Raw genomic sequence first — 227708 nt, forward strand, 5'->3', positions numbered from 1 at the left:
AAAATAAGAATACAGTTTTAGGGGTATCTGGGTGGCTTAGTGGGTTAAGCCACTGCCTTTGGCTCAGGTCATGATCTCAGGGTCCTGGGATTGAGCCCAGCCCCACATCGGGCTCTCAGCTCAGCAAGGAGCCTGCTTCCCCCCTCCTCTCTCAGCCTACTTGTAATCTCTCTCTCTGTCAAATAAATAAATAAAATCTTTATTAAAGTAATTTTTAAAAAGAATACAGTTTAAACAGAATGCAGTAAGGGTCACCCAATTTTCGTTTTTTTTTTTTTCTTAGATCTCTTCTCAAGCTATATTCCCCACTTACTTGAGGTTTCTGAGGGGAAAAAAAAAAAAAAAGATATCTAGTAACTTGTCCAAGACCATAGATTTAAAAAGCAGACTAAGGATACAAACCTTGTCCAACTGACCAAAGCCTGTGCCATTCCCTTTATGTTCTTCCATAACCACATTTCTAAATACACAGATGTTTCCTAAATACTTAAACTTCCTTCTTTCCTCACATATAGCAAAAAAGCCCCTATTTCGATAACATAAGAAGTTTCATGGCTTCTCATGTAATCTCTGATTTTAGCTCCCACTGAAAAATTCTTCGAGGTCTGTATATAGTGAGTCATCACAATTCCTATTTAAAAATAAGGCCTCTTTGGAAACCACTTCACAATGTTCCAGTTCTATATTCCAGAAAATGATAGAAGTAAGCCCAATATAGGTATAACAAGAATGACTAAACTATGATATCAAGAGGTAATTGGCAATATCATTTCAACTTATATATTTTGGTAAATAGCTTTGAATGAGAAATCAAAGCCAAAACAACATTTTAAAAACAAATCATTGGGGCACCTGAGTGGCTTAGTCAGTTAAGCCTCCAACTCTTGATTTCAGCTCAAGTCATGATCTCAGCGGTCATGAGATCGAGCCAACAGAAGGCTCTGTGCTGAGGGGGGAATCTGCTTGAGATTCTCTCCATCTCCCTCTGACCCTCCACCCACTCACACATGGCATGTTCTCTCTCTCTCTCAAACAAATAAATAAATCTTTAATTGAGAAACAAAACCAAATAGTCATATTTTAGATCACTTATTTGTGGAGCATAACAAATAACATGGAGGACATAGGGAGATGGAGAGAAGGGAGTTGAGGGAAATTGGAAGGGGAGATGAACCATGAGAGACTATGGACTCTGAAAAACAATCTGAGGGTTTTGAAGGGGCGGGGGTGGGAGATTGGGGGAGCCAGGTGGTGGGTATTATGGAGGGCACATATTGCATGGAGCACTGGGTGTGGTGCATAAACAATAAATTCTGTTACTCTGAAAAGAATTTTTTTTAAAAAAAGAAAGAAATTCACTCTCCTTTTACAAAGAATTTCAAAATCGTAATGAGCCAGTAACTATATTAGCAGAGATAAAATTTAAGAAATCTGCAGATAAATACCTGAAACATAAAGCTGAAGCTAAGAATGATTTGTTGAACAAATACTACATCAGCTTGGATGTGCTACTATTGTTATTAAAATAAACAATATATTATTTCTCAAAACAATTTAAGTCATAATGAAGGAAAACAGATTTTTAACCCTCTTCATTTTAGCCACTAATGCTTCTGACACAGATTTAGCTATAATTTATTCATCTTCATAATATAGAAATTTCTATCAGTTGTGTGCTTCAAAAGAAAATTATTACCAAGAGTGAAAATATTTTCAATTCAGACTATTAACTATATGTAATAGAATTACCTTATGGACATAAATTTTTGTGCAAGAATTTAACTTGTAGACTGATATTAACTCTGACATGATTTTTTTAAAGACTCATTCTAAAATCTAGCAACAAATTGCTGAAATAATCATTAAATCTTTAAGATTTTTGGATGAGTATCTACCAGGCTCCTCCTGTTTAGAATATCCTACTGCATGTGCACCTTAAGTAAAAAGGACAACTGTAGACATCAGTCATGTTCTGACTTAGGCCCATCCTAATCAGTGTCACATCACATTCTTGGCTAAAGTGAATGCTCGACTGAAAAAGAACAGCCAATGCAGAAGAGCTTTTGAAAAAGCATTTATGCATTTGTTTTAGTAACCTTTCGAAGGTTTCTAAAGATACTAGCTTCTGAAGATATGGGCAGTAACCTCTTTGACCTGAGCCACAGCAACTTCTTGCTAGACACATCTCCAAAGGCAAGGGAGACAAAGGCAAAAATGAACTATTAGGACTTCATCAGGATTAAAAGCTTTTGCATAGCAAAGGAAGCAGCTAACAAACCCAAAAGTGTTTGTCCCAGCCTAAAGAATGGGAGAGGCTATTTGAAAATGATTTATCAGATAAAGGATTAGGATCCAAAATCTATAAAGACCTTATTGAACTCAACACCCCCCCCCCAAAAAAAAAAACAGAAAAACACACACAAAAATCCAGTCAGGAAATGGGCAGAAGACATGAACAGACATTTCTCCAAAGAAGACATACAAATGGCTAACAGACATGTGAAAAAATGCACAACATAGCTCCACATCAGGGAAGTACAAATCAAAATCACAAAAAACCACCTCGCATTGGTCAGAATATAAAAATTACTAATAAATAAATTACTAATAAATGACATAGGCTTTCTGATGATTTTTGTATGGATTTTAATAGCTTTTATCTAAAGCAAAGCCTCCACTATTCAGGAGATCTCATACTCTCTCTTCTAGTCAAGAAAATGACTCCAATATTTCCCCTCCCTGCTCCCTTTCCCTCCACCTTTCTCCCTGTCCTTCCCTCCACCTCTCTCCTGGATCAGTCACATCAATATACAACTACACCATTATTTCTTCTATTAACAGTCAGTATCTAGATCTCATGTCCCCTACCTCCTGCTGCTCTTTCTCTCCAATTTACAACAAAACTCCTTGAAAAGGTTCTCACTTTCTCCAATTGCTTTCCAACCCAGTCTCCTGCCCCAACTCAAATCTGACTTTCACAGTGTTCCCTCTAAAAGCTCCTCTTTCTAAAGTCTTTGATGGCTTGTATATTTCTACAAGGTCAAATCTTGGCTCTCATTTCACCTGACATTATCAGTATCATCTGACAGTCAGTCATTCCCTCTTCTTAGAAACAGTTTCCTGACTTAGCCCAGGGCAGCATGATCTTTTTTCTACTGACCTCACCAGCTACTTCTTTTCAGTCTACTTTACTGATTCAACAACATCTCTCCAATCTCCTAACATCAGAGTACCCAAGTTTCAGTCTTAGACTTCTTCCATCTATATACACCTACTTCCTTAGTGATCTATACCAGTCTTGAAATTTTAAATACCACACATGCTCTAAAAACTCCTGAATGTATATCTCAAGTTTGGACATCCCCCTTGACTTCCAATCTCATTACTTCAGCTGTCTACTCAACAGCTACACTTTGATATCTAATCTATATCTCAAACTTAACATATCCAAATTGAACTCCAAGTTTTACCCAAATATCAACCTCCTCTACCCACAGTCTTCCGCATATAATCTGAGGACCCTGTAATTTACTCAAGCCCAAAATTTTGGAATCACTTTTGATTCCTCTCTGCTGCCTCAAATCCAATCTACAGGTAAATTCTACCAGTTCTACTTCAAAACATTTCAGAAATCTTACCACTTCTCCCTGCCTCCGCTATTACCACCCTGGTAGGCCTGGATTATTACAAAATCTTCCTAACTCATCTCCCTTTTTCTACTTTTGCTGTATTAAACTCAACCTATTCTCAATACAACTAACTACCAAAGTGATCTTTTAAAATGTAAGTAAAGTTTTATGACTTGCCTCTGCTAAAAACCCTCCAATGGCTTCCCATCTCACTCAGAATAAAAGACAAAGTCTACACAATGGTCTATATGGGCCCTAAAAATTCTACTGGCCCCTTTGACCTAATCTCCATCACACCCTCTACTCTAGCCACACTGGCCTTCTTGCTCTTCATTGAACACATTAGACACTTTCCTGCCTCTAAATTTTGCACTTTCCTCAGATACATGCATGGCTTACTTCCTAAAAATCTTTGCTTAAATATTAGTTACTCAGTGAAGTCTTATCTGACTACCCTGTTTAAAATTAGGACCCCTACCTCTGATGAAAGTATGTCTTAATTGTCTATGATATTGTGACATGCATATGAGAAACCTTAGAATTATGTTTATTCACCACTTTTAGACTTAAGCTTTTAGGGTTTTTCAAGGATGTTTGCTGTAGCACTGTAAAAAAGCAAAAAACGGGGGCAGATGGTAATAAAAATGTCCAGCCATAAACTGTTGCTTATTTTTTAAGAAAGTAGTACAATCATAAATAATAACATATATGGTCATGTAAAATGGTGTAGAAAAGGCAGAATCAGACCTATAAATACAAAGAGCAAAACGATGGTCACCAGAAAGACAGGGAGTAGGGAGATGGTCAAAATGGGTGTAGGGGAGTGGGAAGTACGGGCTTCCAGTTACATAATAAATACATCATGGGGATAAAAGGCACAACAAAGGGAATAGCAATGACATTGTAATACTGCCCTATGGTGACAGGTGGTCACTATGAGCATAGCATAACATGTAGAGAAGTTGAATTACTATGTCATACATCTGAAAATAATGTAACAATGTGTGTCAACTATACTCAAATACAGAATATTAATAAAAATTAAAAAGTAAAATGATATAGAGAAGAATGTGTAATGGCATCAAAACTGTAAGTATAAAACTCAGTTTATACAATAGTATATGTGTTATAGCTCCATGGTTTTTGTGCCCATGGCTATTCACGCAACAGTACCTAATAATCTAAACAGTGAAGAACAAGAGGAAAACAAACAAAAAGATCCCTGTCCTCGTGGAGTATACATTCTAGCTTAAGGATAAAGGCAGTTAAATAAATTTAAAGATCTATTATACCACATAAGTGCTATGGGGGGAAAAGTGAAATGGAATTGGAGTGCTGGGATAACCTGAGCAGGTTCTAAGAATCCTTGGGAATCCCAGGAAAGCAGTAAATGGAGTTGGAAGGTGGTTGTGGGAGGTGGCATCTGGGTTCCTAGAGATGTTATTATTAACATGACATAGTGAGAATGCCATCATCAGGGTGCGAGTGAGTGTAGGGAATGTTTTTGGTAAGGTATAATAATAACGTGTGACAAAAGGTGGCCTCCATGTCTGAGTTTACCCATGTGATTCTGAGGACAAAAAAACAAAAGAAAGGAAAAGGATATGAGAGCTCTCTAGGGACATCTAGAATACAAATCTCAGAAGCAATGATTTGTAGTGAGTAAACAATGAATTCTGGAACACTGAACAGAAATTTTAAAAAATAAATAAAAATCAAAAAAAAAAAAAAAGGAGAAGAAGCAATGATTCGGCCTGGCAAGTGCTCCTGAGGGAACAATGGGAAAACCCAAAGCCAGCTGCTACACAGCTAAGGGCTTTGGAGTTCATCAACTGCAATATCAGATGTTCCTCCAACCCTTTTTCTAGTTCCTCACAAATAGCCAGAGTGCTGAATTACAAAACCTTATTAAAAGAAAGAAAGCCTGAACTGTTCATACGTGTTTTCTTTTTAAGTTTTTATTTAAATTCCAGTTCGTTAACATACAGTGTAATAATAGTTTCAGGTGAACAATAGAATGACTTGACACTTAACATACATCACCCGGTACTCATCACAACAAAAGCACTCCTTAATCCCCATCACCTATTTAACCCATCCCCCTTGGGGCACCTGGGTGGCGCCTTGGTTAATCCATCCCCCTACCCACCTCTCCTCTGGCATTCATCAGTTTGTTCTCTATAGTTAAGAGTCTTTCTTGTTTCATAGTCATCTTTTACCCTATATTCAATAAGTCCTCCTCAACATGATACTATGTTAATTAGATTGATTATACATTAGGAAAACTTCAGTGATTTTAATGCTCTACTCTTTCTAACCCTTGCTGCACAGTAGAATCAGCCAGGGAAGCTTTATTTTATTATTATCATCATCATTATCATTATTATTATATTATTTTCAGTTAGCAAACATATAGTTTTTGATGTAGTGTTCAACAATTCATTAGTTGCGTATAACACCCAGTGCTCACCACAACACAGGCCCTCCTCAATTCCCATCACCCAGTTACCCCATCCCCCCACCCCCCTCCTTTCTCTAACCCTCAGTTTGTTTCCTGGAATCCAGAGTCTCTCATGGTTTGTCTCCCTCTCTGATTTCTTCCCATTCAGTTTTCCCTCTCTTCCCCTGTGGTCCTCCCCTCCATTCCTTATGTTCTACATATGAGTGAAACCATATGATAATTGTCTTTCTCTGTCTGACTTATTTCACTTAGCGTAATCCCCTCCAGTTCCCTCCATGTTGATGAAAATGGTGAGTATCCATCCTTTCTGATGGCAGAATAATATCCCATTGTATATATAGACCACATCTTCTTTATCCATTCGTCTGTTGAAGGGCGTCTTGGTTCTTTCCACAGTTTGGCAACTGTAGCCATTGCTGCTACAGACTTTGGGATATATATGGCCCTTCCCATCTCCTCTGGGACTCTGCTTACACAATAACTACTCTGTTGCTTCTATGTGCCGTATAGCTGTTCTTTTCTTTTACATTTTCCATCTTTTTACAGATGCCTGTTACCTTCTGAGAGTTCTTTGAGCTGAACTTCCAGTTCGTTAGTTTATTAAGTATTCATTAATTCACCATCAATTCTGCTGTTTAATCTAATTATTGAGTTACTTTATTTCATTTAAAAATACATATTTCAGGGACGCCTGGGTGGCTCAGTTGGTTAAGCAGCTGCCTTCGGCTCAGGTCATGATCCCAGCGTCCTGGGATCGAGTCCCACATTGGGCTCCTTGCTCCGCAGGGAGCCTGCTTCTCCCTCTGACTCTGCCTGCCACTCTGCCTGTGCTTGCTCTTGCTCTCTCTCTCTGACAAATAAATAAATAAAATCTTTAAAAAAAAAAATACATATTTCAGAATGCAAAAAGAAATCAGACAGCAGGTGTGTGACCTAGAATCAGCCAACCAAGAGGCTTGCCAGCAGGACTGTGGACCTTGGAGCTAGCACCCAGGGGCACATTCACAGAGGCAGTGGCCGTGTCACAAAGTTGAGAGGCACAATGTTGACAGTCGAAATGTGTGTGGTGGTTCCAGCATCAGTCCCCAGAAAGAGACCTGGTCGTGTTCTCAGTTGTTTAAACTCTCTTGGTTCCCATTCTGATCTTGACTGTCCAGTCTTCCCTCTGATTCTGTGAGATAGCCAATTTCCTCCCAATAAATGTATTTTCTCCTTAAGTCATTTGAAGCTGAACATGAGATAGGATATGGAGAAAGTACCAGACAGATGAAGCAATAATTTCTTCCTTCTATATAACTCAGATTCCATTGATACTATCACAAGTTATGGTTCAAAATAGTAAAGTTAAAAACATATTACTTAAAGTTATACAATTAAGGACAAATAAAACACATCAAATTTAGGGAAGGAGAAGAGTTTTGGGGTTAAGTGAGATAATCCCCAAACTGTGATGGATAGGATTCGAAAGTTACAGTTCAAAGTTGATAAACCAAGTAAGAGAGGCAAAATCTTAAAGCGTTCTGAAAGCAACTAAGGCAAATGGCAAAATATGACTACATCTGGGCAGTGGGAGGAATAATGGGGAGTGGAATGAAAACATGTTCGTTTGAAACATTTTAGTCCTCTCCTAGGCTGAATCATACTACGTAACAGAAAGAAAGGCCAGCGACACCCACATACACAGAGGCACACACAGGCACATGCGCACGGGCACATGGATCCAGCTGCAGCTCTGGGAATGCAAACTAGAAAAGATTTACATAAAAACCAGTGCAAGAGCACAGATTTGCCTCCAGATTTGTTTTCTGGGATAAAACACAAAGCAGCCTCACACCCATCCTGAGCTAAATCATGTTTAGAAAATGAAGGAAATTTAATCCCCCAAAGTGGGGAAAATGCAAGTAGTTTGTCCCCAAGAAGAACCAGTCATAGATACTTCAGCTGTGACTGGGATCTTGGCTCCCAGGCAACCCACTAATAACCTTTCAAGTTGCAACAAACTTGAAAGACTAATTGTTTATTTCATCTGTTGAAAAATACTCATAAAGTTGGAGTTTATGAGTATGGAGTATTCCATAGGCTCACCCCAGCATAAAGACTTATAAGTATGAACAAGAGAAACTTAAGGTTTACTGGAAAATGTACAAGACCTGCAGTCCAAAGCTCTGAGACTGTTTTACCTGCATCGTTTACCAGCTGATGATCTTGAGCAAATCACTGCTCCAGCCTGAGTTTTGTGATGTATAAAATGAAGATAGAAATATTTACTACAGGAGCGCCTGGGTGGGTTAAGCCACTGCCTTCGGCTCGGGTCGTGATCTCGGGGTCCTGGGATCAAGTCCCACATCGGGCTCTCTGCTCAGCAGGGAGCCTGCTTCCTCCTCTCTCTCTTTCTCTGCCTGCCTCTCTGCCTCCTTGTGATCTCTCTCTGTCAAATAAATAAATAAAATCTTAAAAAAAAAAAAGAAATATTAACTACATAGAGTTGTTATTAAAATCAAATGAGATGATGGGTGATATATACGAATACGTGGTAAAATGTAAAGCTCAACCCAAATGGGAGGTACTATTACTATCATTCTTACAATTGTTCACAAAGGACACCTGTATAAAGATAGGCATGGCATAGTGGAAAATTCATCCTACTACTAAAAATATAACCCAGGAGAAGCATCTCTCTACTTGAAATGGATGGATATTATCATTCCCAGAAGACAAAAGACAGTCCTTGACTTCAAACAATGCACGGTGACATCAGAGGAGCCAGTTCTCTCCTTCGTGATGACTAACGTCTACACGTGCCCAGCACGTACCTCAGTTCACAGCTTTAGATAAGGAAAAGACACACATTGGGGAGAATAGATTCCAGAAAGTAGATGAACATGGTTCCTAAGAAGTGAAAAAAAAAAAAAATGTTAAGTATATCAAGTATTGTCCTTTGAATCCCAGATCCCCTAGAACTGAACCAAAACAAACTGTGCTCAAACAAAGCTAAAAAGATGACTGAGAAAGCACAGATAAAGAGGGATAGAATACAGAGAAGCCAAAGGCAAAGCTATCTGTTTAGGAAGGTAGCATGATGTCCAAGGATAGAGCCTGGACCCCAGAGCCAGGAAACTGAGTTCTAGTCCCAGCATTTCCCTTGGCTCTCTATGAAACCCTGGGCAGGCCATTGTCCTCTCCAGGCCTCTGTTTCTTTATAACATAAAAGAGGAACTGAAAGACTAATTAATGCAGCTAATTGATCATTTAGAAAATATTTATTATTTATTATAAGCTAGGGACTGTTCTGGGCATCAGGAACCTAGGAGAAAACAGAAACAGACACAGTTCTTCCAGCCATGGATTTGACGTAGGTAATATCCATCCAGCTCAAAGGCATGGTATGCTATACTCTGATATACTCTCCATTTTGGAGAAACCAAAATGGACCAAAGAGGAGGAGGCTTCACCTCTTCAGGGAGCAGTGTTCTTTTTGAGAGCAGAAGCAAGTGCCCTTTACTCCCATCTTGTCCCTATCTAGGTCCTGGGCTTTGGAGCTTAATACAGAACACGACAGCCAACTGACTTTTATTGTAAAAAGCAAGTCTAGGGCTCAAAGAAACTTCTAGAAATATAAAGATATGTTGTTTCATTTTTCAGTTAGATAACTAGATCTACTACAGTAGAGAAATGGGAAAATTATTTGATACTTCTTTGCTTAAAAAGTTTATCTAAAATGACAAACGTTAATGGATAGGCGAAATATAATAAAAATCAACAATCTCTATATTAATTGTTCCTAACCTCTGTTCCCTATAATAGGAAAAACACAACTTATATATGTAATATTAAAAGAAATGAATTATTTAGTACATATAAACAGAATATAACACCTACTTTACCAAACATAAAGCCCCAGTCTCGATGTCTATAATACAATAAAACAGTTATACTTTACATTGCCAGAAGAGAAACAGCATTAGTTTTTATTCTGAATTTCCTGTAGCTCATTTGTTGATTTGGTGTCAAAAAAGAAAAATTTTGAAAGATATGAAAGTCAGCTCCTTTATAGAGAGCTATCAAAAAGTGTCTCAAAAGAGTATTCTGAGCATACGTTTCTCTAGGATCTCCAAGCACACACCATCTTCCAGAGAATTCTTTGACAAGTCTGCTTCACCCTGGGATTCCCCATGATCAATATGACAGAATGAAGAGAAGGATAGGCAGCCATGACTGTCTCAGAGATGAAGATAATGAGGAGATTCGCAGAAGACTTGTAGATGATGGAAAAAGGGCTGGCCAGGATGTAAACCACATGAAGGATAAGGAAGCAGCCCAAGGACTTCAGGACAGTGATGTGAGCCTTGGCCCGAGCATCTCTCCTACCAGCTGTATATACCTTCATCTTCTTGTGGTGTCTGTACAAAGAGATAATCAGCATCACGGAAGAAATAAGAAACACCATCAGAGGCAACCCACTTCCTGCATTAAGCTTTAATACATACAGGTAGTGCCAGCTTTCAAAGGGGTACAGAATGCTGCTGTTGCCTTGGGAAGGATCATAGGGCTTTAAGCCAATGAGGGTTACAAGTAACAAACTGATCATGAAGTACCCCAGAAGGCACCAGAGACTCAGGCAATAGGCTCTCTGCTTCAGCCACATGCAGACAGGGTGCTCAAGGGTCATGATCTTCCTGCAATAGAAAACACTGAGGAAAGCAGCAAACCACAGGCTGGCCTGGCTTACCAGGATCCAGAAGACACTGAGATACCGAAGCCAGTGGCTACTGTGGAAAAGTGGAAACAGGCTTAAATCCATCATAATCAGCCACTGCAGGAGAAATCGGCAGACAGCCAGGCCCAGGACAATGAGGTTGTATGAGGACCCATTGAATTTTCGGACCCATTCTCCAAAGCTCCAAACCACAAGGACACCATTTCCAACCAGCCCAATGAGAAATTCGGCCACCGCCACCACCATCAGCAGTGCTAGGGCAGCACTCAGCATGGCTGGGGACAGGAAGGAGTCTGACTTCTGTCACAGAAGGTGTCCTGCTTCAGCAGGAATGTGTGTGCCTGTGGTTGAGTTTCAGCTCCCCAGAGGGTGAGACACCCAAGGTAAGTCTTCACACCACAGAATCTGGATTTGGCCTTGCCCTGCTGTTCAAGACTGAAGAGCTGTGACCAGGCACAGAGAGTTTAGAAATTATGATCCCCTCTGTATTTGCATCCACATGAATGCACTCTGTGCCTACACTCAGAGACTTAAAATAGCACCACAGATACTGGTTCCCCTTCTCAAGGGTCATGAGATAGCATCTAGACACTAGCACATATTAAGACCCTTCAATAAGAAGATCAAATCAAAACATTCTCAGATTTTATACAGTTGCCAAATGTGAGCTCGTTATTATTTAAAAAATCTTATTTTTATAAAAAGTACTCTGAACATAAAAATATGAAAGCTGAATAAACTCAAATATAAAATATATTTCATTATCAAAAAATAATAATAAAGTAAAAATATATTTCACTATCAAAGAGAGAAGTAGGGAAAATTTGGGGGAAGAAAACAATCAGAGAACAAAAATAGCACATTTAAGTGCCAAATAATTAAAAAAAAAAAAAATGGAAGTCAGGGAGAGGAGCCATCACTGCTAATCTGAGTCTTTGAGGTCATCTGTCCTAATTTATGATCAAGTACCCACACACACATGACTCAGCATATATCTCAAACCAAGGTCATAGAGGAAGGAAATGAGCTCAAGTAAGTGAAAAAAGACTAGCACAGTTATCAAGAAATATAGTAAAGTGTTTCATTTATTGTCCAGATTCCAACTTCCCTAGGACCAGTCTAACACAAATGTTTATGGAAGGTTGAATTCTAAGACAGCATCAAAGAGATTTGGAATAATCCTTGAGCAGGATGGGACTGTAAATAAGACAGGTTGTCACTTCTGTAACTAGGTTATGTTTTATGGCAAAGATAAAGGGCTTTTGCAAATGTAATTGAACCAGTTGCATTTGAACTACTCAAAAAATTACCCTGGGTGTGTTTCACTTAGCCAGTAAAAGTCTTGGAAGAGAAACTGGGCCCTCCTACTGACCTTGAAGAATCCAGCTACCAGGCTGTGAGAGAGACACATGACGAGAACTGTGAGGTGTTGAGATTGGCTCGCAGAAGGCAGCAGCAGGAAAATGGGGACCTTTGTCAAACAACTGCAAGGAACTGAATTCTGCAAACAACGAGTGATCTTGGAAAAGAACCTAAGCTCCAAAAACCTACAGCCCAGTCAACATGGGGACTGTAGCTTTTAGGACTCTGTGCAGAGGGACCACGTAGGCTGTGACTGGACTCTTCACCCACAGAAACTGTGCAATAAATGTGTGTGTTGTTTTAAATTGCTAAGTATCTGCTGCTACACCGCAAACAGAAGACCAAAACAATGGTCAAACTAGGCCAGAAACTATGAGGAAACAAGGAGAAAGAGGAACTGAATTGGGAAGAAGGAGGAAGGCGAGGCTAGCTTCGGAGGAAGTCAGCATGGATGCAGAGGAAAGACCAAAGTATCTGGAAAGAAACCAAAAACCCCACCCCAGGCCCTTTGATTTGGCCACAAGCAGAGAGGGTTCAGGGGTCATGATCTTCCTGCAGTAGAAGTCACTGAGGAGCCAGCACATCCAGGACAATGAGTTTGTTTGGGGAGCTCTTTACATTTTCGGATCCATTCTTCAAAACTCTAGACCACAGGATCCTATTTCCAAGCAGGCCAATGAGAAATTAAGCCACAGCCATGACCATCAGCAGCGCCAAGACAATGGTCAGCATGCCTGTTCCAGAAGGTGTCCTGCTTCAGCCGTGTGTGTGTGGGGGGGGGGGTCCTGGCTGAGCTTCAGATCCCGAGAGTGATACAGAATTAAGGTAGAACATTCCACTCCTCAGAGTTCAGATTCTGTCACTGTCCTTTTGAAATCCATTCTCTGACAAAGAAGACACAACTGTGAACACAAGTAATGTTCTCAAAGGTAAGAGCCTCACTTCCATTTGCATCTGCATGAAGCTGGCCTAGCATCTGAGATGAAGAACAAGCCACAGCTACAGACTGTCCTTCTGAAGGAAGCAAGTCAAATCCACCGAGCTCCTGGACCCTGCTCCCACCCACCCTGACTCTGTAGAACCGAAATAAGACATTCTAAGAATCTCAACAGTGGCAAAAGCAAAGCACCTCATATTATAAACAGGTCAAGTACAACATTAATGAATAACTTGGCAAATATTTGTTAAATGTCTATCGTGTGCCAGGCCCCTAATCCAGGCTCTGGGGATACAATCACCACACACACACACACACACACACACACACACACACGAAAAAAAACAAAGTCCCTACTGTCCCAGAGCTGATATTCTGGTGGGAGAAGCAAATAACTAATGCTGTTTTAACATGCTTGTAACTTGAATATATAAATCTAGAGTTGTATTTATATACACACAAAGACTTGTTTCACTACCAGGGAAACAAAGAAAAAAATAGGGTGAGAAAATGAGTAAAAACAACTATGAGACAAGATAAATATTTACTGCTGAATACTATGCGCTAGAGGAGGTCAAGATGGAGAGAAATCTGGGAACGACAGTGCTAGTTCACTAGCACTAATATGGTAGGTCAGTACCGCCTCTTGGTGGGAGGTGTCTGGAAGGAGGAGGAGGGGTGCAGTTGTAACCCATAAGTAACAAGGATCACAATCTTTGAGGAAGATTATGATAAGAATTGTTGTGCCCAAATTTCGAGACCCCCCCCCCCAAAGACGACCACCAGAGTCCAGAGTCAAAGCCAAACAGCAAGGGTCGTTTATTAGGAATTCAAACCCGGACCTCCGCACACTCGTAGCGGGTGACGCTAAGAGGTCCCGAGCTCAGGATCACAACATCTTTTATACACTAATTTTGGGGAGGCAGGGACTTAGCATACATCATAGTATCTTATAACAAATCGCCACATACCGCGGGAAAATCAAAAAGGAACTCTATAATATGACTGGCGCGCTACAGAGCAGGAAAGGGCTGGGAACAGATTATTGGTTAGGTCCAAGGGCTGTCATTCTTCAAACTGCTGAGTTGGCACTGGTAGGGTATGTGTCACCTCAGGATTGACCGGGGTCTTCCTGTCAAGCCGCGGGGCACCAGATGGTTGTTATCTCTCGGCCCAGAGCCGGATGGGGGGTCCAGGAGCAGTCATTCTGTCACGTCTAATTCCAGGTGGGGGTTTCTCTGGCGTCAGATGGCTGTTATCTCTTGGCCCAGAGCCGGGGGAGGGGTCCGGGAGCAGCCATTCTGTCAGGTTCAATTCTGGGCGGGGGATGTGTGGTTACAGAGTGTCCATAGAAAGTCTGCTGGTATTTTTCCATCTCCTCATGGGTTAGCAAGCGAAGATACAGAAGCAGAAATAGTAGTAATGGTTATAATTTAGGCATCTCAGAATCAGTAGCATGGCTGTGGGGAGGACAAGTAAAAACCCCAGGGCAGGGCAGGGAGTGACTTGGAAGATGAGAGGACAGAAGCTATTTTTGTCTGCTTCCATAAACATGAAAACTTGGGGAGAGAGGTTAAGTACACTAGACAAAAGTTGGAAGATGATCTAGAAGGCAAAGCTTAATTTCACTTCTCCTGAGAGTGAGCTGGACTTTGAGACTTCTAAACAAGAGACTCTGGAAAGGGAAACAGAGTAACCAGGCAGTGGAGAAACCCAACAGACACCACCTTAACCAAGCAATCAAGAATAATATGACCAGTGAGAAGTTCATGATGATATCTGGTATCCCCCAGCGTGACATGAGGAGAAGGGCACCTCATCTTTTTTGGACTCCCTCTCTCCACCCAACCTCCATTAACTCCTGTCACTTCCCGGTTGTTAATTTCCTTGCCAGGCAAATTCTCACAGGATTCCCTTTCACACTTTATTCCTAGGGGAATAAAACTGACCATAAGCCAATTACGCAAATCCCTGGGGGGTTCTGTCAAACTACCCTTTCCCCCTCGACTCCTACACCCCAGAGCAATGGGAGGCAGGGCACACAAAATTTGAAAAGAGTTCCCAATAGACCCTGCTTCTCACTCCTCCAACCTTCCTTGAGGAGCAATGGTGAGATCAGAGGCTCCAGCTCCAGCTCTAACTTACAAAAAAGGAAGAAAAAGTTATATTTTAAGTGCTTTCAGTAAGCTTTAGTATAACCTGAAGACTCCACCATTTAAGGCTATTTTAAGAGTTATATTCAATTCATACTTTAAAAGACTAATGTCTTCTTCCTCTAAACCCTTCTTCCCTTTGTTTGTTTTTCAAAACAACTGAAAATGGCTCATCAACAGAATGCTAATAACAGCAGAAGCCCAAAGTCACACCTGTTTAGGTAAAATTTAGGCAATAAAAGAAACCTAAAATCCTTGAAATGACCCATAAATACTGTGAACAAACTGGTGGTTGGGGGATAGGTTCCAGCTTCAGAGTGAATGCATCACAAGAATAAAAGGCACAGCCTGGGAAGACAGTCAGTGATATCATAATAGCTTGTACGGTGACAGTTGGTAGCTATGCTTGGGATGTGCACAGCGTAATATTTAATTTATCAAATCACTATGTTGTACACCTGAAACTAATGTAGCATTGTCTGTCAACTATACTCAAAATTTTTTTAAAGTGGTTTTGAAATGAAAAAGTAAAAATCCTTAGATTGCATAAGAACTTCATTTAGTTCATCCATGAATTGTATATACTTTCTGTTGGGTCCACAGGCTCTGGGAATGCAGGAGGAACAATAGAAATGAGCCCCAGCCCGCCATCTTCCAGCCTCCTCCCCACCCCTTTTCCTTAACCCTTGATTCTCCCGCCAAAAGGATGTATGCCCAGGTCACATCTCCATAGGTAACCCGATACCTATGCAGGAAACAGAAGTATCAGGACCCCCCACCCCATACCCTCCAATCACCAAATACCCTACCATATATGGATGTGAGCCCATGCCCTTCCTTGGCCCGATAAAAGACCCCTGCAGTGGCAGATATCAAAGAGGTTACTGCCTATGTTCTCCTCTAAGATTCTGATGGATTCCTGTCCCACATTGAGATCTTTTATCCATTTTGAGTTTATCTTTGTGTACGGTGTAAGAGAATGGTCAAGTTTCATTCTTCTGCATATAGCTGTCCAGTTTTCCCAGCACCATTTATTGAAGAGACTGTCTTTTTTCCACTGTATATTTTTTTTCCTGTTTTGTCAAAGATTAATTGACCATAGAGTTGAGGGTCCATATCTGGGCTCTCTACTCTGTTCCACTGATCTATGTGTCTGTTTTTATGCCAGTACCATGCTGTCTTGGTGATCAAGCTTTGTAGTAAAGCTTGAAATCAGGTAACATGATGCCCCCAGTTTTATTTTTGTTTTTCAACATTTCCTTAGTGATTCGGGGTCTCTTTTGATTCCATACAAATTTTAGGATTATTTGCCCCAGCTCTTTGAAAAATACCAGTGGAATTTTGATCGGAATGGCATTAAAACGATAGGTTGCTCTAGGCAGTATGGACATTTTAACAATGTTTATTCTTCTGATCCAAGAGCATGGAATGGTCTTCCATCTTTTTGTGTCTTCTTCAATTTCTTTCATGAGTGTTCTATAGTTCCTTGAGTACAGTTCCTTTACCTCTTTGGTTAGGTTTATTCCCAGGTATCTTATGGTTCTTGGTGCTATAGTAAATGGAATAGATTCTCTAATTTCCCTTTCTGTATTTTCATTGTTAGTGTATAAGAAAGCCACTGATTTCCATACTTCTTTCAAGATATGTCTCCAAAGGCACAGGAAACAAAAGCAAAGATGAACTTTTGGGACTTCATCAAGATCAAAAGCTTCTGCACAGCAAAGGAAACAGTCAAAAAAACAAAGAGGCAACCCATGGAATGGGAGAAGATATTTGAAAATGACACTACAGACAAAAGGTTGATATCCAGGATCTATAAAGAACTCCTGAAACTCAATACACACAAAACAGACAATCATATCAAAAAATGGGCAGAAGATATGAACAGACACTTCTCCAATGAAGACATACAAATGGCTATCAGACACATGAAAAAAATGTTCATCATCACTAGCCATCAGGGAGATTCAAATTAAAACCACATTGAGATACCACCTTACACCAGTTAGAATGGCCAGAATTAGCAAGACAGGAAACAACATGTGTTGGAGAGGATGTGGAGAAAGGGGAACCCTCTTACACTGTTGGTGGGAATGCAAGTTGGTGTAGCTACTTTGGAGAACAGTGTGGAGATTCCTCAAGAAATTAAAAATAGAGCTTCCCTATGACCCTGCAATTGCACTACTGGGTATGTACCCCAAAGATACAGATGTAGTGAAAAGAAGGGCCATCTGCACCCCAATGTTTATAGCAGCAGTGGCCACAGTTGCCAAACTGTGGAAAGAACCAAGATGCCCTTCAACAGACGAATGGATAAGGAAGATGTGGTCCATATACACTATGGAGTATTATGCCTCCATCAGAAAGGACGAATACCCAACTTTTGTAGCAACATGGATGGGACTGGAAGAGATTATGCTGAGTGAAATAAGTCAAGCAGAGAGAGTCAATTATCATATGGTTTCACTTATTTGTGGAGCATAAGAAATAGCATGGAGGACAAAGGGAGAAGGAGAGAAGGGAGTTGAGGGAAATTGGAAGGGGAGGTGAACCATGAGAGACTATGGACTCTGAAAAACAATCTGAGGGTTTTGAAGGGGAGGGGGTGGGAGGTTGGGGGATCCTGGTGGTGGGTATTGGAGAGGGCAGGGATTGCATGGAGCACCGGGTGTGGTGCAAAAATAATGAATACTGTTATGCTGAAAATAAATAAAAAATAAATAAAATAAATACTGTTATGCTGGGAAAAAAAAACTAAAAAAAAAAAAAAAAAGACCCCTGCCGCCTCACTCCCAGCACAACTTCCCCCACTCCCCTTTCTGGCGTCGAGGAACCTTGCCCAAGGGTGCCCACCTCCTCCTGATGTGACTTTCCTGGCTCCCCTTCTCCTGAGCCCTGAAACTTGGCCGGAGAGTGCCTTTAATAAATCTTGCCTTGTGCCTACCTCACCTGGTGTCGTGTTTATCTCGCCTATAAAATCTTACACTTTCCCAGCACCTTTCTATTGGCCTATTCCTTCCCATGTTGCAGCATTCAAAATAAATTTAAAATTTTTTTTCTTTCATATTGCTATACTTTTGGTTTAAAAATATATCTCACCTAAAAGAAAAAGCTTCTGTAAGGAAGGAAACAGTCAACAAAGCTAAAAGGCAACCTACGGAGTGGGAGAATATATTTGCAAATAACATGTCTGATAAAGGGTTAGTATCCAAAATATAAAAAACTGATAAAACTCAACACCACAAAAAGAAATAATCCAATTTAAAAATGGACAGAATATATGACATTTCTCCAAAGACATCCAGACGGCCAAAAGACACATAAAAAGATGCTAGGCATCACTCATCATCAGCATGGAAATGCAAATCAAAATTACCATGAGATACCACCTCACACGTGACAGAATGGCTAAAATCAAAAGCACAAGAAACAACAAGCACTGGTGAGGATGTGGAGAAAAAGGAACCCTCTCACACTGTTGGTGGGAATGCAAACTGGTACAGCCACTGTGAAAAACAGTATGGAGGTCCCTCAAAAAATTAAAGATTGAATCACCATAGGACCCAGTAATTTCACTACGAGGTATTATCCAAAAAAAATACAGAAACACTAATTCGAGGGTACACATGCATCCCCACGTTTATTGTAGCATTGTTTACAACAGCCAAACTATGAAAGCACCTCATGTGTCCATCAATATATGAATGGATAAAGAAGATGTAGTGTGCGCATGCGTGCGCGCACACACACACACACACACACACACACACACATATACAATGAAATATTATTCAGCCATAAAAAATGAACTTTTGCCATTTGCAACAACATGGATGGATCTAGAGCGTATAATGCTAAGTGAAACAAATCAGGAAAAGGCAAATACCATATGTTTTCACTATATGTGGAGTTTAAGAAACAATACAGATGAGCAAAGGGGGAAAAAGAGAGAGAGACAAACCAATAGACTCTTAACTACAGGGAACAAACTAAAGGTTACCAGAGGGGAAGTGGGTAGGGGATGGGTAAAATAGGGGATGGCGATTAAAGAGAACACTTACCATGATGAAAACACAAAATAATAAAAAATTAAAAATTGATAAACACACACACACATCTCACCTAAATTTCAAGCTTAAAAGCCCACTATCTCTCTGCATGATATCATGACATTTATTTCACCTAAGGAACTAAGCACCTATAAAATTTTTATACCTCCCCCTACATGGTATTATTATATTATACAACATTAATCTTATATTATGAAATATTAATTATATATACATGTACATATGTGCATGTGTGTGTGCGTCTATATATGCATATATTAGGAGCCCTGGGTGCGTTTTTCAGGCTGGACATACCATACTTCTGACACCCTTTTGAATATTATCTTCTTTTTTTTTTTAAGATTTTATCTATTTTATGAGAGAGAAAAAGCACAAGCAGAGGAAAGTGTGAGGGAGAAGGAGAGGCAGGCTTCCTGCTCAGCAGGGAGCACGATATAGGGTTTGGTCCTAGTCCCTGAGATCATGACCCGAGCCAAAGGCAGAAGCTTAACTGACTGAGCTACTCAGGTGCCCCTTGAATATTTTCTTCGTGTCCTAGGAGATAAAGCTTTATAACTGGGCATGATTCTCCACTGTCCCAGTCTTTCCATCCACCTGGTGATATTGTTAAAAAAGAACTGGCTTTTAGAATCCGAAAACAAATTGGAGCCTTAGGTCTGCCCCTTCTTAATTAATGAGCCATTTATAATTCCTGTTTGTGCCTCAATTTTTTCATCGGTATGACGGGCAATACTAACATTCTCTACGAAGTTGTGAGGAACCAACAAAATCACATGTGAAAATGTAGCTCAGACAATACTGGGCTTTAGCCGTCCAAAGTTAAATGGCAACATGCCCGATCTACAGCTCCACAGTGTTTCATGACGTCATACAGACGCTGCCCCGGCACCCGCCCTTCATTTCCACCAGTGCCTCTTCATAACAGGGAGTTTTAAACATCCCTCCCTTCCCTGGTTAGGCAGAGCATATACGGAGGAGGAGGAGGAGATTGCTTATTAGAGAGCCTGTAAGGTATCATATCTTAAATAAACTCTAAAATTTTTAAAGTCCTGGTTAATAAGTATTTAGTGGCAGAGCATACTGGAAGCAGCAAAACTCCCAACCTACGACATCGTTAAAAACTCTACCCAAAGAGGACTACAGGCAAGTGTCCCAACAAAAGAATACGGCAAAGTAAGGTTTGTCGAGTAAGGCAACAGAGACCCAAAACTACAGTGTCTGAAAGAATGGAGATGTTTATTTCCCATGAACAGTCGCTGAGTTAAGGTGTGAATAGTCCAGAGCTGGGGTGATGTCGGGTGCCCCACGGTGTCGGGAAATGTGAAGCCAACTAGGATGGATGAATTCTCCACTATCCCCAGGCAGTCCCTTCAACTGCTGGCCCAAGATGGGCCATTCCAGAGCACAGGAAGAAGAGGGAAAAGGGGAAGGGAGGGCCCACCTGTTCTAGAAACACCACCTAGAAATTAAACACATCACTTTCTCCTCACACTCCGCTGGCAGAATGTGATCACGTGTGATGCCTACTTGTAAGAGAAAGCTGTAAAATGTAATTGGCTGCCAAAGCTCTAGGTAGCTAAAAATTCTGTTATTATAGAAGAGTAAGTCAAGAGAATGGGTCTGGGGGGACCATGAGGCTTTCTGCTTCTGACTTAGAGTTCTTATGTCATTGTGTATATTTAATCCTTTTATCTCCTAATCTTAAGATCCTAACATGATGAAAACCTTCTTTTTTTTAGCATAAAATATTGGTTTGGGTAATCCTTACTAAATAATGCCGTCAAGATTCTGGTGTCCAGAATGGGAAACATCAGGTAATTTGTAAAAATTTGGAGATTTCTCATTTTTTTCTATTTTAATAAAGAGACTGTTATTTTAATAAGATCATTTACTCTGAGATGTATAAACATCACATAAGTACTTTGTAAATACAAAAAACTATACAAATATAAATTATTACCCCCCAATTCCCACTCCAAAGCTGATCAATATTCCATCTTCAGATTTCTGTTTCTCCAGAGCCAGTCCTGCTGTCTCAACTACCCTCCTATACAAAAAAAAAAAAAAAACAAAAAAAACAAAACAGTGTTCCCCTGAAGAACCGTGCAGTGCTCATACAATTTAGTAGATAAATTCATAAGCAGATGACACATATTCACCAAAAGTCTGATGCTCCCACTACTAAGCTATTTAATAAACTCTTGGCTTTCCCCTGAATTCCATATTACATGACAGGGTATAATCTTTTGTAAAGTTGTACTCAGATTGTGTTAATTTCACTATTTGGCACTCACCTTTTTTTAAAAGATTTTATTTATTTATTTGAGAGAGAGAGAGAAAGAACACAGAGGGAAAGGAAGAGGGAGAAGCAGACTCTCTGCTGAATAATAAGCCCAATGCGGGGCTTGATCACCGGACCCTAAGATCATGCTCTGAGCTGAAGGCAGACACTTAACCCACTGAGCCACCCAGGTGCCTCCTAGCACACACTTTTGAACTCAGGCTGACTCCCTGGATTTTGAGATCCTTGGAACTCTCCTAGATCGGGCTCCTGTCACTCTAATCCCTGCCTTCTAGCATTCCATTACCTTTCCGTTACCATTAAGGAAGGAGCCCTTCCCTTCTTTCCAGAACAAACCTAGAAATTCAGTCCTAGAGTTTCTTGATAATAATAGCTCAATGACTGTGACCCAGCATGGTGAGGGTTCTTTTCGTGTACATCTGCCACAATATACACCTGTTTTCTCTCTTCCTTCTCTTTCTTCCCTTTTCTCTCTACAACTTTCTTTTCTCCTATTGCTCTTTGCATCCTCTTGCTATGCTTTAAGCCAGTCTAGTGCCTGCTGATGACTCGTCCACTGCTAAGCCCTTACCCAGGGCTTCTCAGCTAAACCTCAAAAATTTAACTAATGGTGTGAACCATAATGTATTGCTTAATTTGGGGGAACTCCCCCTTATACTCAGTAGCTCATGGAACAATGTGGTGACTTCCACCAGCCAGGGATGCAAACTACATGATAAATAATGTCTTAAACTTAGAAAAAAAAATGCCTAATATTTTAAATGTTTTAAGTTGCAGAATAAACTGAAGTACAGACAGGCACTCAAAGGCCAAGGAGGTCAGCTTAGCAATTACGGAAATGGAGTCCACAGTCCATAGTCCGCTAACAGAGAAAGTCTTGCTCCCAAACCATGAGGTGACTCCAGCCACCATTCACTACTGAAATTCTACTCCTTGTTGAAACAAAGAATCGCCTTTGCTTTTGTTCTCAGCGTAGGGTGTGTGAGAATAATGAGAACAGAATGTCCTGGGGGGTAAATGGTGGAAATAACCATGCAGATGGATCTGGCTCCCAAATCCATCCCGACAAAGGGGAAATAATGCAGCAGAGAAGCGAGCGAGTAGGGAATGTACAAGATGAGGAAACAGATCATGAGCTTCATAGCGCCCAGGTGAGCTTCGGTCTGGGGAGTCCAAAAAAGAGTGGTGTTTTTCTGCATCTTCTGTATATGTCTCCTCAAGGAATGAATTAACAAGGAAGCAGAAGTCACATTAATGATGAACTGGAGAAACGAGCGCAAGACCAAAGAGATCACCAACGACAAGACGCCCTCGTTGATGTCACATCCTGTCCCATTCCTCCCAGGCACAAATTCGGGAAAGCACGACGTCTGTCTGAGTGCCACATACAGGAGAGTGGTGAAGGCAGAAATCAGCGCACAGGCTAGCACGAGCCTGGGGATCTTTGGGGAGAGATTTCGTTTCAGCAGGAGAAATACCGCGTGTTGCATGTCCGTAATCTTCACACAGTACAAGGCATTGAGCAAGGTGACAAGCCAGAGACTATTCGAGTCCAAAAACATCCAACACAACAGGAAAAAAGTAGATAAGTGCACTGACCTTGCCACATTTGGAGAGATGAAGAAGCAACTGATGTTGAGTAAAAACAGTCCCAGCGTAAGAAATCTGGTGACGCCCAAGCTGAAGAGGATCCTATTTGAAGAGGAGATTCTGGGGCTTTTGAGCCACGTCCGAAAACTGACCACTGCAATAAAGAGATTTACAATGAGTCCCGCAAAATTCAAAATTACTGAGACAACAATGGCAAGAAAAAAGAATATCTGAAGCATATTTCCTCATCGAGAACTTAGCAGTGTGGTCTGGACGCTGGGAACAGGAGAAATAACTGAGATGCGTAAGTAGGCACCAGGACCCAGCCAGGAAGGACATTGCTTCTCTAATTGTCTCCAGTGTGACAAATGAACCATTAATGGTCTAAAAGCCAGCTGCTTTTCCTGAGATGCAAATCTTCCCAGGATTGCATTACTATTTCTTCATTCATATCCTGTTTTCCTTAGAAATGCCTAATTAAAACAGCCCTAGTGAACTCTGAAAGCAGAGTCCACTCTGCCAAGAGGATAGATAGAGGGAGAAGCTATGGAAGCTCCAAGACTTCAAATCCAAGGGACAAAACTCCAGTCCACCAATGTCTCTGCCGCTCTTTCACAGGGAATAAAGCTCTTCTTCATAGCAACCCCAGAAGATAGTGGGAAATCCCAGGCTTCACTCCACTGACCCACTCTCTTCCATATATGGATGGATGACTGAAATCCAGCTTCTCTCCTCCCTATAATCTACTAATCTGCTGCAGCCCTATTTTCTCCATCTCTCATTCTGGTCAACATTACATTTTCACCCCTGAGCACATACAGTGATTCACAGTCACACACAGACCAAGTGCAAGGACTTCACACTTTCTCAAGAGAGCCTTTTTGCAATTAATTCCATCTATCAGGATGATTCCTTTACTTTGCATTCCCTCACCAGTCACACATATGTGTGCCATAATCATTTGCTGTGATATGCTTTGCTTGGGGAAAAAAAAAAAAAAATCAGCCATTTCATGTGTTTCTTTTACAGACATGGGTTTATGCTTAGATCACATAGGACTATTTCTTCTTGGGCATTTAGCTGCAAATCAAAGTACTCTGATCCCAAATACACAGTAATGCTTTAGCTATAGTTTTGCATCTCAATGCCTGATTCCTCTGTAATTTCTCAGACAGGAAAGGGCACAGTAAAAGGAAAATTATAGTATCGAAGACTATGAGTGAACGTGAGAGTATGACATATATTATCTACTCTAGCAGTTAGGGTAAACTTCGATGCAGTCACATGTAGGTTACCAAACTAGCATCAAAATAAAGCATACAAAGTCCTGTTCCTTTGTATGGGAACAGAAATACAAACAGATGGATAGAACAGAGGAACGGAAGAAGCTAAGATGTGCAGACCAGGTCCAGAAGAGGGAGCACATTCATGGGGCCCTTTAAGACAGGAAAGCAGCCTGGAGGGATTCCCCAAGCAGGAACCCGGTGGCTTACAGAAGCATTTGTATAAAACTAAGAGGCACATGACAAAAGCGTGCCCAGATCAGTTAACCAGGTAAACACAGGGTGAACAAGCAAGGCAAGGAAAGGGAAGTTTATATCATAGCACATATTTCCACTGAATTATTTATAAAATAGATCACTGTGTTAAAGTAATTAAGTTAAAATATTTAAAATATCACATTTAAATAGAATAAATAATATGGAGAAAGATATAAGAAGTAAGTGTTCCAAAAGGGGTGGGGGAACCGCACACTGGCAGCAAGAGACCCTATCCAAAATGCGACATAAATGTTGTTGGGCTCTCAGTAGCAGCAGGCGCTGTAATTAAGATGTGATCATGTCGCCTAGGGTCATCAGTGAACACACTGGTTCTGGCAGATGTTATTTATGAAAAGGTCAGTATGGAGAAAGCATTAACAAAACCCATTCCCCTTCTGCATGAGAATTTACCTTCAGTTAAATATAAAAGTCTTATGGATATTCCCTGCTTTGGGCCTCCTTGAGTGTGGTGACTCTTTTGATGTGTGTGCCTTTTTTTTTTTTTTTAAGATTTTTATTTATTTATTTGTGAGACACAGAGCATGAGCAGGGGAGGGGGGAAGGGCAGAGAAAGAGGGAGAAGCAGGCTCCCTACTGAGCAGAGTCTGATGCAGGCCTCAATCCCAGGATCCTGAGATCATGACCTGAGCTGAAGGCACACGCTTAACTGACCAAGCCACCCAGACATCCCTGATGTGTGTTTCCTTTGACTCAACCTTGGCAGCCATGTCTATGAAATTATTACAAGAGAAACTGGCACCTTTGGGACATGAATCTTTTTAGGCCAGCCCCACCCCTGCACAGCTGTGGATCTCCACTCCTAGCACCTTGGCTCTATGGCCGCAGCAAGGACTCTGCAAAACAGAAAGGCCTGACACTCCCCTGCCCATAAGCTAGGTCGCTGAACCATATCTACCTGAGTAGACCGGTGCCAGAGGCCTAAGACATTGTGTAAGTCTTACTACTTCCTGGAGCCCCAAAAGACCCAGTGGCGGCAAGTATACTGCAGTCAGGTGTCCAAGCTCTAGACTCATCTAGCAGATCTGCTGGGAAAACTTTAGGGCCAATAGTTCAAGCAAAAGGACGACTTAGCTCATTTGATGAAGGCTTTGAATAAATGGGAATTACAAACTGTGAGCTGTTTTCGACAGAGTACTAATGTTGCTCGGGAGGAAGAGAGAAGGAAACTTCCACTTCTTGGGCTGTTTTTAGTGTTTCCTCTGTTCCCGGCAGGGCAGCAGGTATCTTGAAACTCAGGTAATCCTTAAAACAGTTCTGTAAGGAAGATGTGGTTATCCCTAGTTACAGATGAGGGGGATGAAGATGAGAGAGAGTAAGCGGCTGTGGGCCAGCACAGGAAATCGGTGGCTAAGCTGTAAGGCGTCTCTGAGACTGAGCTCTTTCCACTGCTGCCCTCATCGGGTCATTCATTCAATAAACTGTTACCATAAGCCAGGCACTGTGGTAGGTGCTGGGAAAACAGAAGAAACACCCACAGCCCAACCTGCCTTCAAAAGACACACAGAAACGGGGCATCTGGGTGGCACAATCGGTTAAGGACCCAACTCTGGCTTTGGCCTCCGATGGTGATCTCAGGATTGTGAGATCAAGCCCCGCCTCTGGCTCTGAGCTCATCATGGAGTCTGCCTGGGATTCTCTCTCCCTTTCCTTCTGCCCCTCTCGCTCATGCTCACTCTCTCTAATAAATTTTAAACATACACAGAACATGAAGAGAGAGACCAAAAAAAAAAAAACCAGAGCTCAGTGTTTCCAGTGCTATGTGAGGGGAAAACAAAGGGTGTAGGGGGTGTTCAGGAGGGGCCCTCGAGACTCCTGTCTCAGAGGACTGGAGCTGTCTTGGCACTCCACAGGGCTCCAGTCCTGCTGAAAGCAGCCTGCACGAACTATGGCCACACAGTGGTGGAGCCCAGCAGCAGAGCAGAGCAGTGCATGTGGCTGTCACAAAAGGAGTCTAGAGACAAAGATCATGGGGGCCAGAACCCTTCATCATATCTGAAGCATTTGTTTCAGCGACGCAGAGATGAAATACTTGTTGGTATGTCTTTATTGCCCGCTTGGTGTGATCTTTTTGAGAAGAGCCATTGCTATCTAAAATAGTGCTTGGTACAAAGCGACGGTCAGATAAATGCCTGCGGTATAAATGAATGAACTGGAATCAAGATGAGCCAGAATCAAAATGGTGTGAGAGGGATGCCTGGGTGGCTCAGTCGGTTAAGCCTCTGCCTTCGGCTCAGGTCATGATTCCGGGGTCCTGGGATCAAGTCCTGCATCGGGCTCCTTGCTCGGCAGGGTGCCTGCTTCTCTCACTGCCTCTGCCTGCTTGTGTGTACACACACACACTCTCTCTCTCTCTCTCTCTGTCTCTCTGGCAAATAAATAAGATCTTTTGAAAAAAAAATGGTGTGAGAATTTATGTATGCCTAGAACACACAGCAATATCCAGCCGCTAGCTAAAACCCATCCGTCTCTCAAAGAGATCTGCTAGATGGGCTGTAAGGGTACAAACCTGAGCAACCACAAAACGTTCAGAATTCTCCCTCCCCAGCCGTGAGTCCCCTACTTAGCAACAGACGGGTACTGAGGCCAGACAGACCACACAGAGAAACTCCACTCATGGGTTTCTGAAAAAATAGTTTTCAGAGTTAACCCAGAAATACCGCTCTGGTCATCTGGCCAGCTCTACCAAGTCACACTGACAATTTCATCACAGGGAAATCAACACAATGTGTTCATTGCCAAACTCGTTAAGAGCAGGGAAAAAAAGTCCTTCATTTTGTCTAAAGGTAAGACAGTTCTTCTCCTGAGCCCCTGTCTGCTGGTTGGGGGTAAGTGTTTATTTAATCCAATGAGATAATGAATGTCTTCAGAAAAAATTTGAGTCTCTTTAGATTTAAAAATTAAAATCTGAGACATTATCCCCTTGAAATGTTTCTCCTCTTAGAGTCCGTGTGTACGGGGAGAGGGGCGGAGATTAATGCCACCTCGTGATGCCATGTCCTCCCTCCCCTCAGCATCCTAGTCTCCTCAGGCTTCCAGAGAGACGTCCTTGTTCCTTGGTTTCTGCTTGCTCCGTCCGTATTCAGGGCTGAGTCGGTGCCTGTGTTTTGCTCCCACTGATCACAGCCTGGGAGCTCTGAGCCAGTCCCCAGAGAGGGGAGCTCTGGGCTCTCCCCTGCCGTCCTTGCAATCCCCCTTCTGTTCCCCTCTGCTTCCTCCCACCATCCCGAGGGCACCAGAAGGAGCAGGCTTTCACTCAGGCCATGTCCTCTTATACAGCAGCAACAGCAAACTCCATGGATACACTGTCATAGGACTAGAACTCCATGAGGCACAGTCTCTGGGCTCAACCCCTGATAAGCTAAAATGCTAGCAGCGGATACCTGTTGTATAGTTATTATGCTTTAGTTGCTAAAATAATTTACATACATTGTCTTGCTTAATCTGCAGACCAATCCTGTGAGGTATTTTATAAAATTACCTCTTTATAGTGAAGGGAACTAAGTCTGAGGAGGTTTAGTAACTTGCCGAAGATCATGCATCTGAGAAGTGATGAGGTCAGGATTCAAATCCAGTGTGTTAGGTTCCAGAAAATAAAACCCTTAGCCCCTACGCTATACATTCTTCTAGTCCTGCAAAATGAAGAAACACCAAAAAATAACATGTGATTGTCATTAGCAGTTGTCAGAGTTTTTGAGGTCACTTTTGCTTTCTTTTCTTTTTCTTTTTTTAAATATTTTATTTATTTATTTGACAGAGAGAGATCATAAGCAGGCAGAGAGGCGGCAGAGAGAGAGGAGGAAGCAGGCTCCCCACTGAGCAGAGAGCCCGATGCGGGGCTCAATCCCAGGACTCTGAGATCATGACCCGAGCTGAAGGCAGCAGCTTAATCCACTGAGCCACCCAGGTGCCCCCACTTTTGCTTTCTTAAAACACAATTTCTTGCAGAATATCAACAGAATATCAGACTCTGTCTTCCACATATCCCAAGATCTAGACAGCTCTCTGTTCATCAACTGTTGGGAAATAACATGGATGTTATTTAAGGCAAAGGGCATTGGTGAACATGGAAACTGAGAAAAGTTGGAATGCATTTTGGGTTTTTGTTTTGGTTTTTGGGGTTTTGTTTTTTTTTTTTTTTTTTTTAGTTTTGTTGTTTACTTATTTTTATTTATGATCCTTGTATACCCAAAGTACAGCTCAATCTCATTAAGGATCAGGATCTGTGAACTCAGCTCGAGTTCAGAGAACACTAAAAATGAGAAGTTAGCCTAAGGCACCAAGAACCAAAAAACAGCTAAGCCATAATCTCCAGTAAAATGTTACATTCAGTTAAAAAAGGGGGGAAAAAAACCATACCTAAACTAGAAAGCAGAATCAGGAATTCAGATTAAGGACGAAAGAACCAGAAGGTCAGAGCTCAGCAGACAAGTCCTCAATGTAATGAAAGTATGAGCAAGTCTTCGAGAGTGGGTGACAATAAATTCAATGGTGAGGATCAGGGTTAATGAAACAGAAACCAATCAAGACAGCATGGATTTCCATAGCTAAACTTCCCTGTGCTGGAAAGCAGTGCAGATTTTTATTAAGTACAAAAGTACCCATTTCAGAATCCCTATATTTTAGTGAAGTATGAATGAATATTAAACAATTATTTTAAGTTTCAATAGACACCTTTCTGAAAGACAATTTTATGTCAAAACTAAGAATTTTCCTTTTTTTATTATGCTCAATTAGCCAACATATAGTAGTATGTCATTGGTTTTTGACACAGCAGCTTCAAGAAGCAAGTACCAATCTGAAAACAAACAGTGCAAACCAAAAGACATTTATTTCTGTAACTTTAAAAATGAATACAGAAATCCCAGAACAAGCCCCAAATTAATTTCTGGTTACATAGGACCAAATGCCAAGTAGCATGGTGATCCTTAATGCTATGTCAAAGTATCACTCATTCCTCAAAATAATAAAAATAATAATAGTTATGGATTACTCTCCCTGGGACTCTAAGCACTTTTCATCTGGTAACTCACTCACTCCTTCCAGCAACCCCATCAACGACATACTAATCCCATTTTACAAATGAAGACGGTGAAACAGAAGTGAAGAAACTTCCCACAAGTCACCCAGTTCACGGGGGCCGGGGCCAGGGCTAGAACCCAGGCCATCTGCCTTCAGGGCCCAGATTCGTAGCCACAATGCTCTACACCTGACAGCCCCATTAGTGACAGAAAGCTAGATTCAGATTTTCCATGGGACCTAACTATATATACCCATGAGTCTAAGAATTCTTCATGATCATAATAATAATCTTCTCATTGACTTCTTAATGCTGTTTAGTGATAGGAAATTAATCAATGCCTGTGTAACTGTATTAAAAGATGATGTACTGAATTTATAAAAACTGCTTATATATATATATATTTTTTAAACTCTCAAGTTTTCAAAGCTCACATGCATCATGGTTAGTTTAAAGAGGAGAAACTGCTTGGACTTTTTTCCTATCTAAAAAATAAAAAAAAATTACTTGGCAATTTACTTCAGCCCAACAATAAAGGAACGCCCGGAGTCCTGAAGGGAAATCACCACCACCGGACTGGACTGGAGCCTACTGGCCAAGGGTCTTGATTCTCATTCCGCTGCTTTTGTCCTCGCACAGAGGACGTGTGGAAACTCATCTCCTGTGGGAACTGCGCCTGCTGTACCATTCACTGTCAGATGCCCGCTTCACCGAGCGAAGGCTCTACACAGCACACTGGCCACGCTGCCTCTTGAATTGTGAAGTCCGTGTCACCGTCTGCATTTTAAAATGACGGAAAAGAGGATCAGAAAGTAAATGAAAGTAACTCACCAATGGCCAAAAGTCTTGGAAATAGAACCTGAATTCAAACCCAAGTCTGGGGAACTGCAAAGCCTCCTCTCTTCCCCGCAGATCCATTACACTGTCCTAGTTACATTAGCTCATGACTGTCCATATCAACTTGAAGTTAAAGCTAGGAATCAGCTCATTAGGTTGATAGCTATTAAAGTACAACTCTACATCTATATAGTGAGTGTTCCTACTATACTGACATTTTCCAGAGACTGTTTCACCCTCTCCAAAACACCACACAAAGAAAAGCCAAGAGACATGTCCCCAGTGGGCTAGCACAATGGAGTCACGTCTCTCTCCTCCTGTGTCACAGAATTGGTGCCACGAAAGGATCAGGAGGAGCCCTTAGCCTTGAACCAGACTAAAGGACTCCCAGGCTCTCGTCTGTGCCCTCGGTCACTCTAGGGGGCAAAAGGTCCCTTGAATCCAGGCTTCCGAAGGCCAGGCTCACACCACAGCATCTCCACGAACGTCTGCTTCAGCTTGTTGTTTCCCAGAATGAGAATGAATGAGTGGCCAGCAGGATAAAACATTGTAACTGCTTCTCCGATCATAATGACCATCTCAGTTCCTGGTATGAAATAACTGCAGGATGTAATCAGAAAGGCCAAAAAGTAAAGCAGGAAGAGAAAGAGGAAGGAGACAATGATTTTGATGGCTCTCTGGTGGGCCTCGGTGCTTGGATCTCTGGAGCTGATGCCGCTTTGCTGCAGCTGCTGCGTGTGTCTCCCCAGGGAGAGGATGAGCAGAAAGTACGAGGCCACAGACACAATTAGGGGAGGCAGGTTCCACAGAGTCCCAAGAACATGGAACACTTTGTATTCATTTCTTTTCTTTCTAAAGTGCTCGGTCACATTCCCTGTGCCATCGACCCCCCTGAGAACAGAATAGATCTTAAATTCCTGGATCAGAGATAGGGCACTGACACACGATAAGAACAGGGCACCCCAAATCATGCATACGACCATCCTAGAAACTCTCCACTTGAGCCAGAGGAATGCAGGATGGGAGAAAGTGGCAATTTTCAGGCAGTAGAGGACACTGAGACAGGTGGCGAGCCAAATGCTCAGGTGGTTTGTAAATGTCCAGAAAATATCAATAATTTGCATCACTATCCCTTCATCATGTACTTTGAAAGAGAACACCATTAAAACACCGTCAACCAAGAGAATCCACAGGAGAACGATCCTAGAGAGAGCAAGGTTAGTGATGATGAAGTCAGACAGAGAGACTGTCTTGTTTTTGCACCAGCTGCTGCCATTGGCCAACACTATGAACCCATTCCCCAGCATCCCCAGAATGAACTCGGTGGCAGACAGAACCAGGAACATCCATTTCTCCAGCCCTGACATGTCAGCTAGACCTGACCTTGTTCTTTCTCTTGATGTACAATCTCCTTGCTGACTTGAAACTCTGCTCTGTGAACCTGTCACTTCTACCTGTTGCTTCACTGTACCTGTCTCTTGTCTGTGCCCAATTTAGTCTGTTGTAGAGCACAATTTAGTGAACCCTCTCTGGATCTTTCCGATTAGTCTGTCCTCTTCACAGATGACAGCGACTGTCACATTTCATCTATGATCTGAACTCAGCAGCTCTTTGCCAAAATGCAAATGGAGTAGTATTCAATGTCACAAGAAGAAGGAAGAGATCTCACTCACAAAGGCGAGGATTTGCACACACAGGGAGGGAGGTTCCAAGCCAGCCAGGACAGAAAGGTGCATGACCAGAAGTCAGACAGAATCGCTCTGAAGAGTGAGAAGTCTTCTGCCTGGAAGGAGGACTCCGGGACACACAGGAGGAGGGAGATCAGAATTCCACCAGAAGGCACTATCAAAGTCACCTGGAGGGAGGTTTAAGTGCATGAAACAAAGAAAGTTCAATGCCAGAGGTCCTGGGTTAGAATTAAAAGGTGTGCCTCTTAGTGTATACCTTACATGAGGGGGCTCCAAGTTCTTCCCTAGAGAGCCATATCACCAGAAGTCTTAACTATCTGACTACTTAAATAACAATAATGAATTATAGCATATAAGCTACTTAAAATATAGATTTTCAGAGTCACCTGGGTGGGCTCAGTGGGTTAAGCCTCTGCCTTCGGCTCAGGTCATGATCCCAGGGTCCTGGGATTGAGCCCCACATTGGGCTCTCTGCTCAGCAGGGAGCCTACTTTCCCCCAACCCCCGCCTGCCTCTCTGCCTACTTGTGATCTCTCTCTCTCTCTGTGTTAAATAAATATAATATTTTAAAATAAATAAATAAATAAAATGTAGATTTTCAGAGTGCAGGACCACTGTATCAATATGTCAACAGTAGTTCAAGCTGACAGAAATCACACGCAGTCTTTTCAACCAAAGAAGCCTGACTGATGTAAAACAGTGCCTTACAAATTGGACCATGGCCAACAGTAATCATCTTTATAGGGCTTTATATATATCTCACCATACATACATATTACACTGGGAACACAAAGGAGGTCACAAAACAATTATTTCCCCTTTCTAGATGTGTGGCAGTCTGATATTTTCTATTCTTTCTATTTCTTTCATTGCTGCTTGCCTACCACAAACTTGATTTTATAATCTACACATGAGTTGTAATAAATATGGTTTGAAAACACGGATCTGAAGGATGGAGAGGAAAATCAAGGCCACCAAGAGACAAAGCAGAGAGTTTAGCAACACCATCCAAATAACAGAAGGATAGACTTTCGGATCCCCTCAAAAGGACGTCCCACGGTAGCAGATGACAAATCTGCACAAACAACACAGAGTCTCTTCTGGATACCCACCACGCAGCCAGGTGAACCTCATCAGGCTTGGCATTCTGCAGCGTACGATACGGTTACAAAGCATTTCCGAGAATCCTCGGCCATGAGCACAGCCCTCCCTCATCACCCTCAGCCTTCTGGGGCTAACTCTGCAACCTGACCACATGCTCCTGAGCTCTGGGCTCCAGAATTACAGTAAGGCAGTTCCCAGCTGTCTCTGGCAGTCCTTTAACAGGACCTTCGCCCAGTTGTAGCGCTGGTCCCGTCACCACTGACGCTGTTCAGTTTTTTCTCATGGCCTCAGTTCTATAGATGCACATTTCTGTTCTCACAACACCTTCTACATCCTCTCCTAAGAAGCAATAAGCTAATAAGATTCCTCTGCGCAGGGATTAGAATTATCCAGTGAGGGGACGCCTGGGTGTCTCAGTTGGTTAAGCGGCTGCCTTTGGCTCAGGTCATGATTCCAGCGTCCTGGGATCAAGTCCCACATTGGGCTCCTTGCTCGGCAGGGAGCCTGCTTCTCCCTCTGCCTCTGCCTGCCATTCTGTCTGCCTGTGCTCGCTCTCTCTCCCTCTCTCTGACAAATAAATAAAATCTTAAAAAAAAAAAAAAAAGAATTATCCAGTGAGAAGAAACATTAGAATATGTAACATATCAGAATTCATTTCATGTACCACGTATGGCTGATCATCCTGCTTTACAAGTCTTATTATTTTTACCCCTTCCAAAATTATAACGTTTACCTTTTTAGAAGTCATTACTGAGAAATCTAGGGTTAACTATAATTTTTCTCTCTCAGTTTTGATTCTTTCCCAGGACAGTGTTTCCATGCACAATGGACTAGCGGGTGGCCAGAGTTCCATTTCAGAGTTTAAAAGACATCGTTGGAATCACGGAACACTACACCAAAAACTAATGATGTACTGTATGGTGACTAACATAACATCATTCTTAAAATTGTAACAAACAAACAAATAAATATTTGTTAAATGAGAAAAAATAAGAAATAAAAGATCATTGGGGTAGAAAAGACATTGCTGCATTATCATTGCTCCTTCTCCATCAGGTACCACTGATAAGAATTATGAGCCCATAATTATACCATCCCCACTTTTTTTTTTAGACTTTAGTTATTTATTTGACAGACAGAGATCACAAGAAGGCAGCGAGGCAGGCAGAGAGAGGGGGGGAAGCAGGCTCCCTGCTGAGCAGAGAGCCCGATGCAGTGCTCAGTCCCAGGACCCTGAGATCATGACCTGAGCAGAAGGCAGAGGCTTAACCCACTGAGCCACCCAGGAGCCCCCATTCCCACTTTTTAACATAAACCCAACAACTATCATACAATAACTAATATCATAGCATTAGTAATGTCTGTACATTCACCATCCTCCACTGAAACAGCCACAGATACTCAAGTCCAACACAAAATGTGCATCTTTAACCACGGTTTGTTAGGGATCCATGCCAGAGCCAAGGTGCTGGATGCTTGCACCTTTCATCCCAGGCTGCAGACATCTAGGACGACGACTGGGAGATCACGCTCTTGTTCTCAACCATCCTTCTGAGTAAAAGACCAAAGGAAGCATATCAGTCAGGACGTCCACAGGAAGCAACTGGCACAAACCGGGTAATTCCAGAAAGGTGCTAAAGTGGAATTATTTACAAAAGTGTGAGCAGAGGATGGGGAAACCATAAACAGCTAGTGCAGTGCCCCAGGGCTCAGACCAGTGGGACACCACATCGCCACACCACCCAGAAACAGAGGGCTATGTAGAGGGGACCTTCTGACTGTCGCTGAGATTTCTCAGTTGGGAGACCCCAAAGAGAGTGCACTGAGAGAATAAGCCTCAAAACACGGGCCAGCAGACTAACAAGACAGTGCACTATCGTCTTCCTGCCCTTCATTATTCTGGCACTTTCTCTGCAGGGACTGAGGTATCACGGTCCAGGTCTTCGCCTCATTCCTGCTCTGACACTAGCATGACAACTGAGTTGATAAGCACCAGCGGGGCACTCAGACTGACAGCAAGACAAGTCACAAATAATAGCCCTTTCCATCAACTGAGGCTCACTAATTTGCAGAATACAGAAGGAAACCAGCACAGCTGGCTGTATATAGCAGAGAGACCAGCTACAACGGTAAGTGGAGTGCAGGCTTCTGGGTCCCTTAAAATCCTCACCTGGTAGTGAGGCGACGGCAAACTCTCAGTCTGAGTAAACAGGACTGGTCTGAAGGCCCTCGCTCCCACCAGGTATGCACGTGTACATTCTCTCTGTGCCTCATCTGGGAGAGCGCACCTTACCAACCTTGGCCTTACACTGCATACAGCCCCGCTACGGAACACTGCAGCGTACGGCCCACTCCAAATGAACATAGGCCTCATTTACACCTTCAGTTCCATCCCCCAAACTGATAAAACTTCGTTTTACAGAAACAGAACAAGAGTCTATTATCCAGATGCTTTCAATAGCAAGCTACCATGCTAACACACCAGCTTGATGCCCCATCCTGCCATAATGTTACCCCAAAAATGTTCATCCAGTCTTTCCCTTCAGACCCTGGGGACAGGGACATTCCTCCAGGATTTCTGAGCTCCTACACACACCTTGCTGGATGTGCTAAGTATACGAGGCCCTGGCCACCTTGACCGGGGCCATTTTGAGCAGTGAGCAACCAGAAAGGAGGAGGTAATGTGCCCCTCCGGGACAAGGAGCAGGCTTGTTTCCTGCTTGCTATAAAAGCTGCATGTTCTCCAGGCTCAGTGTCTCTCTCCATAATGAACTCCACCTGGGCCCTGTGCCTTGCCCTTGGGGACTCTCGGGACAAAGGGAACTGAGAGAAACACGCTGGTGTTCATGCTGCTTCCTGCACTGCCGATAATACGACACTTTTCTCCAATCCAGAGATTTCATATCTTTTGCCAGCTTCCACGAAACAGTGACGGCTAAGTTACTGGCCTGTCAATAGGTTAAAATCAAATCCCCAATCCACAGCCAACCTCAATTTGACCACCACTGCTTTCCATAGCGTATTCTAGTTATTATTTTCCCCCTTAAACCCACAAACCCCACCTGTACTCTGCTCCATACAGTGGGGTCAGGGATTCTACAAATCATTTCCCAGACGCCCTTTCCAGAGGCTTTGCTGTTGGTTATCTGTCAGGATGAAAACTGGCAGATGAGCAGGAAAGAAAAAGAAAAATCCTGCCTCTCACTCCAACAGGGTATCCCTTGGTGGCAGTTCCTTTGACTAGGTTAAGAGTGATGACTGCAGACCCCATGAACCAGGATAAAATCATCTATACAGTGTAAGCCAGCCTGGCCAAGACAAAGCCCCTTCAGCACACCAGAAACAACTGTAACCACACCCCCAGCAATGCAGCAACAGGTGCATGCTCAACGGTGCCAGCCCAGCGATGGTATCAGTTTCTGGCTCTGACACTACCCTTCCTCTCTCTTTCCCTCTTCCCACATTTTTGTAAATAATCCCCTCCATTAAATCCCCTCTGTCTGAGATACCTGTACTGGCTTCCTCTTTCCTGACTGGACTCTGAACAATGCACGGTCCTTCCACGTATTTTTGAAGTTTTAGTTGTTACATTTCAAAAAAGATACAACACACATCTCTGTTTTGCATTCTCCTTGGGGTTCTGGGGTTATTTCCAAAAGGAATAAGAAACTTTAACCTATAATACCATTTTCATACTGCAACTCCTGCTGGTAAGTTTTTAATACATATTATTTTCATTATTTTAAATCATCCTATGTTAGTAAGCCCAAATTGCACTCCTTCATGTCATACCATTCTTCAGAGCTCTACACTCCCATATCCACTTACCTATCTAACTTCTTTACTTGGCTCTATCATGGACATTTCAAATTTAACATGTCCAAAACAAAACTCTCAAGTTATTCTCATATTATTTTTTAAAGATCTTATTTATTTATTTGACAGAGAAAGATATAGTGAGAGAGGGGACACAAGCAGGGGGAGTGGGAGAGGGAGTAGCAGACTCCCTGCCAAGCAGAGAGCCCGATGCGGGGCTTGATCCCAGCACCCTGGGATCATGGCCTGAGCCAAAGGCAGACGCTTAATGACTAAACCACACAGGCACCCCTACTCTCACTTAAAAAGACCTATCTCTTTCCCCCAATCTTCCCTATTTCAGCAAATGGCAACATCATCTGTGCAGGTGCTCAAATCACACACCACCTAAGAATTAAGTTGTTTCTGTCTTTCCTATAACCCCACATCAACTTATCAATTACTTCTCCATTTTTGTCACAAAACATATCCTGAACTTTTCATTTTCATTACCTTCATACTGGTCCAAGTTACCATGGTCTCTCATCTGAACTACTCAACAGCCCCCAAACTCATTCTCTACTTCTAATCTTCTTTTCTGTAATACATTTGCCATACAATCACAAGAATGATCTTAAAATGTATTTTAGATCACTTAACCCCACTACTTAAAACACTTCGACAGCATTGTAGTGCAGCTACAAAATGTAAACTCCTTATACTATATACTAAGAATCTCTTCTGCATGTCCTCTTGCATGTACCAGGATTCAAGATAAATTTTACCATATCATATAGTCTGAGTTAAGAACAGGCTTTATTGGAGTAAGAGAAAACTCATGTCAGCAACAGGAATGAAAGCATGACTCTCCTTCATCCTCCTATGATTACACACAGAGGGGGACCAGAGCACTGCTCGGCGAGCAGGGCAGTTCTGTATGCCAATGGAAGTGCCTCACCCTCTTGTTTCTATTGTTCTCACTTTTTGTCATAAAAGCATGAAAACAACTTCGTCAGTAGTAGAACAGTCCTAGTGCCAGAAAACACGAATTTGGGAAGCCAGCTACTATAGGAGTTGTCTGAGAAGACCAGATGACCAAGACGTGGGGACCTTGGAACCCATAGGATGTTATAGTTCCCACTGATATTGAGAGTCAACAGTTCTGGGGTAACTGAGCTTATGTAAGCACTTACTGGTGGGGCAAGTGACAGAAACCCTCTTTTCCCAGCTAGTGTTTTCTCCAGACAACTGAGTTTGAAGGAGGGTTATTTTCAGACAACTTTTCTCATTGCAATACAAATTTCCTACAAAAAGAAGGATCGGGGCGCCTGAGTGGCTTAGTCAGTTAAGCGTCTGTCTTCGGCTCAGGTCACGATCCCAGGGTCCTGGGATCAAGCCCCACATCAGGCTCCCTGCTCAGCCTGTCATGTCAACTAATTAATAATGCCCCTTTTGGATGTTTTACTCATTAAACACTAAGGTCCTAGGTTCAGACCTTAGCACACAGTAGAACCGCAATAAATATATACTGAACAAATAAGTTGTCTTTAAAAAAAAAAAAAAAGATTTATTTGAGAGAGTACACACATGGAGATGGGGGGAAGGCAGGGGGGCAGGGAGAGAATCTCAAGCAGACTTCCTGCTGAGTGTGAAGCCCAAGGTCTGGTGGGGCTCCATCTCACAACCTGGGGATCAAGACCTGAGCCAAAACCAAGAGTCAGACATTTAGTGAACTGAGCTACCCAGATACCCTGAATAAAAAATTTTCTAAAGGAACCTTGATTTTTGTTTTTGTTTTTAAATTTATTTTTTATTTATTTTCAGCATAACAGTATTCATTATTTTTGCACCACACCCAGTGCTCCATGCAATCCCTGCCCTCTATAATACCCACCACGTGGTACCCTGACCTCCCACCCCCCCCTTCAAAACCCTCAGATTGTTTTTCAGAGTCCATAGTCTCTCATGGTTCACCTCCCCTTCCAATTTCCCCCAACTCCCTTCTCCTATCTCCCCATGTCCTCCATGCTATTTGTTTTGCTCCACAAATAAGTGAAACCATATGATAATTGACTCCCTCTGCTTGACTTATTTCACTCAGCATAATCTCTTCCAGTCCCGTCCATGTTGCTACAAAAGTTGGGTATTCATCCTTTCTGATGGAGGCATAATACTCCATAGTGTATATGGACCACATCTTCCTTATCCCTTCGTCTGTTGAAGGGCATCTTGGTTCTTTCCAGTTTGGCGACCGTGGCCATTGCTGCTATAAACATTAAGATACAGATGGCCCTTCTTTTCACTACATCTGTATCTTTGGCGTAAACACCCAGTAGTGCAATGGAAGTTCTATTTTTAATTTCTTGAGGAATCTCCACACTGGACTCCAAAGAGGCTGCACCAACTTGGCATTCTTTTGTTTTTAACCCAAGTTTCAGATTCATTTTTTAACTGATATTGACTCAGTATTATGTTTCTAAAAATTACTGTTTCTGTAATGGTTGTAATACATTTACACAGCTGTATGCCACGGTGTGAACATTTATTTACCCATTGTCTGCTGATGAACCTTTAGGTAGTTTCCCTGGATTGTTGGCTGTGCTATTATGTACATTATTGCTAAGAACACTCTTGTACATGTTTTTTGGGCCACATGGGCAAAACTTCCTATAAGGGTGTACCTTCAAGATGGAATAACTACATGAAATTTCAAAACCAGTTCATGTTGACATGTTTCTCAAAAGGAGGTGCCCGTTTACACCCTCCTACCAGTGCGTAATTTCTACTGGTGTAAAGAATCCCCCTTCACACTTCCTTCTATCAAATGTGTCAGAATCTGCTAGTGTGGAGGCCTTAAAATGAAATCTCATTGCAGTTTTTGGTTTGCATTTCCTTGATTATTAATGAAGTCAACTACTTTCCCATAGATCATTTATATTTCAGTCTCTATGTCTTTCCCCATTTTTCTACTAAGCTGTTATCTCCTCTTTGCTCTGTAGGCCTTCATATAGTCTAGATTGTATTTTTATTGCTTTTTAACCCTTTATTTACTCTAGCCTGTATTTCAGTTATACTATTGCAAGTATCTTCTCTCCCAGCTTGTGACTTGTCATTTTGCTTTCTTTATGGTGACTTCTAATTTAAAAAAGGTTACTTTTAATAGTTAAATGTATCCCTCCTTTTTACATTTTATTTGACAGAGATCACAAGTAGGCAGAGAGGCAGGCAGAAAGAGGAGGAAGCAGGCTCCCCGCTGAGCAGACAGCCCAATGCAGGGCTCGATCACAGGACCCTGGGATCATGACCTGAGCTGAAGGCAGAGACTTTAACCCACTGAGCCGCCCAGGCGCCCCTACATTTGTTTTAAAAAGAGACTTCCATGCCACCAGAGCATAAAGACACTGTCTCATATTTTCTTCCAAAATTTTTAATGTTTTGCCTTTCACAAGTCTTTAAATAACCAAGAATTGATCTTTGCGTAAGGTAGAGATGTGATTTCATTTTTTTTTCTGTATGAATAACAAATCTCCCTAGCACACTTTATTGAATAAAAATCTCTATTTTATCCACTGATCTATGCCACTTTTATCATTTATCATGTCCATCTATACATGGTCTGCTTCTGGGTTCTCTATTCTATACCACTGTTCTGTTTATTCCTGCATCCACAGTACAGTTCTTTTATCACCACAGCTTTGATTAAAAGAAAAGTCTTCCAACGAACAAAGCAAGTCCCCTAACTCATTCTTCCTCTTCAGGAGTATGTTGTCTGATCTTGGACCTTTGATTATCAATGCATTTTTAGAATCAACTTGTCCAGTTGCCCAAAACTTCTGGGAATTTTTATTTGATCTGTAACATCCTTTTGGGGACAGTTGGTATCTTTACATTATTGATGCTTACAATAAACATGGTTTACCGATACATTTAGTCTTTGAATGTATTTCAATAAGGTTTTATGTTCTCCATAGAGACCACACACTTGAAAGACTCCTTTCATTTTCTGATGCTCTTGTATAAGGGCATCTTTGCTGTTGTTTGCAATTGACTTTTGTATACTGATCATGTCTCCAGCAACTTCTAATTATTCATCTACAGATTCTTTTCTGGTTTCTATGTAATCCCAGCATGTGTAACTTTCTTCATTTCCATCTTAATACTTTTTTTTCCTTCCCAACTATGCTTGCTAAAGTCTCAGTACAAGTAAGTTGTCAAAGAGGTAGTGATATCACTGCCTGCTCATTTTAAGAGAAATACTCTTCTAATTCCAAGGCCACTTGAGCCACACCTTGGACACATACTCTTTGTTTTTATGTCCAAACCACAATGTCAAGATTAGCATGTCATCAGGGAATGCCCTTTCTTCAGTGTGTTGCCCACTTACTGCTCTAGTTTCAGCTTAGTTTAGAACTTGTCACTTGAGGAATTCCCTTTTGTCTTACAAGGCTGATGCTACAGACGGAACAGTATCCACTCAAAATGCACATATAGAAACCCTAATCCCCAATGTGACCACATTTTGAGATAGGACCTTTAAGACGATAAAGTAAAATGAGGTCATAAGGGTGGGGCCCTGACACAACAGGATTAGTGTCCTTAAGAGAGACACCAGAGAGCTCACTCACTCTCTGCCAGCAAAAATAGGTCATCACGTGAGCACACAGCGAGCTGATGGCCATTTACAATCCAGGAACACAGGCCTCACAAGCCTTACAAGAAACCAACCATGCAAAAAAAAAAAAGAAACCAACCATGCTGGCACCCTGATGATCTTGGAATTGCAGCAAAACATCTGTTTAAATCACCGTCTCTGGTACTTTGTTAAGCCCAAATGAAGATTCCCAAGGATACGACAGAAACTACAGCATACTTAGCCTCTGGTGGGACACCTCCTCACTCCAGATTATGTTGTCTGCTATACTGCCAGGAGAAGCATAAGGGTGGTACTTCTGTTCTTAACTTAAGCGCTACTTTATTTAATAATTTAATAAGGATCCTCATTAGAGGCTTCAAGCCAAATTAGGTAATATTTATCTGCTGAAAAATTATGCTTATATTTACTCTTTTAAAGGCTAATTGCTAAAGTTTTGTGTACATAGTACGTCCCAGTCCCTCTCCAAATTTAGAATGAGACATAGGATAAAGTCTGAAGGACTGTGGCAGTAGGTTTTTACTTCTGCTAGCAGGGGAAGGTCTTAGGAGAGAATTAGATAATGAATTCATTGTGTATATGAAGATAAAGAATGTGTGAATTAGTAAGAATGAGGCTTAACCGCAAAGCACAAAGAAGTGGCTTAAACAAGGCAGAGATTTATTTGTGTCTTCCAAAGAAGCCCAGAGATAGACTGTCCAGGACTGGTATGGTGGTTCCATGGTCATCGCAGATCCCAGCTTCTTCTGTCTTCCATCCTGAAGATCGTCTCATAGTCCAAGATGGCTGCTGGAGATCCAGCCATCATGTCCACATTTCAGACCGGAAAAAGGCAGGTGAGGATCCGGAGAAGCACAAAGGATAAGCCTCCCAACAGAGTTAATCATTTAAGAAGCTTTCCTGGAAGCACCACCAAATGACTTCTGCTTACAGCCCCTTAGCAACTGTTGACTGCAAAGGAGAATAGAATGCAGTATTTCAGCTGTGCACACTGTCACCTCCAATAAAATGTGGGCTCTGTAAATTAATGGGTTCAATAGAAAGGATAATGGCTACTGGGTAGTGAATTAATCGTGTTTCTTATTTTCCGTATTTTGATGTTTGACATCTTGAAGCCTCCCAGACCCTGGGAGTAACTAACCCCTCCCAACATTAGCTAATCCTAGAAATAGTAAACACTTGCCCATGAGCAAGTCTTTAATACACAAACCACCCAATCCTGATTTCATACCCACCATTAGCCTCCTTTTATCCTGCAGTCCAGAACACTATTCCTCTGCCCCAAATCACCAAGTACCTGACAACAAGGGACCACCCCTATTTCCCAAAGCCTGGTGAAAATTATTCTATCCCACAAAAACCACAATAAAAGGTCTGGTACACACTTTCCCCTCATTCTTTCTGCCTTTTGGCCTACACTGGTGCATCCCCGTGTGGTTCAAATGGTGTGGCATGAGACCTCCTCTTGAGAACTGAAACAAAGTCTTCTTTCAAGACAACGGTCTTCATGTCGATCATCCTGCCGCACCAGATCAACACAAGTCCCTAGAACACTGTGAAACTGGTAAGCACCTGGAAATCTTGCCCATAATACGGTTTTCCACAACAGAAAGCTGTAATCCTGGCAACATTTGTTATGTTGTCTCACAAAATGTGCTTCAAAAGTGTTTGGCAGAAGAAAAAAAAAATAGTCATTCTTGTCTTGACTGCTCTTCTGAGCTCCACTCATTGATATCAAATATAAGCTAAGGACTTTATGATTAAACTATGTTCAAAACTACTCCTGATCTTTCCTCTTCTCAAATCGGCTCCCACTTTCACATTCCTTAGTCTCAGAAACAAAATTTCCACACACCTGCCCAAGCAGCTTCAGAATTCTCTCTTCACGGCCTTTTCTCTTACCGCCAGCACCTACTTGGTCCCTGGAACATCCTGGGCAAAGCTACGTGTTCTTCTCCTACTCAGTATTCCTTACCCCGAGTCCATAACGGATTCTAGCATGGAACTGTTGCACAGTGAATGAATCGTGAAGACCACACTCCCCTCATGTCACCTATAGTCCCCACTCTGCTGACCTTTCTAGGCTCCTTCAGTAGCTTCCTAATTGCCGGCAGGCTTTCTCCCTTCTAGCCCTGTTCTATTTACCCCTGTTTCTAGGCCTGTACACACGCATGGTACAAAGTAGGTGCCCAACTGACTTTTGAATTTCAAAACATACCCAGATTATCTGTAAATAGCCATGGAAGATTAAAAGCAAACCAAAAAACACTAACACAAACTATGTTCTTAGTAACCCACAGACATTAACAACAACAACAACAAAGGCCAAGTACAATAACCTAAAGTTAGTAAGTATCCTATGAGACTTGGGGAGATGGGCATGGGGACCAAAAGAGATAACACCTTGTTTAAAATAACTACAGCCAGAATAATAATGGCCAATAGTATCGAGCACTTGATTCGGATAATGTGGCCTATGTAAGTTATATGCATCATTCATTGCTCACAGCAAGCCTGGAACATAGGGCCACTATTTTCCCTGTTTTATTCACAGAAAAACAAAACGACAAAAAATCCAACACAGGCAAAAGTTAAGAAACTGAGCAGAGGCCCCTCAGCTGGTAAGTGCAGCAGATCTAGGCTGTCTGACTACACAGCCTTAACTGAACTACCACGAGAAGCCACCTTTTATCCAAACAGCAAGTGGAGCAGGAAAGCTACAAAACTACAGTGTACGCCTGTACGGACAAACAACACCCCAAGGTCCCAAAGCATGGCAGAGAGCAAATGGATGAAGAATAAAGAGACAAAAGGAAAAATGTCATTATCATAGCTGCATGATTTGGACAGCCTCAACAGCTACATGCCATCCCAGCACTGGCTGTGGGAACAGCACAAAAGCAAATTTAGCCGTGAGAAAGGACTGCGGCGCTGCTGACACCTGCCGAAGGTCTCGTCCTCTAAGACGTGGGCCTGTCAAATTCCTGAGCGATCTTGCTGGCAGTTTCAACCCTCAGCAGGAAGGAAACAACGGGAGGAGCAGACACCGTGAACCTATTTTAACCAGTAAAGAAAACTGCTGGGTAACAGGGAAGCAAGAAGAATATGTGAAGATAACTTGGTAAAGAGATTAACTGCAACCTTCCCGTAGGATCATCAGACTGAAAAATGAGAAAGAATGAAGAGCTGGAGGTATTCCTCCCTCCCATTCCCAATTCTATCCCAACCAAAACCGTTTAGGTACTGCAACTCCTGGTGTGACTTCGATGCACCCCGAATGGTCAAAAGTTATCTGTGGGGGGTTCTGAACAGCAGGGCCAATGGAAGAAGGAGACAATGGGAAGCAGACAGTAGGCAGAAAGCAAAACGCGAGCTTCACATACCTAAACTCCCACTCCCAGTGTGCCTGCTAAGCTGCATGACTCCGACATGTTACTTAACCTCTCAGTTTCACGTTTCCTCACCTGTAAAATCAGGATAATACCACCTTCTTAGGGGTAAGTTAAATGAGTCAACAATAAAAAGCCCTGAGCTCAGGGTCTGGCATCTGTTGAGTACAGAATAAATGTCAGGCATTAATATGGTAATTATTACCTTGTAAGAGATGTCTCTATAACTCATTAACTTTTCTACAATGATTTGCTCGCTGCTGCTCCCACCAAGCTTCACAGCATATAATCCAAACCCTGACAGAAAAATAAGTGAAGTGATTCTGCCCTCAATTTCATGTCAGTGTTTCAGTGCGATCCAACGAACTGACATTTAGAAAGCCCTGCAACGGCACTGTGCTCGGCTGAGCTGGATGGGGATGAACAGGTAGTTTTGAGTAAAAGACAACCCTGCCTTCAAAAACTGGTCTGGTCTCTTTCGGGAATACAGAGAAACCACAAGTAATTTCTCCTGAATTGCAGAGGTTAGGCTGTAACCCAGTTGACAATGACAAGTAATCCCCAAAACAGCCACAAAAACACATCTTTGGTGTTTTGGGATGTCTCTAGATTCATTGTCCAGTAATTTTTAAGAACTGAATGACTCTTGGAGAATTGTGTTGGCAGCAAATGGTGGATATCATATGGGTTGGTCTTTAAAGACCGTTATTCTGGGTTACATATGGGTATTAAGAAATACACAAAAGAAAAAGGAGGGAAAAAGGTGAATGACGTATCTAAGCACATAATACTAAGATGCAGAAGATGGGCATCGACACACGAGAGGCTCTCCTGCTCAACTCCAGGACAAGCAGCAGTATTAGCTGAAGGTCGATCAGAAGTGCAAGCCTGGCCTGGAAATAATGGAAAGATTTTTTCCCCAAGGTGGAAACTTTTGTTTTTCTTAATACAAAAATAATGTATATTCAATGCTTTAAAAGAAATAAAATATATAAAAGTGCAAAAAAAAAGTAAGGTAAACCACACATAATCCGCCCCCCCACCGAGAGACCATCACAACCGTTTGAGGTTTCTCCTCCCAGACATTTCTAAACATACACTTTTATCAACTACTTCTTTTTCAAAAGTAGGGTAACACCACATGCTGTTTGATACTTCTTCTCCCACGCTTCTACATATCATACTCAACTTTCCACCCAACACAGAATCCCAGTATCAAAGTCAAAGGACAGTTTCCCACGGGTATATTCCCTGATACCATAACAACGTGAAAAGGGAATGCAAGGCACAAAACATGGCCTAGGAGACCCCCACCAACTCTTCCCACCACCAACCTCCCACACGTCCTCCAAGACCAGCTTGGGAAGGGTGCAGTTTCCCAGCACAGGGGGCTGCCCAGACGGGAAGGGCACAGCTGTGCTCCTCAGGTCCGCAGCACCACGCGCATGCAGAGGCTCCGCACTGAGTACACGACTCTGAAAGCCCCGCTGCCCAACCTCGGGGCCCGTCAGGTAAGCTCCAGCGGAGTGAGCAGAAGCCTGCGGCTCACGGGGGTCCTACAGGCCGCGCCTTTCTGCCCCTGCACCCTAGATGCAGAGTTGCTTTGGGCTGGTCATTAAACTGTCTTGTTCACCATATTACCTGCCCAAGGCACACTACTAAACAGGAATACTAATCTGCATCACTTCTCACAACCTTTAAGGAGTAGAAAGGTAGCTTTTCCAAGAAAGAGTGGCCCAAAGATCAATCTTATCTACATTACATCTTGCTTGAGGAATGTGGCACAAAAGAGTGAGGACCATGTCACCAGTCTGAACGGAGAACGTCAGGGAGCGGAGTTAACGTACTGATTAAGGGTCCCAGCGGCAGGAGAAAAAGAGAGCTGAGAGGAGGGGACTGAAACCACTGGCCTACTAGTCCTGCGCAGGAACAAGGAAAAGCTAAGGAACTCCACCTTTCCTTGACCAAACTGCACTGCAAGTACAAAACACTGCTCAGTGCGGGTCCGTAGTGCCGTATGTGAACTGGGAAACCACAGACAGTCCAGATCTCAGGCGGAGCGGACAAGACACGCCGTCTGGGGCACACGTACACAGGCTGGACCCGAGGCAAAGCCAGAGGCCAGGTGGCCTAGACAGAGTGAGGGACTTCTGTCATCAGACCCGGACACCAGGCTCCGCGGCAGCCGAGTCTGAACTGCGGGAACCAGCAGGCAGACCCGTGCAGATCTGGTGCAGACCTGAACAGTACAAGACACACTGAAAAACTCAAGTTCATTTTATGTAGTATTTATTAGAAAATCATTCTTACTCTGTAATTTCCAGAATCTCATCATGAAAGTAACTGTGTGTGCACGATGTGCGTGTGCGCCACGGGCCCGGGTGACTGTGTGTGCACGCTGTGCGTGTGCGCCACGGGCCCGGGTGACTGTGTGTGCACGCTGTGCGTGTGCGCCACGGGCCCGGGTGACTGTGTGTGCACGCTGTGCATGTGCGCCACGGGCCCGGGTGACTGTGTGTGCACGATGTGCGTGTGCGCCACGGGCCCGGGTGGGAAAATTGAAGGAAAATGCCCTTCCTGCGGCTCTAACCCAGGGAGGCCGTGTGAAAGGCTGCTTGGGGAGCCCCCAAGTTCTGGATGGGACTAAAGGATGACAGCGGGGCTTAGAAAGATAGAAAATAATGGAACCAGGGCCCTGGAGGCATCACCTGGAGATGAACTATTTCACCCCTCCTTATTATTTTAGGTTTTTACTGCTGATAAAATCTATTTGAATGCTACTAGTGAAATCTGCCCAAAAACAAAAGAGGAGAAGAAGGTAGGTTAGTCTTGAAGCTCTCTAGGTTAGATACCAACCACTGTTCAGCAACCCCTTCCAGTTTGGGCTAAAGCTTAATATCCCATTGGGATCATTCATCTGTCACCATTTATCGAGTATACTGTGCCAAGTCCTGGTTAAGGGGCAGGTAAACAGAGAAGATACAGTCCCTGCTGTCTAGTTTATAGGGCAAACAGTAAGAAAATCGTTCACAACCATGGGATAAATGCCTGCCACACAGTGAAGCTCAACAAATACTCAGTGGCTGAATCAACACTATAAAAGTGTGCACAAAAACAAGGGGGCATCCCAAAGGACACTTAGCCCTTTGCTCTAACACAGATGAACCTGACAGCTCACTGTTTTGTACACTTATACACAGAAACCATCCTTAAAAGAATAAATCATTAGCTACAAAGGCCTATGAGACAAAAAGGGGAGGGGGAGTAAGAGTCATGAGAAGTCTTATCATTCATTTTATATAAAATAATATTTTAATTCTTGTCCTTAGGACCTATAAAGACTATACATAATTTGGAAAGGAGACTGTACCAAACAATGGCCAAAGGAGACTCGTCCACTCTATGCCTTCTCTTTGGTCTGGTCACTCAGAAATATAATGTTATCTGTAAAGAAACCAAATCGTAAGTATTATTTTCAGAACTCTTTCTCATTTAATCGTTCCCCGATGACACATACTTTAGTGCTATTATCTAACAGGATTTTAGAAAAATTCCCAAAATGTGAACCAAGTCCTGCTATGTTCACGAGAGGCATATATTCAAGAGGCACCAACGGAGCTAAAAGTTCAGCTTCAGCGACGTGACAACTGAGACCTTGCAGAAAAAGTGTGGTATTTCTTGTCTTCCCTGAAAACAATTACAACTGCTCAGCAATAACTTCCTGCAAAAGAACTAGTCACAAATTTCAGAGCCTGCAGTGCTCAGATAGAGCCATGAAAGCAGGCAGCACGCCCTCACACAGACGCGGGACCAGGCATAACACTCCCCACACTGGAGGTACAGAGAAAGGATGGGTCCAACATCTGGCCCTGTGGCGAAGACAAACCGACCGATGTCTTTAAGTACGCTGTAACACTCACACAGAAGACACTCTATTTTTAAATTTTAAAATAGATTGACTTTTTATACTCATTCTTGGGAAATTTTTTACTAATCAATATTACAGAGAAAGCATTTTCAAACAAGATCAGACACTGCAGTTAAAACGTTGTCCCAGATGGAGTTAATTTAGGAGAAGCAAAGGAAAAGAAGTATTTTCTGTAGAACTTTAAAAAAATCCAGATTCTTGTAACTTTAGAATTATTTTAAAAAGTGGTTATTACAGTATCTACAAATACAGTTTTCTAAAAACAGAAAGGTTGACACAGAAAGGTTACTGCAGAAGAGATTATTACAACTGACGCCACAGTGTAAAAAAGCAAGAGTGCCATCCACTGGTGGTTACGTTTACATTAAAGACATGGATCCCTGGGAGGAAAAAAATGACCAAGCACCAAATTTAAACTCTATTTCTGAGCACTGGGTGTGAACGTGTAACTAATGAATCACTGAACACTACATCAAAAACTAATGATGGGGCGCCTGGGTGGCTCAGTGGTTAAGCCGCTGCCTTCGGCTCGGGTCATGGTCTCGGGGTCCTGGGATCGAGTCCCGCATCGGGCTCTCTGCTCGGCAGGGAGCCTGCTTCCTCCTCTCTCTCTCTGCCTGCCTCTCTACCTACTTGTGATTTCTCTCTGTCAAATAAATAAATAAAATCTTTAAAAAAAAAAAAAAAAAAAAAAACTAATGATGTACTGTATGTTGGTTGATTGAAGAAAAAAACAATAAAACCTATTTCTTTCAATTCAAATGTCACTAAAGATCTTTTCATTTTTACTACTGACCATAAATCTGTTAATGACTCAATTAACACGCCCATGCTGTGAATACTAGTGACAAGAAGAAAACAAAATGACAGAGAAACTGAACTACTTCAATTTAGTGTTGGCTTGGCTCAGAACAATTCCTACAATCCAAAGTTTGCCCATACTTTTGGTTTATAGTAGAATATGAAAATGTTAAATGCTTCAGAAATACCTAATTGATAGAGATTTAGAAATGCCAATTTTTTAAGATTTTATTTCTGTATTTGACAGACAGAAATCACAAGTAGGCAGAGAGGCAGGCAGAGAGAGAGGAGGAAGCAGGGTCCCCGCTGAGCAGAGAGCCCGATGCAGGGCCCGATCCCAGGACCGATCCCAGGACCAAGACCTGAGCTGAAGGCAGAGGCTTTAACCCACTGAGCCCCCCAGGCACCCCAGAAATGCCAACTTTTTTATTAGAAAGTTTGACTTTCCACTGCTGAACTCATAGGTATAGTCCTACGCCCCACAGAGGTCTACAAAAAAATTTGTGAATAGGCAGAGATCTCTGGAGACATGGCCCAAGGAAGAGCACACAGAAATGAAATACTGTCAAGACGCCCAAGAATTATGAAATCAAAATGGTCAGACAGGACCTCATCTAAGATCTGATAATAATGAGGGTAGAAAGAGAACTATGTTGGTTTTCAAGATCAATATACCTCAGAGAAACCACAAGAAATAAATTTTTTATTATTTATAACAAATTATAGCTTATCAATAGGGTAGCGTGGTTAAGATATGAACTCTGGAGCAAGGTAAAAAAGAAAGCTAATAGGAAAATCTGTCAATTAAGAGACTTAAGTTCTCAGAGGTCTGGCCTCCAGAATTGTGAGGAAATAAATTTTCTCATAAGAATAAGAGACTTGGGAGCGCCTGGGTGGCTCAGTGGGTTAAGCCTCTGTCTTCGGCTCAGGTCATGATCTCAGGGTCCTGGGATTGAGCCCCACATCGGGCTCTCTGCTCAGCAGGGAGCCTGCTTCTCCCTCTCTCTGCCCACCTCTCTGTCTACTTGTGATCTCTCTGTCAAATAAATAAATAAGAACTTAAAAAAAAAAAGTTTAAGACACTTAAGATACATATAAACCATGTAAGATAACCTTATGGACTTATATTTATGAAGCAATCAAAGAAATTTAAACATTGTGATATCTGGTGAAAAAACAATTAATAATCTCCTAATATTAAGTGTGGTAATAGCACTGTAGTTACACTTTAAATAGGAATCCGTATCTTTCAGAAATACCTACTGAAAATATTTATGAATGAAATAATATAATGTCTGAGAATTCACTAGAAAATAATCCAAATGGAGGAAAAGTAGGCTGGGGGAACAGAAGAAATAATATTGGCCATCAGTTGATAATTGTTGAAGCTAAATGACAGAAAATTTTTTTCCACTTTTCTATGTTTATGTGTATTTGACATTTTCAATAATTAAAAAAATTAATTTTTAAAAGATACCCAATTTTGGCATATCTCAGACGTACATAAACACTTGAGACATTACTTTCTTTCATTTCTATGTACTTACTCATACAAAAGGTTTCTTAGTGTTTATATCCATAAAAACTAATAATAGAATCAATGTTTAACCACTATTTTATTTTGGGGCACCTCGGTGGCTCAGTGCGTTAAGCATCTGCCTTCAAGCTCTGGTCCTGATCCTAGGGTTCTGAGATCGAGCCCCACATCAGGCTCCCTGTTCAGCTGGAAGCCTGCTTCTCCCTCTCCCACTTGCCCTGCTTGTGTTCCCTCACATGCTCGCTTGCTCTCTCTCTCTCTCAAATAAATAAAATCTTTAACAGTTGCCTTATGTTTTTTTTTTTTTTTAAGATTTTATTTATTTATTTGTCAGAGAGAGTGAGCACAGGCAGACAGAGTGGCAGGCAGAGGTGGGGGGGGGGGGGAGAAGCAGGCTCCCTGCTGAGCAAGGAGCCTGATGTGGGACTTGATCCCAGGACGCTGGGATCAGTTGTCTTATTTTAACAATTTACTGAAGAGTTAAAAAGGGAGCACTTCTCTCATAAAAGATGCATTCCAATACAATTTCAGTTTTCAAATTTATATATTAAAATTGCTTTGGTATTTTATGTTTTAAAAACAACTGTAATGATAACTCAATCAAAAGAAAATGTAACATTTATAGCCTTAATATCACAGAATTTTTAAGAATATTTTTAAATTTAAAAATAATCTTATTTTTAAATAAAATTTTATTCAAAATAAAATTTCAAATAAAATTTTTAAAAAACTTTGAATTTATGTATGTATTTGTTATAAATATAACAGGATGAATAATAAAATATTCTTATTTATACAATATGTATTAAGTTACATTTCTTAGGAGAAAATGGAAAAACAAGTTCAGAGAAAAAGAAACAACATAAAACTTCCAAATGTTGAAGAGCTTATTCATGTATTTTTTTCAAGGATGATGGGCATCAAACTGCTATGGTATTTACATCCATTAATACATTTCAGAGTAACAATCCCGTATTGAAAAAAATTTTCATGTCAACTTAAATATGTCCAAAGGGATACATTTGTTTCAAAATTCTTGTAGAATTTTCACAGAAGTTTGAAAACTCAGCTCTGGTTGGTATCTCAGGGAGGTATCTTCCTGACCTTCCTTCCTTAAACTTTGTGTGTTTTCTACATTGTTTCACATTTTGTCTAATGAGAACAGGAACTTAAAATCATCCTGTAAGGACCAACTGGTTGGTGACTAAACCTGCACAAATGTCTAATGCCACTCACAGTAGAGTAACTCTATCTTGGCACAGGCTTCTGCCCATTTAGGCTATGTCCTTAAAGACGTTAAAGTTCTTCTCACTTCAAACAGCTAAGTACTGACACAGACAGTGTCAGTTTCAAAAGTCACCTGTGAAATGAAACTGAGCACAGAGACAACGTTCTGCACGACCAGAACTCAGACACTCAGAGCAAACCCACAAACCACACTCCCAGCACTCACGGCAAGCTGCTTGACAATCACAGCATCAGTACTCAAAGCCTCCGTTCAAGTTACTGACAAGCCAAGCTTTTAAAAAAGGGAAGGGGGAGCAGGGAATAGCTATTATCACAAGCTTCTTACCAGCTATGATCGTTGTTGCTTGCCGCCTCACGTTATTTTTATCTGTGTATTCACCATAGTCTACTTTCCCTTCTACATAGATTCGGGACCTGATAAAAATAAAATTTACAGTTTTCAGCCTGGAGATTGTCATCTGTTTTACGAGACAGAGTCCGGTGAGAGGCAGTAACAAGCACACATGAAGGATAAACAGAGAATCAGGCATAATCTCATTTTTGCTACATCTCAAAGTTCAACATTAGGAGTACTAAGGGTACTGAAACAGAATGTCCACACGGACTTGACACATACAGCTCTCAGCCTTGAGCTGCCAGCAGTCCTCATGAAAGTTTAAAAAAAAAAAAAAAAAGTGACTTTAAGACCACGAATTGGAAAAGCAATGTCGTGGGATCCTTTCAATCTCTAGGACTGATTTCCAACATTTCCCCCCACTTTGATTCTGGACTCCCTAAAAGATTTGCTGATTTTCACTTATTGTCCAATTCTTTCCCATAGGTTCATGAACTTATTCTCAAGGGACTTAGATTATTAAAATTCAAAAAAGGTATTCAACTCAGTATTTCACTTAGTGTTAATTACTAAGACTATTTCTGCACTGTTTAGAAGGCTGAACTACAAGGCAACCACAGCTGATTTTAAAGGGTAGAAAATGCACGCTGGCATCATTTTCAGAGTCCACCATCACCAAAAAACAGAAAGTAGACAACGCTAATGAAATGATTGTAGGCCAAAGGGAGTACACACAAATTCATCAATCCATGGGTGAAATTGCATACAGATACTTTTCTTGAAATTTCCTGTATTTATGTGTGCGTAAATGCAAATTCATACAAACATACATACATACTGGACAATGGAAATACATATTAAAAAAAAGGCATGCAATTATTAAAAAGAAACAAATTTTAGTTTTTTCTGAAATTGTTTTTCAGGAAATATACTTCATTTCTATAAAACAAGTACATTTCTAAATATATTAACTATGAATATAATTGTTGTTCAACACACCCTTTCGTCCTTCTGTAGGTTTGGAAAAGACAATTTTTATTTATAATTAATCCAAGCACCCCAAAAGGGAACTATTAAGCCGACATAAAATTATCAAACATAGCAGAAGTGCTGTGAACACTGCCGTACCTCACTGAGTTAGACTTCAGACACTCCAGGTCCTGTGCTAAGGGTCCCATGCAGATGCCAAGAGGCTACATGGGAACTCCTAAAAGCACGTTACACTTGCTCACACGGCACTCAGTACACTCTGCCTTCTCTCTTGCCTCATCTGCTTCTATTTATGTACACTCCTTATCTGTCCCAAACTGTAAATTCTTAGAAAGCTAAACCATGTTTTACAGATCTCTGCATTAGTCATACGTGGCAACACCCCATGCATACAGTACTAAGCTGTGAATAAGTATCTCGAGTTAACGGAGTAATTAGTAGGATAAAGGAGGCAGGCATTCCCCGGAAACACTTCTGACCAGATCTATCAAATCCTTTCTTCCTCAACTTACCCCTTTTTCACATACTGGTAGGCCACATCTCTGAGGCCTGGGCGGAATACGGAGATTCTGTGCCATGTTGTCTTTTGACTGACATCACCTACATCACAGGAATAGGAAACATGGTTATAAATGCCAGCACACAAAGCAAATGCCAAAAGACAACATGCCCAGCAAAACCAACGTCACAATTTCTGAGAGAAAGGAACAGAACTAGAGAAGAAAGATTCTTTCTAAAAGTAGCTCATCTCTAATCAACTAACTGAGAATAAAAATGTCTCTGTACTGCTGATACAACGAACACCCGAGGCTTTCATACTCACCCATCTGGTACGCTTCACTCTCCCCGGACCGCCACATCTCATTTGTCGCTAGGGAAAATATTGTGACTGGATTTTTCCCCTCCACCTGTCTCATGACGGGGTCCTGACCCACTCGCCCCAGCAGCTGCACACGGTTCAGAGCTGAAATGCAGTGTGTAAATAAAATGAGATTTAGAGAAAGGTCCAGAAGGGGAATAGCTATGAATACTACTTCAACCTTGAGCTCCGCCTTAAACAGGTTCTAGAAGATCAGAGCTAAGTTGGGGCAAATGAGGGGAGGCTAGGAGGGAAAAGAAGGGAGAAAATAATCTTTTTTTGGGGGGGGAGAAAATAATCTTAAAGAAAGTACCCCAAGAAATAAACATTAAGCTCTTTATTTTACCTTAAAATCTTTAAAATACCTTTTTTTGAAAAGAAAAAAAAAACACATATGGTTGAAAGGACAAATCTGAGATTTGAAAATCTTTACAAATATGAGTGAATATTTCTGTGAAAGAACAGCTTGCACAGACCTTCACTCTCCCAGCCAAACAGCAGATGACCTTGGAAGACCGAGATAACCAAATCGGACTCCAGGAAATTCTTACAAGGCCCCTCAGCCTGATGGGATGAGGCCAAGAGCAGACAGGCAAACATGGGCCAAGGGCTTGAGGATTAACAGATTACAATCCAACTAGTGCACCTCTTCTACAACACACTTAAGAATACGTGTACGTTGCTATATATAACATACTTTAAACTAGGAAATTAGGAAAAACTAAGAAACTAGGAAATGTACTACTTACATCTTTCAAGAACCAAGCTGGTGGCTACTTCAGACTCACGTCTTACAAACTGATGAAATACCTACAGTAGAACAAATGAGTAAAATGGCTTTAACTTGGGAGGAAAGGTAACCCCAACAGAAGACCTGCTCACACTCCGTCACCATCAATTCAGCGACTCCTACGGCACACACCCCCCGAGGACTAGCAGTGCATGTCACATGTTCCCCCACACAGCACCACGAGGACCACACAAACGCTTGAGAGCCCTGAAGGCCGACTACTCCAGAAGCCCAAGAGTACCATGTCCTAGACGGCACACCTAGGAAGGTTCATTTAGAATCCTTGTTTCTTTCCTGGCAGCCCTCCTGATTGTGGTGCTTCTGTGGCTGCACACAAAGGGTAAAATCAAATGTATTTTGGAAAAATTCATGCTTTAGATAGACCAAAGGAAAAAGACTCAGACAAATCGGGTTCTCTGATAAAGTACAAAAATAGGACCATTCAAGTCCGTCTGTCAGTGGAAAGTAGTAAGTGACACAAAACAGCAGCAATGATACAAAAGCTATCATTACTGAACACTAGCTAAGTGCTTTACCTCTTACAGATTAGTCCTTGGAAGAAACCAATCAACTATGTAAAATTATCCCTACTTTGGAGACCAAAAAAAAAAAAAAAAAAAAGAGTTTAGACAGATTAACCTGCCCAAAATCCTACAAGAAATAACAAGCAAGTTGTGCCTAGAACCCAGGGCCATCTGATACCAAGGCTGCCACTTTTCCCACTGCCCTCTGCTGCCTCCAGTGTTCAGAGAACTACTCAGTACATCAGAGAAGCATGTGCCAAGTAGGTAGCACCATTAACATAAAAAGCAGATGTCCACCAACCAAAGGAAGACCCTTTCCTGGGGCAGTGCAGACTACAGAATCCTATCCCTACGTTTTGGGACACGAGGTGGTTAAGAAGGAAAGATGGAGTTGCCACACGGTAAAAAGACTCAAACTAGTACTGCTATCATGCTTCTCGAAAGGTCCTACTTGAAATACTCAGATGAGCCACAGCTCCCAAGTCGCAGAATAATGGGTCTCATTTGGGAGACACAAGAATTAAGACCCACTAGAAAAGGAGAAATAGGGATTTTTAACTGGGATGATTGTTAAAATTAAACTTTTAACTCTTGTATACATCTTCACGCTGGAGTATTAAGACAGCAGTAATTCTTCTGTGTTCCAAATTCCAACACCCAACACACCGAGAAAGGCTAGAACTATGTAGAGGTTAAAGTGTCCCCACTCCAAGAATACAGGGTCGATTCTACTGCAGACTGCGTGGGAGAGAATAGGTTTCTGAGAGGAACTGATTCTTCATCAGTCTTAACAGGCTGAGGAGTGAGAGAGGTGTTATAAAGAAAAAACTACAAACTTGGTGACCAAATGTAAGTGAGGAAAATGGATGGTCTATTCTGGGTGAAGGTTGGCTAGAGTGTCCGGAGAAATAAGGAGTCAGGCCGGTGGGAGTGAGAAGGAATTCAGGACCTCGTACGTTTGTGGTGACACGATGACTTCAGATGCACTCTTCAGGACAGGGAGAAGCGGGGTGGAAGTCTGACCACAGAGGACAGTCTGACCACATGCCTCATAGAAAAACTACTGGAAACGATTTTTACAGTCTTTAGATCACTAAAGACATTAAATGCTAACTGATCTAAATGCAAGTAGCATGTTTTTTAAAACTAGGACTCCCCATATACATGTCAGCTAGGAAATTATTTTCTGTTTTAGTGAACATCACTTACACACGTAAAATCTGTCCCAAATCCTATCAAATGAGCACACATCAAGGAGGCGGGCCCAAACGCCTTTGGCCTCTGCAGTCAAAAGCCGGAGGAGATCTGATCACTACAGTTGATGGTAAGGCATCTCAACACTAATATGTCCAAGTGGTTACCTGTAATACAGGTCTTCGAAACATGGCTTCTATCTGCTTTTCCTACAATCTAGTCTTTGGTCTTCCCCTGGGGGGAAAAAAGAGAGAGGGAGAAAGCACGATAAATAAGGTTTCTTAGAGCAAAAGCACAAATTCACTGACCCTAAATTCCTAACCCCATTCATAATTTTCACGCAGTCCACCTTACGACCAACATTCCTGTGTATTTTACAAGGACTTCCCCCTCAAAGAAAAAAAAAAAGTTTATCTTTTTTATTCCCCTTGGCTTCCTCTTCCTCTGCCACATGCAAAAAATACTCTGATTTATGCCCATGTGCATTCCCGTCTTCTCAAATTGTATTAAAATGCAAGCCCCCCTAGAGCTGGGGCTTTCGTCTGATTTACTCACAGCCACATTCAATACTTCTAAGTTAGTTCCTAATACATGGTGACGATTTGATGAAGTATTACAGCCGCACCAAGGGACTTAAATCTGAAACTGGCTGCTGCCAAAATTACTGCTTCCAACCCCGTGGAGCAAAGACCATGGAGACCCCGGGGCTCCCCGGCCTCACCGCCGGGATGGGCGGGCGCCCCTTCTCAAAGGCGGCGGTCCTAACCAGCAACGTAAAGGGACTGGGGAAGCGGCAGAAAACCCTGAAGGCCTCCGCACCGGTGAGAAGAGAAGGACCAAGACAAACACAGCCCCGCGCCCCGAGCCACTTGGAGCCGCACGCACACGCAGCGAGGAACTCCCGGCTCACTCCCGCCCTCGCCGAACGCTCGAGCCGGTTCAGGTTCGAGCTAGGCGAGCACTTCCGGATAGAGCGCGGACGCAAGCCTCGCGAGAGGAATAAGAAAACGGAAAGCCCGCAGCGTGCGCCGTAGAAATGCTCCGGCTAGTGCCGGGGGAAAGCAAGCATCCGTGATGGGATCGTTCCGGGAGCTTTTTTTTTCCCCCCCCCACGGAGGGAGCGGAGAAAGCAACGCCGCCGAGTGGTGAGTGCTGCTGGTTTCAAGTTTCTACTGAAATGAAATTATTTGACAAGCTTCCCAGCCTGGACCGGGAGGGGGCGAGGTCGACGGAACGAAGGATAGATAGCGGGGGCCTCTGGGGAAAGACTGGAAAGGTCCAGGCCTGCCTGAGCAATAGGGTTCCCAGAAAAAAGTAGGGCTGAGCGCAAAAAAATTCAGGGGGTGCCAAAACATTTAGCAATCAAAATAATATTTTAGGAGGAATCAGGATAATATTTTAAGAATACATTCATTCAAAAAAATCTGTGAGGAACAAAACAAATTAAAAATGTAACTAAGTGTAAGTTCTGAGCCGTAGTGAATCCTGAGGCACAAGGGAAAAAATGAACTTTTTTACACACAGAAAAAGAAAAAAAAAATCCAGAACAATGAAATACTTGAATATCAAAAATTCGAAGAGAGGGTATATTAAAACTCACCACATTAAGTTTAAATATTTTATTTATACCAAAAACAAGTCACTGTAGTTTTACTTTCCTGGCTTTAATAGAAGTAAATTTGATCAATAATTGCAAAAAATCAACACCTTTGCTTATTTCCAGTTGCAGGAATTGCCATTTCTGACCATTTTTCTTGACCCAGTGGCACTCTTACATAGTTTTAATTAACTTCAGCTTGTTGATCTTATTTAAAATTCTGATATGTTCTTCCTTGTGGATCTTTTCTAATTTAATATTTTTTAAGTATTGCATTAAAGTGGCCTTGATCTTGATTGTTGTGTTTCTGGGCACCCCTTAAATTTTGCCTCATTCACCCTAATCTTGGCCCTGCTTAGCAAGAGAGTATTGGGGTCCCACAGGTTGCAGGATACAGGCCAGAGGTGGCCTCCCCACGCCCCTCCTCTGCCGGTCTTTGTCCTGTCCAACGTCTAGAAAGGGAGGGTACCCTCTAGCACATTCCTTCTCCAAACCCTACTTACAGGGCTTCATTGGCCCATTTTTGCCATTAAAAAAGAAAAATACAAACTACTTAACATGGTCTCCAGTGCACACTTTAACCTGCTCCTAAAAGCCTGGCTTTCTAGTTGGTACATTCTAGACGCTTATCTCCTGTTTTACCCCTGCCTTCACCATGTTTAGCTCCTGAAACAGCGGTGTTATACTGCCTTCTGGCCTTGCACAGGTATCAATCATCCCACACCCCACCAGCTGTTATGACTGTCAGTGCCCTCCGGTGATTTCCTGTTTAAAAATCGCACTTCTAGGGGCTCACTCCGTTAAGCATCTGACTCTTGGTTTAGTTTCAGGTCGGAAGCTCAGTATCCTGAGATCCAGCCCCACCTCAGGCTCAGCCCAGAGTCTGCTGGAGACTCTCTCGGTTTCTCCCTCCCTCCTCCTCGGCTCCCTCCCTCTAAAATAAAATATTTTTTAAAAATTATGTTTAAAATAAATCTTCCTTCTACGAGCAGTTGACTCAAATGAAAAGCAAAATTCATCCTGTCCTCCAAAACCAATCTCCCCCTTTTAAGCTATTTGTTTATTTTAATGGTACCAATATTATCCCAGACTTGAACTTTGGAATCATCTTTAAAACTTCTCCCTGATCACCTGCATCCATTTGTCCACATGCAGTCGGCCCTCAAAGTTATTTCATGACGCCACTGACCTCTCCCTCTTTCTCTTTGCACATACTTCTGAGTAAGGAGTGTGGAAAGGATTGTTTAAAATAAAAAAAGCAGGGGTGCTAGGGTGGCTCAGTCAATGAGTGTCTGCCTTCAGCTCAGGTCATGATCCCAGGGTCCTGGGATCAAGCCCCGCATCTGGCTCCCTGGTTGGCAGAAACCTCCTTCTCCCTCTCCCTCTACTTGTGTTCCCTCTCTTACTGTGTTTCTGTCAAATAAATAAAATCTTTAAAAATACATAAATAAATAAGCAGAAAGTACGCCAATTGAAAACATCCTTGGACAAACTCATAACTTAATAACACCTTAATCTAAATAAATAGCATCTTAAACTAATCTCAATTCTCAGACAAGAATTATTAATACACATGCTCCTTAGACTATTGAAACAAATCACAAGTGCTACCTTACTTTTTCTTGACCAAAAAAAAAAAAAAATTAAAATATACAAAATACGTAAATGTATAATGTCGTGGAAGAGCGGAGCTGAAGCATTTTCTTATCACCTAGATCCTCCTTCCCCACAACAAATGCTCCAACATCGCCTTGCTCACTGTTCTCAGCATCTGAAATGCCCTTTTCCATACTTTCAGAATTTTCTACTCAAAAGTCCTTACTTTTTTCTCCAAGTTCACTTTCTTTACACACTCAGTTTATCGTGTATTATAACGTAGGTGACCATGAAGGTGCCTTATCTTCCCCATTGTCTGTGAGCTCTAGAGGACAGGGACCTTGTCAATTTGTGAATCAAAAATTATGCGCTAGAGCAAGGAGAGGCTTTAGAAGGGTTCAGGTCATAGGCTAGAACCAAAAAAAAGAAAAAAGAAAAGAAAAGAAAAAAAACAGGAAGAACCCAGAAGGGTACTCAAATAAGCCTGAAATTAGAAGACTAAAAACAACAAAGAATCAGAAACCTGGAAGAGTGGCTGAAGTGTATTTTTGTAATAGAGCTGCCTCTCTCAAGAATCTCCAATGTGTATAACTGTAGACTCTGTAGTTCGTCCATGGACCCAGAAAGGGCCTTCTCAATGCTGAGAAGTAGTGACAGATAACAATGTGACTTTAATCAGCTACCATTTCCCCTGGCAGTGGTGGAATAATTCAGGGCTTTCATCCTTTGCAAAGCTAGCTGAGAAAGCGAAGTGTCTATCATAGACGCCCAGTGCCTATGTTTTGTGCCAGTACCGTGCTGTCTTGGTGATCACAGCTTTGTAGTAAAGCTTGAAATCAGGCAATGTGATGCCCCCAGTTTTGTTTTTTTCTTTTTCAACATTTCCTTAGCAATCCGGGGTCTCTTCTGGTTCCATACAAAATTTAGGATTATTTGTTCCAGCTCTTTGAACAATGCTAGTGGAATTTTGATCGGAATGGCATTGAAAGTATAGATTGCTCCAAGGGGTATAGACATTTTAACAATGTTTATTCTTCCAATCCATGAGCGTGGTCCATATGTATAATGGAATATTACTGAGCCATCAGAAAGGATGAATACCCAACTTTTGCATCAAGGTGGATGGAACTGGAGGAGATTATGCTGAGTGAAATAAGTCAAGCAGAGACAGTCAATCATCATAGGGTTTCACTTACTTGTGGAACATAAGGAAGAGCATGGAGGACATTAGGAGAAGGAAGGGGAAAATGAAGGGAAGGCAATCAGAGGGGGAAATGAACCGTAAGAGACTATGGACTCCAGGAAACATACGGACAGTTGTAGAGGGATGTGTGGTGGGAGGGTGGGTGAACCCTCTGATGGGGATTAAGGAAGACATGTGTTGCATGGAACACTGGCTGTTATATGCAAACAATGAATTATGGAACACTACAGCAAAACCTAATGATGTACTGTATGGTAACTAACATAATGAAAAATAGATGCCCAGAGCCACAAAGTTATCTTTGGCCTTGCCTTTTTTTCCCTTCTAAATTAGAAAAAGTCTCACTAATAGGTATCAAGTGGTAGAGACCAGGGATAGCGGTGCTTTATCACAGATAGGAAGCTTTGGACAATTTTGTTGTGGTAGAAAAACATTTGTTAGAAATTTCAATCAGATTTTCACTTTGGTTCTAAATCAGTTTTTCTCAAGCCTTGTAATAACAGTTGGAGAATTACAGCACTTACTATTTAAATGGATTACAGCATCTATTTTAAAGTGGCTCAAAAGCAATTTTAGCAGCACTTCAGTTATTAGTTATTATGGCTACTTTTTGTTAAGTTTCTTTTTTAAATCAACCTGACAATTTTTATGTAATTCAGGACTAAAATTATGGTTCATACAGAGATTAAGAAAAAAATCTTAACCATTCAGGCTAAAATGGTGACCTTTATCTTTTAATGTTCATCTTTATACTTAGGTAATGTAAGTTAGCTTTAGGTAATGGCATCTATAAACCAATACATATGTTAGTGCTTAGTAAAGCACAATAGCATTCCTTTAAGCCTCAAGATTATCTGTTGGCAACTTAATGTCTGTGTTTAAGATACATCTATAGAAAAAGCAGCATATTTATATCCTAAAATACTTAAGTTCAACTTGTTTAATATTGTCAGTCCAGTGATGTTAATATTTGACAGTTTGACATTGGATAACTAATTCCTGTGTTATCTTGTGATCTCTGTGCAGAAATAGAACTTCAGACTGAGGATGGAGCATCTTACTGAGGCAAGGGGTCAACTTCAACTTCCAACTGAACTGGAAGGAATGAAGTCCCCAGCCCAGCAAAGACCCAGTCCCTCTCAGACTCTATAGTGTTGATGCAGCTACCTGCTGGTTTAGTAACTGTGCTACTGTGGAGTCCCGCCGCCAGAAAGAAAGGGAGAGAAAGCAGTAGTCTGGCACTCAGGTGCCAACATGGGCTCTGAGAAGCAGGATAGAGAAGAGGTCATAGACCTTAATAGTATTAGTTGTCAGTGCCTGAGAAGACAAATATAATCAAAGAATTCTGGTCTCTACATTGCAAATGCTTAATAACATACCTGTTTCTAAATCACAGATTGTGGTTGACCTCATATGCTACTTCAAAAGATATGGCTGGGGTTGGGGGGGCAAGAGATAAATCAACCCATTTTAAAACCTTGAATAAAGACTAGCTCTTTAAAAATGGCGAGGGACAATACAGAGCACTTTACCCCACTTACCTGCATGGGAAGAATTGCTACTCCAAGACAGAACAAAGAATGGTATGATGGTTTATTCAATTTAAAAACACTTCTTAATTTCCTTTTTTAAATGGAGGGTAAAGAAAACTCTAAGGCAGCAAATAAGCCTACAGCATTAACAGGCTACCTTCATTAACATGGCACATCCAAGTTATCAAATGCTGTTATGACCAATATTATTTTCTGTATTAGAGCCTGACCATTATTACCTTTTAGGCCCACAAAGCTGAGCCTTACAGCCAAGACCTGGTACTACCAACCTACTGAATTTTCTCATGTATCTACTCATGAAATGGTTTCTAACAGAAATTTCTCACTCTTTGTTACATATTACAAAGAAGAGTACTTTACCCCTATTTGGCTTTGGACAAGATAAAAACCTTTATTTACAAATGTTCTATTCCCTTAAAATATATACAGAGAAAATAATTTGGATTAAAATATCATAAAACCACAGGAAACAAACCCAAATTCTGATAAAAAAAAAATCAAGGAGAAATTGGTGACACCCACAAAATCAAAACCAGTCATAACAATTACAGGAGGGTCAGGGCACATATTCTGAAAAACAACCATATTAAATTTTCCTTGAACTCCATTACCCAGTGTTTTGTTCCATAAGTTAATAGCCAGTTCAGAAATTATAAGTTATATATAGGCTATTGCTACCCACTTGACATAATGGTGAACTCATTTAATATCTGGTAAAGGGATTGTCTTCACTTAAAGAATATAGTAGGAAAACCACTTGATTAGAGTGGCTGAGAATTCTTTTAGGAATACCATCATTCACCCCGAGAAACATTATTGAAATACATGCACAGTTACTCAACTCAAAACAAAACTATATTCCTCTCTATTTGCAGGGAGAGTCCCTATTCCTTGGTAGGCAATCAGCTACAGCAGCCTCGTAGTCCATAGGCTATGCCTAGGGTGCTGCTTTCTCTTCTTTGAGTTCAGAGATACCTGCTTTCCCATAGTACATCAGTGAGTGTGAGAAGTAAACAAACTGTTGATAGGTAGACTTAAGAATATAACAAGAGAAGAGAAATGGCTGCCAGTAATTGTACCTGGGACCATTGCTAATACGCAGCCTTAATAGCTTGACTATCTTGGTTTTCAATGCTAAATTAGGAGTAGTTTTTGAATTCTTTGGGCACTCCTTGCTTAATCTTCCCCTTTACAAGAGGAAGGCTGACACAGTCAATATCTCTTTCTGGAAGCTATAAGGCAAAAAGGGGGTTGGTGTGAACTGAGTTCTTATGGGGAAGACCTCCCCCAGCCGAAGCATGAAGATTTTGCACTTTTTCCTCCCACCAGGTGTTTGGTGCTTCTTGATCCTGTGGGAGTCCCAGAGACCCCAGCATCACCATGCTCTTCCTGGGAAGACCAGGCCTGCTGAGCTTCTCTCAGTTCCCTGGCAGTTAAGGGGAAGAAATATATTACTTGATCCTAAGTTAAGGATGATATTTTTGATCGAAACTAACATAGATTTTTCTTTTTATTTCAGTATTTATAGAAATAAGCCTGAGCTATATACAGAATAGAAAATTAACTCCATGATTTTTTTAAAAAAATGGCTGGCATACACATGCCATAACACATGGTAGATTAGGTTTCCTAAATCCTACTGATTGGAGCATAAATGATGTATAAAATTTTTAAAAGTTAAAACCTGATAAAGATATCACTAAAAAAGGACTACAGGCCAATACATCGGATGAACATAGATGCAGAAATTCTCAATGCTAGTAAACTGAATTCAACAATACATTTAAAAATCATTCACCACAATCATTCCCACAAGTGGGATTTATTCTTGGGTTTCAAGGGTGGTTCATTGTTCATAAATCAATGTTATATACCACATCAATAAGAGAAAGAATAAAAACCATATAATTATTTCAATAGATGTGGAAAAAGCTTTTGACAAAGTACATTACCTGTTCATGATTTTTTAAAAAAAACATCAACAAAGTAAGTTTAGAGGAAACATACCTCCACATAATAAAGGCCATCTATGAAAACCCACAGCTAACATTATCCTTAATGTGGAAAAATAGAGCTTTTCCCCTAAGATCAGGAACAAAACAAGGATGTCCACTCTCACCACTTTTACTTAACATAGTAGTGGAAGTCCTAGCCCACAGCAAGCAGACAATAAAAAAGAAATAAAAAGAATCCAAATCAGTAAGGAAGAGGTCAAACTTTCACTATTTGCAGGTAACACGATACCGTATATAGAAAACCCTAAACACTCCACAAAAAAAACTGTTAAAATTGATTGACAAATTCAGTAAAGTTGCAGGATACGAAATCAATCTGTAGAAATCTGTTTCACTTCTATGTACCTGTAATGAAGCAGCAGGAAGAGAAATCAAGGAGTTGATCCCATTTACAATTACACCAAAAACCATAAGATACTTGGGAATAAACCTAACCAAAGAGGTGAACGACCTGAACTCTGAAAACTGTAAAACACTGATGAAAGAAATTAAAGACATTACAAAGAAATGGAAAGACATTCCACACTCATGGATTGGAAGAACAAATATTGTTAAAATGTCTGTACTACCCATAGAAATCTACATTTAATGCAATCCCTATCAAAGTACAAATAACATTTAGAAGTAGAACAAAGAATCCTAAGATTTGTAAGGAACCACAAAAGAGCCTGAATAGCCACAGCAATCTTGAAAAAGAAAAGAAAAGCTGGAGGCATCACAATTCCAGACTTCAAGTTATACTACGAAGTTGTAGTAATTAAAACAGTATGGTTCTGACACAGAAATAGACACAGGGATCAGTGGAACAGAATGGAAAATAAACCCACAGTTATACAGTGTATTATTCTTCAACAAAGCAGGAAGAATATCCAATGGGGGAAAAGACAGTCTCTTCAACAAATGGTTCTGGGAAAAGTAGACAGCTACCTGCAAAAGAATGAAACTGGACCACTTTCTTACACCATACACAAAAATAAACTCAAAATGGATTAAAGACTTAAATTTGATACCTGAAACCATAAAAATCCTACAAGAGAACACAGGTAGTAACTTCTTCAACATTGGCCATAGCAACTTCTTACTAAATATGTCTCCTGGGGTAAGGGAAACAAAAGCAAAATGAACTTTTGGGACCTCAGGATGAAAAGCCTCTGCACAGTGAAGGAAATCATCAATGAAACTGAGAGGCAACCTATGGAATGGAGATGATATTGGACAAATATCGTATAAAGGGTTAGTTTTCAAAATATATAAAGAACTAATACAACACAACCCCCTGAAAATAATCCAATTGAAAATTTGCAGAAGACATATACAAACATTTCTCCAAAGATGACATCCAGATGGCAAATAGACGCGTGAAAACTTGGTCATCATCACTTATCAGTGCAATGAAAACTACAATGAGACTCACCTCACACCTGACAGAATGGAAAAATCAACAACACAAGGCACAACAAGCGTTGAAGAGGATGAGGAGAAAAAGGAACCTTCTTGCACTTTTGGTAGGAATGCAAATTAGTACAGCCACTGTGGGAAACAGTTGTGGAGGCTCCTCAAAAAGTTAAAGAGAGGGGCGCCTGGGTGGCTCAGTGGGTTAAAGCCTCTGCCTTCAGCTCAGGTCATGATCCCAGGGTCCTGGGATCGAGCCCCACATCGGGCTCTCTGCTCCGCAGGGAGCCTGCTTCCTCCTCTCTCTCTGCCTGCCTCTCTGCCTACCTGTGATCTCTGTCTGTCAAATAAATAAATAAAATCTTAAAAAAAAAAAAAAAGTTAAAGAGAGAACTACTTTATAATCCAGCAATTGAGTATTTACCCAAATAATACAAGAACACTAATTCAAAGGGATACATGGACCCCAATGTTTATAGCAGCATTATCTGCAATGACTAAATAATGGAAGCAGCCCAAGTATTCATCAATATGTGAATCAGTAAAGAAGATGTGGTATACTAAAGATACAAATGAAGTGATCTGAAGAGGTACATGCACCCCAATGTTTATAGCAGCAATGTCTACAACAGCCAAACTATGGAAAGAGCATAGATATCCATCAACAGATGAATGGATAAAGAAAATGTGATATATATATATATATATATATATATATATATATATATATCCAATTATATATAATACAATATACATTATTATATTATTTTATATATTTAATATAATTATATGTTATATTATATTTAATTATGTATAATTAATATATAATGCAATATTCCATTATATATATAATTCCATATATTTATATAATTCCATTATGTATATAATAGAATATTGTGCAGCTATCAAGAAAACAAACTCTTGGTATTTGCAACAACATGGTTGGAATTAGAGGATATTATGCTAAGCGAAATAAGTCAATCAGAGAAAGACAATTATCATACAATCTCATGGATATGAAGAATTTAAGAAACAAGACAGAATCATAGGGGAAGGGAAAGAAAATGAAACAAGATTAAACCAGAGAGGGAGACAAACCACAGGAGACTCTTAATCTCAGGAAACAAACTGAGGTTGCTGGAGGGGAGGGAGGGGGGAGGGATGGGGTAGCCCGGTGATGGACACTGAAGAGGGTATGTGCTTTGGTGAGTGCTGTGAACTGTGTAAGACTGATGAATCACAGTCCTGTACCCCTGAAACAAATAATATGTTATTTGTTAATTTAGGGGCATCTGGGTGGCTCAGTCGGTTAAGCCTCTGCCTTCTGCTCAGGTCATGATCCCAGGGTCCTGGGATCGAGCCCCACATTGGGCTCTCTGCTCAGCAGGGAGTGTGCGTCCCCCTCTCTCCCTGCCTGCCTCTCTACCTACTTGTGATTTCTGTCAAATAAATAAATCTTTTAAAAAATAAAACAAAAATAAAAATAAATAAAGATGTGGTATATATATTTAATGGAATATTATTCGGCCATAAAAAAGAATGAAATCTTGCCATTTGCAAGGATATTGATCAAACTAGAGGGTCAGAGAAAGACAAATACCATATGATTTCACTCGTAATGTGGAATTTAAGAAACAAAAAAAGCAAAGGGGAAAAATAAGAAGACAAATCAAGAAACAGACTCTTAACTCTAAAGAACAACCTGATGGTTTACCAGAAGGGAGGTGGAAGGGATGTGTTAAATAAGTGATTTGATCTTGGGGTTGTGAGTTCAAGCCCCACACTGGGCCTAGGATTTACTTTAAAAAAAGAAAAGAAAAGAAAAAAACTACCTTTCCAGTGTGGCTGTCTTGAACTTTTCCAAGTTAAGCTGCTGCTGGAGCTCTTCTGCTTTTCCAAGGGAGGGCCGGAGAACTCGACTTCTGGCCAGAGCTGCTGCAGAAGGTCTCTCCCTTGGGTCAGGGTGGATCATGCTCTGTTGATGTTTGACCAAAGCAAAAGATACAGAAATTTCACTGCTGGGAAAATCTCCCCACCTAAGCCAACTCCAACTCAGCTACTGCTGATGAGTTTTTTCAAACTCTGCTTTTAACTTTGCAGGGGAAGAAATAAATGAAAACTTAGCTCCACCAGGGACGGGATTGTTATCTCTATACAGTGACATCTGTCATCTATAACTTTGACTTGTCTTTATCATATTTTAGAGCTATCTGTGTGATTAGCTAGCCTAATGCCTTAATTTTAAATGGGGAGAAACTGAGGTCCTGAAATCAAAACTGACTTGCCCATCTTAATAACAGGACCAAGACTAAAACCCAAGTCAACCAACTCCTAGTTCCATTTGCCTTCTACTCCAACATGCTCCTTTCCACTTAAAACTAAGGGTACACCCCCCCATGACAGCCTTCCTACAGCACTCATCTTCAGGTAGAAAGTGCCTTAATTTAACAACTTAAATACAGTAAAAAGTAGCTAATTACTTACAGCAATTAGCAATGTCATAAAACGGAGATAACACCGGACCTTCCATTTGAAGACCAATGTTCAGAACTGGCTCCACCATTCACTAAGTAGCTTGAGGAAGTGACTTAACTATGCTGAAACTCGCTTTCCCTTTCCTGATACTTGGAATAACAATATTCACCTTCTGGAGCATCGCAGGATTTAAATGAACTGACATATATGTGTAACTAGTGCACCGGACCAGGACCAAAGTACTCAGTATGTATTAATTAAATCTAACAGTAATTTACACATAGAAAGTGATTAGGCCATGCATGGAGCAAGGGTTTACTTTATTCTTTCAGAAAAGCAGAAGCACAGAAAGACAAGTTTGCAACTAAATTTGAAGTTTTCAGGTGAACTATGAAACTCAAATTTAATCCCTAAGAGTAGATGTTTCTAAGACTATTGTAGGTGTCCTAACCAGTCTTGTTCCTTAAACCATGAAGTCTTACGTAGATATTTTGAATTCTTAATATAATTCTAAGCTTCTCAACAGTGTCATTTTCTTGCACCTCTGTTTCAACAGAATCGCCTCCTTTCCTTGTCCCTACACATACTCAGATATCACAGAATACAAGTAACACACAAATTTCTAAACTAACATTATGCCTTTTTCCAATAGTACAGCTGATTGGTGGTATTGCCAGTTACCCATCTGTAAAATAGCTTATACTTTCTTCTATACACTCAGAATTCAAATTTCTTTCATAATATCACCATTACCAATGACAATAGTTAAAACCCTGAAACATGAACAAAAAACCAGGTTTGATTTTAGAGTTAATCAGGTGTCAAAGGTGAGAATACAATCCAGGAACTGCTCTGAGCCTTGGTTCCCTGAACTGCCCACCTGTTGGGAAGGGAAAAGGAAAAAATGTAATAGGATTTTAAACTGGAACATAAAAGGTTCTATAATGTCCTCTAAGTTTCCTTGAAGCTTTCAGTCTGTCCTGTGACTTTTCTGGGCTTCAGGGTCATGATTCCTTTTTCTTCTGTCATTGGCACCACCAGCATCTCCTTTTCCCCTTCCCCACCTCCTTGCCATTGTATTTCTTTAAAAAAAAAAAAAGACATTTCTATCTTCTCTTCATCTCATAAGAGATACCACCTTGAGTAGATTGTAAAATTCTTCCGAGAGCTTCTGAGGAATGTCGGGAAGGTTCCCGTCACGAATATGATGCCATGCGGCGCCATTGGTGGGTAAGGACGCTGCTCCCGCAGCCACTGTGATTGTTAATCCCAAGGCAAAGATGTCTGCTTTGGGAAGATGCTGATAATCCTTCAAGACAGAAGAGAGGAAGGCCAGTTAGTTTGCCGAGTGAGAGGACAGTAAAGACCAACTGGTAAGAGAGGTTGTTTTGAGTCCGTATGAGCTTGGACAGTGGGCAAGGCCGCACCTGCCATGGCTGGTAGTTTACTTCTAGAGAAGATGGAGGATACAGCACAAATGCACCTGATTCACATCACTGTGCCCTGAAGCTTTTAAGGCAGAGTCTAAGTACTGTTTTATTCTATCAGGCTCAAAGAGGCTTCAAGCACAGACCGGCTGGGCACAAATACCATCATCCTAGAGGGAGTTAAATCCTTCCTACCCTGACTCCACAGACATCCTAAAAGGTAAGCAATAAATGAAGGTCATTTCATAAGAGCTGATGTACTACCAGAAGGACGATAAAGATGGGCTGAACCAATAAAGGATTCCTTCCTGCTAGGGAATCCATGAGTTTAGGAATTCTAAGAAATACTAGAAACAGTAAAGGACCTTTATAAAAAACAGCAAAAACATTGATTTAATCCATGACAGAGCCAGCTTTCCTCATGCTGTTTTGTTCTGTTTTGTTTTAAGTTCCTTATCTTTGGTCTCAATTCTGAATAGGAAAGTGGATAATATCAATTTAAATTATAAATATGAACTATGGGGCACATGGGTGGCTAGTTAACCATCTGACTCTTGATTTCAGCTCAGGTCATGAGATCGAGCCCTGCACTGGGCTCTGCACACAGCACAGTGTCTGCTTGAGATTCTCCCTCCCCACCCTCTGCCCTCCCCACTACTCATGCACTAGGGCTCTCTCTCTAAAATAAATACCATATGAAGAAAAAAAAAAAAAAAAGAAGTGGTAGAGCACTAAAATAAATAAATAAATAAAATAAATACAGTCTTTTTTAAAAACTATAAACATCTCTTGCACTGTGAACCTTCATTCGAGAGTCAAAAAGTTCAATGGGTTATAAAATACCCTCTGTTTCCCTAATCTTTACCTCTTGTAAAATCTCATTAGCCAGGAAGCGACTATCTCCCTCCTCTACTTTTGGTTTGCTTATCGATGTCACATGACCCAAGTCACCTGAAAAAAGAAAGAAAAAAAATAGAGCCCTTTAAAAGCATGTCTTTAAAACTAGAATAAATGGGGTCATCACTATAAATTTTATAAGATAATATACAGATCGGAGCTTAAGGCACACTCACCAATTTTATTTTTTTTGTTTAATTTTATTTATTTGAGAGGCAAGAATGAGAGAGAGTGAGCATAAGAGGGGGAGGGTCAAAGGGAGAAGTAGACCCACTGCTGAGCAGGGAACCCAATTTGGGACTCCATCCCGAGACTCCAGGATCATGACCGGAGTTGAAGGCTGTCATTCAACCAACTGAGCCACCCAGGTGCCCCAAACTCACCAATTTTATACATCACATTGGCAGAGAGAAACCAATCAGCTTCATTTTCAATCTCTTCTGGGACTACAGGAGAGTCACTTTGCATCTTATGACAAATGAAGATGTTACCTGGAACAAAAACAAACCAACAATCAAAAAATACTGAATTGACAAAGTCACGATTCCTTAGCTTTTTCACGCCCAAGATTCTTTTCTGTGTCTGTCATTTCAGCCACCCTCCTCTCCTCCTCTTCTGTGTACATATAACAACACTATCAATGTTTCTTTTCTTCCATGGAGTCTCTCTACTACTACTGAACAGCTCAGTGATTGAGAATACCTATTTTAAGGGAAACTGATCTCAGACACCCCTCCTCCTCTGAAGAGGCTAGTAGCTTCAAAACAAAGAAATAAGCCGAAAAACATGGTGATGATGTTTCCTTGAGTTTCACATTATTGAGTGCCAGAACCATTTCTGTTCACTTTAGTCAGTGCTGAATTAGAAAGAGTGTACACAGCACTAGTTGTCAATACTTTCGGGAAGTAGCCAAAACGTGATCACTTAACTATGCAGTAAGTTAGAGACCCATTTTCATACTTTGGCTTCGTTATCCGTGAAAGAGTCTTTTCTCTCTGTCCCCTAGTCCCAGAGGGGATAATGGACAAAGCTGTTTAAATTTTTTAGGGAAACAAATGAAAGAGATTTTGCCAGCTAACAGCATCTTCAACACTTGGTAGACACACGGGCACCAATTCTGACATGGGGGAGTCTGGCCAAAGGAGCAGAGCGGAGCCGTACTGACTGGGTTTGATGTCCAGGTGCACCACGCCAGAGTTGTGGATGTACTTAAGCCCAAGGGAAATCTGCAGAAGGATGTCCTTGAGTTTCGGCTCCTGGAAAGGATTGCCAGACTTTGTGTTTTCAGATATAGCAGTCTGCAAGCTCCCACCTAGGAAGGAACAACAAATAGCAGCCCCACAGAATGGAGAAAAACTATGAATCTCAATAGGGAAAAGTGTAGTAAACAGTCAAGAAATTTCTTGTGAATGAGTTCAGTCCCACAAGTCTCGATCATTCACTTTCAGTGTAAAACATAATATCTGCCACTGTCTATACCACAGACACATTGGAGAAGAGTTACGGGACTTTTAAAGAAGAAAATAAAATGTCATACCTCAGGTATCCCATATGTGGTTCTATTGCCTTGAGTATGCCCCGACTAGCATTTTAGAAGTGTCATCTAATCATTAACCAGAAGCCAGTCGGGCCTGGACAAAGAGCTACTATGGACATTGATGATTGATTCAGTGTCAAGCTAGTAATCACAGGCTACTAGTAACTTTAATGTGATTGGTTCTAAACTGAATTCCATTAAAATATATCACAAAATAAGAATATTTAATGACTGCTAACCCAAGGAAAATATAAACCTTCAATATACATCGAAGTCCTATCTGAGCCATAGTATTTGCACATCAGCTATGGATAGACTCTTGGTTTATCTTTATCAGTGAAAACTAAGGCCTGGATTCATCTGACCACCTGATCTTCTGTGCCCTGTCCTAAGGAATTAGAATGCTTCTGAACTCTTTATTTCATCAATTTGCATTCATTGGCAGCTCTTCAAATTAGAGAGTCCTGGGTCTCCCTGGCAGTTAGGAATCCAGCCTTCAAGTATGTGTCCAGAACAATAGGGTCGGAGATGGTAATGGTATTTTTTAGGAAATCCATTCTTTCAAGTATCCTCTGTAAAATTCAATATACAGATTGACCAGTCATGTTAAAAATAATTAAATTCAGAAAGGAGAAGAGTTTTAGCCATTTTCAGAAACACAAAGAGGCCTAAAGTGAAGGGTGTGCCTTTTTTTCTGGGAATCTTCTTGCAAGATATGTGTGGAAGAAGTTATTAGATAGAAAGGAAGAGTGAATTGAAACAAAGTCACCTAGAATCTAAGTTTGCAGATGAAGCTGTGAGGTGTGGTGGGGAGAAGGAAGCCTGCATCTAAGGCCCCCATGTCTCCTGGAACGCCTCTCCCTACTAGGCTACGTGCTCCCTCAAGACAGGGCCCCGTCCTATTCCTTTTCACTTTCTCAAGGTCTTGCACATAATCTATGTATTCTGAACTGAACATCTAGTCTCACAACAGAGGGAAAGGAAAGACTGGGACAGGGACCCCATAAAAGGTATGAAAAGAGAGAAACATCCTGAGGGTATGTAGGATCCTTTAAGATGGGCTTTTAGATAATAAGCAAAGATATATCGCCAACTCCCTGAAGAGCTACAGGTATTAAGGTAACTAGACCAGTGCTAGCAGCACTTTTAATTACTTAGAGGCTCTGTAGGTAATATTAAAGGTAGCCAAGTAATAATTAACAGTAAAAGTTACTGAAAAGCATTTATGCAAAAGTGTTAGAAGGTCTTTATTTTGCCACAACTAAAGCTGATTGTCTTCCTCTTTATTGGAGGGCATTCTTAACTGTTCTTTGCTAAAGAGTATTAAGGAAGTAGGTGTTCATAGAGCAATGCTGAATGAACTATAAACTTCATCCCTACTAATCTCAGCTACACTGGAGCCTTAACTCCATACCGCAGCGCACCACCTGGAGATGGTACCGGAATTGTCATCATTGTGTCCTCGGAGGAAACAACCAGCTCCTAGACAGCTCTTCTCAAACCATCTTTATGAGATTGCTGGCTGAATTCTTTCCTTTAGATAAAATAAAAGTGCTTTCCCTACTTGGCAGGGAAGGACAAAAAAAGAAACTTGAAGACAAATCTATGTTTTTCCATCTGTTTATGAGGACTGACAGATACTGAAATAGCAAATGCCTTCCAACAATGAAATGTAAACAGCAGAACAATAATTCAGCAGGATATTTGTTGTTTTGTTGTTGATATGTTGTTGATATTTTGTTGTATTCTCAAAATCTTGATTTTATGTTGCTATCTACAACACAAGCATCTTTTTCTGCAAGTAAAGTAATTCCTTGTTTGGTAGGGGGAAAAAAAACCATAACCACTATTCATGGTTTTCCACAGAAAATGCAGGCTTCTGGATGTCACATCACTAGAACAAATCCAAGAACCACCATCCTAGGTGGTTCTCTAGGTTCTCCCATCTCTAGGGGAGCAAGCTCTATAAAACCTCAGTGACAGAAGTCATCACAAGAAAATACCGCTGTTAGGGAGAGGTTAACCGTCCCATCTCCTGAGTCGGTCGGAATCCTGGCGGCTGCATAATTGATCTGCTTGCTGGAAGACATTCAGGTTTCAGAGGCTGACCCCAAGGTGACACATAGGAGATCTTGGCAAGGTTGACAGTGGAAGAAGGAACATTTGATCGGTTCAGGGCTCACGAGGCACAGTTGGGAAAATCAGGTAACTGCTGGTCTCTACTAATTATGATGTACGTTATCTAAGTCATGTCATTTATAATCTGAATAGAGCCGTACCTATAAATGTGCTAGCCGGACTGCTAGAACAGGCTGGGGGCACAAGGGTAAAGGTGGCAAGCAGGAGGAGGAAGAGAGGAGAAAGAGAGAGAGGATGGAGGCGGAAGCATTAGAAGGAATCGGGCACTGGCTACTCTGCCACCTTACAAATATTTGGACTTAACTCTCCTTGATTTAGAGCCGAAGGGCAAAGTCTCAAAGTTATGGATAATCCATAACTATAAATAAGACAAATATAAGGGCACACTTTATTTTCAATGATCAGTTCACATTTGAAAGCAATGTATGTGAATTACATTTTGATAAATCAGAGTTACATTTTAATGGGCAAGTATGCAGTGAGGTTAGCAGACCACCATGGCAAACAGACAATGATTCCTCATAAATCTGCTCCAAAATCAACTGCCCAGAAACATCCAAAAGCCCTATGTAGTCTTCCCACACTTTACTGTGCTGATCTTATTTCCTGTTATAGGGATCACCTCGGTCCTGTCAGTCTCCTATTTGTGGAGTCAGACCCATTCCCAAAACCATGCCCTTGGTCTGCATGCTGTTCCTCTACTTCCTTAAAGTCTTCCCCCTACTTCCTTAAACTCTGGTAATCTTTTGGCAAACCCTCTTTCAAGTCTTACCTCCTTTTTGAGATTTTCTTGGGCTGCTCTAATAACAAGTTTTGAGTTCTTATGATGTATCAGGTACTGGCCCTGTACTGGCCTTTGACATACATTGCTGCTATTTCTTAAACTACTCCCTTAAGTAAATATTACAATCTCTTTACTCAGTGGGACTGACATCCCAGATATCATACAACTAGTGTGCCACACCCAGGTCTGCCTAGGTGTTGCTAAGCCCAGGCCCATTCTGCCACACTGTGCTGCCCCTTGCTCGTATGCATCTTCTCTGAATGCTTTTTATCCATAGTTGTACTACCTGGCTCTAAAGCAAATCGTCTCTTGTGTATTCATTGTTAACAGAGCAAGTGGAGGGAAGTTCCTGGAAGGACTTCTTGGCTCAATCTATGGTGTCTCTCACCCTAGAACTTAATACAATGTCACACCTGTAGAAGGGATTCAGATGTTGAAAAGAATTAGAAGAGGATTTGTAATAGGAATAATCACTCCTTCTTATTCTTTTTAAAATTTGAAATCTTTACAATGCCCCAAATCAGATTAAATTAATTATGTTTTGTTTGACTTTCTTGGCTAAGTTTGTTCTCCGATACTATCTTTGATAGTAGTAAACGTCATGAAAATAGAACCAATGTTGGGGCGGGGAGGGAAAAGAATAGGGAATCTCAGGCTATGATAAGGAATTAGGAAGAGAAGATTAAGAAAAGTATCAACTTCTCTATCACAAGGAAAGGGTCCATTTTTTATCCTAAAGTGACTATTAGAAAAAGGGATGTAGGTGAACTTGCTATTAGGAAAAAAATCCAACAAAGTTCACAGTTAATACTGCAAGGAAATCAGACCCTAAGAAAACACCAAGTCATTATTTTGCAGTATATGTTTGATATTTTCTAGCATTTCATAATATTATCTACTTTACTTGTATATATAATAATGAAGCTTTATCACTGACCGCTTTCCTCAAAAGTCAAGCCGCACATACATGCTCAGTGCTACCTGATGGTAACTAAAATTACTCCAAAACTGTACTATCAGAGAAACCGGAGGGTGGGTGTGCATGTTGTTTCTTAGGGGGAGGAAGTTTGGGAGGGATGCTATTATCTGATCTTAATCATGACCAGAATATGGGTAGCTACTCCTAAAATGCCAGCAAGCTTCTATTTAATTTGGTAGCGCTTTCCTATTTTCCCAGGGAACATTTTGATGAGAAATATCTCTGCGAATAATCACGTGTAACTGTAGTGTGATGTCAACACCTTAATCACAAATTAAAATAGATTAAAACCAAAAGACTATTTTTTTTTAATTTAAGTAGCCCAGAAAAAGTTCTATCAGTTTCTTGTGTATGTATAGTCCTGAAGGAATATGCCTGAAGTCCTTGCATTTCATTCCCAGCACCCACTCCACACTCACACTATGGTGAGAACACTGAAGCTTGGGGCGCCTGGGTGGCTCGGTCATTAAGCGTCTGCCTTTGGCTCAGGCCATGATCCCAGGGTCCCAGGATCGAGCCCCACATCAGGCTCCCAGCTCAGCAGAGAGCCTGCTTCTCACTCTCACACTCCCTGTGTTTGTGTTCCCTCTCTCACAGTCTCTCAGATCAATAAATAAAAATCTTAAAAAAAAAAAAAAAAACTAAACTAAACCAAAGCTCAAAGGTAAGAAGCATCAAGATACATGAACTATGCCCCAATTCAGGAATCCACTTGAAAATTAATCAAAAGTTGGCTGTGTGAGTTTACCACTCCCTCCTTGAAAATGATAGGGACTGTGGTTTTAGAATCTTTTAGAATACCTAGCAAACATAAGAGGAGGATTTACCATTCAAACCCCTAGGGCAAAATTTTTCTATATATGGAGTAAAATATGAAGGGGTTTATAGCTTCTATGTGTCAGCCACACATCAGCTCTGAGAGATATACAACATAGCATAAAATGGAAATTCCTTTTCAACACAACTTGTGTCCCCAGCACTCTGCTTCCAAACAAAATTATAGTACAAACTTTCTCAGTATGACTCAGCTATGCCTAGCATAAACTACAAGGAGGAGGCAAAGATTTTTTTCCTGGATGCAGATGTTCATCCCCTTCTCCATAGATACTAGTCTGCACACTTACCATTGCAGTATTCATTCTGAATAATCATGTGGTCATCTTCTGCCCATGCAGAGTAGTAACGTACCACATGCGGGTGATGCCCAAGGACTGCATGAGCATAAACTTCATGCAAAGCCAAATTCCTAGAAGACAGACAAGCATCAAGAAAAATGAGTCAAGGGGCGCCTGGGTGGCTCAGTGGGTTAAAGCCTCTGCCTTCGGCTCAGGTCATGGTCTCAGGGTCCTGGGATCGAGTCCCGCATCGGGCTCTCTGCTCAGCAGGGAGCCTGGTTCCTCCTCTCTCTCTCTCTGCCTGCATCTCTGCCTACTTGTGATCTCTGTCTGTCAAATAAATAAATGAAATCTTTAAAAAAAAAGAAAAATGAGCCAAGATAATATACATACAAATGTTTTTTTAAAAGACAAGATTCTGGACTCTGGGGAACAAACTGGGAGTTACAGAAGCTTGCGGGAGGGGATGGGGTAACCAGGTGATGGGTATTAAGGAGGACATAGTTGTGATGGGTGTTATAAGCAACTAATGAATTGTTGAACACTCATCAAAAACTAATGATGTGGGCGCCTGGGTGGCTCAGTGGGTTAAGCCTCTGCCTTCGGTTCAGGTCATGATCTCAGGGTCCTGGAATCGAGGCCCGCATCGGGCTCTCTGCTCAGCGGGGAGCCTGCTTTCTTCTCTCTTTCTCTATGCCTGCCTCTCTGCATACTTGTGATCTCTCTCTATATATATTTCAAACAAATAAAAATAAAATCTTTAAAGAAAAACTAATGATGTGCTATATGTTGGCTAATTGAACATAATAAAAATACTGATAAAAAATAAAAGACAATGTATGAGGCATTATTAACAGTGGCAGAACATTTACCGAGTACTCACTGCTTACTTAGTATTTTAGTTCATTTAATTTTCGTAACTACTCAGTAAGATATAGTGGTAAGGATGAAGGCTTTAGAAAAGCTGTGACTGGACCAATGTCAAGCCAGTGATAGTAGACCTAAGACAAGAACACTGATCATCCTGGTACCAAAATCCATGTTATTTTTTACTGAATGTAGCATATGTAAAGAGGAGTATTAGGTTGTAACTATCTCAGTGGCAGACATGCTTTGAGTTTTAATTTCACTGTATCACAATTAAAAAAAAAACTTTGATGGGCTTAATAAGGCCACTATGGACTTGATAGAGGATCCATTACAATATCCAGCTATCTTCTCTGTGAAGGCTGGACCGTCATTAGAGTCAATATTTCACTTAGCCAATATGACATGGTCATAGGGGCAGTCTTGGGGAGAGATATTAATTATGGAACAGGAAATCCAACACACAAACAAAGTGAAATATAATACTCAGTGAATTTTGGTATAAAAATGAAGAATTCTGAGGTCCATAACTTCAGATTCAGCAAACTATTACATTCCTACAGTTAACTAAAGCATTGGCTGAATCTAAAAATAATTGTTTTCTTTGTAAAAGGAAAACTTCTGAACAATTAGCTCTGGGAATGAAAGTTAAATTTTGTTGCTTTTCCTCACTTGTAGTCTTTGAAACATTGAACTCACTATTGAATTCATTATTAATACAAAGTGGAAATACCAGTGAGTTAACAGTAACTTCCTACTTGGCAATATTTTTAATGAACTAACAAGCAGATGGTTCCATATACCTATTCATTAAAGCAAAAGCAGGAACACTAGTAGAAATAGCCTCAAGAACCATGCAAGAAAACAAACAAAAACACTGTAACAGAATTGTATCCAAATAATTATGGTTTAGTTTAAGGAAATAACTTATCTTTGGTTTGGAAAACGCAGAAAGATTATGAATGTAAGACTACATACAATGAAAGAGCTAGAAATGGGATGTTTTTAATGACATCAGTACTATTATTTAAAATGTTTTGACGAGAAACAACTTTCCAAATCCAAGTTTGTACTTCTAGGACATTTCAGAGTAACTTACTCATTTGATAATCCTGCAAAAGGTTTTGTGGAACGTTTTATTGCATAAACGCATCCATCCAGCCTCTTAATACACTTGTAGACTGTACCAAATTCCCCAACTCCAATTTTTTCTACCTCCAAGAATTCTTTTTCATAGCGGGAAGCCATGTTGGTTTCTCGTAGAACACACCTCTGAAATATTTTATTAAAATGTTAAAATAATTCTAACCTATTGTGAGCAATAAATTTAAGGCATATTCCAAAATTTCTCAAAGTTTTCAAAAAGACTTTTGAAGCAAATCTATTGGATTCTGTGTCAGTAATTCATGGTAGCAAGAACCTCCCTGGTTGCTGACCACCTTTCGTACTCTTCATAACCATCTATTCAACTCTGTACTGGCATTTTTACATATATTAAGTCTTTTTCTAGGTTATTTCTTCTTTCTGGGATATGCTTATTCTCAATATGTTTTTAGGGAGAAAACACCTGCTCACAGCAACAGCTACTGTCCTCAGTTAAAGGAATGGCCAGGATCCAAGTAGAACATGTTAAGGAGAAAGAAAAGACACCTCCCTTTGACTCTTGTCTACCTACCTCACACTCTGGCTGCTGGTGTTTCCATCTCAAATTGAATGAACTTATTGTTCAATTTGCTTCCTCAAAAATTTTAGTACAGAGAACAAAATTGTCAAATTGATTATTTCACCTTATGTGTTCAGGTACAGCGATTTTTCCACCTACTGGCTAACTAGTAATATCTCTCTTTTTCCAGCTAGTACGTAGCCCTAGGCAAAAAAATAAAATAATGTTAAAAAAAAAAAACCACTGAACTCCTTTATTAGTTTTCTCTTCTAAAGTAAAGTGAGCGTCCTAGCAACTACTCCTTGTGGTTCTTTTAAATATTACATGAGAAAAGGTGTTTGTGTGTGTTTGTGTGTGTGTAACTTAGCTCAATGCCAAGCACACAGTAAATTCTCAGAAAAATCATAGCTAAGACGATAAAAATCTCCATGAATTTATATGAATCTCAGTCCAAACCACTTTATCTCCATGAAGTCATTCTTTCCCAATGTCCCTGTTAGCAAGAATTTTTTCATCTAACTGGATTTTAAAGAATCCTGACTCTTACTAGCTCCTCATTTCAACAACTAATACCAACCAGTCTTCATTAGCAAGATCTAGAATTTTCTTTGCCATTAGACAATCTCAAGTTCTCTTTCTCCCATGTCTGGGGCTACCATAGCTATAAGCCCTCTCTCCATCTTTTCTAATAATGAAAATTATTTTTGCAAAATGTTACCATAGAATAAGACATACCTAATTGTCTTCCCCAAACTTCTGTTTGGATTCAGAAACCTAAAGGTCTTTCACCAATTGCTCAGCCACTACCTTCCCAACCTCAGCTCAGACAGCAAATAAGCCAGCTTACCATCTACATTATTCCCCAACCATAAGCCCTTCCCCTCCACTTTCGTAAATGGAATATTGAGCATAAACATGTTTTCATGGGATTATAAGCTTCTTAATGGCAATTTAATATTCTACTGTAAATTCCAATTTATTTGGCCATTCTTTTGTTATTGGACATTTAGTATTCCTTTTTTCTTCTTCTTCTTAGCCATTACAGCTAAGGCTGCAATAAACATTTCTGGTGATAATATTTACAGCATTATTTTCTTAGGCTAGGTTATCAAATGAGGGATGCTACAAAGACTGTGAGCATTATATAAAAATCAATAGATAACTGATATATTTAAGAGCAAAAATTTTACATTTACACTTATGGCTTTATGCCATTTTTCTCTCTTCTGCTCTTCCATTTTTGGACCTTTCATATCTTGAGTTTTCCCTTCACTTCTCTAACCCGATGAGTAGAGAATTTTCCCTTAAATCCAAGATAGAAGCAGTAGCCATTAATTTAAAAACACTGCAAGGTAATGATTCGGTGACATATTGATCAGGCTCTGTCGGGTAAAGTAATAACTAGCTAAGAATACAGACTCTGCCGAGAGTCCAGATCAATTTAGCTGCAAAGCACATTTGCAAATCTACAAAGTGAGGCGGGGGTGGTAAGGAGAGAGAGAAGGAGAAGAGGAGAGAGAGAGACTGGCGACAGGATGGGGTGACGAAGTTATGGCAGCTGGAACAAAGAACTGTGCTCACCTTGGCAGGTAGCCCTTGTTCTACATTGCCTTCCCCTGGACCAGCTTCCTCACTTAGGGAAAAAAAAAAAAAAAAAAGGTGATATCAATGTGTGACTGACACTATTGAGCTTCATACTCTACTAGGTTCTGAGGTTGTAAGAGTAATTAAGACAATTCCTTCCCCACGTCAGCCTGTATTTGGGAACAAGGATAAATAGAAAGTTTCAATGTAAGAAGCAAGAATAGGGGGGCTCCTGGGTGGCTCAGTGGGTTAAAGCCTCTGCCTTCGGCTTGTGTCATGATCCCGGGGTTCTGGGATCGAGCCCTGCATCAGGGTCTCTGCTCAGCGGGGACCCTGCTTCCCTCTCTCTCTCTCTGCCTGCCTCTCTGCCTGCTTGTGCTCTGTCAGATAAATAAATAAAACCTTAAAAAAATCTTTATAAAAAAGAATAAGAACAAGATATCAAGGGACACCATAGGCAGCACCCAAATCATGATTTCAAGAGTAAAAGTCTTTCGGGAAAGAGGACAGGCAAGTTAAGTTTCCAGAATGAGTAGGAATTAGCTAAGGGGCCGGAATGGGGTTCTTGGCAAGCAGAGCAATGCTGAACCATGAAGGGGAGATCACACAGGACACAAGAAACTGAGTGCTGTCCCATCGCCACCTTCCCCTTCAAAACTCATCTCCCCACTTTGCCCTAGGTTCAGAGGAAGACCATCAGTACAGCAGAATACGCTCTAACAACTGGCTAAGATATTTTTAGTTACTTTCCAAAAAGCTCCGACAAACATCCTCTTTGGCATGAGTAGTAGCATTCTGGATGTGTAAGCCAGATTTCAGGCTCTAGAACAGCCAGCTATAGATTCTTCTTCTGGAGAAGCACAAGATAGAAAGTGCAAATAGAGGAGGACGTTACACTAGGGAGACAAACTGATGCTGGACACTTGTGACTTAAGTTTAACATGACATTCCAATACTGTCTAAAAGAACAACCCCACAAAAAAACAACAGCACAATAAGTAGGGGGGGGGGGTTGCCCACTCAGAAGCACCAAGAGCTGTTACTGAAGTGTCATCACTTTCATTGCGGGAAATGCAAATTAATGGTCTCTTCTGGCTACTTTCCATGAGAGGCGAATCAATTAATTCTGATAGTTTACAAAGATTCGTGAAGAGCTAAACCCAACAGAATTCTTGGTTTAAAAAAAAGTGGACCTGTATACTTGGACTGAAGTTCTGTTGACTTAAGATCCAGGAGATAGCATTGAGAAAACCTATTCTGGCCACAAAGCTGCTTACTACAGAGTCATTGGTTCCAAATGAAACAACTCAAACTAAAACATTAAATGTTCTGCATACCTCAGATTGTTAGCTGTGCATTTATTTTGCTTTTTATTTTCCTTTATGGAAAAAAAAATTGAAGAGACATAGTAAAGAAATGTCCCTAAGTAATATGTACAGCCCTCATTTGGACAATTTCTACCATTGAGACCTGGTGGAGTTTTACAGTTTGGTTTTCTATTCTTAGTACCTCCAAAAGCAACACTATCTTTTTCTCTTCAGCCAATTTCCTGTTGAATACTTGCATTATAGCTCTCAGTCACACGCAGTTATACTGGAAACAGCAGTATACTCCCTGAAGTGTGAGCTACACCTGCCCCAATGACTAGCCTTGTGTTACCTAGGGGAGACTACTTGAATGCAATTCCATAGCTCGTTCAACTTGCTAATGGAAGTCAGATGTCTATTGCTTACTCTGCCCTACTCTTTTAGAGAGAAGACACCATACAGTGCACTTCAGGATGGAGACACGCTAGAATCTCCATGACAAAGCAGACCAACATTAACATGTAGGGAGGAGCGATGTGAGAACAGGGTATCAGTTGCATTCAAATAGAGTTCTTTTTCCTAATCTTACTTTCCAGTCTCCCTTCTACTTGAGCATACTAAGATCAGTTCTCAAAAGTTAGACGCAACAGTACACTTACAGATCTCCTCGGCTTTTCCTCTTGCCATTGGATTGAAGGAATTGTTTTCTATAGGATTCTGGGGTAAAGGGATTTATATTGACCAGAGCCGATGAGGTCATCTCATCCACTAAGGGAACAGGTGTGAGCCTCAAATATTTAGAGCCTCTGGAGGGGAGCTTCTCTGTTGAAGAAATCACCGACTGGCTTAGGAGACCCTGAATGAAGATGACGAAAAGGGAAAACAGAATGGGGTTAGTACACAAAAAAGTTCCATATCAGCTAGTTAATATTTGAACCAAGGAATGTTACTGCTACGAAGGAATTAGAGGTTGCCTGGTTCAATGCAAGCTAGTTGCATTCTAACTGGTCCTCTTATGGAAAATACAGATTCCTAGTCTTCCTCTGGATGTCCTGATGAGAGAATCAACACAGGAATCTATACTTTTGTTAAGCTCCACTGCCTCCCCCTGGGCAATTGTGATGGGCAGCTATGAAAAACACCAACTCTACTACTACCTTTAGCTTTTTTTTTTTTTTTTTTTTTAAGGATTTTTGTTTACTTATTTGACAGACAGAGATCACAAGCCGGCAGAGAGGCAGGGGAGCAGGCACCCTGCTGAGCAGAAAGCCTGCCGCAGGGCTCAATCCCAGGACCCTGGGATCATGACCTGAGCTGAAGCCAGAGGCTTTAACCACTGAGCCACCCAGGCACCCCTACCTTTAGATTTTTAAAGACTATACTTCAGCTTAGACAAATGAAAACAACTCTAGAAGACCTGGTCCTTATGTTCTCAGTGTATACTTTAACTCCCCCTCAATTTTCATCCAGATATTTGTTTGGTGCCTAGTAAGTAGCAGATGCTGGGTTAGATGCTAAGGCGTACAGAGGTGAATTCCAACTCTTAAGGGATGCACAGTCCATTAGTCAACAGCTCATCAATGTTTCAGAAATAATCACATTGTACAGGAAAAACTATCTCAACATTAAAAGAAGTTTCCAGTTCCACTTAAAATATAGCACCAAATGAGAAGAGTTCCATAAAGTAGGGTAAAGAATTTGAAAAATAATCCTCTGGGCCCTTAAGATTCAGGGCCTTGTAGTGGCTATAACCAGTATATCAATAAGGAGGAAAGTGTAGAGGACTTACCACTCCAAGCAGGTACAATAGAAGAGCATACACCTGTGACCTAACCGGAACTAAACCAAAGGACAGAGGGGACAGGTAGAAGACAAGGAATTCTGTTGAGACATCAGAATACTTTTATGACCGAAGTTGAGGGCCAGAGAGCTGTGTTATGGGTCTCCAAGAGTCCAGCAGTAGACACAGGGGCCATGATATAACCTCATAGTATAATCATTGTACTGTGAGGCTCTTCTAAAAGAATGCCCCTATTTGATAGTGTCTGCCATGGCTTTTCAGTGTAGAAGCAGAAGCTAGACTATAACATGAGTCACTATATAAAAATGTAATTTAAGAATGTGAAGATAAAAAGAATGAATATTGAAATTATACATCCTAAATGATGAAAGCAGAAATGAAAGAAACTATAGAGTACACCCAGCAACCTAACCTTTTTTTTTTTTTTAAGATTTTATTTATTTATTTGACAGAGATCACAGGTAAGCAGAGAAGCAAGTGGAAGAGGAGCAAACCAGGCTCCCCACTGAGCAGAGAACCCAATGTGGGGCTCAATCCCAGGACCCTGAGATCATGACCTGAGCTGAAGGCAGAGGCTTAACCCACTGAGCCACCCAGGCGCCCCAACCTAACGTTTTTTTTAAGTGAAGAAAAAGGTCATTGCTGGAGCCAAGTTTTTACAAAGGTTTTACATGTCTTAGAGTTGACAGGATGAACAATCCTGGGGCTATTGTCAGACAAAGCCATCAATGATAAACTCACAATTTTCCTGTAAGTGTATTATAGGACTGAATATTTGTTCAAAGTACAACTATATAATATTTCTCAGTTGTGTATGTGACTCAAAGTGAACTTAGAATTACAATAAATCATTCCCTGAGAAATAGTTTTTTGTGCTGATTATATGGAAAATAAAATGTGTCTATCACATCTGAAACAGTGGGGCATCCACACGTGGAATGATATACACACCGGTTGCCACCCTTCAAGGACAACAAAAAAGGCCTGGAAATTTTTCAGATAGAAGGTAGGAAAAGTATTCACATCAGGGCAAAAAGATTGGAATTCCTAGTCTGGAAATATGAAGGCCGATAGCTTTTGTGAGCTCCACTTTCGATACAGGGAAAGATATTAATTATATTTAATATGGGTTGTATTGCCAGAATGCTGGAACTGTGAGTGAGCCTTTTGGAAATCCAAAAGAACTCAGTTTGGAACACGACTTATGACAAGGAAGTTCTGCCTAAAAGTAAAGCAGATTAAAAAGTTCTGGAAAGGGGCACCTGGGTGGCTCAGTGTGTTAAGCACTGCCTTCGGCTCGGGTCAGGATCTCAGGGTCCTGGGATCGAGTCCCACATCGGGCTCTCTGCTCAGCAGAGAGCATGCTTCCCTTCCTCTCTCTCTGCCTGCCTCTCTGCCTACTTGTGATCTCTCTCTGTCAAATAAATAAATAAAATCTTTAAAAAAAAAAGTTCTGGAAAGATGTCCAGGTTGAGAGTATAAATATGTCCCAGGGAGTGTAGCTAACTCCGTAAGAAACAGCTCTCTTACAGATGATCAAGGGAAAGGAAAATTCAGGAATAGCTCCTTTTTTTAAAAATTAATTTATTTATTTTTTATTTATTTTCAGCATAACAGGTATTCATTATTTTTGCACCACACCCAGTGCTCCATGTAATCCGTGCCCTCTATAATACCCACCACCTGGTTCCCCCAACCTCCCAACCCCCCAACACTTCAAACCCCTCAGATTGTTTTTCAGACACTCCTTTGTTGTGAAGATGGCGAGAGGAGAAGGCAACCTCCCACCTTCAAGACACAACGTCATAGTGTCTCAGGATGTGCAAAGACTTTAAAGACCCAGCTGGTACAGTTAGTCCCCTGATGCTTGAATCCTTTTACAACATTCCTACCAAGTGGTCATCAACTAGTGCTCAATGCATTTAGCATGGGGACCAGCTACCTCCTTGGGAAACTCTTCTAATCTAGCTCGTTGTGCTAGGAAGTCTTTATGGTGACCTGAAGTGACTTCACAGGATTTCTTGTCCTCTCCCATGGGTAAGGCTGAACTAAGTCAGTCAGTCCTCCATTCCTCTGCATCCTTGTGTTTAGCATAACGTCACCACTGATCATTGCCCACTCTCTCTCTTCTAATCCAAACTGTATTCCTCATAAAGCATGCACTTTTTCAGTTGCCTTTCCAGTTTCCCTCCCAAGCTCTGTTCTTTTCCTGCCCCTCCAATCTTGGCACTTCCAGGATTCCTAATTTGGACCACTTCTCTTCTTACTCTGGCACTCAGGCTACTTGAGCTCATCCGCAACCAAGACTTAAGCAATTTCCAAAATGCTAATGATATCCAGATATAGATCTCTAATTCAGTTTGTTTTCCTGCACTCCAGACCCATTTATCTGGTGATTTATAGGACATCTCTGATCTCTCCAAACCTGTAAATGTCTTTAGCATCATCTTTCTTCATCCAAGTTACCATCTACTCAGTCAAGACAGAAGCCTCACAGGACCCTAGATCCCTCCTTTTCCCTCAACCCCTCCACCAAGTTGATGAGAGAACAAAAAGCAAGCTGAGCACAAAACATGAGCTGACACCCTACCAACGCCCCCTCCCCTTAAGATGGGATAAACATTCCTCAGGTACTAGTAACTGCCTAAGGACAAAGGCAGGGGAAAAACAAATGATCAATTGATAAAGATCACAGTCATGTAAGACATGAAACTCCACTAGACTTTGTAACTGTCTTAATGATATACAAAAAACAACATGATCTTAATAATAGACATCCAGGAACCTATAGACTCTATTTCCTGGAGCCCTAACATCACCTTTACTACCATATGCTTAAAAACCCTATATAATCAGTCACTCCTCACAATCACAATGTAGCTCTTTCTGCCCTCAGGTCCTGTCCCCATGCTAAAATTAAAACACCTTTTTGCACTGCAAAAAATCTCAAGAATTCCAGAATTCTTTCTTGACCATTGGGCTCAACGATCCTGCATCATATTTTCGTGGCCCATACAGGAATTCTGCATCTTCCTTCATCTGGACTTTGAATGTCAGAGCAAACTTGGTGAGTTACTCTTTGTTCTGTTTTTACTTTCATTTTAGAGGCTCATCAAGGAGTATGGGCTTATTGGAATAATTTCATGTCAACAGCTCAGGCTGCAGTCCTCTAGCCCATGGCTACTCTATGGGGATGAGAGAGCCTGCCTTTTGACTGGAAGCTAGTACATTGGCTAGCTTATGGTTATAAGGCCCAGAAACACAATGCCCTCTCATCATTCCTATTCTTATAACACAATTGTCTTTTTTGGGGTGCAGGACCACCACCTAAATCACTAGGATGGCTGCTGATCTTGAAAAATCTCATGTAAGGTTTCTTCCTCATTCATCTAATGCAATCCCCTCCAAATCCCTGGCCCAGCCACTTCTGACCATGAGACATCCACTCAGAGAGGCTGAAACCAGTACCAAACTGAATTAAAACCCAACCAGGGACTATCTAGTGAAGTAAGCTATAGAAGACTTACATGTGTTAGAATGTCACTTAGACTAGGATGGATTTCTATCTTTACTATTCTTCATCAATGTCCCCTACTGACTACTTAAGTTACAATAGTATATAATTTCCCCTTGTAAAACTTTTCTGGTTTTTTCCATGGGTTAAGAATGACAGGTTCTCCATGGCATTTTGGTCCACTCACTGGCTCCCATCAGTCATCAAGAATGCAATGGGGAGGGGCGCCTGGGTGGCTCAGTGGGTTAAGCCGCTGCCTTCGGCTCAGGTCATGATCTCGGGGTCCTGGGATCGAGTCCCGCATCGTGCTCTCTGCTCAGCAGGGAGCCTGCTTCCTACCCTCTCTCTCTCTGCCTGCCTCTCTGCCTACTTGTGATGTCTCTCTGTCAAATAAATAAATAAAATCTTTAAAAAAAAAAAAAAGAATGCAATGGGGAAGCTGAGGGACATTAACATCCCTCCAAGGTAAGACAGCATTCATTGCAACTTCTTAGAAGGCTGCCTCTGGTCACTTTGACACTAGGAACCTCTGACATATCCTGCAGAGATGCCACCTAGGAGGCACGGGGGATTTTTGGTAATAAACATTCTCTACTTTTCTAAGAGCATGGGATATCTTCAGTTCCCAAGGATTCTTCCTTGGGATGTCTTTTAACCCACTGGAATCAATTCAGATTGCAAGATCTAAGAAAGAAAAAAAAATGATCTTCTGTAGCATTGCATGGCCTCAGCACTCCTCAGGAATTGAGTGGAAAATGGCCCATTAATGGACATTAAACTTGAATACGATCTATCCAAACTCTTTTGCAGGAAACAGGGCAAATGGACTGAGGTACCCTATGTCAAGGCCTTGATGGCACTAAATCAGGATCCTGATCCCAGGGCCTCTTGGAAAATGTGTCTAACCATCAATAAACCCACGCTGGACATACTTGATGATGATTGCGTAAATAGGCCCCTTTCTCCTAATAAACCTTGGCTACTGTAGAGATCACTGACTAATCCAAACAAGGATGACCCTGGCTCTGTTAGTATCTCTCCTGCTTGTAAACCTCAAGACCCCTCTGCTCCCAGCCCACATGGACACACCAGGAGCGGGACTCCCTATCTTCTAGGATTTCTGCCTCAATCCGGATTGCATCCTCTTAGGGAGGTTGCTACTAGAGAAAGGAGCACAGTTAAAGTCATGTCCCAGTCTCCATGGCATACCAGGTTCTGATAAATAAGTAGGACAATGTTCCAAAACCCTATTCCCAATTTATTGAGGAATTTCAACAATAACCTATTATATTTAATTTGACCTGCCAAGATATATACATCATATTGTTGCACCCCTGAAGAAAAGAATCATCTTTGGGCAAGTGCTCAAGAATTTGCTGATGAAGTAACAGTCAGAGATAGACATCATTAACCAGTGGAGGGAACCACTCTTCCCAATACTGAACCTTACTAGAATTACCAAGATGATATGGAAGGGAAAGGCAAAACCATATGATCACTTGTTTAATAGAAGAAATGAAAAAAGGATTCTCTAAAGGATTGATAAAATTCAGGAAGTTATGCAAAGAGCTGATGAAATCCAGCTTTACTTTAGGGCTGTCTGATAGACACCATCCTTAAATATACAAATCTGGACCCAACCTCCCCTGAAGGAACAACTGTACTAAAAATGCATTTTTTTTTTTTTTAGGTCAGTCAGTACCTGACATTCATTATAAATTGACTAAAATGGTTTTTGGCCCTCAAACCCCCACCCAGTACCCACTAGAGGTAGCTACTAGGGTCTTTAATAATAGAAATATAACCTTAAGGCAAGAAAAGGACTGAAGAGCTAAAATGCGGGGTAAAATACTGACTGAGGCTATTGCAGATTCCCTATAACACCTGACTAACCAGGGGCCAAATATAAAGCCAGTAGCAGACAAAAGAGCAGGCAAGACCCCATGCTATAGGTATGGCCAAATCGGACAGTGGAGCAAAAAATTTCTACACACAGTCTCTCCACCAGAGTTATGTCCTGTTTATAAGAAAGGAGGACACTGGAAGAGAGACTGTCCTCATCTCCAAAGAGGGGAAGACAGGGAAGCACTTCCCCACTGGAGAGCAAGAACCGGAGGCTCCAGCATGGCAGGCCCTGAGGTGTTCTGGCTCCCTCTGAAGTTGGGATAACTGAGCCCCAGGTTACCCCTGGATGTTGGAAGGTAAGTGTATCAATATCCTTATTGATACAGGAGCCACTTACTCTTCTTCCTCAGCACTCCGGCCCTACTTGTCTTTCTAACCATAGAATTGTTGGCACAGAAGAGGAAACTTTAGCCTGTCCGTACAAAAATCAGTTGGTTACTCGTGTTTTCCTAGTCCTTCCTTCTTGTCCCACTCCATGAGCGGGAGCAGATTGAACGTGTAAACTAGGAAGCCGGTTTGCTCTTACTGAAGAGGACAGCTTGTTCTCTTCAACACCCGAAGAATTTAAACCTTGCTCTGATCTCCCTTCTAGTATCTGGATGGAAGTAAACCCACAGGTCTGCAGTTGGTATGAGACTTAAAATTTTTAATGGATATTGCTTATTAAAGTGACCTTAAAGGACCCAACCACTCACAATACCTCATAAAAAAAACAGTATCCCTTAAAACCTGAGGCAAAGGCTGGTTTTCAACCACGTATTGATACATCTCTCAAACATGGTATTTTTCTTTTTTCAAAACATGGTATTTTAAAACCTCATCAATCTCCTTATAACACTCCAGTTTTACCAGCAAAGAAACTGAATGGAGAATATCAGGCAGTACAAGACACAGGAGCTATCAATGATGCGGTGATGCCTATTTAGCCCATAGTGACAAGTCCAAATACTTGTCCCTGGTGATGCCCACTGGTTTACAGTATTTGACTTAAAGGACACCTTCTGCATCCCTCTAAGTGAAGAAACACAGCCACTAATTTGCTTTTGAATGGGCGTCACCCTTAAGCCCACAGTCTGTTCAATGAACTTGGATTGTCTTGCCACAGGGATTTAGAGACCATCCTCACTCTTTGGGGCTGCACTCAGCAAAGACCTCCCTGATATCTCCCTGCTTCAAGGAACTATAGTTCCATACGTGGATAATATTTTAATCTGTAGTCCCACAAAAGAAACATCGGATAGTAATTCCATAACTTTGCTTAATTTCTTGGCAAATAGAAGGTATTATGTCTTCCCTAAAAAAGGCACAAATATCAAAACAGAAAGTACAATATTTGGGGTATGAGCTAATACCAAGTCACTGAACCCCATCTACTGACAGAAATTTTAAAAAAAAAAAAAAAAAAAAAAAGCAGCATTGGGTCCTGGACCGCCAGCTACAAAAAAAACAACTCTATACTTTCCTAGGCATGGCAGGATTTTGCCCGCTGTCGATTCCTGGATTTAGGTTCTTAGCCAAACAATCGTGTAATTCAGTCAAACAGATAAAGAACCTGTACCCTGGGTGGAAGGCCCAACAGAAAGCGTTTCAAACATTTAAAGCTAAGCTTTCATCAACCCCAGCTTTGGCTTTACCAAATTTAGAAAAACCTTTCACTTTATGTGTAACAGAAAAACAGGGACAAGTCTGGGAGTTCTTATCCAGAAACTAGGAAATGAAACAAAGTGGGTGGGCTATTTTTCCAAAGTCACTTGATAATGTGGGTGGCTGGCTTCTCTTCAAGCAGAGGCTGCAACAGCCCTCCAGGTAGAAGCAGCTTCCGAACTTACTCTGGGACAATTCTTGACAGTGAGGACTCCACATCAGGTCCAAAGGGTCCTAGGGACCAAAGGCCACCAATGGATGACGGGATGCCGACTTACTAAATACCAGGCTATGCTTTCAGATGAACCTAAAATAACACTGCAAGCCTGTTATACTTTATGCCTGGACCTGACCATCATACGTCTATGCTAGAACATGACTGCTCAGAGATTACTGATCGTGGTTATTCTAGCAGATCTAGATTTAAAAGATTCCCCTATTGAAAATGCAGATGACAATTGCTTTACTGATGGTAGGTAAGGAAAAAAAGAAAAGCCAGATATGCCATAGTTAGATAAGACCATGGAGGCAAAAGCCCTGCCAATTCCAATAAATTCTTCCACTCAAAAGACTGAACGAATAGCATTTACCCATGCTCTTCAATGGCAAAAGGCCTAAAAATGAATACTGACTCCAAATATGCTATCCTGGTGCTACATGACCATGGGGAAATTTAGAAGGAAAGAGGATTGTGATTATTATCAAGCCATAACTCCCCAGTCAAATGTGAGCCTGAATAATTACTCTTCTTGAGGTTGGACATCTACCTAAGAAGGTAGCTATAATTCATCTCAGAGGGCATCAACATTTAAATTTAGAATTAGAATTTAAAGGAGGGGCGCCTGGGTGGCTCAGTGGGTTAAGCCTCTGCTTTCAGCTCAGGTCATGATCTCAGGGTCCTGGGATCGATCCCCAAGTCAGGCTCTTGGCTCAGCAGGGAGACTGCTTCCCCCTTTCTCTCTGCCTGCCTCTCTGCCTATTTGTGATCTCTCTGTCAAATAAATAAGTAAAATCTTAAAAAGAAAAGAAAAGAATTTAGGGGTACCTGGGTGGCTCAGTTAAGCCTCTGCCTTCGGCACAGGGTCCCACAGGGTCCCACAGGGTCCTGGGATCAAGCCCTGCATCAGGCTCTCTGCTCAGCAGGGAGCCTGTTTCCTCCTCTCTCTCTGCCTGCCTCTCTGCCTACTTGTGATCTCTGTCTGTCAAATAAATAAAATCTTAAAAAAAATTTTAAAGGAAACAATTTGGTGTACCATGCAGCTGAGCAGGCAGCACAAAATAAACAAATATTAAGTCTCATACCAGTCTTAATTCCAATCAAGTCCATAACTTCAGTCTATTCAGATGCAGAAATTCACATGGCCCAGGAACAAGGAAATTCAAAAAAATGCACAGAGCTGGCTTATTAACAATGAGGGAAAAATCTTTATACCCAAAAATAACTCATGGAAGGCAATAAAAGGTTTACACCAGGCTACTCATTTGGGCAAAAATGCTTTGAAACACTTAAAGATATACTTGATGAAGTAAATTTAATAGCTATAATAAAACAGATTTGCCAATTGTGTATTGTTTGGGCACAAGTAAATCCAGAAGGCGCAGGCCATACCCACCACCGTACCACTTTTGAAACCAGTCCCAAGCCATGGAACATAGCCAGGAGGAGACTGGCAGCTTGATTTCACAGACGTGCTTCCTTACAAAGACTGCAGGCTCCTACTAGTGTCTGTTGATACTTTCACTGGATAGATCGAGGCCTTTCCATGTAAAACTGAAAGAACCACCAAAGTAACCAAAGGTTTGTTGAAGACATTCCTAGATTGTGCCTCCGTGATCCCTTCTCTTAACCATACTTTAAAATGACACCTTACTTAGTCTAGAGACCCAGGAAAACTGGGTTACTCTCTTACCAGGAGGACTTCTTAGAATGACAACTTTTCCAAAACAACCTCTAGGACAAAGCCCGTTTGAGTTACTATATGGAAAACTATTTCTTACCATAGACCTGTTATTAGATGAAGATTATAATACCTAATTAAATTATTCACTCAAGGCTGGTTCAGTTCATGTTGCTTAATAGGTATACTGATCACATGCTCCCAAAACCTGACTTAACTATGACTGAAAGTCAATCCCATGTAAGCCCCAGAAACATGGTTTGTTTAAAAGACTGGAAGCCAAGTACAGCAGGGGACCTCAGTCTGAAACAGAAAGGTCCATATTGGGTTGTATTATGTACTCCCACTGCGGTAATATTAGAGGGACACTCTTCCTGGACTCATGCACCTCCTTCACAGGAAACCCATGAACAAACTAATGAGCTTTCTTACTCCTGTGAACCTGTAGATCTCAAACTCTTCTTCAAAAGGGTCTTACCACCCACAGAGTTACTTCTTTCTTTTTTTTTTTTTTTGAGATTTTATTTATTTATTTATTCAACAGAGAGAGCGAGCGAGGACACAAGTAGAAAGTAGAGGGAGCAGGAGGCAGAGGGTGAGAGAGAAGCAGGCTCCCTGCTGAGCAGGGAGCCAGACCCGGGGCTCAGTCCCAGGACCTGGAACAGAGACCAGAGCCTAAGGCAGATGCTTAACCGACTGAGCCACCTGGGGGCCCACCTACAGAGTTATTATTTTGTCCACATTGGACTCAGCTGCTTCCACCTTTTGTAACTCCCCTATAGGTTCCCTACCTGGACAATGTTGACCCAGAGGCAGGGACATCTCTATGCTCTTATTTGGCAGGAAGAAACTACAGAAGAAATCTTCTGCCTTCAACAATCTTAAAGATTTAAGGATTAGGATTGTTCAGGGTCGGAAATGATGAGAGAAAAAAAAGACAAGTTGAGGGCAAAACATGACCTGACACCCCACTTAGGCCCCCTCCCCTTAAGGTAGGATATGTATACACAACATTCCTTGGGCACTAGTAACTGCCTAGGAACAAAGGCAAAGGAAGAACAAATGGTCAGTTGATAAAGATCACAGTCATGTAGGACATGAAATCCACTAGACTTTTTAACTGTCTTAATGATTTACAGGAAAAACACAATCTTAATAATAGACCTCCAGGAACCTATAGACCCTATTTCCCGGAGCCCTAAAGTCAATATTGGCTACATAAGCTAGAAAACCCTGTATACACAGTCACTCCTCACAATCACAACGCAGCTCTTTCTGCCCGCAGGCCTGTCCCCATATTAGAATAAAAATACCTTTTTGCCCTGTAAAACAGCTCTAGAATTCTTTCTGGACCATTGGGCTTGAGGATCCTACATCAAAGTCACTTAGCAAATCCCAAACAACTCTCAGTTTATCACTGTGCACCACTGACATAGTTCAGACCTTTCTCCTTTGTCAACAGATCTTTGTCTCTGGATCTCTCCCACTCCATGCAGCCCTCACATAAAGGCCAATTTTTCCAAAAGCCCTCTGATCAAAATCATTTAATGAAGGTCTCAAAGCTTTCAGAAGAAAATCTTGATCTAGCTCCTGCCCACCTACTCGGACCTCGTGCCTGCATCCTCTTGCTTACAGGTCCCCATCACTAGCAATGTGCCATTTCTAGGTATGACATGATCTTCCTCCTCCTAGCCTGGTAGCTGCTTTTCCCTTGGCCTCGAGTTCTCATTCTCTTCTTCACCTGGCTCACTCTAGATCTTTCTTGAAGACCGCTCTCAGACGTGACTTTCTTAGAAACGGCATCCCTGATCTTGAGACATAACTCCCAATTCTTTATTGGGAATTAAGTGCTGCAACACTCCCCTGGCACAGCTGATCTGAACTTTATTGTCTCAGTTGTTTATCTTCATTCATTTCATGGGCACTTTTGGACACAGTGAAGGATTTGCCAGAAGGTCTGATATCAAGGTGCTCAGTTTTAAATGAAAGTCTGAAACAGACCTACCGCGTCATACTTCCTTGCCTGCCTACTCTGGCTCAGAGCCTCATTCCTTCAGCCCACTCTTCCTCAGAATCACTCTCAAAGCACCCATCATAGGGTCTAGAGACGCATCTCCTCTCTTCGCTCTGCTGATGGTAAGCGCTTTGAGGGCAAAGACCATGTCTTCTGCTCCTTTTCATACTGGGTTCTCAAAAAATAAATGGTTCTCAAAAAAATAAATGGATGATTGACTGGTTGGCGTTGGGACCATTGGAAAACCCACAGGTGGACACATAAGCGTAGTAAAGTAGTTTGTCTACAATACAGACAAGAAGCTTCGTTCTTCCTGGGGGGCGTGGTGTGCATACACAGCAGGAACCAAAGAGGCCTGCTGACAGTGACTATGTCTCCTCAAATGCTGTTATGACAGCCTTAAGCACCAAGCTGAGCCAGCAGAAAGCAAAGCTCATACCAATCCTGAGGCTCACATACCATGGCACCAGGCTGACAGAAGTAACTCTGCCCTTCCCTGGCTTTCGTAATGTGTAGCTATAGTAGGAGAATAACCGCAGCAAGAATAAAGGACTAAGAAAACTACGTGGTACCTTTGCCTACTTGTCATCCTCAGCTTATAAAGAAGCCTCGACAAGTCAGCTCTTCACCCACGTAGAGCAGAAGAGCCTGCCTCTCACTAGACTGGGGAGGACTTTCTTTGGGGAGCAATAGCGACAGATATGGGAATATGTTCCAACAGTGAATGTGAACATTCTTAGGAGGAAATACTAGTAAATCATCACATACACGTAGAGCCAGTTGGAGTAATGGAAAGAACCGCAGTAGACGAAGACCAAAAAGATCAGGTTTCTAGTCCTGCCTGTGCCATCAGCAAAAGCCCATTTATCCGTGAAACTGGGTTTTCTCGCAGGCAGAATGCATAATAAGGATCTAGATCTCAGAATTCCTTCCAATTCCAATATTCTTTAACTAGGAATATTTTTTCCCCACCAAGATTGATTTGTGGTCTACACCAAATAGAGGCTGACATCCGTGATTTGGAGAAGATAGCAAGGGGTTTAGTTCTGTTTTCTGGCAACTTGAAACTCTTCTTCATTTTCACGGATAAATACGTAATTGAGGAGATGCATAGCCCGTGCGGCAAATCGGTCAGATACACACACGCAGCCATGTCCTGCTTCTCCGTCCCCTGAGCTGAAGCGACGCAGATCGTGGCGACCCGGGTCCCCTTGCCCGGCAACTTACTTACTTTGGGAGTGAAGGGGCTCTGGCCATGCAGCAGCTTGCTCCCGCGGTCCAGCTGGGCGGGTGTCTCTGGACGTTGGCTAAAGCCTGACACCGGAGTCCTCAAAACCTGTCCTGGACTCATCTTGTCCTTTTCTTGAAACGTGCCAACTTCGCAGACGCCACTAAGTGGAGGCTCAGGAGGGGCGAACTTCGCCTCTGAGCGCCGCCCCTCAGCCCTGTCTGGGGCGTGGCCCTGGGCCATCCCGCTCTCCTGTGCCTCCTCCTGTCCTACACTCTCACGTTCTTCTTCGCAGTAGGAAAAGTTCAGCCTCTGCTTTAGCTCTTTGTTAACACTGCTGACATCCATGTGGGCCGGAGAGCTTCACGGCGCGGTCAGGGCCTGTCAAGAAGGGAGCCCTCCGGAGCCGCGGGAGTGGAGGGGACCACAGACCGTGAATCGGCGGAGCCCCCGTTCCCTCTGCCCACTCACAGCTACCTGGAGGCGAGGCATTCGTTTGCCCACTTAAGTACCACATGTCTGTGAAGCCTCAGCTTATCCTTATTTCCAGTCTGATTAAAGAAAGCTCTAGCGACTCTCAGAGCAATTAAGTCCAATTGACATGTAGAACTCTTCTGGATATCTCACACGGTCTCCTGAACCCGTGCGCTACGAGACACTGGCGAGAGAGATGGAGCCCTTTAATTTAGCACAGCTTTAAAAATACCCATTAGCCAATTCGGGGACAAGCTCATTATTGGAAAGAAATCATTTTCACCCTTTCTACCTACCGTTCAGAAATACCACACTCACCTGTCTCTGCCACCCACCTGGCGGCTCACAGCAGTTAATTAGAACTCAGCATCCCCGGGACATCATGATCATCCTTAAACGGCCCCTGACTTATCTTGGCTGGAATTCATCTCCCTCGCAGAGAGATACCTTAGATTCCCGCCAGGCACACCTGCCCGAGTTCAGGCATCTCACGCCCTCCACCCACCCCCAGATATCAGCAGTTAAAACTTTGGGGGAACGGGACAAATTTCTAAACTGAAGAACTAAAGCCTAGGAAGTTCAGCAACACAGAAACAGGTTAGCATCACTTGAAAACATCAATTACTTTGCCCTGAAATGCCTTATGTTGTAAAATAATAATAATAATACATTTAAAAATTACTGTTTAAAATACAGTATTTAGTACTTACAGTATTTAAATGATTTAATTTCTTTCTTGGAGGGGCCTCTTGAGAAGAATAAAAAAAAAAAAAACTCTGTGAATTAAAAAAAAAAAAAAAGCCACCAATATCACTTTATGGGAGAAACCAGGTGAAAGTTCATCCATGGAAAAGGAAAATGATACACGTGACCCCTCCTGTACCTTCAGAGGAGACCCTAGAGGTACTGGACCCATGGAATCATTTCCATGGGCCGATGAGAGAGGTACAGAGGATAGTTCGATCCTGGCTGAAACGAAGTTAATGTCTCTTACAGTCTTCGGTTGCTTGTTGGCCATCACCCGTCTTGCATCTCCTCTCTCTTCATTCATCCCTTCGTGCCTTTCTCCTCTCAGCCTTTCCCATCTCTGACCAGTACTCCTGAGGACATTAAACCAAATGAAAAGTAACTGGGAGAATGTGAAAGTATTTTTTCAGTTAAAGGCCTTCGCCCACCTCAGCTTTGTACCGGCGTGCACGCCGCGCACCCCAGCTTTGTACCGGCGCGCACGCCACCAGATCCTTCCCTCGCCCTTCCCTGCCCGTCCCGCGCACGCTGACCTTCCCAGATCATTCCACGGGGACATCCTGTTGCCCACAGCAGGCGGCAGCTCACTGCCCACCTCTGTCAGGGTCTCCCCATCCCACGGGGGCCAGAGACAAGAATGTCATCACCAGGGAAAGGAGGACTCAGGTGACAAGTAAAGAAATCGGTGTGAACTAAGATTCTGGAGTTGGGAGGGAGTTCTTTGTCCACAACGATCACGGCAGGCCAGGTGATATTATTCCTTCGCTACAGCCTGGGTGTTGACCAGTGTCCCCATCTCAGGCCATGGCTAGGTTGACTCTGTTCTCAAGCAGGGTGGGACTCACCTGAAACACTCTGAGCGTATCACTGGCCTGCGGGCAGAGCACAGGGGCTGGTTCATGGACGGTACCTAGATGGACCAAGTGGTTCTTTACCATCACCCCTCCCCCCACCGACTTCCCCTTTCCTCTCGGCCTTGCTAGAATTCTCAATCACCCTCATTTATGACTACACTGTTTACCTAGGGAGGCAGCTGTTCCGGGGTCCCTTGTCACCAGCATTGATTCTGTTAGAAACTGGCACCATTTACCTGTCACATATTGTCACTCAAAGGACAATAGTGCTAAGGCTTCAGAATAAGAAAGGCAGAATGACAAGTACAAAGAAGATACTCCCAATTTGGAAAGTGGAATGATGGGAATGGGCCAGTTCCTGATTTTGATGGCCCAGGGGGATCTTTGGAAGCATGCATGTTGCCTCTGGCCCACAGCCTCACTATTTGGGGTGTCAGGCCTCACTCTTGTTCTTTGTTCTCAGTTTTCTGCACAGCATGAAGAATTCCCTGTTTGCTTCAGGGTGAGTTAATACTGTAGGCAGCCATCCCAGGCCAACAGCTTCACATCATGAGACCAGAGGTCAGAGAGGAATGCAGATACTCTGTGGCAAGAAGAGAGAAAAAGGGATTTTTTCCCTTAATATCTGACCCGTAGTGGGTGTTCCCTAGGGCCTTTTTTTTAATGGGCTTGGGAAAGTAAAATTAATATATCTCAGTTTTGTTTTAAATACTCAGTGTTTGGCATTTTAGAAATTTGAGTATTTTTCTTATTGTTGCAGGGGGTTGCTGCAGTGGAGAAAAGCGATGTTCCCAAGGAGTAAGATGGAGAAGGAGGAAGCCTGCTTCGCATCTCAGGGTTGAGATCCCTAAGCCCTGTGCTCCGGAGAAGCTGAGTGAAGAGCAAGCTAGACTCAGAGCCCAACTCTGAACCAACCTTGGTGTTGAGGCCTTTAAAACACCAGTGGGAAGAACGGAAGCAAGAGAGTCTATCGATTCAAATCGATTTAGGAGAGGTAGAAACTCATATTCAACTTTGGGAGGGACCGTTCCTTTGTAAAAATAAAGCTAACGCCACGGAAAATGAGCTCTTTGTTTGAGAGTCTGAGCTCCATGGAAGGACATGCTGGCCTCAATGTTCCCTCAGGAGGGAGAATGGTTAAAAAAAAAAAAAAAAAAAAAGGCACGCACAAGCCAAAGCAAAGCTCTAACACATTATTTATTGAAGACTGAATTAGGACTGACTCATTGCAAACTCTGAAAGATACTGGTGTTGGATTATGGTACATTTGATGGGACTGCCCACTGGGACACATTGGGAGGTCTGGTTTCCCAAGCAAGAAAGGGACATTTTTCCTCTGGGGCTTTCTGGGAGGCTGGCAGGCTCCAAGACAGGAAGCAAAGACTCGAAGAGGACTAGGGCTGCAAGCAATGTTCTGGGCCTCAGACTGCTGGGCCTGGACTCTGAAGACCAGGGACAAACCTGAGGGAACTCTAGGGTGGTGGAGAGGAACGCTGGCCTTCGTCACCAGAACGTGTCCCTGGGGAGTGCGGCCCTCAGCATTCTCAAACTGGGGCCTGTGGGCCTTGGGGACTCAGGGGGGAGTTCTCTCCAGCTCACTGAGGAAAGTAGAGGACTAGACAGTATCTCTGAGGTCCCTGCCCACCCCCGTCCCATATTCTTCCTTGTCCTTATCTCGTTCAGTGTCTCATCGTAACTGGAAGTGTTGCTTCATCCCCACAGAGGGAAGTTTGCAGTCACTTCAAGAAAAGCAGACTATGTTCATCAGTAACAGACATTCACCAGCTCCCTGGAAAAATCCACCAGGAGCTGTGACAGCAGGTGTAGACTGGCGTGGCTGCCCTGGGCTTAGGTCTACAGCAGCACGGCGTCTCAGGTGCTCCTGACTCCCCAGGGTGCTCAGCGAGGCCAGGAGCCTTGAAGGGGATCTACACTTGACCCCCTTCCTCCACCCCCCAAGAGAGAGCACACAGAAGCAGACACCTGTCACTCGCAGTGAATCTAGTGATAATTATATAAATCATTAACAATACTTTGTATCTGGCCACCACGTTTCTCATTTCCAAGTGCTTACACAGCTGTATGTACTAAGTAGCATTGACAGCAGAACAGAATTCCAAGGAAAGATTATGGGCTAAGTAAGATAAAGCCTGGGGGTCATTTTAAAGCCTCATTAATTCTTTTCTTCTTGTTTTGCTTTTTCTTGTGGAAATGTTCAATCATAGCAAACGTAGAGAAAATACAGTATAATGAGTCTCCATGTACCAGTAACGTAGCTTCAAAAATTATGGGCAGCTGTAAAATCTTGTTTCATTTTATCTGCAATTTTGTTGGAGGGGGTGGGTACTGGAGGGTTTTTTTTTTTTTTAAAGCAAATCACTGATAACATGTCTTTTCACTCACTAAGGCTTTAGCGCCTTTAGTAAAAATCCATCCTACTTGATGAAGAAATCAGATTCTAACAAACTGCTTCTCTTGCCAAGATATCCCATTTGCTAAGACTAGAGGGTGTCTGTCAAAATAGTTCTTAGAGACACACTGCTTGTTCACTCACAAAGACGTGGTATTCTTCTTATAACAAGAACAGATTGCTAACGTGACATCCCAATAATTTAGAGACCATTGATGTACTGTCCTTATTTTAAGGAGCAGATAGTTTGAAACTATGGTCTAGACTCATTAATCTGCTGATATGATCTCTATTATCCACGGTCAGGAAAATTTATGTGGCACTTGGCCATTCCCAGATTCTCCAACATTAGAGCGGATTGGGTTGCCTACGTGACCTGGTCCAAGGCCGTCCCCAGCCACAGAGATGAGATCTCTGCTGTGAGGGCTGGGGCTCAAGAAGTCACTAGTAACTTGGTTGAACATCACCAGCCATTTCTTCATGCTTCAGATCCAGTTAAAAGATCCCCACACTGAAGCTTTACCTTCCTAAAATAAAGCAAAGCAAATGCTCAATGACTGGGGGGGAAGTGTGATAAGGAAGAGTTACAGCTCTTCCACAGAGGGTAACCACCAGAAACTCTAAAGATAGAAACTGTCAAAAGTGGGTGTCCTTGAGGTGGGAGAGGGGTCTTGGGCCAGGGGTGGAGGAGAACGAAATTGCTGCTCCCTGTATGTCCTAAGTGTCATTTGATTATTTTGCCACAAGACTTGTAAGAATAGACACATCCATGGGGAAGTGTACACATATTAGTAAATACCAGGAATTCAATATTGTAATTTAAAGGGGAATTATAAATCATAGGAATTGAAAGAATTATTCAATTGTAGTATAGCAATTATTGGTTACCAAATTCAATAAAAATTTGAGTCTCACTTCATTATCACTTTTGCAATATGAACATTGATTAGATTAGGAGGTCATATGTGGAAAACCAATATATAAATCACTAAAAGAATAAAAGTGAATATCGATCCAGTTTCTGGGTGGGGACCAAATCTCTAAATGTCAAATCAACATAAGAAATCACAAAAAGAATGGATAAGTTTGGCAAAAGAAGATTTAGAACTACTAAATTTCATAAAACAATTAAGCAGCATTGAAACCATATAATAAATCGGAAATGAGATTAACAAAAATTATGCCAGACAAATGTATAATATTCTTACTGTATAAAGAATTCATGTAAATTGATAGCAAGAGTGCGAAGTGCAGATAAACAAACAGGAGGCATCACAAGCAGAAAGAGCGACCACAAATCACCAACACAGATTTTGAAACCATGATTAGATTCAGTCATAAAACATTAATCTAAAAACAAAACGCCATGTTCATCCAATAAATTGGCAAGAAAAAACTTTAAATGGCAATATCTAACTGGGACAAGAATGAAAAGAAATTGATGATGACCTACAGTGAATCAACAATTTGGCAAGATGATCGAAAACCTTAAAAATAAGAATATATTTCAACCCAGCATTGCCCCATCTGGCACTCTGTCATAAACCAACATCCCGAATAACTGATTACAGCTGCCCTGTCTGACACCCCTCCTTCTAGATTTCATTCCTTGCCTGATCGCTGCCTTCCCTGCTAGGCTCTAAGCCTGATGAGGAGAGATGTCGGCTTTCTTCATAGCTGCCCCAGTACTACGTGCAGGGCCTGGCATATAACAGGCAATGTTAGTTCAGAGTGAAATTTGGCCAACACTTTAAACATAACAAAAAGAGGAAGGGCTTGATCATTGAACAAGGAGAGAATGGTTAAGTAAATTTTCAAACACACAATGGGAACCATTAAAATGAGGCACATAAGAAGTTCCTAATAGGATGGGGAAATGTTCATAGTCTGATGTTACGGAAAAAAAAAGAACACAAAACTGATACACAGTATGATTTCAACATAAACGGAGAATACTTTTAATCGCATCTTTTATTTTAAGAGATCTCCTTATTTTTTACATGCCACTAAGAATTTTAGAATGTCCCAGCTGCCGGGTCTAGCAAGGTAGCCCCGATGCGACTGTGGCAAAAAAACCTCCCACGCGGAGAGGGCAGGACAGAAACGTGCTCATCTCCACTTTGTCGTTGGCTGGAGGGAAGGAAAACATCTCGCCCAAGAATGTGAACTGCACACCAGTGTTTGTGCTAGCTTGCATTTTGAATTCCCGCTACCAGCGTGGTCCAAAGAACCTCAAGCAGAGAATTTTTTTTTAAAGATTTTATTTATTTATTTGTCTCAGAGAGAGAGAGAGAGAGAGAGAGAGCGAGCGCACAGGCAGACAGAGTGGCAGAGGGAGAAACAGGCTCCCTACGGAACAAGGAGACCGATGTGGGACTCAATCCCAGGATGCCGGGATCATGACCTGAGTCGAAGGCAGCCACTTAACGAAGTGAGCCACCCAGGCGTCTCTCAAGCAGAGAATTTAACTCAAAGTCGTCTTGGGTTGGTGGTGCCTTCTGATGGCTGATAAGAGCAAACCCAGATCTCCTCCGTGAGAACTCGACCTCCTCCGTGGGGCTGGCAGCACTTCTGCGTCACCATAGCGATGTTAGCAAGTGAAAAGCTTCACCCTAGAATTGGTGAAATAGAATAAGCCAAATCCTAACAATGGCCAACTCAGCGGTGAGCTTATAGATCAAAATTACTTGTAAATAATGTATTTTATACACATTTTTATGTATTATATATTTACATCATGTAGATATGTTTTTTAAAGATTTCATTTATTTGAGAGAGGGAGTGGCTGCGGGGGAGGGAGTGGGGGGAGGGCAGAGGCAGAGGGAGAAGCAGACTTCCCACTGAGCAGGGAGCATAATGCAGGGCTCAATCCCAGGACCCTGGGATCCTGACCTAAGCCAAAGGCAGGTCTTTAACTGAGCCACCCAGGGGCCCCTAGGTATGTTTTATATAATGTATTTTGTAGAATGCAGATATATTCACTATTTGGGAACATAGAATTATTTTATTTCAAACTTTAAATATATGGGGTTCTAGGGGAACTCGTTCTAAAATAGAACACCATCCTAGGGTCTCTGTGACTGCCCTGCACTTCCTCTCGCCTTCCACACTCTTTGTCCACCAAAGAGTGGACAAATTTTAATTAGTTTCTAATTTTAATTAGTTTCTTTCCTATCATTTTTGAAATTCAGCATATCCCAAGAAGATAAATCTGGTGGTCCTGTATAGAGCCTCTTTCAGACTGTGAATGTGTGTGGAAAGGCCTGTCTTCAGCCTCATTAACATTTTCGAGCACCTGTTAAGTGCAAGATACTGGGTTAGGCCTGGCAGGAGGAGCCAGTGGCACAGAGCGGTGAGTCTCTACTTCTCTTCACCTGCTTAGTTGACAAATGTCTGTTGTGCACCTGTTATGCAAGGCCTTAGGAATCTTGATGGTAGACACAGTGGGCAGTTGAGCTATATTATACACACATATAAATGAAGACTGGGAAAGGCTCTAGGTTTAAGGCTGGGATGTCTGAGGCTTCTGTTTACATAGCAAATTATATATAGGACATATATATATATAGGATGAATATAGTATAGAGACTATGAGTTTATTTCTTGGTACATACACAGCTTGAAGGCATGAAACAAGGGGGTTCAGGATGGAGTTCATACAAAAGATCAGGAAAAAGAAGTTCCTTCGGGGAGAAAGACAAGTCAGAACCGAAAGTGATGGTTTTGGAAATTGACTATGGATTTTCTAGGAAACCCCACTTTTATATTGAGAAATACTATTTCGAATGCCTCACCCTTTGAATGTATCAGCACTAAGTAATCAGAGGAGGTGGGAATAATAGGAATAGGTATTAGAATAAGAAAGCATGAAGCGAGGAGGGAGACTTGTTTGGACACCAGATTCATCCAAGGTTCAGGAAGGCCCAGCAGTTGGCTTGCTCTCAGAAGGGCCCAGGGGATTTATGCAGGGGCTGTCCCCTGGGGGGTGTTGATGAAGACTCCCCATCCTATGTGCCAGAGATACAATGATGATACAATTGCACCCCTCTGCCCAAGGAGATGGTCAGTGACTGCCCAGGGCTGCCGCTTCCAGGTCAAAATCTATGACATAACAATAATCTATTTATGCAACATTTAGCTTTAAGAAAGGGGACTGCTTTCATCGTTTATCTTTTTACCTCCACCTCCCGCTCCCAACCCCAAGGCCAGGTAAGTGACCATCCACCACTCTCTCTGGAGACCTGGTCACCCAAACGGATGAGCCCGGGGCAGGGTCCGGTGAAGGCCAGGGCTGGGCACTATCCAGCTCGGTCAAGGGCACAGCAGAGTGGGTTAGAGACACAACTACTTCCGGCCAAATACCAAAGCCCACAGCTCCGGGAAGCCAGGCCCAAGTCCAAATACCATCAGAACGGCCGGGGCTGCCTCTTCTGCTTCACTTCCCAGCCCAGCGCTAGCTTTAGCCGCACTTCCAGGATTATGTAACACATTTTTGTCACGGTCCATATGACCAGGGTAATGACAAAAATAATGATGGCGTGTAGACACGCACGGTGGTACAGTTATCCGACGGGATCCTAGGTGAGAAGGCACGTCAGCCCAGCGCAGGTGGACGGAGCCAGGTGGACGCGCGTCCGTGCCACGGGACATTTCCTGTACGCGGGCACACACATGCAGCCGTGAAGCCAAACTCCGCACGCAGTTCGGCGAAGCGGGTGGGGCGGACGCGGGACTCGCGCGGGCGGGGCGGGGCGGCGCGGGGCGGCGCGGGGCAGGTGCGGCCTCGGGCGGTGCGGCGGCCCGGCCCGGCCCGGCGAGGGGAGTTCCCGCAGCCCGCCCCTGCGCCCGCCCCTCGCCGCCCGCGGCTCCTCCTCGCTTCGCCATGGTGGAGCGGGGAGACGCGGCGCCGCTGCTGCGCTGGGCCGAGGGCCCCGCCGTGTCCCCGCCGCAGGCCCCGGAGCTGCAGGCTGGAGGCCGGAGATGGGGCAGCGGCGGGGGCGGCCGGCCCGCCGCGGAGCCGCCCAGGAGGCGGGAGCCCGAGGAGCTGGGCGCCTCCGAGGTGCTGCTGCAGCCCGGGCGCCTGGAGCTCGGCGACGTGGAGGAGGACCAGGTGGTGGCCGTGTTCGTGGTCACCTTCGATCCCCGCTCGGGTGAGAGCCGCTCCGGAGGGGGGCGGGGGGCGGGGGGCGGGAGACGGTCGTCCACCCCCGGGGCTTTGGGGGCGGCGGGGGGAGGGGCTCGCTGCGCGCGCACCCGCACCCACACACCTGCACCCCCCCACACACACCCCGCCGGCGGGCTCGGTCCGAGCGAGCAGAGTGCCCCCGCGAGGTCTGGGCGCGGGACGCGGGGCTTTGTTCCCTGCGCCCTCCGGACCCCTCTGCTCCCGTCCCGCGGCCTCCCGGCAGAGCCGCGGTCCGCGCCCCCTCCCCGCAGCCTTGTTTGCACTTCTCCAATGCTGGCCGATCCTGTGTGCGGCCACGGGCGCGCTGGCTTTTGTTTTGTTGCTTTGCGGAAAGGTTTTTTTTTCTCCCATCAAGAGCAGAAACGCCCCCCAGGTGAACTCCTGTAACGGGTTGTACCGAGCTCCCAGGTTCTCTGCTGCCCCGCCCTCGCTCCCCATCGCTCCCCGCATGGTAACTTTCCAGGCAGCCAAGTTCACTCGCTCTGACAACACATTTTGAGGAATCCGTGCGGGGAGCATTAAGGGTTGGGACTGAGGGATTAAGCTGGAGACGGATTAAAGGAGAAGCCTCCTCAAGTAGACTCTTCCTGGTTGATTTGGAGAATTAAAGGGTTATCTAAAATAATCTTGGACTTAGCCACCCACAGAGTGTCCAAGTGGACGGTAAGAGACTTCATGGGGGGTCAAAAGTGAGTGAATACGCTTCCTCGGAAATTCTCAGGCGGCGGTGAGCGGCGTGAAGCCCCAGCGCACCTGCTCTCAGCACTGAAGGAAGCAGGGCTGGTAGTCCTTGTTATGGGGTTTTAGGAAACCCAGGCATTTTTCTGACCCTAACTCCCCATCGGAGTCCTGGAATGCAGAGTGCCTGTTAGTGAGAAGACAAGGTCTGCTTCCTCCTGGTGCTCGAGGGATGGCCTCTGAAGCCCCGTGTGGGCCGCCGTGGGGAAAGAAAGTGTTGGGATCTTCAGGTGCCGGAAGACACAGTTACCTGGCTGCGTCACCTAACTAGGGCCAGGGATTCTAAACCAGCAAGACTCAGAAAGAAAGAGGGCCAGCAGGTGCCGGGAGTAGGCCTTTCTGACTGGTTTTTGTTCCTTAGCCCTGGGGCTTTGACACTTCTTTGACGGTGACTCACTGTTGGAAGTTAATTTCACATCACAGTGCACTCATACACGCTTGACGGACTGAAGTTCCATGAGATAGTACTGACCTCTTCTACCTGTAGTACATACTGGTATTTTCTTCCTTTTTTTTTTCTTAAACACCTCCTGGTCGACTGGTATGATTAGGACTCCCAGATACCATTAATTTGAAAAGGTACTCTTTTGACCAAACTGATCCTTCTTGCTAGACAAAAACAGATACTTTGTATTAACTAATAATATTCCCCAAGCCCTACCCCATCACCTACAGGTGAATAGATGCAGGCGTGAGACTCATTCTGGGAAACGAGGAAGGATCACTAGAAGAAACTGCAAGGGAACACCGAAGGGTCTGATTCAGCAGTGGTAGCTCCGGCAGCAGAGTGTAGGGAGGGGGAAGGAGAACAAAAATCCTACACTAACCACAGATGGAGTTGATGACATCGAGGAGCACAGCAGAGCTGGGACCCTTCCGCTGCTTTGTCGGTCCCAGCTGTGACCGTGGTTTGGCCAGGTTTGGGTATATGGAATATTTGTAAGTGTGATGGTGTGATGTAGGTACATACAAGGGTGAGTCTATGGCATGGTTTTCAGATTAAGGTTAGTGTGGAAAGAGATTGTAACTGATACTTGGACACAGCGCAGGCCTTTACTCTCAGTGGCGTTTCATGTAACTGTGAGCATCGTTGATGCCCAGGGCATCCAGGAGCAAGCAGACCAAGGATGCGGAAGTCATTTGGAGCTATTAACTAGCCAGTCCACCCTCGACTCTAAGTCCAGTGTTCTTTCTGGTGTACTGCATTGCCTGACCCTCTGTCCCCCAACTTTTTATCATTACCGTGTCCGGGGAGTGGAGAGGAAGGGAAGGAGCCGTGGGAGAGGTCAGGGAAGAGAATGAGTGTTTCCCTTTGGTTGGTGGTTTTTTGGTTTTTTCGGAAAGCATTGTTATTCCCTGCCATTTAACGTACCTCTCTTTTGTCATCTTTCGCAGTCCAGGATGGCACTTGACGTCCGGTAAGAGTACTCTGATAGTCCTCTGTAAAGTGAAAATGACAGGGTACATCTCCCACAGTGGAAGTTTCTGGATCCCCCGGGGGTCCACCAGGACTCAGAGCTGCACTGTCCCTTGTGTGGTGGGTGAGGAAGTCATGGTCTAGAGAGCTGAGATGCCCGTCCTCTGTTGCCCCGTGAGCTGGGGACGGTCACAGGACCAGGCTATGTCTCCTGGTTTTAGTTCGGTGTTCTTTGTCCGGTGGCTCAGTGGGTTAGGGCATAGTGCTAGTAACCTGGGCCCACTGAGACTTTTGTCCTTCCTTAGCCTGTTATACCAAAAATAATAAAGTGAATACTGGCTTCTTTACAAAAATCCAGAACACATCACAGATGTGTCCAGAACACATCACAATTTCTCATGTGGGAGAAATTGTCTAGACTTTCTCTTTCCTGCGTACCTCTCCACTCCCCCCACCCCATGTTTCTTCCACCTGTGTCCTGTTCCCTTCCCTAGAAGCTCCTCCCTTCTCCCCAGACCTACCCAGTCATTTACTGCCCGGCCCGTGGCGATTTCATTCAGCTTCCCACCTGGCGTATGTCCCTGTTGGCACCTGTGCACGCAAGAGGGCGAGAGAGAAGGTACAGGAGGAGAGAATGCACAGCTGTGGTGCACCTGTGGGGTGGGCGTGGCCTGTGCTGCGGGAGTGGTTGGAAGAGGGTGTGAGGGAGGAGTGCGGCCTTGTTAGGGTGTGGGTGGGTGTGCACACGGGCGCGCACACTTCTGGCAGGAATACACCGAGTGATTTGCAGACTATGGCAGTGAGACAGTAGTTCTTTTGTACTTCTGAATACAGATTTTCGGCTGGGCATCTGTAAGGAAGAATCAGAGAATAAGATAGAGGCATAAAGAATGTGATTTTCTGTGGATTCATGGCTTGACAATTATGCTGGTCAATCTATAAATGACATAAGGACTAAGGACTTTGGGTTCGAGTGGAGTAGAGGTGCACACATCGCTCTCTCCCCCTCTCCCTCCCTCCCTCATTCAGCCTCTCCTTGGAGCTGGGAGCCCTTAGGATGGCGGTGCTGGCCATCTGGGCTACAAAGATGCTATTGACACCAGGCCCAGATGCTAACTATGCAAGCCAGGTGGGAGAGGTTTGGAAGCCAGAATCTTGTTTTTTCATTGTGTTCAACCCATGATTCAAGCCCAGATTTTTGATTTGTATTTCGTTCTTTGAGTTTCTAGTAAAATTTTCGTACTTCTGCCCACTTGTGTGTGGGCCTGTGGCAGATAAGTCTTTGGACACAGAGTCTGACACCAGTGACTCATTGGAGTGTTTCTTGATAAGAGGTCGGCTTTAAAAGGCTACATCACACCCCCAACACTGTTATTTCATGGGGAGGCTGGGGGGAATTCCTGTGCATTCTGTGTTTGCCTTAGGCTGCTGGGGAGGGCTCCCAGGAGGACTCTGGGGAAGTCTTGAGCGGGAGCTGAGGTTAAGATCCTTCTTTTCCCTTTGTTCTTCCTGATGAAGGATGAATTTACTACCTGTTCTTCCCTCACCTGCTAGCCACTGCCTAAATTACACCTCAACACCTGTTTAATTTCATCTCAATATTCCTGTTTATGTCAAGTGAGTGTGTTTAAGATACTCCCACTAATTTTAACCTCCATACATTCTCCATGAAGTCCACACAATGCAAGCATTTTCTTTTACAACAGCGGAGACGAGGGGACACAGCAGATTCGAGCCAGGTAGGTGTCCTAGACACAAGGTTGGAGCACTGCCCAGGTCACCTGACTTGTGCAGACAGTAAATGGCTCCAGCCGTGGCTGGGGAGGTGACCAAGTAGAAGGAGAAAGGAAGATTTGGAACATAATTTTGAGATGCAAAGAGCAGTCCTGAGAATAGCCAGCTCAAAGGGCAAAGAGAAGGCCTGTTCTGCCAACCAACCAGGTCCTTGGAACAAGTAACCACGCCACATCATTTCTCAGTAGTTCCCTCAGATGTCCGTGGAATACAGTTGTGGTTCATTTCATTAATCCCACATTGGCAGAATCTTCTTGGCTAATGGTGATTCACCTGCTTGTGGTTTTCAGGGAGAAGTCCGTTTGTGGCCATCTGCTGTGAATTCTGTTTCTTTGCTTAAACGATAAGAGAGTAAAGCAGGAGTGGGAGCCATCGTGCCCACCAGTTATGGGGTGCCCGCTGTGGCCGGGAGCTGGGCTGGAGGCTTCAGCGACCTGACCTCTGATCCTTCCAACACTGCTCGTCACTGGCATGGTGAGAAAAGCAGATGCACTGAGCCGTTCAGTCATCTCAGGTCATGGAGCAGAGAGGGCAGAGCCCAGCGGTGAGCCGGGTCTCCGGGACCTTGCCCGCCCTCCACACACCGCTGTCAGGGTAACATGGTACAGGGCCCATGAAATGGCATGGTTTTCCCACCTGAAATTAATGCATTGGAATTTAGCCATGAACTGGCCTAGGGCTGACTTGAAATCACCAGGATTGATTTCTTCCTGCCTTAGGTTTCTTTATACTGACTCTTCTTTGCTTGGCGCTTACTCTCATCCCAGGTGGTTTTAAAACTATTTAAAAGCATTTAAGACCGAAAGTCGATAGAGGCTGTTTCCTTTTCTGGTGTTTGGAGTCTTTTGAGGTTTCTTCCTTCTCTGGCATTTGGCGGCCCCCTAGGAAAGGAAGGGAATGTGGTGTAGGGACTACAAGTATCCCTGGATTCCTGCTTTTCTTCTGGAGACAAGATTCCTTTTTACTTCCTGACCAGAATTAGCGAATGTCTGTACGCTGATGAGCAGGAGCTGGTGGACCAGGTTAAAAAAAAACAAAAACAAAACCAAAAAAACCCAAAGTATATGTTGAGGAGGAAAGAGGGCTGCAAAGCTGAGCTCCTGAGGTCAGAAGGAGCCGTGACAGGAGTGTGAGCTGACACAGCCACTGCTTCCAATGTGAGGACTTCACGAGGAAATCCTTTTTTTTTTTTTCCATTTAAATTCAATTTAATTGACATGTAGTGTATTATTCGTTTCGGAGGTAGAGTTCAGTGATTGATTCATCAGATGCATATAACACCCAGTGCTCATCACATCGTGTGCCACCCTTACTGCCCGTCACCCAGTGACCCCAGCCCCCTACCCCCCGCCCCGCCTGGGACCTCAGTTTATTCTGAGTTAAGAGTCTCTTAGGGTTTGTCTCCCTCTCTGTTTTTGTCTTTCTTTTCCCTTCCCTTCCCCTGTGTTCAAGAGGAAATGCTTGATTGGGAACCACCCAACAGGAGGGAGGAGGAGGAAGGAAAGTCGCGTGAGATCATTTTGGCTAAGATCTTGTTCTACTTGAAATATTTTGAGCTGAACTTTCTAGCAGGCAGCAGCAGCAGCAGAGGTCTGCTCTCCCCGAGGAGCACCGGTTGCCAAAGGCCCCTTGCATGGAAGCGGAAAGAAGACAGAGGCGGTCCTCCTTGTCGGGGACAGGAGCGAGTATGTCTTAGCGAGGCCAGGAGCTCCTCGAGCATGCGCCCTGGGAGGCCTGGTGTGCACACAGCTGCGGGCTGACCTTCCTCACTCGGGACTGGCAGGTTCCAACCATCTGTCCATCCACAGCCAGCCTCAGCCTTGCCCTCTAGCTTCCTTGCCCCGGGGTGACTGAGCTGCCTGCCCAATAAGCTGGGCAGTCCTGGTGCCTTTCAACAGGGACATATTTGCCTTTGTATGAGCCCAGCCCCTGGCACTTGCTGCCAAGCTCTCCTCTGCCAATATTTATTGAGTGGCTGGCTGGATGTACATAATGCACTTGGCCCCACGTGGCCCTTCCCTATGAGCTGTCTCTGCGGCTGGAGGTGAGGCAGGGCCTCGAGGTGGGTCCGCGGGTGGCCAAGAGGAGGGAGGAAGGAGAGAGAAGTAAGGGGGGAAGGCACTTGGCATTGTTGACTCCTCTCTTTTCGATGGCTGGCCCCTCAGATGAGCCCTTTCTGTCAACTCCTTCCCGTCCCCCGCTTCCTGGCAGGGTCCCTAAAGTACATTGAGAGTGCTTGCAGTAGGAAGACTGAGTCTGGGGTGGCTAGGATTTGGGGAGGTTGGGGGGTGGGTTCTGGCATTAAATACAACGATTTTAGTTTTGCAGAATCACCTTTAAGCCTCTGTAAGTTGTATGCGTAAACTGGTTTCCAGCTTTTGCAAATAGTGTAACATTTCTGTTAAGCATGACCTTTAGCCAAGGTGCCTCTTTATTGCCCTATTATGACACGTTGCCTCCATTAAATTTTGCTTTTGCAAAGTCCTTTCTGCTTACCTTCTGTTTCTTCCCATCCCTAGTATTTACATTATGTTCCCCAATTTGTATGTTCAAATTTTTTAAACCTTAGAAAAGTTGGAGGAGCAGTGCAGTGCAAACCTAGGGTCTGCCCCCATTTGTGGACGCTTTGCTACATTTGCTTTATCCTTACGCTGCTCAGCTCTGATGTGAAACGTGCATTCCTAAAAATCACTGTGTAGGAAAGACATGCTGCAAAAGTCACAGGGTCTCTGGAGAAGATGGGGTCAGGGCATAACACTCAAAAGCTGTCAGTGACAAGTTTAAAAGAAAATGGGAACCGAATACAAATGGTAGGACAGTTTTATATTTGGTAACTAGTTAAGAAATACATAGATACTCCAAGTATGGCACTTGACCTTAAGACCTGTCTTTGCTGATGAAGGTAGATGTCTGAAGGGTCGAGCTTGTGATTTATGGTGCGGTGGAAGCAGGGCTGTGTGCCGTTTGATGGACAGCCGTGACCCTAGAAATGACAGGTGCATATCCTAACATGGTGGGCTCTGATAAGGCCTGAGGGCTTGAGGTGTGGAGGGGGCTGAGTTCTGTGTATTTCCGTGTGGCTTATTTCAGCTGGGTGCATTCACATTGTGACCCTTGTGATCAAAATCATGGATCAGCAAACAGGAAATCCTCTGTGATGAGATTGTCCCCTAATGTATCAAATGCTTTGAAACAAATTCAGCTAGCATTTTAGCAGAACTAACTCTGTGTAGATAGGGGTGCTTCTTTTTCTGCTGATCTATTTGACAGTACGTTCCAGGCATTGTAACATGTCATTTCTGAATACTTTAGGATAAATCTCCTGAGAATAAGGCCATATCCCTATATAACCACAATATCATTACCAACCCTAGGGTCATTAGTCTAGGTTAATTCATCCCTTAGTTTATTTTTTTAGTTAATGAATTTAATGTTTTTTTTTTTGTTTTTTGTTGTTTTTTTTTAGACCAGTTTCAGGTTTACAGGAAAACTGAGAAGAAGGTAGGGAGAGCTCCTATGCTACCTTCCCATCTAGTTTCCCTATGTCACTAACATCTAGCATTCATGTGGGATGTTTGTTACAGTTGCTGAACCAGTATTGATACATTGTTAACTGAAGCCTGTAGTCTACATTAGGATTTATTCTTTGTGTAGTACATTCTATGGGTTTGAAAAAGGCTCAATGTTACGAATCCACTGTAACAGTATCATAGAGAAATAGTTTCACTGCCCTGAAAATCCTTAGAGCCCCACCTGTTCCTCCTTCCTTCTTCCTTGATCTTTTTACTGTCTCCAGAATGTCGCAGAGCTGGCGTTGCATAGTAGTAGCCTTTTCAGACTGACTGCTTTCACTTAGCAATATGCACTTGCGTGGCCTTCATGTCTTTGTGGCTTGATCGCTCATCATTGCTGAATAGTGTTTTATTGTCTGGATGTCCCGCAGTTTGTTTATCCGCTCACCTGTTGAGGGACACCTTGGTTGCTTCCAGTTTGGGGCAGTTATAAATAAAGCTGCGGTAACCATTCACGTGCTGGCTTCCATGTGGATATAAGCTTTCACTCATCTGATAACTGAAGGAATGTGGTTGCTTGCTTGATCAAGAATATGGTAAGAATATGCTTAGATTTGTAAGAAACTGCCACACTGTCCTCCGAAGTGGTTGTATCATTCTGCATTCCCGCCGGCAACAAATGAATTTTCCATTGCTCTATGTCCTTGTTAGCATTTGGTGTTTTCCATGTTTTGGATTTTGACCATTCTAATAGGTGTGTAGTAGAATCTTGTTTTGATTTGGAACTCCCTGATGACCTGTAATTTCGAGCCTGTTTTTCTTATACTCATTTGCCATCTGTATATCTTGTTTGGTGAGATCACTGTTCCAATCTCATGACCCTGAGATCAGAAGGCATATATATGTATATATAGGGGTATGTATATATACATACACACATGTTGTTAAAGATTTTTTTGGTCCATTTTTTAAATTGGGTGTTTATATTGTCTCAGTGTGTTTTAGGAGTTTTTTTTTTTTAAGATTTTATTTATTTGACCGAGATCACAAGTAGTCAAAGAGGCAGGCAGAGAGAGATATGGGGAAGCAGTCTCCCTGCTAGGCAGAGAGTCGGATGTGGGGCTCAATCCTAGGACCCTGGGATCATGACCTGAGCCGAAGGCAGAAACTTTAACCCACTGAGCCACCCAGCTGCCCCATGTTTTAGGAAATCTTTGGCTATTTTGGATTTAAGCCTTTATCAGGCTTTAAATATTTGTAAATATAAAATATTTGTAAAATATTTTACTAATATATTTGTCACAAATATATATTTTACAAATATATTTGTAAAATATTTTATTACAAATATTATATTACAATACAAATATATAAATATATTACAAATATTTTATATTTGTAAAATATTTTAATAAATATTTTATATTTTACAAATATCTTATATTTGTAAAAATTTTTATAATTTTTAAAATTTTGTAAAAATATTTTACAAATATTTCCTCTCAGTATATGGCTTGTTCTTATTCTCTTAATAGTGTCTTCCACAGATCAGAAGTTTTTAATTTTAATGAAGTACAGCTTATCAATTTTTTCTTCATGGATTGTGCTCCTGGTGTTGTATCTAAAAACTCAGAGCACCTGGGTGGCTCTGTGGGTTGAGGCCTCTGCCTTTGGCTCAGGTCATGATCTCAGGTCCTGGGATCGAGCCCCACATCGGGCTCCCTGCTCAGGAGAGAGCCTGCTTCCTCCTCTCTCTCTGCCTGCCTCTCTGCCTCCTTGTGATCTCTGGCTGTCAAATAAATAAATAAAATCTTTAAAACAAAAACAAAAACAGGGTCATTTAGATTATCTCTTGTGTTACGTTCCAGAAGTTTTATAATTTTTTATTTTGCAATTAGGTGTACTATTTGTACTCAATTAATTTTTGTGAAAGTTATAAGGTCTGTGTCTGTCTAGTTTTTTGTTGTTGTTGTTTTTGTTTTTGTTTGCCTGTGAACATCCATTGTTAAAAGAGTATCCTTTCTTCATTGTATTGCCTCTGCTTCTTTGGCAAAGATCAGCTGACTGTATTTGCATGAGTCTATTTCCAGACTCTGTATTCTGTTCCCTTGATCTGTTTATCTTGTCTAATTACCATCTTGATTACTATAGTTTTTTATACTAAGTCTTAGAATTGGGTAGTGTCAGTCCTCTGACTTTTTCTTCAGTATTGTGTTGACTATTTGGGGCCTTTGCCTTTCCATATAAACTTTAGGATTAATTTTTTTTAATATCCACAAATAACTTGTTAGGATTTTGGTTGAAATTGCATTGGATCTTTAGCATAAGGAAATGGGAAGTTTCCTATGGTCAGATTGTTATCCACTTCTAATTCAGCATTGTTCTCCATTTCTTCTTCTTTTTTTTTTTTAATTTTATTTATTTATTTGACAGAGATATCACAAGTAGGCAGAGAGAGAGGAGGAAAGCAGGCTCCCTGCTGAGCGGAGAGCCCAATGTGGGGCTTGATCCCAGGCAGAGGCTTTAACCCACTGAGCCACCCAGGCGCCCATTGTTCTCCATTTCTAATTCGACAAGCATCATATCAGAACAGACTGTATACAGGGATAACTTTTTTTTTTCCTCAGCCATTGGAAGTAAATGCAGACATAATACTTTACTCCTAAACTCTTGAGTATAAACTCTCTAGGAAGAAGAACATTTTCTTATATAACCACAGTATCATTACCCTGAAGGTGATCAACATAAGCTCATCAATGAGCTTTAAAAAAAAAAAAAATATGCTTGTCCACAATAAAGCTGTTTTTCTTTCTTTTATTATTGTTATTAAAACCCATCCTGTCCTGCGCTAAGCAGTATGCTGTGTTAGGATCTGAAGATAAACAAAGTTCCTGTCTTGAAGAAGTCCTGTCTCCCATGGAGAGACATCTTAGACAGTGATTCTGTAGATGAGGGTAAGGACCATAGTAGCTTCATCTACTTTCCTCTCATTCAAGGAGTGTGTCTGCACTCCGGGGACCTGCGAGGCAGAGAGAACTGTGCCCAGAGCCATGTTGCGGAGCTGGTGCCCATTCCATGATCCACTAGCTGCCCCGATGGAACTTTCCCCTGAGGGACTTGTATCCATCTAGAAGTTAAGAATGTCTCTCCCAGGATGTCCTTCCCTCTGTCTGAGTCTCTGAGTTTCTGTGCAGTGAGGATTGGACAGGCACGGTGGAGCAAGGACAGTGGCACTGAGAACCAGGCTGCGGGGTGGGGGCTTTATTCTACAGGTCAGTGGTATTGAGTAACATGTGGAATTGGCCGCGAATCCTGGGGACCCAAATTAACAGCAGCTTCATCAAGACAGGAACTGATTCCTCTGTCATGCGACAGGAGGTAGCTGGCCTGGGGCCGGCACGCTGGCTCTGATCCGTGGGCTCATCCGGGGACCTAGACTCGTGATGGCTTGTCACCACGTTTGCATCCCAGGCGCAGGATGGAGGAAGGGGAGCAGACCGGACGTGCCCTGTGAGGTATCTTGGCTACTAAACCCCTCACTTCTGTCCAGATCCCACTAGCTACAACCGACCTATGTAGCCTTACCTAGATGCAAGAAGGTACTGAGAAACAGTTGTCATTTGCAAGGCCACGTGCCTGGCTAAATAGAGGGTATTCTATTCCCTGTAAGAAAGGAAGAGTAGGTACTGAGGCCAACTTGCACCTCCTTGAATACTAGCATATTTTCTTAAAAAAAAAAAAAAAAAACCCTTCTATAAAATTAGTCCCTTAAGATGCTTCTTAAAAATAGGTTTATTGGGGGGAAAAAATGGAAACATTAAGGTCTCAGAAATTCACAATGCAAAGTAACCTATTAAAGCCTCTGAGAAGTTCTGCAGTAAAGAAATTTGTCTATCCTTGTTTAACCTAAGATAACTTGGCCGAAATCCCTTTTTTAAAAATTTGTTTTATTTTTCACAGAAGCCCTATTAGCATAAGCTTTGGAAAAATGCTGCTTCGGGGATGATTAAAGGTTTCTTAGTCTGCAGTGATATAGACATTTTTGCAGTAGTTCTACTCCTAGGGGTGTTGTCAACAGACATGTGCGCGTATTATGTCAGTCAAAGTCTAATCAAAGAAACAGAACCTCTAGGAGATGTCTGAAGGGATTTATTGCAAGAATTTGATCTTACCTAGTCGTGGGAGCTGGGTGGACAGTCTGTGTGAGGCTGCTGTCTTTCTGCCTAATGACGGAGCTTGAACTCTACTGGGTAGGCAGTTAGGGAAGAGAAGAGTGTGTATGGTTTGGAAGATGGAGAGAAGCTGGAACTCCCGAGGCCCAGGTCAGTCGGCCTCCAACTTTAATGATGTGGGTGTCCCAATGAAGCCGATGACCTTCATTATGGAACCAAACATGCACCTGGCTTAGGAGTCAGAGAAGGTGAGAGAGGACCCAGGGCAGGGTGGGTCCAGCACTCACAGGCTTGGCTGCACCTTGACCCTGCCCTCAATCGAGGTGGCCTGCAGATGAGTAACAGTGCACGTGAGGTGCCCGATGTTTCTGTACCGGCCGTCTGCGTGAATACAAGATGCCTACTGCTCCCCTTCTGCATCCCCTGTGTCCCCGGGAAACATACGAGGAAGGGAATTCTGAGCAACCTGGTTAAGCCCAGGCGGGCTGACGCCTTACAAAGCCACCACCCATGTATTCACCAGGTGACAAGCCTAGGAATTTTTATAGTGGTCTCTTTGTAATGGCTTTGGATTGGAAATAAGCTCAATGTGCACCAGCAGTTAAATAGCTACTGTGTTACATGCCAGAATGGAGGGAGAAATGAACAGACCATTGCTTTGTGTATCAACATGAATGAATCTTGCAAAAAAGTATTGTGCAAAAGAAGACACAAAAGAATACAAACTGTGATTGTATCCATGTACATTTTAAGACAGCCCAGCTAATTTACCATGTTAGAGGGCAAGATAATAGTTCCTGTGGAGAGGGGCTTCTGATGCACAGGTGATGTTCTTCTGCTTGATTGGGTGCTGGTTCCACAGCTCTGTGCCTGTGGGAAAATTCACTGAGCTGGTTTTGATTTGTGTGCGCTCCTGTACTTGCAGTAAAAAAGCTTATAGGTCAAATTAAAGTTTTAACAAGTTGCTGAGCAGTCATGGATCATTTCCTCCTCGAGTTGGAGGAAAGAGATGAAGTTAGTGTAGGGAGAGAAGGCAACAGGTCCGGGAAGAAGCAGGTTCTGTGAGAAACGAAGACAGAGTCTACCTGAGGGGTATCACAGCTCTGTCCCAGGCTGTCCCTTCCTAGGCCAGCCATGTGCTGCCATCGTGAAGGGTTAAGGCCGTGGACACAGAGGCCAAAGCAGGAGCTCACCAGCAGACTCACCTCCACGGCACGAGGGTAGGGACCATGATCTGGTATTTCTGGGGTCAGCCCCAGCCCTTTTTAGGTTCCCTGGGGGGTCCTGACGCACTCCACAGGCAAAGAGCCCCTGAACTCCAGAGACTGGAGACCTGGATGGTAAGGGGAAAGATGGGGATACCTTTATCCCCAAGTTCACCCCTCTTTCAGAGTGCACTGTGCTTTTTCTTGTCTTTAACCTGGACACACACAATATCATTCTAGCCTGTTTTATAAAATACTAATTCCCCTTTCCAGGCTTTTTGTTTTAGCTCACTGTTAGATTCATGATTCCTCTCTTGAAAGTAAACTATTTGAAAGCTCCGAGGCTGTGACTATGGGATTGGGTAACCCTCTGTGATGTCTGCCGTGTTTGGAGACTGGATCATCTGTCGGGAGATGGGACACACAGCGTCTCTGATGCTCCGAGCAGTGATCTGTAAGGCCTGTTGGCTGCATTCCTGATGGCAATTCTAATGCCTACGAAAGTTTGTTCTGAAATAAAAATCCCACGGTCCCCGCCACCCCGTTTACGCTCACAAGCCCACTGCCCACTCCTGGGCAGACAGACCATCCCAAGGCCTGCTGCTTCTGCTGCCCCCGCCCCTGCCCCCCCCACCTCTTCCCACCCTTCTCTGCCTTTGGAGGGCTCGTTTCACACTTTCTCTCGCACCTGGCCAAGGCTGGTCCATGAGGAGCACCAAGACCTGTGCCAGGTGCTCAGAGCAGGAGGGAAGCCTCTGTCTTCAGGGAATTCGTATCCCTCTTGTACTGGATGCTGGGGAATTTATTTTTATTTTTTTCCCTTCATTGAAGTTGGGAATTACGTAGCTGGGAGCGATCTTACAGGTGAGTCAGCCTCCTCGCTTCCTGAATTGCCCTCCTGTTGCAATGAGGAAACCAAGGCTCCAAGAGGTTTTACCAAGGGTCAATAGCTTGGAGCAAAACCAAGCCTGGAAGCCAAGTCTCCCCTGGCCCCTGTGTGTTTACCTGCTACACCACCGTCCGCCACCAGGGGGCTGGTCTAGCCCCGTGCAGGGGGGCCAGGCCAGGCCCCTTAACTCCTGCCAGCCCCTTCAGGGTGCCCGCTCAGCTGGTTAGGGGTGACTAAGCACGTTTCCTTAATGTCTCATTTCCTCATACGTAAATGGGAGAAAGTTGAAATGTGATGATTACACAACTCTCCCTCGAATTGTGGGCTTTGAGTGAGTGTACTGTACCGTATGTGAATTGTAAGGTTATTAGGAGAAAATAAAAGTGAAATCTCACACGTAGCTTAGTATTCTATTTTGAAAATTTATGAATATGCGAGAAAACAATAGTAAATATTCCGTAGTGTTCTGGGTAACAGTGTTAACCGTGCAGGTCTCTGATTGCCTCAGTTGGATGAACGCTCATGACCGCTTCGTTCTAAATCCCATGTTCTCCTCTGTCATGGCATTTATCCCCCGGAAGTGTAATCATCTGGGCTCCTTGTTTATCTCTGGACTCTAATCTCTTTGAGGTCACGGGCTATGTCTTACTTGACTTTGTAGCTCCAACATCTAGCGCAGTAGAAACTCAGTGATTAATGATGAGTGAATGGGCCCCAAGATTCTGGAAGCAAAGAACCAGTGGCTGAATCTACGATGTGGGCCTAACCTGGGGAGAGAGGAGAAAGGGTTCAGGAAGGAAACAGCTACCTGGATCAGAGAGGCAGGGAAAGAACCAAAGTAGTAGTCTATCATGGGAATCAAGGGAAAAGAGGAAGGAAACTTTTTAAAAAGATTTTATTCATTTATTTGACAGACAGAGATCACACGTAGGCAAAGAGGTCCATGCTCCCTGCTGAGCAGAGATCCTGATGCAGGGCTCAATCCCAGGACCCCAAGATCATGACCAAGCCAAAGGCAGAGGCTTAACCCACTGAGCCACTCAGGCGCCTGAGGAAGAAATTTTTGAGGAACTCTCAAATGCTACAAAGAGGTCAATGAAAATGTGACTCAAAATACAGAGTTTTAGGTCTGTCAGTCAGTAGCTGTAGAAGGACAAGATGGAGCAAGATCTCGGGGGGTTAAGGAAAGGAAAGGGGGAGAGGGTAAAAACACGCCCTTGGAGGTGAGGCTTTGAAAGGAAGGAGGTTCGGAAGTGATGAAGCAGAATGACATCACCAAAGACCGTATCCGTGCTAGAAGGGAGTCTGTGCCCATCCCAAGGCGGAGATGGAAGGCTTCTTCAAGGCCGGTCTCCTGGCACTTTGGAGTAACCGGGGGACTCTGCCAGCATGTGGGTGGCAGATGAGATGACCCACTAGAGTGTCTTGGTGGCCGAGTCAGGGGCAGCTGGACAGCCGGACGCCCTCAGCTCCTGCACGAGGCCCTCTTCTTCGAATGACTTTCTTTTAACGTGGATCCTTCCTTCCCCCGCAGGAAACATGGTGGAATGGTGCTTACCCCAAGATATTGACCTTGAAGGTGTTGAGTTCAAGTCTATGGCCAGTGGGTCTCATAAAATTCAGTCTGACTTCATGTAAGTATTTCCGAATGTCAGTCTTCTGTGTGCCGCTTCCTCTCCTCACAGCATGTCCCTTCAGAGTAAGGGCTCTCGTCAGAGAGGCTTCCAAGGGAGTGTGGAAAGGCCCTGCAAGTATAGGTGTAGTTTGTGTTTATATCCGTTGTCTAACAAGAAGGTCCCCAGCTTTCATTAGAGTCTCAGTGGGGTTCATGACCCCCGAACGTTAAGAACTATCAGACGTTCTCTCCCTTGTAGGAAAACACTAGACTTCTCTTGAGGTTTGGCTTTATTGAAAGAGTGGACTTTCAGTTCAGTGTGGGTTACCTCAAGACATTTATGTCCCCAGACTTGAAATTCCAGCTTTAAGTGAGGCCGGGTGGTAATCCTGTGTAATGTAGATCGGTGTGAGGAGGAGCAGACAGCTAGAACATCGGTAATGAAGAGCGAGGTAGCTTGAATCTTCTCATTGGGCTGCAACCCGGCTAGGAGCGTGAGAAAGGGGAAGGAGAAAGGGCTGGCTCTGGTCCTGTGCCCCGTTAAAAGTGTCAGGACTCAGGAAGTGAGAAAAAAAAAAAATCAGTGTGGTTTTTGCTCATAAAACAGTTCCCTTCCAGATGGTCCTGAAGAGGGATCATTGTTTTGGTTCCCTCTCATGGCATGAGCTGTGTTGCGAGAGAGGAGGAGGGATCTGTCCATGGTTGGGGTGTTGAGCAGCAGGCTTGCCAGAGGTCAAGTTCTGGCCCCCGCTGGATGACCGCTGGATGACCGTTGGTGCATCCACAATCTCCTTGCGCCTCAGTTGTCGCATCTCTGGGGTTGAGTGGCTTGGACCAGTGTTCCCCTGTGGTTCTAAAAACCATGTTCAGGCCGAGCTTCGTCAGGTAGAGCCCTGGACACCATTACTTGTCTCCTTCGGGACTGCATCTCAAATTAGAACACGAAGCTGAACAAAATTTCTCTGATGGTGATCGACGCTACACATTGGGTCCGTTCTAGCTATTTCCGGAAGGGGCCCTTCTTCGGCTTGGCCTGCTTCGCCAACATGCCTGTGGAGAGCGAGCTGGAGCGTGGCGCCCGGATGAAGTCCGTGGGCATCCTGTCTCCGTCCTACACCCTGCTTTACCGGTACATGCACTTCCTGGAGAACCAGGTTCGGTACGTGGCTTGCGTGCGTGTGTGGGGAGGCCACAGGGACGTGCCACCTGCTGGGGGTGGGGGGGCGTGTGTGTGAGGAGCTCTTCGAGGGGAAGCCTGTGTGCCCACGCAGCAGATGGCCTTCCATGGACATCCATGGCCACATTTCATGCCTCAGAGGGGGGTCTTTCTGTCCTAAAGATTCTTCACTGTAGGGAAAGCCAGATGGGTTTGCCTTCAGCTTGTGTTTTGTTTAATGACATAATCTGTTGACAGTTACCTGATCTTTGTTTACCCTAAACCACAGGAAATACCTGCTTGCCCCGCATAGGCAGACAGACTCTATAAACTCTTCTTAAGCCTAATCCTTTATTATCTGGGGTTATTATTACCACTGTGGTAAACAAAGAAATTTTTAACAGAAGCAGTGAAACCATTCATGATTTCATACATTTTTTATTACTCTAATTTCATTTCAGATTTTTTTAAAAAATTTTATTTATTTATTTGACAGAGAGAGATCACAAGTAGGCAGAAAGGCAGGCAGAGAGAGTGGAAGGGAAGCAGGCTCCCTGCTGAGCAGAGATCCCGATGCGGGGCTCAATCCCAGGACCCTGGGATCATGACCTGAGTGGAAGGCAGAGGCTTAACCCACTGAGCCACCCAGGCGCCCCTCATTTCAGATTTTAACAGAGAAATCTATTCCTAATCTCTGAAGCATTATTAAAATTTTGGCACATTTGTCTCTTTTCTGGTATATATGTATGTATACTTAAAAAATTATATACTTGGCACCAGACTCTACATATGTTTTTATACCTGTTTGTTAAAATTTATCATCTTAATTTTCTTATATAATAGTCTTTCTTGGTCATCTTTGAAAGAACATGAAATTTGTTGTTTATGGGGAAAAGCCTATTTTTAAAAATATATATAAAAGTACAAATGATTTTTTTAAAAAAAATTCTAAATTTTAACACCAAGTTATCCATTATGAATATTCAGTGAATGCCAGTCTAAAAGAGAAATAGTTTTGCAAAAATAGGATTAATGCTTTACGAGGATTTAATTTCATCACATAGCGGGCTGGTTTGAAGTCCATTGAATTTAATCTTCCTTATAGAGTTCAGAGGAAAAGAATAGTGGAACTGAAGGAATTCTCAAACGTCCAGTGGATGTTTGGTTGTTTTCCTTTTTTGTTTTTTGCAATGATTTACATTATTTCTTGAAAGATTCCTTCAAAGTTAAGGAAAAAGATTATGAAAACCACGAAGATAGTGTGTCATTCCTATTTTTGTTGAGAAATAACATATATATTCTCAGCATAAGCATCACTGGTGGTTTTCAGTGTCTCGACTGTGGACGTCGTCGGCCATCTTGTCTACCGCCTCTCAGCTCCTCTGCCCTAGTTCACATCTCAATTCTTACATATGGTGAGACTTAGTCTATATTTAGTTCATCAGTCCTGCTTCCCACTGTTCTCAGTCTCGGTTTCATGTGTACCACCATGGCCATGGCTTGGCTGTGGCTTGCCCTGTTCCCCAGCTCCTGACTGGATTTGTTCTTGGCTGGTTGGGTTTTATCATCAAGTCCATCAGGTGCTTTATTCTGTCCCCCATGAGAGGATCATGGGTGCTGCCTTCCTTGAGGTCTTGAGCCCTTAATCACATGTGTCTGTCACCTTTCCTCTGGATGGGTAGAAGGTACGGGGATCGTTCCTCCTTCCTCTCAGGATGCTGTAAATATTGCTGTTCTGTCTTCTGATACTCGTTGTCTGGAAGTCTCTGATTTCTAGATCCATATAGATTCTTAACTTGTGAAGTGTCTGAACTTTCTTTCCAGGAATGGTTTGTCCCTTCTGATCTAGAGATATGCCTTTTATTTTTAATTTCAGGAACTTTCCACCTGTAAGAAAATATTCAAGTTTTCCATTGCATTTTTTTTCCTTCTTTTATGCACCGGTTAGGCATATGTTTTCTCTGCCTCAGCCTTTGTATTTATCATTTTGATGATTATTTTAATAACTCTGTAATGCTAGTTGTTCCATAAGTTTTCTTGATTGTTCCCTATGGGTTGAGCACTTAGCATGTTTCTAATTTTTTTTTTTAAATTGCTCCTCTACACTCTGGAGCTGTGGAGAACACCTTCATTTAGATCTCTTTTTCTGTTTTTTTGAAATACTTCCTCAGTTTTGTGTCTCAGAAGTAAGATTATGGAGTTAAAAAAAATTTTATTGGGATCCTGACACTTTTTAAACAACTATTATTCCTTTTGAAAAAACTAATTTCCCCAAGTAGACAATATTTTCTCATGGCTCAACTGTTAAAAATTAGAAAATGACATTATTATCAGTTAGGGTCCTAGCTAAATGGCAGTACCAGGGGCCTCAAAATACAGTGGTTCAAATAAGGTAGAAGACTCTTTCTGATGTGATAGTCTGTGGTAGGCAGGTGCTCAAGGTGGAAGCCTGCTGTTCCCTACAGTTGTTTAGGGACCCACACTTCTTTGCTCAGATTGTTCTATCGTATCCTAAGAGTAGTGTTTGTATTCTAAGACGTTTGTATTCAAAGCTGCTCACCACTACTGTTTGCATCTATCCCGAGGGAGGAGGGACAGCCCCTGGAAATTGCATCATCTTTCTCACTCACCATTGTCAACTTCTCCATCAAAAGACACACCTCACAGGAAAGGAGATTGGAAGAGGTAGTCTCTAGGTTGGTGACCTTGTGACCAGTTAAAAATCTGGTGATACTGTTGCAGACAGGAAAAAGGGACAGATGGACTTTGGGGCAAAATTAGCAGCCCCTGCCTCAGTTTGCCCTTTTTACTAGTCAAGTATCCATGGGCACTTCTTCCCACATGTAGAGGACATTCCCCACACCCCACGTGAGCCCTCACAGAGGCTCCTCCATTTAACACTTCTAGTCTAAAATCCAGGATTTCCATGTGGCATAAGGCCTATCATTAGATCAGCACATGGTTTCTCATACCCTGAAAACCTACGAAAGAGTAGACAAGCCCATTCACTCCCCACCTCCCAAATGTAATATAAAAAGTGGAATGTGGGGGGGTGCCTGGGTGGCACAGTTGGTTAAGCGTCCAACTTGGTTTCCGCTCCAGTCATGATCTCAGGGTCAAGAGATTGAGCCCCACATCTGACTCTCTGCTCAGCCGGAATCTGCTTAAGACTCTCTCTTCCTCGGCTCCTTTCCCCGGCTTGCACATACTCATGCACTCTCTCTCGCTCTCAAATAAAGAAATAAATCTTTGCAGGGGATAAAAAGGTAGACCGTACCGATTCCATTTGGAAAAAGGAAGGATGAGAACTCCAAGCCGCTCTTAGTCCCTAATGATAATGAAATTCTGCTGGGCAGGGCTTGCAAAGCCTTCTTGTCCTGGCAGAGCAGTGTGTTCCTTGCTGATACCCTGGTTCTGTTATTGACAGCCCCCTTGCCCATTTTCCTCCATGGCTCCTGGCTTTGCCTTCTAGGAGGTTCTTTGTCCATTTTCCACTGCAACTACTTCTGAAGCAGGCATGCTCTCCAACGTGATCTTCTTGAGGCTACATAGCTGGAGAACACATTTCCCACTGGTGTACGTCTGTGCGTGTAAGGTTTCTTTAAAGATTGTGAAGTCACGGGCTTTTATAGACCAGGCGTGTGATAATACAGATCCCTCAAAAACTAAATAGGCTTCTGGTCTGTTTGCTTCCAGTCCATTCCAGATAAAATACCCACTGCCAAAGATTTCTTCGGGGTCTTAGTTTTAAATCCCTGGACGACATACTCGTTCCTGGTGTCTGTGTCTGTGCTTGGCGTCTCCATCCTTCCTCATTTTAATGGCAGCTGCCTTGAGGCTGAACCCGGAATCTGATCTTTGCAGATGGACATGACTCCTGTGACTCTACTCCTAACTAGAGACTTTCATAGAAGCTTTGAGAGAAAAAAAAAATTTTTTTTTTAAAGATTCTATTTAGAGGGAGAAGCAGACTTCCTGCTAAGCAGAGAGCCCGTTGTGGGGCTCAGTCCCAGGACCCTGCGATCATGACCTGAGCAGAAGGCAGATGTTTAACTGACGGAGCTACCCAGGTGTCCCTTTGAGAGAAGTTCGTCTGCTTTTGGGGTACAAAAGCAGTTGACTTTTCCAGTCCTATGGGATCCCAAAATAATTGGAGTCCTGAGTTCCTGAGTTCTTCGGGACACACTGCCCTTAGGCGGTGTCTCCTTCCGTTTCCAGCTTGCGAAGCAGCCAGTCCTTACCTGTTGCATCTTCTTCATCAGGAGCAATCGGTGTTTTATTTCTACCACTTCCTCTGAAGTTACACGTTCTGGTGACACAGGGCCTGTCTTGTAAATTAACTGAAGTTCTAGCAAGTTTTTGCGACAGCAGAACAAGGGCTCCCAGCTTTCCGGCCTGCAACACCTCTTCTCACCACCTTCCCTTGCCGGCTGCTGAGCCAGAGCCCACAGTGTCTTTTCTGATACGGGGTGACTCATTTCCAGGTGCCATCTTCTGCTTTTGCTAAAGTACAGGAAAGCTGCTACAACAGAGAGACCCCATGTATGGGGACTCAAAGGAGACTGACGTACGGCGTTTCTAGCACAACAGTCTCGTAGGGGGACAAGCCATCCAGGGAGGTAGGTGGCTCTGTTCTGCTGGGTCATCCTGGGACCCAAGGCGTTCCGTCCTGTCTGCTCCTATCTCCTAGAGCATTGTCCTCGTCCGCGTGGTAGAAGTGGACACACTGTTATCAGGTCATGAACTTCTGGCGTGCAGGAAGAGGAAGAACCACAGGAATGCCCCGAGTTAAACACATCCCTTCTCCTTACACGCCATCGCCCAGTTCTTCATTCCTAGCCATGCTTGGTAGCAAGAAGTCTGGCAGTTGTAGTCCTTAATGAGGTGACTGTGACCTATTACACGGGGAAGAAGAGAGTGGCAGGCTCTACCACTGGCATAAAATGAAAAGTCTAGGGGCACCTGGGTGGCTCAGTCAGTTAAGCCTCCGTCTTCAGCTCAGGTCATGATCCCAGGGTCATGGGGTCGAGCCCCGAGATGGACTCCCTGCTCACTGGTTAGCCTGCTTCTCCTTCTCCCTCTGCCCTTCCCCCTCTCCCTGCTCATGCTGTCTTTTAAAAATAAATAAAATCTTAAAAAAAAAAAAAAGGAAAGCCTTCACCCAGCCTTCACCCAGTTCCCGTATTCATCCAGTAATCCCAGTAGTTAGTGTTAATTTCTCCTCTGTCTTTATAAAATGCAAACACAAATGGATATTCTGTATCCCCCCCCCCCTTTCATGGAAAGAGAATCAAGTTAACCATGTCATTTTATACCTTGCCATTCTCAATGATCATGCTCTCCTATCAGTACAGAGAGTACCATGTCTCACAGTTGTGTACGTGCCCTACAGAGAAGATCCACACTTTCTTTATCAAGTCTTTTTTATTGATGGACGTTTGGTCATTTCCAGTCTTTTGCTATTATGGATAATGAATACCTACGCACAAGTATCGTTTCACATATGAACAGCATATGTGTACCTTAAATTTCCAGAAATGAAATTGGCAGTTCAAAAGGAAGAGGCATATGTGGCCTTTTAGGTTTTGTTTTTTAATTTATTTATTTGACAGATCACAAGTAGGCAGAGAGGCAGGCAGAGAGAGAGAGGAGGAAGCAGGCTCCCCGCTGAGCAGAGAGCCTGATGTGGGGCTCGATCCCAAGATCCTGGGATCATGACCTGAGCTGAAGGCAGAGGCTTAACCCACTGAGCCACCCAGGTGCCCCTGTTTTATTTTTTAAATAAACATATAATGTATTTTTATCCCCAGGGGTACAGGTCTGTGAATTGCCAAGTTTACACATTTCACAGCACTCATCATAGCATATACCCTCCCCAATGTCCATATCCCACCACCCTCTCCCTACCTCCCTCCCCCCAGCAGGAACCCTCAGTCTGTTTTTTGAGATTGACTCTTTTATGGTTTGTCTCCCTCCCAATCCCATCTTCTTTCATTTATTCTTTTCCTACCCCCAACCCCCCCACATTGCATCTCCACTTCCTCATATCAGGGAGATCATATGATAGTTGTCTTTCTCCGGGAGAGGCATTTGAAATTGTAATAGATATTGTCAAATTGCTTTCCATAAAGATGGTGCCATTTTGCATATCCCCAGTAATGCAGGACAATGCTGTTTCCTCCCAACCTTGCCAACACAAAAACAACATATTGAGACTTTTGGCATGCTGATTGGGTAAAACAAGGTACATGAGTATAGTTTTAATCTGCATTTTCCTGTGAGTGAGATTGAGCACCTTTATATTTGTTTGAGTTACTTGTTTTTCCTCTTCTGTGAATCGTGTCTAAACTTTGGTCCAGTTTTCTCTTTTTTTCTTTTTTCTGGTTATTGGCTTTATTAATTTCTAGGAGTTCTTTGTATAGTAGGGAGATTTGTTCTTTGTGGAATAAACTGAAAATATTTTTCCACTTTGTCACTCATCTTTTTTTTTTAATTTTATTTGTTTTATTATTATTATTATTATTTATTTGACAGAGAGAGAGAGAGACAGTGAGAGAGGGAACACAAGCAGGGGGAGTGGGAGAGGGAGAAGTAGGCTTCCCACTGATCAGGGAGCCTAATGTGGGGCTCCATCCCAGGACCCTGGGATCATGACCTGAGTCACCCAGGTGCCCCAGATTTTTTTTTATTTGGGAGAGAGAGAGAGAGAGAGAGAGAGTGTGTGTGTGTGTGTGTGTGTGTGAGCGAGCGGGGGGGGGGGCAAAAGGAGAGGGAGAGAGATAATCCCAAGCAGACTCTGCTGAGCACGGAGCCCGATGTGGGGCTCAATCCCACCACCCAGAGATCATGACGGGAGTTGAAATCAAGAGTCTGATGCTCAACTGACTGAGCCACCCAGGTGCCCCGTCATTCATCTTTCCACATTACCTTTTGTCATGCAGATGTTTTTCTTCATTGCATCATTTATCTTTTCATGGCTCCTAGATTTCCAGTCACAGCTGGGAAGGTTTTCCAGCTTGGTGATTACAGAGGACTTGAGGTGACACGAGAGGAGGGTCTTGCATGAGGGTGTGAGGGGGGAGGGGGGAGTATTTGAGGTAAGCCCAGGCAGGGGCTGTATTGGACTACAGCAGTGACTTGTGTCTAAATTAACTAGACTTGATCTGAAAACACTGAGTCTGTGTTTTCTATCCATTCTTATTTTTCGCACCCCAAATTTATTTACTAGATTTCCTCCACAACTCCTGGCCTCAATATCTCTCTAGTTAGTCCTTCCTGTGACTAGTTCTTATTAATCAGAAGACATTGGAGAAGTCTTATAATTTTTAAAACATAGAAAAAGATGGAGGAATGTTACGGAATAAAAGGGACTTGGAACCCATTACCAGATCTCTGGACTGTGCTTAGATCATGATTCAAACAGCCAAGTGTAAAACCTTTTGGGGACAGTTGGTATCATTCAAATATGGGCTTGGTTTTAATTTATATTCGGGCTTCATCATTATTTTTGATAAGCGAGATATGGCATGGTGTTTATGTTCTTTTTTAAATAGACTTTATCAGTTAGAGATGTATACCAAAGTGTTTCTGGGTAAAATGTTAGGATAAGGGATTTGCTTTTAAAGTATTCTAAGAAGAATGGCAGTAGGGGGATAGGGTGCAGGTATAACCATGTTGATTAAATATTAACACTCTTGAAGCTAAGTGATGGGTAATGGGGCTTCAGATTCTTTTTTCTACTCTTTGTATAAGTTTAAAATTTTCTGTAATGAGAAGTGTAAAACACCAAAAATAAAATTACCATGTAATTATTGTAGAAGACTGAAAAAAAGAGAAAAGCTCAAGAAAATAAAAAGAACATGTTCCCACCAGCAAGTCATATCTGCCATTAACATTTATATCCTTCTAGTCTTTTTTCCCATATGTAAATATATACATATACAATACAAAAAATACAAGGTCATTCAACATCTATAATGCCTGAGCTGATATGGTAATCTTCCCATGAATATCATGCATCATAGTTCTCAGCATCATGGTGGTTCCAAGCATTTCGGTATATACATATAGCATAATTTATTTAACTATATCACTGCCATTGGGCTTTTAGGTTGTTTCTTTAAAAAAAAAAAAAAAGATTTTATTTATTTATTTATATATTTATTTTTTATTTTATTTATTTGAGAGGGAGAGAGAAGTAGCAGCAGAGATAGCGAGACAAAGCATGAGCAGAGAGGAGAGGGAGCAGCCTCCCCACGGAGCAGGGAGCCCAACATGGGGCTCAGTCCCGGAACCCTGGGATCATGATCTGAGCTGAAGGCAGCTGCTTCACCGACTGAGCCACCCAGGCGCCCCTTTTCAGTTATTTCTTATATTTTGCCCCTGGAAACATGAGCACCGCTGTAGGTAAATGATCGTTCATATCCAGACACAGTCGTTTGAGCCACACTCCTAGAGATGGAGTCACGGGGTCAGACAGTACACGCAGCGTACAATGTGATCCAAATTGCAAGCGCCCCTCCAGGAAGGTGGTACCCTTTTGTACCTATCCCAGCAGTCAAAGGGATGCCTGTCTTTCTGTACTTGTGAATCCAGAAGACAGACGGGCTCAGACCGGGAGCGAGTGCACGGAGCAACGCAGGGTAGCCGTCCCACAGAGGCATTTCTGGCTCTGACATTGGATGCATCATCGCTGGGGCGTGTAGGGGAAGGCAGGGTTAGCTGCAGTGGGCGTCCGCGTGGTCACAGGAGCTCATGTTCTGTCCGCGAAGGGGCTTGGGCTTAAGGAGAGCCCCGTGTCCCTGGCCCTGCAGGGAGCTCTCCATCTGGCCTGGACACTGGCCTGAGGCTTCAGATCAGTTAGCATATACCATGTGCCTCGTTCTCTAGTGTTTACGAGGTCCCATCTCTTGGACTGTCTGCATAGATGGCTTAGCCTATGTTTTGGTGTGGTACTTCCTTGTCTAAGCACCCATAGAGACAAGATCGCCCAGAAGGTCTCCTTTTGCACATCCCTGAAGCTCAACACACCTCCCAGCTCTCAACCTTGCTTCAGTACCTTTCGGGTTATCTTGGTGTGGCAGCTCGCTCATCAGTGTTGTCTGTTGCAAAATCTCCAGTGGGTTTATATTTCACGGCCTTGGTAGAACAGTTGTAACATTGACCTGGAACTGCCAGTTCTGTTTATGCCCATGCTCATATGCGGTCATCCATACCAGTGCCTTGTTCTGCTCCGCCCGTCAGAGATCTCTGAGACTGTCCCAGGACAGGCTCCGGAAACTAGCTTTCTGTCTAAGGTTCTCTAACGTAGTGAGCTTTTCTTTAGAAAGCCGGTTCAAGTATAGCATTGTTTTTATTTTTAAAGATTTTATTTATTTTTTTGACAGAGATCACGAGTAAGCAAAGAGGCAGGCAGAGAGAGAGGAGGGAAGCAGGCTCCCCGCTGAGCAGTAGAGCCCGATGCGGGACTCCATCCCAGGACCTGGGATCATGACCTGAGCTGAAGGCAGAGGCTTAACCCACTGAGCCACCCAGGCATCCCTAAGTATAGCATCTTAAGGTAATCAAACAGAAAAGACCATCAATCGGGCATCCAATCCACAACCTAGGAAATAAAGAGTGTCACTGAAATTCCCCTGGATACAGGTAAAGCCCCCCTTTAGTGCAGAAAACAGTGTATTGAAAATACAGTGAACTGATTCTCCCTGTTCCTTTAGGGAAATTACATCCTAGTGAAAACACCTTTGAACTTCATCATCTTTGCATTCTTTTGTGTTAAGCAAATTTTTGTCAGTTGCACACACATCCTTAAAGGGTATCTGGAATCTGCCATTGTCTCAGAATTACACAGAGCTGAGGCACCGTGGGTTTCCCAGGGAGCACACGAGTAAGAGTGAAAGAAAGGGTTATAAGCCCCCACCTCCCATCGGCAGGCATTGTTAGGTCACGGGATTGCCTTCTTGTGCAAAGCTTAGAACGGAATGTATAGGAACCCCCAAATTAGAGAGCCTCCCCCTCAACACACCCCAGAGGAACTTACCTGAGCGGTAAGTTTCTAAAATGTAGTTGATGTTGATTTTTTTTTTTTCTTTTTTAAACATGAATTTGTCCCAAGGCCTCCTGCAGGGGCTTGGCCTGCCTCTTCCCCCTTTACCCTCTTCCCTGTGTGTCGGGCCCTCACCGTGCGCCCGGCTACATGTTGTGGGATGGCTGGGGAGGAAGGAGCCGCGTGTTGTGAGCGACCAAAGTGGGGCATGAACTGTGTGAACTGTGGTGTGAGGTGTTCTTTCTGCTTCATTTTCCTCTTAAAGACTCTTGAGGTGATACTGGTATCTCTGTCCGAAGGTGAGTGGGGAAACAGCGGGTTTTGAACAGTGTGGTAACTTGCCTGAGATCTCACCGTATGGGGTGGTGGCATTGCCTTGGCGTCGGGAGCCGGGGGTTCCTCTGGAGAGGAGGCAGTTCCAGGGCAGCTGGCTCCCGGCTGGACTGTGAGAATCTTGACCCTGAGCAGTTTATGCCCAAGTTTGGGGTCGGCCGACAGCGATGGATTGAGGCACTTGCCTACTGTGGTCATGGTTGTTCCACAGCTAACCGTGATTGGCTATATTTTGACTCTTGATTGTTGCAATATGATGGAAGTTGTAGGGCACCAGGAAAAAAAGACTGAAAGGGTTGTAATGCCTTGTATTCCTCCCTGTGTTTGTTTCCTAAGGCTGTGCTAACCAAGTACCCCAAAGTGGGGGGTTTAAAGGAATCCTCTTGTGTTCTGGAGGCAGGAAGTCTGAAATCAGGACGTCGGTAGGGTTGGCTCCTTCTGTGGCCGTGAGGGAGAATCTGCTCCTTGTCTCTCTCCTGGCTTCTGATGGTCTGCTGGTGATCTCTGGTGGTCCTCACTCCTGACCTCTGCCTCTGTCTTCACGTGGTGGTCTCGTGTGTATCTCAGTGTGTCCAGATTGCCCCCTTTTGATAAGGTCATTGATCCTTTGGACTAGGATCCACTCCGGTGACTTCTCTTTAACTTGATTATCTCTGTAAAGACTCTGTCTCCAAAGACGGTGCTCTTTGGTACTGAGAGTTAGGGATCCAGCAGAACTTTTTTCTGGAGGAGAGTGGAGAGGGACAAATCACCCCTGAGCACCCCCATTCAACATGGTGCCACAGAATGCCCACAATGCTCCTCTGCTTGACCCTGAACACCCCCATTCAACATGGCACCACAGAACACCCACAATGCTCCTGTGCTTCCCTTGAAGGCAGGATTCTCCATGTCCAGGTGCCCCAGGGATTCAATGTGGCTTTCTTGGCTTGGGGGACAGTTGACAGGGCTCCCCACAGCCCAGTCTCTGCAGGCCCAAGCAGTTAGGGTGGGAAAATAAGAGATTTTGAGGTTTTTATTATTTAATTACTTGATGCTGAAAGTATGAGGCCTGGTGACATCCAGTAATGATTGTTTTCCCTTGAGACACTGAGGGGTCAGCTTCCTCTGAGTCTTCTATAACAAAGCAAACAAGCATGGTTTCTCGACAGCGAGCGACTTTAAGCTGGGGATTTAGGATCTTGCCAGCTGTCCCTGTCTCTGTGTTCTCCGGGAAGAGCCACACGGTCCGTGAGCACACCTTGCCCTAGAGGCGTGGACAGTAGTCACAGTGTGTTCCTTCTGTGACTTTCCCTCAAGGAGGAGAATGTGATCGAAGGCGTCAGGGAGAATCAGACCCCACATTCGAGCTTTCTGTAAGGATCTTCTGTAGCCAAAGTAGGCATCCGAGGCAACTTCAGAATGGGGGTCTTTTTGGTTTATCCCTTTGTCCTTAAGCGTTCTAGCCCATGGGACGAGGGGCGTGAGTGGCAAGCACCGGGGCCAGAGCTGTTCTCACTGTGCATGTGTTTGCAGACACCAGCTGGAGACGCCGGGCCATTACTCCCACCTGGCTGCGTTCTACGAGGACAAGAAAGGGGTGCTCCACGCCGGGCCGGGGAGAGGCGGCAGCCTGCCCCCTGTCTACTGGCTGCCTTCCATCCACCGATACATGTACCCCGAGATGAAGGTAGGGCTAGCCGTGCGCTCACACGGTCCTGGACTTGTGTCTGCTACCGTGGTTGTTGTTGTTGTTTAAATTCCTAAGGAATTTATGTCTGGGACCTATGCCCAAAGTTTGGTTTTGATGGGTTTCTGACCTAAGCATTTGGGTTCTTTTAAAACACAAGGCAACAGTATGCTTTCTAGACGTGGCTGTCACCACGTGGGAAAAGCCACGTGGGAGGCTAGGCCAGTCGTGGCAGAGTCATAGCGGGGGGAAGGGGGCTTTGATCCTGGTATTGGCTGAGATCATTTAAAACCAGACCCTTGAACTAAAAAGATGAAAGAAGAAGAACATGGTGAACAGATGTCCTGTTCTGTGGTTACCGTCTTCCTGATGCTGCCTTATCACATTTTGTTCCAAAGTCCTTTGCCGGGGTGCCGGAATGTGTTCCTTCACAGTTCACAGCCTGAGGTGTTGGGAGGCTGCAGAGATGAGTAGGAACGTGAAGCTCCTTCTCCCTCCCCTGCAGGTGGTCACAAGCTAAGTCAGGGGGAACAGAGCTCCCTGGTGGGGATTCTGTGCCGGGGTTTGAGGGGAAACTCTGGCATCTTCAAAGAGGAGTTGGTCCCTGAAGTACTTGGCTGGGTGAGAAGGAAGGAATGCTGATTCCAGACTGAGGGGGGGGCTCTTGGGAGTCGTGGTCTGTGGCTCTCTCAGAACGTGGGTGTTCTGCCAGTATTTGTCTATACCTGATGTGCCATCTTTTTAAAAAATATTTATTTATTTTTAAAGATTTTATTTATTTATTTGACAGAGATCACTAGTAGGCAGAGAGGCAGGCAGAGAGAGAGGGGGAAGCAGGCTCCCCACTGAGAGAACCCAATGCGGGGCTCGATCCCAGGACCCTGAGATCATGACCCAAGCCAAAGGCAGAGGCTTAACCCACTGAGCCATCCAGGCACCCCCCCCCTTTTTTTTTTAAGTAAAGGATTGTTTCATAAACCAAGTGAGGTCTGTGAAGGTTCAGTGACTTACAGCCTTACAGCTAGGAGATAGAGCCAGGATTTAAACATGGGGCTGGAGCCACAGCTAGTACACGCTCCCCACCAGCCCTGTGGAGAGGTGGGTGGAAGAAATCACAAGGCAGGTTTACAGGACAGAGATGCCACAGGTTCAGCTCCAGACTGCCACGGTAAAGTGCAGTAAAGTGAGTTCAATGCAGTGTTTGGTGACAGACTGCAGTGAAGTGCAGACAAAAGTTATGTTTATACCATGCTGTAGTTTCTTAAATGTGCAATAATGTGCACATTTATATTGCACAAAATGTGCAATAATGCTGTGTCTAAAAAGCAAAAGGACATACCTTAATGAAATAATAATTTAGTGCTAAAATGCTAATCATTATCTGTGCTCTCAGTGTATCATAATCACTGATCATAGATGACCATCATAAATAAATAATAATGAAAAAAATTTTTTTAAGATTTATTTCTTGGGGCGCCTGAGTGGCTCAGTGGATTGGGCCTTTGCTTTCGGCTCAGGTCATGGTCTTGGGTTCCTGGAGTTGAGTCCAGTGTCGAGCTCTTTGCTCAGCGGGGAGCCTGCTTCCCTCTCACTCTCTCTGACTGCTTGTGATCTCTGTCAAATAAATAAATAAAATCTTAAAAAAAACAAAGATTTATTTCTTTATTTCATTTAGAGAGCATGAGTAGGAGGGGGGAAGAGAGGGAATCTCAAGCAGACTCTGCTGAGCACGGAGCCTGACACGGGGCTTGATATCATGACCTGAGCTGAAGCCGTGAGTTGGTGCTTAACCGACTGAGCCGCCCAGGCGCCCCAATAATAATGAAAATTTTGAAAAATTGTAAGAGTTACTAAAATGTGACACAGAGATGCGATGTGGGCAGCGGCCATTGGGAAAATGATATCCAACAGACTTGCTCGGTGCAAGGTTGCCACAGACTTTCAATTTATAAAAAATGCAGCAACTGCGAAGCCCAATAAAGTGAAGGGCGGTAAAATGAGGTCTGCCTGGAGTTTGACTGGGATTGAATTTCCGTGTCAACTGACCAGGAGAGAAACGATTGGAAAAGTAGGTTGGAATCGAATTGTAGAGAACCTTAAATACTTGAGCAATGAATATGAACCCAGTAGGTACCAGTTAGGGTCTTGCCAGGAAAACATAAACTATGTTAGATATAGTCAAGAAACTTCATTTTTTAAAATATTTTGTTTATTTATTTGACAGAGCACAAGCAAGGAGAGTGGCAGGGAGAGGGAGAGGAAGAAGCAGGCTCCCCACAGAGCATGGAGCCTGATGTGGGACTCCATCCCAGGACCCTGGGATCAGGACCTGAGCCAAAGTCAGACACTTAACCCACTGAGCCACCCAGGTCCCCTCCAAGATACTTTAATACGGAGAATCCATAACCTAGGCACTGGAAGGCTGAAAGAACAAAAAGGGGACAAGGGAATCTAGATGTTTGTATTTATAGATAGCTCCTACCTTCTGTTAGCTACCCCGATGTTAATGGTTTGAATTAATACATATTTACTAGCTCACAGTTTCTGTGAGCCAGGAATTCAGGCATGTGTTGGCTGGGTCCTCTGCTTCGTGGTCTCCCATGAGACCGTAGTCAAGGTTTCAGCCAGGGGTAGGGTCTTGTCTGAAGGCTTGACTGGGGAAGTATCCACTTCCAAGCTTACGTGGTTGTTGGAGAATTGGTTTCCTTGAGGTCCAGTGGACTGCGGCCTTCGGTACGGCTGCCTCTGTGTGGTCCTTAGTCCATAGCAGGTGGGTCTCTCCAACACGGTAGCTTGGTTCATCAAAGTCAACGAGCGCAAAAGTCTCCTAGCAAGGGGGAAATCAAAATCCTTTGTAACCTAACTGGAAGTGACAGTCCTGCAAAGTCGCCGTCTTCTGTTGGTTAAAGCAAGTTGCTCAGGAGAGAGGCTTACATAAGGCTGTAAATAACAAGAGGTGGGGATCACCGAGGGCCCTCTTAGAGGCTGCCTGCTGTGTGCCCCCTCCCAAGGCTGGGATAGCAGAGGCCAGGATGACATTATCAAAACGACAGGGGCTTGAGGAAGGGCTCTACACAGCCTGTGCTCAGGTATCTTAGGCTGTCTGCACCTGCTGATGCTGGACCCTCGGGGGTGGGGGGAGCTGGGGGGGATGTGGCCCGGCTGCAGCTGCTGGGAGAAGCTGAAGGCCAGAATCAGAGATGTCCTCTGCTGCTGGCAGAATACTAGCAGGAGTGAGACACTGAAGAGAGCTCCTTCTCCCTTCCAGCCAGTCATTTCATCCCAGGGGAGGAATATAACAGGAAGACGGCTGCCACGGGAGTCCAAGGAATGTCGCTTAAAGAGTTCCCCGTACCACAGTGTTCCCTGAGAGGCAGTAATTAAGAAATGTTCCTTAAGGGTCATTAGGTGATTCTGGGTCTGTATTGACTGAACCCTGACCTTGTCCTCGCCACTTCTAACTCTGACCCACTTTTTCCTTCTCACATTGCTGCTGGGCTATCTCAAACCCACAGGGAGGTGACCAGCATCTGACCTGCGTGTCCCAGGATTCCTCCTCCCCATAGGCCATGAAGGAGGGACAGCAGGGAGAGAAAGAAAAATCACCTTCTGCTTCTGCTCCATTGAGGGCAGCTCACGAGCACACATGTCAAACGCTACTTCCTGCAGGGGCAAGGGTCCTGGGGTAGGTCGCAGATGGAAATGTGAGTGACCTTTTTACAAAAAAAATTTGTAAGTACTTATTAAAAATACCTGTACCCTTCGCTTTGGCAGTCCGGCTCCTTAGGATTTTTCCTGTATTTATAAACCACCAGAATACAGTGATGTCCCTCTAAGCATGTTGAAGTCAGCAGTGGAGAGAGTGGTGGAAAGTGAGAATGCCCCATATGTGAGACAGCCTGCATAAATAATGAATTAGGGCATACATCGTTGATGTGGAGGGTCTACCAGGAAGTGTTTTTGGGTGAGAACAGCAAAGTGCAGAAAGCTGTGTGTGATACAATCACGTGCTTTTGTACAGTAATCACAGCTTCAGGTGTGGGCACATACTACACACATGCATCGGCGTGGGACAGGGCTTCGGTATGCACTAGGTTACTAATACATATATTACCCGGGGGTGAGATAAGATATGGCAGGACGGTGTGGATAAGTATAAAAAAGGAAAGGACCAGGAGAAAAATGACAGCACTTGAAACAGTGCCATATATATGACCCGTGGTCCTTCATGAAATACCGCATGTATGTACATATAAAGAAATGTCTCTAGAAGCTTTCTCTTGAAACATGATATTTTGTAGTCACAAGTTAAAAAACATAAATATGTAGTTCAGTGAATTTCTACAGTGTGAACACCCCTAGGAAGAAAGGTTTACAGTAAGCGTTTAAAGGTGGGGTCAGATCTGGGACGAAGGCAGAGACAAAAATCCCTGGCGAGGGAGGAAGGGAGGCTCGCGGCCTCTCTGATGGGTCCGGCAGTGCCTGGTAGACGTCCGCCGCGGGAGGTGGGGAAGTGGGAGAGAGCGTAGGGACTGCGCCCGAGGACCCGATGGAGTCCCTGGGCCGTGGGTACAGGGTGGAGCGGAGGCGAGGGACGGAGACAGAGCCCACAGGGTCACCGGCCGCAGCCAGGGCGCGAAGAGAGCCTGGAGTACAGGCCTTGGGAGGCCGGAGGGAAAAGGTGAAGGCGGGAGCTGCATGAGGCAGGAGACGAGTTTCCTATAAAAGCAACAGCAAAATGAGGCCCAGACCAGGGAAACAGATTTAGGTGAAAGCAGGAGAAACGTCCCTTGACGTAACCCCTTCCCTCATTGCCCGGGCCCGGCCCTGCACCTCAGCTATTAGAAGTTCCCAGGAAATACCATGTTGTCTCTTGTCTCCGGGCCTTTGCCCACACTAGCTCCTCTACCAAGAACACTGTTGGTCCAGCTCCTCCTCCATGTTCAAGCCGAGACCCGCCTGTCTCTCCGAGAATCGGGTCGGCGCCTCCTGGGAGCTCCTGCAGCCCCTGCCCCCTTCCATCGGCTCTCAGGCTCGGATCGGAGCGCGGGTGCTCCTGCTTCTGCCTGTAGTTCCTACACTACACGGAGGGCCAGGGCTGGGCCTTTCCAAGGTTCATTATCCGACTGAGCTTACTTCGCACAGTTAGTGCAAAGTTAGCGTGTGAGAAATATCTCTTGTCCGAGTGCATCTGTGTGTGCATCCGTGAATGGATGAGTGAGTGAGACCAGAATTAAGGACTGATCATTTATTCTGGGATCCTAGGGCCCAGGACATGTTCAGGCAAAACCCTGCTGGGCCTTCATGCAGAGGAGGAGCATGCTTGGGCTTGAGGATCACCAGAGGGGAGGCTGGGAGGGGCCTGGAGGGGCCTGGAGGGGCGTGCGCTCCTGTTCCTGTCCAGTTGCCTGCGTAGTTTTGTGAAAGATTGGGGTTGGAGCAGTCTGACCAGACCTGGTGGTTCGGGGCCTCTCCTGCTGGAGATCTGGGACAGGCGTAGCACAGGGGTGGGACAGGGACCCTCAGCAGAGGGCAGCCTTTCTGCCAGTGGGGGGCAAGTGAAAGGCGCAAGTGTGGGGATGATGCTGCCCCAGGAGAGGGTGGCTCCTGCGGTGGGTCCCCAGGGCTCCCAGCCAGCAAGCCTGGCTCCCGTCTCTGTGTGGGCGCAGCTCCTCAGACGTCCTCCCGCCAGCGCCCCCAGTGGGTGGTGGGCGCTATTGCTTCTGACACCAGCGTGGAGGTGACCTTCCAAAAGCCCTGCAGAGGGACAGAGCCCGAGGATTTCCTGTTTCATCAGCACCTCCGTGCTGAGCATTTCATGTGGTTTTTTTTCTCAGACGGTCCTGACAGCCATGGGAGGGACTGGATTCCACAGATCGGGAGAGGGAACAGGAAATGTTGGCTAACTTCCCCCGGGCCTCCCATCAGTAAATGGCAGAGCTGGGATTGGAATTCAGCTTTTCTGGGGTCAGAGCTCCTGGGGACTTCCTGGCCCAGGGCTCCTAGAAGCAGCCCTCAGCGGCGACAGGCTCCTTGCACTTGGCAGGAAGGAAGAGGCTGGACCCCATGTGCAGCGTTATTGAGCACGGAGGCCCTTGAGGTCCTCTACCTGTAACCTGCACACTCATTCCCTTCCCACAGTAGCACGCCTGTGCACACGGGGAGCTCATTACCTCACCCCTTCCAGGGCTCAGTAATGGTTTTAAGTTGAATGTTCTCTTTGAGACTGTACTGTCGATTCAGAAACTTTTCTTCCTGACTTTTCAAAAATCACGTTCATCTTTTTTCTTGTGCGCCCCCTCTCCTGAGGAAAGCACTTCATGATCCCGAAACTCAGACCTCATTTTATTGTATCAGGGGAGCCGTTGGAGGATCGAAATCTTGTCTGAAAGTGAGACTCTAAAGTGAATAATACCATTTTGTGTGGAAGTAGCCATCCCTCGGTGCCTCTGTTGGTTGGTCTCTGGTTTGTGGGGGGCGGGAGGTAGGTGTTTAGTGCACAGCTGTACTGAGTCATTTTTCTCATCTTGAATGGGCTTGCCTCTTCCTCTTTTTTTTTTTTTTTTTTTTCAGATCACGCACCCAGCTGGCTGCATGTCTCAGTTTATCAAGTTCTTTGGAGAACAGATCCTCATCCTTTGGAAATTCGCCTTACTTCGAAAACGCATTTTGATATTTTCTCCCCCTCCTGTGGGTGTCGTGTGCTACAGAGGTAACTAGAAGCCAGCGTTCGGTTTTCTAGAGCAGAAACCGCCTGAGTCTTCCCATTGTTGACCAAGTTCGGAAGAGTTTGGGGTGTCCCAGGGGGTCCCAGGTTTCCAGCGTGGGAATATCAGGGTTGGCCTTGTGTTCTAGAATGGGCTCTGGTGGCAGAGCAGAAGTTGGGTTGGGGGACTCATCCATAGTCCAGTGGCAGAGAATAGATGTGAGAGAAGGTGGACTCTGACACGTCGAGGAGGTAAACCTGGCAGACATTGGTGTGCGATATGGGTCGTACGGTTCTGATGTGTGTGAGGTAATGGAGGAAGTGGTCAGGATGACAAGGATGGTGGGGCCACCAGATGGGGGCCCAGGAGGAGGAGAGGGGGTGGGGTGGTAGTCTTTGCCTTGTACACGAGGAGGACACCAGGCACCGGTGTGGTCGGGTCAGGACCTCAGGGGAAAGTCAGGCTGGAGAAAGAGATTTGACAGTGGCACGCAGAGTGCCGGTGACCACAGGATGGATGGTGTCTCTCCGGGAGAGCCAGAGTGAAGGGAGGTGATGTAGGAACAGGAGGTGAAGCCACACACGGGGATGACAAAGGTGACTGAGCTGGGGCAGTCAGAAAAAGGGAGGGGACCAGGAGATGTGGGGGTTACCACAGCCAGGAGTTACCAGGAGGGGGAGGGTCAACAGGGCCAGATCCTAAGCAAGACCTCGTGAGGGAAGACTGGAAACCATCTGTTGGCTGTGTAAGGCCTCCTTGGTGTCCCTTGAGATCGCGTTCCCCTGTGGGACCGGAAAGGCTGGCACCCCTGCCCAAACCCCTCAGAATGCCAGTGCTCCACGGTGACCAGGGTTCTAGGACAGGCTGACTGCTCGGAGGGGGCGGCCGGCAGGCTGCGAGGGAGGAGGGACACACTCTCCCCTCTCCCCGTCCCCGTCCCACAGTGTACTGCTGCTGCTGTCTGGCCAACGTCTCCCTGCCTGGCATCGGGGGCACCATTCCCGAGTCCAAGCCTTTCTTCTATGTGAACGTAGCTGACATCGAGAGCCTGGAGGTAGAGGTGTCCTATGTGGCCTGTGAGTACGGGGCCCTCCCCGCGTCCTGCCCTCACGTCCTCGGTCCGAACCCCTCCGGCCCCCCGGGTCGGCCTCCTCCTCGCAGACGCGGGGCTCCCGGACCCCTGGTTTCCTCAGTGGGGCTGGGCGGGTGTGTTTCGGGGATGGCCTCCAGGTTCCCAGACCCCGAACTCGGATGTCGCAGGCACCACGGAGAAGATTTTCGAGGAGAAGCGGGAGCTGTACGACGTCTACGTGGACAACCAGAACGTGAAGACGCACCACGACCACCTGCAGCCCTTGCTGAAGATCAACAGCGCCGACCGCGAGAAGTACCGGCGGCTCAACGAGCAGAGGTGGGGGGCGGGGGGGGCAAAGGGAAGGGGGGGCGGGGGGGCAGAGGGGGGGCAGGGGTGGGGGGTGAGGGGCGGGGCCGGCCCGCGCCCTGCCAGAGGGGCCCCTGGGGTCTGTCCATGAAGCCGTGCTGCGTCGGGGTGGCATGTACCCGTGGGGTGACTTCTTTCCGGTGGGCCTCGGAACCCGGGGGACCCAGACAGCACCAGCCTGGAGTGAGCACCCAGGGAGCCTGGTGTTGCCAAGTGCTTATGCGTCCTCTCGCCTAATTCTCAGACTTTGGTTCTGCGACATGAGTGGCCTCTGCGGTATCAGTGGCGAGATCAGTAATATCGTCCCCATCATCCCTGTTCGGGGGGCGTTTAAGAAAGATGGTCGCTTGCCTGAGATCACACCGGGCTGCAACTGGCCCTGCACCCCAGGGGCTGGACTCCAAGCCCAGTCTCTTCCTTTCCCATCCATCTTCCACAGCTTTGGGGCTGGGGGCTGGGGCTGCCCTTCCTGGGGCGGGCGGCGGGGGGTGGCCCATGCAGGGGCCTGACCGAGGACCTGCCTGGTGTCGTGGGTCCTGCAGCAGCATCGGAGTGTGATGGTGGCCTCCCTCCCTCCCCTCAGGCAGATGCTGCTGTACTCCCAGGAGGTGGAGGAAGACTACAACCCTTGTGAGGAGGACCTCTTTGTGCTGTAAGTCAGCCCGGCGCGTGTGGGGTATCCACCACCGCTTTGGGCCTCGACCCTTTCGCTGTCACCCTCCGCAGCCCAGGCACGTCCTTTGTTGCTGCCCGGTGCGCTGGGAGCTGGGCTCCGTATGGAGTCCGCCGTGAGCCCTGAGATGCCATCGAGGGGACCCCCCCCCCCAGAGAAGTTAAGGAGAGAAGCAGGGAGGTTCAGAGAAAATGGGAGTCCCAGTGTGTCTTTCCCATGAGCATTCCCTGCGGATGTCCACTGCATAGACGCGTCTGTCCTTCAGGACGCAGGGCTCCTCCATCGCCTTGTTTGAATAAAGCCGTTCCTCGCATTAAGTATTATGGCAGAATCAGAAATTGTGCCTTTTGAACCCAATGAAAGCTCTTTCCCCTGAATGTGATGGTGGTCGGGACAGGACCCGTGTTCCGTACACCTCACGGCGTTCGTCTCCTGTCTGAGCAGCTGTGGGAAGCAGCGATCAGGGTGGAGGACAGAACAGCGCTTGCGACAGAAGCCATTCTCCCCGGTCCCTGTCGGTCTTCCTTCCCTGTGCGCTGGGGTGGGGGCAAGAAGGGGCCCTTGCAGCTAGAACGGTACCTGGCTTGGAGACCTTTTTTTTCTTTTAATTTTACTTACTTATATGAGAAAAAGAGCGCACAAGCAGGGGGAGCAGCAGGCAGAGGGAGAAGCAGGCTCCCCACCGAGCAGGGAGCGTACTATGGGGCTCCATCCCAGGACCCTGAGATCATGATCTGAGCCGAAGGCAGACATTCAACTGACTGAGCCACCCAGGAGCCCCATGGCTTGAAAACTTCTGATAAAGTGTCCTTCCCAGTCCTCCTGTGATGTTGACATGTCATAGTGTATGGAATTGAGCCAAGAGCCCACAGTGTTGTCAAGGTGTGACACGTTCTGCTACATCTGAAATTCCTGAGAGCTGAGAGTCACTTTGGGCCTGAGGAGCCTTTGCCGAGCCTGAGACCCCTGTGGAACAGAGCTAGAAAGTCAGGACAGTGAATGCCTTTTCTGCATATGACTTGTGCATTTATGTAGTACCACAAACCCATGACATTCAAATCGCGTTCTGTGTATAATCCCACCACCACCGGCAGCAGCAGGGAAAAAAAAAAAAAAAAGCGAATCAAAGGAAAACAAATACCGGGAGCCATGGCGGTATTGGCTTATCAATGTCCCCGTCAGTGTCCCTGGTGCCTTCTGTGTCCCCGTCACCCCTGTCTCCCAGCTTTGCTGGCTGTGAGACCTCCCTGGGCCTGCCCCGGCTCCTGAGTCCCGGCTCTGCCTGGCATGCTCTGTGGGATCTCAGGCCCCCAGTGGCTCAGGCTGGGGGCTGGACCGGTTCGGAGCCCTGCTCTGTTCCCACCACGGCTCACCCCTGCTGCTGGCTCCAGTGGCCTGTCCCCGAGGCTTTGAAGGTGAATTTTAGTTTCTCACGTTCTCTCTAGACCTCAGAGCTGCATCATCAGTGGGTTTGGGGTTTTGTTTTTTCTTTCTCCTCCCCTTATGACTAGGAGGCAGAGGAACACAGAGTATGGGAGCGCAGTACAGCATCTGTAGGAACCCTCCATAGGAAAGTTGGGTTTTGGCAGTCAGGCCATCACTGGTTCAAAGACTTTGCCAATCATACTGAGATTAGTGTCCGTGGTTTCTTTGCTAAACCTAGTGTCAACCCTGGAACTTTGATCCTATTTCCTTATTTTGAGGACTGTTTCTGAGTTTGAAACCATTTAAAAGCATCTTAAAGCCATGTAGTCCCAGTTCCTCAGGAGGGGATTATTGGGTGACTTGTTTTGTTTTGGCTTTTCTGCCCTTCCTTCCCTGTGTCTTCTCTGGCGAATGCAGGTTTTTCTTAGAGCAAAACAACCGGATATTTCAGACTTTGCTGGAGGTGTCTGCCAGTCAAGATAAAACTCTGACCGCTGAGCATGCCCGCGGCATGGGTCTAGACCCCCAGGGAGACCGGAGCTTTCTGATGGACCTGCTGGAGGCCTACGGCATCGACGTCATGTTGGTCATCGACAACCCCTGTTGCCCATAGGAAGAGTGAGCCAAGGCTGGTGAGCCTCCCTCCCGTGGGGATATCACAACGGGCCCCAGAAGACCTCATTTTTTATTAACTTGACACAAAGGATTATGGTTTCTACTTTCCAACAAATGTGATTTTTGCAGTCTCCTTTCTTCGCTTCCTCCCTAGTGGTAAGACGAGATCATCTCGGTTTTATGTCCTGCTTAGGTACGATGCCGGGATCCACCACCTTCTCCCAGAGCAGTCTCTCATCTCCTTGTTGAGTGACTTTGAGGGGATGTGCTGCAGGCCGTCTGTCACCAGCAGTGGGCCGAGCTCTGGAAACACTGGGGAGGACTATTCACAAAGTCTCTGTGGTTTTCATCCCTTGAGGTACTGGAGAATGAGAGCGCTGTCCCCGGACAGCTGTGGACGTGTATCTCCTGGAGGTGGAAGCTAGACCTCATGACCCTTCGCGGTTTTTCTCCATTCCGGGGGTCCAGTGTTAGGATCAAATCCCTTTCCCTGTTCACTGGGGCAAATCTGAATGTTGTCTGGTCATGTGAGTAGAGATCTCAAAGAGGAACAAAAGGATGTTTCTGTCACTAAGGAGAGCTTCTCTAAGGACAGAATGACAGGAAGAGGTTTCTTACCAGCCAGCTGGAGAGTAAAATTGTAGATGAAGCCTGAAGCTCTCCGCAGAGGAAATTGGCGGTGGTGGCGCTCCTCCTTTCCCCGAGTCCCCCTCTAGGGACATCCCTAGACTCCCCTCTAGGGATGGCCCTGGACCTTGCAAGCAAATTCATTATACAATGTAGTTTCTTTGAAGGGCTAAGCATCCTTTCGGGGTAATTAAGGTATTTTTAAAGGGTACTGTTTGTTACCAGGAAAGGCAGAGCAGTTGGGGTTCAAACAGGATAGAGAAGACGTTTCTCCATCTGAGAGTTCTCTGGACACATCATAGCAGAGCCTTTAGATCAAGACAGAGATTGACTGGATTCTGTAATCAAACAAGGATCTGAGCGGGTCACTCCGACGTTGGAGCAAGACTTTGTACCCGTTTGGAGCCCCTCCCAAATTTCTCTTCCACAGAGATGCCATTCCTTGAGCTAAGTAGTTGGGGCCAGAGACTACACATGTGTCAAGAGTGAATTTGATAGTGCCTTCACCTGGGGAAGTGGTTGGAGCCCCTGAGTGTCCGTGATGAGTTCACTGCATCCCCCTGACACGTTCTGGTCTGAAGTGACTCCCGTCAGTCCCTGCCTCTTCTCCCCAGCCGGGCATCCCAGGGATGCCAGCTTCAAGGAGACAGTGGTTGTTTGAAGCCAGCTCTCATGGGTAGAGTTTAGGTCTTTTTGGCTATAGGATTTTGACTTGGGCTTGTGGGTTGCTGGTGACAGTTTCTTCCCTTTCGCCCTTCTTGCCTGGCTGTGTCGTTGGCCTAGCCGTCCACGTGTCCACGTCCGTGACCAGCAACCACCCAGGCTAATACACATGGCAGAGAAAGAACTTTCGAATGGATGGATCACACGTCTCAAGACTAGCTTTTTAGGGCTCATTGCTTTATTCAGAGACATTTTCACTGTAGCTCCTTGATACGGGACTCAAGACTAAAGAAATTCACATGTACAAATGCAAATACGTACTGGGTAATCAAAGTAGCATCTTTTATGTAAATATATCAATAAGTTTGGGCGTTGAAGTGTGAACTGTGCCGCTAACACTCTTCTCTCCTCTGCAGTGTGGGTTTAGCCATCATTTCAGTAACGTCCATGTTTACAAAAGCAGCTTCGCCGCCTCTCTCCTTTAAGAGCAGCCTTCTCTTGTCTCTGGAAGGAGCGGACTTTCCGACCTGCGTCGAATAACAGTTACTTTTTGTGGTGTCTGAATGCTCAAGGTTTTCAAAGTTAGGGGGTGGTGTGTCAGAAGCAGGGCTAGGGGTGACAGGAAAGGTCGGGTTCTCTCAGTGGACGTGGGTCCTCTTTCTCGGGACCTGAGGGCTTTGTTGGAAGCCGTCTTTGAGCACGTCGGCGCCCATGCCCTCCTGCAGGCAGACACCTGTGTTTCTGTGGCTTTGTGACTTGATGCTCACGGGTGTTCATGTAAAGGTCATAAGGTGAAAATGAGGATCTGGTATTTTCCTTTGAATGCTGGGTGGGGCTCTGGGCTCCGTGCAGCTCCATACCCTTCCAGGTGGCCGTGGGGCCTCTGTGCGGTCCCCTCACACCCAGGCAGGGGGCAGGATGGATGGCGAGGGGAGTGCACGAGCAAGCCCGGGCCCAGCTGACCCCGAAACAGAACTCCCCCCCGCCCCCCGTATCCCTTCTGAGAGAGAACCCAAGGACTCGGTCCTTCCCTTGCAGCTTGCTTCCGGGCCGAAGTCCGGCGCCGCACCCCCGCCGGCTGGCAGAGCAGCATGCCCGGTGGTCACTGTTCCCATCCCCCGAGTGTCTCTTGCCTGGACTGTGGTAGGAGGTCACCCTTGGGCATTGTTCCTGACTCTGCTTCCTTCCCCCCCACCGCCTTCTCCCCACTTGTGCAGTTAGCAGCCCCACCCAGCGTCCTTTGCCACCCCTCTGCTAAGGGGGGAGCTGGGGGGTGAGGTGCCTGGCAGGACACCCCGTGGTGAAAGCAGGAGCTAGAAGCCACACGGACTTGCTTTTCTGCCGTTGTTGAACAGTTTCCTTAAAACCTTTCTGCTTTTGTTCGGAAGACATGGTCAGCAGTCTTCTTTCCTGCCTCGTAGGTCCGTAAACTCTGGAGGGGCAGGGATTCCTGAAACAGGGCTGGAAGCCGAGGGAGGAGGAGCTTGACTCATGGTCGCCTTCTACTCTGTCAGCTGTTGAACCCCATCCCCCCCCCAACCCTTACCCGCTTTGGCTTGGTCCTTCCGAGACCTTGAAGCCTGATCCGATGCCGTGCTGTGAGCCACGTGCTCACCTGGAAACACGGCAGACCTGGGACATCTGGGCTGCTGTCATTCCTGAGTCGAGTCTGACCAAAGCCAGGTGGCAAGATGCCTTATGGGGCCAGGAATCTGGGTTTAGGGTTTACTGATGTCTAGCAAAATGTGACAGAGGCCTATTAAAGTGGGTTTTTTTCCCCCAATTCTGCAGGCTTGGCAGATGGTAATATTCAGCCTTGGAGAACATGTCCAGTTGTGCTCTGGCTTAGGAGTCTCCTCAGGAGTCAGAAACGGCAGGATTTCTCTCTTACGAGAAACTAAAATGTGTGCCAATTAGTTTAGCATCAGCGATGGCTTTCATCGGCGGGAAGCACTGCTTGGGCCTGGTGTAGATCTGTCCAGGGCGCCACCTGGGGCCTCGTCCAGCCCTCGGTCAGGACAGCCGTGAACTAGAAGGCACCCGCCCCCCACAGCTGCCGCCCAGCATGGCAGCTCTTCCATTTGGCTCCTGGTGCTGAATTCATGGGTCGTGATCGAAACCACTGAGCCCAGAATTTGCATCTCAGACTTACCTTGTTTTGTTCCCCATGAACATCAAGATGGGAATTTTCAGAGTAGCACAGGGCACAGACCTGTGCAGACTCACTTGTCAGTGTAACTACCTGGAACTTTAGTGAGAAGATAAAGAGAAGCCCTAGCTGGGTTGGTTTTCATTCTGGTGGCTAGGAGGATGAACTTGCTCTTTGTCTTGATACCCTTCCGATACAATAAAAAGATGACATTATTCGGGGCCCTTAGGAACCTTCTGTAAAGGGCAGTGATGAATTAAATTCTTAGTGGTAGGACAGCAGCCCTCTGGGAAGAGGCAGGGACCTCAGGGACCTTTTTTTTTTTTCTCTTTTTCTTTTTTCTAAAACTGTATAGCCCAAGGAATGGATTAAGATACTTTCTCCAAGTCCCTGGACAGACCAGACTTGCAGAAGTAAGGGCGCAGTAAGGCACTGAGTGAATGATAAGGCAATGGTCAGCCAGACTGTGAACTTGGCTTCGCTAGGATATCCACTCTGAAACAGGCAAGAAAGTGAACATGGGGACCAACGTATCACGCAGGGGCTTTCACCTCCTTGTCTGGTTCCTTGCTAGCAGGCTCGGAATCCGTGAGGGCCAGCCCAAGGGTCTTCCTGCCGCACCTCTCGGCCCTACTTCCTGCCCTGCAGCAAGGCTCCCCGACCTGTCCCTTCTCATTTCAGGAAAACCGTTTTCTGATTCAGGTAGGGGAAGTGGAGGAGTCAAGGGCTCCTTACTCCTGAGTCGGGGATTTTGGGGATTCCATTGTAAGACTCATATACCTCTCTGTTCCCAGGAGCTGCTAGGGCCCCGTCTGTTGGGAGAAAGGCTAACTGTGAATTTAGTTCATGTTTTTCTTATAAGAAATGGGAGTTTATTTTTCTATCGATATTACTGTGTGATGAATGGAGCGTGCAGATGTTGAAATGGAAGATTTCCAAACTAGAAGCCTTGAAAAAATGCGAAGTTTTGTAATCTGGAAGCAACTGAGACCCCATAAACGTTTTAGTATTTGTTTTCGAGAGTAAGGAGACGGTGCTGTGAAGTCTGAACCGCACTCTCTAGGAGATGAATGTGACGGTCTGGGGGAGCAGGACACGGTCCCCGACCTTAGGGAAAATTCCTGTACAGTGTGTAAACGTGGTAATGCTGATTAGGGAGCCTCTTCCTAGAGTGGTGTGGTTTTATAACCTGGCACTTTAATTCTTTTCTGGAGCCGGAATACAGGGGCAGTTGGATGAAACTGCACATTTAGAAAGGAAGTGAAAATTTCCTAGTGCTTATAAATGAAGATGGGGAAATAAAGTCTTTTAGAGTTATTCTAGAAGCCCAGCATAACATGGGCTTTTAGCGGTAACATAACCTCAGTTCAGAAAATTTATTTACTTACCACGGGAGAAGGATAGGTGTGAATTACTTATGTTGGTTTTAGAATGCGGGTTTAGACTAATGATACATTTACTCTGCTTTTTTGAGGACAGGTAGGGAACACAGGGGTAGGTTAGGGTCTTAGAAATTAGCCAGGGATTATCCACAAAATGAAGAAACCACACAGTGGTCACTGAGTGAGCTGGTTGCAAATATACTTTGTTGCTGTTGGAGTAAAAACTTCCTTAGGCCAAATTGAGCGAAGATAAAAGTAGACAAAAATTCTGAAGGTGGCATCAGGAAGTTTGTCGAGGGTGCCCACAAAGACCGTCATTAGGAAGAGTATAGAGTCTGTGCTTTCGAACAGACTGGGCAGGAGACTTTAGAGGTATAGAGTAGAGGAAAGCAAAATTAACCTCCTATCTACCCGAGCTTATTGGCTAAAATTTTTTATTTGTTGTAGGTCTGGGATATAAACCTTTTCTGAACTTGTAGCCTTGGAAAAATGGTTTTCCTCTTTCTCCCCAGTTAGGATCAGCATAGCCTCCCTGTCGCCTTAAGTGTCAAACCCCTACTTGGATTAATACCCCAGCGTAAGACTTAGAGCAATAGGAGACACTGAATCTATTTTTCTTTAAATTCTTTACCTCATAGTATGAAATTAGAAAGACAGTTGATCATTTTACCCTGAATAGTAGTGCATAGAAGTATGTTGTTCTGTTTTGAATGGTAAGAATTTTAAGGGCCTGAAGCTAGGAGTAAATGTTTAACTGATTTTGTTCCGTGGTACCAGTGACATCTGCGTGTACCCTAGCTGTTGATATCTGAACCAGGCTGCGTGCAGAGAGGCTGATATAACTATATTTACAGAATACAGTTTTTACAATTAAAATTCAGATTTTAACATGAACGTGTCTGCTGCAGTCCTTCTCCGGCCTGAGAGAGGGGTTTGTGGTAGGCAGGAGGGGTGGCCCGCTGGAGGAGCAGGACCCGAACGCGGACGGCCCGGTGACGACAGTGCCCGCCGGAGAGTCTGGGGCCCTTTCCCCAAGAGGCCACGGTCCGCGTGAACCACCTCCAGGTAATGGGAACCAGAGCTGGGCCTGACCGCACATCCAGGAGGGAGCCCTGCACACACATAGTCACACGCTCAAGGTTTATTTCATTTGTAACCTTTTGGGGAGTTCTTTTAAGGCAATACAGGGTGAATTCCTAATGTCATTGGTGTTTGTGTTCAAAGCCGGGTTCCTCCTTTCCAAGGTCTGTGACCCCCCGATCTGACATCCCTACTTGCTATGGCTGGGGTGAGAACTGAGGGAAGCCCTAGCCTGTGTAAAGAAGGCACCGGCACATTCACTACGGCTGTGTGTACGGACCAGCCATGGGGCTCAGCCAGCGGCTTGTGTCCTCGAAGACATCTGCTGGGGTTTTAGTGGAAATCATCCTAGCTTCTGAGTTAAGCCTTAGCCAACGGTTTCTGCATACAGGAGGTGGTCAGGGCTCTCCTCCACGCCTGCCTTCAGGGCCGGGCTGCCAAGGCTTTCTCTGAGCTGTACTGCGCGTGTCCTTCCTGTGGACGCCATGGCCAGGACCAGGGCAAGAACAAGGCCGTAAACGAGAAGGAAGAATGTTCTCGCAAGAAATAGCCTGAAGCAAGAAAGCAAAATTCCCACCAGGGATCACGGATTTCAAAAGGAATAAGAATATTAATCTCTTAAATATCTTTCCCTGATCTTATGTCCCGTGGTTTCACTGGACGGATCGGAACCGCTAAATACACACACGTGCTGGCCGCCCGCTGATCAAGGAAGAAGCCAGCCAGCTTGGGCGCCGGTCCTTTACAATCTGTCGGAAAACCGAGATGGTTCGGGACTCACCTGGCTCCCGGAGAAAGTGTCCCCGCGCCCCTCTGTGGGCACCAGGGAGTGGGGGCTCCTTTTGCAGGTTGGGACCCACCTGTTTTGGGGGCGGCAAAGCACAGCTTTTAACACCTCTGAAGAACAGAGCTGAACAGGTGAGCCTTGTTTTTAGTGATCTTTCTTCATCTGCTCTTTGTAGCTGCTTTATAATCCTTTTAAGCATTGGTCTTCGTTCTTCAGGGGATTCCTGTGGTCCGAAAACTGATCTGTCTGGGGAATGAGCTTGTGGCCAAGGCCTGTGAGTTCTATTTCCCCTTCCCCCATTCAATCCATGCTCCCTTTTTAGAAAAAGAAAGGCTCATAGCTCATTCGTTCCGGGCACTGCCCTCTGGAGTATGGAAACCTCAGGGGCAACCAAATACAGGAAAATTCCTGATGGTGGTATTAAAAATGAATGATAAAGGGACTTACAAATCCTTAACAAATCAGGTACTTTCTAGTTCTCTTTCAACAAACCAAAGGAAGATATATCAAGCTATTAAGTTAAAAGGGCTGTACGGCATGAGAATTCTTTCTCTCGTCTAACTTAGGTGCTTCGATCTATAAAAAAATGAAACAAGGAATATAAATGATGTTGAGTCCTGTTTTAATCTTAGCTGTAAATAATGTTCTTGGCCTCATTAAGGTAAAGAGCATTCTAAAAGTGTTAGTTTTTAATTATCAAAAGTCTGCAGTATGGTTTTCATCAGTACAGTTAATCCTGTACCAAGTTAACGCTAAAAAATAATTTCCACTTATATTTTTGTTGGCAAGAAAATAGGATAAGTGATAAAATTTCAGGCCTGAAAATACATTACATTATGATAGCATTCTTTGCTAAACACAGAATGGAAATACCAAAGAACCTATTGGTTTATTTTTGTTAATGGAGAGTAAGTATCAAATTGCTCTACATTTAAATTGCACCAAATATGTTTAAAAGAGTGATATAACAGTTTTATTTTAAAATAATCAATATTTACATGACACCAGGAAACACATACTTTGGCAACTCTTAAGTTGATATCTAGAAGGGGGATACATGATCTTTCAAAATACTCTTGGGGGTGCGTAAGCATAATGGGGGGTATGCTTTACAACGGTGAACAGGTGAGGTTGGGGGACCTCTTGGAGTAGAAGCACCTGGGGAGGGTGCCTGCTTTTTACAAATGCAGATTCCTGGGCTCCACTCCCAGACTGAGTGACCAGGTTTGAAGTGAGCCCCAAGCCTGTCAGTTTTTAACCCACTGAGCCACCCAGGCGCCCCAAGCCTGTCAGTTTTTAACATGCATCCTAGGTGGTTCTCATGCAAACCCATAGTTAAGCACTACTTTAAAAAATAATACAAACTAAGTTTCTTAGTGAGGGCTGAAGACAAAAACTCCTCCCAGGTCATTGGATTGAAACAAGCTTAATTCGAATCTGAGCTCAGAAAGTAGCAGCACCCGTGGAGAAGCCTAGAAAAAGGACGGCAGTGGAGAGGGCAGGCACCCGCACCCCCTCAAGTCCCGGGCGAGACCAGGGAGGCCTGGACTGTGGCTGCACGCATGGGGACCAAGGAGGTCTAGCCCTTTCCCAGCCTGCGCAGGTGGGCCTCTCCGGACCCCCCTGGGGCAAACCACTGGAGGAGGGAGCAGGGGGGCGCAGCGAAGGCTGAGCATGCGCTAGCGGGAAGCTCGGAGTAGGGGGAAGCGCTGCGAGGGCAGGGTGCTTGCCATGGAGGTGCCCTGGGGTCCTGGGACAACACTGCGGGGACAGGGGAGGCTTCTGGTCCCATCGGAGGCCTAAAGTGCAGCGTGGGGGCGGCCGGCTCCCCACCTTGATAGCTCACGGGGCCGCACTGGGCAGCAACTGTTCCCTCTTCCTGGGATCGCAGAAGAACTGCAGCTTCCTGGGGAGCAGCTTCACCTCCACAGGCATCGCCTCGTACTCCTCACTGTCGATGCTGAAAGAGCCCCCTGTTCCCTGTGGAGAGGAGGAGACAGGGGTCGGCTTCTATCACCTCCCAGAGTATTTGGGAATTTGAGAAATAAGGCCATGAGTTAAAAATATTTACTAAAATACAGGGGTCCTGCCGTACCTTCAGGAATTCCTAAAATACAATGTTCTAGGACCTTCTCAGCCCTCAGCTTAGGAAAGCCGTGATGTCCGCTTGTTATTTTCATGGTTCTTCTTTAGAACTTACTAGGCTTTATCCCTCAAGTACAGCAACATTAATGTTACAGAGTCTGTAAAACCTTCCCTAATTCATGCATTTAGTTCCACAGTGGCGCTGTTGAAACGACAGTGCCGCCCACTGTGGGGAACAGCGTCTGTTTTACCTACAATCCTTTCTGAATACCGTGGGATGACGGGCCCCGAGTGTGCAGACGCCATCTGCGGGAACTTCCTCCTGAGCTAGGACTTCTAGGATGACTACACAATTTAGACTACATTCCTAACATTTTCCCCACTTATATAAGGTATTCCAAGCTCGGAATTTTCTAATACAGGAGACCTCAGTGCCATCCCAAAAACTGTTTCTAGGTCCTTTATTTAAAAAAAAAAGTGAAGGTAGGCTCTGCTGTGAGTATCTGCCAACTAGAGAACTGTGTGTGTCTTAAAGCACAGTAATCCCTGCATAATGGACGTGCAGGAAAATAAAGGCCAGGAGGCGTACAGATCTGCTTACAGAACCGTGCTGACCCATGCTGGAAGCCTTCAGGCGTCCCCAGCTCAGCCCCGGGCGTCCGGGGCTCCTCAAGGGCGTCCTCTCCTCTCGAGTATCCCCTAACGTCACCCCGAGCCTGGCCATGTGCTCAGCCCACACTAGGCAACCAGACAGGAGGGTCTGTTTCTCAAAAGGAAGACGGGCGGCCCTGCTCACCTCGGGAAGCAGCAGAGTGCACTGGCTGGCCTGGAGACACTCGGTGCCGGCCGCACGCAGCCCGGGGTCCCGCACCTTTCTGCTTCTGTCGGTACAGGAGAAAGCATGTTCAGACACCAGGCCGGCGACTGCACGCGACCCCAAGAGCGTAGCGAGCTCCTTTGCTGAGCTTAAACAGATGGACTCATGCCATGCTGAACCATGGGATTTTGTGAATAACTTTCCCACGATGCTTCTTGCTTAGCAGGGTGATAGGTATTCCCGAGTAAGGAGGTTAACCTGCTGTAGAGAACTGCGTGTGAAGTTAAGACTGAGTGATTCTGTACCTAATTCTTGGGTCATTAAAAATCCTGAATTTAGAAATTAGACTGAAATATTTTTTAGGGAAAGTACTAAACTTGTGAGTCTCTCATTACTTGAAGAGAAAACATTTTTTAAAGTAGACATTTCATATATATGATTCTCTATATTCATATTAACAGTCTGCTTAGCATACTACTATCTCTGCCTTATAGTAAACCTATCAGACCACACACACACACACACACACACACACACTCCCTCTCTCTCCTCATGCACACATATCCTTGGGAGCCAGTCGTGGTCAACGGGAAGAGGAAAAGCTAATCCAAGTAAATCAGTCCATTCTTTATCATTAAATGATAACATTAATTCTTTAGTATATGAAGCTTCAGAGTTTTCTAGAGTAACCTCATAATGTTCTAGTCCCATACCCAGAGGAAACAGTACTCAGTCTCACTTCCTGTAGAGACCAAAGGAAGCCGTGTTCCTGCTGCCGAAGACGAGGACAGCGGTGGTGCAGAACATCTGACTTCACCTGCATTGAGCAATAGAATCGGTTTTCTATTTTGGGATGCCGGTTTTATGGAGGAGATTTGAGTACAGCAGGCCCTGTGGGCCAGACTCTCAATTAAGACAGTGTGTGGCTTCTAGACACTCTCCGGGAGAAGGGAAAGGTTTCTCTCTCTTCCTTCTACTACACATACAGCGAGGAAATCAAAGGCTGCAGAATCAGCTCTTCAGCATCTGAAGAATTTGTACCAAAGGCAAGAACACGACAAAGCAAAGACATTCTGCCGCGAGTGCTGGTGCGGATAATGGAGTAGCCATGGAGACCGGGCTAGGGCGGCAGCAATGTCTGCTCCTTCGTGGGCACAAGAGGGAGCTCGGAGACAAAGCAGGACGCCGCCATCGCCCAGCAGATTCCCAAGGTGCCATGGCAACCTGCGGGCTCAGAGGCTGTGCTGAAGCAGCCGGGTGGGGGGTTAGAGCGCTCGCTCGTAACCAATAGGCCTCCGGCAGAGGTCGGGCTTCACAAAGCAGACAGGACTGGGGATATTTTTTTCAGTGGAAAAGGGGAAAAGCCGGGAGATTGTGCAAAGTGCTCCGTAGCTCTGCGGGCTTTCCATTACTGCCCTGGAAGGAGGACAAGGTTAGGTGAGGTGCTTCCCTGGGAGAAAGACTTTCCCACACGTCCTCTCATTTGAGACTCCGAAACAAGCCTGAGGTAGTTAGAGGTGATCACAGTATTCCGTTCCACAGAGGAAAGGAGCCAGAGAATTTACGGATCTTTCCCAGTCGTGAGGCCAGGATGTGGCGGGATCGAGGTTTGTAGCCAGCAACCCTGACCCTGAGCCAAGGTTTTGGACACTGGGCCGTGCTCCCAGGAGTCCTTCATCTCCATGGAAAGGCAGCTGCCCCCACACTCGGATTTTCCCAAAACTAACAGGGAAGGCCGAAGTTGGAGAGGTACGTCCTACATGTCGACCCAAACACTTGAAGGAAAGAGGCTACACAGTCCCCAAACCACAAGTCCTCCACGGGGTCTGTCTGCGACTTCATGGGGATCTGCATAGTAGGTGCTAGAATACGAACTACTCAGCGCACGTTTCCTACAAACCGCAGCCCACTTACCCTATGGTTATGAAGTCTCCTTTGCTGACCGTGTCAGGCTCAATGCAGATGTTCATGAAGTCTTCTTGGCTCTGCAAGGTCAAGGACACTGACATTAATACTCCCCATTTTGGCTAAGGCAGCCTGTTGTCCTCCTTCAGCCTCAGAGGTCAAAGCTATTTATTATATAGAGACCTTCACTTTTAGTAACTTAATCCTGAAAATGTATGTATGTATGTATGTATGTTTATATATATTATATATATATATATATTTTTTTTTTAACATTAAGACCCTTACTGAAGTACAATTTATATACCATAAAACTCATCACTACCCAGATAAGCTAAACAAAAACTTGGGTTTGTCAGAACTCAGAGTAGGAGGTTTGGGAAGTTCTGACACTAACCCTCACAGCTGCTGTGGTCTCTGGGGTCCCCTCCCCGTGGGTCACGTTCCAGCCCATCTACCCTAGCCGGCCTCCCTCTTCACTGTGCATCAGCCTCACACCACACCCGCGGGATCAGCTTCTTGCTATGCAGAGCCCAAGTAGATGTGGGTTTTTTGTTTTTTTAAAGATTTATTTATTTGAAAAAAGAGAGTGTGTGCAAGTGGGGGGAGGGGCAGAGGGAGAGAATCTTCAAGCCGACTCCCCACTGAGTGCAGAGCCGGACATAAGGCTAGATCGCGTGACCCAAGAGATCAAGACCTGAGCTGAAACCAAGAGTCGGCTGCTTCAAGGATTCACCCAGGTGCCCCCCAAGTGTGTGTTTTCAAACGTGCTATGTGCAGTTTTGATATGCAACCAGAGGCAAAGAGCAGCAGTCCCTTCCTGCCATGGTGATAGTTCAAAGACTTCTCATTACCACCCAGCAAAATGTCTGGAAGAACTGAGCTCCAAGGCAGTGGCTATAAAACCAGACCTGGTTCTTGGGCCACTCCCCCAGTTCTCTCCCAGCCAGTGGCTAGCAGTTCGAACTGGGCTCTCTCTAAATCAGAACCAATGCTTCTGTGCCTACTTCCAACACAGGTATTGTTTCTTTTTGGACAGGTTCAAAATCCGTTGCCCCAGGATAATCCATGAGCTGCTGGGAGCAGACAGCCTCTGCCTAAGATTAAAGAGCACCACCGAAGCACAGCTTTCTCTCTCGCCCGGGAATTACAGAACACCGAGGCGATGACTCGGCTCTCAGCTCACTTTTTATGCAACAATTTAGTGTTGACTACCATAAATTCTTCTAGGTGCTTGGGTTACTCCAATGAACTGAAAAACCAAGTATTTCTGCTTACCAAGAATTTGTCTTCTACTGGGGAGAGTGGAGGGAATAAACCAAAAAATAAAATCTAACCATAATAAAATAACGAGTTACAGGATATATTAGAAGCATGTTAGAAGCATAGAAACAGTAAATTATAGAGAGAAACAATTGGTAAATTATAAAGTATATTAGAACATGAGTATATTAGAAGTATATGAGCATTTATCAGAAAAATGACAGGAAAAAAAACACAGGAAACACCAGCTGGTGTGGGTGGTCAGAATGACATTTTTAAAGACAGTCTGGGTGAGCCTCCTGGAGAAACAGCTCTGAGCAGACGTGTAGGAGGTGAGAGAATGAGCAAGGTGGGACCCAGGACTGTGGTTCTCCAACGTGAGCAAGTATCACCTGGAGGGCCTGTTGAAACTCAGACCGTGGCCCCGTGCTCAGAGTTGATGGTTCAGTAGAGCTGGGGTGAGTGAGGCCCAAGAATATCCATTTCTAACACGTTCCCAAGGACTAAAACCACTGGCCTAGGGAAGGGCAATCCACACAGAGGGAACTGCCAGGGCAGGGCTGTGCGGAGGAAGCGCGCCTGACGCAGGAAAGAACTGCAAGGAAGCCGGGAGGCCGGCGCAGAGTGGGAGGAGGCGACGCTGGGAGTGGAAGTCAGAGCAGAGGGGAGGCCCGAGCCCGAGGGTCTGTAGCCCATTACAAGGCTGTGCGGCTCAGAGAAATGAGGAGCCGGGAGAAGATTCCAAGCAGAGAAAATACGATCTGGCTCCATTTCAACAGGACCTCTCTGGCTGCTGTAGTTCAAGAATAAGGCGGGGGGTGGGGGGTGCTGCATTCAAGAATCCACGCAGTCACGCAGCTAAAAGACATCGGTGGCTTGGAACAGTTAGCAGGGGCGTTGTGTTAAGCACGGGCAGTATTTAGAAGCCAAGATTAGATGTGAGGGGGGACAGGGCAGCTCCAAGAGGTTTGGCCTGAACAACTGCATGCACGGAATTACAGCCACCAGCTGAGGGGCAGAAGGGAAGGCCGGCCGCTCAGGGTGGGGCACGCAGAGCCTGGAAGGCGTATTAGCCACCTGAGAGGAGAAGGCGAGTAGACAATTGTACACAGAAGTCTAGTGACTAGTCCACGTGCAGAAATCAACGGTGGGAACTGACCGATTCACATGACATGACTATCTCAAAAGATGCTAGAAAGAAACTTGATAAAATTAAATACCCATTCATGATAAAACTCTTCATAGATTAGGAACAAAGGGAAACTTCCTTATTCTTATAAATGGTATCTATAAAAAAAATCCCACCAATCTCAAGAATATAGCAATGAAACCACACATATATATACATATATACATACATATATATATTACATACATACATACATATATATTACATATATATGTGGGTATATATATATATGGTTTTATTTGTCAGAGAGAGAGAGCACGTGAGCACAAGCAGGGGGAGCAGCAGGCAGTGGGAGAAGCCAGCTCCCTGCTGAGCAAGGAGCCCAGTGCAGGATCATGATCTGAGTCAAAGGCAGATGCTTAACCAACTGAGCCACCTAGGGGCCCCACAACGAAACCAGCAGGAGTCCGAAAACAATGCTGCTATCGTTACTCCTACTGAACACTGGACTGAGGTCCTGGCCAAGGCAGTAAGGTGAGAGAAAAGATTAGAAGGCAAAGTATTTGAAACGAAAAAGACAACTTGCACTATTTGCAGCTGATATGACTGAATCTATACAAAATCCAAAGGAATCCATAAATTAGTAAGAATTTAGTCATAAAGTTGTTGATTCAGTATCAGTATTTAAAAAGTCAATTACATGTCCATCTAAATCAAATATTTAAAAACAAAATTTTAAGGGATACCATCTATAATCCTATGAAAATTTAAAATAACCAGGATCATATCTAGCACATCCATAAAACCTCCCTGAAAGGCATTACCAGCCTAATGAAGAGCTATGTCACGTTCATACAACAGAAGAGTCAATATTAGAGACGTGTCATTTTTCCTACAATTGATCTACACATTCAGTGTAATCCTGTGATCAATATAACAGATTTTTTAAAAGATTTTATTTATTTGACAGAGATCACAAGTAGGCGGGGGAGATGGGGGGAGCAGGGTCCCCGTTGAGCAGAGAACCCGATGCGGGGCTCAATCCCAGGACCCTGAGATCATGACCTGAGCTGAAGGCAGACGCTTAACCCACTGAGCCACCCAGGCGCCCCATATAACAGATTTTTATATGGAACTTCATAAAATCAACCTTCTAAGGGATATATAAAGGCCAAAGAGCCAAGAATAGCCAACAGGACTCTTAAAGAAGAAAAGCAGAGGGGACTCATTGTAAGACGAAGATAATCAAAAGTGGCACAGTACTAATACAGACAAACGGAGCAACTGAAGAGAGAACCTCCAAACATGCCCAAGGGACACCAGCTCTCACTGTAGAATAGGGGCTTACTTCAGTAAATGGTGCTTGGACCAGTGGCTTTCTCTGGGCTAAGATTATAAAATTGGAGCCTCACCTCCATCGTTCACAAAGCACAATTATAGGTGCAAGTGTTTCTTTTTAAAGAAAAAGAGAATCATGTGATGCGTATCATACCAGTCTGGGTTTTAACAATATATGATGAGTATCTTCCCGTGTCACTGAAGAGAGAACGTCTTAAATAAATGTACCAGAATGGATCTCATCAGTCCCCCGGTTCATTTGTTTCGCATATTTTGCTATTATAAATACAGTGAACAGAGCTGTACAAGAGATCCTAATTTTCACACATTCCACACCCCTTAAAGCCTCTTTGACTCTGACTGTACTTTTATAAATGATAAACGAGTTTGGAGCTATCACACGGCAGCTTCATTGTCTTTGAATATTTTATTGCATTTGCTTTTAAAGAGGTGTGGAAACAGAAAACAAATGTGCTGCTCCTTGTGATAACAGCACAGAATCTTATGCTCCCATTATTGGCACCAAGATTAAAAGCACTCGGCACTCTACATGTGGCTAATCTGGGGCCACAATCACAGCCTGGACCCAACTCCATCCGTTCTTTGGTATTCCGTCATCAGAGAAAAGAGCCATATTAAACAGCAAGAACAAAATACTAGAAATACCTATTATCAGAGACAAGGTATAAAAGCAATGTATAATTAGAAATTTTATCTTTCTTTTTGAAATTCCTCTAGCATAGAATCTGTTTTTCAACCTTAATACCTCCATTTTCACCAGTCTTTGCTGAATTCCATTATGTAAGAAATAAGGGAATGGCTACACTATGTATGTGTGTGCATCTGATTATTCCTGTAGGACAAACTCCTAGAAACAGAAGCACACCCTTGGCCCTAGTAAGTCTTTTTTAGATGCTTTGGAGAGACCAGCAAGACACCAAGAAAGGGTGTCGTGATTTACAGATTCAGCAGGACCGCATGAATGCCCATTTCCCCATGCACACCAACACGGCACAACCCAGCATGCTTAATTTAGGACATTTTGCTGTTCTTTTAAATTTGCGTTTCTTTGATTTGAACACTTTCCCTGTTTCCTGACCTATTACACACATATAAAAGTTATGTCTCCCTGGTAATGTAGTTATAAGAATTACAGGAGTTGACATGATGTAAAATTTTCAGGGCAGTGCCTGGCAGAAAGGACGTATTCAGCAAATAGAAGCTATTTTTCCAAGTTTATATTCTTTGTGAATTTCTGTTTTTGCTCGTGCCTGTTACTTAAAGGAGTCCTTTGCCTACTTCTTAAGAGTTTGTTGGGGGGCTTGGCGGGCTCTGAGCCAGTATGTCTTTTTCCAGATACCAAAGGCTTTGCTAAGAATAAAGGCCCCCTTACCTTAAGGAAAGCTATTAACTCCTGCTCTAGCACATTCTTTTTCCCAATTTGTCATGAAAGTTTTTGTTTCTAGTTTCTTCAATTGTAAGTAGACAAATGCATTGATGTGATTTGCGCCTTAGACGCCATGCTTAGAAAGGCCTGGTCCTCCCCACGTTTATACTGATAATCACCTCCATTTCACTCTACGCTTCATGAATTTCCTAATTTAACTCTTCAGTCCAGCTGGGAGATGAGGGAAGCTGTGTTACCCACATGTTTTGCGAAGGACATGTGTTACTCTCCTAATTAGAAAGCGACCCACTCCTCCACAAAACATCAGAGCCAGACTCCCGGGCGCATGCGCACGCTCATCACCCCGTTCGAGTCCACCTGCTGCTTCCAGACGGACCAGGTCAAGTGTGCGCGACTACGTGGATCTGCATAAAACCCAACATCGTAACGCATCCACAGGTCAGGGTAGCTTTCCTATTAGCATTCTGGCGAATACGAACTACTCAGGTTTCTTCTAGAGCAGGGTCAGGAGACTCTGGACGGCCGCGGAGTCGGAGGCAACGGCCGACTCTGCCCTCAGGGCACAAAAGCAGCCCCAGACAGCCCGCAGGTGAGTGAATGTGGCTGTTCCAATAAGGCTTTGCTTATGGATACTGAAACCTGGATTTTGTATTCTTTCTGTGTATCACAAAATACTCTCTCGATTTTCTCACAGCCATTTAAAAACGTAATGTCAATTCTTAGTTTGTGTGCCACCAAACAAAAATAGGGGGCAGGCCAGTTTGGTCAACCTCTGCTGTATTTCAACATTTTTTTTAGCATCTGGTCAACAGGCGCACCATCCAGAACTTTCTGCACTGACGGCATTTTGTATCTGTGCTGGCAACTGTTTTCCAGTGTGGCAGCTGCCAGCCACATATGGCTAATGGGCACCTGAAGTGAGTGCTAGATTTTATCTGACTCAAAGAGCCACGGGTCTAGCAGCCACCGTACTGGACCATGCGTGTCAGCAGCGAGGACTCTATGTATATGAGTATGTGTATTTTTTTTCTCCTGGGGACCTAAATCCATATATTTAATATAGTCACAAAAGTAGTGATATTCACTCAAGTAAAAGTTCCACAATTTTTTATTCCTGAGACAAAAGGGAGCAGGCTAACTTTTTGTTTCTAACAGTCTTCTGCCCTCAAGTCTCAGAAAGCCTGGCGGCTACGAAGCAGGGCCCAGAATACTATCTCAGAGCCCACCAAGCTTAAAGCTCCCGCCTCACTCCACTGTTTCTTCCCATTGCTGTTATTCCTTAAAACCACACCATATGCTCTTTCCCCTGATCCTTTCTTCTCTCCCCAAAAAGGATAAAATAAAAATACCCAATTAGTGGAAGGGCAGGTGGCCTTTGCCACTTTTCCCAGATACCAAAGGCTTTGCTAATAAAAAAGGCCCACTCACCGTCAGGTCAAGGTGACTGTTCCGCGTCGTGATGGACAGTTCGATGGTGGACAGCTGCACTTCTTTCCAGACCTTGGGGCTCACCTCTCGGGAAAGGGCTGTGGGGGCATTAGATTTGGGTCAGTTTCTTCCACTAACATTTCCCCACTCCCCCACCAACAGCGAGCTGCCGGCGCTCAGCCTGGCCACCCAAGCCTGCCTGCGGACTCTGCCTCACTTTGATTTATCGCCTAGCTTCTCACACACAGGAGGAGGAGCCAGGCTCCCAGTTAAGTCTCTATACCCAAACATCCCTGCCAAAGCCAGCACGACGACATAAAGGTCAGTGCCAGAAAGAGGGAGCCGTGATCTGTCACCAGTGATGCAGGCTGTTCCCATGCATCGGACAGTGCTGGTTTGGGTCCTTGAAGGGCCTCTCCTGCATGAGGCAAGTGGCTCACACGGGTCTGGGGGCCCAAACCAACCAGGGCTCTGCATCCAGCACGCAGCTCACCGTCCTGCGGCTGCGCCCAGTAGGACGCGAGCCTGCGTAATATTCTCCTATACAAAGAGGGCCGAGGAGGGTTCTCTTCTGCTGCACTGGGAGGTCTCTCTGTAGGTCCCGTGTACGAGATGGATGCTTGATGTGTCTGAGGCCACTCCTTTTAATGTGAAGAGAGAAAAACTTGTCATGCGCACCGAAGTCCAAACTCAGGGAGGAGCCCTGCAAAGGTCAGTCACCCACCTACGCCTGCCTGCAAGCGAATTAATCATCTCATGGAACGGAATCAGCTCTACTCTGGAGCACGGACTCCTCAGTTTCTTTTCCTACTGAAGGCTGGTCTTGAAAACCAGGAACTGGGTGACGGCTGCCTTCACTGCTCTCACACAGAGCAGAGAAGTCCAACTAGACTACCACTATTTATACTTGTCCAAAAAAAAAAAAAAATCAGTACGAATGAAGAGAGAATCATCCCATAATAAATTTATCTTTGGTTTACAGATGGTGACACAAAAATGAAATGCATCAAATACCTTCTTCCCTTCCGGAATCCTATTCCACTCGGAGCCCAGAATGGCTCAGGCTAGCCTCATGATCGAGCCAAGGCTTCAAGGACCATCATTCTCAGACTCTAGATTGTCTGTCTTCTACTTCTTAATACCCCAATTCAGTCTCATCAGTGTCCACAGGAATAATTAAAATACTCCCTAGTCACTCAGCCCCTGATGTGCGCTCTAACCCCCTGGCTACCCATTTCTATGGCCACATCCTGGTTCTTCCTGTTACCCGGAACTATTTCATCCTGGAAACCTAAAAGCTTGATGCCCTCCTCTCTAACCACGTCCCATATTCTTCTGTTCTTCTGACTGATTCTTTTGTGTTCAGTATGTCTTTCAGGGTGACCCACCCCCCTATTCTCAGGTTTCCATGTGGTGAATGACAAAGGAGTAACAATTCTGGCTCCTCTCTCTTTCCCTCTGTCCCCCAAAGTGGCTGTTGTGGGGACTCACTGCTTCCTCGTGCAGTTGGCTTCCTATGGCAGTGTCTGCCCTAAAGGAGACGTTTTAAAGGGGTGAATTCAATTCAGAGTATCTGGAAATCTGTGACCGCATTATCTAAGCTATGTCCTTTAGTCCTGCTGACATTTAGAAAGCTGGTATTTTGATCTCCATCTGCCTGGTTCCTGCATTTTTTTTCATAACTTGGTTCAAACTCAGAAGAGTAAGAAAAGGGTGTTATATTTTGGCCCCTGTAGATCCAACCCCACACCAAATTTCCAATCCCACTGAGAATTCCAGTCCCTGACCACACCATTCTCCTTCAGTGCCTAATTAACAGCTGATTACCTTAAGTCACTCTTTTTCCCATCACTGTTGGTCCTCCTGTATCTTTGGTGTTGCATCATGTGCCCTGAAAAGCCCCTATTCTGGATCAATCCTGTCACTAGCTATCTGTATCGCACATTGTGGCCCCATGTTATTAGAGGGGCAACTAATACTCCGGGTCAATAGACCTGTGCCACGACAAATTCTTGGGTCTCGGGTCTTCAGTACCACTGGATAATCCTTCCAAAGCACCCTATTTTCATCTCTCTTCAAAATCCCCCACCACGACCACCCACCTCATTTTCAACAGATCACCTTGCTCCCCAGGCTTCAGTGAGACCATCAGGACGTCAGGGAGAACTGCCTAACACTCTATAAATTTGTTTGCACCTGGACCTCTGTTCTAGTTTTCTCCTTTCTCAAGGAAAAAGGCGCCCTTCCTCTGTCCAAGGCTGACCCAGCACTGTGGGCCCCATGCCCTCCCCACCGAGCCCGGGCTTGGCCGACTCAGTCTTGCTCTGCATCTCCATATCTCTCACCTCTTTCCTTTCTTCTTGGCTTTTGTGTCAGGGTAGAAAGACACAGCCCCCTCTCCAATCAATAAAAACAACACTCGGCTGGCCCCCTGTTTCTCACTAGCTTTTGCCTTTTCTATTTCCTTCCTTTCAAAGTGCTGTCTGTGTGGCTTAACCTACCTTTATTCCCTAACTTCCGTGGAGGGGGCTCAGCCCCTCTACTTGGGAGGTGAGCAAACCTTCAGAGGCTGCTGAATGCAGCGGGCACCTTCCTGCCCTTGATGAAGTTCTAGAACCTAGGTGAGGTTTGGTGGGCTAAGGTCTGGAGCCGATGACCAAGAAAGAATTCTTGAGACATCTTTGGTGCAAAATGGTGGTTTATTAAAGCACTGGGACAGGACCCGTGGGCAGGAAGAGCTGCTGCCCCGGGTTGTGAGGGATGGCAGGTTATGTACCGAGGCTGGGGGAAGGTGAGGGGAAGAGAGGTTTCAATGGAGTTTTCATATGCTAAAGAGGGCCTACAAGGTGCCAGGATGTTCCAGGCCTGCTGGAGGCCTTGCCCTTGCTGCTGGATCAGTGTTGTCTTTAGACCAGCCATTAACATTAAGATAGTTGGGAGACTTTTTGGTGGGGTGTCACAATCCTGCTATCAATCGTCTTTGTTAGCGAGATTTAGGACATTTGTAAGCCAAGGGAGCCTCCTGTCTAGCAGGATTGTGAGCTCTGCAAGTTAACTATTTGCTTATTGTTCATGGCAGTCAGGGCTGCCTGAGGGATGCTACACTTATGGAGGGGAAAGGGTGAAGAGGGGGTGCAAGGCGCCAGCTTTTGCTTTGTCCTCAGCCAGCCTCCTGCTCCCTCATCACCCTGATTTAGACTCTGTGCTGCCGCTTCCTGACGCTCTGGCTCCCTCTGGCTAGCAGGTCTCTCTCGGGGACTCTCACGGGGACCGCCCCTTCCCCTCAGGCTTCACGGGCAGCTCTGTGGCTCTTCAGGTGCTTCCATTCCTCCAGGCTATCCCTGGCCTGTCTGCACCATGTGCCCAACTGAAAATCGCATCTTTCTTCACACACGTGATCCTATTCTAATCTTGTCGGAGTTCATGAAAACTCCAGATTGCAAACTAGTTTGGACCTCATCACCTCTCCCCTGGCTTACTTGAACAATCTTCTATCTGGTGCTCTTGCCTTAAACACCCACAAGCAATCTCTTGTCTACACTGCTGACAAATAGCTTTTCTGAAATGCAGATCCACTCATGTCTCTCCCCTGCTTAAGACTCAGTAGTTCCCCAGCGCTGTCATGGTCAAAGTCAGCTGCCACCGCCCAACTGCCACCACCTCCCTTCCCACCCCTCGAACCCCGCTTCCTGCCTTTCTGTTGTCCCGACCACGACCACGTGACATCACGGCCACTTCACACATCCTGGCTCCTCCACCTGGAATGCCCTTTATGCAGTCCTGTGTAGATTCAAACTTGAGTAGAAGTGTTCCCTGCCCTGGGAAGGCTGCTGCCCCTGAGGCAGATACGACTGCCCACCCCACCCCCCCAACTGCTCCCACCTTGTCTTTCCACAGGCTCTCCCAGCACTTGCCACGCCCCCGCTTTACTGGAGCCTCACACTCCCCAAACATGGATCCTCCTTGAGGGCAGGAACCTGCCGAGTAGATAGCAGGGCTGTCCACATTAGATATTTAATAACCGTTTGCTGAAGAAAGGCGGGGAAGAGTTTACCTTCTCCCTGACAGGACAGCTTACGCGCACAGCCACTCTGCTCTCCCGAACGGCACCCCCACTCCACCACTGAAATTATCCCCTAAGCAAGAGTAACAACGCATTTTACTAAAACGGTGTGCCTTCAGTGTAGAAAGGCATTGTCCTCCAAGTTCATGCTCATAATCATGTAAACTGGCCACCCCCAGTACTTAGGGGTTTTGATTTTTACATTTCTTTAACACAACAAGAATTTATTTAGAAGGTAAAGGGAGCTATGTTTTCCAAATGTTTGCAATGGACATGCATCACTTTTACAATTAGAAAAACACTTGACGCTCTGAATATTAACATCAGAACCAATATTTTCACAACAAACTTGATCTGCCAATTTTCAGACTGAGTTGCCAACTTTTGAACATACTGCTTTGATTTGCATAAAAGCTGAACACAGGATGTCATCCACAGATAAGGATGACTTTGCTATTAGCATTTTCATTAATATACACCATTCAGCTTTTCTCTAGGACAACATTTGTCCGTGGACAGGAAATAGTAGCAGCGCCCAATGGAATGCTCTCTGACGCTAGAAATATTCCCTATTTGTACTGTCCAAGACAGGAACCACGACCCATATTTTTGCTAGCACAGTGTGGAACCTACTCTATTATACACGAGACTGTTCAATTACATACATTCGGATGCAAATCTCCAGTTCATTTCCAGATACTAATGCAGACACCCTTACAAATAATTGATGAGATATAGGCATTCTATTCCAGGTTTGTCTGGCAAGAGTGAGTGAATAAACAAAAGGAAGTGGAATATCAAAGAGAAACTAACTCCGGGTTTGGTAAGGGAAGGAACGAGCTGGTAGATGAGGGCGACGGCTTATGCGACAGGAACGCCTCCTGCGCTCGCTTCTGAGTAAAGAGCCCCCATTTGGAACATGTCATATATATCTGTAGCAGGGAATTTTTAAAAATCCAAACTGACACATCACAGAGTAACAACAAAAGAACACAGGGCAACTTTCTACACTGGAAATTGCATTTACCTTAAGAGTGCTGAAGAAGTGAGCTGCTTTGGTTTTTAGAGGCCCGAGATACCAGTATCTGAGAACGATCAAGACAAAAACCTGGTTAGAACATTAAGAGAACTCTGAAAGGGCTAGACATCATTCAAGAAGAATAGCATGTTAAAAGTGCCCCTCCACTGCGGACACCCCGCACAGCCACCTCCAGTGTAAGGGGTGGACTATGAATACACCACTCCCAGCTCTGGAGGCCTGGGGATTGTGCTTTAGCAGAAACAAAGAAAACAGTTAAGTTTTTCATCTACATTTCAATGTCGTGTCAAGTAGTGCGTAATGAATTACACAGTGGAGAGACCCTTGCAATTTACAAGAAATACATAATCAGCATCTCCCTCTCTCAATTCACAGGTATCACTGTGATATATACTCTCAACCACAGAATACAGCAGAGTCGACGTTCAAAAGGGCAGTGGGTGGAGGATGATGAAGCCACAATGAGACGCAGATGCTGGGTGGTCTGGTGTGTGACTCACATGCTCAAGTGACTGGATCCTGTCTACCATGTTCTCTCACACACAGACGCACACGCACACACACGCGCACACCACTTAAAATCTGTAAATCAGCCTAACTTCACATTACTCGTGTTATGCAGCTTCCAAACGGGAAATGTTAAATCTGGGAGCGAAGAGTGTCTACCGCATACTGCTAAATACATAAAAGCTAGTGTAGAGAGAAAGATGCCTAATGGGAACTAGAAAAGTGACATAAAATAGGTTCCTCTCTTAAAATTCATCTCTGTCTCCTACCAGCTCATCTTAAGGGCTCCCTATTTGATTCCACTCAATATGCATTTATTTAGCATTTACTATGTATATGAAGGAAAAAGAAGTAAAAGCATAAAACTCCTGCCTTTGAAGGCTTATAATTTGAGACAATAAAGCCCAAAAAAGTAACAGAAAACAATAAATGGCTATGTGTGTGTGTGTGTGTGTCAGTGCCGACTGATCTATAAATATATGGAAATATAATATATGATATACAAACATATATATATAAATATATATATTTTCCATTATATATATATATATATATATATATATATATATATATATATATATATATATATAATGATTTATTGGTGAGGAGAGTCAAGGGACAAGAAACCACTACAGTCTGAAAATCATCGGGGCAACCAGACCTGCACAAGAGCAAAGATAACCAGCTCAGATTTAGATCCACGAAAGAGGGAAAGAAGTCATTCTAGGCAAGGGGAGTAGCAAAGGCACAGGAAACACTGAGAACAGCAGCCACAGCAAAGACTTAGAAGTAAAGATACGTAAATACGGAATTAGGGTTGATGACAGATCAAGTTGGGCCTTGAATGCCAGAATAAGGGGGTTAGATAGAATCCAATGAACAATGTGGAGCCATCCTAAGTATTATTCAGGATCATACTGTCATGTTCCTAATGAGGGCCTTGATCATCTGATTTTTTTCTAAGCTTACATAATAATTTATTTCATTTCCCAGCTAGCCAGAGAGAAAGGCAGTTTATTCCTAACTATCCATAGTTCCACTCATCTCTACCAATGACACTATGCCTGTACCTAATGTCCAGCTAGGAAATCATTTCTTGCATGCCCACTGTTTCTCCTACGGCACACAGAGGGACTCCGTGGAAGGTCCCAGTCGAGGTGTTAGATAATCACCACCAAAATTTTAAAATTCACTGTTCAAAAATCAATCAAAAGAGGGGCAAGCGTGTGAGATCCTCCTAAAGGGGTCGACCTATGCTCGTGCTCAGTTGTTAACACATTTCACGAAGCAATTTGTTCTCACCAGACATTTTCAGGGAAAATAAAGCAATTACTCTTGGCGAGTTGCTGGTATTCAAGATCACAGATAAAACATAAGGTGAGGGGCGCCTGGGTGGCTCAGTGGGTTAAGCCGCTGCCTTTGGCTCGGGTCATGATCTCAGGATCCTGGGATCGAGTCCCGCATCGGGCTCTCTGCTCAGCAGGGAGCTTGCTTCCTCCTCTCTCTCTGCCTGCCTCTCTGCCTACTTGTGATCTCTGTCTGTCAAATAAATAAATAAAATCTTTAAAAAAAATAATAATAAGGTGATTCGTTGGGTTGCCTGAGTGGCTCAGTTGGTTACGCACCTGCCTTTGGCTCAGGTCATGATCCCAGGGCGCTAGTGTCAAGCCCCGCTGTGGGATCCCAGTCTGCTGCTCCCTCTGCCCTCATCTCCTCTCCCCACTTCTGCACTCTCATTCGCTCTCATCTCTCTCCAATGAATAAAATCTTTAATAAAATAACACCATATGGTGATTTGTGGAATCAAGGTAATCACAGCCAACTTACAAATAAAAACAATGTGAACTGTTCAACAGCGCAGCCTGTAAAACAATACAGCACCTCCCCCTCTGGCATTCCACTCTCGAGAACCTCATTAGCAGGAATAACAAAGTGAGACAAGTAAGAGAAATTTCCATAGAGTGTGGCAGGAAAGCTTATGAGGGGAAAGAGGCGTCTTCTTGATAAAAGCTGTGAGACTGATCATAGTTCATTTAAACCATACTAAAATCATAAGCCGACGTTAGGAAATAAAAAAGGTAAAGAGAAAGCACTACCCACCAGGCACGGAGTCAGTGCCCCCTTGGGAAGCCTGCGCCTGCACCACCCTCCACTCGGAACAGAATACCCACAGCCGCTTTCCAAGCCAACATTTTCATGCAGCACAGTGAACTCTCCGAACAGAAGTCCACTCTCATGGAAGCCAGCCACAGCCTCGGACAGGCCCGTTTCTTCCAGCTCCCAACACAGCCCGGCGTTCCGCCTTTCTTTCCGACTGCAGCCTGTGGTCTCTCGATCCACTAGGCTTTCAACAAGAACACCTCTCAGGGCCAGTCCCCCAGGGCTGCAAAAGCTCCATGAGGCTGGGCGGCCCGCAGGGCCGGCCCCACAGGTTGCAGGATGCCAGGCAACTCCAGGCCAGCGTGAGCCTGCCCTGTGCTCGGACACCATGGCCAAAGACACGCACGCCATCGCGGCCGCTTCACTGCCGGCAAGTGTGGAGGAAACGGGAAGCTTCCCTAGCCTTTCTGTGTGTCAGATCTAAACCTCTGTCTCTCTTATTCATAAGTAATTCACCTCCAGGCCCATCCAACTTCATCCTAGATGACCACTGTATATTGAAACCGCAAAGACGGGAGCAGAAAAATAGTTTTTAAAAAATCATCCCACATCAGTACAGGAACGCTTTACTTGCTAACTTTGACGCCGGCGTCTCTGAAGGATCCCCATCGAAGGCCGGTCACTGCGAACACGGGCTGTTCCTTTTCACCCTGGAAGTGAAGTACATTCATCTTCAGTTAAGGATTCCAGTTACTTAGAATGCTCTACAGGTAAGTACCCAGCAAATGCTCAGGGCCTACTTTTCCTCAAACCAAATTCTAGAAAGGATGTTCAGAATCTCAGAAATTAACTGAGTAGTCACTAAAAGGACCTGAGTAAACAACACTGTAAAATGAAATTAATTTTTCTGTAGTAGACCTCATGAATCTGCTGGCCAGGAACATGTTACCGTACTTCAGACTTAAATTATGAAGTGGCTGACTACACTGGCCCTTTGACCAGTCAGTCACAGAGTCGGCCCGAATTTCTCCTCTCTCAGAGACACGTCCAAGGCAAAGCTAATTTAAGCCTGCATTCTCTTTAGAGGTCCAAGAGCTCTCAAGTCAGAGGAAAATCCTGGTACTCTAAAATGTTTCACCTGAATATCTAAAACTAGAGTCAGGTCTCTGTCATAACAAGTCAGAATAAAAAGTGATTCGGATTTAGTCCAATGCTTTATGGTAAAATATCGCATATTACAATCACTGAGTTACTAATAAATCTATGAGTTAAGAAATAGAAAACATGCACAGTCGAGCTACTGTCTTTAAGAGCTTGTACTTCTTGATGGACCTTCCTTAGAGTATAAATATATGTGTGCGTATATGTGTATATAGATCCAGATATATAAGACATAAAAGGTCCTTTTCCCATAGCTCAGAATTACCGCCAAAGCCCAAGACTCTGCCCACATTCTAAACGGAGCTGTCACATGTGAGAACACGACTCCCCAGAACTTGCTAAATGGGGGAAGAATCAGTTCGATTTCCACAACCAGCATCAGTGGAAGATTAAGAACTGGAGGACCCTTGACACTGTCAAATGCTGGTCTGGAGAAAGGACGTGAAGTCTTCCCCTCCATCCCACTCTGATGCCACGACACCGAAACGAAGTGAAGGATTTGCAGGAGAATCATGCACTAATAGGGGCAGCTTACAAGGATAGACACGGGCCTCTGGTCCTCGGTGTGTACCTGCCCAAGCAGCACATGTGCTTTTCTGTCCCTGCACCAGCTTAAGCAAGGAGGAGGGAACTCGGGCGAGAAACGGCGGCGCACAGAGGTACTGATGAGGCGCCTCGGCCCAGCACAGCAAGGACATGCTAGTGTCCCGGGGCCAAGGGGATGTTGTGGAACACAGCAGGGCCTGGAACCATCCAGATGGTAGAAAGCTCACCAGTTTTTTCATGGAATCATCACTAATGAATACATATCCCATATTAGGGACTAGCAATACAAAAAGTATCTGCCCTCAAAGAGCTCCCGGTGCGAGGGGGGTGTGCAGACACAAGGATGACGGCACGATGCAGCGGTTCACATGACGCAGACAGACGTCGAGGTTTATGAAAGTGCAGAGCAGGCGTGTCTGTGTGCGGCTCGGGGGAGAGGGCAAGGAGGCCGGTGGCCGGGGAAATACAACATTTATAAACGTTTATGTTTGTAATAATAATATAAACATTTAATTTATAAACAGTTTTTATCAAAAAAAATTAATACTACATTAAATTTTAAAGAATAAAGTGCCTAGATTGAGGGAGGTTGAGAAGCATGGAGAGACAGAAAAGAGAGAAGAAAGGGTGGCCCAGCGTCAGGGAGAGAAGCAGCACTGTGGGAGTTTGCAGTATCTACAGGAAATATGGGACTATTTCCCCCAAGTGTTCCCGAGGGACTAGGAAGTGTCACAGCTAGTAATGACAGTAATGACGGTAGAGGATTCCGTGACGAAAGGAGTTGAGAAAGACCAGACTCCTTGGTTTGAAACACGTTTACTGCAGTTCTTCTTAGGATCTTTAATATGTTAATGTACATTATAAACTTCCAAAAGGAGAAATACACAGTTTCCCTGAATTGTTAACTACACCCCTTCTCTGGGAGGCATTCTGCATAACTAATATTCCTCGGGAAAGGCTGAGCTAAAGCATGCACTGTCACACCACGTCCTGGTTTAGTACTCAAGCCTTCCCAACTGCTGCACTAAGAATATTTTCTCTTCCTCTGGGGGGGTGGGGGGTAGGAATATTCTGTTAAGATTAGCTGCAGAGCCTTGTAAGCTCAAGGTATCATTGATTTGAGGTGCTACTCCTAGCTAGGGGTGGGACTCTGGACAATAGGAAATGAGTGTAGAAAGATCTAGAGAAGCCCAGCTATCAGCCAGATGGGCACAGAGCCCCAGGGTTCAGGAGAGGCCTGGGGGTCAGTAATGGAGAGAATGGCCCCTGTTGGGGTGCACAAGAAAGATGAACAAGGGCAGGGAGACAGAGCAGAAGCCGACAGACAAAATACCACCGGATGTTAACCCGACGAAGGCCCGGGCGACAAGAGTATCAGATGGACAGGTCAGTGAACAAAAGCAGACACAGAAGACAGGCACACAGCCAGATTTTAACAGCAAAGAAGATATGTTGTCCCAAGTCATTGACCTCCTGGAAAGAGAAAATGGCCCAATGGTTTGCTAAAACAAAACAAAACAACACAAAACAGAACAAAAAACTAACTCAGAATTCTGGTTGGAAGAGAAGCTTAAGGGACAGTGAAAAGAAAGCCATTTTGGTCAACTAGGTAGGTAATTCTTAATTCCTGATCCAGGAATTTTAGGAATTCTAAATAAAGAGACAGAAACAAATAGAAAAAATTCAGAAGTCCTGAGATTTTGCTCAGTGAGGGTCTTAACAGAAGAAAGCCAGGAACGACAGAAGAAAGGGAGAAATTCTAACTTCGACCAGCAGCCCTATCCTCCTCTTTGGGTTCTGGGTTGACAGGTTCTAAGAATTCAACTGACGGAACAAAAAGAAAGAACTAGAAAGACTTCCATAAGTCTTTCCAGTAATTACTTTCAAGTCAAATACTAGGCTTTGTAGATGTCTACATGGGAAAATGCCTTCAGAAATCACAGGACCAGGTGCCACCAGTGATACCACCTGGGCAAAACAGTCACATCAAAAAGCAATGGACCATAAGACAGAAAAATCTAGATTCTACTTCTGTCTAGCATGATTTGTCATTTTTTTCACTCTGTCAAATGAAGATACTAACAGACATCTTGTCTTAAGCCGGAGGTCCAAGCGAGACACAAGCGCACAGTGAGCACTGCAAAAAGCTAAACACAAAGCATCACGATAACGTCCAAGGACTGGATCTTCAGAGACGCTCCAGTTATTTATGTTTAACTGGCTCTGAGTTTGTTTTTTAAAAGAAGAATCTGATATCAGGCCATAACTATAATGCTTCCCTCTATATTCTGAAAACAATTTCCAGGAAGAAGGAAGACCAAGAAGACAAAGTCAGCGTCGTGGTGCCTCAGAAGCCACAGTGGAGGCTGCTGTGCTATGCTTCCGAGGAACTACTTGTGAAGTTTTCTGCTTCCTGGGCTGTGTCATCAACATACAGAGCCTGTGGCCAATTTGATACAGGTTTCATTAATTCACAAAATCAGTACATTTGGAAGAAAAGAAAAAGAGGAGATAAGACTTTTAAATATAAGCACAAGCCACAATTTTCAATTAAATCCTAACTACCCTGGAGTGTATTACTTCTCACGCACTTATACGCAGCCGTCAGTCACCTAGTTATTAGGAGATACAGCCTGACTCACCTCTTCTGGTAAATAACATTTTAATAAACAATTTGGCATAGATGCCAATCTGTGCTGCCTTCCTAGACTAGAATTTCTTTCACACAGCCCTTCCATTTTGTGAGAATGACTTAGATTTACTATACGCTAAAGAACCCAATGCAATTTAAATCACTTTTATCATGACCAGTGACGTCAGGGTGGGGAGTCCAGACATCACTCCAATGAAGAACAAAAGAAAACAAAAGGAAAACAGGCTGTAAGCGCATAGGTTCACCAACTGCAAACATGCGTCTGGCCAATGCTATATAACTAACAGCAGTATTTCAGGACTGAAGTTCGGAATCGTGACACAGTGTGGAACCTTCTTTCAGAGATAGCAGGGAAACTTGAGTGAATATAAAATGTTCGGAGCCTCTGAAGGGCAACCTGAGTGTAGCTGGTATATTTTAGGACCGACTCTGAGTAAATGACAGGGCTCACTGTTCATAAATTTGTTTGGCATTAAGACTCAGACTTCTCAGGCATCTGCCCTTTTGTGGTGGGCGGGGCAGGGTGGGGAGCGATGGAGGGGTGGTTGATGAAGGAGGAATAGCTACTTAACTACTGCATAGTGAGGGTATCTTTGTTTCTAGGAATTAAATTCTTTTTAAAGAGAGGATTCCGATCAGGAATCCGGAATGGCTACTGGGTCTTCTTCCTTCCAAAATTTTTCTTTTAGAAAAATGTCAAACCAAGAAATTGTTTAACATATAATGAACACTGTTTATCTCTCTCAACTACGTTCACCAGCCACCAACATTTTCCCCTATTGGCTTTATCTGGGTGTGTACATTTTTTGTAGTTTTGTTAAATCATTTGCAAATAAATGGAAGACTTCATGGCCCTCACCCCTAAATATCTGAGCATGCATCTCCCAAGAACAAGGAAAGACATATGTATAATGCTATTGTCATTCTCAAGAAATCTAGCATTGACATATATCTAATATACATTCTGAACTAAATATCTGATTGTTCCAATAGTATCTTTTGTGGTCTTTACATTTTTCTAATCTAGGATTTTGTACTGGATTTAACTATATTGCTTTAGTTTCCCTAATCTTGAAAGACTCTATCCTCTCTTGGATTTCAGGACATTGAAATTTTTGAAGAGGCCAGACCAACAGTTGTTTTTAGAATGTCCTATAATTTGGATTTGATAGACTTTTCTTCTCAGCATTGTTTCAGTTAGATTCAGAGAAGTGGACATTTTAGGCAAGAAACTCCATAGGTGATGTTGTATCCTTCTCAAGAGATCACATGAGGAGGCAGATACTGTCCATCTGTCCCATTACTGGTGATGCTAGGTTTGATCACTTGGTTACATGCTGTATCCTGGGTCTCTCTACCTTACGTCTTCCCCTAAGTAATCATTTAGTAACCTGTGATGCTTTAAGACCATGTCGATATATGTTCCCCGATAACCTTCTAACCAATGGTTTTAGCATCCACTGATGATCTCTATCTGAATCATTTCATTAGTGATTGCAAAATAATAACTATAATTTCTTCTGCATTTACAAGCTGGAAATTCTCTAATATTAAACTGTAGGCCCACAGATTCTTCATTTTTATTTACTGCATATAAGCCATTAGCATTATTATTCTTTTGGATGTTCAAACTGTCCCACAGTTGGCCAGGTGGATACCATCGGCGAGCTCCTATGTATTTTCAGGTTATTTCCATTAGTTTTTGAGTAGCTCTTGGCTCTGTTCTCACCTTGTCTCTGAAAGCCCTCTCTTCACAGAGTCCTGGTTTCCTTTATTAGGGAGCAATATTTCAAGACCAAAATCTAAGTGCCAGGTGTGTCCATTACTGTGGGGTCTCATTGCTTCTAAGCCCTTTCAGTGGGCATAGGCAGCAAATATTTTTTTAAAACAATTCATGAGTTCATCTACAAATCAATAAAATGTTAGACAACCCAACAGAAATATGGGAAGTTCTGCTCCCATCCAGGATGTAGGACACTCCAAAGAACATTATCCCCTCCCAAAAATGAGAAAAAGCCAGATAATCTACAAAATCATAATTTTTCTTGACCCCACCAGAGAGGGAGCTGAGACTGCAGGACAGCCAAGTAACCTGAATTCCAAAGACAAGCCCCTCCAAAGGATGGATGGGACACGAGAGCAAGCGGTGGCCACCATGCCAACCGTCACCGTCCCAGTCACTGCTTCGTATTGCTGGCTCTTCTACCATCCCAAACCACCACAGAAGACAGTGAAATTATGCAGTCCAAAGGTAATCACTGGAGGAACTAAAAATAGTGACACTATACTGAGAGGAGATCTATAGGAATTCTTAATTATAACAAAGAGGTCAAGGTTAGAATCTACAACTGATAAATCAAAAAGCAATATCATAGACTTTACTAACAATCAACTATACACCTGATCATGGCTATGATGGTAACCCTTAGGTTTGGTGGGGGGGATGTTTAACAAAATTTTAAAAAGTAGCATCATAAGCATATTCTCTAGTGATAACAACTAGAATAAACAGGTAAATCCTTCTTCTCTGAGAGTAATGCTTGGGATAGGAAAGGATATTAATTCACTGTAACGCCATTTGAACTGCTACATCATATTTTCTTCAACATGTATGTGTGTATTACTTTGGTAATTTTATCAAACTCTGAAAAAAAAAAGACTCTACCTTGATCTGCAAGACATCGAGTGGAACAGTCTCTCCTTTCACAATGGCAAGGGTGGCATCTGTAATATGTCTAAAAAGACAAAGGGAAGAGATGATCATGTGTGGAAAAACAGCACCCCCCACCCCACCACACACAAACAGACAGACACACACACACACACACACACACACACACACACACACTCCTGCCCAGAGAACTAATAGGTCGGGAAAAAGACCTATTCCTTCAAAATATTCCCAGACAGCACAACAAATGATTATTAAAAAATTACTGATACAAATATAAGGGAAGGCTTTGGCAAAGAGAAGTTTATACAAGGCACCAATCATTTGTTTACTTCACAACTATTGAATCTCTACTCTGTGTCTAACTCTTATCACTGGAAAATATGATACTTAATATTAACAGCATCTTTCATTCATTCCAAGAAATTTAAGCACTTGAAAAAATACTATTTGACTCTAATAACCTAAAAGGTAACTAAGGGATAGGATTTGAACTATCTCAGCAAAATATAATCTGGAACCCAAGACCTATTCCTCTGACTTCCCAGGATTACAAGGATGTAATTTTAATGGCTGTACTTTCGTTCATAGACATAAGACTATTCCTACCTACATTCTGATCGTCAGTTAAAAAGTCTATAGGTAAGAAAACCTGGTACCATTGACAATCATACTGGGCATGTGAAAAAACTATGCTAAGCTTAAAAGCAGTTCTAGGGTTCATACTCTAATTAGATCCCAGGTTAGACACACATTAAGTTACAACAGTCAGCCAAAGAAATATTAAATCAACAAGTGGCCAGACAGTATTTGCTCTTGCAGCAGAAAGAATAAGTCAACCCACATCAAACACTTTCCCTGCCCAGCCTGTCCACCCCTCCGGTCACTTACGCACTGTCTCTTTGTTTGGCTGGCTAGTCTGTCTCATCCTTCAGATCTTCGCTGAAACGTCGCTGTTTACCCTAACGAGCCTATAGGCCCTTCCGTATAATTCTCTAGCACTATGGAGTCTGAGATCAAACAAACTGAGGGTTTGGAGGGGATGCAGGTGCGGGGTTGGGTAAACCTGCTGGTGGGTATCATGGAGGGCACACACTGCACGGAGCACTGGGTGTGGTGCATAAACAATGAAGCTTGGAAACTGAAAAATCAAAATTAAATTTAAAAAAAGAAATGGGTTGTCTTACTAAGTTGTTGCTGCATTCCCCTGGTATTAACATGTGTCCCTATTCCCTGCATTTCCTAAAAATCTCTATCTGATTCAGCTTGGTGTGTTTGGCAAAAATACTCCAAAGGTAGCAGTGTGTACTTCCATCAGAGGTGTGTACTTCTACCAGTAAGTAGATGCATCTCTTTGCTTTTTTGTGTGTGTGACAGTAGCAACCACTGATAACCAATAGCTATATTGGTTAACAGAGTTGCAAAATAGTGATCTTTCAATCCTATCATTCCTTCTAACTTATCATCTGGTCCATAAAGAGAAACTTTCCCTCATCAATGATTTAGGTACCATAAAATAGAGGTCATACGAGAAAATCAGGGTAAATGTTTGATTTCTTAATTTCACCAATTTTCAAAATAATAAGCTGATATCCCCGGAGCCTCTAAAAAGGACCAATGAGTTTTTCACCTTTATTCCAAAGTATCACTACGTATTCATAAGTATTTTTAAATATGTTTTATATGTTTCGGTGCATTATAGTTATTAGCCTTACTGATACTCAAATAGTCCCAAATGAATGAGTTTCAAGGGTGGAGTATGAGGGTCAGTAGATAATCAGAAGGAACAGTGAGAAAGAGCCGCCAAGGAAGGTCCCTATCAATGTCAGCCACACTGAGGAACAACTAACAGCTCCTCTCTAGCCCTTATTCACATAAGTAGAATTATCTATGTTTGAAAGAATAAGTTTAATATAAATACAATTTATGCATAGCAAATTCCATCCTTTTAGGCACACTGTTCTACAGTTTTGGACAAATGCTTTCACTCCTGTAACCATCACACCACCAAGACATAGAACATTTATGACATCTCGGAAAGTCCCTTCAAGGCCCCTTGTGGCCAACCCACGTGCCCCACCACCAGCTCCTGGCCAACTACCGTTTCCTGTTTTCCAGAATGTCACATAAATTGAAACAAAACATATGAAGGCTTTGCAGTTTAGCTTTTCAGAACTGCTAGCATGAGTATGAGATTCATTCATGCTGCCGAATGGTATTCCATTCTATGGACTTACCACAGCTTATCCACTCACCAGTTGATGGATGCTGGCACCATTCCCAGTTTTTGGCAGTTACAAAGGAAGTGACTATAAACATTCATGTATAGATTTTCATATGGACATAGGACTTCATTTCTTTTGGGTATATACCTAGCAGTGTGATTGCTGCTCATATGTTTAATTTTATTTTTTTTTAAAGATTTTATTTATTTATTTGACAGACAAGTAATCACAAGTAGGCAGAGAGAGAGGAGTAAGCCGGCTCCCCGCTGAGCAGAGAGCCCGATGTGGGGCTTGATCCCAGGACCCTGAGACCATGACCTGAGCTGAAGGCGGAAGCTTTAACCCACTGAGCCATCCAGGCGCCCTTCAAATGTTTAATTTTAAAAGAAACTGCCAAACTCCTTTCCATAGTGGCTGTACCACTTTGCATTTCCACCAGGAATATGAGAGATTTAATTGCTTTGTGTATTTGTCAGCAATTGACCTAAGGTTTCCATCTGGTTTGTTTAAGCCATTCTAACATACACAGCTAATAGTGGATTTGATTTGCACTTCCCCAATGACTAATGATGAACATTTTTTCATAGGCTTATATGCCATCTATGCCTTTGGTGAAGGGTCATTGAAATATTTTGCCCTTTTATTGGCTGTTTATTTTCTTATTATTGAGTTGAAGGAGTTATTTGTATACTCTGGATACTAGTCCTTTACCAGATATGTGCCTTACAAATATTTTTTTCCCAGTCTGCAGCTTGTCTTTTCATTTCCTTAACAATGGTTTTCAGGGGCACCTCGGTGGGTCAGTTGGTTAAGTGTCTGCCTTCGGCTCAGGTCATGATCCCAAGGTCCTGGGATTGAGCCCCCTGTCACTGGGAATCTCTGCTCAGCAGGGAGCCTGCTTCTCCTCTCCCTCTCCCCCTCCACTCTGCTTGTGTTGTCTCTCATGCACATGTTCTCTCAAATTTAAATCTTAAAACACACACACACACACACACACACACACTTTTTTCAAAGAACAAACATTTTAAATTTTGCTAAAGCCAAAATTATTCTTTGTTGTTTTTATGGTTTCTGCTTTTTGTATCCTAAGAAATCATTGCCTTGGGGCATCTGGGTGGCTCAGTCGGTTAAGTGTCTGCCTTCAGCTCAGGTCGTGATCCCAGGCTCCTGGAATGGAGCCCTGCATTAGGCTCCCTGCTCAGTGGGAAGCCTGCTTCTCCCTCCCACTCTGGTGCTCTGCTTGCTGTGTTTGCTCTCTCACTCTGTCAAGAAAATGAATAAAATCTTAAAAAAAAACAAAAACAAAAAAAAATGACAAAAAAATCACCTAACTCAAAGTCACAAAGATTTTCCTCTAAAGTTTCAGGTTTTACATCTAAGTCTATGACCAATTTCATGTTAATTTTTACACATATGGTTCATTTTCTTGCATGTGCTTAGCTAACTACTGCAGCACCAATTGTTGAAAAAACTGCCCTTTCTCCACTGAATTGCCCCGGCAACTATGTCAAAAAAAAAAAAAAAAAAGCAAGTGTCCAGATATGTGTGAGCTTAATTCTGGACATTTTCTTCTATTGATCTATTCATTTCTTCTTTTGTTAACACCACACTGTCTTGATTACTGTAGCTTTAGAAAATAAGTCTTGGAATCAGGGTAAGCCCTCGAACTTTGTTATTCTTTTTTGAACTTATTCTGGGTAGTCTAGTTCCTTAATTTTTCCATATAAATTTTAGAATCTACATGTCAGTATCTATAAAAAGTCTTCTGAAATTCTTATTGATATTGTGTTGAATTTAGAAATCAATTTGGAGATAACAGACATCTAAATATTGAGTCTTAAAACCCATGAACACAAATATCTCTCCATTTTACTGTTCTCTAGATTTCTCTCTTCAAAGTTCTGTAGTTTCAGCATATAAATCGTACACATATTTTGTTAGATTTATCCCTAAGTATTTCATGTTTTTGTAAAGCACTGTTTGTACTAGAGTGTCTTTATTGTTGTATTTTAGAAAATATAGTAATTACTAAGAAAGTAAAATATTTATTGTGTCTAGCACTTAAATACAACTATAAGAAAGGAGTCACTTAGGAAAGCCTGGGTGGCTGAGTCGGTTAAGCATCTGCCTTCGGCACAGATCATGGCCCCAGGTCCTAGGATAGAGCCCTGCATCAGGCTCCCTACTTTGCCAGGGAGCCTACTTTTCCCTCTCCCTCTGCCTACTGCTCCCCCTGCTTGTGTTGTCAAATAAATGGATAAAATCTTTAAAAAAGAAAATTAAAAAAATGAAAGGAGTCACTTAGAAATTACTGTACTCTCCATTCAAAAAAGTATAGTTTCTCGTTTAATATGGCTTCTCCTAATCTATTCTGCTCTGTACAGTTCTGGTTAATAATGTCAATTTGGTAGAAAAAGTCACCTTTCCATAGTAACTAACTGGAATATCTATAAAATGTCTTTTCCTTTAAAAGTGTTTTGCCTTAGGTGAAACAGCAAGAGAATAGAGTGTTCTCTTCGATCAGCTTATACCGTTTTAATTATAGAATTGGTCTCAGTAACTGTACAGCCACCCTATTTGTTATCTACTGTTTTCCATACTAAATTATCAATAAATAGGCATAAGGTCTTCAACGTATCCAGTAAGTTACCAAGCATAATTACCTGTTTACCTAACAAGTCCTTATTTTAACTTAACAATCTTCTGAAGTAAGTACTGTTTTGGGGCATTTGATAAAGGCAGGGAAAGAAACCAGGGCTCGGAGTGATTCAGTACAATTCTCAAGACGACAGAGAAAGCCTGTGGCACGAAATTCAGCGGCAGGTCTCGCTCCAAGGGTGTACTCTCTCACCTGGCAAGGCAGTTGCGGCCGTACCAAAGGGCAACCCCACAGCGAACAGGCCTCCCCCTCGGGCGTGACCAGGCTTAACATGAAAACATCTAAGTCAGGAATTGCAACCACTGGAATCAGCACTTCTGACAACGTTGGGTACAATTTAAGACAATTTAAGACAAATATACACGTCAACTCAAACACCTAGATTACATTCCGGGCTCCGTAGTAAGCAAAACCAAGGTTAAGAAACAGCCTATTTTACTTTCCAATATTTCTCTATCAACACATCCTTACCCCGTTTTTTCCCTCCAATATAGATGCTATCTGGGAAGTAAGCAGCAGTTTAGAAAATGAGATTCAATCTAGGAGAAAGCAAGAGGCATGATCCCAAGTTGAGATTAATCTGATAGGAAGACATTAATTCTGAAGGAAGCTATTAGAAAGGATCCAAGAGCTCTGCACTGACTCTGAGTGGTACTGAGTACCGTGAGGGCTTAGGAAGCACTTTTGAGAGACTGACCTTAAAAACAACAACAACAACAAAACGCTGCAACTGAAAAAGCCTTTTAATATTCATTTTTTTCCCAAAATTATACGGCAGCACACAGCTACAATACAACTACAGATTTATCATGCCCCAGCAGTAATTGAAAGTTCTAGCTAAAGCAGCACTGTAGCACCAACCAGCTATTTTTTAGAATTATTTACCCACAACATTCCAAATGCAAGATTCCTTTTTCTCCTGTAGTAATTATTGTACAACAAATCTTGATAGCAGTGCAAAAAGCAAAGCCTTGTACTTTCAAATGGCCTTAGGCATCTGCCATGTTGAGAGGTCTACAAAATTCTGAACCCAGGGCAGATTTACTTAATTACCTCAGAGCCCCGGGGCATGCTTATAAATTAAGTTTTATAAATCTTTAAATTTTAAATAGAAGCAGCAACAACATTAGCTTAACCCAGGGAAAATCAGCTCCCCAAAACAAAAGACCTTCCAGAAATTAAGACCTTGTGGGCAGCCACTCTGCGCCTACCTGGCTTTGGGATTAGGCAAGGCATTCTCTAAGGAACATGGTCTCCCTCTGGATCACTGACATATTGGGAACATTGGGGAAGCAGTTCAAATCATCTACATTGACATAAAGCCAAAGACTAACTCTCTAAGGTAACCAAGACCCAAACCAGATAGAATTTATCTCACAAAAGCAAAAATGTTTGAATAATTCATTATTTGTTATACCCATCACCCCTCAGAAATTCTAAACTAAGAATAAAAAGCCTGGCAAACCGAAATGCCACATGAGGCTTCAGGATGCCTGGTGAAGAGGGGAAAGCCCCAAAAGATGAAGGCTTGAAGCAGGAGCCGTTTTGACAAAGACTGATATGGGTAGGCCTATGGTTAGGCCTTGTGTCTGACATATGGACCAAGACTTTTATGATATATAGAGAGAGAATTGTTAAAAGATATAAAATGACTCCTAAAATTCTAACAGCAAAAGTAAATCCACAAAAACCAACCTAATCAATATCCCAAAGCAGGAAAAAAAAAAAAGCCCAACAGAAAATCACCTATTACCATTGTCATGATGTTAGAAGGTTATATAACCGAAAATGTTGTACGAAGATTTTAATTAATACCTCCAACAAGTATTTCTTTGTTGGCCTCCCCCAAGTGCGTCACAAAGCTTGCATGAACGATGAGACGACTGACAATGAGAGCCTGCGAACGATTATACTAGAACGATTATACTACTTACTTACCGCTGTCAAAGCCAGGACTCAAACTCAAGATTCCTATCTTCCTAAAAGACTACAGCTTTGTTTACATAACACTTTCTCGAGAAAGAAGAGAAAGAACGATAACAACAATCTGCGTGACTCCCGAAGACAGTCAGACTCCGCAATTTGATTTAGATGCCAGGGCTACAGTGCTTTCCCGGCTGCTTTATCCATACTGCCTTCCACTTTAGGCATTCCCTGAAGGATGGGACTATTAACTATTATTTCACTGTTCTAGCTACTTATGTTATCAAGATAATGAAGCCAAGGCTACCCGTTCTGTTTTCACAAGGGACTTGCTATTTGTCATCATATATTTTTAAAGAAAACAAATAATCAGTGCAAATCTGACTTCACTAGAGAATCTTCCAAAATAAAGGCACAAAGACAGTTTGGATTGGGGATGCTATCTTCAGAACTGACAGAACAACATCAGTATTCATCTCTACACCTGACCTGGGCACTTGGTATTAGAACACCAGGGTCCCAGAACCCTATAGGGAAACTCCCAATGAACTGAAAGGTTGTACTTTGATCTAGATCCTCCTCTTAATGATCTGTGGTTCCATGCTATCCAAACGAAAAATAAACAAAAATTTCATATCATCCACACATGAGCTGTCGGTTCCCAGGCTCACTCACTCACAAACGCTACTACCCCACATTGACAACCTACTGGACTCTGTTTCCGCTTTCAGCAAAGAGGGTAGGACTCAAACTACTGGTCTGTCCCAATGGGATAAATCCAATGGGAATTTTACTGAAGGAAGCCTAAGGGAAAAAAGAAGAGGAAAGTTTTTATGGTTACGGTCAGAGAATCAGACTGAACAGAGAGACACAGATGTGTCCGTCATGACAAAGTAACTGACCCTCAGTGTGCCACCTGGTCTCTCCGGTCCCTAGACCCCAGCAATCAGGTAATACTGAGGTCAGAATAAGGCAGGCCCAAAAAACAATAGGACTCTCTGAATTTGGAAGAAGTATTTGGGTACTCTTTAACAGCAACTGGTTGAAAGAAATTTAGTTACAAAAAGGAGGGTCTTAAAGCTTTTAGATAGGGGGCCCTGGGTGGCTCAGTCGTTAAGCATCTGCCTTCTGCTCAGGTCATGGTCCCAGGGTTCTGGGATCAAGCCCAGTATTCAGCTCCCTGCTCCATAGGAAGACAGATTCTCCGTCTCCCTCTCCCCCTGCTTGTGTTCCCTCTCTCGCTGTGTCTCTCTCTGTCAAACAAATAAATAAAATCTTAAAAAAAAAATTTTTTTAAAAATGATTTAGATAAACGTGCTATTGTGACAGAGACGTATTATGTTGTCACACTATTCAAAAAAGTTGAAGATAAATTCAACTAGAAATACCTAACATTTGTACAGTAACTAATGACAGTGCTTTATAAACTATCTGAAGTATAAAGAAGGCAAAGAGAACAAGCAAGTTCAAGTAGCAGCCCTTCCGCCCTCCCCCTCCCTTCCTCGGCCGAAGCCACGATCTTGCCAACGCTGTGATGCCTTTCTGGCCCCGTTATTATTCTTTGACGATGTATTTACACATCCATTAATAGTATGCAGTGCTGCTTTCTGAACTGCAAGACTCTACAGAAATGCGGTAATGTACTTTGGCAACCTGCCTTTTGTATTATTTTTTAGACTTAATCATTTTATAGATATTTATATAGATATATCTATCTATATATATATATATCTATAAATCTGTAAATATTTATAGATATTTATAGGTCTAATTCATTCATTCTTACTGCTACATGGCTTCCAGTACATAAATATACGATCATTTATTTATGAAGGAATTCTGTGAAGAGAACATTCCATGGGAAAAATTTATATGTCAAACAACAGCTTTTCTGGTAAAAGCTCTCGAGTGCTCTGGAAGCCTGAAACAGAGGAGTCCGCTACAGATTGACCAAAGTGTTCTAGGACAAATGCAGCTGTACTTTATTTGCTAAAACCCAAAGAAGCACAATTTGTGCCCACCTTAAAATATGAAATGACAAGAAAAGGTAAAAGGCTATAAAAAGCACGGAGACGTAAAAGCTAAAATGCAGTCACTCTTTCTTGAAAGCTCACCTCATCTGCTCTTCGAAGAACGCCAGTAATAACCTACAAACATTAAAAAAAATTATTATAAACAACGTGTAGTTCCCTTATCAAACAAAAATTGGATTCAATTTTCATGGATCACAATCTTGTGTCTGTTCTCTTCTTAGAAACTGTGTCAAAAGATGTACTGGCTCTTAAAACATACAGTGTTCTGCAGAGGGATCAGAGCAAAATTAGATTGGATTCTTGACCTAAGATCAATAGTCCAATAAAGGCTAAGATGAAATAATTACAAAACCTCCACATTATATTAGCAAGATTGTTCTGCGTTCTCTATACTGGATACAAATGTGAGATACACAGCGATCATTCAGAGCGGCCTGGGTCGCACTACACACACACAGGAACAAAAGTCACACTTTGCTACACACAGAGAAAAGTCTGTGCTCTATGAAGATTTCTCATCCAGGAATATGAAGACAAGGGGAACAACAGCCCTCTTTTAAAAGATATTTTTAATTTCAATTTGTAAATGATGGTTTTTTATTTTTAAAATATAATATCCATGCCTTGCATTAGTGGTGAAAAAATACCCGAAGAAGGAAATGCTTTCTCATCATCCCACATGCCGGATAACCACCAGGAATCAGTTGCTTATGTTTTGGCATATTTCCCTCCAATCCTTTTTTCATTCAGCACGTATTTGTATATGACTGAGATCATAACAAATACACAACTATACCAAATATATAATTTGGTCTATTTCTTAAAACATTTTGTGAAGTAAGGACGGACGCCAATCTTCTCCCTTCACCTCCTGCCTCCGTGAATTTCTGCATCAAATGGGGCCGCCATGAGGTCTACCTCGGTCTGTGTTGGCATGCTATCAGTATTCTTCACACTTCATTCAAAAGCCATATAAACAATTACGGGATCATTAGCACAGCCTTTCTAAAAGCAGCTTACTAAGGCTCACATAATTACTAAGTCAAACATAGGACACTATTCTGTCTGCTGTTAGCTCCGGATCCCTAGACACGGAGGAAACCATTAGATGGAGGCAGAAGGCCATCAGAAATGAGGCCCAGCTGTGAGCGACGGCCCACAGGAGGGGAGGACGGAGCAGTGGGAGGGGCAAGCGCACAGGGCTTTCCAGGGGTTTCCAATTAGCAGCCCTCGAAAGAGCACAACTAAGGCAATGCACTTACTGTCCTCATTGGACCAGAATAAGCATTAAGGACGTGAAATTTTAAAACAAAGGCAGATACACACATCTGAACTTGTAGATCCCTGCCTCTAACCATACTATTAAGAGAGAACATTTCACGCAATGGAAATGATGTGAGAATAGAAGCATTTTTTCAAAAGAAGGATCTAAGTTTATTTTATAAGAACCATCCCTTGTGATTAAAACTGATTCCCTAACTCCCTAACATACAGGGCTATTCCATCAGTCCCCAAAATATAAAAAGCTTATCATACCCATCACCATTTCTTTTCCTTATTTATTCAATTGTATCCAACTTAAATTTGATACAACAAAAACCCTCCTATATGTTGGGTATAAGGTTTATACAAAACAAGAGAATAAAAGTGCATGACAGAAATGTAACACTACACCTGTTTCAGAGAATAAGAATCCTAAAAAAATAAATTACAAAGAATTTCCTTAAATTATAAGCACTTTATGCCAGTGCTCTAAGATCTAATTTCCATTTTCCTCACCTTCAAAATGATTTCGAATAGAAAAACAGCCATACCTCCTGCAATGTCCCATCTCCTCCCGCAACAATGATCACATCTGTGTTTTCCATCAGTTCCAGGAGTTTCTTGGCTTGGCCCTCATAATCGGTCTGAAATACAAAAGAAGTCTTTAGTAAATTTGCCAGCCTAGGGCCATAAAATCAAAGATTAAAAAATATGGGACATTTTCTTTAGAGTCTGACACAGTCTTTCCTCAAATTCTACATAATTGATAGACACAAAAACTCAGTAGCTATCAAAGCAATCATGTACACAGTTCTGTACTGTTTAGAACTGGAAAGGACCTGAGAAACCATCTTTAACCTTTCTTTAAAAATAAAACCCAAACCCAGTGATCTGTGTCCACTTATACAGCTAACTAGTCAAAGGACTCATTTCCAGGCCAGTGCAGATTCTATTACACCATTTACCCGGCACCTTTCAGCTGAAAGCAGGAAGTCAAGTGTATATGCAAAGAGAGAGACACAGATGTAATGAAACGAGCACAGATTTGGGAGCCCAAGAGACCCAGACTAAACCCCAACTCTGCTACTTTTCAGTTGAGTGGCCTTAAACTCTCAGGACCTTAACTGCCTCACCACTGAAATTATGTGTGTTGGGGTTGGGGTAGTAACAGCTTCCCAATAGTACTGTTGTAAAGCAGTGTATGAAACAACTAGCAAGGAAACCGTTCAGGACCGGTACTGTACTTCAACGGAAGGTTGGGTTTTGCTATGATTATACAATAAAATACAGGTGTGACTCAGAGTAGTGACAAAATAGTACCTAAACCTCACTATTTTTATTAAGAGTATTTCCTCTCAGATACATATACAACCTTCAGTGACTCTAAGCTGCTGCCCCTATAACCAAACAGTAGATTCTAGAATGCGTAATGCAGCTAACACTAACATAACATCCTCTCCTACTGACACTGTACAAGACACACTAATAGACAAAAACTGAAGATCTGAATTACAGATGGGCTAAAGCACCTGAGCACAGTTAACGCAGAGTAAAAAGGAAGTCCCTAAACATACACCATGAATTTTACAAGGAATTATCTCACTTTTATTCTAAAAGTGAAAAGGCTGGCTTTATAGTTACACATTTGCAAATAGCAAATTTTTTTAAGAATATATGTCAATCAGATTAAAAGGATGGTTTGTGAGTACCCGAAATAAGCGATGGGTTTGGTACGGGTTTGCTAAGAAAGAGGCATTTCAGACTATCCTCAACTTCTTTGACATTACTAGGTCAGGAGATACAGGAAACCAGATGGATATTCTATCTGCTCTTCAGCAAGGCACCTGGTAAACTATTTGATGACACCCATGGGGACAAAATGGAGAAACGTGGAAATAATGTGCTAGAATACAAGTAGATTAGTTACCAACTGAAGGTCTGTGCTGCAAGTGAGAAGCTCAGGGCGGTGACATCAAATTGCAAGTAGATTCCACAGTGGAACCCAACTCCAGGCTTGAACCCACAACTCTGAGAGCAAGAGCTGAGCTGAAATCAAGTATCGGATGCTTAATGGACTGAGCCACCCAGGGACCCCAAGCCTTTCTCTATACAGGGCTATATCAACAACAGAGGTGAAACGTGTATATGTAAATGACACTATTTTTAAAAACGGACACTGGCCTCCTGACTATTCCTCAAACGTGCCAAGTACACTCCCCCTTCAGAGTCCTAAACGTGCAGCATCCTCAGCCCAGATCCTTTCCGCCACATCTGCAGGACTTACTCATTTGCCTCAGGTCTCTGCTGAACAGCCATCTCCTCAAACCCGTCTCTCCTGACCTTCTGAACTAAAGTAACTCCCATTACTCCTGGTCCCCTTACTCGGCTGGACCTTTCTTCACGGCCCTCATTGCCATCTGACAAACCAGGTTTCTGTATCTGTTTCTTTTATCTGCATCTCTCCCTTTCCCACTTTGAAGAGAAGCTCTTTGGGGACAGATATGAAGTTTATTTTCTTCAGACTATATCCCCAATAACCTAGAACAGGACTTAGCTCACAGCAGGCAGTCAATAAATACTAGCAAAAAAAATTTAATAAATATAATTACACAAATGAAAGAACCAAAATTCAAAAATACTTTGACAGATTTAATAGGCCATAATTTAAAAGATTATAGGGATAACCTATTTGAGGCTCTGGTGGTAAGAAGAAAATTGCAGGTCATCTGGGTGCTCAGTGGGTTAAGCCTCTGCCTTTGGCTCAGGTCATGATCTCAAGGTCCTTGGATCAAGCCCCGCATCGCGTTCTCTGCTAGGCAGGGAGTCTGCTTCCTCCTCTCTCTCTCTGCCTGCCTCTCTGCCTATCTGTGATCCCTCCCTCTCTGTCAAATAAATAAATAAATAAATCAAAAAAAAAAAAAAAAAAAAAAAAGAAGAAGAAAATTCCAAATGCAGCAACAAAGGAAGGATTAAAAAAATAGTAGCCTTATGATATTGAATAAAGAAAAGTGAATAAAGACAATAGGTAGCATAACATGACATTATAAAACTGTTACTTCTGCTGGATATGATAATGATCCTGAAGTTACATAGAAAAGTAGCCTTTTCTTTTTTTAAAGTGCACACTGAAGCATTGAGGGGTAAAATGACATGATGTCTGTAATTTACTTCGGAGAACCCAGCCATCAAGTGAAGATGCCTGCTGGGGACCCGCATGAGCCAGACACCAGCAGCCTCGACCTACAGACGTGTGAGGCAGGCCAGCCCTCCTCAGCTGTGCCACCGAGGAGCCCAGGTGTGACCAGCACCAGGGCAGCTCTCAACAGACTGCAGACCAACAGAATCTGAGGCAGAGAAGGAGCTGTGAAGGCAGTTATGTAGCTGTAGATAACTCATATAGAAATCAATACAGCCAATAATGACAATAAATATTAATGGATTCAGGGACCCAATAAAAAGACCAAAAAAAGACTGGATCTTTTAAATACACTGTTCTCATGCCTCACCAATAATGCATCTAAAATATAAAGATATTAAAAAGGCTGAGAGTAAAGGGATAAAAATATTACACCAAGCAAAACTCAGCCAAAGTAAGCTAGTAGAGTCATTAAGAACACTAGGTAGGATAGACTGTGGCCGAGGTAATATTGGTGCTAAAGAGAACCAGTCTAGAACAGGGTCAAAACTCGAGAAGAATAAAGCCATGTAAAACTTGAGAGCATCTACTAACATCATCTCAAAATATAAAAGGCAAAAATGAACTACAGAGAGAAACAGAAAAATCCCCAATAACAGTGGGAGATTTCTAAAAACTCCCTCTCAATATAGTTAAAGCAGATGAAAAGATCACTAAGGACACAGAAGACTAGAACCACACAATGGACAGACCTGACTTACTGGACATGTGCAGAACATGGTACCCAATAATGAAAACAAAACACATGCTAGGCCATTAAAACAAGACTCAAGAAAGTTTCACAAGCAGGAATCGTAGAGACTACATTTGTTGACCATAATGCAATTAAATAAGAAATCATTAACAAAGATAACTGGAAAAACTTTGTATCAGGAAATTTAAAAACGGGTCTAAATAAATCATAGGTCAAACAAAAATCATGATGGGACTTAGAAAATATTTTTAAATGAATGATAATGAAAATATTATACATCAACACTTAGAAGATGTAGCTGAAGCAGTAGAGGGAAATTTATAGCTTTCAATAAATAGGGAAAGGGTGAAAAATAAAAAAGCATCCCAGTTAAGAGGTCAGAACAGAACAGCAGAAAAAAATCCAAATTAAGTAGAATGAAGGAAACAGAAAAAACAGACTAGAAATTCATGAAACAAACATAAATGAGAAAATGAACAAGCCAAAAAATGATTCTTGGCAAGGATTAATTGACATACCTCTCTATAAAGGTACATGGAGGTATATATCTCTCTATAGAGGCTATAGAGAGAAAAGGAGAGGGCACAAATAAACAATATGAAGAATTAAAATGAGATACTACAAATGTAACAGAAACTTACAAGTTAAAAAGAGGAAATTATGAACTTGATACCAATTAATTTGAAACCTAGATGGAAGCATCAAATTCCTTGAAAATGTTACCTTATGAAAATTAATTCAAGAACAGAACCTGACTACTTCTAGAACCATTAAGGACATTTAATATACAAAATAGTTTCCCCTCAAAGACAGCTCCAGGTTCAGATGGTTCAATCTGAGTTCACGTGAACGAACATTCAAGGAAGATCTCTTATGTAACCATCTTGGGATCGCTCACATGTGGAGTCTGTAACGTGTACTACAAGCACTCACTTCAGTGTTAGTTCTCTTCCCCTTTCTCCCATCCCTGGACACAGACAACAGGAAGACCACATCACAGACCAGTTGGACAAAGGAGTTCAAGGCTTCATGGTAACTGGACTAAATTACCTTTTCATCTCTGATTTCATGAAAGAGTAATATTAAAAATAAACCACAGACTTAGAAACATGACGAGAGTGATTTTCACCAAATGCACACACCCATCACTTAAAAGTCAACAAAGTGGAGTCTGGAGTGTTTTCTATCTAGCCCATTTCCTTCTAACTTATTTTTGTCCCCTTTTTCTCTTAGCTAAATATCGCAAATTCTAGAGCTTTACCATTGAAAATTCCTCCCCAGAGAGAAAATGTTTACTTGTCTGTGGAGCTACCAAAAAATTAAATTAACTACTCAAAGTGGAAATTTTTTTTTATTTTCAGGAAAAGAATTCCTACAGCCATAACTACTTTCATCTTCCAAGAGACAATAATTCCGCACTCCAGCTTTCAGATGAAAGGAATCAAGTTCATGCCTCCATCTAATCTTCTTCTGAAAATGAAAAGCTGACAATGCTTTGAAAAAAAAATAAAAAACAAAAAACAAAACCGCTTTTATTAACTATCAGAACAAAGACACAACGTTGATTTCTCTGTTCCCAGCTTCTTACGTTATAAGTGATTTCTGCTATAAAGTCAAGAGAAGAGAGTAAGTTATAAGGAGTGGTAGCTCAGATAAAATCAACACTGTGGAGTATTCTTACCTTAACAACAGTCACATCCATGCCAGATAAGTGTAAAATCGGGGCAGCATTTTTTTCAAATAGAGTCCTTGCTTTGCTGTAGACAAAGGAAAAAACACAAAAATTTTGACACCAGCTCTCAAGAGGAAGAAGAGAAAGCCTAACCACCTTGACTAGAGTTGAACAAGAAACAGCCTGAGAAACACGGGTTTCCTTCACTCCTGCAAGCACAGGAAGGCGAACAACAGGTCATTGGGTTCTACGGGAAGAAATGGAGACGCTACCGCTCTGGGGCCTCCAGGAGTTTACCTTCTAATACAATTGGCTCTCACCCATCTGGGATGCTTGCAGTTCAGTCTAGTTCCTCTAGAGAAGAACGTGACAGTACATATGGCCCCACTCAGGACACAATGCTTGAGTCATTCAGCAAGTATTTATTGAGCACCTACTACGTGCTAGCCACAGGGGTGGGAGCTAGGGATACAACAAAACAAAGCAGACAGAAATACCTGCAACTAAAGTAGCATGTAATAAGTCCTCAGAGAACTTATTTATATTCCAGTGGTAGAGGGAGGAAGGTGTATTTAACATTTTTCATGTGGCCCAAGGGAATATATTGAATCCCACAGAATACGGATTAATTCTAACTAAGTGGATACAACCTTTGAGGGAGAAACACATTTTTAACGATTTCATATATTAGAGGTATCTCCATTTCTTGAGTTTCAAAGCTGTCATGAAAGCCCTGGAGAAGGAGCAAAATTCTTTTCCACGAAGGCAGAATTTTTGCTACAAAAGGCAGGGTTTCAAAGTGTCTAATGCAATGTTAGGAAAATCGGCAGCTTGTCTGAAGCTCACAGGCAAAGTTGCATCCTTCTCTCTGTGGCCCCATCACTCTGTATACATCTTTGTTAGGAATTTCCAATCAATGATTTGCAGAACAGTCTTTTTTTTTTTTTAATAAAATTTTTTTTAAGATTATTTATTTATTTATTTGACAGAGAAAGATCACAAGTAGGCAGCGAGGCAGAGAGAGAGAGGAGGAAGCAGGCTCCCCCGCAGAGAGCCCGATGCGGGACTCGATCCCAGGACCCCGAGATCATGACCTGAGCCGAAGGCAGCGGCTTTACCCACTGAGCCACCCAGGCGCCCTGGACAGTCTTTGGGATGAGACTGGAAGCCTTGCAAAAACAGACACCAAATCTTATAATCCTTGAGTCCCCCAGCCTCTAGAATTATGTCCGCACACTGAGAGAAGATACTTAATAAGTGTCTGATGAATTAATACACTAAAGCATGAATAAATGAACTTGCCCCAGTGCAGACATGTAAATTCTGCAGGAAAGGAAAGGACAGGATTGTGAAGTCTTGTGAGAAGAGAAACAGTTAAAGAGCACTTTGAAGAGACAGAGAGAGGGAGAGAGAGAGAGAGTGTGTGTGTGTGTTAGAAGCACTGTACACATTGTTCTGACAGTGACTCTTGTCCAAATCAGGTCAGGAGTCAGAAACAGGGCAAACAGGGCCCAGGCATCAGGGGATGCAAAAGTAGCAAGTAGTCCCCAATGGCACAGTCTCAAAGTTGAACATACCAATCAGTGGACCTGTTTTTCACCCAAATATTTTCAACTATCACATCAGAAAACAAAACAAAACAAAACAAAAAAGTAGAACATTTGAAACCACAGCGAACATGTAACTTTCACATCCACATTTAGTCAGTCCTCTTTCAAAGATTTTTAAAACCAGTGATGCAAGTTTAGCAGAAAGACATACGAAGGTAGCTAATGAGGAGCATGTATAGTCACGCACAAACCAAATTCAACATTCTTTAAAAAGAAACAACCACCAAAGGGCAGACAGAAACACACACAACATTTCTTCTTGGGAATTAAAATAGAAATGGAGAAACTACTGGACAAATTTTCACACAGACCGTTCAAAAAAAGTACCTCAAACCAAGGGCCTACCTGAGCATGTTGTAAGGAAATTACACAAATATCCCCTGCCCTTTCTCCTGACCTGAATTCTTACTAGAATGAACAGAAAAGGCTAAATGAAAATTCCCCCTTTCCAGCTCACCACAGGTGGGGCTTAACCCAACAAGAACGAGCTGAGCTAATGATAGTACAAACGTTTCTCCTTCCAGGCTTGTTTCCATTACTGGATTGATAAGAAAAGATCAGTTGGAGGTAGATCCGTTCTGAGAAACAAAACTCTGGACAAGGCTCAATCGGCTATATTAATCATTTACAACACATCCGTAAGCTCCTCCAAGTTAAAGAAATAAGGATTTGAACATTTGGGCTTTTACTCACATCTTTATGTGATCCAATGCTATGGAAAACCTCTAAAATTCTACTGTTCCAAATAAAAGACTGAAAAGCAAGTGTTACCAATAAGAAATGCATTATTTATTATATAATTAAAGGTGAGATAGCACCAGAGCTAAATAAAAGCTTTATATATGTACCGCAATTTCGCAATTTCTAGGTTCACGTACACACAGAAAAATAATTACTTCTTAATGTATTATTTATTAATGCTAAACACACAGTTATCTTATTTCTTAAGGCGCCTATGTAGTTTTAAACCAGTACTACATAATGAAATAGTTACATGATGAATTATATATTATGTTTCAGAGTAGAGCCGAGATGACAAAAATAGTGCAATTAAATAGTGAAAGCTTTAGGGAAAAAAAAAGATGCCGGAGAGCTTCAGAGTGGCTCATACCCGGAAGCATGGAGGGATTCACCTTGCTAAAGGGGACAGTAACTTTAAAGACCTTCCCCGGCCTCACCTTTAAAGATAAAAATGTACTTTTAAACAGTAATCCACCTTTAAAAATGTCAACACATTTACATGTAAAAATATAAACAGAACTTAAAACTGCTCTAAAAAATTGTTTAGTGTTATTATCCTTTGTAAGTAGGAACTTAAAGTAACAGAGCACAGCTTAAACAAACGGCCATACATTTTTCTTTTTCAGAATTAGCTGGTTCCTAACTAACTAGGTCTCTAAAGGAATAGGACCTGGAACAGTAACATTAAAGTAGGCAGAGGGAGACACACAAGCACTTTCGGGAAGGGTGGGGAAGCAAAGTAGAGAATGTTCTGATCCTAGCTGACATGTCAGTAATAATCACAGTAGCTTATACTCCTTTCCTCCAGTGCTCACCATGAAATGGAAATGTAAACACATCGTAGGCATTATCTCATTTAATCGCAGAGGCACCTATTCCATACGGTAATTTTTTAAGGTAGGAGCCATCACTTTTCCCATTTTACAGATGAGGACACTGAGGATTTAAGTTAAGTAGTTCCTATAATATCACAGAGCAGAAGAATATCTAAGGCCAGTCCTTCAAACCCTGGAGCCCACAGTTCTCTGGTAGCTGCTGCCACAGGCCACCATTGTTTAGTTATCTTGGATATTTTGATTGTGTTGGTTTGGAACCTGTTCATTTGTTCGTATTGCTTACTAAACAAGAATGATCAATAGGCATTAAGATTGATGTTTACGGGTGGGAAGAGGTGGCTCTAACAAAGCCAGTCAATTAGGCAGAATCACAGAGCCAGTTCAGACAATCTGTAGGTAAATATCTTAAACTGCAGAATTTAAAGTAAGGTGTGGTGTGCTTGGGTGGCTCAAGTCAGTTAAGCTTCCAACTCTTGATTTCAGCTCAGGTCACTGTGAGATCGATCCTGGGTGTGGTGCCTGCTTAGGATTTTCTCTCTTTCCCTCCCTCTCCCCCTCCCTGCTCATTCTCTCACTCTATCAAAAAAAAAAAAAAAAAGACATGATTTCTCCTTATTATCTGTAAAGCCACATTCACTCTCTCAAATTATTGGAGAAACTTCTTTCAGAATCCCTGCGTCTTACACAAGACCACCAGTTATAAGCTGGTCCCAACTAGTCTTTCTGTTGTGTTGCTCTTAATATCTTGATGTCATTTGACAAAGGTCTTATAGAATCCAATGTAGTACATATTTTTTTTTTAAAGATTTGATTTGACTGAGAGAAAAAGAGAACGAGAGCACAAGCAGGAGGAGCGACAGAGGTAGAGAGAAAGGCAGGCTCCCGCTGAGCAGGGAGCCCAACATGGGGCTCGATCCCAGGACCCTGAGATCATGACCTGAGCTCAAAGTAGACACGAAACAGGCTGAGCCACCCAGGCACCCAAGAATCCAACCTAATACACGGTTATTAATTTTCCAATCCTCAAAAAAGACAAAAAGAAAGGTTCTGGTTGCTAGGGATAATAAAAGATATCACTCTCCTCCCCACCTCAGACAACCTTTTCATTCTATTTTTAAAAAATACTTTTTAAGTTTTAAATGATTTCTTCTAAAAGCCTTCAAGGTCTTTTTTATTCACCTTTCCAACTGAAGGAGAACTGCAACAAACACTGAAACACATTTTTGTTTGCCTGTGGTACTTTAAAATTTATAGACTTTATTTTTTAGGGCAGTTTTAAGTTCAAAGCCAAAATGAACGAAATACACAGAATTTCCATGGGCCCTTAGCCCAGTTACACACACACACAGCCTCCCCCACTTTCAAATCCTGCACCAGGGTGGGACCTCTGTTATAATAAATGAACAGGAATACATGATTATCAACCCAAGTCCCAACTGTTCTTCACACCTGAATTCCCACAATTTCCTCACACAACTCTTCCAGGCCAGCTAGACAAGACCGCAGACTGGCCTGCAACACAGCAAAGGACAGAACTAGTTACTCTGGTATTCATATTCACACACACACACACACACACACACACACACACACACACACACACACCAAGAGCTATTTTCTTAGGAAGATTGAATGTTCTTCCTTTGCTGATCTCCAAGACCTAGCTCAAGGTTGACTCCTTTTGGAAAGAATGTTTCTCACTTCACAAGCCCACAATGTTTTGGCCATCATGGAACATCCTGGAACAGAGAAGGCCCAATCATTTACACCACAACAGCTGGAGCTGTCCCCAAGCAGGTAAGACTTACCTGAGAGTATTAATTCTGGGATTTTTTTTTTTTTTAATTTATTTAGAGGGGAGCAACAGGACTCAATCCCAGGACCCTGAGATCACAATCTGAGCCGAAACCAAGAGCTGGCTGCCCAACTGCCTGAGCCACCTAGGCACCCCTAATTCTGGGATTTTTATTAAACTTCAATTAGACAAGTCTGCCAAGCATCAATCAGCTTTACAGTTCTAGCTCACTAACCACTATTTCTCCATCACAAATTAATCTCATTGCTAGACGAGTACGGAACCTACTTCTTCCGACTCCACACAGTCCAACTAGCTTCCTAATATTCTGTGACGTTTCCCCCCTCAGGACAACTGAGCATGTGACAAATCACACACTGAACTACCCTCGGCAAGCTGCAGGATTGAGAAAAACCGTCGCCTTCTTCACTTGTGCGTTGGGAGGAATGAGTTGATTGCCAAAGACCTAAAAAGGAAAAAAGCAAAGTTTTAAGAAATATTCTTTTGTTCAGTTAGCAATTATATATATTCATTCATTCCAAAGGAATTTACTTCCAGGAGACATGGCACCTACTCTGGGGGAAAAAAATGTTCTTTCATGATTCATACTGATAATAATATCATGAACCACTACCAAATCTACCATTATTTAATGACGATCAGCTAAATTTTGTAATAAAAAACACTCTTGCTCTATCTACTAGAGGTAAGTAACTTTTCTTTACTAAGATGTGGCTAAGTTTATTATAAACAGATAACCAGGAAGCCACAGTACATTAGAAGGGACGTTTAACCCACCTGCCCATAGCGTTCAGAGTATAATCTTTTTCTCCTTCAATTCATTCCTAAGGCTTATTCATAAAGAACTGTGATACCAATTAATCTTCCTATTTTTCATACATGTAAAAAATAATCCTAATAGTCTATTTGTCACCTCCTCTTTGCAATGTGTATAACTTGTTAACTAAACAGCAGCAGCTAGGCGCCGAAGGAAGGCACTTGCGATTAGCACCGGGTGTTGCATGTAAGTGAGGAATCACAACACTCTACTCCTGAAACCAATTTTTCCATATACGTTAACTAACAAGACTTTAAATAAAAACTTGAAATAAATAATAACAGTAATAGTAATAATAATAATAATCCATAGCATCAACTGGCAAGGAAAAGAAATATTTACTTGGCACCCAGTATTTGCTGCTGTTCTACACATTATTCAGAGCGCTCAGAAACTTAGAAGGTACTAAGTGCTCTCCTTTTAATAGTTGAGAAACCAAGATTCAAAAAGATTAAGTGGAAGTCACACAGTTTATAAGTTACAAGCCTAGAACTTATACCTAACTCCCAAACCCCAACTTCTACTCTGTCGGCTCTGAAGAGCAGATAAAGGAGGCAGAGTTCAGAGGCACAGAGAACCAGCTGTGCAGACTCAAAACAGGAACTAAGGGAACTATTGCTTTTCCCCCTGGAGAAGACCACCAACAAAAATAAGGAGGAAAACACCAGAGTCAGAATGTCGAGTCTTTGACAGTGGGGAGGAGGTCTGGGCCAAGGAGGCAGAATTCAGGTATGGAAGCGCAAAGAATGAGTTAACCAAGAGAATGAGTTAATCAAGACTTTTATGAAGTGACTCTTCTAGTAAGTGACTACCACCCCTCCTGACAGTCCGCCAGGGAGCCGTTCTCTCCATGATCTATTTCTTCCTTTAGAAAAGAAATACACTTTTTCTGAAAGCTTCAGAAAGAAATACTGTTTCATTAGTACAAAGTTTCTGGTACATTATAATTTCTACCCTGTCTTCACTTTTACTGAGTTCGACCTTAATATTTTGCTGCCAAATCTCCAAACATTGTAACGTGTTCTTTTGCTACCCATAGTTTTTCTGGAATGTGGGCAAAAGTTTTCCAGTCAGCCAGTTTCTCTGGCCTACCAGACTCCAGATCTACAGTTCCAGATTATTCTGTGTCTTGGTTTCTCACCTACTGGCAACTCCAGGTGCAGGTTTACGGCGCATTAAGGAGCTTCTGTAAGACTACAGGGAGTTGAGATTATGTGAGATTTAAAAAATCATTCTTTCAGGAATTTAGATTGTAAAGGGCAGCCATCAACAGGAAAAGTAACTGGAGTCGGCTCCGAGGATGAATCTGCTTCTGTTTGCCAGACGGAAGGAGCCCCATGGGGGCTGGGACAGAAAGAACTCCGGCATGGGAAGGGGAAATATGGAGAGTGAGCAGTAACCAGAGGAAGAGTCTCTGAGAAAGGACGAGAAGGCACTCAGTGCAGAGGGGAAAGCATTCTCCTTCAACAAGAAAGCAAGGACCCTGTGACCACTCTTCCTCTGGGGGACCAAGAAAAGGCTCTCCTCCCAAGCTTTCCCATTTGCTAACGGAAAATCAGCTCAGGGTGGGGATCGTTCATTTTCAAAACAGCAGAGCCACAGGAGATAGAACGGAAAAGTAATCAAACTCCTAAAACACAGACTTAGAGCAGTTAGATCACCACCAAAAAGAGCAATGTATTAATAGTATCTATTGTCACCCGTGAAAACATTTCCGTAACAAACATGAGGTCTGCCACCCACCTCCTTCCACTAAATACATCATACCTTTGTCATTTTTTACTTCAAGTTTCTTTTTTGGTATTTCTGATATCATAAGCTTAAATGACATACAACAAAGAGGCAACTCAGTCATGGAAACTCACCTGCAAGGCACAACCTACAAACTTGGAGGGGAGGACACAACAAAAATGTGGTCTTGAACTCGAAAAGATCTATAATGCAACTATAATACTGCCGGATACATGATTATTTCAGAGCAGTATCACGGGCCTGGGAGAACAATGCTCACATGGTCTGAATCAGCTGTGCTGAACAGGCTTTAAAAATATGAATCAATGCCTTGAAAGAACATTTGACTTTAAGGGGTAACGCGTGTTCTGAACAGAAATCCTCAGGGGTTACTTGGATCAGGGAAGATTCAGGGCTCAGCCCGATCTTTAAGGACTACCACAGACATGAACAAACTCCCAGGGCTCCAACCAGCCCAAGTATGTGTTCTTAGGACTAATCCAGAAGTAAACAATCTAAAAGGGTGGGCGTTGGAACTGCTCTACACCAGATGGTTAACTTCCTCCCGCTCTGTTCAGAGCTGGCTCTCGGCCTGACTCATCCCCCCTACGGTAGGGAAAAAATCCACACTGCACCGAGGCAAGGCACCGCGCTTGTCCCCCGGGGTTAGCCCGAGTTTGCTGCGCAACAGAGATAAAGCAGGTTTTGAATTTAGCACACTCCGTGGTATTACCTGAGCTTCTTGACAGGCGGCTCTCCTTAGCAGGTTGTCGCTATCAAAGCAAACAAAAGAACGAACATTAGCTTTAATAAGCAGGTTACAATCCAAACAAACAAAACTGCTTTTTTTTTCTTTAAATATGCCCAACTCTTCCCTATAAAACACCCAAGTGAAAGACTCTTCAAAACCTGTGACACATAACGAACACATGTGAAAAAAACTTTCTCTGAAAGAAATCCTATTGTTGAGTGTTTCCACAGGATGGGGGGGCACAAGACCCCCTCCCTCCACGATGTCTACATCCACATCCCCTGAACCTGAAAATATGTTATCTTAGGTGGCAAAGGGGATTTTACAGATGCGATTAAGCCTAGGATCTGGAGATAGGAAGACAGTCCTGGATTATGCAGGGGTGTCTAATCTCATCACAAGGGTCCTTAAAAGCACAGAAAATTTTCTAGGCTGGGATCAGCAGCAAATGTGACAATGGAAGAAGGGTCAGAAAGGTGCAAGCTTGCTGTTGCTCAACACAGGAGGAGGCCACAGTCAAGGAATGAGGGTACCCTCTAGAAGCTGGAAAAGCAAGGAAATGGCTTCTCCCCTAGAGCCTCCAGAAGGAATGCAGTCCTGTTGACACCTTGACTTTGGCCCTGTAAGACCTGTGTCGGACTTGTGACCCACAGAACTGTAAGATAATAGATGTGAGTTGTGTGAACTACCCAGTTTGTAGTAATTTGTTTGCACAGCAATACAAGATGAAGGCGCATATCCTGCATTTTCCTTATCTGGTGGAAATTGTTCAGGTGATTTGCCAGAAATAAGTTTGATGCTTAGTCACTTTTGCTACTATGTTATCTCTTATTTTTTCTGTCACTGTCAGACACTCAATTGCAGCCCAAATGGGAAATTTTGGCATGAGGTGAAACTCTGGCTTGCAAAAATGAAAACATTCTATCAGAAAAATGTTCATCTATGTAACATAAAGGTTCCTAAAATGTGTTTATGCCATTTATACTGTAAGAACACTGTAAATGGCCGATTGCCCAGCAGGCTCCAGAATCTTCTTGAAGAGTCATCTCTAATGTATGTTGCTGGCATTGCTAAGATAGTAACTTCAACCTGGTTAATGACAGTTAAAAACAGCCAATAAACAATGTATATGAAAGAATTAAAAAGAGAAAAGGGTTCTTTCACTTAAATTCTTTCTTTAAAAAAAAAAAAAAGTCTTCCTAGACCTTCCTTCTAACATTGAAGCCCTCAAATTTTGCATTTATACAGTTATCCAAAACTAATTTTGATAGTTAAGTCTGAACTGAAAGAGAATAAACAACCTTTCGCCTTTTGCCACAGCTGCTGTCCAAGGCTACGCAATAATTTTTCTTCCAGAGCCAAACTGAAGAACAAACCCTAGACATCAACAGCAGTCAGCTTTAACTAGAAAGCACCATGTGAGGGGAAGAAGCAATGATGCCTGTCTGTGGGTATTTAGAATACAAAAGAATAAAAAAACACTTAATTCAAAGGAATATGTACACCCCTACGTTTACAGCATCATTTTCTACCAGAGCCAAATTATGGAAGCAGTCCAAGTGCCCATCAACTAATGAATGCACAAAGATGTGGTGTGTTACTCAGCCATAAAAAAGAATGAAATCTTGCCATTTGCAAGGACATGGATGGATCCAGAGAGTAAAATGCTAAATGAGATAAGTCAGTCAAAGACAAACACCGTCAGACTTCATTCATATGTGGAATTTAAGAAACAAAACAACCAAAGGAAAAGAAGAGAAAGAGAACTCAAGAAACAGTTTTAATATAGAGAACAAACTTATGGTTATCAGAGGGGAGGTGGGCTCGGGGGGTAAAATCGGTGATAGGGATGAAGGAGAGCACTTGCTGTGACGAGCAGGGCGTGATGTACGGAAGTGCTGAATCACTATGTGGCACCGCTGAAACTAATATAACACTGTTAACTACACTGGCATTCAAATTTAATTTAAAAAATACTGCCCATCTGAAACCTAAGAACAATGTTCAATTAAAATGATAAAGCCATACCTCAAAAGTGCATTCTGTCCCGTAACAAACATCTTACGGGGACTAATCCCTTGTGTCTAGTCCACAAGCACCTTAACTGCCAGGTTCAGTCCCACTTCCTTGACTGATACCACCCCGTGACTCCCGAGCAGCAGAAGGGAGGTGCACAGGCTTCTCTCCCTCCCCCCACTCAAGGTTCATGAATATTCACGTTTCGCTCTTCTTCTCAAATGCTCTCCAGCAACTCCTCTCGGTGAATCATCCCAACAGCAACAATTACATAGATCTTACACATATACAAGATGAAGTCATCTCAATGTACAGAGTAGTCAAATATTTAAAAATAATGAACATGTCAACAACCCGTTAGAGTTGACCCTGACACCTCCCATTCATGACGTCTATACAATGCTGAGGTAAAATACTAAATCCTTAGTAACCAGTAGATCACCAAATAAACCTGGGTTCCTTGCAGTAACCTGAGCAATGTCACTGGATCCCCCTGGTCTAGGCTAATCCTCAGTCCGGCTTCCACACTGGCCCTGGGGGTACCACTACCACCACACAGAACCACACAGAACTGTGCTCTTCCAAACACTTGTTTCTTCCTATAGATAGAATAACCTGTACCTCCAGTCTCTTCTGTGATGAACACATCCTACAGGCTGTTCTGTACAAGGCCCCTCACGGCTACAATGGCTGCACACCTGCCCGTACATCCCTGCCTGATTCCCCCAGCTGGCTCCTCGCCTCCCACTAGGGCCAGGCCTCTGAAGGTGCCAGACTCCTTGGGGTTCTTCATAAGACACCCTCTTCCTTACTGCACTCCAGCCACACGGACTCCTGTGGACCTAGATGAAAAGAGAATGGCCCCAAATACAAGAATACAGCACCGTGGTTCACTGTTTCCTAAATTCTTTTTTGCTAGAAGTAAAATTTTGAATGTTAACTTGTGATTAAGTATATGATTAAAGACCTCAGTTCTCTCGAGCTTGCTAATACTTCTTGATTTACCGGAGTGCTATTCAAAATCAAAAGATTTCTTTATAATTAATTCCCTGGATTTTAATGTGCCAGATGGAATATGCTGTCAATGCCACCTGTGAGAAAGCCAGACTATGTGCCAATTTAAATACTACAAAAGAAAATCTCATTATAATCATACTTAATTTTTTTAAATATCAAAAATGGCATTAACCATCTTGATTTTGCTCTCTGAACCAAGCTGTTTCTAAAAAATCAAACATACCCACAAAAAGATTTCTCCCATTGATCTATTCCGATCGCCTATAGCCAGCTCTGAAAACTATTTCAAAAAAAGAAATTCCAAAAATGTTCCAGGAAAGGCATTTTTACTGGAAAAAAAGAGAAAATAACTTGAAATTCACGGAGCAACTCCCATGTGCCAGCTACCACAGCCACCGTTTTCACAAACCTTTAACCTTTGTAACAGGCTTGCCAGACAGGCATTATATTCTCATTTTATGTATGATGTCGTTAAGGCTCAGAGAACTAATGGACTTTCCCAAGATCACCATGTGACTAAACAGCAGACTGGAATTCAAACCCAAAATAAATGCTTTAATGCTTTTTCTTAACTTCAGACAATACTGGATGCATAATACTCATCAGTATATAGACTCGATAGCACATTCATGAATCACACATTACTTCTAATCTCATCTGATTTTTAAAATTTACATTCATAGTGTTTTTTCATAAGTTCAGGTGTGATAAAGCTCCCCAAAAGAGCAGGTGAAACTAACTCACCCAGATCCTGTCCTGACCTGAAGCAGCTTCCGAGCACGTGGCAAAGGACAGCTCCTGGCAAGTATCAGTGATAAAGGAAGAGACGTGTTTCTTGATAAAGGACGTGCCAGGCACTGTGCTAGGTGCGGATGTCCTGGTGCATAAACCCAGCACTCCCCATCCTCACGAAGTTCACAGGATAGAAGGGAAGAGAGGCAGTTCAACAGTCATAACATGACATGACTCTTATGTGCTCTGCAACAGGGGCCCGTTCAGGAATATCTAACCTAGGCTTGAGGGAATTAGAAAAGGCTTTTTACAGGAAGTGACACTGCAGTCTAGATCTGGGGAGAAATAAAAAGTAGCAGGGCAAAACCAGGAAGGGGAACGCAGGCGAAGGCAAGAGCCTCTCAAAGCCTCAGAGTACGAGCCTGGCCGATTTCAGAAACAGAAAGTGGTTCTGGACAGCTGGAGGCAGCCCGCCGTGGGAGGAGCCGCAGAAGAGGAGGGCAGGCAGCACCCGGGCCCCAGCAGCCTTTTAAGCTATTTCAGGAATTAGGATTTGACCTTTAGGGCCATAAGAAGCCATGAGAGGGTTTCAGGAAGATAAGTGAGGTGACCAGATTTACATGTGAGAAGGATCATTCTGGTTGCAGCGTGAAGTCCATATCAAGGCAAGTCTGGATCTAGGGAGCAGGGTGGGTTCTCCAGGAACACTGGTCAGCGATGAGCCCATGATGAGCCCTGGAACCAGAACGGAGCAGAGCACAGGGGGAGCTGATATTTAGGAAGCAAACTTAACGACTGGTCCGTGGGGACTGAGGGGGTCGAAGGCAGCGTCCATATATTTTTACTGAGCCTTTGGCCGAAGGTGGTACCACTCAGAGATGGACGGCAGCAGTAGGTACTGGTTTGGGAGGCCGGAAGCTAGAGTTCATTCTGGATCTGCAGATCTGGGATAGCGGCCAGTGCAGGTGGAGGGGTCCAGGGGACAGCTAGAAACACATCTGAGATTGCAGACATTGATCTCGATTAAAGACACACGTGGTAATAGTGGGCTGAGAGTGGAGCAGATCGTCTACACAAGGAAGCGAGAAGCCGCAGGAAGAGAGGCCCTGAGCCCTGTGACAGAGGACAGAGAACGCCAGATGAATCTCAACTACAGTGACACTGAGCCTCACTTGAAAACCGAAGGAAGAATGTGCAGAGGGGTCCCTGGCTGGCTCAGTCAGTGCAGCACTCGACACTTGATCCTGGGGCTGTGAATTCGAGCCTCGCGCTGATGCAGAGGTTACTTTAAAAAAATATGTTTTTAAAAATATAAAGGAAAAGAAAAACGTGATGGACAACTGAGGCAAGAGGTTAAGAACCACTTCCTTATCCCCATCAGGCCCTTGATGCTGCCTCCACTCTCAGCAAGCTGTGCGTTTTCCTCCTCCTAGCGCACACAATGAGCTTTACCCCTGCAGGGATTTGATCGTTCTAACTTCTCTCCCTTTTAAAAACTAGACGGCCAAGCACAACACCACCCACCCCTTGGCCCCACCACAGACAGAACTGCTTGTCTTCTTTTCCATCAATACAATTGCCTTGAATTCATGGACAGTTCACCGTTTTCTCTTCCACAGCACACAGCACAGACTCTTGCAGATAAACAGCACTTAATAAATAACTGTTTAATAAGTAAGTGGCAAATGTTTGAACAGGAAAGCCTGACTCACAGGACTCACAGGCAGGCTTTGTCCTGTAGGGGAAAACTGAAGGTGATTCTTCATGGGAGTACTTGGCATTCTCAAGCCAACAGATTGCCTGGGTAGTTGCTCACTGTGATCCCCACCAAAGGACAAGAGGAGAAATTGCTGTGGTGCAGCAGAGGATGAAGATGTAGAACAGTCATGGACACCTGACAGATCAAGACGCATGGCTGTGCGAGTGTGCACGCGTGTGTGCGCGTGTTCAGGGGACAGGGTAATGGAACTAGAACCATCTAAAAGCTCAATGAGGAACTCCTTTTGGTATACCAGGAAGCCCCACAAGAACTGTCCAGTAGCTGAGTCTGGTATCAGAGAAATTCTAGACTGCTAATGGGGCAAGAATCTGAAAGTGAACCTAAGACCCTTTTACCAAAAAAAAAAAGAAAAGAAAACAAACAAACAAACAAACAAAAAACCCAAACTACTGTATATAAATTCCAAGCCTATGCACTTTCTACTACATCATGCTGCCTCCCAAGAGAATTGAAGTTTAACACAATTTAAAACAGTTACATCAAAAAAGGTCCCTGAAGATCTGCTTAGTACTAAAATGCAGGTTCTTTGATAGACAAACCAGAAGCTTCTGGATTGGAAAATTTAAAAAATTTGCTGATGTCACTCTGCCTGAGGCTTCGGAAGAACATGAACGTGCCTGCTACCACAGGAAATGCGATGCGCACAATTTATTCTGAGCCATAAAGGTTTTATTTATTACTTTAGGACTGCAAAATAAGATAAGTTGTTATTTCAATAACAACTTGACATGGAAAGAAAAAATATCATATTGATCCATCCTATTTCCCAAAAAAGATATTTCCTTCTACAGTCTAGAGGCAAACTGGACAGCAATTTCTACCACTGGCTTTTCCCTTGGTGCACGCAAACCCAGTTTCTGCTTTCCACAAAGCAGGTTTCAAGCTTAGATGTTTATAACAACTACTTCAACTTCTCTGAGCTTCCTAGAATAATTAATCATGATATTGCCAGTGGCACTGCCCAAGGATTGTCTGTGTAAGAACCCGGATGGAGTGGAAACGGAAGCAGAGACAGAAAATCACCTTAGAGAAGAGATTCTCTTGTGTGCAGAGTGGGGGACCTTTGTCAAGTAAACATCGCCCCCTCCCACCCCACAGCCCAGCTCCCCACCCAAACACATGAAGGCTGCCGCTGTGCGAAGCACCACACGTGGGACGATACTGCTCATCTCTGCCCGAGACAAAGATCTGTCACCAAGCAAGGAGACATGCAGCCTGCTGAAGAACATGCTGGATATTCTGGGCCTGAAGAATGCTCAGTCGAGACAAGTAAATTGTTAGAGTGCCAGGTCACAAACTCCAGGAGAACCATAAAGACATTGATGACTTTGAAGAGGATTTTAGGGCCTTCTGGTCTGGTCTTTCCACTCAACCAGAGGATGACGTTCCTTCTTGTTCTCCAGGCCTCCACATGATGTACTACCTGCTACTTCAGAAATTTGTATCTTCTTACCTCTCCCAACCACAATGAGATAAAGAAGTTCCATAATGGTCAGGAAAGTATCAAAGGTCAAGAAGAAATCCTACTGATAACCATATATTAAGTGGTGACTGTCTTCATTTCAATGCCCCTTAGAGCACATACAGGGAGAAAATAAGGAGTCAGACGAGCAATCACTGGCATTAAAATCTGTCATCCCTGTTGCTGCTGGGGAAGTCTAGCAAAGGAAAAACAAAGTTCAGTCTACCGTCAAATGTAAAAGACAAATGTATGGCACCACTTCAGCCTGGGCTAGTGAAAAGTACACCACACTTACGTCAGGAATCTTGAGGTCAGTGTACCCCTGGATGGATTTCTTTACTTGGTGGTATATTCAACAATATACAAGGATCAACTTTTTTTTCTTTTTTTAACATTTTCCGTAACAACATAAAGCAAGCCAAGAGCATTCTCCAAAGAACTGTATTTACTAAAACAGGGAAAGAAGGAGCGAGGGAGGGCATCAGTCCCTCGAGTCCGCAGCGAACGAGAACGGATGATTCACTGAAATTAAAAATCTAGAGAAAATAGCTACTCTTGTAAATTATACACAAGGTACTCTCCTCTACTTAGGCAGATACAGGGAAGACAGAAAACAGATTGCACAGAGGCTACGTCAGCTGTTCGAGAAGAAAACACAAGGGGGAGTCCCTTCTTTCCCTCCAGGCCTACCGGGTGTTTTCTATAAACCACGGGTATAAAGGGGTATTTACTCTGGGCTCTAGGATACAGGGCAGACCTTTTGACCTAGCAAATCATAAACTAGCCAGCTCCTACGGTCAGTGTTTCTGCTGTCCCACGACACGCACTACCTGAGATGTTAGTGGACAGTTCTCTCAGCACAGCCTGGAGAAGCTAATACCACTCACAGAAACAGCCCTGAAAAGTATGTGAAATCAACAAAATTTAGATACGCCTCCTGCCCTTCCAGCTCAGTCCTCCCTACCCCACCCTCCACCATCAACATATGGGAAAGAATACAGGTTCTTTAAAAAAAAAAAAAAAAAAATCCGTTTTCTAAATAAAATGACAAAAGAGCTAAAAGGAAAGGGAATATAATTAAACTTCATTGCACCTTAAAAAAAAAAGTTCCCCATTCCCTATCAAATCTGAGCTGACAGGCATGTTATTTAATTGCCCATAAATGAGCTTCTTTAAATAGCACCTATTAATACCCCAAACTTTAGCATCAGCTTGTGCAGAGAGAGAAGAGAGGGAGAACCGTGAAATGGCTGAAAAGCAATACGAACTGTTTCCTTAAAACCACAACAGAATGTGAAATGAGGAAAAGCTGTGAGGGGAAAAGCCCTCCCTACCTTCCCCCGATGCTGAACTAGCCCTGCCTAGACCACCAACTGCAAAGTCAGAGGCTAATCCGAACTGATGTCAAGGTAAAACATCTGCTTTGTCAGAACCCCCAAGATACCTAAAGATGAAGCTCGAGACATTACTGAAACCATAATCTGTACCAAAAGAAATAATACGGGTCCAGTCAAGTGTGGCTCATGCATAATTTATTCCTGGAATCTAACACATTTCCCCCTGGATATGCTGTCAGGGTCTCAAACCCGACATAGCTAACAGGGAATAGAATAATACCTCCTCAAACCAATTCTCCCAGGCGACTTGCCTCTTTCTGTATCACCAATTATCCTAGTCTTGAAACCAAAAAATGACTTCTCTTCCTCTCCTTCAACCAACCAGCCAGTCCACTATCTGATGCTGGTAAGAGCAAGCACTTACGGTGGGAAGCCAGGAGCCAGGCACGGGACCAGGCACTAGGACATGCATCAGCTCACTTCATCCTCACACCTCACCTGCTAAGCAGACCTCATTACCCCAGACCCCACTACCCCAGAATGAGACCAAAATGCAGAGCTTAAGGACTTTAAGGGGCTTGATAGAGGTCGCATAGCTACTAAGTAGTGAAATGCAAACATGTCTACCTGCCTACAGAACTCATGCCCACGTATCACTCACACGGTCAAGCCTCACTGCTTCCATTTAGTTTTCCATTCCCAATGCCACCACTCTGGTCTGGCCTCTCTCAGCTTGTATGTACACTATCAAAGTGCGCACACACACACCTGCAGCCTTCCCACGCCCTCCGCTCCAGGGTCTCTTGCCTAAGGGGGCTGCACTACGCTTCCTGAGCCCAACTTTGCTCATGACCCGCTCCTCTCCTTAAACGTCGTCACCGAGTCACCACTGCTCACCAAATGCAACAAACTGCCTACACAAAGACTTCCGGAATCCGGCTTTTCCTCCCATTCTACTGGGGAAAAAAAAAAAAAAAACCTAGAGACTGGAGTCTCTGGTGAAGTCAAACTCTTTGCCAATCTCCAAAAATACACCGTGCAGTGCATTTCCATCTTCTGCCTCTGTATCAGCTAGCACACGGTCGCACTCGCTGAAGGCCCAACTCCAAACACATCCTAGTTAGGATGCTTTCTCCCACAAGGATGCAAAGCGAAAAGAGAAAAGAAGGGCTACTTCTGATGGGAGTGCATTCTTTGTGGCTGGCCCTTTTCTAAGAAAAATCAGCACAACAACCTGAGGAGATGGTTTCCGATCATCTCCAGTTTACAGAGAACTGAAGCTCAGCCATGGTGCATTGCAGGCAGGTGTAAAGTCAACATTCTAACCCATATGGTCGCTCCTCCTCTTAACCACGTGGCTCTAGTAACTCTCAGAAGTGACTGTCTCGACTTTGTAATGGGTGGGCCAAGCCGATCGCCTCTAAATGCACCGATCGACCTTAATATCCCCCCAAACAGAACAACTCAATGCTGCGCACTTTCTGACTTGATACCATAAGAAATCCACAACACACGGAGCACCTGGGTGGTGCAGTTGGTTAAGTATCTGTGGATTTTGGCGCAAGTCATGCTCTCAGGGTCATAAGATTGAGTCCCGCATTGGCCTCTGCACTGGGCACAGAGTCTCTTGAGATTCAATCTCTCCTTCGCCCCTCCCCCAGCCCACTTGCAAGCTCTCTCTCTAAACAAAATATATATTTTTTTAAATCTATAACACATGTATGAGGCATTCTCGTACCAAACAATTAAACCTGAATCCAATTATGCCTCTGGAGCAGGGCTCCTCCAACTTCAGTATACACACAAATCTCCTGTGGACCTGGTTAAGTGTCCATTCGGACTTAGCAGGTGTGGGGTAGGGCCCGAGATGCTGCATTTCTGATCCATTCCCAGGAGTAACTGTGTTGCGGGGCCACAGTGCACACTTCAGATAGCAAAGCTCTAGCATCTGGATCTGATCACCAGTTTCCAAGACACAGGAACAGATTAAACAACTCAGGACCAGGCTACAGTGAGGAGAAGGATGCATCTGCCTCAGGTGCCAAAATTTAGGCCAAAAAAACCACAATGGGGACAAATATTTTAATACAATAATTTTAAAAATCAAATGAATGCAAAGACCCACAATGAACAAAACATCACAGTTTTAACTGAAGAGAGAACCAGGAGCACTGATTTTTCTTCTCGCCTCAGGCTACAGGACTCTGCACAGCACTGACCGGTGTAACTATCCACCAAATCTTGAGTATGAGAAATTCTCCAGGGCAAATGCTATAAATACTATGGAAGAAGGAGGGGGTTAGAGTTTGTGAGGCTTAAGAGAGAGGCACTAAATGCATGTGTGAAAATTTGTTTTGATACTGATATGAACAAAACCATAAAACAAAGAATCTAGGGATAATAGGTAAAAATATAAACGGGCTGTATGTTAGAAGACATGAAAGACTTAATTTTGTTAGGTTCATCATAATGGCAAGATTTTTTTAAGTCCTTACTTATTAAAGATAAGGAACTGAAGTATAAATGATATAAGCTAGAATTTCTGGCATCTATGTAAAATATTCCAGAAAAAAAAAAAAGCAGAGAAATGAAATGAGATTAGTAAAATGCTGATATTTACTGAAGCTGGGTGATGACACATGGGTATTATCCTCGTCTAATTTTTATATGATTAAAATTTCCATAATAAAAAAAAACTTGACAGTAATCCTTTTTTTTCTTAGTCACCCCTAACGTTCACTTTGTACCCTCACACAGGACATAGCCCAGAGTGCCTCACACATCTGTAATAAAAGTAACTGCTTTTTTTTAATCTGTGCCAGGAGCTGTGAATATATGTCCTAAGTGTCCCAGTGTAGTGCTGCCAGATACTATATGCACAAATAAAGTGGAGTTTAACAAGCTGTGCCCAAAGTCACACATCCAGCAAGTGACAAAGAGAAAGCTCGGACCCAGACCCGCCTGGCTCAGAAGCCCAGATTTGAAGCACTACCTTCTAATACCTGCCTTATGCCCTATGGGGCCTACAGCAGAAGACAACCTCAGCTTATGATTCTTCATTGTTCTCATGCTCCCTTAGACACAGAAGCCATTGCGAGCATTTAACATGAGGACCACCTGGCTTGGAATCACTGCTCTAATACTTACTAGCTGTGTGACCTTAGGGAAATGACTTAATCTTGCTGTCCCTCAGTTTCTTCATCTGTACAGGGCTATTAATCTCACACCGGTATGAGATTAATAATCATCTCAAAGCTGCTCGGAAGATAAAATGAGTTAATAAACATAAAATGCTTAGAATTGTGTCTGGTACGTGACAAGCACTGATTAAGTGTTAATGATTATTATCATTACTAAGTTCTCAATAAAACTGAATGACACTGAAAACACACAACCACCCCCCGCCACAGGCCAACTTACAACCACTTATTTTTACTTCTAAGGAATTTTTGGCCACAGACCTTGAAAGGTGGGCTCCCACCCAACTTATGAAAGTCAATGTATAATAACCAAGATGAGTGTTTCTATTTTCAGTGGCAGGGGGGAAACTCCAATATTAATAAAAACCTAGGGACACATGACCCAAGATCATCACTATAGTATCGTATTTGCTTTGCAAGTTTCACATTGAGGGATTCATAGTGGTTATGGGATTTTAAAATCTCCAAGGATCGGGAATTCTGGCCAGGAAGCTAGATGCCCCACAGAAAACTACAGGAGGAAGCCGGGGGTTACAGGCCAAGGTTGGGGACAGACCCAGCGCCAGAGCATGGAGCCAAAGGACTCAGCTGAATGCCAGGAGCCAGAAGGAGCAAGAGAAGGGATACTGTTAACTGAGGCAAGAGTCTTTGTTGAGATGCTGTGCCAAGGCTCATGCACCAAAATCACTAGGAGAGAAACCAGAGCCGGAAAAGCAAAGACAAGATCTCCAGTGAAAGGAACAATCTGAGCTTAAATTAGATGCAGAACGGCGCAGACCAAGCTAGCTGGAACTGCTTCGCCCTGCCTCTCTTGTGGTTACGTTCTGTCTTCGAACTGCACCTTCCAAGCTGTCTTGTTACACATGTCAGGTGAAATAAGTAAGGCTGAGATGCTGTTGGACCATCTGGCAAATCTTTGCTTCCCTTCCTCACTAGCGGTCTCTCTAGCTGCCCAGTTACCAGAAGTAATTCATTTTAACTCTCAAAGTACTGGACATACAGTGCATCAAATTTACTCACAATTACTAGCATTTATTGAGCCCTTAGGTCTATCAGGACGATGCTAAGAACTTTACCATTACCCACCTGGTCCTTCCATAACCAGTGCGGCGCTGTCATCAGCCCTCTCTACAGGGCGGGGCAGCGCGGAGGCTCAGGGAGCGGCGGTCACGCCGCCAGGACGCATCCGTTCTGTCTGACTCCAGAGACAACTTTAGACTCCACTGCCTCCTGCCTCCTTTCTCCTGCGCTTTCTATGAGCAGATTCCTCGCCACTAAAAGGGTGAGAAACAAGGGAGGACGACCGCAGGTAACTGTTGGCATGGTGACCTGAAAGACCGGAACGGGATCTCCCCCAGGGAGCCCAGAAAGCTCGAGAAGAGCAGTTGAAGAGGAACGAGCAATACTTAGATTCTCTTTACTTCAGCAAACAGGGTCATTTCCTCCTCTTCAATTGCCCTTATGGAGTCCTGAGAGCAGTCCCTGCTGCTCCTGCCGAGGCCTGCAACCAGCTGCAGGGGAAGGAGGCAAAGGGAAAAGCATCACAGGGTTTGTTTTTTTTTTTTCCTTGAATGTGAAGGGAAGGGAGGGAAAAAAAGGAAAGGAATTCCCAAGGGAGAAGAAAACTTACAGTAACCGTGGAAAAGAGCCTGCAAATAAATAATACCTGGGTCAAAAGACAAATTCAAGGCAGCAGCCAAAAATGGGGCAGATAAAAATAAATATGTGCAACCTTTTCCAATTCTGTTGCAGAAAAAAACTCTTCCTTAGAAAAACCACGACCCTTATTAAAATCTTAAAATAAACATGAAAATACAGGGAATTGTTATTATTCTCATGTGAATCCTACATCAGGAGATACTATTTTCCTTCCAAAGGGAAGAAAATAGTCAAATGCACATAATAAAACAATTTGTTTTTTAAAATGTATAAGATATTATATTCACCCATCTTAGAAATAAAAAACAAGTAATTTAAAATTCTCTAAGATGTTAGCAATTATTATATGCTTATCATGTAGATACTGCTGAGCAATATAAAGGAATGAACTATGGATAAATCCAACAGCACAGATGAATCTCAAAGCCACTGTGCAGAGAGGAAGAAGCCTTTCAAAAAAGAAGGCATATGGGGCTCCTGGGTGGCTCAGTTGGTTAAGTGTCTTCATTTGACTCAGGTCATGATCTCAGGGTTCTGAGACCGCTCGCATGAAAATAACCAACCCAGACCCAGGTAAAGAGCAATTATTCAACACATTGTTGAGTAGTTGTTGCTTTTCTTTCCTCTTCATCAAATAATGCCACCCCTAGGACACATTTTTTGAGTTACCGGCCAGGTGAAGAAGAGTAGAAGTGTTTGGGAGGTGGGAAGAACACATGCAAAGAGGAAGAGAAGGATAACAGAGCAGGCCTTCTTTTAGAGACTTCTGGAACACAGGACAAGCTGATAGGCAATGGAGGTGGGACAGGAAGGGACCAGGAAAAGACTAGAGAGGAAGACCAGGGCCAAATCACAAAGGGCCTCTATGCCAGACTGAAGAATTGGGTCTTTGTCCTCTAGACCCTGGAGAGTCATTTACAGGTCATCTGCAGAAGGAGGCTATGATCTGAGTTCTCTTTTGGAAAGAATATTTTGATGGCTGGTCACATGATATAACCCCAGGACCACTATTTGCAGACAATGTCAAGAGAAGCAAGATAAGGACCTTTATGATACCCTTATGATACTGTACTTGAAAATAGCAGTGTGGGGCGCCTGGGTGGCTCAGTGGGTTAAGCCGCTGCCTTCAGCTCAGCTCATGATCTCAGGGTCCTGGGATCGAGTCCCGCATCAGGCTCTCTGCTCAGCCTGCTTCCTCCTCTCTCTCTGCCTGTCTCTCTGCCTACTTGTGATCTCTCTCTGTCAAATAAATAAATAAAATCTTTAAAAAAAAAAAAAGAAAGAAAGAAAATAGCAGTATGGTTATGATCACCTCAGCCAGGTGTGGAATGAGCATATCAGAACCTAGGAGAGTCCAACATCAAAGGGATAATAAGCAGATTGAGAAATCACCTCCAACTAGCTAAAAAACATAGAGTCAAGAAGAATCAATGTGACAGAAATTGATTGAAAAGTATCCACTGAACTTGACAACCAAGAAGCTATTAATGACCTTGACAACAGTAGGTTCAATCAAATGATGAAACAGAAATCAAATTTTACTAAGCTTATTCTTCTGTAAAGGTAGAGACTGCAGAGGTGGCGTATGCTTTCAAGAATGGCAAAAATGGAAGAAGAGACACAAGGCAGTGAATAAATGGAAATACAAAGTTGAGAGAGGACAAGTTCAAGCCACAAGGAGTTTGACAAGTAGGAGGGAAAAGCAGGAAGGGTGAGACTAAACATAAAGGGAGGGACAGGCTAACCACTGGGAGAACAGGATGTAGATCCGCACTGGAGGGGCTGGCCTCGGGCAGGAGGATGGTGACCTTGCCCAATGAGACAGAAAGGAAGATTATAAATGTGTGTGCAGGGCATGGGGAAGAAAGAATGTCTGAGACCTGGAGGAAAGGCAGCTGGCTGGGGAAGAAGGGTTGAGGAGAGTGTTCCAGGAGGGCTCCATGCGTAAAGACCCTCCAAGGAACCCTGAAATAGAACTTCACGGAAAGAGACTTCTTCCAGAGTGTGACCTGATAATTCTACACACTAAAGTGTAGATGTGGCGAGGCTGGAGACGTATACACTTGGGGCCAAGTCATGTAAACTTGAGTCTAAAAGCAGCAGTCCTCACTTCTTATTTATTTATTTATTTTGTTAAGCAGTCCTCGCTTCTTGAAAGATCACTCTGGCAGGGTGGGGAAATTAGATAAGAAACAGGCAAGAGTACCTGTGAGGAGAGAACAGTTAGGATACATTTAATACGAATCCAGGCCAGGGATGACATTTTGGTGGTGGTGACAGTACAGCAGGCAAAAAGAAAATTGAACACATTCGGAGATGTAGAAGAGGCAAAACGCACTTAGAACGCATGGTCTGAATGTGGGAACGGAGGAGCAAGGACCGTCACGGGGTGACGTTCAGGTTCTAGTTTGGGAAGCCAGAAAACGGTGAGTGGTACTGATCACTGAGAAGGCTGGGGGTGGCAAGAACGTCCTGATTTTCAAGTCGCTGAGCTTAAGGCGCTGAGCTTAAGGCACTGGTGAAGCGGGCAAGTAGGTAAGTAAACAGCTGAATACAGATGTAGGTCTGGAGCTCTGAAGAGGTCAAAATGGTAATGAACCTGGGATTTGCCGACTGCAGCTGGAAACTGCAGGCACTGTGAGGAGAGATCACAGAGGGAGAGGACGTAGTGTGAGAAGATGGCCTGGGGCAGAGTCCTCGAGAACCAATTCCCTCAGGCCAGAGTGGAAGGGAAGGGCACGCCAAGAGAGCCAGAGAGCGACAAACACCCACACATCAAGGAGGAAGAACAGGAGCCGATGAAAAAAAGTACTTCAAGGACAGTCAACTGGGTCTGGAGCTCGGCTATTAAAAAGGATGGGGACTAAAACTGGTGAGAATAATTCTAACCAAGACTGGGTAGGAGGGAGAAGGAGTAGGAGGCTGGGAAACGGACAAAACCAACTGGAATGGCTTAACTGTGCAGGAGAAGGAGCGAGAGCCCGAGAAGGCTGGGAGGGCGCGTGAAACGTGCAGCTGAGAAGTGGGTGATGCGCTGGATCGAGAAATTAGGATCGGAAAAAGTGAAGAAAGTAGAGAGAGTGACAGATTAGGAAGGAACCGAAGGAGGGCCCAAGGGACAGGAAGTCTTGGTGACACTGAGAAAGGGAACTAAGGTTAGGAAACGAATAATGGCAGACTGGGGGAACGGGACACAGAAGCTCCAGATTTCAGGAGCGGAACAGGGGCAAGTGACAATAAGGTCCTCAGCCCCCAAGGGTAGAGGAAGTATCTGAACAGAGCCAAAGGCCACATATGGAAAACCTATACTCAACAGTGAAAAACAAAGCTTCTTCTTAAAGATCAGGAACAAGGCAAAGATCTCACCACTTCTGGTCAACGTGGTTTTGGAAGTCCTAGCCAGAGCAATTAGGCAAGACAAAGAAATCAAAGCATCTAAATTGGAAAAGAATAGAAATTATCTGTTTGCAGATGACTTCTAAAGATTCCACACAACAAACCACTGGAACAAATTTAGGAAAGTTGCAGGATACAAAAATCAGCACAAAAAAATCCATTATTTTTATACACTCACAATGAACAAGCCAATAAAGGAAATTGGGAAAATAGTCCCATTTACAATAGCACCAAAATATAAAATATTTTGGAATAAACTTAACCCAGGAAGGTGAAGGACTTGTACACTACAAACTATAAATCTGCTGAAAAAATGTAGAGACACCAATAAATGCATGCTTGTGAACTGGAAGACTTAATATCACAAAAATGTCCATATGACCCCAAATGAGCCACGGATTTAACACAATCCCTATCGAAATCTGTGGCATGTTTTGCAGAAATAGAAAAAAAAAATTCATATGGAACACAAGGGACCCCAATTAGCCAAAATAATCTTGAAAAGGAACCAAGTTGGAGGCCTCATACTTCCTAATATCCAAAACATATTACAAAGCTTAAAAGCTGGTGGTGTTGGCACGAACATACAGACCAAAAGAACAGAGAACAAGTGAGTAAATAAACAAATACTTTACGTTTATGATCAACTGATGTTAGACAAGGACACCAAAACAACGGAATGGGGAAAGGGCCAAAATGGATTAAAGACCTAAATATAAGACCTAAAACTATAAAACCCCCAGAAGAAAACACAGGGGGAAAGCTTCGTAACATTGGATTTGGCAGTGATTTCTTAGGACACCAAAAATAAAGGCAACAAAAATAGAAATTGACAAATAGGATTACATCAAACTTAAAAGCTTCTGGGCATCAAAGGACACCATCAATAGAGTGAAAAGGCAACCTATGGAACAGGAGAAAAATATCTGCAAATCATGTATCTCATAATGGGCTAAAGAAGCTCTACAGTTTAACAACAACAACAACAAAAAACCAGGGAAAGTGATTTTTAAAGACAGGCAAAGGACTGAACAGACATTTCTCCAAAGATAAACAAATGGTGTCTGAACATTTGAAAAGATGCACAAGTATTACTAATCATTAGGGAAATGCAAATCAAAATCAGAAGATGATGTACTGTGCCCAATAAGATGGCCACTATCAAAACAAAAACAAAATAACAAGTGTTGGGAAGGATGTGGAGAAACTGGAAGCCTCCTGCAGTTGGTGGGATTGTAAAATGGTGCAGCCACTATGGAAAAGCATAGGGCTTCCTCAAAAAATGAGAACCACCCTATGACCCAGCAATCTCACTTCAGACTATTATACCCAAAAGAACTGACAACAAGATCTGGGAGACATAACTGCACACCTAAATTCACTGTAGCAGCATTACTCACAACAGCCAAGAGATGGAAGCAACCCAAACGTTCATTAACAATGAATGGATAGAGAAAATGTGATTATATCCATGCATAGAACAAAATAGGATCCAGCCTTTAAAAAGAAGGAAATCCTGCCATGGGCTGCAATGTTAATGAACCTTAAGAACATCATAAGTAAAATAAGCCTGTCACCGAAAACAAACACTGTATGATGCCACTTATCCGAGGTACCCGCGATAGTAAAACTGAAAGAAACAGAAGGTGGAATGGTGCTTGCCAGGGGCTGGGGGTGGGGAGAGGAAATGCAGAGTTGTGTTTAATAGGTAGAGAGTTTCAGTTTTGTAAGATGAAAAAATTCTAGAGCTCTGTTGCACAATAATGTGCGTCTACTTAACACTACTGACTGCACACTTAAAAACGGCCAAGGTGACAAATCATGTGCTTTCTACTACAATTTTAAAACAAAAAGACCACATAGTACTACAAAATACAAGAGAAAAGTTTGAGAAAAGGAAAAGCAACAGAGCAATAGGGCTTGCATCCTGAACACACCCTTGATTGTCAAGGGTGGAGACAGAGCAAAATGAGACCTTTTGAGCAAAATGAGACTCCAAAGGCATTTTGGCTCTAGCAGTTTCAGAGCTAAGTAATTACTAGGGTATCTACAAGACATCCCGGACAGGATACATGGATACTGCCTCAATTCTTCACCTAGCAGCAGAAACGGCAGCGTTCCTCAGGAATCATTTCCTGCTCGCACGAGCTGTGGCACGGCCTGGGGGCTTCTGCAAAGGGCATCCTAGTGCCCATGTGGCAGGACGTGTAAGGACTCAAGGATGGTTAGAAAAGGGAGAAAAGGCACACATTATGTTTCATTTTCCATTTGTCGAAACATTTCCTCCACCTATTTTTTTTTTTTAATGTATTACAAATTTTAAGCTTCTCAAGTCTGTTCTTTACATGCTAGCTAATGGAATTCAAGCACTGAGCCTTGAGAATACTTAGGGGGGAGGGGGGATCTGTTCCCTTTAATCTACAGCTGCCAAAAAACTCGATACCATGGTGCATCCTAAGATTATCTCTGACCTATGCAAAGGTGAACTAAGACAGTTTACAGAAGTATCAGTATGAATCTCCTTTCCACTGTGGAGACTTCTTTACAAAAGCTGTTTTCTGTTTAACAAAGCAGTCATTTAAGACACCTAGATGGATTACAGAGTGCTGTTAAATACTTGAGATGTCACCTTTAATCCCCAAAAGATGAAAATTTAATTGGCTCTCATAATTATTTATATAATTTTACACAAAAACTTTCTTTAAATCTTATTACCATGTTAAACCAGAAGGGAGATCTGGCACATTCTTCTCCCTTCATACCTAGAGGCTAATAAAACCCATGGCTGTTGAATTCCTTATTCAAACAAAAGATGTGAAAGTCTTTGTCTCATTTCTATTAACCCAGGCTAATGGGATAAATGTTGGAAAAGCCACAGGGGCTGGAGCAAGCGGATTCAGTCAGGGTCTAACAGCACCCGTGGTAACAGATCAAGAGACAGTAGTAAGAAACTGAAAGAATAAAATCACAAGGAGACACAGGGGGTCAATCCCTGTGTACTAAGAGTCTGGGAGGGAACTTCTCAATTTCCTCAGCTTCCGATCTCACTACTATATATCTACTGTCGTCCAGTGTTAAAGACACCGCACCGCTATAGTTACAGTTTTCCTGAACTGGTTATAAGAAGCCCGTGTCTTTATGGCTTTAACACTTAATTTTCTTTTACACCACAATGTGCTACAGAGACAAGATTTTGACCGTAGGCCCTTTTGGGTGGTTTTGTCGTTGGAGGTGAAGGTGGGGTGGGGCTGTCACTTACCAGTGCTTTCCATATAGCCAATGGCCTCCCCATGTCAGCAGGCAGACCCCAGCTGTTGTTTTCTTCCAGTGATTTCTAAGTGTTTTAAAGAACACGGTCATCTTCTCCTAAGGATTTGCTAGATTAACAGAGGCAGAAAAAGAAAAAGTAAGTACCCCAGCTCACTGTGTAAAGGCCCCCTACCTGCCTTCCATGCACCTGTCCTATCTTTCTTCCCTCATTCCTACTCCTCCTTACCCCTTCTCCGGTCTCTTCCCATCTGCTCCCTTCCAGGCTCATCAACTCCATCTTCTCACTGCCCACCTGTCTTTCTTCTTTCTTTCCTCACTTGTTTCCACCTAAACGCACTGCTTCCCTCTCTGCTCACCCGAACCTCACGTATTCAAAGCAAGCAGAGACGTACAGAGAAGCGAATTCCAGGCTTCCCGCTTTTCCTTTCTCCCTGCAGTCACTCTACCACTGTTAAAGAGTATTTGTCGATTACATATAAAGGACTCTGAAGGGCTCATTCAAAATAAAGGAAAACACTAGCCCCTCAAAAGGAAAATAAGCAGAGAACATGCACAGAAAATTCACAGGGCAAGTGCAAATGGCTGTGTGAAAACGCTCACCTTCTAGTTAACTGAAAACATGCAAATGACAAAGGATTAGTACCAGTCACCTCTAAAACTAAGAAATGGTTACATGGTCATATTCACTGATGACAAAATAAACTCACTCACGTACTCCTGTTAAGCAAGTAAATTCACACAACTTTACTAAAAAACCAAGCAACAATATAGATCCTTACTCTGTTTTGCTTTTTCACAGCACTTATCATTTGATGATGCTTATTTGCTAATTTGTTTATGAGCTCATCGCACTGAAATGTCAACTCTGTAAGAATAAGGACTCTGTTCTGGTCACTGCTGTATCCCCAGTGCTTAAAATAAGATACAGCACACAATAGTCATTCAACAGCTAACTGGGTGAATGTCACAGGGTTCAGGACATACTACCCCAATATGTGGCACCTGAGCATATTGAATATTTTAAGCTAAGGGAGTCTGAGAAAATGACAGATGCGGGAAGGTCATTGTGACCTCCTCACCTGACCTTCTTCCCTGAAACCAGTCATAAAACCCTCATCTGTGAAATACACTCCCTGAACCCGGAAGAAAGGAGCACCATCTCTGAAGACAAAGGATGCCAAGAAGAATCCTAACAAACAGGCCTTCCTAAGTGTCCCGTTTACTTTGATTTCCTCATACTCAACCGAACATATTCCTTCACAACTGTCCACCCTTCATCAAACCTAACTTTCTATCCACCAACCATCAGCCTACTCCTTGGCTATAAACCTCACTTGCCCGCTTGTAGGAGGTGAGAGGAGAAACCAAACCAGGGCTGTACTTGGGCAACTAACTCAATAAAAGTTTTCAGTCATTAGATCTGTAGTACAAGTTTGTGTAGAAAGGTGGCGTGTGCTGTTGAGAGAGTGAGTTTGAGATGCCCAGAGGATATCCAAGTGGGTATTCAAATGATCAGCGGAAGTCTGGATCTAGCAGTCTGAAGCTGGGAGAAACGGGGTAGAAGATACAGATTTGGGACTCGTCAAAGTTTGAGTGCAGATAAAAATCACCCAAGGCAAGGGTAGAAAGAGGGGAAAACACCAATGCTGTTAGAGAGCAATCTGAGAGTTGATAAAAGTCTGTTTTCATCCATGATTTTCCACCCGTGATCCAGTGGAACTCCCTTTTGGCCACAAAACAGTGATTCGTGCATAAAAACATGGAAACATGCAGGCAGTCTAGTGTAGTGAAATGAGCAGTGGTGCAAGGGTCCTGAGGCCTGAATTCCAGAGTCACTTTATGACACGGCGAGCCTGGGTAAGTCACTTAGCCTCTACCGGCTGGTCTTTCCCTGTTAGTCAAATGAGAACACAGCACCTGCTCTGATTAACTCAGCAGGCTGTACAAATCACCTCTGATGGGGCTGCGAATGCACAGGACTCATTAGTAAAAATGAGGATACTACACCTGTCTGATTAAGTCATTTGGCTAAAAAGATCACACCTGAAAGAACGGTGAATGCCCTTTGTAAATTTTTCTGGATTTAAGTTGTCGTGGCAATTGCGCCATATATAAGCCAAGAATGCATATTCCTTCTAAAGCGCCCAAGAGAATTCGTCTTCCTTAATCTGAGTTAAAGTCTAAATTTCATATGTTCAAAATGAACATCTCTCCTCTGTAAAGCAGGTTGGCCAGGGGGTGGGTTGTTCCCGTTGTTTGGTTTGGTTTGTTTGTTTGTTTGTTTGTTTGTAACAACGCCCAAACTCTAATTGTACTGGGCCCTCCCTGCCGGGACGGAGGGGATTTTCTCCCTAGACGGCGAACCCCTCCCGGGTGGGCGCGGTCTAGGCTTCTCTAGGAAACACAACCTCGAAAAGCACCGGGAATGAATGAAGCCGTCAGACGATCAGAAACGATTCTCCCCGTTTTGCAAATGAGGAAGCCGAAGCCCAAAAGGCAAGAAGAGTGAGTAAGGGTCACACGGGGCAGCGACAGCTCTGGTCCCAGAACCCAGACCCGCTGACCCGGGGAGTGACACCCCGGACCCCGCCATCCCTCGGGGGGGGCCCGGCTCCCACCCTCTCCCCGCCGGCTCCCGCGGCCCGCACGCCCGGCCGCCGCGCCCCGGGCAGGCTCCCGCAGCTCCGTCCCGCACCCCGGAGCCCTCGGCCCGGCCCGGCCCGGCGCCCGCGACCCGCTCTCCGCTCCCCGCCGCCGCCCCCCGCCACTCACCCGGGCGGCTCCCGCTCAACGCCCTGCCTTCCTGTGCGCTCCCTCAAGCTTCCCCCGCGCTGTGACGGGAAACCGCGCCCGCCGCGCCGGGGTTCCGCTGCGCTTCCCGACGCGCGGGGACGGCGCTGCGTGCGGGGGTCGCCGCCCGGGGGCCGCGGGCGCTCTTCCTCCGCGCGGGGATTCGTCGGTGCGGCCCTTCACCCGGCCGGGGGTCGCTCCGCAGCGTTTACCGGGAACCACCACGGCGGACACTGCTTTAGGACCGGCTCTAAAGCGGACCGTGGATGAACAGGGCACGTTTCGATCCTAAGGGCGAGACCAACGCACCACGAACGGCGCGATCTGAAGGGAGTGGGTGGGCGAGGCCTACGCTACGTCGGGCGGCGCGGGTTAGCCTTTCCGAGCGGGGCCGCTGATGGGGAGGAGAGGGAGCGGGGCCTGCAAAGACCTGGGGGAGGGAACAGCCGGGGCGAAAGCTCTAAAGCCGGAGGCAGTTTGGCAGGGGGTGGGGGCCCGGGCGGGCGAAGCCAAGGAGTGCGCCGGGCGGGGACGCGGGGCAGGTGGGCCGGGGTCGCGGTCGTGGTCGCAGGGAGTCCGCCCGTTGTACGGAAGGAGAGGGGCAGGAGTGGGGGCATTAAGCCGGGGCAGTGATGGGGTCTGGTTTACTTTACATTTCTCCATGGCCACGTGCAGTGAGTAAATCCCGGAGGCGAGAGCTACCGAGAGGCCGGGGCCCGCGCTGACCACCAGGCAGCAGCTCGAATTCCTCCCCCTCCCGCCAGCGCCTGGCCCCTTCTCCCCAATTAGTGTTGGGACTAAACCGATCCATGCACGTCTCTTTCTCACCTTCTTCCCTCCGTCAGCCAGCTTTGCCGGGTGTGGAGTGCGGCCCTGGGGAGGCGCTCATGGACCGCACCCCGCACGGTTCCAGCCTCCGGAGAGCTTGAATTCTTAGTTCCCCGTTTGCTACAGAGAGACACGAGTCCTTTCTGTCTTCCACTCCACGTACGCGTTAGGAACCATGAGAACATGCAGCGAGGTTTTGGCGAAATAATTCATACTCTGCCAGCTTCTCCTCCTCACGGGGCCACACTAGATTGTGGGAACTTGCTATGCCCTCTCTCCCGAGGCTCTGTCAGTAAATGAGGGAAGTGAGAAGATCATCGTGAAGCACATCTTGTAGCTATAAAATGTGATGTTGAAGGTATGGGCGATAGTTATTTTCGCTTCTCTTCTCCCAACCTCTTAGAACATTTGCTTTAAAATGAGTTGCTGAACGGCGTCCCCTGTAAGGCTAGAAAAATCCGGGACTAAGGCGGGAGGGTCCAATGGGCAGACTGAGCTTTAGGGCTTCAACAAAACAGTGGTTTCCAAAAATGGGAAAAGTTCTGCTTGGAGGCACATACCATGATCCAATCAGATTTTCCAATCAGAAAATCTAGAAAGAAGTTTTTTTCCTAAAACTTGGGAGAGGAAAACTTGATTTTGAGTTGGAACCATATGCTGTTGGAAAGATCGGGCATCACGAGGCAGATGCCCAGAAAGCCTGTGAAGAAGGGTGGCGGGTGTCTGCCACCTGGGAGAAAACCCCTGGAGAGAAGAAGCCCCTCCAACGAGGC

General features: G+C 43.7%; 6 protein-coding genes and 2 long non-coding RNA genes across 24 annotated transcripts; 2 read left to right on the forward strand and 6 right to left on the reverse strand.

Moving 5' to 3' along the window:
* Positions 1-10192: 10192 nt before the first annotated feature.
* TAS2R5 (taste 2 receptor member 5) lies at positions 10193-11080 on the reverse strand (the record flags this gene model as incomplete). The annotated part of the gene is made up of 1 exon (XM_082692521.1): positions 10193-11080. One exon carries the CDS (start codon positions 11078-11080, stop codon positions 10193-10195), a length of 888 nt encoding a protein of 295 aa, XP_082548647.1.
* A 12170-nt stretch (positions 11081-23250) lies between these two features.
* SSBP1 (single stranded DNA binding protein 1) lies at positions 23251-58467 on the reverse strand. Of its 10 annotated transcripts, none has more exons than XM_082693798.1 (8): positions 58355-58465; positions 57637-57703; positions 55711-55771; positions 54926-55066; positions 54615-54702; positions 53104-53192; positions 48635-48708; positions 23251-23375 (listed from the first exon to the last, which is right to left on the reverse strand). In XM_082693798.1, the coding sequence occupies exons 2-7, from the start codon at positions 57658-57660 to the stop codon at positions 48665-48667; spliced, it is 447 nt and encodes a 148-aa protein (XP_082549924.1). In that variant the 5' UTR covers positions 57661-57703; positions 58355-58465; the 3' UTR covers positions 23251-23375; positions 48635-48664. The 10 variants fall into 10 exon arrangements, 6 of the variants coding, with proteins under 6 accessions (XP_082549924.1, XP_082549922.1, XP_082549923.1 ...); XM_082693796.1 differs by having other exon boundaries at positions 58191-58439; XR_014301373.1 differs by lacking the exon at positions 23251-23375 and adding an exon at positions 42515-42826 and having other exon boundaries at positions 45259-48708; positions 58355-58467.
* Positions 30251-32430, reverse strand: TAS2R3 (taste 2 receptor member 3). The gene has a single exon (XM_082693793.1). The coding sequence runs from the start codon at positions 32002-32004 to the stop codon at positions 31054-31056; it is 951 nt and encodes a 316-aa protein (XP_082549919.1). The 5' UTR covers positions 32005-32430; the 3' UTR covers positions 30251-31053.
* Positions 58468-58499: 32 nt separating the features above from the next.
* On the forward strand, positions 58500-60021 carry LOC309845608. Its single transcript, XR_014301379.1, has 2 exons — positions 58500-58614; positions 59891-60021. It is a non-coding gene; the product is annotated as an uncharacterized lncRNA (long non-coding RNA).
* A 3423-nt stretch (positions 60022-63444) lies between these two features.
* Positions 63445-84469, reverse strand: WEE2 (WEE2 oocyte meiosis inhibiting kinase). Its single transcript, XM_082693792.1, has 10 exons — positions 84260-84469; positions 82291-82342; positions 80146-80318; positions 78189-78310; positions 72791-72937; positions 72009-72116; positions 71594-71679; positions 70440-70610; positions 68659-68801; positions 63445-64845 (listed from the first exon to the last, which is right to left on the reverse strand). Exons 1-10 carry the CDS (start codon positions 84358-84360, stop codon positions 64689-64691), a joined length of 1260 nt encoding a protein of 419 aa, XP_082549918.1. The 5' UTR covers positions 84361-84469; the 3' UTR covers positions 63445-64688.
* A 19917-nt stretch (positions 84470-104386) lies between these two features.
* LOC309845645 lies at positions 104387-110028 on the reverse strand. Its single transcript, XR_014301397.1, has 3 exons — positions 109951-110028; positions 109385-109452; positions 104387-104701 (listed from the first exon to the last, which is right to left on the reverse strand). It is a non-coding gene; the product is annotated as an uncharacterized lncRNA (long non-coding RNA).
* Positions 106837-160441, forward strand: DENND11 (DENN domain containing 11). 4 transcript variants are annotated; one of them, XM_082693855.1, is made up of 10 exons: positions 106837-107239; positions 122536-122635; positions 123617-123775; positions 135666-135819; positions 142393-142531; positions 143471-143602; positions 143787-143937; positions 144551-144619; positions 146483-146697; positions 159215-160441. In XM_082693855.1, exons 1-9 carry the CDS (start codon positions 106972-106974, stop codon positions 146676-146678), a joined length of 1368 nt encoding a protein of 455 aa, XP_082549981.1. In that variant the 5' UTR covers positions 106837-106971; the 3' UTR covers positions 146679-146697; positions 159215-160441. The 4 variants fall into 4 exon arrangements, with proteins under 4 accessions (XP_082549981.1, XP_082549980.1, XP_082549979.1 ...); XM_082693854.1 differs by lacking the exon at positions 159215-160441 and adding an exon at positions 146874-152395; XM_082693853.1 differs by lacking the exon at positions 159215-160441 and having other exon boundaries at positions 146483-152395.
* AGK (acylglycerol kinase) lies at positions 154319-227423 on the reverse strand. 5 transcript variants are annotated; one of them, XM_082693860.1, is made up of 18 exons: positions 226936-227224; positions 226090-226395; positions 223307-223424; positions 203431-203470; positions 200515-200594; positions 195156-195231; positions 190136-190228; positions 188403-188435; positions 186998-187092; positions 179476-179545; positions 173081-173160; positions 169832-169889; positions 165235-165382; positions 164742-164839; positions 158185-158255; positions 156250-156334; positions 154655-155348; positions 154319-154612 (listed from the first exon to the last, which is right to left on the reverse strand). In XM_082693860.1, exons 3-17 carry the CDS (start codon positions 223405-223407, stop codon positions 155211-155213), a joined length of 1266 nt encoding a protein of 421 aa, XP_082549986.1. In that variant the 5' UTR covers positions 223408-223424; positions 226090-226395; positions 226936-227224; the 3' UTR covers positions 154319-154612; positions 154655-155210. The 5 variants fall into 5 exon arrangements, with proteins under 5 accessions (XP_082549986.1, XP_082549987.1, XP_082549989.1 ...); XM_082693861.1 differs by lacking the exon at positions 226090-226395 and having other exon boundaries at positions 226936-227423; XM_082693863.1 differs by lacking the exons at positions 226090-226395; positions 226936-227224 and adding an exon at positions 225936-225956.
* Positions 227424-227708: the final 285 nt, after the last annotated feature.

This window comes from Mustela nivalis (genome assembly GCF_964662115.1).
Source record: "Mustela nivalis genome assembly, chromosome: 12".
In the NCBI taxonomy this organism is placed as follows: Eukaryota; Metazoa; Chordata; class Mammalia; order Carnivora; family Mustelidae; genus Mustela; species Mustela nivalis.

What these genes read in the sequence shown, in the direction of transcription:
- SSBP1 (XM_082693798.1), bottom strand. Translation starts at nt 57,660, where the DNA reads ATGTTTCGAAGACCTGTATTACAG. An exon ending in TTCGAAGACCTGTATTACAG is followed by an intron (nt 55,772 to 57,636) that starts GTAACCACTTGG and finishes GTTCTACTGTAG; the next exon opens with GTATTTCATCAGTTTGTAAG. An exon ending in AGCAACAACGATCATAGCTG is followed by an intron (nt 48,709 to 53,103) that starts GTAAGAAGCTTG and finishes GTTTCTTTACAG; the next exon opens with ATAACATTATATTTCTGAGT.
- DENND11 (XM_082693855.1), top strand. Translation starts at nt 106,972, where the DNA reads ATGGTGGAGCGGGGAGACGCGGCGCCGCTGCTGCGCTGGGCCGAGGGC. An exon ending in CACCTTCGATCCCCGCTCGG is followed by an intron (nt 107,240 to 122,535) that starts GTGAGAGCCGCT and finishes CTTCCCCCGCAG; the next exon opens with GAAACATGGTGGAATGGTGC. An exon ending in ACATGTACCCCGAGATGAAG is followed by an intron (nt 135,820 to 142,392) that starts GTAGGGCTAGCC and finishes TTTTTTTTTCAG; the next exon opens with ATCACGCACCCAGCTGGCTG.
- WEE2 (XM_082693792.1), bottom strand. Translation starts at nt 84,360, where the DNA reads ATGACCTCATCGGCTCTGGTCAATATAAATCCCTTTACCCCAGAATCC. An exon ending in TTTGCAGGATTATCAAATGA is followed by an intron (nt 78,311 to 80,145) that starts GTAAGTTACTCT and finishes TCTGTCTTCTAG; the next exon opens with GAATTTGGCTTTGCATGAAG. An exon ending in CTAATGAGATTTTACAAGAG is followed by an intron (nt 70,611 to 71,593) that starts GTAAAGATTAGG and finishes TCTGTCTTGAAG; the next exon opens with GATTATCAGCATCTTCCCAA.
- AGK (XM_082693861.1), bottom strand. Translation starts at nt 223,407, where the DNA reads ATGACCGTGTTCTTTAAAACACTTAGAAATCACTGGAAGAAAACAACA. An exon ending in CCGCCTGTCAAGAAGCTCAG is followed by an intron (nt 200,595 to 203,430) that starts GTAATACCACGG and finishes TTTCCTTTTTAG; the next exon opens with GTCTTTGGCAATCAACTCAT. An exon ending in ACAGTCACCTTGACCTGACG is followed by an intron (nt 158,256 to 164,741) that starts GTGAGTGGGCCT and finishes TTGACCTTGCAG; the next exon opens with AGCCAAGAAGACTTCATGAA.
- TAS2R3 (XM_082693793.1), bottom strand. Translation starts at nt 32,004, where the DNA reads ATGTCAGGGCTGGAGAAATGGATGTTCCTGGTTCTGTCTGCCACCGAG.